Here is a 249,721-nt window from a genome sequence, read left to right on the forward strand (position 1 = left end):
CAGGTAGCTGGCATAAGCAGAGCAGCATGTCTATCAAGCTCTTCTTTCTTCCCATGTGGTGGTGATACCAGCCAGGCTCCTTCCCTGGAGCTCCCAGGCTGTGCTGAATTTGATCACCAGAACACCACTACTATGAGCTCCTAATTTTCACAGGTACAGACCATAAAACCTGCAAATAACTTAAAAAAAAAAAAAAAAATAGAGCCCTATATTATACATTTCTTAAAAATGCTGTCTTTTTTTTAAGAAAGATAATTTAAATTATGGGGCTCACTGAGATGGACATATATACCATAAGACCCAGCAGCTTATATTGGTTTTAAGTATAGAACAGGAAAAGCACTTTCCCTATTTGCTCATCCAAAAAGGCAAGTGTAACTGTATTCCCAGATCGATGTAATACATACCAGGAAACAATTTAATCTTCAGTCATCTAAATGGGAAGCAGGTGGTGTTTTTCTCATTCCAGTTTTATCCAAAGTTCTCTGAGCTATTTCCTATTTCCTCTTGAGAACAGCAGTGAGTTGGTATTATGGGATTTGCTGTAGTAATTTAGGGTTTAGTTAGAGTTTGTTATTATTTTTTAAGGGTTTTCATCTCAGAGTTTTACAAAGTGTTCAAAGGGCTTTAATTGTAAAATTACTTTTTATTTACTGCATTTTTATCTTTACTTTAAATAACCTATAATTTTGGTGGCAGTGGTGTCAGGTTTTTTATCATGTCTCTTGGTTAAGTAATGTCATGCAGACATACAGAAAGGGAAGAGTCATACCGTCTTGAGAAGTCCTTCAATATCCATGATTGGAAAGACCCCTTTACAAACTCAGACGGAGCTGTAGAGTAAGGTGTGTCTATCCAGCAAAGGAGTGCAGGGGGAAAAAATGAAAGCTGAGAAGGAAACATAAGTTAGCAGGGGCGCCCCATGTTTTAAGACTGCTCATGATAAAACAGCTCAAGAAAGTATTCCTGATGGAGCTACTTCCATTCTAAGTTGCTAACAATAATATTTTTACTTAGGGGACTTTATTGTTTACTGGCTATCCAGATGAAAGGTAAATAGTAGAGGTAATAAAATGCGTTCTCAAGACATAGGTGTAGAAACCTATTCCACACATACAACTTATTCTCTTTAAAAGAGAGCCTTAATTGCATCATCTTTTTGTCAGTCAGAGACTTTAAGCTTAAGAAATCCTGACAACAGCTCTTACAGATGGGCCTAGGAGAGCATCTGTTTCCCCTTGTAGATACTTGGTAGAAGCTCCTCTCTTCCTCCAGACACTTCTTTGCTGAGGCTGCTAGTGACAGTTGTCCCCCAAACCTTGCAGCAAGGTGTTTCCGTATCTCAGCAGAGTTGTTGCATGTCTTAAAATATGATATAATAGACTGCCCCTGAGGAAAATGCCTCTATTGTGTACAGTTGAAGAAACTCTGAATCTTGTAGAGCACATTATCAAATGATATTACAACAAAAATGTAAGAATTCAGTTTCAAGAAATACACAAGTGATTTTATTTCTCTAAACTGGAGAGTTACGTAATGCAGTATAAGATAGCCATTTGTTATACATTCTTAGATTTAAAAAGATGCATCTCTATTGCATACTGCAAGCATCATTACCAAAATAATACCCAACAGAATCATCTAATATTGTATTTTTATTATTAATTTGTACCTGCTGGAAAAACGCTTATATTTACAGAAAACTGCAAAAATGCAAGGCTATAGAAAATGACATAATTGTTCTCAAAGCTCAGACTAGAAGTAGGAATACAAGAGCCTTTTCAATTGTTTTCCATATATATATTTATTTTCTGGTAACAAAGGAATATTGAGTTCATCAAGGTAGGTTTTATAGTGGGTTTTACGTGAATGAAAAAATAGTATCATAAGTGGTGAAGCTGCAAGTCTGAAACGAGCAGTTTTTCATCATAACTGAAGCAATACAGCAGGAAAAATCATGTAAAGATATGATTAATGATTTCCTCTTTATACAAAAAGGAGAAATGAGTTAAAGAAAGCAATTTCACATATTAAACATCAGTCAGAGTTTTGTCCTGACACCTCTGGAGCCAGCTTTTTAGCCATGTTCGTTTATGTGAAAAATGTATTTGTACTCCCCCTTAAAGAAACAGCAGAAACTCTAACACTTTGGAGGGCATTTTGGAGGGAATGCATATATATGTGAATATGTTTAAATAAATCCATTAAATTTATATCTGTGATGGGAGAAGACTATTATTTGGGTAAGAAAATGCAAAGCTGGCCTAAGATTCCACTGAGAGTTGCACAGATTGCTTTTCGTTATTTGGGACATATGGGTATTTTGTCAGACTACATGTTGGTACGTGCATCTTTTCCTTGTATATCCACAGTTGCTTCTGATCTACTCATTCTGGTTAAAATATATGGTTGGTTTTGTCTTTTCTTCCTCAAGTAGAAATAAACTATAATTCCAGCTACAACTATAGAAAAGGCTAGTACAACAAGCAGCCATATAATGCCAGTGGAAAGTGCTTCCTCCATTTTCTCTCCTGTAAGTGGATGAAATGGAATCAACACCTCAACACCTTTGATTTTAAGAGATTTCAGAATCCATAAAACAAACAAACAAACAAACAAAAAAACACACTAAACTAAAAATCAGAAGAACGCAATAAGCATTAGAATTTCCCTTCAACAAGTTGTTATTACCATCAAAACTGAATAAAATATAATTAAACATGTCTAATCATAAAACAATTTAATTCAGAATCTCTTGTATTTCCTGTACCAAGATACAGATTAAGTTTATTAAGTTTATTTTTATTTTTAAATACTCTCCAAAACAATATTTAGAAACTATATAATTATTTTCTTGTTATATTTGAGTTTCTCCTTAGTTCTACTTAACAGGAAGTCTACTTACCTGTGTTTTCTGGTGACATCGCTGTCTTTTCAGGAGCTTTTGGAAGGAAAAGAAAATGTTTATTCTGAATGCTTTAGAAAAATGAGGCAATTTAAAATTCCAAAGTCTGGATGCTCCTGAGAATTACCTGTAAATCCACCTGCTCTCCCAGGGCAATGGAGCTAAGCGTGTGTAACCTCTAATACAATGCTTTGCACTTTCTTCTAAAAGCATCTGACCTCCTCAGTCAAGATACCCAACAAGAAATAAAATTATAGTCAGTTTTCTGTTACTTCCAAAAGTGTTTTCAAATATGTTTCTTTTGAAGAAACAAACATGGGATCTATATTATTTTTTAGGTGTTTTCTGGAACAGGAAACATTTCCTGAATTAAGGTGTTAGGAATGTATCATGAGGAACTTTACATGAGCTGAAAAGGAATTTAGCTTCTTCTGTTGGAAACAACCACTCCTTGTGGATTTGGTTCGTATTTCAATTGTACTTCCTAAATGTATCAAGTAAGGGAAAGAGGAACAGAAATATGTAGTTTACCAAACAAAATGTTCATGTTCTCAAATACTTTCATTTAGTCTCCTTAGGTAATAAAACCCTTGAATTTTCTTGCAGGTGATCATTTTGGTATCAAGATATTATTAGCATTTTATTAAACTTGATTCTGCCACACTGATGTCACATATAATTCTACCACATGATAAGTGCCACAATAAGGTATTTTATCAGTTCAAATGATAGTAATGAAAGTAAGTGCCAAATCAGGCATTTATTATCAGACAGAGTTTTTGTTGCACTCATCAGAACAAGATTTTTCTGAGAATATATTCAGTTGAAATGAAAGAAAACTCACTGCTTTTGAACTTAGACTGCATGATAATTAATGAAAAATTGTAAGGAAAACATTCTTTTTATTAAAAATGAGTGGTGTCCCTCCATTCTTTTGGCTAAACATAGATACCTGAAGTATGCATGAGAGTAGCACGGGGCTGATAGTGATTTTATAGGACTTGCAGGAGCTGCAGACTTGTGAGGAGGCAGTCAGAAGCCACATGGGATGATCCTGAGACAAGTATTTGTATCCTGTTCTTCAGTATTTGGCAACTGAATGTTGCTATTGTAGTTTATTGGTTTTGCACTTAAAGCTGTAATATTTTACATTTTTACATGTTCTACAATATACAGTTTAAATATATTACAAGACATTAATAGTCACAGTGTATTAGAAATGTTACTTACTTTTTGCTTTTTTACAGATATATCCTTTTCTGAAAGAACAGACATTGCTTTTCCAGTGCCCAGTCAATGCACAGATTTCTCCACAGTCTTTAAACCTTTCGTTTGCAGGCTCTCCAGTTTGCCAGCTGACAAAATCCACTGCAGACTTTGTCCATACCCATTGTCCTGACGTTTAAAATGAGCATATACATATAAAACAATGTTTTAGATAGAACAGGTTTTGATAGGGAAAATAAAAAAAAATATTGTATGAGTAGATTAATGTTTCAGTTACAGTTCTAAGTGTATGTAAACCTGCTTTCAAATAAACATATGTTTGATATATATTTATATTTTCAAATACACAAGTTTGCTTTCTTAATATAATGCATAGTCATTTTGTATGAAATATGAATATATGATTAAATATTGAAGATATTACCTATGTCATTTTTCTTTAGCCCTATCCAAAAGTTCGGAGATTTTCCATGAAGAATCTTAATGGTTTCTGCCAGAAAGTTTGCTTCAGTATAGTCTCCTACTGATACCAAATCAGCAACTGAAAAGTATTAACAAAAAACATCACAATGTCTCATTTTCTTGCAGCTTAAGTCAAAAACTCTTAAAAGATATTACTGATTCTTACACATAATGTTCAGTAATCTTTTTATGGTTATTGTATCCCTATAATTGTATTTTGAGCAGGACTCTGAACTGTGTGGATGCCAGTCAGTATGAAGAGAGGAATTTTTGTTTAGTCTTTAGGTAATTGAGAGAAGAAAAATTGCTCTCCTACAATACTTTTGGACAGGTCCAACCACACCACAAACTACAGGTAGGCTGAATGTGATACATATGATGTTGTCAGCACCATGCATCCAGCTGTCACCTGCCAGTGGCTAGGCAGCATTTTAGCAGCACTGTGCTACTAGAAATGTGAAGATGTCTAGAAATTGAGTTATACTTGTCATATATCCTAACAGCACAAAGCTGTGTTGTGTTCATCAGAAAATAATCACCTTCCTGGCCTGCCCAGGTAGTGTGTAGGCAAAAGCATAGGAATCTAGAATATGGACCATCCAACTATGATCTTTTATTCTGGTTATCAGGGTATTTGCAATTAAAAGAGTATCACTCAGAAATATGGTGTTGATATATTGGATGTTTCCTATTCTTACTCGCACTGAAATATATTCTGTTTCACAGTAATTCTCAGTTAACTGTGAAATCAGAGATGTGTAGTAGTGTCATCTCTCCTTTAATCTACATCTCTTCTCCGCAGATCACACATAGCAGTGGGGACTTTTCCAGAGAAGGAGCTGAACAGCTGAATGTGTTTTACTGGTTCATGGAAGCCAAGTGACTCTTCCATCTCATTTGTTGTCCAGCCAGTCAAATCCAATTGATAAACTGTGCCCTGGAAATAACAAGAAAAACTTTCCTAGTTTATATCCTAGTTCATGCTGAGTGTGGATTCCCTCTTGTTTAGGGAAAGGAAGGTAACTGCAGTCTGTGCCTCTGTGGGATATTAAGTTTCTCTCTATCCAATCACAAATTCTCATAAAAATAGTAGGGATTTTTTTTTTTTTTTTTTTTTTTTCCTTCTGGTAATTGAGAAATCAAAGATGCCTTTGATAAACCTGTATCTGACAAGGTTTAGTTCTGTTGCGAGACAGCATAAATATAGTTTTCTCAGAAAAGCAATCTAAAAGCATTGTTTGAAGTTTTAAAGTAATCTAAGACTTTCTTAGCAATGTCACCCATTATTTCATCTATTTCATTGCATCTTTAATCCTTCTAAAACACAATACTCACCTAGTCGCATGCATTCCTGGTGAGCTTGAGACCAGCTTTTTTTCCTGGTGGCCTCAAAGTAATAGCAGTGACCATGGAAAGGTACCCAAGATTTGTGTCCTTTTGATTCAGGGCATTTTCCAGGAAGCTGAGGGGGCTCAGTTGGAGCCATTACTGGTAAGAGATCAGGTAGTTGGAATCCAACAATTTTATAAGATTTGTGTTTCCCATTATACAAGTAAGGCAAAACTAAAAAGATTACATTAAGTTTGTCATCAGAGAAGAAATGAAGCATGTTGGGTTCATATGGCTTTGTTTGTGAATATATTTTACTTCATATTTGTTAATCAAGGTGATTAGGAAGATGCACTAGTCTATAAGAAGTATGGATTCTCTCTTATGACAATTTTTATAGTGACTAATCAATATAATATCCATCTGGTTTTCTGGCATAAATATTTGCCTAATTAGTTAAAACCACTATTTTTAAAATGGCTTTTGATACTATGGTCTCATTTTTTGACAGCATCAAAACCTTATAACAGAAACTATGATTATGAAAGTGTTGATATGACTTAACATGGCTTGCAGGATTTTTCATTAAACTGCATCTTGAATAAGTTCCATAGTGACTGATATAATAGGAAGATTTTGGATGAGAAGATAAATGCAGATGGAATGAAAATTAAATGTTCTGCCAAATTACATTTTCTTCCTGTGAGTCTTCCACAGTCTATTTCTTTCCCCATTAAGGAACATTCAGCTCTCAAATTAGATTTCCAGAATATTGAAGTAGACAGAGATATTATATATCAACTCTGATGATTTTTGTCAAATTACAGCTTCTTGGGATGTAATTTGGTATGTAATTTTAATGTTTCTAATGGTTCAAGATCTTCATAGTATTGAAGAAAACATAAGAATACTTAGATGAATTGTGAAATCATATTTATTCTAACTTCCACAGAAAGTTTGGGTGTTTGTACTTGAAAGTTCCTCAAAGGTTTATTTAATTCATCCTTGTGCTAACAGGTGACAAGAAGTTGATATATAATATCATCATTTCTAGCAGATGTTTGTCATGGCTGTTCTTAACAACCTCTAAAGATGGAGACTCCCTGATCTGTTTTTATTTTGTGTTATGTATATTTTTGTCGTGTGTTAAAGGTTTTTGTACAGTTAAAATCTGAAGGCTTTCCTTCCTGTTTCCTTTAAGTCCTCCTTTTCCTACTCATACCAGACATAGGGAATAATTTAATTCCATTTCTTTAGGGCTCATTTTCATAATTAAAATTGATTATCTGGTTGAATTAATTATTCCCAACAATTAATTACCTGGTTTCTCTTAGTCTTTTGCACAAGCCCAGTTATAATCTTTCCTTATAATTCTTGTTTCCAAGTCATCTGAAAACCCTACTTTCAAACTTTTCTGTATCTTAAACTGGATACAGAATTTCATGAAGGACTTTTCCTAGACTGAATAGATAAGAAATCATTGAGTCCTCACTTTCTTGAAATTTTGGTAATGATTAGTATGGGTTGATTTACTTCTGCGAAGAATTCCAGACAATTTTTAGATCTAGTAGTTAGCTGCTTATGCCTTCCTATAAACTAGTGCAAAACAAATATTTTTTTTTTCCACTGGTTATATTAACAATTATATTAACAATTATATTAACACAGTTGATAAATCTCCACAACCTGTAGTTAAAACGTATGCTTACCATCTGATTTTTTACAGACAGAAAAGAATTTTTCTCTGCACGAAGCTGTCTTCCAGGTTCCATCAGTATCTATGTATACACATGCCAATGCCTGTTTTGGTTCTCCACTGGACCACTTGCTGTAAACTAATCTCCATCTGTCAGTCCATTGATATGTGCCCTTGGTCTGGAAGTAAAATCCATGTTGTAATTTCAAGGCTGCTGATGGTGACATATTCACTACACAAGATACTCAGAGGACTGTCATGTAACTGGTATCATAGAATCACAGAATTTCTAGGTTGGAAGAGACCTCAAGATCATCGAGTCCAACCTCTGACCTAACACTAACAAGTCCTCCACTAAACCATATCCCTAAGCTCTACATCTAAACGTCTTTTAAAGACCTCCAGGGATGGTGACTCCACCACTTCCCTGGGCAGCCTGTTCCAGTGTCTAACAACCCTTTTGGTAAAGAAGGGTTGTCCTAACATCCAACCTAAAACTCCCCTGGCACAACTTTAGCCCATTCCCCCTCATCCTGTCACCAGGCACGTGGGAGAACAGACCAACCCCCACCTCGCTACAGCCTCCTTTAATTTACCTGTAGAGAGCGATTAAGTTACCCCTGAGCCTCCTTTTCTCCAGGCTGAACAAGCCTAGCTCCCTCAGCTGCTCCTCGTAGGACTTGTTCTCCAGGCCCCTCACCAGCTTTGTCGCCCTTCTCTGGACTCGCTCAAGCACCTCGATGTCCTTCTTGTAGCGAGGGGCCCAAAACTGAACACAGTACTCAAGGTGCGGCCTCTCCAGAGCCAAGTACAGGGGGACGATCACTTCCCTAGCCCTGCTGGCCACACTGCTTCTTATACAAGCCAGGATGCTGCTGGCCTTCTTGGCCACCTGAGCACACTGCTGGCTCATATTCAGCCGACTATCAACCAATACTCCCAGGTCCTTCTCTGCCTGGCAGCTTACTATTGCCACCTTTTTGTGCTTGTAAACACTAATTGCAAGAAGATTTGCAGTGTCTGTTATACACAAATATGAACACAAACAAATTTTCTTTCTGCCCTCCAAAAAGTATCTAACATTAATTCAGAACAATTTTTCAAGTTTGGGGAAATGGAAGTGAATAAAAAGGGGACATAAGTAAAGGCACAAATTAGTTTTTTGTTCCGTTTACCACCGTCATGTTGGTACCACCATGAAAAGGCCTGGATGGTGTGGGTGGAAGTGTTCTTAATAAGCAGTGCTGATCACCATTGCTTTGGTTGTAGTTATCATGACTGTGATTCATGGGGAAGAGTGTAGCATGTCAAAAATAACACCTACCATCCAAATGTTCACCTCCCCTGTCATACAGCTGGTCTATATGTCTCAAAGATGGAAAAGTTTGTTGTTTTCTTTTTTTCCCATTATATTCTAATTTTTTCACGGGAGCAATTACACCATGAAAACATATATCCATTGCTTTATATGTACAGTTATATCATATAGACTAAAGATTCCCTTAATTAATTTTTGCCTTGATTCTGTCCAGAATTGTATTTTTCTATTGCGACTAGAGTAATGCTACTCTGGAATTATTTGTGAACATAGATACACATATCAAAACCATTCCTTCACAGATCTCTCATATGCAACCAGAGATATTATGTCACTGATGACTCAGGTAAAAAAACACATGAGAAGAGGGCAGAATGTACTCATGCATGTTGTTCCTAGTATATCTTTTAGATTAAAATAAACTGATAATGTTGGAGTTTTCACTATTTATCATCAAGACCCTCTAAATGACTACAAACCATACAAAGCATTGTTAAATACCGGCTTGCAGGAGTATTTCCTTCTGCTAAAACACTTAAAGAGTTCTTAGTTTGTTAAAGTCTCCACTGCATCCTTTTTGGTGAATGCCAATGTAGATGGGTACTGCACTGATATGCTGTTTTCTGCAGTATAGTGGCAGAAATTCCTATAGGTTTCAAGATGAAAGCATACAGTAAGTTCAGCCTCTGTGTCAGCTTAACTATCTGTATTGCATGTGTTCTTACCATGTTGCTGTTAAGACCAATCCACAGAGGCTCTCCATATTCCTGTGCAATTAAGAACAACAGTGACTGGCTATATGCATCTAAAATGCTGGCAAGTTCCGAGGCATTGTTGTTGCAGAATTTTTGTGCTTCCTCCCAGTTCATTCTAGAACGAGTGACAGAATAGCTAATGCCATCAGAATGGTCAAAAGCAAAATCCAACACTGTTGCTGAAGACTTAAAGAATTTAGGATCTGGAGGAATAAAGGAAAAGAAAAACAAAGCACAAGAACAGTTATATATGGAGAACATATATTTGACTTGAGCAAATGAATAACAATATTATTTATGAACCTACTAGAAAATTGCTAATTTGAATACACCTTCTCATATAGAAGTTCTCAATAGATCTTCTCATTAATTCCTTTTAAGTAACAGATAACTTCAAAACAGCAATGAGCTTTCTGGATGAAAGAAATACATTTTCAGCTTCTGGGAACTTGGTACTGTTGTAAATTCTCAGAATTTTACATAGCAGAGGTAACTTCATACCATGAATCAAAAATAGTACACCTGCTCTGCTTTTTCAAAATACTCTTTGTGACTTATCATCTTCATGACTGTCAGGTTTATTTGAATGTAAAACTTACTTACCACTTACATATCTATAGATTATTATTAAATTATGTAATTATGTTTATGGTTTTTAGCTATTTAATTAAACTTATTAAAATAAGATCATTTTGCTTTTCTAACTTCTGATTTGCTTTCCTAAATTCGCTTTTCCACAAGATTGCTAAGTAGCACTGAGATAAAAGAGGGGCTCTTGTTTTATTGATATTTTACCTAAAAACAAACAAACAAACTGTAACATAAAGCATGTTAAATAAAAAGTTAATATTAATCTTTGTGATATAAATCCCAAGTTTAGTGATACAGAACTCACCACTATTCTTCTGGCATATATACCCACTGGATTTATAACATGGCTCATCACTCCATTTTCCTGTATTATCAGGAGGACCTCTCTTCAGAGCAACACAGTCATACTGTTGGAGAAAGGGAAGGAGTATGAGCATCCATTGGTATTAGAAGTTATAAAACAAAGTATTCTAACCCTGTGAAGTTTCAGCCTTTTTTTTTTTCTTTGAATTCTGACATTGTGGGTTTTTTATTACAGCTCTGGAAACACCCTCCATTTTTCCCTTTCTCTCCTTTCTGGCCTCCTCTGTTATAGACAGCTCCACCTTGGTATTGTCTTGCAAATCTTTTCAACCAGCTTATTCATATAATCATTTTCAAGAAGACATATTTGAAAGATGCTGTTATTTTCAAGAACTTTGTCACACTTTCTGTCTCAATGAACAGCTCTAATATTTTTAATAAAAATGAAAAAGTAAAATAAAAATGAAGGCCATGATTTGTATTTGGCTTGCAAAGACAAATAGTGCTTATTCTTTACAGATGTGTCTAACTGATGATCCTTGACAGTAAGTTATCATCAACTTTAGTTCTTAGAATATCTCTTATTTATAGAAGATCAAGTGCTGAGTGCTTTAGAAGCTGGAACTTCAAATTAGTTACAATCTGCAACAGCCTGCTATGCTGCCATATAAAAAGTTTAGGAATGCCTGGTTTAGTGGGTTTTGTGGTCTTACTCTGAAGAAGATTAGGTAGAAGAAAAGAAGCCGATCATGAAACAGTAGAGAAGATGGGCAATTGCTTTTTAAGCTTGAGCAACTTTTTCAATAATATATGAAATATTATTTTTCAATAATATTTCATTCCTTTGGAAATCATAGAATGAAAAAATAACCTAAGTTGGAAGGGACACAAAAAGAGTCCAACTCTTGGCTCTACACAGGACTACCCCAAAATCAGTCCAAACACTTCTTGAACTCCAGAAAGCTTGGTGCCATGACCAGTTCCCTGGCGGAACCTGTTCCAGGATCTTTCAGAAGAGGATTTTCTGAAGGAGAGAATATGTTCAAGGTGAAGAAGAGAATTAGAATGTAACTTAGTGTATTCTGTTTGGTGGTGGTGGTGGTGATTGGTTGGTTTGTTTATTTGTGTGTGTGTTTTGTTTTTTTCTGTATGTTTCCCAGGAGTATTTTTAAAGCTGTAGTGAAGTTTAGTCAATGTATTGTGCTGTATCCTATTGTCTTTCTGAACACCTTTGACTAGAATATAATGAGCAGAAGCAGAATGAATTGGCTGAGGTGCAGATTTAGCTGGTTCTCTAGTATTATTTCTGACTTCTCTGCAGGAGTAAATAGCAAAATGAAGGATGGTTGGACAGCAAGTAGAATAGTGACATAGAAAGTGAAAGGTAAGTTTTGAAAGGAAGGTATGGAAATAAATGTGGTTCAAATTTGTAGAAAGCTAATTTGTTTACAACATTATGGGGTTGACCTAGGTAATAACTGCTTTAGAAATTTGTTGATACCTAAAAATAATTTATACCTATTAACTCTTCACAATTCAGTTACAATTTTAAATGTGAAAGAAGTAGAAAAAAAAATGAACTCTTGCATGCTCTCCTTTTTCAAAAATGATTTAACTTATCAAACATGTGAAAATGTTTCTAACATGATAACTTCTAAAATTTGAATTCTACATTTACATTTTCTCCAAAATGAACAGAAAATTACTACAAAAAAAAAGAACATTCTATCTGTCATTCTGTCCCAGAATACTTACAAATTCTTTGGCAATCTTACAACGATATCTTATTCTCTTGTGCTCTGAGTTAGCTTGTAGACCCAAAAATTAAAACACTGTATTTCTAATCCCAGTTTAAAGATACACATACAATTTGGAGAAAAGGCTGAGGCAAAGTCTGAAGCAACATGAGATGTTTACTTGAAGTGATATTACTCTCCAGATTTAACTTCATTGTAAACTCTGAGTGATATTTACCTGTAACCGATTGTGACCATCTTCTGGACGTAGGCTGTCAAACAAAATGGGTTCTACAAGTTTTGGAGAACCTGGAGCCCAGTTTGTATAAGAGACAGTCCTTCCATCAGCCCAAACAAAGTTGAGTTCACTGAGTACATCATTCAAGCCAATCCAGGGATCATAAAAAACATCCTTCAAATGGTAAGTGAGAAAAGCTGGAAAAAAAAAAAAAATAGAAAAAAAGGTGAACATGTCATGTCATCAGTCAAGACATCAGCTCATAAACAAATTTTTAAGCATTTTGTTCATTTTGTTGAAGTAATTTAAATGCATTTAAATTAGCATTTGATCAGAACTGTACCCAATTTGATTATGTAAAATTTATTATGTCAATATTATACTAGTCCTTTGCCCATGTAAAGTCTCAAAGAGTGAAAGTATTTGGAACTATAAAGCAAGATCAGAAAGGCAGAAAGTTGCCTGACTGCCATTTTGTCTAATGAGTTCCTTTAGTTCAACCCTCAAGATGAGCCGACTGACTGACAGAACTGCAAATGGAAGCCCAGAAATGCACTTAAGGTGAAAAAGTGCCCTCATTTGACATTGTACTGCTGAATTAATTTGCAGAATTTAGGCAGTCATTTCAGAGAGGTATAATAAAGTATCTTTTTCTGTTTCTGGCAAAAGCAGACCATGGGTTCCTTTCTTTTTCTTGGTGTCAAACTCTATGAACACTACATCTGGATCTTTTATTTTGTGGTAATTAATACCCTACAAATAACATAAAGCAGTTTGCATGGAATGGGAGGAAGCAACCTTTAGCATCATTAGCATGAAATAGATAGTTCTAGTTCTTCAAAAAATGTTTTGTGTTGTGGCCATATAACTCATGTTAAGTATGTGTATTATAAAATACTTGTATTTACATGCTGTCTCTTTTTGCCATATTCTTATTTGCAGAAAATGACCAGTGTCTACAGAATAAATGCTATTACCTAAAGGGTCATTGTACTATACCTTGTACTTGTTCATTTGTTATGGTAGCTAGGTGTCCTCCAAGGCTGATACAAGCTCTACTTGCAGTATGCCAATATTGATAGGAAGAACCAAAGAATTTGTAACACTACGAAAAACAAGTTAGGCCATCAGTGAGTGACACCAAATGGAATTTATGTTTGCATTGCACCAGTTTAAGTAGAAATTAGCCCCATCATACAAGAAGAGAATTTTCTAGAGCTAGCAGGGGCTCAGCTCTGTAACCAAGTCAAAACCATTCATACTTTTTAAATTTACTCCATACCATATCTTTTTGAAAGGAACTCTGAATGTCACAACAAAATTCAAACAGACCTTTATAAATTATAAGCTTTATAAACTATAGTTCATGGTAGGAGCTTGATGAGAACTTAATGTGTTAACTGTTCTGGAGAAGCCCAGCCCAGGACTCCATGTGAAATCATCGGAACTTTCTGAAAAGTAGTTTTGGCCTATGGTATTCTCATGTGTGTATTCAGCCTTTCCCATTTACTAGCTCTTTTATAAATGGAGATGTATGATGGCTTCTTAAAAATAAATGTATATTATGATTTCTTTAAAAGTGCATAGTCATGTAGTCACCACACTACCAATACACACTCACCCTGGCAATAGTTTTGGCAATTATGAGTGTGCCCCATGTGCCCTCTCCTCTCTGCTGTACCGGTAGCACTCTCAGAGAATGCCATACTCAGTTTGCGGAAAATAACTCTAACAAATCTTAAAATAAATAAAAATAAAAATAAAAATAAAAATAAAAATAAAAATAAAAATAAAAATAAAAATAAAAATAAAAATAAAAATAAAAATAAATAAAAATAAAAGTAAAAGTAAAAGTAAAAGTAAAAGTAAAAAATGAAAGTTTAAAATTAAAATTAAAATTAAAATTTAAAAAAAAAAACAACACAACACTGTACTGGCATATGGGTGCTTTCAACACAATATTCTTTATGTTAGAAAATAGAGCCCTTGGTTAGTAAGCTCATCAGAGTTTTTCCCTTTTAGGGAGAGGAAAGTATATTACATTGAAGCTAGTTTGGAAAAATCAGGCACTATTTCTGATTTGTCCCAGCTCAAATGATTGACTGTACACTACAATTGGTGCTTTCAGTTGAATTCAGTTGTAGGTTTTTTTTGTTAGTTTGTTTTTAGTATATACTATGTAACAGTTTTCTAGTGTATCTCAGATTAATACTCTTCAAAAAAAATCTATAACTATAATTATGATTTAATTTTGTAAGAATTAGGTAGCTGGTTAAATTTTTAACGTGACTTTGGATAATCCCTGTCAAAAGATATTTGGAATACAAAAGACCCCTTGTGTAGCTTTAGGTATCTTCTCAAGGACAAATATCATTGCACTTAGATGCATGTTACGATACCTGATTTTTAAATAAAAGCCAATCTTCAGGACATCCTCCTGGAGGTGAAGTTACTGCTGGAGCAAGTGTTGCATTTATAAAACTTCTATGCCTCTCACAGATAAAGCCATTTGAAAAACCACAATTGACATCATTCCACAAACCTGAAATCAGTTTAAATATAGATAATAAGACATTGATTCAAAGACAGAAATTTGTGGAAAACTGAACTCACTTCCATGCTTATAGCATTGAAGGCATTCTGTCTGGGAATGTAAGACTGTGTGCTTCAGCTAGACTCTACCTCCATCACTGCTTGCAGGAGGACTTTGATCCTGCTGTGACTGTAGTAGCCATAAGATACGGCTGACATGGTGACTCTGAGTGAACCCACAAACAGCTTTGTTATATTTAAACCTTCTAGTGGAAAGTAACAGTTTCACAGTGAAAACACAACTAAATGTGAAACTCCATATGTCTGTTAGGTCCTTGCTTATATGTTCTATTCTTTTGCTAAATACTCCCTGATTATTTTTTTGAAAGAAAAATTTGCTATTGATTTGAATAGAACATACTGCTCGTACAGCTGAAAAATCAATGACTGTTTTATCCTTGCATCCCTATCGATGTCAAATCTCTTATGGCAAATGTTGCCCCTCAGTTAACCTCAGTTATAATGACTACACTTCATTATGTATATTTTCCCTCAGATTACTGGGAAAGAATGGATTAAAGTTGACAAAATATACTTAGCAAACATGGGAAGAATTATACCCATAAAAATATATATTTTTTAAAAGTTGTGTAACTCACCATTTTTTTTATTTAAGACTACACAATTTTCTTGATGATAAGCAAAGTTGGGTTCATTTGCTGCCCAAGCTGCATAGTACACTGGGCTCCCATCCATCCAACTGAAAAAAAAAAACAATAAAAATCCACACAGTAGCTGTTGATCAGACAATGTTCACAGGCAGTTCAGGAAAAAAAATATATATATATATTTTTATATACTAAAAATATGTATTTTGAAATATTTACAGCTGAGTCTGTCTATAATTTGATTTTAAACTAGGATTAAAAAACATTAGATTAAAAAAATCCTGCCTGCCAAGTCCAAGAACAAAATTACCTTCATCTTTAACAGATCTTATCTATGTATTTGTAGCATGGATATTCCTTATAAAAATGCCATTTAAACCAGTGATTTTACAAAATAGTTAAGCCAAGGGAGAGCACACGTTTCAATATGCAATATATCTCTCCAAAACTGCTTTTAACTCCCTTTCAGGTGTCCCTGCAGAAGGAACTCTGGCAGGACAAAACTTCATTTTATGAATTATCACAGAATCACAGAATCACAGAATTTCTAGGTTGGAAGAGACCTCAAGATCATTGAGTCCAACCTCTGACACTAACAGTCCCCACTAAACCATATCGCTAAGCTCTACATCTAAATGTCTTTTAAAGATTTCCAGGGATGGTGACTCCACCACTTCCCTGGGCAGCCCGTTCTAATGTCTAACACTTGAATACCTACCTAAACTGTTGATCGGCATTCCGAATTAATCCTATGAGATATGACTCCAATTTGCCATTTTTTAATATCTAAACACAAAAATATACTTTTTGTTAGTGCTTTCTCTTACTTAGTTATCTGATATTTAAAAGTGTATATTTTGTGCTATTGAAGCAAATAGATGAATACATGTTTTATGAACAATCATGACTAGTCACCAGAGAGGACTCCTGTTGAAATAAATATAATAAATCACATACTTCTGCTTTGTTGCTTTTACTGATGATTCCCTAGTTTTGGCTGCTGTACTGGTGGTATAATCAAAGCTTTCAAAATGTGTTTGTGCTTTCAATTTTGAAAGACACACAGAACACTTGAGAAAACTAAATAAATAAATAAACAGTATAAAATAATTTGGCACTTAGCAGTAAGTAAATGTAAATTTTTCTGTACTTAGGCAGTTGTGTAATTCCTGTGTCTCAAGCTGTCTGTCCGCTACTCCTTTCATATCCTATCCCACACATAATAAAAGAAAACATCTAATTACGTGACACAGAAAGGAGGTTGTGGGAATACTTTGGTATTAATAAACCAAACAGAGTTCTGGCAGAAGTCTGAACCAATGCCTATGCTACCTGATTGTTAGCATGACCCTGCCATGGCCCACCATGTGCCCGCCAGCATCATCTCAAGCAATGCTCTTGAAATACATGGGTGGTTTTGATATGTTTTGCAGCAAAATTAATTCATGAAGTTACAGATTCTTTTACAAGTCAGTCCCTGACCTGAGGAAGGACAAATCTTTCTTTGGTATGTAACCATCAGAACTACCCTGGCAGTAGCCTTAAATCTGCACGTAACACTGCACTTCTGAATATGGTATTTAGATGAGAACTATCCTGGCAAAAGGACAGTTCTGTCAATATCTGCCTGTTCATTGCTCCTTATACACATTTGGTCATGGGCAAAACTCATTGAACATTGAAATCTACTGCTGATAAAATGTAGTAATATTATGCAACAAGCATGTCCTCCTGTACTTCACAAACATATGCAGTAGGGTGCATATATGATGTATATGGTAAAATATATGGTAAAAAATTAATTTTCTCCTTACATATTTCCACAAAAATTTTCTTTGATTATTATCTCCAATGGTAGCAAGATCTCCATGATTGTTTCTGCAGAATGTTCTGGCTTTTTCCATAGAGCTACTTTCTGTGCTGAAGAAATACTGTTTGACCCCTTTTATAATCCATCCATCCTCTGTGACTTCATACACTGCAACACAGAAGAGGAGTCTCTGTATTCTGCACAGTCCTTACAAAAGTTGCTGTTGTTCCTTTGGATGCAAGGAAATAAAACAGAAACTTACTGGCAGAAGGACCCACAGGTTCTGGCTTTAAGGGTGTCCCTGTAACAAAATGGGAAAGAAATGAAGATGTAAATTGTTTCCTAAATATTGATCCAATGTTAAGTGTTCAATTAGTGGAAATGATCTCAATGAGATTCAAATTTCTATCAATAAAGTATATATTTATTGAGTATCTTTGGTTCAAAGTAAGAAGGAAGGTTTGGGATGTATTTCAGCCCTACATCTCTGTCTTGGTAAACTTTTGGTAAGTGCCTTTTGAAGGTTGACTAAACTTTCTTGTTTCTGAAAGAAAACAAACAAGTAAAACTACTTCAGTGTTGGTGTACTCTGCACAACAATAAAAGATTCTGTATGGATGCTGTCAAATTTGAGCAAGAAAATCAAATACTAAACAAATTTATCCTTCAAATATATATATATATATATTTTACTATTCATAAGTTGGTGAAACTTATTTTTTTTCCATGACAATACTTTGTGGAGAATCACATTTGACTGAAAACCCATGAACCATTGAGAAATAACTTAAATGGAAAAATATAACAGTGAATGGGACACTGGAGCAATGTATCTAAACATGCAAGGCCAGGAGCTACACAAATGTAAAACAAATATCATCTTTGTAACTTTTTTTCCCCCCACAGGACTTCATCGTGTTTTTTTGTGTTGCTGTATCTGTAATTGTTTTAAATGAAGTGTGTGACATATATGCTTGAGTAAAAAACCATCATGTCACATTATAAAAATATTCTCTTGCTGGTTGGTTAAAAGATTTAAATGATAATAACTACATAAGATCTGCAACTACAAGGAAATTCCCTCCATCTGAGAGATCCAAGAAAAATACAGTTTAATGTTAAAACAAAGTTGATAGTTATCAGTTGAAGCATTGTATTCTGAAAATATTGATATATATTGGTCTATTTTTCCTTCTGTAAAATTTCTGTGAAAACAACCAAATTTTCTACAAGCATGCAACTTGCAAAATTTCCTATTTTGATACAACATGATGCAACTTAAATTCTTTTTCTAAGGTGATCTTAGAGTAAAAAATAGGAGTTGGACTTAGTGATCCTTGTGGGTCCCTTCCAACTCGGGATTCTATGAAATAGCCTACCTTTCTTTATTTCACAAATCCAGTCATGACTGTATTCACAGTGCATGGTAATCCATAACCTGAAAGACTCTTCATGGATTGCTCCACAATGTTCAAATCCAGTGTCATCAAAAGAAAGTTTTTTTGTATAATTCACCTACAATATAAACACAGCTTTGATTTTTATTCTTATCTTACAGGTAAAAGAGCTGAACTCTGGAAGGAAAAAGAGGTAGCACCAAAATGTTTCAAACCACTCCTTACTTTCCTCATGTGGCTTCACATGACTCTATGCGGGCTATTAAATCAATATAGCATTTTGTAGGAGAAAAAAAAAAAAAAAAAAAAGTCTCTCATCTTACACAGCATTTAATAGACCATTTAATTGATGCCAGAAGTCACATGAAACCTCTTCGCTGTGGTGTGGAATTGAATGCTATAAATCAAAAGCAGGGGAAAGGAACATTGCAATATATCACCACAGACAAATAAAACCATTCTCATATATTTGTCACCTAGATAATTGTCTCTGTAACTAGTACCCCATGTTAGCACTGTTTTGATGGTTTTACCTCGGGGTTTATCGGTCTTTTTATTTTCCAAACCAGTATGAAGAATAATGACCATGAGTTGTATGTAATGGTAAGGCAGCCATTTCTGGGAATTCTTATACAGCCTTCATCTGTGCCAGTAATGTAAACAACTCCAACATTGAAAAAGCCAGAAGAGAAACTGGAAAGTCTGAGCACTCACCGGGGATCTGTCACTCCAGGAGTACCCACCATCAGGATCCAAATGATGTAAACCTATCCAGAAAGGCTGAGATGATGGAGATTTTTTTCTAGAATGTGAAAAAAATATATATTAAGGAAGAAAAGGACACATTAGCTGTGTTAAGTTTTGCAAGTTGCGTGGGACAGTAACTCACACTTACTGAAGGTTTTGAGTAGTCAAAACTTTGAAACCAAGAGTATAAATGTATGTAATAGTCACAACAATTGGCTGATAAGTACTCGGTCCGTAACGGTGAGGTAGGATAAGTGCTTCTGAGGATTTAAAGACTAAACTGTTGAATTACTAAAAGGAAATTATAGTTGAAATTTTAAAAAGAAAATGATGTCGGTCAGTTAACTCTCTTTAGCAAATAAGTGCTTACCACCTAAAATTTTCCACTTTGGAAATGGCTTTGTTGAATATACAGTATATTGATTTTATTCATTGATGCTGCAATTATTGTGTTCTTGGAAGAGTGAAATGTTTATATTTACTTGAAGTGACAATTTATTTTCAAAATGGTTCAATGAATAAAGTTACAAATGAGTCTGAAGGAGAAACATTCAACTGATTATTTTTTTATTTTTTTTTCTGTTGGTTTTGTTTGTTGTTTCTTTTTTTAATGTTAATAGTTTGTGGATTTTGATTAATTTTAGCAACTCCAAAGATGTCTTTGGAAATGGTACCTATATTTTTTTTCTTTTTTAGATATTATTTTACTCACATTATTAAGCTTTCTATCATTCTTTGCTCTTCTTCACTATTAATGGCAGCCAAGTCTCCTCCTATTTCTCTGCAGAAATCTCGGGCTTCAAACCATGTTTTCTTTTGGTTGTTTTCTCTAACAAAAAGCTGTAGATAAATTTTAGAGTAGAACATTATGTTTACAGTGTGTTAAAAATATATCTGCTGACTGCCACGTATGGCAAAAATAGGGAAAACATTCCATTAAAAAGATCATATATAACATTGGTCAAACAATATGCTACTTGGATAACCCTACTGATGCAGTGATAGTGATCATTGCAGAGATTTCCATGAGTAGTCTGTGTAAAAGTTTACTACAATATGGTACAATAATGTGCCATTCTCTGAAGTTCAGACTTCCTATGAATTTGGAACTCTTCTATCTCATGAGCAGGATTATTGGAAAAAGTAGTACTTACTCTGAAGCATGAATTAGTGCTATTGCTTGTATCCCAACCCAAGGGACATTTGGAATAAGAAATTCTTTCAGGAGCAAAAGGAAGAGTCATTTTTTCAGCTAGTTTTTTGCAGAGAAATTTTGCCTTTATTTCACAGTTCTGAACATCCCACAGTCCAGCTGCATTTCCAGTCCTTAGGGCAACACAACCTGCTTCATTCCCTTTGTGAGATACGAAAGAAAATTAAAATGTGTTTTAAAGTGCTTCCCCTGCTATTTTTACAGTTCATACAATTAATTTACAAAAGTCTTTGAAATATTATATATAGTGTCTGCTTTGTAAAGAAGAAACCAGCAAGTAGAGTACTTCACTATCTTCACTGTCCCCTGAAAAGCTTTGTAGCCCAAATGCATGAACACTCACTTGCCTAGCTTTTTCCTGTGCCACTCACTGCAAGGATTTGGCAGCCTGTTCCACCAAGGAGCATGCATCTTTCTGAAATGTTATCTCCGTCATCTGATGAGTTTCATTCTCTGCTCTCAGAATCAGTGGAACAATAGTCTGTGACTCTCCACAAAGCAATTGTGGAGCTGCTATTAGTGTATTACTATCAATCTTAATTTCTAAGATTACTGCATACACCTCAGTGTTAAATTCCTAGCCTAACCAAACTGCTAGATTCCTTGCCTCTGTATTCCCCAAATGTGCACATACAGAGAACTCATTCCGCTTCTACTTGGGTGGAAGTTTTGTAGTGAAGAAAAGAGCAGGTAGACCTGAAAGAATCAGCAGGTGTCCAAGGCTGACATCAACACGGGATCGGGTATTAGCCATGTGTCAGCTATTATGAAAACAAGGAGAGTTTTTCAGGGACCCAGTGGGCAGGGAATTAGTTGCAAGTGAGAAAGTCCTTATATTGCTGGGTTCAGAGCCAGAGAAAAGCAATCTGCCTGCCAGCATGTGGGGAGCATGGGTACATCTGGCTGACAAGCTGTCCTGTCACATTCTTAATTTTCTATATTAAAAATTGGCCCTTATAATGTAGATTAAATAAAGCTAATTGCAATGAAAAAGGAATATATATATATTCCTTTTTTTTTGTGTATATATATATATACACACAAAAGAAAGAAGGAAAACAACCAAACAAGAAATCTATGCAACTAACCCTCTAGTGCTTGGAGTGCTTACTTAGAGGTGCTGGCAGAGCACGTCCAAGCCCTGACTGCCTCCAGGTGCTGTCATAGCAGACTAAACTGATGTCACCAAGAAACAGCCCAGGAGAGTCCAGAAGCAAACCCAGAGCTGGAAATGACACTAACTGAGACATATTTGTGATTATCCTACTGTAATTTATGCCTCTTTATGTTGATTCAGTTACTGAAATGTTTTTATTTGCTGCAGTAACTCAGAGGGTTGTCTGGGATTACAGAAGGGAAGCCCTGAGATAGTCTCCTTTGACCAAAACCTTAAGGAATGACTACTGACTACTTGCAGTTGCAGTTTCAGCAACCTTGCAGGTTGACTTCAGGGATGCTACTAAGTGCAGCGTCACAGGAAAAGGATTGGTCTTTGGGGAACAGCTACTGGCAAGACCAGACAAAGATCTCAGTCCTCAGTACCTACTCTGTCTTTGCTGCTATTGAGAAGTGAAGAGGCAGTGAGAAGGGCAAAGGTGTACACATACTTTGTGTAAGTCTCTTTTCCTTTACATTTTTCACATGGTGAAATAAAGCAATGCCTGAAGAAGGCTGTCATGTTGACCATATGTCACCAAGGCTGGGTGCCAAGGGAAAGATTTACAGTTGGATGCTGTCATACAGGGCAGGGAACCCATCAAAACTGCAAGATTTCATGCCTTAATTTCCAAAAGCATATATATGTGACATACCCCAAGCATGATATCTTGGGGACAGAGAGGAGCAGTTGTGGACAGATCAATGAGGATGCAAAGGTACAAAGATCTGCCTAACCATTACACCATTTCCTAAATGACATTTGAAAGCTTGTAACTTCTGTGTCCTTCTTCTCCAGCACAGGACTTTAAGATCCCGCTTTTAAACACAAACTACAAAGACTGCACATAAAAAAGAGTACCAGGCATTGCTGAGTTCCAGTTTGTGTAGAAAACACCTTCACCAGTCACCCATTTGAAGATCCCTTGCTCTCCTGTGTCTGTGAGACCAATCCAGAAGTACTTCTCAGAGCTCAGACCAACAAAGCTGGTCAGGTAGGCTTGCTCATATCTGAAATGAGGTGAGAAGTTAGATGGGGATGAAACTTAGTTATCCTTTAGTTTGCTGTTTCTCAGCATCCTAAACTATACAACACTAGAATGAATGGAGTCATTCCCTTTAGGGAATGACCCTCAAACCCCTTTAGGTTTCCTTTTTTGTGGAAATGCCTCACTTAAGTGGATACCAGAGGAACTAGCTTCAACAGTAGTCAAGGCTGTGATATACTGAAAAACTGCTCCACACAGAGAAGAAGCAATTGTGATCTTTTCTTTGAGTACTGGAAAACATGAAGGTGTAATGAACATTCGGTTAGTGAAGATGTACTGTATTTAATATTTTTCTCCAGAAAAAGGTCATTCTTTTATGGTTCCATTTTTTTTTTTCCTGACATTCTCAACTATTTTATAAAATGTCATAATTTTTCCACCAGAAGTACAATGTTTAGATTCTTCTCATACCTGTCTGCTATACTTGTTAAATAACCACCACTCCTTTCACAGGTTTTCTTTGCTTCTGAAAATGTTAAAGGTGTATGTCCAACTAGATAGCAGTAAAAGCCATGCCTTTCCCAGCCCTGTCAAGAAGAGCACATGTAATACACTTGTAGATAAAGAGCATATGTTTTAGTACTTGAATTTCAATGTACAGTTTTAAATCCACACATTTTTAATATAAGCTAATGCGATAACATATTCACTTGAAATCCAGTAGACATAATAATAAAGTTTTGTGAGCCTACAGAGAGAGATTTAATTTATATGATTCCCTCTCTTTCAACAACTAATAAATCATACATTTTAACTAAGAAAAGTCAGAGGCATGTAGAATGGGGAGTGTATTCAGATGTAGATGAATAAAACATTTCTTTGCTCAGAACCACAGAGAATGGTCTGTGTTATAGTGAGACACTGAGTCAAATGTACTTACGTTTCTAGGCTAAAAGAACTGTAACTAGGCTAATTAATTGATTTAACCCATCAGTTCACTTTAAAAGTCCAACTGAAGATATAGCATAAAAACTACCAATGATGAAAGGTCTGGAGCACCTCTCCTATGAAGACAGGCTGAGGGAGTTGTGGTTGTTCAGTCTAGAGAAGAGAAGTCTCTGGGGAAACCTTATAGGGGCCTTCCAGTACAGAAAGGGGGCCTACAGGAAAGCTCGTGAGGAAATGTTTGTCAGGGACTGTAGTGATAGGACAAGGAGTATGGTTTTAAACAAAAACAGGTGAAGTTTAGATTAGATAGAAGTAACAAATTCTTGACTATGAGGGTGGTGAGGCACTGGCATAAGTTGTTCAGAGAAGCTATGTATGCCTTATCCCTGGAGGTGTTCAAGGCCAGGCTGGATGGCGCTTTGGGCAACCTGATCTGGTGGGAGGTGTCCCTGCCCATGGTAGGGGGGTAGAACTGGGTTATCTTTAAGGTCCCTTCCAATCTAAACCATTCTGTGATTCTATATTGAGAAAGAAAATATTCAAAATTACAGCTGAATTCCAGTTTCCCCTTCTTTACCAGCTCAAGGTATACTTGCTGCGCCCAAGAAAGGTTAATGGTTAATGTATATATATATGTATATCTGTGCTCAATATTTTGTATCTGCCTAGTTCCAGTTAGTGCAATGAGCCTCTGCTATGTTCCCTGCTATGTTCCCTGTGGGAAATGTTACTAATTATTGAGCACTAGTAAACAGGAAAGTAAATGGAAGAAATAAAGAGAAGAATAAAAGCAGTAGGATACAATAACTTGTTCTGAAAATAAATTCATTTATTAAAAAAAAAAAAAAAAAAAAAAAGATTGTTTTGATTTGACTTCATTAGCAATTAGATTTCTCATCTTACATCACGTCACTGTTCAAAAATGGTTCCCAGTTTCTACTACATCTTAGATAACCACAGATGGTTAGTAGAAGAATATAACATATGCACAAAACCACAGTAATGGCTTTAGCCTTTTTCGCAGACCATTCTGAAAATAATGCGGATGACTCATAATAGCAATAACAAAATTAAGAATAGCTTTACTGTAAGTAAGAGAATATATTGAAAATTATCACTCTTGATTTACAAACACACTTACTAGAGGAAAAAGATAATCTCAATGTCAAGTGGACCTTGTGAAGACAATGAGTTTTTGTTAACCAGATTATTGAAGATATTTTATTGTTACCTTCAGACAGGCAGGATCAGTCTTTAGGGTCCCAGAAACTCCCTGTAGTGGCTTTCTTTTGCAGATATAACCTAAATTCCTATCGCAAGGAATGTCTGCCCAGTATCCATCCTAGGTGCAATTTAGGAAGAGGTGAAAATTAGCCGGACAGGATGTGTTTCCTTTAGAAATTTTATTGGTTATTTTTTTACAATATTTCTTCAGTGGGAAAACAAAGTTCTGTGTTCTTTGAATGAATTCCAAGTATTCGTGCTTAAATGTGAGGTTATGTTAAATGTCATAGGCAGTCTGTTAAGGTTTGCTTGGCATATAATGTACACCCACAGTCAGATATGAGCATTTATCTAGTTATCTCTAATTTAATTTAGAACAACCATCCTTTGAGTGAATAAAGACATCATTCTCTAGTTCTGTGCACTCATACTAGAAACAAAAATGAAACAGTATAATGCTGCAGTAAGGTGGGATAATTTTACCTCTCCTGCCATAACAACACAATCTTCTTGTCCATTGATTGCATGGGTTGGTTCTCCAGGCAACCATTTGGTGTATGTTACAGGAATCCCATCACTCCATTCAAAATACATCTGCATGCTGAGGTCATTCAGGCCAATCCACAGCTCATCTGTAGCTTCTAAAAACAAAAATCCACCTGTGAGAGACACCTGTTCTGACAGGAGATGAGCTGAAATTGTCATGTTTCAATACAAATTTATTTGGATTAAATGACAGGGAATTTTAAGATCTCATTCACATTCTTCTTTCAAGAAGTTAAAAAGTGAGATACCAGAAGGAAATGAAATTCCTTAGCTTTATCAGTAAAAGCTGCTCCCTGTAGCTATAGCTACAAGGTATCTGAGGCAGAAAATCAGCCCAAACACTGTAGCCCAAATAGAGCTGTTTTTTGCTTAAAGTGATTTTATGCAGTCAAAAACAAATGAAAATCAAACTGAAAACAATGAAAAATAAAAGAGAGAGTGCTAAAGATTCCTCTCGTGTTTATGGGGATTTTTGTGATTTTTTTTCTTTTTATTTATTTTTAGCTATATATCTGTATGTTTCCCTGTAAATAATCATATGAAACAAATAAGAAACTTTTTTTAAATGCTGTAAAATTTAGAATAATATAATTTCCCAATTGTCATAAACACCTCCCTATATAAATACTCACTGTAACCAAGCTGAGATAGTATGAAGCCATGCTCTTCAGGATTGTGAATACTGACCAGATTGCCATTGCTCTCATTGCAGGAAGTTAAGGCTTCTTTCCATACCCTGGGCTCTCTATGAACCACATAACAATGACCTGCATAGGGCAACCATCCTTCTGGGCATTTAACTGGCAGCGCATCCCCTCAAAATAAATACATATTTCAAGTTTTTAAATGATGCAAACAATACAATGACATTTGAAATCAAATAATAAGCTAATTCAAGTGAAAACTGAGTGATTACAAATAAGCAGTACTTCTATTCATTCCTCAGATGTGTAAAACATTTTAGTCTGTTTGCTGTTGCACATTGTACTTTTACAGAAAACATGCTGTATTTAAAAAAAAAAAATCATAAAATAACGGAGCCCATGGTAACTGGTCTTCACTAGTGTGAAATGTTCGCTTTTGGATGGGGAAATATTTTGAAATTGCACATTCGATGTTTTCATACAATATATCCCATCCAATTTTATTTTGCAAGTTTCATACAGGCATTATTACTGCAGCACAAGTAATTCCATGGCTTTCCCTGATAGTTGTCACTAAATTAATCACCAAAGAAGAAAAAAATAAAACAGTGCAGTGGAAAAGTGGTCTGAAGGAAGTCGATCTATTTTGCCATCTTTGCAGGTCACATACAATCTCATAGAGAAAGGCTCTAGCCTGTTGGTGGCATCTCCCAGATTTCAGTGAGAATCCTAGATCTTTTTGTTAGAACATGCCTCAGGGATGGTGAAGCACACCTAACTTTATTTTCTTTCACACTAGGATGTACAGTCTTGGTACTTCTGTGATAACGCATGGGTTAGATCATTGCCTCTGGAATCATGTATACTAGCATGAATTAAAAATTGCTTATGTGGTTCCTAAGTTTCAGGAACATTTCCAATATTTAAATGTATTTGGTTTAAGAAATAAAACACTCTTTGTTCTGTTCTACTCATCAAAGCAGTAGACAAAGCAGTTTCACATCAAGTGAAAATGACCTTTCCTTTTTTTTTTTTTTTTTTTTTAAGTAGCTGTGGAATTTCATCTAAGTGACACAAATTTTGCTTTTATCAAAGGTTTTCTATTTGCTTGACATACCTGATGGAAGACTGAAAGGATCCAATGTAAAGTTATCCTTTTTACAGATATAGCCAACTTTCTTCTCACATGGCTGGTTTTCCCATTTAGCATCTCTTCTGGGATTTAGTACTGCACAGAGTTTCTCAGGCTCAGGAGAAGGACTTCCTTCATTAAGTGAAAAACAAATTATTTTTATGTAGCACAGGTTTTATGTCAGTAGCTGAAAGAACAATTTACTTCCAGCCTTTTCATGTGTCAATTATAGACTCATGACTTCATTGCTACAGTTATTTTTCTACTGCAGATAAGGAAGTGTAATTTAAAAGTACCCATCAGAACATTTTTTTTCAATGCTTGTTGCATAATTCACATTTTCTGCCATATTCGATTGCAGAATTACAGTCTCAAAAATAAGATGGTCCTATAAGTTTTGTGAAAGTTGTCAGTTTGCACAAAAGAGAGACTAAACTTAGAGCCCACACTGATGGAAATGGTGCAGCAAGTTCTCTCCTTGTCCCATTGACCATTTAATCAGCCCATACATAGGTGTCAGCCATAGATCCATTAAAAGTCATCAAATGTATAGCTCACAACCAGCTGCAGCACACCTAATGCTCTTGCCCAGTCAGTAGATACTGGACAGAAGACCCCTTCCAGACACTGAAGGGGTACCTGATACTGCCATGGTAGTGATGCTGCACTCAAACTGTAGGAAATTAGAGCTCACGGTTTCATAACTCATGAAATATCTTGTTTTGTGTACATTTTGCAGTCAGTACCCTGTTATACTAATAGAACTAATTAGTAATGAGCTTAAAGCCCTAAGAGACTTTCATGGAGTCAAAGGACACAGTTTCAGCTAATATTTTGGGGCAGGAAGACAGTAAGGCAGCATCTTTTCTTAATTGATATTCAGGTAAGGAATTTTTCAGATGCAAAGAGAGAAAAACGTTCTTCAGAGTAAGAGCCATGATCTGCTAGTGATAAAAAGAAGTTTCAGAAAATGAAAATTAGAATTCTAGGTCTGTATTATAGAACAAAACCAAGTTCATTGAGTGAATATTATTAAAAAAAAAAAAATGAGAAAATATAAAAAAAAAATAATAACTGATCTGTGGGATCTGTTGTCTAGCAGTTGAACAGCGAGTGATGTGAATTGATCAAAGTCCAGCAGGGTGTGATTCTTCTTTGTGGGAGCATGTTAAATGGCTTCAAGTTCCTACAACTGTGTTCAGTGGAGCACAAAAATCATAACATGGAATTCCTAAAATATAATAACAAATCAGTTGGATGAGACATGCCAAATCACAAAATGGGAAAGCAAATCTCCTTGTTTCCACATTGCCCTTGCAGGGTAGTCTTTCCTTTGTATGTTAGCTTCCAGTCCAGCATCTTTCAGCATTGTGCTGGAATGAAAAATGTCCACTCAGGCCCTTCAGAAAGGTCTTTTCTGCATGTCCCCTCAGTGAGAACTGCAGATTTGTTCCTTGCTGCAAGCAAGGTCTTCTCACATGCCCTTCTGCTGGGTGCATGTCTCTGCCCCGCCTGCATCCTGCCCTCCAGGAGGTTCTCTAGGACCACTGTGTTAGGGGAATGAGCAGTGTTCCTCTTCTCACAGAGGTTCATAGTTCAGTGAGTCTCTCCCCTCACAAAAGATACAATTTACAATAGTTATGCATTAAACTGGAAATATATAGTAGTCATCGTGTCTGGATACAGGAACTCCAGGGTGTGGGCTGCTTGACCTGAGCACCACCTTCTCCTCTTCTCTGCAAGCCTGAAGGGATTTGACTAGTGGTACAGAAGGTAGAAAACCCTCTGTCAGGCTCAGTGGCACTGGGCTTTCCCCCCATTCTTTGTGCCAGACAAAAACAGGTGGTTCAGGGGAGCCTTTGAGACATAAGGAGAGCCAAAAGATGGACTTACTCAGTAAACGAACATTCGGCATTTGCTGCACACTGCTACCATGACAACCAGCAGGAGATCTTCAAAGACAAACTGCCAGTGCTGTGAACTCCATTTACAGCCTTTCTCGAACTTTAAAGAGGAGACTAGAAAGGAAGAAAAGTGTAGGAGGCGAAGGGAAAGGCTGATGTTCGGACAGCTGAGTCCTTGCAAGCAGCAAGGTCTGATAACCCTTATGTGAGCTGGAGACATGGGTTTTAGCTCACTTGAAGGTAAGTATGGTATGCTACAACTCAGCACTTTTCACTTTAGCTACATCTGGTAGAGCATGAGTTTATTTAACCCTTCTGTTAGAAACTCCTTTTGATACACAGTGAAAAAAAAAAATCATAGTTCTCAGTTTTTTAATCTCATGTCTCATAAACCTTTCAAACTTAATTCATTGTATTCATGGGGAATACTACAGTTCTGTAGTTAATATGCATTCAACATTCGGTCAGGAATGATTCATTCAAAAAGCTGTTAACAAAATAAGATTACAACCTGTTGCCCAGTTTAAGTATCTGAAAGGAAAGCCACCGCTCCACTGCCAGCCGCTGTTGAGATTCAGACTGTTAAGCCCAATCCAGAGGGGGGATCTCTTGCTGTCAATTAGATCTAGGTAACCAAAAGAGTGGGAATTCTCATCACATTTGTTATGAAATGCTCCACGACCTCAAGTTTCAGAGGAGGATAATAAATGTCTGTTAGTGATTTTCAAGTTCAGCACAGAATCTGTGTTTACTAGTAATAAATTCAGAGACTTTATTCTTCAGGTGAAAGGTAGAGAATGGGAAAAGACTAGCTGACATATTACTTTATCTGAATTTAATATTATTCTATGGTTGTATGTAAGCAATAAGCCCTAAAAAAGGGCTTACTGAATTGCAACTGTTAACATTTACAAGTTTAGTAAAGTTTGGTGAAATTAATTCAGGGTCTTCATTCTACAGAGTTCATGCATAAAGCCACAAAGTCTTTATGCAGATTTTCACTGGTGTTTTGTACAAAATTTTTATGTGATTTTAAAAAATCTGTTTTATTAGGTCTACAAAAAGAATACTGATTTCTTAGTACAAAAGTCATATATTGACTATCTACTATAATGATTTTGTTATAAGGTTCTTTTCTTGGACTGGTATGTTCATATGTTCTGAATTTGATCCAAATCTTGCTTAATTAACTGGAAAATTTTAAATTATTTGCAAAGAATAATAATAATAAAACTAATCTTAAATGACAATTCCACAGCTTTTATAAGTTCCACTTCTTAAAAGTGTAATTTACAGTAATGTCAATACTTTCCTAGCAGCGGAAATGCTAATAATAATTTAATTATTCATTGTGATGTGATTAAAGCACCAAAAGATTTTTAATCAGACAAAAACTCCTTGACACTCTTTTATTGCTTGTTTGCTCACCTCTTAGATACATTTGCTCATGTATCTCTGTGACACTTAGCAGCTCTGCATTCTGTTGTTGGCAGCTCTTCCTTGCTTGGTGCCATGTGAGAGCTGACTGGAAGTTTATCTGGTAGTAGGTTCCTGTCAAAGGATCTACACTCCAAAATTTGTCATTGTCACTGCCTGTGTGAGAGAAAAGATATTTAATAGTGTAGTTTGTTAGAAATATAAAAAATGTTATGAGAAAATTTAACTACAAATTTACTCGTGAAATTAGATCATTCTAAACAAGCCTAAACCCCTAAAACCCATACTTTTCAGTTAGTGTGCTCTTTATTAAGTAAAAGAGGGTTTGCTATTGACATTAACAGAGATGATCTTTCATCCTTCATTTACAAATTTTCTGCCAAATCTGATACTCTTCAGGTTAAAAAAAATAAATAAATCAGTAAAACAAAACTGCACCTTAGCCATTATCTACTCTGAAAATCTTTTCAGATTTTCAGAAGCTCATAAGCTATATCTGAATTAATTCTTCTCTGAAATACAGCTGAAATGCAAAGATTTTCAATGATGGAAACTTTACTCTTTAAGTTATGTCATCTTTTTTTTATTATTTTTTTTTGTACATCCTATTTCTACTCTTTGTGGGTCACTAGAACTTAGAAATTGTCTTCTGGGAGCTTTTTCTTAGCAAAACTGATCTCTGAGTATTTGCTAATACACTGTGATTACAACTTCCCTTAGATTTTTCTTTTGTTAAGGAAAATAAGTTGGATTTCTTGAACCATTCCTCAGAGAAAAACAAAAACAAACAAACAAACAAACAAACAAAAAAAAACACTTCCTTATTTTTCTATTGTGTTTCTTTCTTGCTAATCCATTTCAATATTTAATATTCATTTTGAAATGTAGACCCAGGTATTGATGACAATGTCCAACAATTATATAATGCCAAATATTTCTTGTTTCCCAGTTTGTACAGGGAGGGTGTTTTGCCTCTTTTAAGCTGTTGTGTGTAATATTGCACCAGGTAGTCATCTTCAGTAATGTCAGTGAAAAAGATGGTGGTGGTTGTTGGCTGATTATGAGCTGAACCTTGTTTCTCCTATCTATCAAAATGACAAATTTGATTGAAAAATGAGTCTGTGGTATAACACTGAAATATTAGGCAGTATTTTCATTATTTTCAGTAACACTATATTTTGCTGTCCTTCAGAGTCTGTTCTCAGATGCACATACATTTATCTGTTGGCTTTCAGTGTAGCATGAAGCAAAGCAAGGGAGAAGCCATCATGTGGGAAACTTTACAGGCGAAAGGCTGATGATGCAGCTCTTCCATTAAGACCTGTGAACCAATCTTCTTCCTTTTTGTTTTCAGAAAACAAACTACCTTCCCATGGACTGTAGACCAATATTGTCGCGCAGAATAGAGATTTGCATGGATGGAGACAGTTGTACTACCGTTACCACAAATAGCAATGGGGTATGGAAAATTATAGACTGTGAGTAGCATCTCTTTTTTGAGATTTGGCTAAATGTGGTCATATTTAAAACATATTGGTATTTTCTCAGGTATTAACTACTGATGGACATACCCAGACAACTTCAGTTTGACTGTAGACTCACAGGAGATGTGTTTTGTTTCTTCTGTAAGGAAGGTTATGTCATGGCAACACATCTTTTAGTAAAATAAAGCCACCACAAGAATTTTCCTTTCCATGTTTGTAACAGCATTTCAGTATTGATGTATTTACCTAACAATGCTGTGTGATAACACCTATTTCAGCATTTGAGACTTACTGACTGTTGGACAGAATCCGTACAAGTGATCCACTTCGAAGTCAGGTGTTGTTGCACACCAGAGCAAGCCATCTGACCGGCCAGCAGCCGTGCACCCAGTGTACCATTTACCATGGAGTTTGAAAGGGAAGGCACATGGAGCTCCATTGGCATTTCCTAGCAGTGTAAACAGATCTGAGGGGACAAAAGAGAAATGATAATATACGTATAGGAATCTCTATTTTCTGAAAATATCTTGTGTAACAGAATGGTAGCATGTACAGAATTATTTCCTTATGTTTACTATTGGTAAAAACCTTAAGGATTTTTGTCTTTCATCCAAGAATGATAATACAATTTCACTAGTACTAGTAAACTGCTTTAGTTTATTTAATTAAGCTTGTTTAATTAAATAAAGTGCTTAGAATAAAGCTAATCACTAAAATAACTTAGATCCACCTTTGCTTTTAAAGTAAAGAAATAGAAGAAAAAAATGACTTTTTTTTTTTTTTTTTTTTTTCACTCTGTAGCCAAGCACCTCTGCATCTCTGGATGGAGGAATGGCAGCCTGAGTGTGTGAACTGATCATCCAACATTGCTTCAGGGGGAACAGCTGCTAAGACTAAGGGGAGCAGAAATAAAAGAAGTCTGTGATGGCAAACAAGTGAGTACATGACACTGTCAGGATTAATCTTCAAACATTACCTTCATGGCCTTGAGAACACAAGTCATCCCTGGTTCCATGGATCTTCCATTTATTTGTTGTACCTGACACCTTGTTCAGTACAATATTGTCTTTTCTCCTTTTGCCAGCACTGAGAAACAAATTTTCCCCTTGGATTGCCAAGCTTGCATTTCTGCACTCCCATTTTTGGAATTCACTTTTCTTGTTGCAGGGATACAAAGAAATTTTAGCCTGGTCTTGCTTGTAAGGCACTCCCAGACATTGTGCAAATGCCATGCTCATCACCTGCTGGTCAGACACCCATCTGAATTTTTGTAATTCGCTATTTTTGTTGCAAGCAGCTGTTGTGACTTCATGAGATCTCTGAGCAGTTAAGCATTGTTTGCTATCCTCATTGTATATTAAAAATATTTTATTATCTGTAAAAAAAATAATCAGAATTAATGTATTTATCGTGAACATATTATGAGGGACCTTGTAAGGAGAGAGATGTATTTTGTTGACAATTCTATGCTAATCTCCTGACTCATGTCAGAAGACAAAATTTGAGTCACTGTTGTCACATCAGACAGCATTTTCAAGCCTTTTCTTTCTTTCTGGTAAGGAAAAATAAATGCATCTCATGTAAATATAGTGCAGAGCAATAACAATACATAAATTATATTATGACGTAGCTTCAAAAATATCATCAGTACAATGGAATTTTCATGAGTATACTGGATTTTATTTTTCCACATCCATGATGAAATATACATTTCTTTCAAGATTTCTAAAAGAGGCCTCACTGAATATTCAGAGGTCTGCCATCACTTCCTGCACATACATTTCCACCAGACTATATTTGTGGTTAATAAAGCTAATAAGTTAAGTTTATTTGACCTTTGCCTTCTGTAATTGACATGTTCTGTTTTGTTTGTTTGTTTGTTTTTCACATGACCTTTGTTTATTTGATTTTTTTTGTTTGTTTGGGGTTTGTTTTTTAAGGATGAAAAATGATGACTTATTACCTTGCCCTCTTCCAGTATCCTCTTAGTAATTCATTTATCATCAGAAATCAATACAAATAAACACAACCAAATCACTCAGAAATTGTTACAAGAACCAATACTGGGCAGCATATAGAGATACCAGGCATGTGTCTGTACATTCCTGTAACATCTTTCTATTTGTCCAAGAGTAACAGCACAACAGAATATGCAATACCCTTCCAAACATTAAAGTAAATTCCTAAGCTAGGGACAGGATGTTAGGGGCACTGTCAGTGTCGAACTTTGAGCAGAATAGAAAGTGCTGGAGAAATTTTGATTAATGTATTTATGACAATTCTTGTTATATCTGTGTTTAATATTCTCTCTCCACAGAAGGTCCTGTGTATTTTTAACAGCTTTGTAATTTATGAAAGTTTCACTTCTTCAAATCTGGATTCAGAATTACAACACAGTTTCTTCTTTCCTTTAGTTTAGTTTTAGTTTTTTATAGTGATAAGTTTAGATTTTATAAGTTTTAACTTATATTAAATCTTTTAATTATTACAGATTACTACTTAAGTGCAAAGTGTAATATACAAAATTTCAGCCATTGCCCTCATAATTGAATCATATTGGGTCTAATAATAGGAATTCTCACTAATAATTGTGATGCTTGTGATTGGGCCATCACATGGGGTTGGCCCATGTGATCTGGCAGAGTGCAGGGTAGGCACCCTTTTTTCACTGGCTGGTGCTGGCACAGCTCACATGACACAGTATCTGCTTTCAGAAGCTGTAATTCATATCCTGATCCTCCACAAATTTAATGAATTGAAGGATGGGTAGGGAAAATATCCTTGAACCTTATCACTATTTTAACGTCAAAAGGGAAAGCCAGCTGAAGTCTGTTCACAGTCAGCTACAGAGCATTCACTGCATCTCTTTGCCTTACAGTAAAGGTTGCAGTGGTTATTCCTGGGCCATTCTTGACTCTGACTTTTACAATATTTTTTCAGTTGCCCCAATATTACAGCACAGACTCCATTGCTTCTTACACATTGTCATCCTAAGGACAGGATATACACATAAAGCACTCTTTCATTCTTTACACTTTCTTATTTTTCACAACTCTTTCCATTTACTTCACATAATAGACATAACCAGTAATTAAGATGCATCCAAAAGAAATCATTAGCTGAATGCATGACTGTCTTGACTTCTGACTCTTAGCTTTGTCTTATCCAGACTTTTCCTTTCTCTTTAAAAGTGAACCAATATCTCTATCTTTACTGATTGTAACTCCAGTTAGGATGAATACGAAATAAAGGATAATCAAGCTGCATGAAAATCTTAAAGAGCTTAAGAAATGAGCAAGAGAACAAAAGCTTCCACTTTCACATGTATTTTTGCAGAGGATAAAGAATGAAACTCACCGAGTGTCTGAAAAGCAGTATGAACGAAAGAGAGGAAAACTAAGACTGTAGAAAAAGTCAAGGGTTTCATTCCTTTCTTCTTATCCACAAAAAGATGAACAGAAATTCATTGTTGAAGTAATGATCCAAAAAGAGTTGTTGGTGCTGGGTCCTTCTAAAACACTTCCTTGGAGAGTTTTAATTGAAAGAGAAAACTCTGGGCTGTAAATAAGGAAATATCCTGTCACGTGTGGTATTTTGAATTCTACAAACGATTACAAAATTTAAACTTTGCATCTGAAAATTGTTTCCTTCCATTCAGATGCAAGTGACTAAGTTTGAACAGTTTGACATAGTTCTGCTATTTTTTATTGTTATTGTTGTTGTTGTTGTTATTATTTAATTATTGATTTTTCTTCTCTGGGGTATTTACTTTAAATCTCATGCCTGTGAAACTGAAAGAAAAAAAAAAAAAAAGTTCTTGACCAGATATACAGATATATGCAGGTATATATAGCAGGTCACTGCAATAAAGGATGTATTTAATTTGGCTTGCCAAGCAGTGTTAACTATCACAGTGTGAAAAGTTAACTGGAACAAGATGATTTAATTTTGGTTGGAAAGTTGACAAAGAGAATACTATGTACATACATTCATTTTGTCTTCTTCAGGTTATCAATGGGTGACACTATTGTGTCATAATTTCATGTGAATTTGACTCAGGCGAACCAATGCAAATTAGACAAATCTGTACAAATCTTTCTGTTAATTGATGATTTTGACAACAAAACAGATTGAAAACTACCTTTCAGAATTACTTAATACATAAAATATGAATGAATTTTAACGCTTAAAATTCATTCTTTGCACCATGCGTGAGACAAGCAAAAAGAAATATTCTCAAAAAAAAAAAAAAAAAAAAAGCTGTAGCCCTTTCTTAAGCAGAAATCAATTCTAGCTATGTGGCAAAAAAATATACATTATTTGTTTTGAAGGAAAAAGATATTCAGCAAAAATTACCTTTAGAATTTTGTCTCTGTTTTCATAGCTTTATTATGAAAACAAATCCCCTAGTATATTCTGCAAGAATGATGCATCACTTTATGTAAGACTTGATGAAATCCATTTACAGAATATAGGGTCTTGCAGAACTATGTTAACGATATCAGCTATCAAAATATCAAAATTATAAATCATGTTATTAGTTGTTATATTTATAGTTTTGTTTTTCTGTTTACTCTTCATTTGCCTTGGCTTTATCACTAGCCACCAAAGAGTGCTGGATTTAGTTCAATGTCAGTATTTACAAAAACATAAACATTGGTACGTTTTCTAACTTACATGAAGGAAAATAAATAAAAAATTGTAAGATCAAGAGGACCGACAGTAAAAATAGTTCGAGCACAGAATGCCCTTCATTTCCTGTCCTCTGAAATATTTTCTTCTTGACTTCAATATCCATCAACCACCAATCCAACATCATATGAATCTCTCCTTCCCAACAACCTCACCTGTACAGTTTCTATGCACTTTTTAAGGGTCTGTTTTTACCAGAGGACCTCCTTAAGGTCTTTCTTTCTTTTTTTTTTTTTCTTTTTTTTTTTCCTTTTCCTTTTTTTTTTCCTTTTTTTTTTTTTCTTTTTCCCAGTCTTGCGTAGACAACATAGAATAAACAAACAGCACAGTACACATGATACACTACCAAGATGCTGTTCTTTGCCCCACTGCCTTACTGGCCCGAACCATCTGAGGTTAAGCATGAATACAATGTCCTATCATGAGTTGAATTGTCAGAGAGTTGGAGGTTAAGAGAAGGCAAAGAAAAATGAGGTGTCAAGTGAAATAAAACAGGAAAGGATTCTTCCAGCTTTATTTGGCATTCACATTATTTTATAGTTTATTTACATTTATTTTTATTCATATGCCTTGTTCATGTTTCTGTGTTTCCTTATAATCTTATAATGTACATGACTCATTTGGTCACCAATCCATATAACACAGTTGAGCATTAGCATGCTAATTCAACAGCACTGAAGTATTATTATGTAAGATATAGATCCTTTATTGATATAATGTAATATTTAATTGATGCAAAATATCCATTGTCAAAGAATATCACTAATCTAAATTGAAGCTCTGAAACTCCATGAATGAAGGACAAATATTTCACTTATAGCTACAATATTATGACAAGAAAGGCAATATGGCAAGTTACAATATTATGGCAATTTTATTTGTTTAGTGTGTAATAAAGGTGTGATAATGGAGGAAAGCAATTCATGTAAATCTCTGGTTATTCCAAACACCATTTCATTTGAGTATCAGTATGCACTCTCAAAAGGCAGGCTTTGGGGCTGAGTGGTGTCGAACGCTCAATGTGTATCTGTACTTTGTTCTGTGTGTGATGGTGCCACAGATCTCTAAAAAAAAACCAAACACTAGGTTATTGATCCATATCTTTTAACTCCAGATACACACTGGATCTTCTATTTGTCATGCTTGTTTAATTAGTGATTTTACACAGTACTCTGAGTCTTAGTCCTGAGAGAATGTCTTGAAAAGCATAGAGCAATAGTCCTTAATCCATACAAAAGGAATAATTGCTACTTTAGTTCATAATGTAAGCTGGTGTATGTAACATTTATTATGACTTCTTTTGTTCTGGCTAAATTATTTTTTAAGCTCGACTTTACAGTTTAGCTATGTAATCACATTAGATGATGCTGTGTTCATCTTTTTCTCTGTTGCTGGCAGGATCATTATCATCGTCTCCTCCAGGTAGGTTACTGCTGTGCTCTAGCAGTGTGCTATATTGCCTCACTGCTTGTTGAGTCTCACTTTGGGTTTTGATCTTGAATAAGAAATAAGCCATGAAACCCATCGCTACTAAAATGATGACGACCAGAGTAAGTATCCAAACAGTGCTCTGACCATGTTCTTTGTCTTTTTTGGCATCTGTAAATAAATACAAAGTTATTAGAAGCGTGCCTATTAGAGCCAAAAATATGTAGACTACTGGACTAATTTTCCCCTTAGTTACTGTGGTGTTAATCAGGAACCCATGTTTATGAAGGAAGTGGAATATAACTTCCAACATGGCCTTCTTCAACTGCTCTCTTGAGGCAAGTATAGGAAGTTGACAAAGATGCTGTGGTTGTTAAGGTGTAAATACGCTCACATGCTTTTTTAGGATGAGAGCTGTATTAAAAATCTGTCGCGGTGTCTGTGTGTCAGCCCCCTCACAGACATTAGAGCATATGAAGGAGCAAAGAGAGGGTGATCAGTTTACCGAAGCATTTAGTTTTCTTGGGATGCTGTGCGTGTCTTCTAGGTACTGCTAAATCATTATGGCAATTAATTCAATGGCAACTAAGTAAACTAAAAACATATAAATAAATATATAAACCATATATATATATATTTCATAAATTTTATATTTCATGAAATCATAATCATATGAAATTATAAAAAATCATAATTTCATAAATTCAATACATTAAAAAATACAAGTGTTTGTTTACATGTCACTTTGAAGTTATTGGGAAGGAAAAATAAAGCCTACCTTTCATATTTGCAGTTACTTTAAGAATAGCTGTCAAAGAGAAAGACAGATGTTTCGTCAAAATTGCATTCCCATCCTGACAGACCATTTTCAGCTAAATATCTGGTAACCTGCACACCAAGGTTACTTTAACGCATCTTCTAGAAACACATTTGTTAAATTAATAATGAAAATGTGTGATTGATTTCAATCTGATATTCAACATATGAAACTACATTGTTTTGCATTTCAGAGCCTCCTTTTTGACTCTTTATTAGTAACCAAATAATCTCCAAGCACAGATAGCTCCTGACTGCATCAGGCTGGCTTTCCCTTCCCCTCTGGCTGATAAATCTTGTCATTGTTGGGTCTGCACATCAGCAGATGGGAACAACTTGATCAAATGCTAAGGCTATAGGACAATTTTCCTGTACAGCACATGGTTCCTTTGAGACCCAGCAGATTTTTAATTCACTGTAATCCATTCGCATCTGTAATAACATTTATCAACTCAAGCTTTCTTATGAAGTTTTTCCCAGCTGTGCAAAGAGGGCGCTGTCTGCAAGATATTTCTCTGCACACTGGACAGTGCAAGCTGGGTGCAAGCTGGCCTATGGCCTGAGCATTTCAGTGCAGCAAGCAAAAGGAGCTGTGCAGCCACAGCAGAAGCACAGCACGACATTAAGCTCTGGCCTGTTCATGGGCAAGGATGAAATACAACTGTTAAATTGTCCCTTGGGAGGATGCAGGGCTCGCTGTGTTGTTAAGGGTACTTATTCAGAAAGAATGTTCTGCTGGAGAGCCTGGTGTCAAGGGAATATTAAGGGAATATTATCAGCACTTTGGCATGGCACTTAAGGACCACTCCTAATCAAACCCTCAAAACAAATTATGTGTAGATCCTGAGTTTGTGCTTTCTGATATAACTGGTAACAAGGCATTATCTTCCTGTAGTGTCTTTTTCTCTACCTACCCAAAGAAAACTAGAAGTTGCCCTAAAAGAGGAATTTTCCATTTCAGAAAATGATCTGCCACTACCAAAGCATGTACAGTTGTTTGCCACACCAGCTGCAGCTTTGCTCTGCTAGGAGAAAGGACAGAACCTCAGAAATGTGCTGAAGCTTGGGGGTTGCGAAATAGGGCAGGAAATTGTACTTTAAATAAATAAATAAATAAATCTTTTTCAAAATTAACAGTTGAACTCAAAAATACCACATGGCTGCTTGGCTCACTATATTCTGATATTTCTACTTCCTGACCAAAGCAGATGGTCCTCAGTTACACAGAAACACAACATTAAAAAAATAAATGCTAACCAAAACACTTCAACTATTTTCAAAGGTCACTATACGTGCTCTGGATTCTGCTTCCGTTCTGTTATTATTTAAATGAAATTGTTTCATCCATCTCTTGCTGGAACAGCATGTAACAGTGCAGCAAGAGGAAGAAAAGCAAATAATTGATGTAACTCTTGTTCCATAGAACAGGAATTAATGTTACCAGGAAAATGCGTGTGCATGTTGGAAGGGAGAAAAACCACAGAGGAGCTTAAACATTTTCCGGAAAACATTGATAATCTTTGGTTACTAATTGAATATTCATTACAGAATGTGAGAAAATCTGAAGTTATAAAGTAATAAAACATGAACAGTACATACTATGTATTTGTAATATTTTTGGATGAATGTTGAAACAAGTGATAAGTCTGTAAATAGAGCATTTTATTTGACATAAATTGTGGGTCTTTTGTAGTAAAGATATTGTATTATTACTACTGAAATAAAGCCATAACCATCAAGAGCAATTATTAAACAAGTCACTTACTCTTTGGTTTCTTACAAATAAACCCTTTTTCAGAAGAGCAAGGAATGGCACTCCAGTACCCGGAGGAGGCAGACAGTTGCACGCAGTAATCAAGCTGTTCCATTGATGGCCCTTCTTCACCCCAGTTGACAAAGTCAAAGGCACTGTTGTCTTGCCAAAGCAGCGGCCCTGGTGGTGCAAATGTTAGTAGCAATACTAATAGTTTCACATCAAAGATCTTCACTAGTGTTATTTTTCCTCTTCAAAAATCCCCTCTGTGGTTATTTTCTAATGCATTTTATTTCTCTCAATTCGCATCTTAAAAAAAAATATAATTGCATTTCAGCTTTATGATTTATGGATTTGCTAATCATAACACTTAATTTACATATCTCCGTGTTTTCTTGTCTAGTGGACTATACTTTCAAACAGAACTAGAGTTCTATAGTTCTATAGTTCTCTAGAGTTCTAGCGTTCTAGAGTTCTACTTTTCAAAGTAGAATTAGACTTTTTCTTTTTTTTGACCTTCTAAATTCTTTTTTCAGCAGCACTTGCTGAAAATTAAGGAACTTTTATTGCAAAGCTTGAAATACACTTATTTAAAATTAAAACATTTATGTTTAGCATAAGCTCTAAAATAAAAATATTGAATTATCAATGAGTTAAACAGAATCATAAAAAAAAATCCTTTCTGAATCATTGTGGGCTGAAACTAATGTTGTGGTTTTTTTTTGTTGTTGTTGTTGGTGGTTTTTTTGTTTGTTTGTTTGTTTTTTGAAGTTACATGTTTTTTACTGGATGATTTCTCTGGTAGCCTAATTTTCTCCATTCAGAGAAGTGTGATCGAGCTCCAACCAGACACCCACAGTCCTTTCAATGGGTACTGCCTGGCCAGGAGAAGGTGGGGCCTGCTGAGATGCATTCCCAACTGGAGCACAAAGCAAACAGGGAGGGCATTGCCTTCTCACAGACCAGGAGTGGGAGACCCATCGCCAGGATAAAGATAGAGGGAATGATCAATGGTATGCGTCAGGGATAGGTATCTTCTGTGAAGTCTTGGTTACATGGCAGCCAATTAGCAGCTGTGCAAAATTGTCACAGATTACAACACTTCCCAATCAGTGGAATTTAGGAATGAGGCCCAATCATTGTCTCAATTACACATTGCATCCTACATTCCCATAGAATAGTGTCTTTTGTGCTTTGCCTCTTGAGGCAAAACATTCCCAACACCTATCCACACCTTTGCTACTAAACCAGATATACAATAAAAATATTGGAATGGAGGCAGTGCCCATGCTGGCAAGAAGGCGCATCCCCTCTGGTGGATCCAGAGAATAGCCAAGATCCATAACTGAAGCCAAGCTGACTTCTTTTCTACAGCCTTTCACACCTATTGGATAAACCCACACACTTTCAAGAGTTTTTAAATTAATATGCTATAAATCTATTTTTGTTTGGTTTTAACTACCTTTTACCTTGAATTAGTTCCTCAAAAGCAGCAATACATTGTATTTCTGTTCATTTCATGAATCCTATTTGTGATTATACGTAGAAATACAAATATTTACCATCTGCATTTCTGTATATTCCTATCCAAAAGCCACTGGTCTTGCTTGTGTATAAGTCTGCTTGTTCTGCTAGAAAGTTTGATTCAGCCAAGTCTTCTACAGAAGCCAAGGTGCCACCTATCACACATAAGAAAACAAACAGAAGATGGTTGGAGATATGCCTTGCTGTAGAAGTCAGCCAAAGTTTCAGCCTTTGACATAGGACAAGATTAACTATAAAAAGTCCTTCCTGACAGTAGGAGTAAGCAAGGGTTTAAGCAGAGACTGCTTAAAGCACAGACTGTGAGTCTGTAATAAAAAACATGAAAGCACAATAAGGATGGCAATTTTTAAACACCAGGAAAAAAAAATAATAAAAGAGCACATTATTTTTCAAGTGCTTGGATAATATTTTTGTTATGGATGGTTATTATGGATCGCTATTTATTTCTTCTTCATGGCCTTGACAGGTTATTATGTAGCAGGTAAAACTGCACAGCAAGCATGTTTTTAATTCAAACTAGTATTAATTTTTCTGAAAGCGTTTGCAAATTAGAAGTGCTGGAGGAAGAGGGCTAAGAGGATCTAATGACGTGAAACAGGACACATTTAATTTGGACAGCATAATGTTTCTTTTTCTTTTTCACAGCCTTCTGAAGACATGGATGATGTACCTGGCTACCAGACAATTCACCAGTGTGGGTGGAAGACAGACAAAGCTCATGGTCTTGGCCAGGTCCAGACCTTCAAGAGGAGGGAGGAAAGCATTTGCCCTCCCCTGGCTCTGCAGGCTGCCAGGGAGCCCATCGCTGGTAAAGCAAGGGCTGTCAGGCAGTACTTGCAATCCTTTTCAGATCACACAGCCTGAGTTAAAAATAAGTGATTGCTATTATAACATTTACTTTTGTCCTTGCATAGGAAGATATACAGAAAAGAAGAGATATGGCCAGAAAGAAGTTCACCCACTTTAAAATCTCACTAAAAGTAGAAATTTTGTGAATAAATATAACATATATATATGTAAGCAAATATTACAGTGTTAGAACTAAGCACAGCTGGTAAGGGAAAAAAAAAAAAAAAAAAAAAACGCAAAAGAGAAAAAGAAGGAAAAAAAAAGAAAGAAAACAAAACAAAAATCTGATCACCTTTATTTCAGTATAAGTGAAAACCAAACAGCATCAATGGTGGAAAAGAGACACTGACTTCTTTTTAAATCTGCATATATACATATGTGTGTACATACGTATATACACATATGTATAGAAATTGCAGTAGTTTTCAAGACTTTTTAAATGTGATTTTCTTTTCTATGTCAAGATTGAAATTCCATTTGAGTAAAACTAATTACCTGACTGAATGCATTGAGTCACAGACTGAGCCCAGCTCATTTCATTGGCATTGAAATAATAGCAGTGGCTTCGGAAAGGAATCCAAGCTATGTGATCAGATTCAGGACATTTTCCAATATCCTGTGGCGGATCAGAAGGAAGTATACCTAAAAGAAATGTGATATTATGGATGCTTTCATTCAATAGGCACTGCAGTTTTTCAGATATGAAATCGAGTTTATGATAAAAAATAAAAATTAAAAAAAAAAAAACTTTTCTTAAAACTACTTAAAGTATTCTAAGTATTCTGAATTGCTAGAATTATCAGTGACTATGGGGAGAGTGACAAGGAGCAGAACTGCTCAGTTGCAGCTAAGCAGTTCAATATGAGCCTGAACTCTTCAGTGTTACCAGTTAAATGAAACTTGGGCTGCCCAAAGAATATATGGGTGTTCAGGTTTTTTAATTTCAGTTATTTCTTATGACTGTCAACTTCATACAAATAAGAGATACAGTAAAAAGAATAAAAAAACTAGAAAACTAGAAAACCCTCAAGAGTTTCAAATAATTTGATTTTTAATGAGTTACAACACAAATCATAAATAACTAAGGAAATTTCCAATCTAATATTCTCCTTGAGATAATTCTTACATAAAGTTTCTAAACAGTTTGACAATACATGAAATAATTGGAAGCTCATTGAATATTTGTGTAGAAGGTTCACATTTTCCCACAATCAATGACATTATGGGGTGAAACAGTGAGTACAGTTTCAGTCAGTACATACATTTTAAAGTAAAATGAAAGTTGCAAATGAATGGAGATAAAGCTTAGAACATGTCCTGGAGAAGAAATTAAAGCTGAACTACACTAAAACAGCTCAAAAGAATCTCTGAATTTCCATTAACTCTGTTACTACAGCTAACAGCAGTTGACCTAGGACAAATGAAGGACAAAAAGTTCCCATCCTAGAGTTTGCCTGTAGTGTTTTAATTTGTAGTATTCCTCTGTGAAGTCCATAGAAACACTGAGAATTAAGAACTTTTGTTTCAGCCTACAACAGACTTTATTTTTCTAATACTGTCATACATGATCAGCAGTCACCAGACTTCCTATTTCATTAATAACCAAACATAACTACTCCTCCTTCCCCCAGTTTTTAGAATACAATTACAATGAAGCTGTTATTGAACACTACTTACATTGAAGGAACAAAAATTATTTTATATTTCATGGGCTTTATTGGCTCTAATCCTTCTCACAAAATCTCTGTCAGCAAAAAGTTTCATGTTTTATACTCTAAAGTAGTAAAAAGTTTAGTATTCTCACAATCTGTGTTTCCTGTCTGCCTGCAGCATTGAAATCCTACTGCATTTATCACCCGAGTCCAATAAAATGGCAGGATCTTTGCCCATGAATAACAACTTCTTAAAAATAAAACATTGTTCATGCAAAACAAAGGTATTGACACTGCACACACAGGGTTATTATTCTGTAATATTTACTTAAAGATATGTACTTTAGTTGAAACAGATCCATCAAGATTTCTTCCTTAAAACCAAATGTCATCATGCATCAATCATCTTACCCTCAGATATTTTGCAGACAGGAAAATGTTTTTCATTACAAGGTGCTGTTTTCCAGGTCCCGTGGACATCTAGGTAGACACAGGCTATTTTCTCTTTTGGTTCTCCGTAGTGCCAATTAGAAAAATCAATTTTCCTTTTATCAGTCCATCTGTAATATCCATAACCCTAAAATTGAAAGAGACTTTTTAATATATTTTTTCTACACTGTAAACTCAGATAAGCTGATTTATAAAATGCACCTTCTTGCAGTGATATTAGAAGCTCAGTTTGTATTTCTGTGCAAGCCCTGTTAGAACATTAATCAAATTCTAATTTGATTAATATGTAAAAGCAATGTAAAAGTACAACAGCAGAACACCACCCATGAAGGTTTTTTGAAAGCTAAATGGGGCTTCCCAGGTACTTCTGGCGCTCAGTCCCTTGCTGGGCAATATTGTGAGGTAGAATCACTGTTGCAGAAGAGTCAGGTCACCACAAAGTGTAACATGAGCACCAGGAACACAAAGCCTGTAGAGAGTTCAGGGGAACTGGAGCTCTGAAGCTGGCTGTCAAACAAGGACTCTAAGCTCAAGTACAGTTTGCAGGAGAAACATACAGGAGTAAACCACAGCTGTTACTATGAGAATCACAGAAAAGTGGAAGTTTCTTAGGAGCAAAAGAACAACACAGGAACAGAAGCCTTAAGTGTCAAAAGGACAAGTACACAAGCTCCTGCTGAGCTCAGCATAATCAGAGAAAGATCACTGCCCAAAGAACGGGAAGAAGCTCAGTGTCTCACTCTGCACCAGCAGGGCCAGCTCATTTATTTAGAAGTCTGGTGAGATGATGTCTGGTGATCTAAACTTGATCACAATGGAATTTTGACTGCTTTATAAACCACATTTCTACAACTGTTATATCAGCCAACTTTGATATTAAGTGTACTTAAACACTAGTATTTGTTTTGGATAGACAATCCCTGTGGAGTTCTGCAACTGGGAGAATCTACATCAAGCATTTATTGCAAGGCCTCCATAGGGATACTGTGTTTCAAACACATTTTGCTATGTTATATATCAATGCAGAAACAAAATTAGTAAAAAAAGAAAGAAAAAAAAAAAAAACACTAGTAAAGAAAATCATTACTGATGGAAGAACTAATTTTTAATATCAATGTAATTTATTTAGCTCAAAGATGCAATAAAGTACGGTAAAGATAGTACGTAATGTAAGTACATTGGACAATTTCATTCATCAGAGAAGCTGAGATTCATTTTCGCACTCAGTCACAGAGCTGACAAGCTAATGCTCACTCAAATGTTGTGGTGAGCCTGGATCATAGGCTGGTCACCTAAAAGTTAACCAGGTAGTTTCATATAAGTGTCTAAGATTCCCAGAGTTATCAAAGACACCAGTGCTGTCGGAGGTTCCCATCCTTCTCCACTGCCTGGGATGGTGTTTCATGATTTTAAGATGGATAAAGTTAAATGGACCCCCCAGTCCTAGGTCCCTTTTTGTGCTACAAATCTCCCTTCTGATAGTAATCCAGCCATAGCATTTAACCACACCACCCTTCAACTTATTAAACTTACCGCATTACTTTTGAGCCCAATCCATAAGGGCTCTCCATATGGCACTGCCTGCAGCAGCAGGAATATATTACTGTAATAATCTAAAATGCTGGCAAGATCTGAAGATTTCTCTTTGCAGGCTTTTCTTGCTTCTTCCCAATTCATTTTAGAAGGAATAATCAAATAGCTGCTGTTACTATAATGGACAAAATCAAAATCTGGAGCAGTTGTGGAATGAAAAAGTTCAGGCTCTGCAGGAAAGAGATATAGATTTGAGAGGAAGAGGAGAAAACTTTTAAGTAATAGATTAATATTGTGTGGCAACATAAACATCAAGTAAAATATTTTGTATTTAAAATGCAGGACACACTTTAATGGTAACTGAGAATTGTTTGTAACTATAGCATATATAGTGCATTCAGAGATTAGGGAGAAGCAGAGGAAGTGTTGTGCATGTTTGTAGACATACACTCTCACCAGATAAAATTATGTGAATACTCGTCACACAGGAATTCTCCTCCTATCTCTAGGTTCCCTTCCTGCAGTGCAGGTAAAAGCATGGTGCAGAATCTCCATTCCACTTGAGTTTAAAAATAGGATCAATTTTGGGATCAAATCAACAGGAACAAATTTCATTTAAGTCTAAGAAGACTCTACTTCTTCTTTTCAATGAAGAATAAAATGAAATATATATATATATATATATATATATATATATATATATATATATATAATTCTGCCTTAAATGTGGAAGGAGAAGACGAAGACCTAGAAATGATGATGGGTACAGAAAAAGGACATACATGCTCATGTGGTGTTGAGAATGCCCTGGAAAGTGTTTCTGCTAGTGATGCCTTTGTGTAGCTTTCTGCACTTGCATGGGACAGAGCCTGAAGCATGTGGCCCAGATGTGCCTTCTTCCTGTATTTTCAGTTGCAGAACATGACTTGCTACCTAGTAGTTCCCATTTCTCTTCCTGCAGACTCTGCAGTGTAGCTATGTTCCGGATGTGTCTCCCACCCTGAGGATATGTGAAGAAAACTGAAGCTTTTGCCCTTCTGATCCTTAGTCTTGTGTTACAAAAACATTGTTAGGGAGTGATGAAATAACCAGTGTAACTGACCTTAATTAACACACACACACACACACAATCTCCTCCCAAGGGAATATGTGTGAGGAAGGGTTTTTGGTAAGAGAGAAGGGCTGATATCTGGAGGTGGGGGCGGCTTTTGCTGTATTGTAAAGCTAGCTGAGATACCTATGTACCTATGGTGGGTGTTACTGTTGGACTTTTCTCCATGCTTTCTATTTACATTTACAAAATCACCTTATTCAGATACATGTATCTGGGCCTGTTGACTATCTCACAGATGGCTAAACTCCTTTTTAAGTCAACAGATAAAAACAGGATTTTGAAGGCCTGGGTCTTCTAACCTGTGTTAGATTAAGCTCATCCTTCAGGATGAGATGAATCCTGCCTTCAAAGTGTCTACTTGTCATGTGCAGGCACCAGATCTAAATGCAGATCTGACGTGTAGGTGTATTCAGACTCTGTGAATGCTGGTAGGTATGTCGGTGGGGAGAGGCCATAAAGCAAAAACTTTTCTGTGATCCTTATTCTAGAGAAGGTTTCATACCTGGAATTCTTGAGTTGGGAAAGGATCCCTGCTTCCTTCACGCCAATTGCTACAGACACAGACAGGCAATTGTAACTAAGGACTTGTACACTCACATTGTTCAGTAAGTCTTCCAAAAAAGAAGGTGAAAAATAAAACTTACTGCTGTCCATCTGGCAAACATAACTTTTGTTATGCTGACAGTCAGTGTTTTCCCAGCGCCTTGCTTCATTTACAGATCTTTTTGTCATGGCAATACAGTCAGTCTAGGGAAAAATTGAAAAATAAAGTTATAGTAGATAAAGAACAAAATGTCTGGCAAATTAACAGAGGAAGTTCTGAGGAGGCCAAATTAATAGCTTTCTTCTCTGATTTTTTTTTCTTTTGTTCTATTATATAATTTATTGGAAAAGAAATGTATCATGGTTTAGATCATAAGCCAATGCATTTTCCCTGGCAGATTACTGTAAGAAATTTTGTCACATTATTAAAATTTCTTGAAGTGCACCAAAGCTATTTTTGCTATATGGTTTATGATAATCGATACTTAACTTGTTGAACTTTCATTTGGATTCATGCTGTCAAGAAGAAGTAATTAAATGAAATAAGAAACCCAGCACATTTAGTAGAATTTGTATTTTCAGTTAATATATTATAGATATTAATATATTAATATAATGTATTTCATATTAATATATTTTATATTAATAGAATGTTTTCATTTAGATCTCCTAAATTTAATAATTCTAAATAAGTCTAACAGTAATTATAGTAGAGCATTATTTTTCTGCAGTTCTAAACTTCTGCAAAGGAATGACAATAAGTTTACATGTATATTCTTAACAGGCCTATTAATCACTGGGTACATCTTTAAAGACTTGATCTCTGAAATATTATTCATTTTTTTTTCTACTTAAAGACATTAAAGTATAGAGATTCTAGCTGAGAGAGAATTCAGAATTCAGGCCAGTTACACTATGTTAGAGGATATTATCTAAGTTATGCACTTGCTGATTTTTTTGTTTCTGTTTACCTGTATTGTAGTATACCTCCTATTAACTTCAATATATTTATCCCTAAAAGGGAATTGTCTTGCCCAATGTGAATAGTCAAAAGAGCTTCCATCCGTCCACAGATAACTGCCCTCATTATTAATATCATTTAATCCAATCCAAGTTTCACTGGAAATATCCTTTAGATTGAAGGTGAGGAAGGCTAAAACAAAAGATATTTAAAAATGGGTAATTTAACAGAAGCATCTTCATTCTATAAAAAATATCAAAGGGATAGTTTTTAAGATAAAAATGCTACTCACAGTGTTCTTAGAAATATTATAGAAATTAAGGTTAGAAGGGACTTCAAAGGATTAATCAACCTTCCTAAAGGTAGCATAAACTGTCCATATGTCATTTCTGATGGATGTTTGTTTACTGTCAAACCTCAATTTCTGGGGCCATTTCAAGCCATTGCTATTTATCCTACCTTCCAAAACCACAGGGAACAGATCCTTCTGCTCTTTCTGCCCTATGGTTTTGCCAAGAGATGAGAAGTGCCATAATAGCTCACTCCAGTCTGCTCTCTGGATTAAGCAGCTCTGGGTCTTCCTTCACAGGAGCTATTTAGATACGGAGTCTGTTTTGGAGCATTAGATGGGCCAAAAACTCATTTAGTGGCTTCAAAGAATGAGTTTTATAGGAAAGGAAAGGTGCTGGGGAAGGTCAGAGGGATTCAGGAGAGGGACAGGTGAGGAGGAAACAAGGAAGGCACTAAGATTATAAATGGATGTGGATAGTAGGTTTCTCCTACTGTTAGGTTAGTAACCTAACCTACTGGGAAGGGGGGGTGGGGGGGGGCGCAGAGGGGTTATATTGCAATGAAATCACAAGTATTCATCTTTATTGTCACTATGTGATTTATTTTACAATTATTTCCCCAGGACCAGTATTTCTATGAGGTTCTGTGCACCATCATCAGTATATACAGGACCTGAATATTGTGATCCAGTGCAAAATAAGTAGTTGAGATATGTCACTTCAGAGTGCTCAAATATCTAAGCTAACCTCTAGAAGGACTATATTTGGTTGCAGCAGCCACTTTTACAATTTTAGCTAATAATTATGATGTTTTTAGTGACATTTACTGGCATTGTACCTAACACCAAAAGGTTGGGATTTCATACCTTGCACTTGATCATTGTGAATAGAGGCCAAATTTCCCCCTAATTCTATACAAGCACTTCTTGAAGAGTGCCAAGTCAGCCTCTCTTCTTCTCTGGATCCAAATATTTTATAACACTGTAGGGAGAAAAAAGGATTAGGCAAAATTTCAGGTGTCAAAGCGAATTAAATTTGATTTGATTAATTCAGTTCCAGTCCTTGCATGCAAAGAGCAGCAATTTGTGGAGCTGCTGAAATGCCAATCCACTCAGCCAGCAAGAAGGAGACAGAGCTAATAACAGAATTTTACATGCAGAGCTCTCAACCTCCCAAAGCTACTGAAACATTTAGCAGATAATCAGGATAGAGGTTTGGGGTCACATTGCTGAAAAGTAAAGTTTTTGAAGGACAAACTATTGCTGGATTGAGACTATTACTCGGGACAGATAACTCTCAGATCAAATTCTTTCAATTGTGTGCCACAGACATTACTAAACCCTGTGCTTAGGTTAGCATTAAACATGAATGAAGCAGCATTGAGAACTGCTGTTTTGTACAGTATATTAGTATCACTTTTTTTTTTTTTATTAATACTGGTGTAAAATTTTTTTCCATAGTTGCATATGTTCTGAGGGACATATTTTTAACTGACATATGCTGCTTCTACCTTTTTCTTTTCCTCCTTTGAAAGAAAAAATAATCCTTTTCCTATTGATTGCATTGTGGGAGTGATTTTTAGTTTTGTTTTATTGTTTGTTTCGTTTTTCTAGTGTCTACGTGTCCAAGTATACTTATGCTCGACTTATTGGAAAACAATGTTTGCTTGTTTTTTACTTTTAATTTAACTTTAATTGCTGCTTGTGTTACTCAACTAAAGATGAAATGTGGTAACTGATTATGTATGGAAAGTGTGTTCATATTTTCAGTTCAGTGTCACTCAGATAAAGGGGGTTACAATTATACATTGGGATAATGGAACAGTAATTCTGTACAGTACATCTAAAATAAACAGGAAAAAAAATATAGAAACTGCAAAAGTTTATGGGTTGCCCAGGGAGGTGGTGGAGTCACCATTCCTGGGGGTGTTTAAGGAAAGGTTGGATGTGGCACTTAGGGACACAGTTTAGGAGATGACATTGGTAGTAGGGGGATGGTTGGACCAGATGATCTTGGAGATATTTCCAATCTTAATAATTCTATGAATTATTACAACGTGGACACCTAAATATTTCATAGAATAGAAATGAGCAACTCCCACAATCCATTCCAGGAACAGATGCTTTTCATAGACCTTCAAGATAATCTGGTCCAAATTATAACAAAATATTCAAGTTCACTTTTTTGAGATTTACATATGGATTTAAAAACATGAAAATTCACTTTTAGAATACCACATAAAAGACTGTTGTATAAAATAAGAGCATATATATATAGTGAGATAAAAGGGATAATTGGTTTCTCTACCTCTAGCAAATCTGCTAAGAGCTACTGAGATTTGTTACTTCACCTTATTATGAAACAAAAGCCAAGTTTCAGGACATCCTCCCAAAGGCAGAAGTACAGTAGGAGCAAGTCCTGAGTAAGCTGAATTGTGCCTTTCACAAATGAAGGCATTTTTCAAAGCACAGTTTATATCCTTCCAAAACCCTGTAAATAAATGAAATACATAGAAACACTCATGGAAACTCTTGTACCACCATTACAGAGGATAACACAGACAATATTCATAAAGCACAAATGAAACCTTCCAGAGGTAGGTGAAACAGTTGCCACGTACACTATTAGCCCAAATACAATCCTCCTTCCACTGCAGTGTGTTTGTCTTCTAATAGTGAAGGCATGATTTTAACCTCAATGTACTTGTTATGAAAAACTGTCTCTGCTGTTCAGCTATGTGGGGAGCCTCAGATTTAAATACGTGGCAAACATATTAGCTTTTGATACCATTATCTCCTCAAGATGCTCAACCAAGTGTTTCACTTTGCTATTTTACTCACCAAAATCTTTTGACATTATCACACAGTTTTCATCATTATTTGCAAAATTGGGTTCATTTGGAGCCCAGGCAACATAGTCCACTGGAGTCTTATCCAGCCAGCTGAAAGAAAAAACGGCAAAGTGGTTGCAGGACAGATATCTCCAGCAGCCATTTAGAGATATGAGGTCTCTTCAGCAAATGGGCTAAGCAAAGTATCAAGGTATCAATAGTGACTAGAGGGCAAAGGCTCTAAAACTGAAAGGACAGTTCCACAGCAAATATTACGGCCTCTCACCTATTTAGTATTATCACATTCAAGTCCCATCAGTGTCCCATTTTGTCACAAGCTAGATAAACAATGTCATACTCAACAGCTTCTTACAGTCTGGATGAGACTGCAACACCAGAGTTTGAATTTCTCTTTCATTCCAGAAAGGCATCCTCCAGAAATAAATCTATTTGTAGAAGGCTAAAACAGGTTCTCTGCCAGAAATTTCAGAAACCTTTTGGGTGAGATATTGCTCATTCTTCAGGCTCACATAATTTGGGATTTATTTATCAATAAGTGGGATTCATATGGTTAAATGCTTATGTCTAAACCTCTGGAGCTTCTACATAGCCATTAGAGGTCTAAATCAGAGTTAATCTCATCTTAAAATTGATGTCTAAAGTGAACTAGGTGAACATCATCCTAAACTTAGCTGCTTATCCTCACTACTTATGAGGGGTTGCTTGGGTCTTTAATTCAGATCTCTCAGTGTAAGACATCAAATGAAATGACCCTTACCCATGAAATACTATTGGTTTTGTTCACCCAGATGTAAATAAATAAATAAATAAATAAATAAATAAGATTATTTGCTTAAATGTAGGAAAGCTTAGTACTTCTAATCTCAAACTTCTGAAATCTATCTAGAGGATAAATGCGTAAGAATTATTAACTTGTAAGATGAAAGCACACACAAATACCTCCGCAGACTGACATGAAATTGCCATCATTGTTGTACATTACTATCTTTAATGTTCTTCCTTTACTCACCTGAACTTATGATCAAAGCTGACAACTAAGCCAATGAAAAATGATTCCACTGCGAGAAATATTCCCCTCTCTTTTGTCTTAATCTAAAACAAAAGCAATTTAATCACTAAACAGTTCCACAGTTATGCTTTCCTTGTTTCTTTGTTTGCTTGCTTGTTTTTTACATGATTTGAGTCTCAGGCAAGAATGTTGTAGGTTCAGACCTGAACTGCAAGAAGGCTACAGAGAAACAGATCCTGGAGGGAGGAACCCAATGGACAGGAAAATAATAGTAACTGCTCTGTAGGCTACATGTCTTAGAAGAGATAAGCAACCTAGCCCTGAGCTGCCCTTTGCTACTCCTTTAATATTCACATGCATTTTTTCTCTACTTACCTAATGTTAGTTCTTGACAGGTCCTGAAAAAATATACCAAATAAGTAATGTAGGGCAGTAGCTCAGGATTTTAGCCTAGCTAAACAGCTAGACCATTCTCTTTATTTTTCAAGCTGCTCTTCTGTTAAAAGTCAGCATTAGTGGCCACTGACCTTGTCCCTACAGGAAGGCTGCAGTATAAGTCATGCTGCCTATGAATTGCCTGAGCATGTGGGGTGCAAATTACTGTTTTGTATTGGATGCTGAGAAGAAAAAAACAAATCCAAGGGACAAATCCATGACCAATACAATCTTATCAAATTGTTTACTTGTAAAACAGAGTGAAATTGATCATGGCTTCAAAAGTGCCCACATTCATTACGCTGAACTAATAATTAGGACGTAAATATAAATAAATAATATATGATATATGAAATATTTAATAGACACAGTGCTTACATATTTCCATATAAATTGTCTTTTGCTTTCGTTCTCAATGACAATAAGATCGGCAAAGTTCTTCTGGCAAATTCTCCGTGCTTGTTCCATAGGGACATGTTCTTTGCTGAAATAATACTGTTTATCCTCATGTATAATCCATCCATCATCAGTGGCTTGATATTCTGGAAGATAAAGAAGCATATATGTTACATTCTCATCTGGTTTGTAAAGAGTCTAAAAACTATACCGTAAGTCTTCTTTTGAAAGAGGATAAAATCCTACCAAGCTTGTAGTTTGGTTCAGGTTTTAGCAGTGTACCTGTAAAATAAAACATCATAATGAGCAATAGTCTATTAATAATAACAATAACAATAACAAAAAAATATATATTATTTTATTAACAGAGAAAGAAAATACAAATATGAATTATTTAACAAACTTCTCAAAATTTTAGGGCATATACCACCATATTAAATTAAATGATAATTTAGAAACGTTTAGCTAGTGAAAAACACATATGTTTAATGTGTACATAGGTATCTCCAAAAACACTATATTAAATAAGTCAGGATATGCAGCAAACACTTTGTAGATGAAACTTACATCCATTTGAAAATGTATTTTATATTTTAAGCTTATCGTGCTAATGATATTTATTTACAATCACGGAACAAGTACCAGACATCATAATCCATCTATTCAACTCTCAAGCTTACCTATCAAATAGTCAACTACTCACAAGTACTGAAAGCATAATTTTCTTAACACCACACATATTTTCCACTGTCTAGATATATTCCTACTATCCTGATGGCTTCCCCTTTACTTGGCAGGTTTGTTTTTAAGAGAGTCCTGGAGAGAGCCAGCTGCTGTATGGAGAAGCAGTATATACCCCACTTCCTCATAACATTACAGACCAGGAGGAAGCAATGAAGCTGATGCTATACCCAGGGCTAGCTATAGTTCCTCAAAGGTAGCTCTGCTAGGATGCCTGTTGTTGTTTTTTTTTTTTTTTTTTTTTTTTTTTTTTTTTTTTTGTTTTGTTTTGTTTTGTTTTTTTTTTTGTTTTGTTTTGTTTTGTTTGTTTTTCTTCACAAACAACAGAAATTCTATTAGCTTTCTACTCATTCAGTTAATTAGCCTTCCTCATTTCTTTTGAGCTTTGATATAGAGGAACACATTATTAAAGAAAGAACAAAAACAGTTTACATGAGAGTGAAGCAAAATAATAATAATAATAATAATAATAAAAATCTGTTGGAAATTTCTAAATATTTTCTCCTTAAGCAGATAATGAAGAATAGTACTAGGTTTATTCAAATATATTCATAGTGAATTTACATTGTTCACCTAGTTTGGATTTTATTTTTTAATCCTAATTAACTGTAACTGTCCTTGCTTTTCAAAAAGGAAAAAAATAATAATTTGTTGTATATGCACCCTTGTTCTCATCTCAACAAAAAAATTGTCTTCATGAATGTCATACCATCTAAGAGACTTTAATAGAATGGTCATAAAATGATGGGTTTTTTTTGTGTGTGTGTGTGTTTTATTGTTCTTTGTTGTTGTTCTTTGTTTTTAACTCCTTGAGAAGCAGCTGGAAAATTCTGGAAACCACAAGGTTTCCAGGTGAGCAGAATTGCTAAAGGTGAGCTGTTGCTGATGGTGCAGACAGTGGTTGTATAGGCAGCACCCACCAACATGAGTGGCTGGTGACTGACTCTGTTGGACTTAGCTCCAGTTGTGCTGCCTGCTGCCATTTGCAATGCTGTGGGAGTGACCAACAGTGAATAATTTATGAAAAATATGCTCAGTGCAACTCCTTCTTTCAGGAGCAGTATGGTAAGACACTTAATGAACAACGTTATGCATGGATTTCAAGGCACACCAGGTCAAACAATGAGGTTAAGTGCTGAAAAATGAGAATTAACAGCTGAGTTTCTCCCCTCTCACAGGTATTATCATCTAATCTATACTCACAATAACAAGGTCTAATTTAAGTATTTATTTATTTTTAACTTCTGAAAGATCATCTAGGGTCAAGATAAACTGATCAGAGTCTCTCTGTCATATTTTCTGAACTCCCCCTGAGTAATCCCATCAAGAGCAGAAAGCCACATCTGTATGAAGCAGCTTGCCCAGCATGCCAGAAAGGGCTGCACAGAATGTGCTGCTCCAGGCTGGTGCACAGAAGTCAGGGGTTTGGTGGTGTATTTGCAAGACTAATCTACTCACAAGGGAACAGTGATTCTTCCTATTTGCATAAGTAATTTTTCAATTACTCAGTAAGTAATTTTTCACTGTTTAAGGATAGCTGTTTGTTGGCAGAAGTATATGAGGTATACCCAGTTCTGTTTGTGCAGCTCCTTCTCCCTTGCCCACACTATCACGCCTCCTACTCATTCCCTGTGTGAAGTCAACTTTCTTTTAATTTTAGGGAGCTTTTAAGGTGGTTCTAGGAATCCCTCAAGGTTACGCTAGCTTCTGGTTTTGATCAGCTTTTCAGAGTTGCTGGTTCCTATAGCAACATCTCCCTCTGTTTGGTTCCCATTGTTAGTTTCACAACGGGAACCAAAGCTTTTTTTATCTTTTGTACAGGGAACTCTTAGTCCCTTCCATCTTTAGGTCTCCTGGGTAAACCCAGAGCAGATAAAAATTGAGGGAGGAGATAAAAGCAGAGAAATCCTTGCTAAAGAGATAAGTATCTTTGTCTTGCAAATTTATTCAACTTGTGACAGGACGAGATAAAGCCAGAGATAAAGTAAGAGGGATATCTTTAACTTCCTGCATCTGAGTACAATTGAAATAGCTCAGTTCATTCCTCTCCTTTTGTGTTGCATTCACTACTCTACCATTCAAATGAAAAATACCAAATATATTTCTTCCTTTCAATTGGTTGAAATCCATACAATTTGCGTTTGAACTTATGCTTATCACTCCAATTAAATAGTGAACTAATCATACCTTTTTTTGTTTCACAAATCCAATTAAGTAAGTGTTCACAGTACAAGTCATTCCAGCGCATTTGGGGTGATCTATTAAACATAGCACAATGTTCAATTTCTTCATGGTTGTTGGGTTCATCTTTATCCCAGTTCTCATAAATTACCTGTGTGGAAAATACATCTCAATTACCATGTGTTTCAAACTGAGTGGAAGTGACTGTGTTTCTCATCATCACACAATTTCAGGGTTTCATCATCCCAAGCACTTCTTTTATGGGATTAAAAGGAGTTCAGAGAGCTCTGAGAGGGCTGTGGAAGTCATGCCGATCAGCTCACTTTACCCCTTGCTCCCCAGAGAAGGTGGAAAAATTTCACTTTATGGTAAAGCATGTTTCTTGTGGAGGAAAAATAGATAGATGGAGAAAGTCATGTTTATCTAGCTTTGTAAGAGATGGCAAGCTGATTTTTCTGTACTGTCTGTCACACAGCACTTCCTAGTCTGGGATGCAGCAAAGATCTAGGAGCTTGTACTGTGGAAGATGGGGTATAACATGGCACCAGGAATGACAATACAGAGCTTTGTGCTTCTGTTAGAGTGCTAAGATAGTGCTAAGATAGTGCCATCGCTAAGCACTGCAGCTCTTCAGCTGATGTGTTAAGTGCTGCCCTGCACCTGCCAAAATTTTAAAGAGATTGGAAGAAAAGCATAAAAACATGAAAATCTATATATTCTAAAAGTCAGAAGGGCAATTAACCTTCAGCAAATAAGTACTTACAGGAGAGCCATCAATCCAAGCAAATCCTTCATCAGGATTTAAGAGAAACAAACCCATCCAGAATCCCTGCACGTGCACTCCTTTATCCCTAAAGAAATCATACAATATCAATGCTTGAATGTAGAAAAAGGAGCTATGGTATAAGTGCTAAAAAGCATGAAATCATACACTTTTCTGTCATATCTGAATTGGGAGCTTCTTGTTCACTGTTGGCCCATAGCCAGGCTCACTGTTTGCACCCTTTCCAAGTGTACTTTCTTGAGACAAGGCATGTTGCACTTGAATTTAATTTGAATTTATTTGAATTTATTTTGAATTAAGCAAGTGGAGTGGCATAGCACTAGTCTGGGCTCCCATCCTTGAGTCAGAAGCATAGTTCTTGCTTGTAGCAGGAGTTCACAGGAAAGGTTTTAGTAAAAGTAAAGCATGAATAGAGAGATGTAATATGATATGAATGAAAAAAAATTAAAAATATATATATTTTTCAACTTCTCTGATTTCCTTCTTGACACTTCAATTGAAGTTTATTTAAAAGTTTCTGTTGTTTATCTCCTCATATTTATGAATCAGATACAATAGGTTCCTATCTCACTCACTATATAGCAGGAAACTTTCCCTTCCCAAAATTTTAATAGGCTAAATCAAAGAGCTTTAGCAGATGAAGGAAAATATGCTCACTTCTTCACAATATTAAAAAATAATAAAATGAAAATGGATGAGATCATGAAGACTTTTCTATATAATAGTTTTAAATCTATTTGAAAAATTTTAGAAATTACACCTGAATACACCACTATGTGAAACACAGTTTTTTGTTTAAATACCTATATATTATTTATCAATGAGATGTCTTAATATTGAATATGAAATGCGACCAAAAAGTAGTGGTCTGATTTGGGGGGAAAATGCTATAATTTCTAGATTGTGTGTAATGTGGCATTTACAGCATTTATATAAAAGAATGAAGATGAATTATTGCTTGTTTGATTTAAGTCTTCAGTTTATAGTCTGAAGATTTCCACATTAATTCCTTGCATTTCAGTTTATGTTACATATTAGCTCAAGGTTTGTTTTTTGTTTTGTTTAGTTTAGTTTTGGTTTGGTTTTTGAATGTGTGTCTTAAAATATGAACCATAGCCATTAAAAAAAAAAAGGCACAATTAGAGCCAAACCATTTAACACCTCCCTTTTGGAACAGGGCTAACATGTACACACTTGAGCAAATTTGGAGAAAGCCATTGATGAAAAAAATATGAAAATTTCAGAAATATCAAAAAATGAAATATTTGAAATATTCAGGTTGAAATATACATATTTTTTGAAAATGTAATTCATTATGATATTTCCAAATTATATCTTTCCATTTTCTTTTAAAAATTGCTTGTTTTTATTTGCTCGCTTGTCCAGTTCCCAATACATTTTGATAGAATTCTTATTTAGCACTAACATGAAAACGAAATGTTGTGCAAGTACTCACAATGCTAACCGCCTTATTAAAGTTTGCTCTTCTCTTGAATTGATTGTGACCAGATTTCCTCCTATTTCTCTACAGAATTCTTCAGCTTCAAACCAAGACTTCTTTAGGTTTCCCTCCCTCACAAAAAACTGTTGAGAAAAAATGTGATAATAAATTACTAAATATAATATAACATATAATTAACTATGTAATTAAGATCAGTACCACTTCAGCATCTCTTTATTCTTGAGAAAGGCAACATAACATCTGTCAAGACCTATAATATTAAATGTTAGTAATGTAGACTGTATTTTTTTCTTACTTTCCTCTATTTTAAAATAATAAGGGAAGAGTAGTGTAGGAGACTAGGGAGAACAAAAGTTGTCACAATAATTTATCACTTAATTGGAACTTTGACCACTGAAAGGCTCAAAGAAAAATAGAAGAGTCCAGTCTTAGCATTGTGCAGTAGAAAGGAGGAAATTATTGAGAAATTGAAGGTGGTGGGTAGTTCAATATGTTAGAACAGAAAACATAGCATGAACAGTAAGAGTTATAATACAAGGTGCTGTTACAGGGTGAGGAAGAGATTTTTCTGTTGTGCAAGCATACATATAGCTCTGCTTCCTGATGTGAAGTACACACATTCATGAAGTAAGGAATTGTATGCTTGGCATTTTTGAGAAAGCAGCAATTTGGTAAATGGCAAAATCAATAATGTGAGTAACAGTAATTAACTGGGTGTGACATAAAAGTCGAGAGACTTTTAAATACAGAGCTAAAATCATCTCTGTCCTTCGAACAGGCGGAGAGTCTCAAGAGAGAAAGTGAGAGGAAACTTATGTAAAGATCTGGAAGAGAAATGTTTCAGATTATTAACCTTTCCTTGTACTATTTTGCTTTTGCTTTTTTCTTAAAAAAAAAAAAAAAAAAAAAAAAAAGGGAGAGAGAGGGAGAGAGAGAGAGACATTTCTAGGCATTTTTTGCTAAAACAAAGGAATGAAAGGAATGCACAGAATTTTTACTTGCTGATGTGTCACCAATGGCAAACTAAGTCTGGATCTAAAAGTATCACATTCTCTGATAAAAGATTGTTGAAGAACCAGGCTCCCATAAGTTTTCTCTTAGAAAATAATGTCATAGGCAAGTGACACTGACAGCTCTTGAGATATGTTTGTTTGAACTCCAAAATTCTTGGACATAAACAAATGGAGTGAGGTTCTCACCTGTTATGTAAATAAAAGAAACATTTTTAGCTCTCTATTTTCATTGTAGCAAGCTTTTTGTTGTTGAGTTTTGTTATTTTTGATGGCTATGTCTCACGGGTTGGTTTTCCTCTTCCAAGGAGAATATGATTCTCCAAAAATGTCCCAGCACTGGGTCCCTGCACATCAGGATGAGCAGTGCAATGACCCCTGGGCTCCCCCGTGCTCAGGCTTGCAGGGAAGGAGACGCACACTGACCTTGTAGCACGAGTCTCCCTGGGAGGCTCCATCCCAGCCCTCAGCACAGGCAGCTGCAGGCACCTGTGCAGGAGGAGCAGGGGGAGGAACGCCTGCTGCCCACTGCTTGCAAAGAAAATTTGCTGCCTCCTGGCAGCTAATGACATCCCATAATCCAGCATTCATTCCAGTTCCCATGGCAACACAGCCTTGTTCTTTTCCTTTGTGATATATAAAAGAAATGAATGAAACCAAAGTTTAATTGCTTTATAAGAAATAGGATATTTGTTTTTATTCATATAAAACTGTGAAAAGGAAGATGCAGATTAAAAGCCATCCTGGATATAAAATTATTCTGAGTGTCTCCTGCCACAGCTGAGATAAGGGTCAGTATGTCTCAGAGACCCACCTTTCCCAAAAATGGATTTAGGATACAAATATTCCTCATCTTGCCAACCCCAGGCAAATCACAGGACAAATAGCACTTGATTTTATTTACATTTACAGCAAATGGACTGTCAATTACTTTGTGATTCTCAATATCAGAGTAATTCAATTTCAGGAAAGGTGATATCAACTACAGTAAGACTTTCTTGAAACATAACTAGCTACAGAGAAAGCAACGGTTTCCAGTCATATGTTCTGCTGAAATGCAGTAGAGCAGGACATTTGCTGTCCATTTCTCACACAGGCACCTTGTGGGTCAAATACTCAGCTCATAGTCATTTTTCTCAATTTGATGAGTTGCTGTAAACAGGTGTTTAAAACGTTGAAAAAAAAGAAGACCCTTGGACCTTGTTAAGTCCTCTACCTTGTTGGTTTTGGTCTAGCTCAGGATACATATGCTTCTCTACAACTTCACAAATAATGAGTAAAGCAGCACCTGGCACTCAGCTGCAAGTGTATGTTATACCAGGGGCAAACAAGATCTGACAGTGTTGGTCACCTACAGCTGTAAACACAAAAGTACCTGCTCTAATTTCCAATATGAGGAGCTGGAAAGCAGAAACCTGCTTGAATTTCAGAGAGACTCTGATCACAAGGGATGTGCCCATGCAGAGCTTACCTGGCATTGCTGAGTTCCAGTGTGTGAAGAGAGGAGCTTCACCACTGGTCCACCTGAAAGTCCCTTGTTCTTCTGTGTCAGAGAGACCAATCCAGAAATATTTTTCAGACCTCAGACCAGTCAGGCTAATCAGAAAGGCTTGCTCATTTCTGAAGTGGAAAACATTATTCAAACACAAAATACTATTTGCAATATAAATCTGATACAAATAGATGTATCTCTACCATGCCAGCACAGCCCCAAGGAAACTGGTCCTTAATGAAGTTCAAGCAACACCTCAGCAAGCTCTTAAGTGTAGTCAGAAATATTTAGTGAAAGACACCTTTTCCTCTCCAAAGGTATTTTTACCTCCAAAGGTATCTTCTTTCCTCTCCACCTGGTTCTGTGAAACATCACAAATCACAACTCACATCAGTTTATAATTGTATACTGCTATTGTCCAAGACTTTGTGATGCCTCAAATCTACCAGCAAGTCAGGACCAAACCACTGTTAGCTTTGCTACACATTGTCTCTCAAAGTACTCATCTTCCTCAGAGGCCATGAAGCCTTCAAAGACCATTTGAGATATAGATACATGAGATGACACATTCTGGCTATGGAAGGAATGTACAGAAAGCATTCTTATATTTGTTCAAAATTTGGCTTAGGTGGTATTTTAGGGAATATTTTTAAAGATTTCCAATAATTAGATAACATTCATCAGTAAATAAAGGAAAATAGTAGTAGCCACTTTTCAACAGAAAAGCAAAAACAAAATAGAGGTTTCTTTAATTAGGAATTGAAAATTAAGAGATAATGGAACTCAAGAACCCTCAAAATCTGAAAATTGTTTTAGTTAGTTAAATAAAATGCCCTAAAATGTCTTTTTTTTTTTTTTTTTTACTACATAGATAATTTTGTTTTGCTGATTATTTTTGAAAACTGTTATTGAAATGGTTTGAAAAGCTTTCTAAAATATACTTTTTTTTTTTCTTTTTTTTTTTTTTTTTTTTTTTCATCAGAAGTACTAACTTGGAAGTAGAAAGAAAGATATTTTTCCTACCTGGTTTCCACTGTGGCTAGATAGGCTTTACTTTGTTCACATTTCTTATTTGCATCTGAGAACGTTACAAGGTCAGAACCCACCAAATAGCAGTGAGAACCATATCTTTTCCAACCCTGTGAAAAACATGAGGTTCTTAATTTGAAATTGAATTAAACTTCAGTATAGAAATTATCTCCACTATTTTGTATGTAAATATTTGATGTTTAGTTTGTTGCCGATAGGCTTAAAAACAAGATAAGACTAGGCAAATCTGTTAATAAAAAAAAAACAAAAAAAAAAACCTTGTTTTGTTTTTGTTTTTGTTTGCTCCTTCAAAGACCTTTTTATTTAAAGGATGACATCATGACATTACTCTTTATCTCTTCAAATTTTCAAAGAAAATTTTGACTCTGCTATCATATTCCAGTATTTTGTAAGGTTGAGATTATGCAAACCTCACCATAATAAACCAGTGATTCATTCAGAGGGAGCTGCAGCCAAGTCTTCCAGAGCTACAGGATCTGACATAATGAAGTGCAAAAATATTCTGATTCTGAAATTAATTCAGCTGTAAGCACAGTTCCCCAAAGCTGCCCCTAGCACCCTTAGAGGAATGTGTAAGGAAACTTTCTGAGCCAAGAGGAATCCAGATGGTGCTTGTTTGTAGGGAGGGTGGAAAGAAGGAATATCACCCAAACACCCATGCTTCTTCCTGTTGTTAGAGAGATTTATGCTGGTTGGTATAGATTTAATAAAACGTGAATTTTGGAAAAAATACTAGTTGGGAAAAAATAACCTGCTGATATCACTGAAAGGCCAACTAAGTAGTCTATCAGTAGTAACATGGTATGGAAAAGCTAATCTTATATTTTATAATATTTTATTTCTTTTGTAGTTCTTACTGTAAAGATTTTGCTATGTATGGGGACTGTAAATAGTAGATCTGAGAGAAGGGACAAAGTGCCTTTTGGTAATTTTGCATGTTTGGCTACAAGCATAAGTAGAGAGAATAGTAATGAAATTATTTCAAAGATATATGTGATTTTTTTACAAGGTGGGTCACCTGGAAGTGAAAGAAAAGTATTAATATACACATAAATGAATCTTGACATTCTGTAGTATTTTCAGAGTACAAATGAAGTATGAACATATATTAGTAATTTGCTTATGGGAAAAGACTAAGTTTCCTCAAGAGTAGAAGATACAAACAAATGTAAAGACTCTAAAAGAAGAAACAACAAGTAAATTAATTCCTATTCATTTTTCCCAACATTTGTGAGAGAACATTTACTTTTTGGCAGCCTGGGTCTATGATCATCTCTTTTTCAAGAGATTGTGGTGAAGGCTTCTTTTTACAGATGTAACCAAGTTGCTTATCACAAACATCAGTTGCCCAGTATCCATCCTGGAACAGCAGGAAAAAGAAATACATGTAAAAATATTGGCATTCATAAACATAAGAAAACTGCTACTTCCCTCCTTCTTCACTACAAGGCTCACTGAAATGTATTACATAAGAAGACTGTAGAATTGTCAATGGAGACTTATTTAAATATATATATATATATTTGAGGAATAGTTTAACATTCGAGGATATTTTGAGATGAAAGAAGGAAATAAATTACATCTTGAAGTCTCAGCATTATTGCCTATTATAACTATCTGTTTCATGAAAGGATTTGTAAAGATATATCTCATCTGGTCCTGATGGATCTGCATTTACAGAGGCATTATTTCACTATACTTATGGACAAGAGATCAATGAAACTGAAATAATGCGTATCTAAGTGTGTGACAGTAAAACCTATTATTTCATTCATCAAGGAAGAGACTCTGAAAATGACTGCTTTCTTTTAAAAATAGAATTATGTAAAAAATAAAATTGAATGTAAAGCTTTTTTTTTTTTCCATAAAATCTGGTTTAGGGTCAATTCTTTTGGTGCCTAATAGTGACAAACATTAATAACGTTCTGCAGCATATCAGTTGTGCATTTTCAATTTATTTATTTTTTAAAGTTCATGACACTTTTTGTGTGTGCCTTTGTGTGTGTGTGCGTATGTGTGTACTTGTGTGTCCATGTATCTAATAAGCCAAACACATGTGGCATAAAAATAAAGTCTGACAGACAAGCCGTGAGAAACACTATAGGGTTTTAGGTTAGATTATTTGGCAGATAGATGTAACTCACATTACAGCTGAAGAACCATGCCCTAATGCCGGGTCTTCATGCCTTAATGAAATGACACTGCGGAACTTAATGGTCTATCAGACTGGAAGACAAGGTATGCCAATAGCATCTATGATAGCATAACATATTACTTGCTCATTCTCCTCCCTCTCCAGAGCTACAACCTTTTTTATTGCTGCAGCCAGCAGAATAAGGCTAACGTAAAACTTCTGAACCTGGCTTTGTACCAGGTAAGAAATTTCAAAAAAGTAGCCCGAGGAAAATAATGCCTTTCTGTTTCTGATCTCCACTGTACTCTGAAGTCTCATCTGGCTGATGCCAAATTTATGGGGAAAATTATTTTAAGCTAAGATATAAAAAGTTTCCTGAACAAGTATGTAGGGACAAGTGACTTCAGTTTGAGGCAGTTATTAGCTTGCATTTCTACACAATGACTGCATAGTTATACCTGCCCCTTCATAACAACACAGTCCTCTAGACCACTCATGTAGGTGGGATGTCTGCGCTGCCATCTGGTGAATGTCACACGAGTCCCGTCGCTCCACTCAAAATAGAAGTGAGCCTTCAGGTCATTCAGACCCAGCCATAGCTCTTCTGTTGGCTCTGAAACATGAAAAGAGACAGGTTTGCTTATGGTCTGCTATGCAATACTATGAATACTTCCAAACCCGTAACAAACAGTGACTGATAGAAGGTGGGATGTGGTACGCGACAGCTGATTTTGTGCTTCAACAAAAGCTCTGGTTTCTGTTCAGATCTGTAAGAGTGTATGTATCTTGGCCTCAGATGCCATCCAAGAATTCTGAAATAAATAAACACATGGCTTTTTATGACTGGCAGAAGGTTTTTGCAAATTTTCTGAGTGCCTATGACTTGGTAAAACAAAATACTTGGAGCAGGGAGTGGCTGTGTGTGTCCTGCCAGTCAGGAGATCATACTGAACACAAGCCATCAAGACATTTGTCAAAACATGTCTTTAACAGGGGAGCATGAGAGGGTCTGTAATGGCCAACCAGTGGTGGTCACCAAGTCCAGTATGTAAGGCACATGGTTGCTACAGACCCAAGGAAAATCAAAAATTTTATTTTCTTGGAAGAAGATATATCAAGAGGTTAACCTCAGCAAGAAGTTAAATTTCTTTTAGATTTGGAGCTCATTTCTAAACCAATTAACATAGCAAAAAGGCACAAATACTGTGATTATTGGAGGTTTTTACGTGTCTCTGTTAGGAATATTTTTTTTTTCTTTTCCTGCTTTAAAATGTTTTAAAATGTAGATTATATCTTGATAAATATATATCATTGTTTATGTAACTGCAGCAACCAGAACACAGGTTAGATATGGCCTTCAGCTTGTGACATTTCAGAGAAAACATTAATATTTAACAAAGCCCAGCTTTTTTATTACAGACGGGACAAAGAAACTACATGCGTACTCACTGTTATCAAGCTGTGACACTAGGAAGCTGTACTCAGCGATGTTGTGGACACTTGCCAAATCTCCATCTTGCCTCTTACATGAAGTCAGAGCATCCTTCCACGTTTTGGGTTCTCTTTGAATGCTGTAACAGTAGCCTGCATACGGCCACCAACCATTTGTGCATTTAATAGGTCTCAGTTCCTCTAAAATAAAAGCACACATTTTCAGCATAATTTCATGAAGAGAAAAATAAAGAACACTAGAATGAGGTCTCTCTAGCACTTTTTACAAGTAGTACTATATGAATAAACATAAAGCTGCAGTTAGAAATGCAAATACATTCAAATGAAAAACAAATGTCATTAAGGCACAGTATGCTCAATATGCAAATAGAGTGATAAGAATGATAAGTCTTCGTATCTTAAGTAGAGCATCACTGAAAACTACCCACATTATGTCAGAGATGCAATTTAAAATTATACTCTGGGAGGAAAGAGAGACCAAAGCTCTGTTTTCTTCCTGCTATAAGAGTAGTTTTTATAACATTCCCAGATGACAGCCTCTGGTAGATCCCTCCTGCATGGGGCATGTCCATAGACACAAGGTGGTGTCATTGAAGCCATGGCCCACGGATGAAATGTCGCCTGCACGAATACTGCTGCTCCTCCTGCTCTGTGCGTATGCACTCATCGAGTTACACACTGCTGTTGAGGAAATTTTTTACATAAATATTGGAATAATGGCAATTGCTAATTTGAATCAAATGAGAAGCATAAAATTCCTACTGTATTTATGCAAATGTGATTGTTGACACTGGTTACTGTGACAGAGCAACTTCTATCAGTTTCACTAAAATGAATGATAGATTGAAGGAACAAAATAATAATATTCTCCGATGGATGATTAATACATAATGAGAGGTTGAAAAAAAATGTTGCGTACCTTTATGTCTTGCGGGTGTTTATAGATTGCTCTTTCTGGAAGTTAGAGAAAAATCTTTCTGTTTGTTTGACTAACTTACCCTTGGGTATACTGTCAGGTTTTGAACTGAACTTTCTCTTTTTACATATGTAGCCAAGTCTCTGGTTACATGCTTGGTTTTCCCATTTAGCGTTCTGTCTAGGATTCATCACCCCACAGATTTTCCCAGAGGCTGAGAAAGGATTTCCTTTGAGTAGGAGAGAAAATAGTATCTCACAACAAATATAAACAAAAAGATCAACAAAAAGATCAGTAGAAACATGAGATTATTCTGATTTTTTCTGTGCTTGATATGAAGAAGCCCTCCCCCATAAGATAACTGCTGTTGTAGTTTGCAGGATGCTGTTTTTGGTCTATGTTTTGAGAGTGGAGTATGTACACTGAGTGAGATGAATGACTCTATCTTGATTTCATCCTAGGATAATATTGGGAACTTTCTATATCTTTTCATTATATCCTGGTGCTCATAGACAGAACAGTGGAAACTAGGTCTCCATTCTGTTTCAAAAACTTCATAACTAAAAATATTCACCTTTAAATTATATATCTCCAGTATAACTCAAGAATTTCCAGTTCTACTCTCCTATAAAAGTTTTTCTTTTTTCTGTTGTGGTGTGAATGAACATCTATAAACAGCAGAGGAAATTGCCTGATAGAGAATTTTTGAAAACTTAGAGTTTTCAAAACATGAACATAACTGGGTATTGGCCAAATTGAAGTCCTCACTGCCCTGGCAGTGGCAAACTCCACACCCACCACCCACACCTCTGCCACCAGCTCTGGGCTGCTTCTCCTCCTCTCTGGGTAATCTTTCTCCCCCTATGTGAGGAGCATCACAAGCCCACCCTTGTCTCTATTCTTACAGGTGGCCCAGTGCTGCTTTGCATGTAGTGTTGAGGAATTATGAGCTGGCTCTCAATAATATTTAGAATTTGACCAGACAGCATAGTGCCACTATTTCCTAAACACTTTGCTACTTTTGGAAGGCTTGATTTAAATTTATACTCTTGGATAAGATGTTATGGAAAAATTCTGATCTCTGATCTGCAGGGTTATACATCACTCCAAAAGAGACTCTCCATTCATAAACAAGTTCTTTGCTTATAAGAGAAAATAAAAGAACCAGCTATAACGGATGTCCACAGTGAACTTTGTAATTTGAAAGTGTACTATAAAAATAAAGTGTTAGGTCTTTGGCTTTTGAAAATCAGCATGGACTTCCCTGAAATAAAAGCAGCTGGGGTAGTTTGGTTTCTTATCAGAATCCATTCAAAGATTATAAAATAGTTCTTACCTGGAGCCCAGTTTAAATATCTGAAAGGACTGCCCCCAGCCCATTGCCATCCACTGTTGAAATTCAAAGTGTTCAGTCCAATCCAAAATGCAAAACTGAATTTTTTTGTTAGCTCTAAATTAGAAAAGAAAGTCATGGTACCTCCTTATTCTCATTATTAGTATATTAGTATATCTAAAAGAAATAAAGTCAAAAGTACATTTCTTAGCTTAAACCAGTTTAGACTAAAAATACTGCTTTCCACATTAATGAAGTTCACAGATTAAAAAAGTAAGATTTGCAAATGAGTTAGTAAAAAGATAGCAAAGATCCCATCTTGGTAGCAAAAATGAAAAATTAACATCTGCTTTTACTACTTATTAAGTAATTACATCTCTCACTCTGCCACAAGTCCCTGTTTCATTACAAAATAAGAGATATTAAATAAACAAAACAAAACAAAAAATATTTTCATAAGAGTATTACACTAAAATATTTCTGTAACAGATTTCACGGAGTAAACACATCAAAAAGCTTAATAAGACAGTGCGCTAGCAATGTTTTGTATGAAAATGTATCCGCAAATCTAGCCACCATCATATGTTATCATTTATATCCTCTATATTATTAAAAATAATCCTTGAACCACAGAGGAAAGAGGTACATTTGAGGAACAGTCAACAGTCCTGCTGTTGACTGAAGTGCACTAAAATGAGTGCACTAAAGGGGAAGGCAAGTGGAGGAAACCTTCCCTGATGGAGCAAGCTGCAGAAGATGTGGCAACTCCTGCTTGGAGTGCAAAGGTGGAATGGGGCCCCTTTCTTCCCAGAACTGATTCATGACCAGTCATTCCCCCTACCCCAAAAACAAACAAACAAACAAACAAACAAACAAACAAAACTGCTAATGTAAGGGCACAGAGCACCTCCCTTTTGTCTCCTGCCAAACCACACCTGACAGCCTGTCTTCTTCACTGAGCTGGAAGAAGACAAGGCAGCCAACTTTGTCCTGTAGAGCTCTGGGGCAGCACAACTCCCATGAATAACTTATGGTTTTACAGTCCTGTTCTTTATAATTTTACCTCCTATATATGCTTGCTCATGTGTCTCTGTGATGCTTAATAGTTCTGCATTTTGCTGCTGACAGCTTTTCCTTGCTTGGCGCCATGTTAGAGACGATTCTGAATTTATCTGATAGTGAATGCCAGTTGAAGCATCTTCTATCCAAAATCTTTCTGTGTCATCTGGAAGAAGAAGTGAAACTGAATGCTGTTCTTAGAGGATTGGCATTGCATCAACTAAAAGCAAATGAAGTATGTGAAGCTGCAAAAGCTATAAAAATGCACAGTATTAACTGTATGGTGTCATCAAGTCTAAAAAAATTGAAATTGGATTAGTCATCAAATAAAAAAGTGTATTTTTTAAATTAAAATCTTATTTAAATGTTGTAAGTTTTTAGAAGGTATGAGACAGTATGCAATATTTGTTTTTATTCACAAAATGGGTACTAATACTAGGTAAACCAGACACGTCTGTATATTAAAGAAAAAAAAATCCTGGATGAAGTCAAAGGAAGAACTATGACACTGGAGACCCTCCAGGAGAGGAATTCCCTCTTAGTTCATCATCAAAAGAAGTAGCTTCTTCAGACATTTGAGTACCTGGCCCTTGACAGTCCAAGGAGCTATAAAAATGGTCTGTGTAGCACCAATCTATAGATCATCTGCAATCTTTGTTTGCAGAACAACTCAAATCCTCGTGAAATTGTTGAGCTATTGGGAAAGCAGTTGGCAAGGAAAGCAAAGCAGTCTGTGTTCTGAGGTAGAGGAATCCCAAACATAGGTTTAGTACAAAGATGGCAGAGGAGGATAATTTTAGCAACAGCATTTTCTAGGCTATCCTTAGGAGACAAAAACAAAACAGGATATGTATGTTAAGGGAGAAAAAAAAAAATATATATATATATATATATATATGTATATACATCCACTACTGTAAGTGAGAATTGATACAGTATGCGCCTGAGGAATAAAAAGTAATAAGAAGAAAGGAAGATAACAGTCTAGATTCAAGCTGGTCATGCTATGCACTTAAGCCACAAAGTGAGACATCTAAGAGCCTCCTCAGTTCTTTAGTCCCTGAAGAGAAACAAGCACCTCCAACAGGAAAGTCAGAACCTGGCTGGGCTGAACCATGCTCTGGAGGGAACTCTTCCCCTCCACTCACTTTAGAGGGAGCACTTGTCTACTGGAGCTAATATTCAGACAGTTGTTTTTCGTTGGGGCTACCCTGAAAAGGTTTGATGTGAGGTTGTGAAGCTTGTATCTGATAATAAACCTCATTGCTAGCTCAATAGATTGCTTTCTCAACACCATTTCATGACAAGTTAATAAATAAAATTCAGGACTTACTTATTAGTGGGCAAAATCCATACAGTTTATCAGCATCAAAGTCTTCAGTTGTTGCACACCAGAGCCAGCCATCTGACCTACCAGCATCTGTGCACTCATTGTATTGTTTGCCTTCATACTGGAAAGGGAACACACAAGGCTGTCCATTGGCATTTCCTCTTAATGTAAAGGTTTCTATGGGGAAGAAAGAGTTAAGAGAACGTATGAAAATGATCATAAACTCATAAATCTGATTTCCTAGCAATAGACCTATCAGTCTCTCTGCCTATCTAAACTGAGGGATCATACCATCCTTTTTATTAATTTAATTTAGCTAGAGATTTTAAATAAAATGTTGCATTAGTCTGCTTTGGGTTTTAAATGTTGTTTTTAGAGTTTGATATACACCTTGTAGGAAAGTCTAATTCCGCCCTGTGATGATAAGTTGTGGCTCTTGAAGACAGAAAAGCCTCAAGTATATCTCAGATAATAAAGGAGTTCATTGCATGGTAGTATTCTGTGTAGCTCAGTTGGTCAGGTTGTGACAGACATAACTAAGCAGTAAAAAGTTTAATTTTCAACTGCACATTTCCGTATTTGTAGAGTTACTGCACATTCACCCTCAACTCAGATTCTTTAAGGGTAGCAATGCTTCATATTTTTAAATTATCACAGTATTGCAGAAGAGTTATTTTATCCTGAAATTTCCAACACTTGCTCCCAATCTCACATTCATGCAAACACAGCCATCCACTTTTTTTTTTTTTCTACATACATTATTGTCTTACTATTTCTTTCTCTGTGGCTATACCCAGTGACTGACATATGCCTTTAGACTAGAACTACTCTTCTAATTCGGTCAGACTGGAGGGGAGGAGCCAATTCTTTCTGCTCTTACCTCACTTCTTGAAGTAGAAGAGAAACTTCTACAGCTAACATGAACATATGGCTCTAAATACCTGTGACTGATTACTGCAACATGGAGATTATGGGAGGGTAAATGGAGAGAGCTTTCCCCATCTCCCAACACCCTCCTGTTCACTCCTATCTCTTTTAGTATTTTCACAGAAACACCAGTTTAAATACCTGCTTTCCCCTCAACATTTCCAAATATCCCTCCTTTAATTCTCTGAATCCAGAGCCACCAGTACAGTACCTAACATACTCTTTATATCCTGTATTAAATCTGATAACAAATAAAAATAATCAACACTGTAAAGCTGACCAAGGAAAAGAATTTTCATATCTAGTTTAACACAAAACCAGCAGGAGACTTACCCAGTGACTGTAATGTACCATGCATGAGGGAAAGAAAAAACAGGAACTGGGTGAGAGTCATTGCAAATTTTGTTTTCCTTTCAATCTTCTTCCAAAAGTAGTGTATAAAATCCTTTTGAGTGAGGCTAATGCAAGTCCTTCTCTCTGTCAAAGGGCTGATGTACTCTGAATAAGGAAATATCCTGTCACATGGCATTTTGAAATAACTGAAGTGCACATAGCAAACATTGCTCTCTTTGAGGAGCAAGTTGCTTCCAAAACTAGTTTCCATCCTTGTTACTAGAGATGATAAACAGAAGGGAGACGTTTGTCCCTTCTGTGACTTTGCAAATATTAAAAATGGGTCAGATGCTGAGGTGCTACAAGAGCCAAATCTGTAAAAAAGCAGCTTGTGATGAAAAGTGTTGATAAGAAACCTGCAGCAAAATATCAAGGACTAAAAACCTAACCTTTGCTTTTACTCTTACACCTTAGAAGAAGAGGGAGACAAGACCCCAGAGGTTCAGTACATCACCATAGTGTCACAGTAAAAGTCTAGAAGACAGCATAGTTTACAGAATCTGCAGTATTCAGTGCATTGTGCATTATTGCTCATTTTGAGGGCTAAAATTATGGAGGTTTTGTTTGTTTGCTTTCAGCACTATTACACTCCTTCCTTTGATCACAGTTTGATCATAGTTGAGGCTGGGCTGTTTAAAACTACTGGTTGAAGATCTGAAAGAAGTGAATATGTTCAATGCCACAGGCTAGTGATAAGTTTCCCTGCATCAGGAAGAAAACTAAGGCCTGCAGTACTTCTGTCAAGCAAAATTATATATTTGTTTATCTAAGAAATTCCCAACAAGGGAGAAATCTTGTTCTAGAACTAAACTAAAGTAAGCTAAAATCAAAAAGGTCCTTTTAATCTGTGCCCAAAGCGCTCACCCGAAGACTTATGTTGGCCTGGCAATTCTTGTACAACTATGCTGACAAAGTTCTGTTGGCAAATGTTCACATGCAGACAAATCCTGCTGTTCCTTCTGTTTATTTGTATCAGTGAAACTGCATGAATGCTTTAAGGGTTCAGCTCCCCAACGCTGCAGAACGACTGGGAAAGCTCAGTGCAGATACTGAGACAGGCTAAAAGTTAACAGAGGAACTGATGCTGGTTACCAGTGCCTCAGGGAGTGTTCTGCGTGCCACATTATGCTTGTGCCAGAGGCTGATGTAGCAGTGTGCTAAACTCTCAATTTTATTTATGCTAAGAAAACTGGGTTCCAGTGCCTAGAAAGGAAAACTTATTCCTTTTTATTATTATTGCTTTTAAATTTCTTGATTGTTCTCCATAGCCTAGAGAAGGCAAGTTGTGTGTAAAATGGTAAGTGCTATGGCTAAGTACTCCCCACAAAGTGGTTAGTGATTAATTGGTATTTGCAGCTCACCTAAATTTTATTTTGTACTGATTTCTGCTGTTTAATGACTTAAAGTTTATCTTCTTGTAGATTCCTCATATAATCTGCTGCATTCCTCAATTTTCAGTTCCTTTTTCTTGCATTTAAAAATTGCAAGTTGGTATTTACTCAAGCTGACTGGTGTTTACTCAAGCTGAATTCAAAGATATGGGGAGAGAAGCCCTCCTTTTATTAAAAAGTGATTGCTCAGATGGGAGCACCTCCCTTCCCTTTCCTTCAAATGGCCCCCAAGGTGCTTGGGAGCAACCGTATTGGTACTCAGCATCTTGGCTGTGGCTTCTTGCTGCATCCATATGACTAACAAATAGTCCTAGTGATGGTCCCAGTGCTTTGCCTGTTGGTAACATTCAGCAGCATGCAGCTGAAGTGATATTCTAAGTGTTGCCAAGTGTTTTTATACTCTAGTTTATTTTTGTTTCCTGTTTAATATTGTGACACTTCTGAGAGACAGCCTTTGGCAATCAGTACCTAACACGATCAGCATAGACGAATGTTGGCTCTATTGAGCTAAATTGAGCACAGCCATCACATATGCACGAGAGGCTGCAAGGCAAGGCCAGGCCCGGCCCATGGGAAAGGAAAGTACTGGGAAACTGGGCATTGTAAACGTGGGAGAGGAGACAACATCCAGAGAAGCAGTGCTGTATGTCACTAAGGATCTACCAGCACCGTGTAAAGCTGAGAGGACTCTTTGAAAATTATACTAATAAAAATTGTATTTTTTTTCTACAACAGTAACAGTCAGGAGGAATGCAATGTTAAACCCTTTGGAAAAGTCAAAATATTTTAATTCACATTATTGAATGTATTACTGTTAACAATCATATCAGCAGACAGCAAAAATAAATAAAATAATAATAATTAAAAAAAAAAAAAAAAAAAGAAGTCTACTTCTGAGCTTGAGAGAAAGAGAAAGATAGAGAGGTATGGGGTATGGAATGTTTTCCATTGGAGAAAATGAAATTGGCAAAGTTTTATATGCCAAAGTTATCTGAAACAAGTATACGAAGCCCCAAGCCCCATTTTTATGCTAAAGAGGATACAGCTGTAAGGAACAATAAAACAAGTGGACAGCTGGAGTAAAGTTTATCAGACAAAAGGATTTCTTGATTTCAACACAGTTGGGCTCTTCTTATTTTTTGAGTTCTTTGCACATTCAAAAAGTAATAGAAATACGGTTCTAAATAATAATCATATTTGATAGAACTTTTTATTCTCAGCAGTTCACTTTTATTTTTTTTTTCAGTATGTTAGTTTCTTCTTGACAATTTATTCACACTGGTGTTTTTGCTAAGATGCTTAGGAGTAACATCTTGACTTTTACAAAAGTACAACATAAATCTGTAATTCTTATTTTGTAATGATACATGATAAAAAAATCTGCTATCACAAAAAGAGACAGAGGGCTTGATTTAAAATCACAGGTGTCTTCACTGAAGAGTTTCAACAGATATATATAGTTTCAGCATGTAACTTGCTCCTATAAATTAGTAGGTGCCACAGAACCCATTCTCACCAATTCCTTAATGACTAAACCCGCAATTTTAGAAGTGTTTCATTGGCTGTATCTCTTGATAGTTGTTTTTGCCTTTTTTTTCTTGTAGAAGTAGATTGCCATGCCAGCTCCAAGAAGAGTGAGAATAGCCAAGACAAGGAGAAGCCAAATAGAGAGATGAACAGGTGGATGAGTCTCTTCATTCCTTTCCTTGTCTGAAATGAATGCATATTACTGTGAGACACCCTATTATTATTATTATTATTATTATTATTATTATTATTGTTATTGTTTACTATTATTATTATTAAATGTACAACATGAAAAGCAAGGAGCTCTTCTCTCCTGTCTGAACTTGGAGTCAGTTCAGAGTATGTCTGAGCCCTGAGTTGTTACTGATCAGTAGCCTGATCACTTTTGCTAACACTAATGTGGTCTCAGTGGATCTGGACTACGGTGATACACGGAAGTATCATTTTTACAGCATCTTCCAGTGCCTTAATGAGGGAATGGGGGAAAAACTCAAGACCTTTGTTCCATAAAGAGCAGATCTTGAGAGCCACAATTTTAACAGTCATGATTTAGGTCATGCTTTAGGTCACACTTTATATATGGCTAAGGGGTGCTAATTATTTGGAAGTCAATTTTACAATATTTTTCTGTCCGATTATTTACAATAATACCTATGGAATCAATTTGCATATACACCTATATAGGTTTTTACAGCCAAGTTAAAGCTCTCTGTTCTCAATGTTAGTCACTAGTTGGATCACTGCTGAGCTTGTCAGCTCAGGGTTAGCCCTGTGGCAATCCAGTCACCCAAGAACTCATGTGTATGTGGGATTATCCTGAGAGATTTATAACCATGAATCTCAGTAACTGTGAGCAAAGCTTGTTCTCTAAAAAGAGATGATTGAGAAAAACTCATTTTAAGGTTTTTGTTTGTTTGTTTTCCTATTTAAGTTTTCTCTAATTTTCTTATGAAAGCTCTTACCTTTCTCATATAGAGGACTTCCACTTGGCTCAACTTCAATGAATATCAGAGAGAAACAATATAACACTTCATTAGAATTCATAAGTTTGACTGTTTCACTAAAATTGTACAGGAACAACAACAACAAAAAAAAACTGAAGTATCACCATTGTGTTAATGTCATATATGTCTATTATAAAAGGCATCATAATTTAAGCAAAAAATAAGTTGCTAAGGTTTTACCTTCCTATGTAACATTAGTAAATTCATTAAAATCTTTGTTTTAATATTTAATAACACTTAAATATTGGCTTTTTTTCTATGTTCATTCAAAAATCATTTCATATTTTTCTTCTAATATTAGTTTTAATTTACTAAGAACATGATGTACAACACTGGGGATTAATTTCACATAGTATATTCTAGGAAGCTCCTCATGTTCGGTAGGATGCCACTGTTACAATGAAGTCTGAGATTCTTAAATATCTTCCCTAGAAAATGCCCTGTGAACCAAGTCTTTAATCATCCAATGTGGCTATACGAAAGAGAGGAACAGAGAGAAATAAAATAACTAAAAAATCTTTTGTTGTTATTGTTGTTGTTTAAGAAAGAGGTGTAAAAATATACTAAATTTAGAAAAGAGGAAAAATAAAACATACCAGATGTTCTTAGTCAGCAAGAAAAAATTACGCTGAAAGAAGACTTCCTAAATTATCAAGAAAGTGTTTCTCCTCAGGGTTCCTTTGCATTACAGTTTGGACAAGTTCACTACTGAGGGACAAGTTATTAAAGCAAAATGTAAAAGAAAACAACAACAACAAAAAAGCAGAGTTGAACTTAAAATAAATGGATACAAAGGAACAGTAACTCCCTACTTAGGCAGGGAATAGCTATACATGTATATTAGAATATCTTATGATTCCATGGATAAGATTTTAGTGCTTTCTAACTGTTTTAATTAGATAAAATATGTGGTTAGCTTTTATTTGCTGATAATATTTATTTTATATTTTTTCACAGAAACTAAGACGTTAACTGCTGATATTAATTCTTTTGGTTATTTGCATACAGTCCCAACATAACTATAACAAGAAATATATTTCAAACCTCAGAAAGGAATAGCTGAATTATAATTCGTAAATTCTTAGTAAAATCTTAATGGCAGTAAACTCATTTACTGCCAAGGACAGGGTTATTTAAAGATGAAAATTAAAAGTGCATTGAGGATAACTGCTTCATGGTTGTATTTTTAATCTCTCTCTCTCTCTCTTTTCTTTCATTTTTTTTTTTTTTTATTAAGCATTCTGCACGATTCACTATCGACTGGCACAAGACTCCCCACTGTATTACATGCCAGGCCTAGGACAGAACAAAAAGCAAAATTTGTAAAATTAAACCTGGTCTCACAGGTACTACAAAAGAAAGTACACAGTTTTAAAGACAGCAACAACCATCTTTAGGTAAGATTGATTTTAGCACCTAAATTAAAAGGGCTTGATAGTGCTTTCTTTAAGACAATTGTATTTTTGTATCTCCACTTGGGAATACAAGAGGAAAAAAAAAAAAAAAAAAAAAAAAAAGGCAATTTGCTTTTTTTTTTTATTTTATTTTTTTCACCTTCAAAACTTTGGTCTGGCATATCAACTATTGGCCCAAATTTTCCAGAAATACTGATTTGACAGGTTCTGTAGTGACTTTATTTAAATCTTCTTTTTAACAGGAAAGTTTGCTTGATATTGCAACACAACCAGCTGTTATTTTTGTATTCCTGAGGCATTTTGAGGTTGTTGAATCAGGTCCAATGTTACTCTGGTTTTTGATGTTGGGCAGTAATGTAATTACTGTACAACAAGCTTGAAAAAGAAGCTTGAATATTCAGACAAAATCTTCCTTGCAAGATTATAACAATTATGACAATACTTAGTTCCTGGAAAAGTTCTAAGTTTGGACAAGTGTTTGACAGATGCCATACTAATGTCTGTGTTAGGTATTCAAAAGTCTTCTAAAAGTCTCATTCTCAATCTAGAGTGTATACAGCAAGTTACCATATTCCCATGTGAGAGCAGACATTACTGCAAACACAGGCAAATACAAATATCTGAAAAAGTGGGATATGCCAAACCAAACCATCAGAAATTATTTACAGACTTGTTGTAGAGGAGTACAATTGCTACTAGTAAACAGATCTGCTCTATTCCCAAAGATTTACCTTTGTTTTTTTTGCAGATAAATCCCTTTTCAGAAGAGCAATCAGTGTTGGCCCAGTAACCAAATGGTGCAGTCATTTCCACACAATTGTGCTCCACACTGGTCTCTTTCTCCTCCCAGTTAACAAAGTCCACTGCAGAATTGTCTAGCCACAACCACTGGTCTAAAGAGCAACATATAGAGCAATAAATTTTTGAAAAACTTCCATGAGATATATAACTTCTCAGCAAATTACTTGAAAAAATTAGTGAATCCATTTTTTCATTAGAAGACCACATCATTTTTCTTGCTAGAAGATTCTTGAAGTAAGGTGGCTCAGGAAATGCTACACCAAAACAGTAGAAAATTATTATAGGTATAATAGTATTTCATTAATTGGCACCCAAAATAGCTATAGATAGAATGAGAAATTCCAGAGTACAACAGCCTTCATTAAAGTTGCAACTGAAAAACTTTTTTAAACATTTGAGTTCTGGAAATTGCTAAAGTTGTCCATATTACAAAAATAGTGCCACAGCATGGAATATTAGAAATGAGACTCTGCTAGAATTTGAGTGCCATTCATTGTGATTTTTTTCACATTTGTGAAAAAAGACCTTATAAAAAGGCAGTGGATTATTGTAGGAGAGATAATTCATTAATTATTTTCACAGCTAATTCATTTAATAAAATACTACTTAATGGCAAAATAAGTCTTTTGATTGTATGCTGCATGCTTCTGTATGCTTCTTCTAGAAATCTGCTTTAAATTTACTATGTAATTATCTTCCAGATAGAATTGGCTGCAGGATATTTTTTGTTATTGGTCAGGTTATCCATACCTGCAATATCACTTAACTAAATGGAGTAATCTCTTCATTCAGTTTCATCTGGCTATCAATAAATCTCCAGAAACACCATAAATCTTTACTTTATGCCCTGAACAGTTCATATATATTGAAGAAGAGCTGTGACATATGCATATGGAGCACCCTGCATTAGAGTGATACTGACTAGATGAGCAATTTTCCAGCACTGCCTTCTTGTAGGAAATTATGAACAGACAGGCTCTGTTTGGTGCTTTTCCACAGTCATGCTGTAAATTGTTGGATCCAGGATCTATTCTTCACTCAGAGGGTCATGAGGCACAGGAACAAGTTGCCCAGAGAGGCTGTGGATGCCCCACCCTTGGAGGTGTTCAAGGCCAGGTTAGATGAGGGCCTGAGCAACCTGATCTAGTGGGTGCCTATGGCAGGGGGTTGGAACTGGGTGATCCTTGAAGTCCTTTCCAACCCAAGCCATTCTATGACTCTGTGATCTATGTAGATTGACAGTTGACCAGCTTCTGGCCACCACTAGAAACAGATTGTAGATCAACACAATGCACATAACATATTTCTAGAGAGAAGGAGAGGTAAAGGGGTGGGGAGAAATTTGTAGAGCTATTTATACAGATGGTGACCAAATTTATAAGAGAACATTTGAATCATCCAAGTTTTGATAGCTATTGCACTTTTTTTTTTATTTTTCTCACTTAGGAAGAAGCCAGGTCCTTTCCAAAGACACGTCAAGTCACCATGTCAAGCAACACTGTTTTTAGAGGAAAGTATACTCAAACAGTTACAATGCCAGTAGGGTCTCACCTTTCTTTGTGGAGACAGTAACAAGTCACAATGATTATCGTGACCATTTTGCACTTTTTGACTATTGGGTTGATTTTAACTCACATCTTGGGCCTGAGCTTTTTCTAGCATTTCCAGGGTGGTAGTGAGCAACATGATCTGGAAGTCATCCAGATAATTTAGCCTAATTAATTACAATATGTAAGGAATGGTCCACCAATTCGTGTCAATAGAGGGTTTGAAGGGTAAAGCTTGAGTCTCTGACATCCGGAGATAAGAGAACAAAGGGGTTTCAGAATAACTGCTAACTATTGTAACTATTGCATGGGACGCTGTGCAAATCTCTGATATCCAAGTCTCTGATAGCCAAGAGATTAAGGAGAAAGGGGAAGCTGAAGGATGACTGACGTACGAAGCCTGGAAGGAAGACTACAAGCCTTCAGCACAAACAAACCCCAGTGGGACCACCGGAGACTGATACACATGCGCCAGTGGGAGGGTTCGGATTCTGGGAACTAATTATAATAAACCTGCCTTTTCTAGAAGTAGTAATGAATATGTATTAGCCTAGGAGCATAAAAAACAGCCGCCTGATGTAACGGGCGTGCGTGTTGGAGGAGCCCAGACTCCCCATGCACCCAGCGCTGTTTACTTGCCTTTTATTGACTTGCCCCATGAATAAACCTTATGAAGCTAAATTGACTTGGAATTTATAACACAATATATACATTTTTTTCACAATGGGAAGGCTGAGGTCAAAAACCCAGAAGAGACATCCTGAGTAAGGCACAACTCAACAAATCTGCTAACTAAAATTTGAAGATTGTGTCAGAGAGGCAGGAAGTTTCTTTTCTTCATGGACATTCAGGGAGGTTACTTCCTCCCAAAGCATTCAGTGATGTTCACCGGGAGGCAGAAGCATCATCATATTGTTCACTTCATTTCATTAGTGTAAATTATCTGCCAGCTCAAGTAGTAGGATAAACTTTTTGTACCAAATAAGGACCATCCTATTGTCATGAATTATATCTTTCTATTTATTGACGTTAAGCATTAAAAAAGTAAAATTAGATGCTACATTTTTTTGTAAAAGTTATCCTCATTTTTTTAATGTTAGAAAAGCATTTTTAAATTAAACATTGAAAATAAGACATTACCATCCACATTTCTGTAAAGTCCTATCCAGAAGCCTCCTACTTTGTTTACAAGTGGTTGTATCATATGGATCAGAAAGTCAGATTCATCCATGTTTTCTACTGAAACCAAGGTAGCACCTGAAAGGCATTAACAAGCAAACAACCATAACCTATATGAGCAACTACTAAACTGACCTCCTCTTTTAAGTCTGTAAAAATGGAAACTTTCAAAAGCTTTATGCGTGCTGGCTTCACTCATTTCATCTCCAAAAGTTGGACTCGACAATCCTTCTGGGTCCTTTCCAGCTCAGGAAAGTCTATGATTTTATGATTCTTGTGGAGGACAGAGCCCTGCAAGTGCTTGGTGGCCATGGTTCCCCACCACTTCACTCAGGATGAAGCCCCAGAGGCCAGAGACTGACAGGGAGCTGCTGTGCCCCATCTAAATCTGCAGATTTAGGTAAATAAAGTATTTAAATGATCTTTTTAAAACAATCTTTTTACATTTTTGTGTGTTTTGTATAAATTTCTACAAATCTTGTCACTTGATAGAGAAGCCTCTCACCGAACCGAGTGCACTCAAGGGAAGCCAGGGCCCAGCTTGTCACAATTGATGCTTCAATGTAGTAGCAGTGGCCATGGTAAGGGATCCAAGCTTGCAGACCAGCTGATTCGGGGCAGTCTCCAGGCAGCTGAGCAGGGTCAGTAGGAGCTACAACTAAAGATGACATATGGGCTGAAATTTGTATTGTATTATGAGCAACCCACCAAGCGGGACATGTGCATAAGTAGGGTGGGATTTCTCCCACTAAGCATTAACTTCCTAGACGTCTGCTCCTGACTATTCCTTCAGGCCCCCAGCCCAGACACTGGGGAAAGCTAGGCAGTCAGCAGTGCAAAACATCTTACTTCTCCAATCACATTTCTCAGGACAAGGAAGCAAAACACATCCTGCAATACCTAAGTGGCTTGTAGTACTGTGAGGAAAAGAAACCCTGAGAAATGATGACACCCATCCCAAATTTTTATTTTCACATCACAGCAGGCTCTCATAGTCTAATGACTACTGCAGTCCCACATCATACAGCTGCCTGCTGTCTGTGTGTGGTCACTATAGGAAGGTGCCATTAGTGGAACATACTTTCACCAAATCCGTGCAACTCCTGTTCACTTCTGTTGGTCTGCAGGTCTTGAACTGCATACAATGACCAAACTTACAGCTAGAAAATTTAACTTGGAAGCTCCCTTGAATCTCAAATATGGAACAGTCTATATCATGCAACCTTAAAACCCCAAGGAGAGAAAACAACACACTTCTACAAAATCATACAATTTGTGAGTACATTCATTTGCTTACCATCTGATATCTTACAAACTGAGAAGTAGCTTTCATTGCAGGATGCTGTTCTCCAGGTACCATCAAGGTCTAGATAGACACAAGCATTTTTCTCCTTTGGCTCCCCTGCTGCCCACTTAGTGACTTTGGTTTTCCAGTTATCAATCCATTTATAATAGCTCCCAGTCTGAAAACAGTTAAGTTTTGGTAATTTTCGTAAGTTTTGGTAACATTGTGTTTTGGTTTGGTTCATTTTTTCCACATAAAAATTTCTGACACATGACATTCCATGTTTATTGGAGTTTTCCAAGGAAAAAAAAGGTGTGGGGGGGAAGTCCTTTAAAGCCCTTTGTTGCCCGTTTTTTTTAAAACATTGTTCACTGTACTAAGCAATGTCACTGAATGCTGTAGTTATAAGTTACATGCAGTCTACATATGAATAGTATTCAACAGTGCATTACTTTTTGGAAGGTTTTTTGGAAGTAACACAAACTTCTAAAACACAACAAGAAAATCAGATAAGTTCATCTTAAGTCATGTATCAAATCTCATCCCAAGAGAAGCAATTAAGAATAACTCACCCCCTCTAATCTGTTTTGTTTAAATTTAGTCTGTGAGCAATTTGATGAGTAAAGATTATTTGACAGTAAACAGTCAAAATCAGACATAAAATCATTACACACACAGTGAAACCATTAGCATGATGATTGTTTCAGCACTTTTACAAACTGGGCATACAGCAGGACTATAAGAAGCAGGAGAGCTCACCAAGCACCTGAACTTCCCATCTGTCCAGCACTTACCATGTTGCTGTTAAGACCAATCCATACCGGCTTTCCATATTTCAACATCTGAATCCACAGGAAGGAATGGATGTAGGCGTCTGAAATGCTGGCAAGCTCTGCATGTTTATCTTGACAGTTTTTTCTAGCCTCTTCCCATTGCATTTCAGATGGGATGATTAAATAGCTACTGTCACCATAACGGACAAAGTCAGATGATGGATTTGTTGCTGGTACTTCAAACTGTGTGGTAACTACGGAGAGAAAACTGAACGCATGAATTTAAAACATACCATGGCTATCTAGCATACAAGAAATTAAAAGAAAAGAAAAAAGTTGCAAAATAGCAAAAGGCCAAAATATTCATTTAAGCTCATGAGCAATTTGTAAATGAAAAACAAACAAAAAAAATTTAAAACCAAATTTGTTAATGTAAAAAGCAGATTAAAATCCCATGAAGTAGGCAGTATATTTGCTAGGTGCCTGACTCATAAATTAGATATTTGGCGTCCTACACTTCTATATATTTTGACTAAATCTGGATATCTGAGTAACTGGTACAGAGGTTTTAGGGCTAGTATTTAAAGGCATTTACTGGTGTTCTCTATTATCACAACTTGAGACTTTGATATTTGATGTTAATTGACCACCACTCTGTTCACCCTAAGTCATTAGCCTGTCCATAAGGTGAATGCTGTCTGAACATTTGAGCCAAGCAGGGTCTATTTCTACCATGTGAATCAGTGATGTGTAAAGAACAGTTGTATGTGGGATTATATGAGATAAAAATGCCTCTCTAAAGCTCTTAAAAAACTTACTTGCTGTGTAGTGAGATGCGTTTCTCACAGACTACATTGAGAGTGAACAAGCTGCAGAAGCTAATTGAAATGAGGCAGCTAGTTTTTACTAATGATGTGGTAAAGGTGAGGTAAAACTGTTTTTTTACCCATACTTTGGCTCCTCTATTCCTATTGCATAGCTGGGCTGACACAATTTGCATGATTACAAATCTATAGCAGGAGAATAAACATTCATTATTTGCTTTGGTGTAAAATGTTTTTCAACAATTAAGACACGGCCAAGAGGCTGTACATTTTAATAGACTCCATATGACATTCATAGATGAAGATTACATGCTCTACTCAGAGATAGACAGGAGTATGCAACTCCATGGTTTACATTGTACTTAAAGAGGATGCCAAAATGACTTCTGTTTCAGTAAGAAATCTGTTTTCAAATATTATTCTCTAGTACTGTTTGTAATTTAGGTACATAATCCTAACTGAGATAGTGGATCCTCTCCAGTAATATCTACAGCATAAAAAGTACTTTAAAAACAGACTTCTCTTAAGACTGGTGGTGCTCAGAAAATCTGAGAGACTCAGAATGAGGCTCAAATCTAGAAAAAAATCATATCGGTTTTCCATGCATTTCATATTATGCTTGTCTAATTGAGCTACTTATGCTGTTTAGGAGACTGGGTTAAACAGAACTCACGTGAATTCATTTGGCATACATAACCTCTCTCATTTTCACAGCTATCATCTCGCCACTTCCCATCTGAATATATGATGAAAACACAATCAGTCTGAAAGAGAGGACAATGTATGCAATCATTAGAAATGGCAAACAGGATGTGGTGAGGTGCTCCTATATTCCTAATGCAAGACTGATGACAGAGAAGAGAGGTGAGAAGAGAGGAACTCGTTGAGCACCTTTGTAAATAGTTCATTTTGCCTAAGTTCAAATTGGCTTGACCCGGTATTTTTCAACAGCCCATTTGACCTAGGCTCTCACTGATATCAGTCAAAGTTTGAAAGAACTGTCTACAAAAACAGTCCCACTAGTTTTATTAAGAATCCTTTAATGACTACGGAATTTATTAGGGTACCTGCAATATGTCTTCTCAATGCTGATTTACAATTATGTACAGCTACTTCAAAAAAAAAAATCCATGTATGAAAAAAATAAAATATGAACTATTATTGAAAACAATAGTCTGGATTTATCTTAACAGAAAGCATGAACTCGCTATCAGTTGTTTGCAGTCATTATCAAGATATCATTATCAGGTATTTTGGGGAACAACCAAAATTTCCCTTTACTTCCTTATTCTTAATTTCTTCAAGAGTTTCTTCAGATGGCTCTCCTAGTTTCAGGATTGGCCTTGTCCATCTTTCAGCATTTCTGAGCATATCCAGGTTTCTCTGCTATACTGACTTAAACAAGTTTTAATCATAAAAACTCAAAACTCTGACTGATGGCAATTGTCAAAAGTTTTCCATGACCAGCTTTCCAGTTGCCTACAATTTCTGCAGAAACTATGCATGTCCTTCCTTTGGGAAGGAGATTTAATTTCAGCAGAATGATTTCTCTTTTGTTGAAAATGTCCTTTTTTACCATTAGAAACTAATGAAACTATGTGGGATCATATTATCCAGAAATGGGACACATAGGTAGACAAATAAATGTTTCAACAATAACCTTAATTTTGGTTTATTGTAACTTTTCTCTGCTTGGTGCTGCAACTTTAATGTCAGTGGTAATGTGGTTTGTGCAGGAACTGATTTAAAATATTCCTCCCTGGGCTTGTTTTACAGAATTGGTATTTTACAATATAAAAATGATGAAAAGCACAACGTCCTTCTTCAGAATCTCTGCCAAATATTCTTGGTATATTTGGAAGGGATATCAGGTACTTTGCTACCCCAATCTGATGCAAAAGGTCCTGTTTCAGCATCTTGTTATTGATGCTGTAGCTTCCCCTTAAGAAAAATTATCTGTCTGTCTAAGATATACAGGTTACTTAAATTTTCTGTACCTCTACAGTGTTGTCTGCCAACCACTCAAAGTCATAATAGTTGAAGTAGGTTTGTGCCTTTTCTGGTGCACCGCTAACCCAATTGGTATAGGAAACAGTGCTCCCATCTGTCCAAAGAAATGTGGACTCTCTGTTGATATCATTCATCCCAATCCAAACATTAGTTGTAGCATCCTTTAAATGATAGTGGAGGAAAGCTAGAGGGAAGCAAAGAACTCATTAAGGAAAGCTCATCATGACTCACCCAAAGCATGAAAAGATGTGGACAAATTTGAAACTGGAGCCATATTAAAAGCATATTTCCCAATATAGAACCCATCTACTTTTAACTAACTTTTAGAAAAGCATCTGCAGGAATTTACACAACATTATGGTTGGAAAAAATAGCCCCCCCCAAAAAAAAAAGACACTGGAGTAAATTAGAAAATGTGCTATTGCCTACTACATATGTACATGTAGCATTTCAGAAAATCATATTGCCAGTTTTCCAGTGAGAGCAAGAGAGACAGACAGAGAATACAGATGTCAGATTGAGAGATTTGTGCAACCACACTCAAAACAGACTGGAAGTTTCATGAAAACTGAGCAACTGAAAGAACTAGAAACACACATTATTTCTTACATGTAATAATTTATCTACTGTTTCACACTTCAGAATTAAAACCAAGTATAAACTGACCTGGCTAATAAGACATTTTCAGCAGTTAATTTGCTTATGTATTTTGGAAAGTATAGTATTTTCCTTAGTAGGAGATGAACATTTTTCTTTGAGAGGTAACATGTTTCAGTAAAGCTTGTATATGTACCTTGCACTTGCTCATTTGGTACTGTAGCCAGGTTTCCTCCCAGATTAATACAAATATCTCGTGCATCATGCCACACAAGTTTTCTTGTTATATTGGAAGCAAAAATTTTGAAACACTGGGGAAAAAAAAAAAAAGCAAGCAATTTACTCAAACAAACATGGAAACTGTTATTTATGAATAGTATCAACCAGTTATAGGACACTATTTCTCCAGAAGAAATCAGGGCTAAAATAAATAACAGATTTCAAGAGTGCTAAATTAATGGCGTGCAAGATCTTTGCACAAAATACATACATCTTTTGAAGTAGGTATTTGGCCCCTCTTTGCACATAAGGTGCAACCCAGGAATTGAGTATCATCTAAATTTATCATAATGACATCAGGTCTATAAATCTGCTTCACATTTTCTTCTGCCTGCTTCTTACAGTAACAGAAGGATCATTTAAATTCAAGAAAATGTGGCTTTGGGTAACACAGCTGCAGAAAACGATCTCCACTGCTCCTTGTCCTGCTTCTAATGACTGTGATTATAACTGCTCATCCTGCCAAACTGTGTGAAATATCATTGACATGTTGACCTAACATTCTGAGGATGCAAGTGCAGTGCAGAGTGTGTACAGCAGATAAAACAGCCCTTGGCAAATGGAGTTTCACCTCCGGTTGGTACAAATTCTTATGTTACAGGACTTCCAGACTAGGACTGTATGTGAAATCGCTTTCAAAACAATTGTAGTTTGACATCATGTTTCTGAACTCAGAGCTTTGGGAGCTCCTATACAAGCCAACAGGATTGTTCAAGTGCATTCTTTCTAAATCACTTCACTTGAAGAGTTTTTTGGTGGTGTGTGTTTGTTGTTTGTTTTTTTTTTTTTGAGATGAACCACTATAAGCTTCAGTTCCTAACTTAAATACATAACACAGGACAGAAGTATTATTAAACAGTAACAATGTATTTTGAGCTTGCACAGGCTATATTCTCTAAAAGTTATTCAGCATACACCTATTTTTACTGTATCCCTCTGCAAAGTTAAATGTTTAGTTACTTCCAGAAAAGTCCAGCTATCAACCCAACATGTACTGACTGGATAACTACACTGCAGATTTATTTCATAACCATAAAAACATATTTTTGCAGTTCTTTTTTTCAGGCCCACTGTCATACATAATTCGCTAAAGATGCTTGTTGACATACCTTGTTGTTAAAGAGAAGCCAACTTTCTGGACATCCTCCAGGAGGCAATGGAGAAGCAAACGTTGAATTAATAGAGCTATTATGTTTTTCACATACAAATTTATTGGAGGAACCACAGTTTACATCGTTCCACAAACCTAAAAATAGTTAGATTGAGTAAACAAGTCAAGATGTTATAACATTTGTAACAATAATATATAATTCCCTGTTTTGAGTAAGAAAGAGGGTAATCTCTGTTTCTCAGGCCATCGAAGTGATTAAAAGACATGCATGCTATATTTATGCAATCAGCTATTGTTTACAAACAGAAGGTCTTCATAGACCATAAGGATGAGCAAAGAGCTGGAGCACCTCTCCTATGAAGACAGGTTGTTCAGCCTGGAGAAGACAAGGCTCTGGGGAGACCTTATAGGAGCCTTCCAGTACCTAAAAGGAGTCTACAGGAAAGCTTGGGAGGGACTCTTTGTCATGGGGTGTGGTTATAAGACAAAGACTAATGGTTTTAAACTAAAAGATGGTGCATTTAGATTAGATATGAGGAAGAAAATGAGGGTGGTGAGGAATAGGTTGCCTAGAGGAGCTGTGGATACCCCATCACTGGAAATGCTCAAGGCCAGGCCGGATGGGGCTTTGGGCAACCTGGTCTGGTGGGAGGTGTCCTTGCCTATGTCAGGGGGTTGGAACTGGGTGATCTTTAAGGTCTCTCCCAACCCAAACCATTCTATGATTTTATGATTCTATGACTTTTGCTGCTCAACACTATTAGTTTGTGGGCTACTGCCTAGCAATTGCAAAAATGAATAAATAAATAACATAAAGGACTGCAAAGAAAGGGCAAGTGACTCAGAAGAGATGCTCTATCATCAGTTAACTCCATTCCACCCTCCCTACCCCCACCCACACCAAGACAACTGAGTAGGAGAATTACAGAAGACAGAGGATGAGGAAAAAAAAATCTGATGAATATTCTTTTATCAGAACACAATCTGCTGCATTTTATATCTCAGGTTTCAGCTTGATCTGAGAGCAAAGTAACCACTGCAGATCTGACTGAGCCAGTTGAAGTTCTCATAGTAGCACAGCTGTAGCACTTTGTGCTTAATTTGAATGCCTGACCCTGCTGCTCTTCCAGGGCTCTCCACAGTGTCTTTACCTGTTGACGACTGGTTCAAGCCATGACATCATTACATTGCAGGCAGCAGTGGTAATACACCAGAAAACAAATTTGAAAGAAAACAGATGTAAAATGGATGAGATAGGAAATTCTGGATCAATCTGAGAGCACATTATACTGTTTGAGTGTATTATAAAATATTTGATATTTTTTACTCATTGGTTTTACTTTCAATTCCCTTTCTTCTATAGCTGAATCATAAATATTTTCTCAAGTTCATAGGAGTAAAGATAGGCTCTGCTCATCTGTTAGATTTTTACTTAGAGAAGTAGTAAAAGACCCTATAATGTGTAATGTCAATCTTATAAAGGTTAACAGATGCCCACATTAAATTACACGTGGTTCTAAAGTCTCCCCCTTCTAAAGACATAGACTCTTCCATGACTGGAGTTTATGCCTGTTACCATATATTGTTAGCTTGTCCCTCTTCAGAAATTCCCAAAAACAGCTGTAAAAGACTGTATCGCAGCTAAAGGCAGAAGTTTGACACCATCAGTTATAATCCAAACAAAGAGAAGTAAAATCTAATAGTTTAGACTTGTTACTTACCTGGCTTTGATGACATTACCACACAATTTTCCTCATTATTTGCAAAGTTCGGTTCATTAGGAGCCCAGGCCACATAGGTTACTGGAGTCCCATCTACCCAGCTTAAAGAAAAGATACAAAAATAGTTATTAGTTAATACACTTCAGTCGAATACACTAGACGAAAATTCTAATGAACATCTCGACATGAAGACAATGTCAAAGAGCATTAATGGGAACTGGCTAAAACTGGAAAGGCTGTTACAGATTTTTTTTCTCCTTACTTGATTATCCAAATTTGAAGTGTAAAATATTGCTGGTTGCAAAACAGAAGAAAACACCAAGAATATTTTCCATTGACAGGCAGGAGTGATCAGTCATCATTTAATATCAGAAACCATTATTCAGTTAGCCATAATAAGTAATGGAGAGAATATTAAAAAATATATATATTTATCTTAATTGATCACATTTTATCATCTAGATAATATTATGCTCCTCAGTCTAAGTATTCCTGATGTTTCCGTAGATGCAATTAAGGACAAAAATATTCTTCTGTAAATTTTACTCTGAAGAGAAATATTTCAATAGGTTAATTAAGTCATGTGTCCAGAAATACATTGTCACCTTTAAGACTACTCTTTCTGAAGTATCAAAATTATTTTTTTTTCTTTAGTCCTGCATGCTTTTTACTTAATAAATTGCTATTGAAGGGTATTGCCCTTAAATCTATACAGATGAGATGTTCACTGGACCCAAGCAATAGCCCTTCTCCCCTGATTTGTGTACTAAATCAGGAAGACAGTCAGGCACAGGCTCAGCCACTCATAACCTCGTGCTTCTCTTTCACTCTTTCCATGGTTAATGGTTTACAGACACTCAGTAGTGGAGGAAAAATATAGAAAGGTTCTACTAAAAATTCCTCTAACCCTGCTTCAGGTCAGTTAAAAGCACAGTCTGTCACCTCCCAGAAGTGTCTTAACTAGCAGATGAGAAGGTAGGCACTGTCTGTATTGTGCTCTTTAGTAACTTTTACTATAATTTTAAGTTTATTTGTTTGTTGATGATTTTTGGAAATACTTGTTAATTTTACTGTAGTGTAGACTTCTGCTAATACCTGTATTCCTCCTGAGGTGGGAGTATGCAGAGACTACCCTGAAAACCTCAATCAGAAGCAGCTTTTGAATTCATTATGTAGTCCTTCCTAATTCTGGAGGGTTTCTCTGGAGCTACAGTATAGAGATCAAAAGTAGATGAAGAATGAAGCTCTGAGGAATCAAACATATTTTGTGTGTGCATGCATACATGTATGTGTGTGTGCTTGTAGGTACAAAATCCAGCACAGAAAGACATCTCTCTAGTTTATGGGGCCAATCTTTGAAACAGGCTTGACAAAGCATGAGAGTATGGATGTCAAGCTTTTCTTGACTAAGTATCAACTCAAGAAAAAATGTTGATTTCATTTTTCTTTTTGGGAAAAGCTACGCTACTAGGACTTAGACTATTCTAGGATCCTGCTTTGTACTTGTTATATACATCCTTCAGTCCTTGTAAAACAACACATTTAGTACCTCCAGCTACATAAAATACTGTTTGTTTCTACATGCTAAGAGCTGCTGTGATGATCTGAACTTACCTAAACTTTTTATCCAGACTCACTTTTAAACCAATGAAGTAATCTCTTGACTCACTCCAGTAACCATCCTAAAACAGAAAGCAACTATTTATTTTTTTTTAATTAAAAAAAGTCTTTGAAATAAAACAAGCAGAAATGCATATGTTATTAATTACAGAAGTCATCAGCAATAGGCATGTGTTTACAGCTAAACATAGTTGTGTTTACATGCTCAGGGGCAGACGTCAGCTTTTCAGCTGGAGCAGCAGAGACCTGCAGCTCTGAGGACCCTTAGGATGAGGAGAGGGAAGCAGAGTTTGAGGCAAAGACTGGTACATGTCTTTTCAAAGACTGGTACATGTCTTTTCCTCCCTCTGTGGCTGCAGCACTGTCTAGTGCCAACCTCAATCCTCTCTGAAACCAACTTCTTCCCAAACCAGCACAGTTTACACCTCATTCTTTCCACTGCTCTTCCTCACCACCTCAGCATGCCTGGTGCCAAACAAGAGACCAAATCGCACAGGAACAAAGGACATTTGGGGCAAAGGGAGAGGAGGGGGGAGGCGAATTCATCAATTTCAGGTAGAATTCATTAATAAAAATGCTGATGGCTCTATTTCTGAGACAATTCAAATTTTGCAAGCAGGCTGTCAAAAGCATTTCTACTTTATATTGATTCTTACATTTTGTTTCAGAGCTCTCTGTAGGAACCTCCTCTCACTATTACTACTAACAACAGCCAGGTTTGCAGAATTCATCCTGCAAAACTCTTGGGCTTTTTCCATGGAGACCTGTTCTTTGCTGATGTAGTATAGTTTATCTTCATATATGACCCATCCATCCACAGTGGTTTTATATTCTGGAAGATAAATAAGGTTCTTAAATTCTTCATCAATAGGACATAAAAGTTAATTTTAGAGTAATGATTTTGATAAAAAATAATTAACAAAACGAATAAATGTATGCAAAAACCTACCATATGTGTCAGTTGGTTCAGGTTTTAGCATCACTCCTGCAAAACAAGAGAACAGAAGGCATAATGTGTCCATATAGCACATTTTTATGACTGACTGCAAGGAACCAAGTGAGGACCAGGGCAGAATTCTGTACCCATTTGCCATTGACTAGAAAAGAAGCAGGCTTAATCACACATTTCAGCTACACATTATGAAATATGCATGGTCATCTACTTATAATTTTGTATCATAAACTGTGCTTTGTTCCAGCAGAGTCATAACTTTGCTTGGACCACATACCTGTGAAGAGAAATATAAAGGAAAATCAGTTTTCCAGTCTGTAAGATAAAGTAGATTTATCTGAAATTCTTTAAACTTCAGTTTTGTAGCCCTTTAGTGAAACCCCAGTAGATATATCATAAATTTCCAGAAAGATCTTCTCATCAAGAGGCAGAACATTTCCACTAGATTCCTTCGACTCTTTCAAATATTCTCTCAGTCCCAAATATTCATAAGCAAAAATAAATATGACTTTGTATACTGACTGCAAGTTGTTTCTGCTTCTGGTTGGAAAAAGAAATACCACTGTTTTGAACCATTCCTTTTCTAGAAAGAGATGTCTACTGAATAATTGTAAAAGAGAGCTTGGAGCACTGCTTACAGACCTGTTTCATCAATTTTCTCTAACGATATTGTTAAAGCTATGGCTAGCCTCAGTGACAACTGCCAAACATACCAACACAACTGTGATCCTGAACACTTTTCTTTCATTAAGTGGATTCAGACAACAAAAAACAGCAGAAAATTTTCTCCTGGAACTGGGGAAAAAAAATAAAAAAATAAATAAAAGTGATCTGGCAGAACTAAAACATCACAGACAAATGTAATATCCCAGACAAATATTTCAATACTCCAAAGTTTTGGTGGATGTCAGACAGGAAACCTGGAATCTCCAATACTGTGCAGCTCCTGATTGTCCTCCATGGCCAGCTGGGCTGCATGGCAAGTGACATGGCATGTCTGACTCTTCAGCTATTCGCCCTTTGAAAAATGGGGCAGGGTCTCAGCCAGCCCCAGGAGACTCAGCATCAGGGCTGAAACGCTGCAGGAAGGCAAGACAAAGCCTTCTGCTTCCGTCCATCTCTCATCACCTTGTCTCAACCCTTTTAATTGATTTGTGGTAAATTTAGTTATATCTTAAAGCAAAAATATGTTTGGTGTACAAATATTAATTTATTTTTCTTAGCTTTACCTGTGTTAGTATAAAAGTAAAAGTGTTGTAAGGACTGTACAACTCCTTACTTCCTACACCACAAGCACACAAACAAAAAGTTCTTAATAAACAAAATGTTTGCAATCTATGTAACCCTCACAAATGTATGGGTTATTAATACATCCTAATATACACCAACGAATAAATTCATTTACTCTGATCATCTATCACTGAATAATCCTTGCCTACATAATGCTACATAATTATCTTGGCATGCGTTTGGAAGTACAGTTTTCAAAATTTTGTACCTTTCTCCAGCAAATTACATTAGAAAACTTCTACTTTAAAAATTATTTAAGCTTCCTGATTAAAAAGAAGAATGAAAATACCTTTTTTTATTTGACAAAGCCAGTTATGTAGTGCTTCACATTCTGAAAGGAGCCACTTCATAGAATATGGCCCACCACCCAGCACACCACAGAACTTGTACCGTCCTGAATTTCTTGAATGATCCTTCAAGACTGTGTACCTAACCTATAGAAGAAAATATATTTTCATCTGTTTCAGCAGGTGTACTCTCCATTGGTAAAAAGAAACAAGGGTATTTGAAAGACTCCATCTCTCACTAGGATAAATACAGGAAAAACAATAGGTGCAAGAATTTTTACAGTGGGGAAATGTCACTGACTGGGAGATCAGGCTGTCTTGACATAGAGGGCTTTTTGCCTTGTTTGTACCTCAAGCTCTGAACACAGGCAGAATAAAAACATGCAAATGGACAGTTTCTAATGGCCTCCATCTAGTTTGGAACACAGTCACAGCCCCAACACAGTCACATTGATCCTATGCAAGCAAGGTAGTTTGCACTTCATCAGCTGTAACCTGGTTCAAAATGATATTGTCCAACAACCTTGTGGTAGCTGTGACCATACTGTGCCTCAATTCAGCATTCACGGCTTCCCTTTACTGAGGGTAATGAGTGTGGCTTTTAGCAGGGAAGTCTTGTCCTACAAACCTAGTGGAGCTACCTTAAGGAACTGAGATCCAAATGGGAAGGGTGATCCATTTGCTGTAACCTGCTTGGGATTTTCAAAAAGTTTTTTTCCAGATCTCTTTAGGAAAAATAAATAAGGAAACAAATGTGTAAATGTGTTACAAGATAAGAGGAAAAGTTCCTTGCCTGGGTCAAAAATAGGAAATAGGGAGTAGGAGTGCATGGAGGGCAATGAGTGGAATTCTGCAGGAATATTTCACACATTTGTGGATATTTACATGGGCTCAAGAGATGACTGGATAAATTAATGGAAATATAGAATTAAGAATAAAGTTCTGAGCTCTGGTTCTGAAAGACCCTGAGGCATCACTTTCTGGGCGATACAGGAGAATACTGTGAAATCTGTTTGCTGCATGCTTAGCTCTTAAGATGTTTCTGGCCACTCCCAAAGACAGGATACAAGGTCTGATATGACTAATGTTCTGACATTATGAGTTCATATTATATTCTTGAAAAAGAAAATATGTTGGAATGCTGTGCAGAAAGCTGCAGATCATAGTGAAATGCACATCATTTCCATGTATTCAGATGTGTTGCTGTGATTTTACCGATGGTTATCAAGTTTAACAACCATATAAATGTTTGCAGGATTAGAGTTCTCTTTCAACAGGAGGAGTAAAAACCCAGAAAGCACATGTACAAACCCCAAGACTTCTTAAGCAAACAAATCTGATGAAAAATTAAAATACTCACTGGAGAGCCATCACTCCAGGCAAATCCTTCATCTGGATTCAAGGAAAATATACCAATCCAAAATGTTTCAAATGAACAGCGACCAACCCTAACACAAATTACAAGACAGAACAGTGTGTAAACACCAAAACAATCAACATCCAGGAACACACCTTGAAAACTTCTACAGCAGATTCCAAAGTGCACTGAACTTGTAATAATTATCCTATTAGCTTTCATGAAGATCATACAGATGTTTATATTCTCCCTGGAAATATCTATTATTTATATGCTTATTTACTTGCTTTGCTTGCTTTTACTCTTTTGTACAGTTTTTCTGGAATGTACAAGAGCTTACATTCAACAAGTATCCCCAGTTTGACTGTACTAGTGCAACAAATGTAACCAGCGGAGCACCTTGCCAAGAGCTAGCTCTGACATCATGAGCTATGTGAAGACTGTTGTATCAACTCAGAAATGTAACTAAAGTCTTTAAAAACATTAGTAATTGTTGCATACTTTAGACCATGGATGTTTCTTGAACAAGGTAATAGAATCATAGAATCATTTAGGTTAGTAAAGATGTTAAAGATCAGAAAGTCCCTAACTAATCATCAATACCCTAACTATGGTGCTGTAAGAATAGCTCACATTTTAGCCCTGCTACTTGCCATATGAGAAGCCACTGTACACTTGTTTAGTGCCAATGGCTTATTTATCAAAATTATTGGTAGTAGTGTTTTTGTGTTCAGTTTTCTTAGGAATGGAAAAGCCTTCACTGATTCAAAGAGGCTGATCCTCTTGAAAATTGCCTCAGCTTTGACTATGTCACAGTGAGACAAAAGTAAATACATTGGTCATATTTTCTATCCTGCTAAAAATACCAGCCCCCATATTTTTATGTATTCTTGAATGATATCTATTAGCCATTATACATATTTTTCAATCTCTTGGATATAAACAATTCCTTTTTCATGAAACAGTTAATACTAATGTGTAGATAAAACTTCAAGCTTATTACAGTGTTTTTGGCTTTTGAGGAGTCTGTTTCAGAAACAATTTAAGAGTGTTTATAATAGCTCATATTAAATATTTTTTTAGGCCTGGTAGGATAAACACACAGCAGATACTCACATTTTTGCTCTTGATAACATTTCTTTCTCCTCCTCAGAGTTAATGGTCACTAGATCCCCTCCCATTTGTCTACAAAAATCTCGAGCTTCAAGCCAGGATTTCTTTTTAATATCTGATCTGCAAAAGCTCTGGAGAGAAATTACTTTAAAACATATTCTACACTTAAAATGGATAATAAAGATATACACATATACATACATAACATGTAATGTAATGCACATTATGTATAATACACATAAAATAAAAAAATGAAGAAATGTACTCTTTCTCAAATATACAAGCCAAGTCATAGCCCACATGAGAAATAGCATGGATTATGCTGTTCATAAAAGTTTTGCATTAGAGTGGTTTAATTAGTTGCACTAGAGTGACAAGCAAAGGGGAGGAGTTGCTAGAAGGGAAAACAATTCACTTTAACTTGTTTTGCTTGTAGGAGGGCCCAGGCCACCCTCCAAAGGAAGGTAAAGGAGATTAGTTGTGGCCAAGGCAGAACGGAGGATTCTGAAGACATGGGCAAAAGTTTGAACTCATTGTATATATGTCTCACTTTGCATTTGCAGTATGATATCTAACAGTTTGGTAGTTTAAAAGAGAATAAGCATGAGTTTGACCAAAGTTGAAAATGATGATATGGGGATAAAGGAGACCAAGTAAATATCATTCCCACTGAGTGAAAGAAAGAAATGGAAATAATAATAATAACAAAGCCAACAACAATTAAAAGACAAGACCTCATTAATTCAAATAAAGTTATAAGAAATACTAACATCTCACACTTAGAATGTTGCTGTTCTGCAGGATTCCAAATCAATATTTACACTCTATCTTCATTTGTTGATCAAAGTCCTTTCATATGCCTGATAGTTGCAATTGAGTGTGCTTCAAATAAAAGTTATCTGTAGCTTTGCTACAGCTATCTAATAAATGTTCATAAGCTTCACAAAAACTGGATGATTAATCTTTCAAGCGATGTATTATCCTTTATTTTGGGTGTAACATGGTTTTCTTAGCAAGGTTAAGCCTTAGGCATTTTGCTGTGTGTGGGCGGACATTATTGTTTCTTTATTTCATTCCCTGAGCTCTCACATACCTTGGCTAAACATGGGATTTTTGCACAACCTAGTGACCACAGCTGATATAAAGAGCCAAGCTTACAGCCAAATTTTGCTGCTACTACTATTTAATGCAAACTCTCAACATTGCTGTCTTAATAATGTTGCAAATATTATGTTGTTTCATCTTTGTTCTTATCTTTTCCATATACATGTATATTTTTTTTAGAGACTCAATATTTCTTCCCCTTCTTCCATTTTCTACTCCAGTTTATTCTACCCCTGGGGCACAAACTTCCTGATTTTCTTTCCTGCATCTTTCTTCCTCACCTTGTGCCCAGTTCCTTAAACATCATCTTCCTTCCTCAGTTTCTTCCCCCTTACAGATGATTATAGATGATTCCTGGAGTTTTTTGTTTGTTTGTTTTGTTTTGTTTTGTTTTTGTTTTTGTTTTTTTTTGGCCTTGTTCTTATCTCAGATATTCATAGAATCATAAAATGATTTACATTAGAAGCGATCATGCAGTTCCAATCCCCCTGCCATGGGCAGGGACACCTCCCACCACACCAAGTTGCTCAGAGTCCCATTCAGCCTGGTCTTGATCACCTCCTGGGTTGGGGTATCCTCTGGGCAACCTGTGCCAGTGCCTCGTCATCCTTATAGAGAAGAATTTCTTCTGAATATCTAATCTAAATCTACCCTCCTTTAGTTTAAAGCCATTCCCCCTTGTGAGGATGTAAAGCCATCCTCCCTTCACTATACTCCCTAACAAAGTGTCACTCCATCTTTCTTATAGGCGCCCTTCACTGCAAATATTGCCAGATGAAGATGTCCCTTTGTCCTTCCACCCTTTGTGTTTTTGTTTTGTTTGTTTTGTTTTTCTCCCCAAACCCAACATTCCAAAGTCTTTCTTCTTTTAACTATTTAAGCACTTACTTTAAAACAGGAACTACTATATTTGTTTGACACCCAGCCTTCAGGACATGTGTGTGCTGGAGCAGTAGTTGGAATAGGTGGGGCAATTGCACCATATGCCCACTGTTTACAGATGTATTTTTGCTTTGTCTCACAGTCAAGAACATCCCACAATCCAGCTGTAGTTCCAGTTCTCATGGCAACACATCCTGGCTTACTTCCTTTATGAGAAATAAAAAAACACTTTGGCTATCTTATACAGTCTAACTTGTTTAATTCTTACTTGAAGATTCTGCTTTTTTTTTTTTTTAACTTTTTTTAATGTCCTTCATAATTAATTATATGGCAGAAAATATTTTTTTTTTAATAGGTAAAACATTTGTTTGCAAGTGAGGACTTCATTCCTACTTACATTAAGCACACTTTATATCAGGTGGTATATCCTCAGTTACTAGTGCTTTTCATAAGTGCACACACCACACAAGATGTAGTCACATGCATACAATGAGCTTATACAATGGCATATTTGTGTTCTTTCTTCTTTTTCTGAGTTTACTTAGCATTTAATTTTTTATTTTTTTTTTCGTTCCTGTTGAGCACAGAGCTGAAATTCTAATGGACATGTCTACCATGACGCAATAATTCACCCCTGAAATGAAATGGTCAGCTATAAGACCATCATTTTATGCCAGTTCAAGACATTTTGTTCCTACATGTATGTATCACTATACATGCATCAAAGTTTACCTGCCATTTTTCTGATCATGCTCATTTGCCTGAGATTGTCCTGCATTTTATCACAGTCAAATTTTCACTATCAGATATTATTTAGTGTCATCAGAAAACTTTGTCATCTGATTATTCACCACCTTTTCCAGATCATCTGTAAATATATTGAACAACATGGGCTTTGGCACAGATCATTACAGAACTCTGCTGGTGAGCACTCTTTCCTTATAGAAATTAGACATTAGTTCTAGCCTTTTCCATTACCTGTCTTTTAACCAAATTTTCTTCTGAAAAGCTCTTTTCAAGAGCTTTCTTCTGTCAGGTCAGATTAGCTGAAAGACAGTTTCAGTATGGTGATGTGAATGCAGTTTTCTTAGCATCACAAGTAAAAAATATATGGTATGATCATTTTTGATACTGTGATTTTGTAATTCTAACTTTAAAATCTTAATACAATTGTTCCATTTCAGGTTCTTTCTTATGACTGCAGAATGGTCTCAGGAACTGTCTGTAGCCTGTTTATCAGAAAGCAGGCAATTTTCAAGATTCTGATAATGGTTGTCTTTGTGAAGATGAGCCAAAAGGTTAAACTTAAGTATATCAGATGTCCAAATATAAAACTGCTATTCAAATTATTCCTTTAAAATTAAAAGTTGGATTTGGGGAACTTCCAGTTCCTTTGAAATATACTGAAGGGCTAAATGATAAAATTCAGTGGATGTTGCCAATGCCAACCTGAATAGGGACCGTGGGGTCAGAGTGCATCCACCATTGACACCTACCAGGCATTCCTACATCCCAGTGTGCAAAGGAGACATCTTCACCATTGGTCCACTTGAAGGTGCCTTGGTCCTCTATGTCAGTGAGACCGAGCCAGAAATATTTTTCAGGCCTCAGCCCAACAAGGCTAGTCAAATAGGCTTGTTCATACCTGTAAGGGAGATCACAGTAACACAAGTGGAAGCAAAAGCCTTTATCCAAATTCTAATTGTCTGGTCTGATGATGAATCCTATTCTCCTTTTCTTTGCTTTGGATTAGAGGAAGGGCCTTACAAGGGCATTCTTGCACTACATAAATCAACAACAGAAAAAAAAGAAAAAAAAAAGAAAAAAAAAAAAAAGGATTTTTTTGTTCAGCTACAGATCTCACCTGTAACTTGGGTAATTTACTGTCTGTCCTTGTGTGAGAACTGTGAAGTAGTTCCACGAGTAATTTAAGAACATACAACCTTTACCTATTCAAAAGACAAAGAAAAGTGATTATCATACCTACTTTCAACTGTGGCTAAGTAACCTTTTTCTCCTTCACAAGTGCTGTTTGCTTCTGAAAATGTTGCTGGTGCATGTCCAATAAAATAACAGTAGGTCCCATATCGTCTCCAGCCCTGTAATATAATTATAGGATCTCCTTATGAGTTTTAAATAATTGTAGTGTCATGTATTAAGTGAGCTATACAATTTTTAAGTGAATGAAGCAAAATAATCATAAGTATTATGAATTAGCAAAATTTTGCAGTGAAATTAGATTCTTTCTAAATGGCTTATGTAAGTAGCTTAATAAAGTTTATAGTAACATTAAGAGAGAGAGACAAATTCCATAATAAATACAAAAATTGTTTTTATATATAAATGATGCAAATTCAAATATTTCTGGATGATTCTCAGACAAGGGCCTTATTTGATCTGAAAAATTAATGTTTCAGTCTTTTATACTTACTTTTTTGCAACCTACATCAGTACTTTCCTTTTCTCCAGCTATTTGTGATGCAGGTTTTCTTTTACAAATGTAACCAGCTTTCTTCTCACAGACATAGTCTGCCCAGTAGCCATCCTACGAGGCAGGAAAAAGAAAGAAATAGCAATGAGATTAAGATGAATAACTTAAAGAAATTGAATAGAATTTTCTTTCTCCTTTGACTCTGAAACAGAAACATATTGTTTTTCTTATGCAGTCCCCCAAGCTGATAACAAAGCTAAATCTTCTCACACTCAGTGAAATGGCAGAGTGGTCTATGGTAGTACTGCTATGGCCAGTAGTGATGAATGGGAATATGGGTGCTGGGTTTCCTGGCCTCTTTTCAGCTGGAGCTGGTCCTCAGCCTGGTCTGCAGGAGCAGGCACAAGCAGTTGTGCCACACAGGGACAGGCAAACAAGCAGACACAAAGGCAGCAGCAGGGATCCCCACATTACACCATTGCCACAAGAAGAAAAGGAAGAGGAGAATATATCCAAATGACATTCAAAGACCTTCTTTATGGCCCCAGTTTCAGTGGTGACTTTGAGATGAACTTGAAGAGAAAAAATTTTTAACAATGCAGCAATGTTTTCATTTTATTTATTTATTAATTTATTTATTTAAATGAATGGTCATATTTTAGTCTCATCTTTTCTCCTCACATCCTTTTTCCTGGCCCTAAATGGTTGATGAAATAGCAGGGCACATTATTCTTTTGCTAAGAATTTAGTTTCAATGTTAAAATCAGATCCATGCTGAATAATGTTACCTGGCCCTTGATCAGTACACAATCTTCTGGTCTGTTGTTGGTGCTGGATGGCTCTCCCAGGTGCCATTTTGTGTATGTCACTGGTGTACCATCACTCCATTCAAAATACATTTGAACCTTATGGTCATTCAGACCAATCCAGAGCTTGTCTGTCGGCTCTAAAACATGGAAACAGAACTAGAAAGGACCTCTTACGGTGCTGCATCCCTTTCTCAGCAACTTCAAGCTCTAGAACACATACTCCCTTAATTTATCAAACATAACAGTATTTAGTTTGTTGCATGATCATTTTAAATGTTAATTTTTTCACACATACTACAATAAATACAGTGTGTTCAGTGCGTTGCAAAAATAAGATATAATGAAATAACAGAATCATATAATATCCTGAGTTGAAAGGGATCCACAAAGATCATCAAGTCCAACTCCTGGGTCTACGCAGGATTACCTAAAAATCCCTTACTTAATCTAAATAAATAAATAAATCACTTCTTTTACTCATAGCACTGGAAGAAGAGTGCTGATGCTGATGTACAATGGTGGAACTGTGTGAATAGTTAGTTTTCAGGTTCTATTGCACTGGTCAGATTTTAAAATATTGTTTTGATCTAACTTGGAATATAAATGTTTTAATTGTCTTTCAAAAAAAAAAAAAAAAAAAAGAAAGAAAGAAAGAAAGAAAAGCAGAGAACCCTCCCTAAGTCCATCCCCCAAGACCTAGATAATTTCTTTAGGCAATAAATTAAATCTCTGATACTACCCAAAACTCAGCAGTGAAAGGACATCAGCAGCCAGATCTAACTTTGAAGCTAGCCATGCAAGCTGGGGCCAGACCATATGACATTCAGGGTCCCTTCTGGCCTAAATCAGTGTGAGATCCAATGGTTTTAGGCATTCTAAATTAAAGGAAAGTGAGAAAAATGAATGGTAAATTTAGGCAGCATTCAGAAAAGATAGAAAAAATTCTGGAAGGATATTCACAATTTTCTCAATAGTAATTAAACTGAGGGATGATACCAGAACCAAAAAGTAACCAAAAGCAAAAATATCTCACTGTAGGAGCTGGTTGTGAGAATGGTTGGACACTAAGCAGATAAGTTACTTTTGATGAAAAACAAAAATTTTCTGTCTTGATTTTGCACTTTTCAAATAGTTAATTAGGGCTTTCACTACCTCTATGCATAGGAAAAAGCAAAATAGTTGACAGGGTCAAAAAGTAGCAACATGTCTACAGACTCTACACATTTCTGTCAGTATTATTAAAATAGGCCATGGTGAGATCATGATGTTAGATCCAGTCATCTAAGTAGGTTTCTTCAAGAAGCCCAAGCAATTTCACAGCTGTCTGCCTGGAAACCCCCTTGGCTTGCTCTGCAGATCTTTTCCTTCTGGCAAATTCCAGCACTTTTCTTCAGTAGGTGGTTCCTTCCATTGCTTCTGCAGAAACTCTTGATCTTGCTGATCTTGGTGCTGGGTGACCAGCAAAGCACAGCAAATGCTTTAGAGCCACACTGTAAATTCCCCAAATGTGCTGAAAGCAGTACAAGTTGCTTTTCCATATAAAACAGATTCACAGTGATATTTCACAATACTTCACTGAGAAAGCTTCTTACTTGGGTGACTGGCCCCCTGCACTGGTGCAAGGCAAAACACATCAGGACTGTTGAGTAAGTCTGCAAGTTGCTGCATAGAGGAAGGCATCAGTGTTGAAGCAAAAAGGATAGTTCTGCACTAACACTAGCAGATTTGTGTGTCCTTGCATGTCTTTGGCTGCAATGTTTCATGTTAACACAATTTCTACACTTCATTTGAGGCAGCTAATACTTCTTTCATGCAAACAAAACAAACAAACAAAACAAAACAAGCAAAAAAACAAGCAAGCAAATATAAACCTGGAAACACTTACTGTACCCAAGCCCAGACACTATAAAGCTGTGCTCTTCAAGGCTTCGGATGCTGGCCAGGTGACTCCCTTCCTTTTGACAGGAGGTCAAAGCTTCTTGCCATCCTTTGGTCTCCCTGAAGATTTTGTAACAGTGGTCTACATATGGTACCCATCCATCTGGGCAAGTAATAAAACCAGTATCACCTAGAAATAAACATCACTGTGTTAGAGCAGTTCAAATGCTATCCAAAAGACATGAAGCTGAAAATTATTTCACTCATTCTCTGTAAAAGCTCTAAACTAAGAATTTTCTTTGGAGATTCCTATTATAGTGAAATTATGGATGGAAAACCTTAAACACAAATATGATTCCATGATGGCATGTTTAATTAGGAAAATTAAAGATTTTTAATACAGATATTAATTAACACAAATTCTAGAGTTATTATATAGTCAAATGTGAATAAAATAAACTAATGTATAAATTTTAACACCTTCTGTATTACTTAGTAGCTATTTAGCAGTTAAGGGAAATCAGAAGTCATCATCTGCACTTAACAGACTGCTTACAAGTTTCTAAAAGATAAGTATGTTGGTAGAGTGAAAATCATCGAGACAAATTTGCAGCTAGATATATACAAAGGGAAATACCAACAACAAAATACTTATTCACTTAAAATATCTTTTATCTTTGCAATGTGTCCATTCTCCTTCCTTTAAAGATATTTACTAACTCCCCTCTTCCAAAAATAATTTTTGGTTTGTTCTCTTTTTTCATGCTTAGTACTGTGTGTATTCAAAGAAGAGACCTGACTCTTTCATTCTGTGTATTGTGGACTGGAGAGCAGCCTAGAAAGGGTGCAAAGGTTTTAAAAAATGAATTAGAAAACAAAACAAAACAAAACAAAACAAACAAACAACAACAACAACAAAAACAGTACTGGTTAAAATTAGATCTTATTTCTAATTTTGTCTCTGCCATTAGGAATACCAAGCAATTCAGATAATGGCTTTTATTTTTAATTATCAACATAGATTAACATACCTGAGGGTACCAAAGTAGTGTCTCTTTTTTTACAAATGTAGCCAAGTTTCTGATCACATTCCCAATTTTGCCATTTAGCTTTTGTTTCAGGATTCAAAACCACACAGAGTTTTCCAGATTCTGGAGAGGGACTTCCTTTGGGAAATGTACAAAAAAAAAAAAAGGTGAACTTTTCTGAAAGCCAAGTAGAACTCTAAGCCCGAAAATGCACAGAAGTGATTACTACTGCTAGAAGTGACAGCCCCAAAGATCAAGCTTTTTCCACCTTCAACAAGAACTGAGGTACTGGGAATGCCTCCATGATGTCTAATATATCATCATTTAAGTGTACGTGAACAGGTAACTCATTCTTCTGACTTTTAATATTACTTGCTGGTAATATTGCTAGTAGTATAATAAATTATAACTATACTAGTATACTAACTGTAACTATACTAAAATATAGTAAATTAATATTGTTGCTAGAGACCAGAAATGGGAGAATACGTGTTTATGGGGATTGTATTATTATTCTCAGGCCTAAAAAACTTTTGCAATACATAGAAGTTTCTGATTTCTATTAGTATAGAAAAAGCTATAGAAAAATACAGACAAAACCTTTTCTAAATCTAACACAATAAAAGTTAAAATCCATGTTGTTTTGGTGGCTTAATGTTAACATTCTATTTTTTTCTCATGCTCAGGTAAACTGAGAATAAAATTTAAAGAAGTATTTGAGGTATGTATCTTTTGTCTTCAGAAATACAAAATCAAGGAAAGTCACACCTACCTGGAGCCCAGTTTAAATACCGGAAAGGGCTGCCTCCAGTCCACTCCCAGCCACTCTTCAAGTCCAGTCTATTGAGCCCAATCCATAGCATAGAATCTGTACTTTCTGTTAATTCTAAATAACCAAAGGAAGATTTATAAATCACTTTTTATTAGCAAATAATATTAATCATTATTATTCATTAATAATATTTATAGGAAGATTTGCAATTCTTAAATATCTATTTACAAATGTCTTTAGATATTAAGATATCTGATAAATTGAAATATTCCAAAGCTTTGATCAATGTAAAATGTAAACAACAACATTCTCTTATTCTTTCAATCACCTATTGCAAAATGAGTTTCCACAGAGTAAATTCAGAATTAAAGTGTTTTTGTAGAATAGCCCAAACACTTTACAAGATTGGAGATATTCAAGTGGAAATATTGGTGTAGTGTAAGTGTAAACTCCCAAGCAAAAGTCTTATAATTTAAATTCTTCATTAGAAAAACAACTGAGACTTTCTTCCATGCAATTCCTCCAGAAATACACAGGTGGTATATTTCTTCTATTCATACATGATACGGGATGTATGAACAACTGACATTTTTCAATTTGTCAAATTAAATAAATAAATAAATAAATAAACAGGTGCCAAGCTGCATTTGACAAAAAACATATCTTTCTTTTTGCATAAATATAAGTCATTTCTCTTACTTTCAAATTTTTTTAAGTTTACGTATTATGAAAAAAAAAAAAAAAAAAAAAAGGAAATTTTAATTTACATTTAGGAAGTTTTTTTCTCTTAAAATGAGATATTTCTAAATAGAAAGTCAAACTGCCACACTAGCAGGATGCTGGAATACTATGAATTTTGTTTAAAGCTGACAGTGATTTTGAGATGAATTTGCAATTTCTAAAAGATTTTGCTAATTTACTTTTGTATATTTAGGCCCATAGGCATTAGCCAAAACTGTACCAGGTAGTCCTTAGCTGTGATGATAGACTGAAAGGATCCGGAATGTCAGGGTTTGCTTTATTTCCTTACCTTTAATGTATATTTGCTCATGAACGTCTGTGATACACAATAACTCCGCATTTTGTTGCTGACAGCTCTTCCTTGCTTGGTGCCAAGTGAGAGCAGATTCCAAGTTTACTTGGTAGCGGACATTTGTTGACAGATCTGTAGTCCAGGTTGTTTCTTTATCTGTGGAGAAAATAGTTATTATGGGGTGATAGTAATTCACTCACAGAAAAACAAGTTGAAGGTTCTCTTTATGCATGACATTCTCATTAAAGAATGGGAAGTTGGCTGTGCTATTCTTTCAAATGCACTGGAAGTGTAACAAGCAGGATAGGGAAGGAAGAAGTTAAGGCCTGTCATCTGACAGGTAGTGCTGGCAAATGTTCCCTCCTGTTGCATGAAGATACATAATTCAGGAGTTACTACAAGGGAAGTGATTGCATGGAGAAATATATTGCATGGCATGCTGTGGCAGATACTGTAGTTGAAATCTATAAAAAGATACATAAGTTCTCCTTCTCGTTCTTGGCAGCAGTTCCCACTGAGATCTGTGAGACCTAGCTATAGAACTGAATTTAACATCAGACTGCTTTTAGATAAATCTTCCCCTGCTAAAAGCTTCTGGATGTGCTTGCCACACAGCTTCAGATCTGGCGCACTGCAGTAGTACTGAGCTGCGTGGTGCTCATCTCCTGATTATCTCTGCTTCTTTGATCTGTTGAGGATCTATACATGCTCAATAAAGTGCAGTATGAAATTGAGTTAGATGCTTGATTAGTCTCAAAAACCAGTATGAAGTTAAATTAAAAGAAGAACTAAGAATTGGCTTTCAAAGGATTTGAAAATTACTCATTGACCCTATGTCACATGCTATTTAGACTCATTGTAATAGGTATCATTGCAGGGACCTGGAAAATGTATTTGATTATAGATCTGAATCAAACCAAATGCACATTTTGAATGGACTAGGGTAAAGGAGTGTTTTAATAATAGAAGTAACGTTGATCAGAAGCAATGGGGACAAAGATAGAGGAGAGCTGAGAAGTGCCAGATGTCCAAAGCTTATTTGTCAAGCATCAAGCCATAAAGGGAGATGGAGAGAGAAGTGACCACAGAAATGGAGGACAATTTTCAGAAAGCAATTGAAGTAGTAGTAGAGAAATGCCAGGGATGGGAGGCAGCTGTCAGGGGAGTGGAAAGACAGCTTTCCAGACAATGTGAAGAGGTCTTAATAAGATCAGTAAATGGACATGTACCACTTAAGCAAATATATATATATATATATATATATCCATATGAAAATCACAAAGACTGAATTGTTAACTTCGTCACCAAGCTTCCTACAGCTCTTATTTTTATGCCCACATCCATCACAGTGGGGATCCTCAGAAAGGGATTATACAGGTTGTACAATGCTGACAGATTGCATCCTGCCTGGGAAACAGAGAGGAACTCAAAATTACCCTGCTGCTCAGCAACACCACCACAATTAGAGGGAACTGCATGTTATTTTATTATTCAGTCACAGTTTTCTCCACGTCTTTATGCAACACATGTTATTTCTTTGTGTAGAATGCTGTAGGATGTGGCAATATTACTAAAATCTATTCATGTAAACTACCCATCAGTATAAAGACATTGATGCTCTGCTAGTGCTGGTTTGACAATGCCACACTGGGAGGTGGGGGGGGGGCTTGTGTGGGAACAGATATCTTACCTTTTAATGGGCAAAATCCATATCGCTGGTCTGCATCATAGTCTGCAGTTGTTGCGCACCAGAGCCAGCCATCTGATCGGCCAGCATCAGTGCACTCAGCATACCATTGCTTCTTGTACATGAAAGGGAACACACAGGGTGCCCCAAAAGCATTTCCTAGCAGTGTAAAAGTCTCTGAGAAGACAAAATGATAATGACAATATGGAAAATTAAAAAAAAAAAAAAAAAAAAAAAAAGTTTGAAAAATATGAAGTCTATGCCAATGGTAGAATTGCACCTGAACCTTTCCAAACTTAAACGGCTGATATATGTTGTAGAGCAGTGTTATTTGAAGTAATAACAGCTAAGTCTAAAACTAGTTCTTTGTTCTGACCAAGATGCTTTCAGAAACTATTAATAAAGCTCCAGAGCACTACCCTAAGGTAGTACTACTTTAAACAATGTCAAGAGTTATATAAAATGCACAAGAGCAGGAATTAATATTTGGATATTCTACTTCCTGGAAAAAAGTAAACATCAGGTTCTTCTCTGTTTTTGTTTTAGTGAGCATTTAATCACCTCACACACAGTGGAGCAGCCCCATATACAAGGCAGGGGGACGAATACTGAGAATATTCTGCAAGATGGGTTAGTGGTTTCAGAACATTTGTTTTGGATGTGGGAAAGCCATTCAGAACAATCAGACTTCTTGCACTGGTAATTATAATCATGCCATGAGCATCCTTATCTTCTGAGTCACAAAAGCCACGCTTCCTCCACCCACAGTGAGCCTTTTCCCAGCTCAACCATATTGTGCTTTTCTCTCGAGGATATAATTTCATTTTCATGTTGCTGTATAAGAAAATTCTCAGTATTTATATTCTCCCAAAAATATACTGACAGGATATGGTGAGTGATAGTGATTTAGAGAATGCTTACAAATAAGAGTGAGTGAGTAAGTAAGTATATATGTACATATGTACATAAGTACATAAGTACATAAGTACATATAATATAATATAATATTATATAATATAATATAGTATAATGTAGTATAGTATAATATATATTTATATAATTATGTGGTGTTTAATAATGATATGATATAATATTAATATTTTAATACTGTTGATTTATGTAACATATTTATTATTGAATATCATTATGGTGTATTATTAATATGTTGATTATATAATTTTCAATAATAGTATATTGAAATACATTATTCACATAATTAACTATTCAATTATGTTACTATATTAAGGCAGCACTTATATAAATAACTAAAATACTAATAGTACTAATAGAGTATATTATATATACCGTAATATTATACTGTGTATACTACATACATAAAATATGTGAATTCATGTTTTATATATATATATTATACATAATGCAAAAAATATGGAATTAAATTCAAAGCTCTCACCAGTGCACTGATTTTCTAAAGCTCTGGTGGTTACTGAAGGAATCAGAATATTCAGAACCAAAGATCCAAAACACTAACACACAACGAAATTAGTGCAATGGATTGAAGAACAGATTTTCTTTACCTTCATATCTCTGGGAACATAAAATATCCATGGTCCCATACATCTTCCAGTTATTCTTTGGACTAAGGCCTTTCTTTAATATAACATTATCATATTCTCCATTGCCAGGACTGAAAAACAAATCTTCTCCTTGAATTGCAAGGAGGCTTTCATTTCTGCATTCCCACCACTGGAGCTCACTAGTTTGGTTACATGGGTATAGGGTGATAAGAGACTCATCTTCCTTCAGTGGCACACCCAAGCATAGGCTCAGTCTCACACTCATGAGCTGATGATCAGTAATCCACCTGAATTTTTGTGCTTCATTGTCTTGGTGGCAAGTCGCAGTTCTAACTGACTGTGCAACAGAAGCCTGAAGACAGAGTTTGCTGACTTTATTATACATTAAAAATGTTTCAGTGTCTGTAAAACAAAGTAATGCAAAGAATATATATAGTCAAGATAAGTGACATGATACGTCTATTTCCCATTCACATAAACTAGAAAGCATTTCTTTCTTATCAGATGCTTTTGAATGGAGTGTGTTGCAACATCAATTTTATTGGTTAAAAAGCAATAAGGTAGACAATAGAATATGTGTTTCTTTATTATATGCCACTATATTGTGGATTAGTGGCAGCCAGCAGCAACAGCAGAGCTAAGCACATCTTCTTGGATTTATTTATATTAGTTATGTGAATTCCCTCAACCACACTGCTATCACCATTGCCCTGTTTCCATGTGTTCTCAGATGCTTGGCCTTCTGACCTCTGCAAATTTTCCTAATGCTGCCAGACCTTACAGGTGTCCTAGAAGGGTCACAGCCATCTTTGCTGAGCCATTTATCCTTTCCCTCCTGAAGCCATATCTTTGTTCCTTTTCACTGAATAAATGTGGGTGAACAACTCTGGGCCTCAAAGAAGGTTTATGGGCCTCACTGACCTACAAGACCTGCAGTATCCACTATGAGCCAAGGCAATATAAAACTAGGAATGACACTGACAAGCCAAACAGTCTAAGAAAGTAGCAAGGACTGGATAGCAGGGGCATCTGACCACCACTTGGCAATATGGAAAAGGCTGGTGGAATTTAGAAGGTCCACCTGTAACAGGAATTGGGTCTTCAGCTCTCTGGGTAGTGTCACTGATCATGTCCACAGTGTTGACATTGATGTAAAGTAGAAGTAGTTGCGCTAATTTCAGTCCCACAATGAGTTTATTGGTAGCAATAGTGAATCAATACAGGCACATCTATGAGTGTGCTCTGTTGTTTTATGATGTACCTTGTGACACATACAACTATATTTCCCTCCAAAGTTTGTGAGATTCATAACTTAATTTGGTCAGTGATACATCTTTTTATCACTGGGGGTCATATATTCTTAAAAAATAAAAAAAGCTTGCAAAAATATTAAATCAATTTAATTGATAATTTACAACACAGATAAAATAACTACTCTGCCCCTGCAGTGATACTATGCACAATTAAGAAATATAGATACTCTGAGGCAATCAATAACAACTAGTTTTACTCAGGAGACATCTGGTTCTCCAAAGTTGTCTGCTTAACATCTACAATAGAAGTGTAACGAAAGGAATGGAAGTACTATTATCGCTACAGTTCTACAATAACTTCCCAAAGGTATTCCAACTTTATTTCACACAAATTTTACTTCATTCATTTTATCAGTATCAGTGAATTCAGAAAGTCTGTTCAAAAGAGTGAAGAGGAATAATCCAGTAAATACTGGATTGCCATCAGCTGTGAACACCTTAATGTCCTCCAAATAATCCCACACTTCACCACCCCTTAAGTTTTTCCTGACTGATTTTGCTAAACATTACTCAAACACCTCAAAACAGTTCAAAAAATAAGAACACAGATGTAAAAAATAAAAAATAGACATTTAAAATTATCTTATAATTTTCTCTAGGTTTGATCTTCTGAGGTCATTGAAATGACCTCAGAATGACCTACCACTATACATGAATAAAGGCATTAAGAATTCAGTCTCTGTTTCCATGTCTATTCTCTTTTTTAAACTCCTAGATCCCGCCCTTGCTTTTTGCCTGCCCTGAAGAACTCCCCATCTACATGTCCCAAACTAATAATGTACATAAAGGCACTGTTGCAGGACTGTAAAGAACTCTGAAATGTCAGGAAACACGGAAGCACTTTCATGCAGTTTTACAGGAGACAAGCGGGAGGCACTTACCCGCCAGCTGCAAAGCACTGTGAATGACAGAAAGAACAACCAAGAAGCCAGAGAACATTGCAAATGCTACTTTCTTTTCTTTCTTCCACCAGAAGATGTATAATGAGTGTTGCTGATAATAAAGTCCTTCTGGAGAGAGGACAGTGATCAGTCCTTCTCAGTTTCAAAGGCTGGCTGGTTGAAGAGAAAGCTCTGGGTGCTAAATAGGGAAATATTCTGTCACATGCCATATTTAAAAAAAAAAAAAAATGACCACACAGCACAATTTTGCCTTTGGACTTCTAACTGATGGCAAACTGTGCTGCCTTGAGAAAGCAGGTGATAGACAGAAAATTATATCTCAACACTTTGTAGCTCTCTCTCCTGAAGAAACACCCATGGAGCTAACAGCTATCTAACACCTTAACACCTTAATCACACAGTGAAAAAACACCATCAGGAAAATGTCAGTCTCATGTTTTCATGTGTGAGATGAGTCAGAACTCAATTTTAAAGGACCAGGATTTCAGCGAAATTCACTGTGCAGGATGTTATTAAAATTTGTTTCCTTCTACATGAGATTCCCATTACCTTACTGACCTTGAGTTCTGTAGAAATACAATTAGGAGACCAAGACCCAAATCTACCTGAAAAATGTCTCATTTTTAAAACAGTCCCCATTTTTCCCATGAAAATGCACAGGAAATTGCAAATCTTGTCGGACAGTGATCCCAAGAGCCATCCACAATTTCATGAAATGCCATGTATACAGATGCATTGCAGATCTACAGATGCGTAAGATCTGGGATCTTATATAGATCACAGAACCAAACTCATGAGCATATTGGTGGAAACCTGGAAAACACAGTGTTCCTGTCTGATCCACAATAGACTATCCCTATAACTGCATAAAGTTCTGACATTACCACAGTGGATTTCTACCAGGTAAATGTTTTGTTCTATTTAGAAAAACTTTTAAATAGAAAAATCAAACTACAGCATGAGAATATCATTCAAAGTGTAGCAACATACTTATTCTTTACCTGTAGCAAAAGTGTGATAGCAAGGAAATTTGGCATTGTCTCCTCTTCATTGCCATGACGATTGCATTTCCTAAGTACAGGATTTTTTTATACTTGGCTAGTCAGCAAAAAGACAATACAAGAAAGAGAGTTAGTCTCTGGGAAGGTCTGCAAGATTAAAATAAAAAGGAGAAATTGAATTGCGAAATAAGAAAGTACAAGGACACAGGAGGGACAGAAGTTAGGAAGTTAAGGACAAAGTTAATTGAATTTTCTTTTTCAGACAGTGACAAAATATATTAACAATGACAATTAAGTCAATACCTTTTCCTGGAAAAGACATTTGAGATTTCTAGAACTTTTTTTTTTTTTTTTTTTTTTTTTTTTTAAGTCCTTTAATCAGCTGCCAAACATTTTGCCTGGAAAGATTTCTTTAAAAGCTTTCTTTAGCCTGAACTGGTATCTCTCAAATAGACAGCACTTCCTTATGGCATGTGGCCTAGTTATATAAAAGATAGATTGTCACTTATTCTGTCAAGAGTTTTAACAGCCTTGTTTTATTCAGGAGTTGATACAGTATGAGACAGTCCTCTTTTTTCTCTTTGTAATTGCAAAATTAAAAAAAAAAAAAAAAAAAAAAAGTAAAAGGGGAATGGTCCCTTTACTTTGCCCTCTGCAGTTCCTCAATCCACTGACTGACACATCTGGCAGTATAACACTGGTTCGTTAACAGATTGAATGCTCTTACACCTTTCCCAGTATGCCCAGGATGGAGAATTATGAGGCACTGTGCTGGTTCCTGGAAGGGGATGGCTGATCAAGGCCATCAAAATCCCTAGGACCAGACTCTGAGGAAAAGTAAAGCCAGAAGTGTTCTTCATCATTATCGCATCGTCACACCTGTGCCTGACACCTCCTGACATTGCAAGTCACCAGACCTTGGGGAGTGCCAGGCAGAAGATGGCATTGTTTAATTGCTCCCTGGCACTTAGGTCATCACGCAACATCAGGTGCCTTCATCTCAATGCTGTCCACAGGGGTAGCCCCGCCATCCCACCAAGATGCATTTGTGCGGGTGCAGGTTGGCCATTCCTGATCTAAAAGATCAGAAGCTGGGTTAAAAGCAGAGTTATACTCCTTAGCATGAATTTGTCAATTCTCTTTTCCTTCAAATTCAGGGAGACTGCAGTGTTAGTTGCTAGACCTACATCCAAGACACTAATCCTATAAGGAGATTGATCACTAATAGAGTAGAAGTTGACTTGCTAGAGGTTCACCTGGAAATCACAATCAGTTCAATAAACTTTTACTTACTCAAATATTGAGAGAAAAAGAACAGTGCAATATCAACAGCACCCTGTACCTCAGTATATCTGATGTGCCTAAATGAAAAAAAGGAGGGACCTAATGATGCTTGCTTTTCAGGTAATAATCTGCCAGACACTGATGTCAGGTGTTCACTGACAGCTACAGTGACATAAAAAGACCTTTCTGTTGAGCCCAGAAAGTGCTCTGAGATCCTTTGGCATCAAAGAGGCTTTAGGATCTGCTCTGCTGGAAGACCAGTCCCAGTACACCAGTCTTCCCACACACTCAGATGTAGTGGTTGAGAGCAGCTGATGCGCTCCTGTGCTTGTAGTCCAATCCTGACCATTAGGGACTGATTGTGAGCGGATTGCTCTCATGTGTTACAGCATTAATTAGTCATGCTGTGCCATGTTTAGTTGAATATTTTGATATAGAGATGTGATGAGTCTTTGTTACCCATTATTTTTCTGGGCCAATTCCAGAAAGCGGAGACAGGTGCTGTCTGGCATCCATTGTAAATATCAGGCTGATAAAATTATCACTTTAAAGCTGCTGTTTATCAGTAGTTCAAACAATAAAATCCACACAGGTCAAAATAAAAACTGAATAAGGAAAACAAACACTTGGACTGAAAATACTATTGCTAATGCATTCTTTTTCTTGATTTTTGCACATGTCTGTTGAAAGCAAATGGAAAGCAAGAAGAAATCGAGCAGAAAGGCAGCATCATCATGAAGTTCATCATGAAAGGGAGACCAAAAATTTTCCCTGGGGAGAAACAAATTTTAACATTGTTTGAGGAGGGATATTGTCTGGTTATTTACTTTTTTTTCTAAAGAATTGGGATTTACATGTGTTTCATCTCAGAAGACCATAATTATGACATCCTCACATCTTAAGTCCATTATGCACTGCCAGAAACTACATGTGTGGGTACTACATGGAAAATAGACATTTTAAAAGCAAATTTAGCAACATACAAATGAAAAATGAAACTTTAAATGAAAAAACATTTCCCTAATACAGAATTATTAAATGAATCTTCACTAATTAGAATGGGAACTCATAAAAAGTCTGCACTTTATTATTATCCAGAGTAGGAAGTATTAAATTAGACACAAATTTTGAAATGACAGCAAGTTTTTTCTGAGGTAATGAAAAAACAATTGTCATATTGTCATACAATTGATTTACATTTTCTACAAAAAATGCTGTGAATATTTTTAATGGGATGAATAATTTGCTCCATATGATCCGGTCTGTATTATACTAGCAATAATACAATGCAGTTAATAATAAAAAATGACCATATTGTTTCCACATCTAGAATTAATCACAAATTAGGAAAATTTCATGTGCTCTATAAATATACTAGAACAAGGAAAACAGCATGCAAAGAAAGCATAGCTCCATTAAGTACTGCAATGACACAGAGAAGTAAAAAATACACCAAGTTTTTGTTATTTTAATTTTCACAAAATGAGTTAATTGTGACAGAATGGTCAACAGTGTTAACTACATTGAGAAAGAAAGAATGGAAATTAAAGCAAGGAAAGGATGCACACTAAAATGAAATAACACTTACCTTCTGGGCTTACATTATGACTGAAGGACTGAAATATTTCTGGTAGTAATATTAAACCATTAACAGTAATCTCCAAGAAATTATGTGTGTATAAAGTCTTAGAATACCGGAGCAGAGAGTTACACATGCTTAAATCAGATTTAACAACAAATTTTATTTGTTATAAGAAGGCGAAATTCTGGATTACACTGACTTCAACAGAAAGATAATGATAAATAGCATGGATTTTTCACTGATATATGGAGATATTCCTTAAATACCTACTTCTCTAATAGTCTTTTTCTTTAGGAGTAACCAGAAAGTTGTTGGACCTGTTGCCTAACATTGTACACCTGCTATACATTGTACACTTCCAAAGCAAAAACAAGCAAGATGTAAAAAAAACACTACAGGTCAACTCAAGAAAGCATTTCACTGGTGTAAAAATTCTGACAATCTCCTTATCATTCTTCTAACTTAGATTTGGCAAGCACAAGTAACAAATATGAGTGATCTTTTCTTGAGTAGGAATAAAGGAAATATGTTTCAGAGAAAAAGGCTCTCTTCATCTGATAGAACCATCTAATTTATATATTCCTTTTCGAACTCTGTAAGATGATATGTTTTGAGTGACATATTCTACTGACCAAGATGTACATTTACACATTCAACATAGGTAGCCACTTCATCAGACCTTCACTCCTTGTGAAGTGTTTCACTTCATGTGTTTGGTATCAGCCCAGCCTGATTTCATAGAGAATTTGTAGGGATTTCCAAGGCTAAAACATCTCTACACCTTGCTTAAGCATACTCCAAATTAACACCTCAATTCTCTATATGGCCACTTTGTTAATTCATAAAACCATAAGCAGTCTTCTGTTTTCAAGGCTCCTCTCTTATTTTTGTTATTCAAACTAAGAATACTATTTACTGTCTGTGACTTTTACACATCTGTTTTCTTTTTGTAACAAGAAACTCTTAAAAGAGAGAGAATACTTTTTAACTTTTTAAAACTTTTTTTTTTCTTTTCCTCGTAAAAGAATACCATAAACCCAGAAGGATGTGGAATAATTACATGAACTCCAAGGAGATGCTGGAGGAACCTAAACCAACGGAAGGAAGACTGGAGAAGGACACAATAGTGATCTGTGAAGTTGTAAAATGTCTCTATGTGGAAAATATATTACTCTACATATCTACTCAGGAAAGGACAAGAAGTACAGGAAAATAAACAATGGAATCAGTTTAGCAGAGGAGGGTGAGATACTAGGAAAAAAAAAATCTTTTCAATTAAGAATTAATTACTTGGACAGATTATTTAGTGAGAGACTTGGAAAAGGATTTGTCACCCATTTCAGATATGTATGAAAAATCACACCATTAATCTCTTCTGCTCCATCTCCTTCTGTTTGTGGCACTGGTAAGTCCCAGGGTTTCGACATGCAGTTCACTAAGTCTCAGGCAGTCACAGAACACAGGGAAAGACCATGACAACAGATGTGTGACTGCCACTGAGAAGCTGTCATGGGTGCCCCCTCCACTGTGGTGGCCTCTCAGCTGCTTTACCAGGCCCATTGGGCACTAATGTTACCCTAGTTTGGGGGAAGAAGTTGGTTCTGCAGCTCCTCAGACCAATCATATAACTAAAGGGACACAGGATCAATTAAAAAAGCAAGCAAATGTGGTGAAAAACAAACTCAACCATCCTTTGCAATGTGAGTAAAATAAAAAAGATTTGGGGCTGGGCTTCACTGACAGCCTGAGTCCTTCTGCCATGGCCTGCAATGGCTTCACCGCATCTCATGACCAGCTGGGCAGGGCCACCCTCACCCCAGGAATAGGACTGAATCTGCCAGCTTTTGTACCGAACCGTTTCAAAACACAAATCCAACTGAAATATAGCCCTTTCTTTTCCCCCTTACTGTGCCAAAGCAGCTCAGAACAAGGTTACTCTAGCTACAGAGTGCATGGGAGGTAGGGGTGAGGCCCAAAAATCTCTGGTGTGAAGACCAAATCTTTAAGTCCCTCATGCAGTATTGGCCTTGGGCTCACAGGGGTTGGTGAGACCTACCCAAGCCTTCAATGGAGAGAAGAAGGAGCTGACTGCATGGAAACTTATTTTCCACAATTTTAGGGTGATAAAATTAGAGTGGCATACTAAAATGAGAGAGTAAACTGCAGAGCCAAAGTCATTACATACTGACAGATATCTGAGGGAACCAGTCCCAGCGCTGGGGCTGCAGGCAACATGTTTCAGGGATGGAAGGGCCCACATGGGAGGCTTGCACCCAAGGGTCATATCACAGCTGCCTAGCCCAATGACCCAAGAGCATTTGAACCTCAATATTTTGGCTGAGGTACAAAAGGCTAACGTATGCTCCATGACTGCTGATTTATAGATACACTCATCAACCTTTTGTACTACCCTTTAGCAGCTTCTCACTAACTGAACCTCAGTAACCATTAGAAATAATCAGCATACATCTTTGGACTATTGTTTAAATACACAGCTCGTGTAAGAAAAATTAACTTGTCCAGTCGTATTTCCTGGATATCAGTATATAGTTCTAAAAATAACTGGAAAAATCCCTGTTCTTTATATTATCTTTGTGATTGGTATTGTTTTCTTCCCATGCTTTATCACTTTTTCCTTCCATATTAAAAAATAAAATAAAATAAAATGCTTTCCAGAAAGAAATGTTTCAAAATATTTTCCATGGGATAATACTTCTATTTTCTACACCTTTTAAATCTTTTCTTTTTATGTTAGCTCTCTACCATATCTAAGTGTGGGATTTGACTTGAATATATGAGAAACTAATTGAAGCAGAAAGGTTGGCAGAAAGATGTATTTAAAGCTGTTTTCTTCCCCCACTAACTGTAGATTGATGAGGTCCAAAGCTTCATATTAAATATTAAATAACAATGGTTTATGTCAGCTGAAAAAAGTCCGTATGTCAGCTAGCTGCCCAACACTGATCCATGCCCTGACCAATCTGTCCGTCCATATGGAGGTGGGAGAGTTGTAGTAATTCAAGTTTCTTCTTTCTTCATCAGCCTGAAAAGAAGACTCTGTCATTAGTCCTTTCTTCACACACCTGCCATCTGCAATTGTATCATACCTATTTTCTGGAAGAGGAAGGAAATTCCATAATTAACAGCAGAGAAGACAAAGACAGCAGACATTCACATGAGCTGTTACCAAAGGATTTTTTTAACTATGAAATGATAAAAAGATCTGTAGGGCTCTTTTTTTTGTTGTTGTTGTTTTGTTTTGTTTTGTTTTTGTTTTCCTTTTTTTTCCTACTTTTATTTCCTGGGCAGTTACACACAGGAGAGTTCCTATAAAGAGTGAAAGGAACTCTGTGAGCTGCTCTAAGGAATGACTTTAATCTGAAATGGTTTCCAGATTTCTGTGTTATGAGGGGCATCTAAATCTATCACAGTTCTTCCAGGCATATTCTGAGCATTGCGATATCACTGCAATGCAATTTATTCTTCTGTGATGCCTTTTTGGGGTTTGAATTCACAACCGTCTGGGAACAGAAGATGTTTTGCCTAAGGCGCAGCTATCAGTGCAGTTTACCTACTTCTCAGGACTGTCTAATGTATTAGTTTACTTAGCCTGACCTTACCCTGGGCACACAACTTTGGTCACTCTATGCAGAATTGTCTGTTTTGGGGAAAGGCACCTAACCCATACCTAAAGCAATCCATATTTAGGCAGCCAGGGATCTGAGCTTCACTAATGAGCCTGAAAAGAGCTGCAGCGGTTATGGTCGTATTTTCAATTTATGGTTCAGAATTGCAGGACAAGTGCTGATCATGAGCACACAGTTAGACCAGCCTCCCTCTTGCCTTTTCTCTTTCTCTCTCATCTACTCCTTGCTACACGGACAAGAGATGAGAGATGGAGAGTGTCCTCAGATAAGATAAACTGGGCACTTTGGGAACTTTGAAGAAGTGTAGCTTCAACTTCTTTTACTTACTGTTGGTCTTCCTCAAACATCTCAGTCGTTACAAACAAGATGGACAGTAACCTGCAGCCACTGGCTATACGTAGAAACATGCATTTGACAAACAACTGTGAAATGAGCTGGTGGTCTCCAAGCAGATTTCCATGAACAAACCAGAATCACTACAGTGATTAAGAAAATTTTGTACTGCACAAAGCTGCCCTGATTTTCAACTTATCCGGACACAGGAAAAGTGTAGTCTTTCTGTTCCTACACCTGCACTTATGCAACTTATCAGGCCCTCCTCCCTTCCAGGCAAACCACACATCCTGTAACTCCCACACCTGCATAAAAAGATGGTGTTGCAAAGTCTAACTGACATCCATAAAAATGTTTTCAGCTCCTCGAATATAAGGCCTCATGTCATGACACTTAGAATTACAGAATTGCTCAGCTGACCTGAAATATCTGTAGAAAGCTGGTAAGCCTTGGCCAAAACTTTAGATTCGAACCACAGCCAGTTCCCTACTAAAGGACTATCCAAGGCAACATACTCTGCAGCCAATGTCTTCAATTAACACTTATCTCTAAACACACATCTAAGTAGGCACTTCATCAAGAAATACATTTGCAGATGCTATTTGTATCTGTAAACATTCGCTGCATGTATGGGGTGCTTTGAACTTAGCTGAATTTCCATATTTCCAAAGCCAATGTGCATGCAAAATCAGTTTGGGCTCCTGCCCACATTTTTAGAAATCTTGCCCTTTTTGTTGGCAGCAGCACAGTCTATCAAACGTAAGTCTGTTTTGGAAAGCTTCAGTGAAGAATTCATTTTCTTGTTATTTTGCATGAGACAGTGTCACTGCATTCATGAACATAATTCTTCACATAAAACAAATGCTTGCACTATTTAAAGTACTTTTCACTTCAGTAATATTTTGTCAGCTGCTTCACTATATAAACATATAAACACCTGAAGATGGGCAAGGAGTTGCAAGATCATTTCTTATACCATGAACATTGATTAGCTCTGCAAAAGATGTGCACAACATTGCATAAAACAGTATGGATTAAAGATCAAAACGAAACATGATATGTGGGCTGCAGAACAACTCCATGCATTATTTTCAAAACTGTATATAGCTTTATATAGCTTTTTTAAAAATAAAAATAAATAAAAAATAAAAATAAATAAACTATTATTATTATTGTTATTGTTATTATTATTTGATTAGCCTTAGCACTTTAAGAATTGGCTGGAGTACTCAGAAACATGTACAATTCTCAGTAAACTCTACCTTATAAAGGATAGGGTTTCAGCATATCAAAAAACAGCATGAGGAAAAAGAGGAACCAAAGAATTCAGGCATAACCTAAATTTCTAGAAAGGAAAAGACAGGTATCACAGTCAAGCTCTAAGGAAAGAAAGGTAATTAAGATTATGTAGAATGGGAAGGTGTACTGACAGCACGTTTATGGACAAATTTTGTGCTATTTTAAATGTTAACTATTCAGATAATAGCAAAATGAGAACTTAATAAGTTATTAACTGAAATTAAAGAGTGCCCATGAAGAGGCATTACTGCAGAGCTGCCTATCCTGTGAGTGGATGATGCATATGTCCCTCACCCACACCAGCAAGCGTTCTCCCAGAGGGTGTTTTAGGCCCAGTTTTGCATGTACAGCATTCAAGTGACCGTTCCCACAAGGCAGTTTGGATGCAGCCACTGCCAGCCTTGTCTGCAGCAACCACAAGTTTATTACTGGCATACATCTGGACCACTCTAGCCCAGCTGTCCCAAGGAGCTGGTGACATTAAAAAGCACACAGACATTATTAATAAATAAGCTTTGGATATGTTGCCTGGGGACATGTGAAATCACTATAATTGTCAGAAACTTTATAAGATGATTTTATATCTGTCAGCAGCTGCTTAGTTTTAGCTGACACTGCCTTTGGGCAGGACTTTTTCAGTTCCCTGTTTCTATTATGAATATGATAAAGGGTTCATATTGGTAGAATATATACATCTCTAAGATCTTTAACCTTTAAATTATATCATGCTGCCTAACACTTACCATGGCATTATATGGAATAAAATCCTTTCACGTTTTTCTTTCAGTCATGTCCAGAACAAAAGAGAGTATGTTTATCCTAAATTCTAAAATAAGATTTTTTTGGAGCTTAAAAACCTGAAGTGATACACAGAACAGAGCTAGTGTGACATGAAAATGACAGATCACAGTACAAGAACAAAATGTGTTTTTGTATGAAAGATTTATATACCGATTTTTTATGACTATGAAGTGAAATGCAATGTTATCAGCTAAGAGCCTGACATTTCCAGCACTACAAAAGATTTTCACAGATGCTGTGTATTCAGAATTATAATTGCTATTCTTGAAGTTATCTAGATGAACTTCACAATTTGACTCTCTCTGAGTGATGTTACTACTGTGTACAGGCTAGAATAGGTGGGTAACTGCTTCACATAGCGTGTGGGTTTCACAATATTTATCCCAGGATTAAGCTTAGATAAGACTCAATATCCTGTAACATAATCATAGGGATAGTTTTTCGGTTAGCATGCAAACTGTAAAACTGCTCAGGCAAAATGAACAATTTCTTCCAGGAGAAAAGCACTTTGTTTTTGACTGTTCATAGTACAAGTACCTTCATCCATCAGAAGCTTTATTTACTTGTCATGGAATGATATTCCTTTTTTTTTTTTTTCTTTCTTTCTTTTTAATGACAAAAATATTCTCTAATCAATCTCTCAGAAGCAATTTCATTTAGATTACTGTGTATGACTGAAGTCTGTCAGGGCTTTGTTACTTCTTGAGAGTAAGAAGAACTACTTACTGCTACTGATCTCATGAAGATGTATCAATGACATTATGCTTCTTCTGAATGCTTTAGACAAGTGCAAAGATCATCTTTGACTATGGGAAAGAATGATATCTTTGAAGTTCTGAAAAATCTAATTTCTAGACTTCTGAAACTAATGCTACTTCTACATGCTCAGTTGAAAATCAGGCCTCCTTGACTGGAATCTGATTTTAAAATCAGTAATATTTCCTGGTATATTTTCTACAAAAAATAGTATGGTAAAATGTATGTTCAACCCATAATTAATTAATTTGAAGTCTATATGAGATCAAGTTTGAAGAGTCTTGATTTTAGACAGACAAGAGATATAACAATCTCAGTTATAACTTCAGCAATATTTTCTTGAATTTCTGTAGTTAATTTTATTAGATGTCAATAAATACAAGCATATTTTGGTGTCTTTTTAGATCATTAATAGGACATCCGTCTATCTTTAGGTGTAAGTTCTCAAGCCAGCTCACTCACCATAACTTTCAGATACTACTTAGAATATTTAAATCTTCACTTACAACAAATTATATAGTTTTAAAAAAAAAAAAAAAAGCTGCAAACTTAATTATTGCAATGACTCACTATATTTCAGATCACAAAAATGCTAGAGATGTCATCTTGAAGTAATAATTATATTTAAATCAATCAGAAAGGTCTCCTACATAGTTAGAAAACCATAAAATAAAACAGCTCTTCAATAGCCTTATATATGTAGTTATGTAGTTTTGAAGAGAGATTTTGTGTTGTTGCACATTAGGCTTCCACAGAATGCTGAGATGCTAAATATTCCCACTGAATTATTATTAAAAAAATAGGAATAAAACACTTATGACTTCTAGAGTGTGTAAGTGTTTTCTCTTCTCCCCACCCCAATCTATGATGATAATTTATCTAGATTGCAGGATCAACCAAAATCCTTTAATTACTCATAGGCATTGAAAATATGGGAGCATCAGCTCAGCTTTCCATATTGGTTGAAATAGTAATCATGGCCATAGAAGAGAATCCAGAAAATGCAGGTAAGAAAGTACCAGTGATCCCTAACAGGTAAAGATATATGTATTTTGAAATTAATATTCTTTTATAACCAGACCTCTCGTTTGCTACATAAAAGTTGCTTGCTTTAAACCATTGGTAGAAACTATAGATTTGACAGTGTTGCCCCAAAAGGGCTCTTGTATGAGCCCTGCCCTGAACAATCCAGGATATGGCTTCACTGCCAAGCTGCTCTGAGCAAAATGTTGTGCAGCAGACTGGGAATAGATCCTTGCACATCTGCAATCTTGATAAGCACTCCCCTCAGTGGCAAATAAAAGGTGCTGCAGCTTTTTAGGGCATCAGCATCTTGAGGAAGCCACTTATGGTCTGCACAGCAGATCCAGTTATCTGAGCTGGCCCAGAGCCACCTTGTTCCCATCTGTAAGCCAATGCCTTGTGACCAGGTTAATCTGTGTTAATCAGTGAGAAGGCTGCCACATGAACCATGCCTTCACACCTCTTGCACCTGAAGGGGCTGCATACATCCATACCTGCTCTCATTGGCAAACTCACGTAGCAGAATGACACTCACTTTCTGTCAAGAGCCTAATCAAGAGCAGACCGTGAGCTTGAATGGACAGACAGCTTTCCCAGAAACATGGTAAAAAATTTAAGAATATTTTAAAGCATGAGTTAAATAATTATTTTACCCCACTACTATCTCTGATCATTTTTTAGCATTCACTGAGCTGCATGGGGTTTTTCCCATACTAGATCTTTAGCTCATATTATGTACAAACAAATTCATGAAATAGACTGGTTATTGTAGGTATGATTACAAAGTTCTGGCATTCTTTATCAGTAACTGCATTTATTGCTCAAATTGGCATTAAAGCTGTTGTTTCATTTCAGGTATTTTTAAATACAAAATTCTATAAGGACTATTTTTACTAATATTTAGAAGAGACATATTTCTTCATTTTCTTGGCACTTACAGTTCCTGATGAAGCCCAAACACTGATGCAGAGAGTGATGCAGGAAACATCCATAAACTAAAATGCAGAATGAACTTCATAAAGAGTACATAGTATCTGGCTTTTGAAATTAAATACAAAACTGAGGACTATTGTGCAAGGAAGGACTGATCAGAGAAAGTTTCCTCTAATGAAACCAACAGTAAAGGATAATATATATGTATAAGTACCACTTTTCTTCATGAAAAGGTGTGACTCAGGGTTGTATTTCTTAAAACTCAAAATAAACTCTGATTTAACCAGCATAGTCTGCCATGGGGATACTTACAAAAAGAGAAGTATATTTTCATGAAAAATGCTTTCTTTTTAAAGTTGTCAACTGAGAAACTGTGAGTCAAGCTATGTTGGCATGAGCCAGGGAATTCAGCAAGATTATGGAATGTCTTTAAATGTGAGGGAGAAAACAATAGGCCTCTTCAGAGGATTTCTACCAGAAATTCTCCAGAATTCTACCCTCTTATGACCATTAGAAAGTCTTATAATATTTTGACACTCTGCAAGCTATGCTACACTGCCCAAAGCTGTTCATCCTGTCAGGCATTTAATAGGCAGGTGTTGTTAGAATAGAAATGGAAATTCTGGAATTGTAAGGAAAACATAAAGGACTGCTGTCAGAAATTGTTATGATACATGTGAAGTTTCAGAACATCCAAAAAGATTCCAAAGAAAGAAAAGATAATTAAGTATGCTGAAGAAATACTAAATGCTTTTCTATTTCAATACTGTTGTTTTTTTTTGTTTTGTTTTGTTTTGTTTCCTCTGCTGGCTTATTTATATAGCAAAATTTTGTATCATAATTCACTGAGGGTATTTCTAGCCTGTTGTTAAGTCTCTATGTGGATTTTTTTCCTGTTCCATGCAAATCATAGTATATCACCTCACATTTATTGCACATTAAAAATTGTCTATTTGAGGATTTACAATGGACTTTCCTACCTGCCTCCTCATGGCTGATTCATCCTTCTCATTCCCTCCACTGAACACAGGACTCATACACCAAATACACCTTTTCTCCTCCCCGTTCATCTTGCTCTCTCCCCACCCAGCAGGTAGAACCCAAACTGGCCAGATCTTGTAGGTGAAATTACCAGCAACTTTTCCTCAGATCAAGCATGTCCCAGGACACCAAATGTGTTGCAAAAAAGCCCACACAATTTCTCTATACCTCTCTAGGAGAAATCTGTTCCTTGACATCACTCCAGAGACTTCCCCACAAATTTACTTTCTGTTTCTCTCACAAAAGCCCTGGTTTCTACTAGTACTAAAGACTCCCTCCCAGTGTCAACTCTGTTACGATGCTACAGAGTGCTACCCCCAACCTGTGCACACTCACTGCTCTCAATGAAGAAGCCATCTCTTCATCATTCCGGATGGCTCTGCCCTCTGAAAACATCAGGAGCCAGTGCAAGGTATGGAGGGAGCCTCCCTTCCCCAGCTGTGGCCTTTCCAAAGAACATAGAGTACTCAGGCAAATTGGGAACAAACACAAATATATCTTGGGTAGCTCCTGCTTAAAGCATGCTCATTCCCCCTGTTGCTTCTCCATAACCAGGAGTCTTCCAATGCCATTGCAGTAACAAAACAACCCTTGAACTCTCTGCACTCCAGCATTTCCAACATCCCTGCCATGCCAAGACACTGGGACTGGCCAGCCTTGCTTGGCTCTCCCAGCTGGTCAGATCCATCCTCTTATCAACCCAAGTCTACGTTTCTCACTGCATGTACTCCTCTTCTTCCCATTACTGAACATTACTTCCTCCCACCTCTGGAAGCTCTGTCCCATCATTAGCCACTTCTGGTGGACCATGGAACAGATAACCCTACAAGTATGTTCCTGAGCATTGACTACAAAGGAGAGTTATGTCAACAAGTTCTGAAAGTAGGTTAAATTAATTTCATCTAACTGCTCGAGTGAGAAGGCTGGATAAAAAAATACAGTATAACACTCACGTTGTGTGAATTCTCCTGAAATGGGAGTAAATATTTTCTCAGAGGAACCAGAACTTTTAAGCATATTCTTAAAACATTTTAAATGACATTATTTATCAAATATCATATTAAAAGTTGTGCCCCATAGAACATCCGAGAAGGAGGAAGGCTGGATATGTCAGATAACCGCACAGCAGAGAAGAGAGAAAATGAACCCAAACTTTTCCTGTGTCCATTTATGGTGACATCAGGGAAAGTTTATGCTTATGGAGCAGTTCAAACCTGCAAAATCTGCCTCTTGCCCACTGGAATCTCACCTGAAGGCACAAATTAATTTCACAACTGTCTATCTATTCAGTACAGCACATGAACAATGTTAAACTACACTATCTTTTATTGAGGCAAACTTTCAAATGTCAGGAATAAAGAAACAGTGAGACGTTCTTTCATGGGATGGCAAAGACAAATCACTACTAGAATTTAAGAACATGGTAGACTAAGAAAAATAGGTGGTTATTTTGAGTACAGAACCTTAAGATTCCCATCTCTCCTTTCTGTTATGTTACATTTAGGATAAATTGTTCTATTTAAGAAGACACAAACTTTTACTTATAACCAACCTTTCAATGACTATTTAATGAATCAAAGTAGAACAAAAACTTATTTACATGTATTTCATATACAAGTAAAATATTTTAATTTAAACATGATTAAAAATTGTCAAAAGATTACAATATTTTAAAATGTCAAATTAAATATATTCTTGAGACTACGATCTTTGAGTCATTTGATTGTTTATGTTTGGCACCAAAAGAAAATGAAAATGTTTAAAATATTTTTACATATAGGAACCAACTGTTTATTTTCAAGCTTTCTGAACACAGAGGATACACTCGTATAAAATGCAGTGCTATCAGCTCAGTCCTGATGGAAGTCTGGAATTAAATTTACAGGACTGAATCAGACTTTGACAGGGAAAATTCAGTGAGAAATTATGAAAGCCTTTCTAATAACAAGCTTCATTAGACTTTGAAAAAAAAAAAAAAATGGCCTAAAAAGGTACAAAATCTTCACTGGTATTGGAGATATCAAGAACAAATTTTACACAGTTTTGTCAGCTGTGTATTAAGTACCCTGCCCGTTCTCCCCCTTTCCTTTGAAATTCCTATTCTGTTATTTAAATGAGAACGTATTTCTATTCACAATACACTCATACTTCTTATCATAGCTGATCATTCAATGCATTCAATTCAACTTTATAAGTTATATAAAGAGGAAAATGTGTTTATTCAGGTAAGACTGGAATTTTACAAAAGACCAACAGAATAAGATTTAATAATACTTTTGTGATGAGATACTCTGAAGTATTGTATCATTCCTATATTACAGGTATGTGCTGTAGAATTAAATATCCCAGTATGAGAATGCATGCTATCTGCATTTTGGAGCTTTCTGACCTGAATTTATACAACACCGACCCAAAGAAAAATCAAATCTGAATGAGGTTATTGAAAGGCCAAGGATCCAAAGATAGCTTTTCCATCTTCAAGGACAACCTCCTTAAACTTCAAGAATGGTTTCTCCCAATATGCAAGACACAAAGTAGGCAGGGCAGCAAGCAGGCCTAGCCCCATGGGGAGTTTCTGATTGAGCTGAAACTCAAAGAGCTCAAAGTGTATGGAAGGTGAAAAAGGCAACAAGCTTCCAAGAACACAAGTAGGGACATGTCCTGGACACACTGGAACAGAACGAGGAAAGCTAAAGCTCAACTGGGTTTCAAACTAGGGTAACACAAAGGATTTCTGTGGGTACCTCAGCAGCAAAAGGAACATGCAAGCCCATAGCTGAATGGGGCAGGAGACCTGCAAGACATACGGCTGAAGTATTCAATGCTATCAACCATTTCTCACACTTCCCAGGTCTCTAGTTAGCAGCAGATATTAGGGAAGAACAGTACAACCCACGGTGCAGAAGGATTGAGTTAGGGATGAGGTTAGCTGTACCTATAGACGTCCACAGGACCTGAGGGAATGTATCTGAGGATACCGAGAGAGTTGGCTGTGGTCACAGGGCATCTGCACTCTGTCACCTCTGATAAGTCACGGTGACTGCACCAGTGACTGGAAAAGTCAGATATCACACCTTCAAAACAGGAATGATGAAGGATTTGGGAGCTACAGTGTAGTCAGCCTCTCCTCAGTCCTTGGGAAAATTATGGAACAATTCTCTTGGAAGTGATTTCCAGGAACAAAACAGACAAAAAAGGGGGAATGGAAAGAGCCAGAACTCAGTTATAAAGGGCAAATTATGCCTGGCCAAACCAATTACTTCCTATAACAAAATTATTATCTGCAGTCCCCAGAAAAGGAAGTAAGTAGTGAATGTCATTTACCTTGATCTCAGCAGGACTTTCAAAATCCTCCGTCTTAATATAGTGGGTCGACTGCAAGTTGGGTGAAAAACTGCTTGGCCCAGCAGGTCTAAAGGGTAATATATTGTCAATGATTTGAAGTGTATCCTGCACCTGAAGGGGTATGACTCCATGAAGCAGTAAGTGCTGGAACTGGATGGTGGAAAAATTAAGGGTCTAGCTGAGGGCCACTGAGAGGAGTAGGGAACTTGATATATAGGTATGTGGTAACAGTAAGAATCTGAAAGAGCAGGGAGAATAAGTTAAGGGGAGACCTGAGTCTTGTATTAAACTATAAGGGGGTTAGAGAAAAGATGCAGCCAAAATTTTCACAGAGGTGTGCAGTCTTTTGCTGTGCAAAAGTGAAAAGGCAAGGGAAATTCAAATGTGGAAAGCCATCTTCAGCAAGAGTGTGGATAAGCATGGGAGCTGGCTCCCTAGCTGGGGTGGGGAGCTGGTCCTGCTTCAAGCAGGGATGTGCGCAAAGTGAGCTGGGAGATCCCATCCGACCCATGCAATTCTGCCAGCCTGTGATCAGTCAGTGGACATCAGTAGTGACATTTTCAGGATTTCTACAGATCTGGAATTACTTTTTGGAGACTGTTAAGACATTTATTCTCACAATTGCCTGTGACGAGTATGGGTCTCCTCATTCCCCAAAGTGATGCAGGACCCATACAGAGACTGGAACAGCCCGAGTGTTCCTTTACACAGCGTAGCTCCAGGGTCATAAGCATGTCCTACAGTCCTGCCAGGTAATACTGTCTGAGAGCAGATCCAGAGTGTTGCAAGATTGTTTATTCCTGCTAGTACATAAGGCAAGAAGCAACCTGTGCAAAATGAACTAGAGTTTCCATAGAAGAAAATCACTTTAACTTAAGAATTCTGACATTCCAGTGCTTTAATTCATTTCCAAATCAGTCCTTAGTATGAAACAGTAATTCATTTCCAAGTTTGTCCTGATTATTAAACCATTGCCTGTTCATTTTCTTCAATATTGGTCACAAGACACCTTGATTCATGAGTTCCAGGGTCAGCATCGCCACAGTATATAGTATTGTCAAAACTGGCTGTAATTGTTTTCTGTTCTTGTCTTTTCTTATAGAAAAAATAGACTGTAAGGCCAGTTCCTGCTAGCAGTAGGAAGATCAGTATAACAATCATCACACTTAAACTATGTGAGGATGAAGCAGCAGCTTCTCTTTTTGATGCTATGAAAAACAAAACAGAACAGTTACCACAAATGAACAGAGACTGCTATTGTGTACAACAAACATTTTCCTGTGTAAACCAGCTGGGTGAACTATAAAAGTACAGAACAATCATAACCACACTTAAAATCAACACCCAGTCTCAATGGGCAGAGCAAAATTGGGCTCAATCTGTCCTACATTTCTTTTAAAAGTAGCATTATATTGTACCCCACTTTATTCAGAAAATAACAAAAATATCAATAAGCCACCCAGTTTGAAAGAAAAAATTCTTTTTTTCAACAAGTTTAAAATAAAATCATCAGTGATAGTTAGATGGGTATTTCAATGAAACTCATCTAGAGGCAATTTTACTTGTAAATAATGAATGCATATAAATTTATTGAAATTTCTTTTTAATATGCTTATAAAAAACAACCTACCTTTATTGATGGATGAATCATGGGTTGGTTCAACTTCAATAACTTTAAAATTAAAATATGGATATATTATACAATGTTCACAAACAACCATTCAAAGACTAAGTACACAGTATATAGTTATTACTTTGTGTTCCTATTAGATTTTACATAATACAGATTAATAATATATGAAAGCATTTTCCCTGAGAATTCACAATAATTTAATCAAGTATTCTTATTTAAAATGTTTGTTATAACAACCCCAAACTTTTGTCTCACTGTTAATTGCTTTGAGCACTTTTACTGTTCAAAGTTTTCACACCTTCATGGCACCCATCCTTCACATAAAGGAATTCAATGTTTTATACTTGAAAAACATTTTTACATATGAAAACATTTAAGATATACTTTTGTTTTCCTCCCTCCCTTGCTTGTGATTCAGTCAATTCCATGCAGGTCTGGCTGGCTGGGTCTTACAAAGCTTGTGAATTACTCCATTGACAACATGTGGAGAACAAACAAACAAAAAAAATCCCCAACATTATTCTTCTGTTCTTAACAAAAGTTACTCTTGGCTTTAATACAGAGGCACATGCATCAACATCAACACATAAAAAGTACCCAGTGTATGATCAGTTTGACCAGCTATATGTTAACTGCTACTTCTAAAATAACACGGTAAACATAAATCAGAACTTACTTTTGGGGATTTTGCAAATAAAATTCTGGTCAACGGAGCAGTAATAGTTCCTCCAGGTTCCACTTGAGACATCCATATCAACACAGTGTTCATCAAAAATTACTGTAGGCTCTCCTTTCTCCCAGTTGACATATTCTACCACACTTCTGTCTGCCCATAACCATTCCCCTAAAATTAAGAGTATTAAATTGTAAGTGAATGAAGTAGGGAATCAGTTCTAGTCTACCAGGCCCAATGACATTGCATACCAAATTTATTATTGATTAATCTATCATCACAGAGGATTCACTTTTCACTCTTTTAACAGTCAGAGGTGTTCAGATGGGAATGCACAAAATGTAATGCTCATATGCTGTACACAGACAAAGTTAACTCCATTACCCTCCAGGGCCATGGCTGTTAACAAAGAAAGAAAGAAATGCCCAAGCTGCCTGAGGACTTTCAGCTGAAGTCTGTGCCCAGAACCCACCTATTGTGTTTTTTTCAGAAAAGCAGAGTGCCCACATGAGCCATGCTCTGCTGTTTAAGGATCCAGATTGCTCAGAAAATTTTCTTTACTTGTGGATCCAAGATCACTGAATAATCAATTGCCTTTGCAGTCTGAATCAGATCTCTTTAATAATAACTTTTTGATCATCTCCTGCTGAGGGCCATCAAGCAGAAATAATTGCCATCTCTGCTCCCTCAGGGTGTGCTTTCATGTCAGGATATCCTATCTGCTCACTGCCACCTGAGTACCACCATCTCCATCCCACTGTCTGCAGCTGCACTTTCCTTTGCCTCTGCTTTCACTGGCATGTAGCAATGTGGAAAGGTAGTGGGCCAGGTCAGGAAAAAAAAACACTTCTTCTGTATTGTTAGTTTTCAGTGAGAACAGATCAGCCTGGCCAACCATGCTACAAGGTGCCCACCATTGCTGATGGGGAGGGACAGAGACTTGGGCAGCCACAGCCAAGGCCAGAGCAGCCCACTTGTTCTGGAGACCTACCTTCAAAGCCTGCTGTGAAAAACAGGATTAGGATTATAATTATACAGAAAACATTATTAAATTTGTTTTTACCAACATTTTGAATGAGAAATTTTGAACTGCATTTCCAAATAAATAGCTGAAATATTTTTGGATGAAAGCAAAAAGTTCCACCAAAAATTTATGAAGAAAAAGATTTAAAAGAATAGATTAAGAAATATTGCTAGGCAGTTTGTGAGTTGCTATTCTGCTATTCTCTGTTTTGTTTAGAAATAAATTTCAGTTAAAAGCTGCCTCAGTTCTCAATTGTTAGACTTTTTTTTTTTTTTAAGACTAACTCTGGCTGTCAAGCAATTTTAGTAAGTAAGCAGTTAGTAAGCAGTTTAGTTAGTAAGCAGTGCTAAGCTAGAATCTTTTACAGACTGAACTATACTCCAACTACGATAAAGATACAAAAAAAATATAGGCCTGTATCTGGCATATATTGTAAGTATTTTAGCTGAAAAGCTATTAAACACTTAACAGTTGATTTCTTTGTTTAATCATTTAATATTTAACATATTAGTATTTAATGTTAGTGTTACTTAGAATTCTCCTGTTTAGTTAGTATTTATTTTCATCTCACTATGCATTTTGAAATAATTACCATCAATATTTTTGAATAATCCTATCCAAAACCTTCTGAAGTCACTTGCAAGTGGAGACAGGTACAGTAAAAGGAAGTTCAGTTCAGCTGGATCTTCTATGGAAACTAGAGAAGCACCTAAGATATAAATTAAATATTACATATAATTTCAGCAATATTTTCCACTATAAATTATTTACCTCAGTAAAAAAAACATGATATGATTCATGATCAGATTTTTCATATAGTAGAGAGGCTTGAGAGTAAATTTGCTTAAGCTTAGAATTGATATACACACATAAATCTACACATTATCTCTTGGTTCTGGATTTAAAAATAAAAAAAAATAATAAAAATAAAAGTCCCTCCCAAGGTCCAGGACATGTTTATATATTTCTACCTTTTATGAGCTGTCTTCAACCTGATAGGGACTGCAACAAATTGAGACCAAGAATACAAACACTCTACAAACAAGGGTAGGAACTTCAGATGAGGAAGAAAAGACAAAATGCAGAACAGACATCAAAAAGGTCAGATAAAGCAAACAAGAAAATCAACGTGGTGATGGATTGAAAAGGGAGGCATAAGTGAAAAAGACAAGTGGACACTTTCAAGCCACCTACCCTAATGGGCAATCAAAAAAGGATTAAAACCTACCCACATTGGTCTCTGAGATGCTTGAATTTTTACAAGAACTAGTGGAAAAATGGAACAATAAGCCAAAAATGAAATTTAGACTGCAACCTGTCACATTATTCTGGGCACAAACAACCTTTAAAATTGACTAATAAAAAAGGCACTTACCCATCTGAATACACATCATGGAAGCATCAGGCCAGCTTTCTTCGGAAGTGGTGTGGACATAGTAGCAATGGCCACGGAAGGGAATCCAAGATCTACCACGCTTTGGTTCAGGACACTTTCCAGGAAGCTGTGGTGGTTCACTAGGGATTAACTCTGTTAAGGAGAGACAGATTTCAGTAGGGCTGTAGAAGACAAGGGTAACATACTGCTGCACCACGTATCAGTCTGGTCATTTTGACAGTGATTCCAGTAAAAGAATATTCCATAGGCTCAACTAATAATAAAATAAATAAATAAATAAATAAATAAATAACAGGACTAATCATGGTAAAATAGTAATGTATTCTGGATGGGGCTGTTCTCTGACATGCTAAAGAAGGCTTACTGGAATCTAACTGCAATTGTCTTCATCTAGGCAATTTAAAACTTCAAAACTTACAAAAAAGAATTAGTCAGTATGCCTAAAGTATCTCAAAGCCACCACCACATGGGGATGGGTTCTCAAAGTGCCATTCGTTCATTGCTGAGGTGTGCTTTGCAGCATTCAGATTTCCTATGTTTTTTAAGTATTTTTTGTTCTCCTGCGAATACAGCCACCAAGCAGCACCCTTCTAAGAAATGCAAGAGTGAGGAATGATGAAAAGAGAAGGCACAATGAGCAATACTCCACAGCAGCAGAAGCATGCATGGTATTGGGCATAGCTGGACTGTATTGGTCTGGTTACACTGCCAGTGGCTTGCATCCAGCTGTTTTGTAGCAAGGTCACAGAATCTGTCTGTATCTGTCCCTGTACATACATCTTAAACTATGTAAAAGTAGAAAGAGCAACTTATTGAATGACATGATTAAAGGCAAAGTAGAGCTTAAATGAGCAAAACATTTACAGTGAAGTCTGGTAAAGTGATCATAAATTCCATACATAATTTAAAACATATTTGATAATTAGGTATAATATTTGAACCCCTATGGTACTTCAGTAAAAGTACTTCAAGCAAAATTTCCCAGGACTTTATACTTTTCATAAATATAAATTCATCAGTTTGGATGTTTCCATATTTGTCTACCTCCTGGTCCTCTTTCCATCTGCACTTATTGGTTCTGCAAAGTGAAGTTTCTTATCTCCCAATATTACAGAAGATTATTTGAAATGTAAAATATATTAATGTATTTACGGTTGGGTTAAGGTTGACCAATTCTGCAATCCCTGACAAATAAGGATGAAGAAAATATCCACTTGTGGCATGAAATGTTGCAGTTGACTTTATTATGTGCACGTATTGACTGGCCTGGGAAATGAAATGTGAAGGTCTTTGGAAATCGTTCAAGACAGACTGGATCTAGGTGTTCTTCCTTAACAAAAGCAATAGTTTATAACAAAGCATAAAACTTCTCTCACAATCATTGTGTATGTGCAAAACCTAAATTCAAATAAAGAGAAGAATTTAAATTCCAGCCTCCCTAATCACATTTCTCCTACTGATAACCTACCATCAGATTGTTTACAAACAGATAAAAATGTTTCATTGCAAGATGCTGTCTTCCAAAAACCGTCCAGATCTAGATAGGCACAGGCTCTGTTTTTATTTGGCTCTCCACTGGCCCAGTTATGATACCTGCTCCTCCTTCTATCTGACCACATGTAACGGCCACGAGTCTAAAAGCAAATGACAATAAAGATTATGTCACATACATGAATTAGGTTAAAAGAATATTAAGATTGCTTGCAGGTATGTAAAAGATAGGACAGGTCAGAATCATAGTTTCCTGCACATACTTTATTATTCCTCTGTCATGATTATATAAAAGTCTGGTCCAAGCTTCCACTCTCTACAGTGGATCTTACAGTAAGATACAGTGATCTTCCTGACATTTGTTCACTATTCAACCTGCATTGTTCAATTCACACCATCTGGCTTGTGCAGTAAAGGGACAAAGAGCCTTGTGGTAACAAATATAAATATGTCACAGAAAAAAGTATCAATGGACTCCACATACACACAGAGATCAAATAAAGATTGCAGATAAACTATTCCTAGCTTTCCTCTAACACAAGCTCTTCTATATTAAAAAAAAAAAAAAAGCAGAAGTTCCACTCAAACAAGAATACTGACTTTGTTTTTCATGTGACACATGCCACAGACCTCTGCCACTTGTCCACTTGTGCTAACAGGACTTGTAATAGGTTTTTAGCTCTTGCAAGGACCAGCTACTAACTGTAAGTACTTTTCTCTCTACAACATGTTATTTTTTCAATGGATTTCATGATTATTTCCAAAACATGACCAACAGCAGTCATATCCATGGCTCCTCTCACCCTGTCCTGTGCAGTCTGACCTCTTCTTCCTGCCACCTTTTAGATGCAGGCTCCTATTCCGTTCTTTGTAACACTTGCTTTCCTGTCCTTTTTCCTTTGAACTCCCTGGCCAAGTGTCATCCCAGCTTCCTATCTAATCCTGGGTTCCCAGTGCCTGCTCTCAATGAAGTTCAACCGTGGTTCCTCCCACATCAGGAACTGTGCCCTCCTTCTGCCCCATGTCTCACCAAGCTCCAGCTAGCTCTACCTCTCCACTCTTTATTTCCTCACAACTCTGTTTCCACAAATATCCAGCTGCATCATTTTTTTTTTTTCATGTCCTTTTTATATGCCTTAAGTAAGCGCTTCCCCTTTCAGGCCTTCACGCTCTTGGCTGTTGGCAGCTTTCCCTCAGGCACTGGCATCATCTCTGAAAACCAACCTAATGCATCCTCCCTGCCAGAGGCCTGCTCCTTCCTCTGTGCTGCAGCTTGCTGTCTCTCCTGTTGCTTGGACAACAGTTCATGTTCTTGTACTGCTAGTCTGTAAATTGAAATAATAAAGCTTAAAATAACCTCACAAAGAAACAACTAGTTTTAAGCCAAGCTGTTTCTATGGTGTGCTCCACAGAATGTCCTGAGAAATAACTGTGCTGCCACATGTGAGTGCATGGCCCAGCCATGGCATAGGAAGCAAAAATTCAAAGCTACTGAAGCCACTGAAGCCACTAGCTACTGCAGCTGTATCCTTGGTGGCCTTTGAAATGCGGGCTGTGGAAGTTCTGACTTACAATTTGGCCAGATGTTTAGATGTTTAAAACCTCTGAAGTGGAGCCAAGTCAAGTACCTTAGCAAAACTTTGATTCCTGCCAAGCAGTCATAGATCTGATCAAGAGCGTTCACACCAGAGCCTGCAAGAGTGGATCCTGCAAACCTCTGAGCAAGAAACTGGCTGATCTATGTTGATCTGGAGTACAGGTTTGATTGTCACAAGCGTTTGATGGACTTACTGTGTTGCTGTTAAGACCAATCCATACAGGCTCTCCCTGCTTTAATATTTGTAACCACAGGTAGGATTCAGCATAAGGATCCAGAATGCTGGCAAGTTCTGCATATTGGTCTCTGCAGTTTTTCTGTGCCTCTTCCCAGCTCATTTTGTAGTTGATGACTGCATAGCGGTCATCACCATAATTGTTAAAGCCGAACATTGGGACCGTAGGTTGGGAATTTTGTAGTTTAGGGTCTACAACAAACAAACAAAAAATTAAAATAAGAAATAAAAAGAAGAAAGTCCATAGCTATATCTAGGCTAGACGTATCACACTGAAAGAGGATCTATTTTACCATGGTAGTCAAGTAATTGAAGGAAGCTGCAATAACAAATTAAGATGTTTCCCAACTAACACTGCAGTGATGAAGCCATGTTCTCACATTCTGTAACAAACTTTTCTAATTCTTTTTAGAATTACTTTTTAACATAAATATCGGTATCGCTTCTAGGAACATGCCCAATAAACTCTAGACCTTCCCAAAGTGACTGTGTAAGGCATTAAAGGGAACAATCTTCCCACTTTTTCTGTGATATACTAGTATTTGGTGTATTTCTGATAAGAAAAAGAGTAAGGAAAGTAGCAGAAGGTAAAACTGGCATGCTGTGAGCAAAGGGATACGGCTGCTGATGAAATTGCCCAAGACTGTAAAAAGGCACTTGAAAACTGAAAATCAAGCAGGGCAGATTTTCAAAACAAAGTTGTTGCAGTGCTTTTAAATATAACAGGAAAATTCAGTTTTAAAGAATTTGTCCATATAAAGGCAAAGTACTTCACTGTTCTCTCTCTTTCTCCCCCTCCTGACTGCCAAAAATAGTAAAATACATGATATTCCATAGAGTTGTTTATTATTATTATTATTATTATTATTATTATTAATGTATTGGTCTGGTACTTAAAATAGGAAAGATCAAGAGGATCAAGAGTTTTTCTCCAGAAAATAAAATGTGTGTTCATTTTGTATAAATGGTTTCTAGTGCAAGTGACACTGTTAAATTAAATTCAATTAAAATAGCACTGAGCATGGGAAGTTAATTTTACCACCAGTTTAAATTAACCACAATAAATTACCTGTACTAGAAAGTATTGAAAAAAAACTCACCAGTGTTTTTCTGGCATATGTAGCTTTTGCTTGCTTTACATTCTTCATCTTTCCATTTCCCTGCCTGTTCAATAGGGTTCTTTATCATATAGACACAGTCATCCTACATGTGAGATGAGATTAATAAGAAAAAGATGTGGAAAAATAGGAAACATTCCTTTTCCTACAGGATATAGACTCACCTGTCACACACACCTGAGTAAAATTAAGATAATCTGTATGAACTCATATTAGAAATAGTCAGAAGCAGTAAAACGACAACAGTCATTTACAACTCATCCGTAGAACAGTTTGTGCTTGGATGATGGAGGGATTGCAAATCACAGCTCCGAGGTAGGGAGAAGCATCTGGGACTACCTGTCCACATGATCTCTGTGTGTGTGTGCATACAGGTAGATGCACATATGCTAGATATGGCACACAGGACATTTGAGCTCTGTTATTTTCCTGGAGGTTATACAGAAACTCTTATCGGGACTATAGCTTGCCTAGAGAGCTAAAACCCTCATTCTGCACCAGTCTAGCACTAGAAACCAAAGATGTTGCTCAGTAGCATATAGGTAGCAAGCAGGAACAATTTTTTGTGAGGGACAATTCCCCAACCCTTTGCACCCCAGGTTTGGTTCTTCTGCTTCCTCCTTTGCCTCCTCCAGTTTTCTGCAGCAGGAAGCAGCAGCTCTCCCTCCCTCATCTCAGCATAACCTCATGCTGTCTCTGACCCCCTCAGAGAAAATAGCCCAGCAGCAAGTGAAGGAAAGTGCATGGGGAACAATTTGTGAAGGGAAATGGGCATAGCCTTCTACAAAAAGCACGTGTGTGTGAGATGGGGAAGTCCTGAAGAGCCTAAAACTGAGCTCTAGCCTGGGTGGCAGTGGAGGTTGGACCTCACAGAGTTGTTTCCTGTTTCAGCAAGACTCAAAACAATTCTGTCATGAAAAAGAGAGAAACTTGGTAAAGCTAGCAAAGGAGCAAAGAAGTGGTGCTATCAATCAGTATTTTTCATTAGCCTTTTTAAAATTAATGAAAAACACTCGGTTTTCTCTTGCAATTAAACACAAAATGGTATAGCAGTGCTGAAAGTTTCAAAGCGTGCAGAAAAGTTTCTGTAAAACTGAGAAAATTTAATAGAAGGTATAGAGGGGAAGAAAATACGAAAGGAAGACCCAGATTCTCCTTTTGAGGGTTGAATTCAATGCATTTATCTTACTAAGCTCAGCACCATGAAATGTAAACTGTACAGTTCATATTTTCCTAGAGAAGTCTAAATGACATTCTCTGTATCACTTAATTATTATTATCACTTAATTGCTATACTATGGTTTATTTGAATCTCCTGATCAGTCATGGTAAAGTAAGGATAATTGCTTGTTTATCTGAGTTTTGCACAATAATTCCAAATATCTGTCTGGATTTATAAATCATGACAAAACAAAGAAGTTGAAGAAAATATCTGAAAGTAGATCTTTCACATGACTGCTTTCCCTTCAGAAGCAACAAGATCATTAAAAAACTTTATAAAGGAAACTTTACAAAAAATATTATTGTAGGTACATATATTTTATTAATCTACCAAAGCTATCGAGAATAAGTGATAACCATAAATTAATGTTTACCTTGCTATAATAACTTCGGGAACCTTTTGCCCAATTTGTGTAGTAAACTGGGCTTCCGTCTGTCCATAAATATACATGCTCCTGATTTATGTCATTCAGTCCAACCCAGGCATCAGTTGCAGCATTTTTTAAGAGGGACATGAGGAAAGCTGAAGGAAAAAGATTAATTGCACAAAGAGGGAAACTGAATTTACCTTTCCCTAAATAGAGCAGTGCCTGGAAAAGGGATGATGATTTTTTCTCTCTCTCTTTTTAAATAAAGAGGTAATTTTATGATGAAAATAAAAATAAGGACAAGGTTTGGTTCATAGAGTTGTTTTCAACATTTTTAGATGAATTTGTGTGCCCACTCTCCTGCATTATTTATCATCTGAAGAAGCAGGGAAAATTGTTTTAACAGTATTACAGAAATTACCATCAGGACAGTACACCTTGTCACACAGAAAATGAGTCTACAGACTGCAGTCTATTTTCTTCTTTAGTAATTTCTTTGTTAACCAGATCCAAAGACTTGGTTTCAAAAGAGATACAATGCAAATAAAACTATTTAAGAACTAAGTATGTATGTACTAAGACCTCAGCACGTAGGAAGGCCAAATGCTGTTTCCCTTAGCTCCTGCTTAGACTGACTTTCAAAGACTGTCCTTCCTCTGCTATAGAAAAAAAGGATAAAACACAAACACTGATGGAGTGAGCTAAGAAGTGGTCTACGCAGCCCTCAGCAGACCTGTGGCATGACATTTCCTTTCATTATATGCATTACTTTTCATTCCTTACATTCAGTATTGAAGTTTGAAGCCTCAGTAAAAAATAAAAATAAAAATAAAAAATGTAATATGCTGAGCTGCAAGACAAGCAGGTTGAGGTCTAGAAGAGCAGAAGGAACAGGGGAACATGGGAACTCCAGTACTGGGGCATTTTACTGTATGACAAGCCCCTAATACAAAATCTTAATATATGAACAGCATAAATTCCTTTGTGGGTCCTATAGGTCCCCAAAGTTATGATTTTTAAAGTTAATCCGGACACTAATATCTACATAAACTTTTTTTTCCAACATGCAATTTGTTCATTGAACATGACTTGATATTAATATGGCATATATTTCAGAAAATTTAATATTTGTTTTAACCTATTTTTCAATGATTGTATGAAGTCTCATTCAGTATCAAAAAACTTGTGCTTTATACCTTGTGTTTCCTTTTTTGAAATAGTAGCCAGGTTTCCTCCAAAATTAATACAATTGTTCCGTGCAGCATGCCACGTCAGTGTATCATTTTCATCAAGGCCGGACACTTTAAAACACTGAAAAACAGAAGTGTGCCAAAGCTATAGTTGGATGGTGTTTCAGAGTTTCCAGTGAAAACATTTCTGTTTGTAACAAGTGAGATAAGTTAGATATTTTATACCAAAAAAGGGGAGATTAGGTGGTTTAACAGTCCTCTGTAGCTTGCTTTAAAGCTCCATATTTTATCATCTCCTTAAAATAAGGAATATGTCAGTCTAACATTTTCAGTAGAAATTAAGCCAAAGTGATGGTTCCTCAGCATTTCAGGGGAATGCCTAAGACCTCAAAAAGCAATGTGTAATAGGGATGAGACATTATTGAAGCTAAATATCAAGTGTTAAGCAACCCTAATGTGTTAATTAAAGTTTGCAATAGAAAAGTTAATCAGGAATCTTGGGAGAAAATGGGGATAAAAGACAATGGAGTGCTATCTAAACAAGCAGAGAGGAATGCCTGGAAGCTCCTCTTCCAGGAGGTAAGAAGGAGAGAAACATTTAGGTTGAGTGAGCATAGCAAAAGGGAAAAATCTCTGTCTGTGACTCTTTTCCCCGGAACTGAGAGAGAGAAGGAAAGAGGAGACAGCTTATCAGAGGAGACAGATTATCTCACACAAAGGAGTTCCATCAAACTTAAATCCTGTTTTGGCTTAGAGAGAAGAAAGAGAGGGGGAAAAGGAGGGAAGGAGAGAAGGACAGAGAGACAGATGAGGCAATGTAATCTAGGATTATCTTTACTGCTAGGTGTATGCTTAACAGCATACACTGGTTGTTTATAGCTTTGTATTAGTGACAAAAATATCTGGGTTTTAAATGTATATACTCTTTTTTCCTGAAATTTTGTCTTTTGAGAAGACCAAGAATGATCTCATGTCATGAATTGTGGTGAAGCTTATAACTGGTCTACTTTAACAAATATTTAGTTGCACAAAGAACCTAAAAAATATGTTCAAAGGAAGGTGCTTTAGTGGTTTAAGAGCCAGTGCATGCTAGGCAAGGAACAAAACAGTGTCCAGGCAATAAATGGCAGCCAGATAAACACAGCAAAGTAAATACGAACATACAACAGCTTTGCAGTTGCTTCTCCCACACAAGGAAAACCACTCAACTCAACCATCTTTGGTAACATTAAATCATAGCAAAAAAAAAATAAAAAAATAGATGAAGATGAAGCTTTGTTCTTGTATGGCTCATGACCTCTTTCAGAACTGTTGTTAGCCCAATAAAGACTATCTTGATAAAGACTATCTCGATAATCTCGATATCAGAAAACATTTTTAGAGTCATTTATACATATTTTTACATCAAAACGTATTTTATGACAACTAAAAACCCTGCTACAACTTAAAAACTGAACCAAATATGTTTGTTTTGTATTTTTGTCTGTTTTAAGTACAGTATACTGACTTTTCATACTGCACCTTGTTATCAAAGAGAAGCCAGTCTTCTGGACACCCACCCTTTGGTGGTGGTGTGGTGGGAGCAATAGTTGGGCGAACAGTTCTGTTAAGCCTTTCACAGATGAATAATTCAACACTGCCACAGTTGAGATCATTCCATGTACCTGAAAACAAATTAGAATTAAAGAAAAACAAAACAAAACAGAGACTGGGATAAAAAGTATCCTTTCCTAAAACAAATCCATCATAGGAAGTAGAACTGACTACCATATTTATATTTCTCTCTGCCAGAAACAAAGAATAATTTTTATGTACATTTTCTTCAGAAATATTCACGTTTCCAGCAAAACCGAGAATATTAATATTTTGGCTAAGAACAGAAATATTTCAGTGATTGCAAACCATAACACTGCCAAAGAGGAATTTTAGTTCAAACGTTTAATTCACCTCTCTGAGATCTGATGCAAATCTCTAAGACCCTGACTTAAACATTCAGCTCTCCCAAGCCTATATCACACCATGCAGACTGAATGTTGTTACAGCACACACCTGTTTGGGTATACATGACCACACAGTTTTCATCATTATTTGCAAAGTTGGGTTCATTTGGAGCCCAGGCAACATAGTTGACAGGAGTTCCATCCATCCATCTGAAAGAAGCAATTTAGGGGAATAATAGTTCTTAGTTGAACAGAGTAGTATTTCTTTGTAAAGGACATACTAGAGCTTGATATTTTGTTTCTTGTATCCTAGTGTACCAACATGTGTTGTTCTCTGGTAAAAGGAATGCAAGACCTTTCACCTGGAATCACTAAAAAAATCTTTATGTCAGCTACCTATTCTATTGACCTGGAACTGGTCTCAACTAATCAGCTGGTGGTTGCAGCCTTCTTGGCCTCTGAGCATTGATAGCTTAAAGAAAACACACCAGTGTAACACTGGACCTCACCTTCCCTGGAATACAGAAGCAGAAACATGAGCCTAGTTTAGTAATTTCCTGGGGCCAAAAAGAGTAATATAAGATATAATATAATATAATATAATATTATACCATAATATTAATAATAATAATAAAAATAATAATGTAATATAAGATCTTGCAGTGTAAGAGAGATCCTTGAACCTTACACTGGGAACCATTTTATTAAACAAAGGAGATCTTTAATATTATATACCTATTGCTTTCAGTTGTGTAATACACAATTCCTATTTGGTGATTCACAGATTTATTCTCAAAAAAAAAAAAAAAAAAAAAAAACTTGAAAACAAAATGAAAAAGCTTCAGAGTGCTGGTGGCAGCACAGTCAAGTGGGGAATCTGCCAAGTCTGAAAGACTTCAGACAACACCTGATCCAGTGTTTTTCTAGTTTGAATTCCTGAGTATTCCTCAGTCAAGCAGGATAAACGGTACATAATAAACAGGGAGAAATAATACAAAGACAAATTATGTGAGCCAACATGAGCCAGCAATGTGCACTTGCAGCCCAGAAAGCAAACTGTATTCTGGGTTGCATCAAAAGCAGTATAGCCAACAGGGCAAGGGAGGGGATTCTGCCCCTCTGCTTTGCTCTTGTGAGACCCCACCTGGCGTGCTTCGTTCAGCTCTGGGGCCCCCAGCACAAGAGGGACATGGACCAGAATACGTCCAGAGGAAGGCCATGAATATGATCAGAGGGTTGGAGCACCTCTCCTATGAAGACAGGCTGAGGGAGTTGGGGTTGTTCAGCCTGGAGAAAAGAAAGCTCTGTGGAGACCTTATAGTGGCCTTCCAGTACTTAAAGGAGGCCTACAGGAAAAGTGGAGAGAAGAATGGGATATGACTGTCTCAGCTCCACAGAGATGAGTCTTTGTGGCTTGTGGACAAGAAAGACATCCCAAGAGGTTAGAAGAAAGGCTGAAATTAAGAGAAATGAAGATGCTAAGACTCATCTTACCAAGCTTGAAATCCCAGGAAAAGACACTAGAAAAAGGCAGAAGGTGAAGGGGGAGGAAGGTTTTGATTATTTGAATATTCAGTAATGTCTTCAAGTACCATCTGGCACATCCCTAGAGACCTCCAACCTATTTTATGTCTTGTCTAACAAGGAAAAGGGAGTGGGACTGCACTGACTGAGTGAACATGCCCTCACCAAAAAAAAAAAAAAAAGTCTCACAGACATCCATGCCAAATATTCACACTTGATATATAAATCTGACAAACTTAATATTTTCACTTACCGGAATGTCTTATCAAGGCTCACACTTAAGCCAATATAGAAGTTATTTCCCCAATCTTTATAAAAAATCTAAAATACACAAACACAAAATAAGAATAAGAATAAGAATAAGAATAAGAATAAGAATAAGAATAAGAATAAGAATAAGAATAAGAATAAGAATAAGAATAAGAATAAGAATAAGAATAAGAATAAGAATAAGAATAAGGATAAGGATAAGGATAAGGATAAGGATAAGGATAAGGATAAGGATAAGAATAAGGATAAGGATAAGGATAAGGATAAGGATAAGGATAAGGATAAGGATAAGGATAAGGATAAGAATAAGAATAAGAATAAGAATAAGAATAAGAATAAGAATAAGAATAAGAATAAGAATAAGAATAAGAATAAGAATAAGAATAAGAATAAGAATAAGAATAAGAATAAGAATAAGAATAAGAATAAAAAGAATAAAAAGCTTCAATGAGATGTAAAAATAACAGATTTCAAATAAACAAGTACTTAAAAATAGTTTTAGTTGTACGGTTACATAGTATGCAGTGTGCATGGATTCACTGGGATTATGTGCTTGAACTGCAAAATGTAAAACTTTCGTCCAATTTCTAGTATTTAAATAAAAATAAAAGCAGAATGGAATGAAAAAGAAATGGAGTAAAATACTGTGTTAAGATTAAAAAGAAAAAAAAGCCTCAGGTGGGTTATAAAATAAAGCAGTATTTTTAAGAGTTTTAGGAAAATATAGTGAGAATTTGCCAAAATGTTACACGTAAATGGTGGAGTTTAGTACTTAGTCATGTGGAGGACAGGAAGGAATCATTGGTTTTCAGTAGTATGAAAACTATTTACAAAAGACTATCCTAACCAGGTTATTCACTTCCTATTAGAAATTAGTCTGGCTTAAATTTTTTTATTGAAATTCTGAAATCCATTTTGACAACAAGAGGGAAAAAGCTTTTTTTGGGGGGAGGGGGGAAATTCTGTGAAGAGAATGAGGTGGAAAACAAACAAGCTAACTCTAGCTTTCAGATAAACAGAATAGGATTTTTGAAAGTTACACTCTGGGAGTGCTCCTACAAAGAAACTGAGGATTTGTCTACATGTAGCAATTTTTTATCAAAATAATGATCATGGTAAAGCTTCTAAGTAGATAAACCCATGAAAAGTGGTACTGATTTTTTATGATGGGGACCAGTTTCTAATATTTCAGAAGCCAGGTGAAAAAGATGCTTCAGTGCAGGACAGAACTGTGCATTTTTGAAGTAAAGCAAGTTTCTTACATATTTCCAAAGAAATGTTCTTTCACTTTCACCCTCAATTATGGCAAGATCACCACCATTCTTCTTGCAGTAGTCCCTCGCTTTTTCCATAGCCATTGCTTCCTTGCTAAAGTAGTATTCCTTATGATTATATATTATCCAGTCATCTTCACTAACAATATATTCATAATCTGCAAGATAAATCATTAAGCAGAGTGTCTACAATAGACATTAACGTCATCATATGAAAACTTCTTTCTGTTAGTAGAAGTACAAGACTTACCGAATGTGTATGTAGGCTCTGGTTTCAATGATGCTCCTGCAATATAAATCGATATCTGAGTATATTACATATCTCAATTAAATATATGTATTACATTGTTAGGATTTAAAATCCTATCAATAAAAAAAAATCCTAGAGGTTACTCTGTTTGTTTATTTTTTTTCAGAGAATTTCTAAAAATATCTGGAAAAAAAGTGTTACACTCAGCAGTGTTAGAGCCAACACAAGTTAAGCTTACAGAAACTATGCATGATTTCACTTCCTCAACATGCTGCATGTACATTGTAAACTTACACATGTATCTTATGAACGAATTTGTTGTTTTCAGCTGCTTTTATTTAAATTGAAATGTACTGTGTTTCATTGTTCTTGATGGCATACTAGCTTTACTGCATGCAGACATTGTGGTTTGACATGGACAGGATGTTCTTAACCTTTTCTAAACACTTCTGAAGGGAAAAAAAAAAAAAAAAAAAAAAAAGTCATCTTACCTTTTTTTATTTGGCAAACATAGTCCTGCATATGTTCACAAAATAAATCGTTCCAGTTCATATCATTGTAGCCATTAAACACTCCACATTTTTCATTTCCATCATAATTGTTTGGTTCTCCATTTGCCCATTTTTCAAAATTTACCTATAGTGGAAATACAGCTTCATTAGTACTTTCTTCTGAAACAAAACAATTGTCTTATATTATCTTGTTAAAGAAGAATGTACATCATTTGATTTCATGATCCATCTTATGCTTTGGTGCCAGACCCTGTAAGAAGGACCTGACCATTGTACAGAATGGTGATCATGCTGTGTATATCTACAAGCTATGCTAGTAAGACAAGTTGTTGTCCTTGTTTTTATCAGGAGACATGAACTTGTCCTGTTAAGGTCTAGGAAGAAGCATCTAAGAATCTACCTCTAATCCCCAGGTTGATTATTCAGCTCTGATGTTTCAGCCTGAGAAATCCATAAGTTCTGTGGTACAGACTTGGGCCTTGCATTGCTCTGTCAGAGAGCAAGGGCCACAAAGCTTAGCTTGACTAGATATATACAGTTATTTCTAACAGTGAATGTCAAATGGGAATATAAAGATCAGTACAACCAGAGCTGCTAAAACCAAGATAGACAATAATCACAGAATACTCTAGGTTGGAAGAGACCTCCAAGATCACCAAGTCCAACCTCTGACCTAACACTAACAAGTCCTCCACTAAACAATATCACTAAGCTCTACATCTAAACGTCTTTTAAAGACCTCCAGGGATGGTGACTCAACCACTTCCCTGGGCAGCCCATTCCAGTGCCTAACAACCCTTTCAGTAAAGAAGTTCTTCCTAATATCCAACCTAAACCTCCCCTGGCGCAACATTTTTGCCCATTCCCCCTCGTCCTCTCACCAGGCACATGGGAGAATAGACCAACCCCCACCTCGCTACAGCCTCCTTTAATTTACCTGTAGAGAGCAATAAGGTCACCCCTGAGCCTCCTTTTCTCCAGGCTGAACAAACCCAGCTCCCTCAGCTGCTCCGTGTAAGACTTGTTCTCCAGGCCCCTCACCAGCTTCGTTGCCCTCCTCTGGACTCTCTTGAGCATCTCCATGTCATTCTTGTAGTGAGGGGCCCAAAACTGAACACAGTACTCGAGGTGTGGCCTCACCAGAGCTGAGTACAGGGGGACAATCACTTCCCTAGCCCTGCTGGCCACACTGCTTCTTATGCAAGCCAGGGTGCTGCTGGCCTTCTTGGCCACCTGAGCACACTGCTGGCTCATATTCAGCCAACTGTCAACCAATACTCCCAGGTCCTTCTCTGCCTGGCAGCTTTCCAACCACTCATCTCCCAGCCTGTAGTGCTGCTTGGGGTTGTTGTGCCCCAGGTGCAGGACCCAGCACTTGGCCTTGTTGAACTTCACACAATTGGCCTCAGCCCATCAGTCCAGCCTATCCAGATCCTCCTGCAGAGCCTTCCTACCCTTGAGCAAATCGACACATGCACCTAACGTGGTGTCATCTGCAAACTTACTGAGGGTGCACTCAATCCCTTCATCCAGATCATCGATAAAGATATTAAAGAGGACAGGCCCTAGTACTGAGCCCTGGGGGATGCCACTAGTGACCAGCCTCCAGCTGGATTTGTATTGTATGTGTATATAAGTATTATTCTAAGTATGTATATGTATATAAGTATTATTATAAGTAAAAAAGAGTATTCTTATAAGAAAGTATCACCATCTTTGGTGATGTTATTTCATTGCTATAAAAAACATACTGCTGTGTGGGATTGTGAACTAACAAAAGATAAAAACTAATTCCTGGAGTGGGACTGGGAAGTTAGGATTTATACTCACTTGTGGTTTGTACCTGTCTGCCAAGATATATATGGAGTACGAGCAAAAAAGCTGGAAGAGATTATTTACTCACTGGTGAGCCGTCACTCCATGTAAATCCTCCATCAGAGTCCAAAGCACTTAAACCCATCCAGTAAGACAAGTGAAGATAATCCCTCTTCCTGAATGATTATGCACAAATACCACAATCACAGTGTAAAACAGAGATGGAAAATACATACCATTACATTATCAGTGTTTTGGTACTTGAAGTACCGTTTAAGACATTCATATAAAGTAATCATTCCATTTATGTACATCCTGGTATTGCACATGACAGGAAACAGGGACATGAAGAGTTGCATGAGGAGGAGCATAGATAACACAATACCATAAATTCTGAGTTAAGTGAAAATATTTTTGAAGGTCTCAGTCCCCCAAAGAAACTTAGGCATCCAAACCTGCCTGTAGTCATATGCTTGAGTTAAACATTTATATAAATACATCAATAGGTCTGGCTTCCCTTAGTCTCCATTGTTTTTCCCATAACTAAAGAAAGAATTGAACCTTTCACAGAACAAAGTGTTCTTTTAATCAAGACTATTTAATCTACTTGTCGATTACAAATGAGCTAAAAAGATCGGGTTTCTCTTTTTGAACTAAACTCAGTTTAAACCAATTTTGCTGATGCTTCTTTCATTTTTATATTTCATATAAAATATAAAATATTTCATATTTTATATATTCAGGCTACTTCCACACAGAGATGCATCTACACAGAGGCCTGCCAAGAAACCCTTTTCTCACCTCTCTCTACCTCTTTAGTTCTGCCAATTTGAAAAGATACATATATTGTCTTTCCAAAGTAGAAAATGATCACCAGAAATTCTTTATGTCTTATAGAAAGATCACTTTGTTAAAATGCTTTCTTTCCTAAGCAGTTGATTTTGCAGATACTTACATGCCAGCTATTAGATTTTGTTCTTCTTCACTGTGAATGCATGCCAAATCTCCTCCAATGGCTCTGCAAAAATCTCTTGCTCCAAACCATGTTTCCATCTTCTCCCTTCCTCTCTGAAAAATCTGTGAAAAGTGGGCAGTTAAACACTGTCTCGGATATTAACAGAAATTTGGAAACAGCATTCTGTCTTTCTTCTGGTCTCCCAGCCTCAAGTTTTATCACTTGCCCTTTAGTTCAGTTGTGCCACCATAACTGTGAGGTCATCTAACAAATTTGGTTGTCACAACTTTTCTTTTCCCATCATCTCAGAGTCCCTGTGGTCCAAACTTCAATTCCACCTGAATATACACCAGTTCCAGCACAACACAGCCTCACCACACAGGCATGGCTGGAAATGTGTTACAGCAGACTACTGATCAGGTAAGCAGGGTAAAATCCCCCTTCCATGCACAGACAAAACACATTCTTCATTGACATGACAAGTGCTTTCCTTCAGACGTTAAACACCTACTTTGAAGCAAAAGCTGCTCTGAGGAACAGAATGCCATCCTTCCAGGCAGGACGGGAGTGGGGGATTCGTTGCAGGGGGTGGAGGGGTCACTCCCTCCACCAGCTGCTTGCACAGAAACATATTTTTTTCTTCACAGTTGAGAATATCCCATAATCCAGCTGAAGTTCCTGTTCTCATGGCCACGCAGCCTGGCTCCTTTCCTTCATGAAAGACAATTTTTTTTAAATCTTATTGATAAATAGCTGCATCTTTTCAAAGCATATGCTATCTACTTAAAAGGTACCTGTTCCCACTGCATTTGGATGTCAGTAGTCTACATGCACTTGAATTAATTTATAATCCGATTTCTTCTATATTATACTATGACTTACTATGACTCACCAAAATATCTAAACCACCAGACAACAAAGAGTAAATGATATCAGCAGACACCTACAATCTCAGGTGACCTCTTGAATGGGCTACCATGATACCCAATTCAACAACTTGAGCACAAACAGAAGTTGCCTGGTTGTTTCTGCACATTTATGGCAGCAGAGCTTCAAAACCACCCTATAGCTCCTAAACCCCAACTTTCTGGCCAGACATAGCAGAAATTCTGCATCCCTGGTCATGGAGGTGCTGCTGCCCTGCAGTGCCTACCTGGCATCCCTACGTTCCAGTGGGTGAAGATGACCATGTCCCCACTAGCCCACTTGAATGTCCCCTCTTCTTCCATGTCTGAGAGGCCAATCCAGAAATGTTTTGCTGGATTAAATCCAATTACAGAAGTCAAAAAAGCCTGTTCATATCTGTGAAGAATAAGCACTAAAGTAATGTATGAATGCAATTTCCCATTTCTTCAAACAGTTCATTGTAGCAAATGTGGTAAAGTTAAGAAGAATTGTTAATATGTTGGAAAAATAAGCATAGGTTGAAGCCAGCATAATGGTCTTAATTTTATAGGTCTTATTATTACATAAATTATTTTACAATTTGGTAGTGTAAATCTGTTTAGAATTTAAAGTGATTCTACTCTCCCTTTGTAGTGTACATTTAACAGCATAAACCAAATGATACTTGGGTTAATGCGTTTGTGTTATTCATTCTTTACAAATAAGTAATACAATGTTTTACTGAGCTTCAACATAAGGCTTAGATCTTTAATTTTTTTAATCTAGGAAAAAACTTTTATTCTAAAAAGGGTAATTTTTCAGATCTTTCTGTTACAAAGAAAAGTCTGAAAAGTTCATATCCTCAAGAAGTAAATAATTCCACGTTTATCTGTTTAGTTTTAATTCAATGAGTTTTAAAACAGTCTGGCAACTTTGGGTTGCTAGGAGTTGACTCAAATTTTTTATTCTTGGGTTCCACAAGAGTGTAGGGGAGTAGCAGCTGTGGCTTGAACACTGATATTTATGACATACCATCCCCTGTTTTATTTTGTAATATTTACTCAGTTCTACTTTATATTTTCCACTGAAGGGGTGGTAAAACACTGGACACTGTTAATAACTGCAAAATGGGAAGAGATGACTTTTTGGCTTGGTTGCACATTTGAAAGGACAAGAATTACATTTCCATACCTGTCAGTCACAGTAGCCAGGTAAGCTTTATTTTCTTCACAGATTTGTTTTGCTTCTGAAAATGTTGCTGGTAACTGCCCAATGGAGTAGCAGTAAAAGCCATGCTTCATCCAGCCCTGTCAGTGCAAACAGCAGAGATGCAAGGGGGGATGTCAGATTGCCCACCACAGTGCACTTCTAAAAGCCACATTAAAACCAGAGCCCAAGCCAAAATAAGCCTCAGAAGCCATGAGACAAAAAGAAGAGGCTAATCAAATACAGCTTTGTTCATTGCCCCTTGAAAGGGGTCTTTGTGAGTAATGGGCCATGGTTGTTACAGCTTGGAGCTGGAAAGCATGCTCACAGTCACCGTGCAGCTTCTCCTGTAAAGCCTGCTCTGCTGTCATGTTGTGTAAGTGCAGCTATTGTAAAAAGCCATGCTGCAAACAACCTGCAATATAGTTGGCTCTGATATTCCTCCCTTCTGACAGGATGGGTTGATTGAACTGAGATGGCTGTGTACAACCCATGAGATAGAGCCTGAAAATATAATGACATGCTGGCATGGGTGAAGGGACCTGCTCTGCACAGCAAGAGAGCTGACTGAAGTGCATGTATAATCAAGGAAAAAAAAAAAAAAAAAAAGAAAGGAAAAAAAAAAAAAAAAGAGCAATGTTTCTAAATTTTATTTAAATAAAGAAATAAAAGCATCCCCATTAATCTGAGAAGTACCAATAATATGAATTAAGAGTTTTCTAGGGTTCCACAAAGAACAGTCAAAATAATTGATGTCTATGATATTTACCATCATGGAAGAGAAAGTGAGACACAATTACCCTTCACTGCTTTTATTTTACACTTACTTTCTGGCAGCCCGGGTAAATAACCTCAGCTTCCCCTGATTCTTCTGCCAAAGGTTTTCTTTTACAGATGTAACCGAGTTTTGTTTCACAAGCACTGTCAGCCCAAGCTCCATCCTGAGCATAGTAAGAAGAAACAACAAAGAGAAGTGAAATCTAGTGAAAATCTGGATCCAACAGGAATATTTACCATTATCATTACCACTTCTCTCTTCATATGGCTAAGGTTGGTTCAGCATTTCCACACCTTTAAAATTTGTCCAAACCTCTCAAACAGGGAACACAACAAACAGAGGGCCACATTTCCTCAGAGGTATGAGAATTAGGACTGCATGCAGCTAATAAATAATAAAGGTTCAGCGGCTAATGAGAAAAGTAAGGAAATACTCTATTCCACCCTATTCTCACCACTGTAGGATTATAAAAACAGGATGTTCATCTACCCAGACTACACTAGCAAGAAGTGCAAGAGAAATTAAAAATAAAATATTAAAAATATATTATTTGTCTTTCTCCATAATGTTATGATATGTCATTTTAAAGTGAGGATAAAACAGGCTGCAATTTTTTGAACCAATTTTTTTGTGCTTCCAGTAATATGAGCTTCCAGATTAGCTGAAAACTATATGTCTTGATGCTTTAGGGGAAAGCATAAGAAAGTCCCTGTTCCAACAGCAACACTATACAGTTATGATCATCCATGCTGAATGCAGAAGTTGAGTTACTTCAACCAATTTCGGATGAGAGATTTGTTGCTACTATTAGAAAGCAGCCCAAGTCAGCACAGTGTGTCACTTCCTGTGCTTCACCATGCTGTCTTTCTAAATCTGGTCTCCAGTCTTCTGTCTTCCTCCTCACTAAGACATTCTGAATCAAACTAAATTCCTAAAAACATTTAAAACCTTTGTCCTTTTGTTTTTGTTTTTTTTTTTTGTCACAGACTTTTCCCTTTTGGGGGACACAAAAGACTAAAGAAAGCATGAAGGAGAGAAGGAAAAGAAGGAAAGAAGAAGTAGTACCTCTCTATTCATAACAATGCAGACTGCCTTATTCCTTGTATGGGTTGGCTGGTTGTGATGCCACCTGGTGTACATCACAGGTGTCCCATCACTCCATTCAAAATACATTTGAAACCTGAAGTCATTTAGACCAATCCACAGCTCATCATCTGGCTCTGGAAACATAAAGTTAATTGTTGGCATTGGTTTGTCTTAAAATGGAGCAATCCTGTCTCATATCTACAGTTGACTGAACAAGGAGTTTATAAAAATAAATAAAATCATGAATAAAATGATTTTTCATGAATAAAATGAGTAGTGGAAACAGTATAACTCCAGATTTAAAAAAAAAAAAAAAAAAAAAAAAAAGTAGAAATACTCACTGTACCCAAGCTGAGACACTATAAAACTGTACTCCTCAATATTATGAATACTCGTCAGGTCTCCGTCTTCTTTTCTACAAGATGACTGGGCTTGTTTCCATATTTTGGGTGTTCTGTAAATTCTGTAGCAATGGCCTCTATAGGCCACCCATTCTCTGGGGCACTTAACAGGTTTAACATCACCTAAAAAGAATATTTCAAACAATTAATGTGCAGCCCTGCTCAGTGTTTTCTGTCCATCAAAAAGAAAATTACCTGAACTGACATCTGAGATATTGGAGTACATACTGGTAAAGAAGACAAACAAAGCTGGGAGGATCACAAAGAATGCAAAACAGATTTTTCCATCAGTACAATATTGTGTTGGGAGCTACCCAAAAGCTCTTTTTACAAAATGACATTAATACTAATTAATTTGGCACGGAAACTTGCAGGGTACAACTCTATGTTAAATCCATGATGTGCTGGGTACAGCCATGTTTTACAACATGGGGCCTCTTTTTCTACCCAGACAGAGGTCTTGGTGAATTGTGGAGATTTTCTGATTTTCTCTGCAAACACCAAGTCCTTGGCAACCACTTTGAGCTCCTGAATAGCCCAAACCATATACAAGAAGACCCAGACATGCTCTTGTTATACCAGACGTGTTAGAAATGCCAGCCAAACACAAATACAGTGCACTTTCTTCAGAAGCTATGTCTTGGTATGAATTTAGTGTCATTAAGTACCTTTCACTTCCTTGAAGGTTCACATAGTCTACACCTATATCATATATTGAAGAGGGCAGGGTGTGTGCTCAGAATTGGCAAGTAATCAGCCATGTTGTTCAATTTTAATCACAGTCCCCAAAAACATTTTTGCCCTTTGCAAGCTTGCGTTCCCCTAGACAACATCCTGGCATGTTCTGGAGGTGAGCACATGTCAGTAAGCTGTCTGGATGCAGTCATAGTATACAGGATGATGTGCCCCAAGCCAGTGAATAGCTTGTATACTATTATATGTATTGTCAGGGGAATTATGATAGAGCTAGTAGCTTGCTGGGAATTCCTAGGTGAAGTAACCGTTAACCGTTCTTTTCCCATAGATAAGACTACCTTACCTCAGGTAAAAAGGAAACTCAATTGGGAAAAAGTTCCAGTCCCAAGATCTGATTTTTTCTTTTTGGAACAGAGCAGGAATGCTCAGAGAGAGAAGAGGGAGCCTGAACTTTGGCTCACACCTTTTTGCAAGACTTGTCATCAGTGTGTTTTGCAAAGCACAGAATATTCAGCAGTATTTTGACATCTGGATCACATGACTGAATGTGTGACCCTACCTTTTTTGGTAACCTGGGATCTTTTCAAAAGTATCTTTGGTTAAACAACATTTAAACATCATCTTTAAAATGAATTGGAAAATGAAAGTCCTCCCACGTCAGGGAGGACCATGTCATTTCATACATGGCACCTTCCTGGTATATCTCACTCAATTAAAAATAGAATTCTTTGTCCTCCATCATACCTGGGACAATAGTGGAGGAATCCACAGTGGAGGAGTTTCTCTTCTGGCAAATATATCCCAGTTTCCGATCACAGTCCTGGTTTTCCCATTTGCCATTCCTGCCTTGGAATGTCCCACACATTTTTATATGTTCCACAGATGGATTTCCTTTAGGAAAGAGTCAAAATATACAGATAATCCCTCTGTTAATGTTGAAAATGTTTGTCTCACCACAGGAGGGAATGGGCAAGTATGTCACAGCAACAAAGCCGCTGGTGTATTATTCTTCAGAGTGATAATTCCCAAGAGAGGTGAGGGGACAACAATGAGACAGCACTAAAGAGACTTACCCCTCTTATCACATGCACTGTTTAAGCAGAAATTCAACATGTTTGAAATACTGCAGAGTACAGAAAAATACTTTATAAAAACTCAGCTAAGCACAATTCCCCATGGGGTAGTAGTATTGCTAAAACTCATCATCCTGTGCTGTTAAACACTGGACATGAAATGCATATTTAATTCCGTGTGAGTGCTTGCCCTTTAGATTTCCCAGTAGCCACAACTGCTACTCTGAAAGTACACAATGTGGCAACATGAACATGAATTAGATCCTAAGAAATATAGTGGAAATGTTAAGATACCAAAGTTTATCACATAAATGTCATAATTGATACATGAGAAAGACAATTAAAGTGCATTTTATATGATGTTTATCTTATCTTTTTTCTTTATATCAATATTCATGAGTTTTTTGTTTTGTTTGAATAATACTTGCAAAGAGAAAGCTGTAGGTGGAAAATCAAATATTCAATGAGGTGCAAACACTTGTTGATAATACCTTTTTTTTTTTTTTTCGGATGAGCTGTCTGCTTTTTCTGGGTAATTCAGAATTATGATGATACATTAATCCATCTCAGATGTGACCCCTATTACTGTAATACCCTACTTTTATCATAATCTTTTGTAACCTGTGAAAATTCTGTGAAACCAAAGGAATTAGATAACAGGAATTCAGGGAAGAGAAGAGAATTTTGGCCCAATGCCTTTCATCATTTCAAATAAGTACACTCACCTGGAGCCCAGTTTAGATATCTGAAAGGACTACCCCCAATCCATTCCCAGCCACCATTAAGTGTGTTGACAAGACCAGTCCAGAGCTTGGCATTGAAACCCAGATCATTAGTGAGCCCTACATGTACAAAATAAATGAAGTTATTAAAGGCCTCTGATAAGTTATCAAATAAAACTTGTCACTTGGACCTATTTTCACAGGGTGAATATATGTATCCATGTTAAAGCTCATTTTAAACACATGCATCAACGTGCAACACTTTTTTTTTTCCTTTACCTAATAAAAACATTTCTTCATGAAGGTCCGTAACACTTAATAATTCTGCATTCTGCTGCCGGCAGCTTTGCTTTGCTTGGTGCCATGTCAGAAGTGAGTTTGAGTTTATCTGATAGTAGGTTCCTGTCAAAGGATTTGTTTTCCAAAAGTCTTTGTGGATGGTGTCTATAAATATGAAAAAGCAATTTGACAAGACAATCGCACTTGTTAATACAGAAATATATATATATAATATATATATTACCGACTAAAACAGTGTAACTTTTGGTAGGTAGGTTTTCCAGCTTGTACGTGTTTTATCCATTCAATATTAATAATACATTAATAACATAATGAATTATTTCTCCTTACAATTCTAATTTTTCTACATTCATCCTGTCCCTCTCCATTTATATCTCACCTACGTCTTTCACAGTTCAGTCCACATCAACCCACTCACTGATCTATTCCCTATTCCGCATACAGAAAATCTTGGTCTCCACATCCATTTCTTACCTTGGGAGCCCTCTTACCCCATATCCCACATGCCTCATCCCTTGCACTTCTTTCTGCCTTTCATTTGCCCTTTCTTCTCATCCAGTCCTCTGGTTTCTCTTCCTTTTTCCACCAGTCCCAGTCCCCACCCTTACAGTACTCTCCACATCTACCAGTGTTGGGAGGCAGGGTAAGCCTACTCCTCAGCTGGAGAAGCAATGAGAGGGCAGAGCAGGCACTCCAGGTCATATCGCACCGCTCAACTAGGCTAGCCAGAACTGAGCTTGCTGTCCAATACCACTGCCACATCCTGAGCAGATTTTGACCATGAGAGAGGATGAAAATTTTACTGAATGCCTTTCTTGAAATCTTTCTGAATAAATTACCTTTTAATGGGCAATATCCAAAGCGTTGGTCTTTATCAAAATCCGAAGAAGTTGCACACCAGAGAGAGTCTGCATCATCACTCCGAGCGATGCACTCTGCATACCATTTACCATTGAGCTTGAAAGGGAACACACAAGGAGCACCAAAAGTATTTCCTCCCAGTGTATACATATCTGTGGAGAGAAACAGATCAAAAGCACTCGGTTTGTATCTGGTGTTGACCAGTGTGTGCAGCACTCCATGGACACAGCCAAGTTGTACAGGAGCTGATGTGGAAAAAGAAGGTCAATACTTCATTACTACAACGTTTTACAAGGCTGTTATGCCAATTAGGTATGGTTGAGGTGAGATGTTCAAAATTAACTCTCAAACAGCCTTGATTTGGCCCTCAGACAAATTTCTGTCAAACATTTCATTTCTATCTGGACTGCTGTTTCAGTAGTGCTCATGACTCAGCTCATCGCACATATATTTCTGTCCTCAGATGATGTTTAAGATCTTTTCTTTTTTTTCCCCTGTATGTTTGAAGAGGCTTGGAAAGTTATTAGTATGTTTTTTATTGTTCTAAATCAGAGGAAGGTATATTTTAAGTTCAGAAGTGACTGCTGGAAAGTGACAGTCCTATCTCTACTCAGGCTAGCTTGCTGATATAAATGACAACACATGGTCAAACCAAATCAGAACAATAAACATTTAAATATAACAGAATTCACCATTTCTTCCACAAAAGGATCAGATTGATTTTGAAAGTCACAGATTCCCTCCAGTGATGCTGTACAAAAAGAATTCTCATTCTTCCTGTTGATATCATCATAGGCCTTTGCCATTTCTTTCTTTCATTTGACAAAAACACACTTTCTGAGGTGAGCAGAAAAGTATACAATCCTATTTGCATTGCATTGTTACTCTCTGTAGTCATTTCTGTTACTGGTGTCACTGTACCATAAGGATGGCTGCATGACAAACAGGGGGTGGAATGTTTTTTGTAAATAGGAGCAGCTAAGTTACCTAGAAATAGAGATTAATTTTCACTACTCACCCTCATAGTGCTGGGAGCACACGCTGTGTGTGGTTCCATGGATTTTCCACCTGCTCCCTTTGCCTGTTCCTTTGGACAGCCTGATTTTCTTTCCCCTCCCTTTTCCATAGTTGAGAAATAAATCATTGCCTTTAATTGCAAGGGTTTCATTTCGACATCCCCACTGCTGAAGCTCGTTTGTCCTGTTGCAGGTTTCCAATGTGACGGCAACCTCGTCTTCCTTGGCAAGTGCTCCCAGGCACAGCTTCATCCCCATGCTGAGCAGATGTATGGCAGATATCCACCTGAACTGCTGGAACTCGTTGTGCTCATCACAAGGAGCTGTTATGACCGAGCTAGTGTTCTGAGCTTGGGCACAGAGCTTGCTGTCTTCATTATAGATTAGAAATTTTCCACTATCTATAAAGCAAAATCAGAATGCAAATATTTGAGGAGAGATGCAGTAGGAGAAAGGTCAGTTACTTGCTATTTGACAGCTTGCTACAACAAAAAATTGAATATTCAGAGTCAATAGAGAAAGAAATCCAGGGAGTTTGATCAGCAGTATCAAGGACATTCATCAGAATGTTCTGAAGATACATACAATGCAGAAGCTGGAAATATAGCACTCAGAATAATTTTTTTTCATCTTCACATCCTTCCTTAAAGCACATTGTTCTCCAAATGCTAATCAAAAATGTCATCATTTATTTTCCATTAAAAAACTTTTTAAGTTTCAAACTTTCATCACCACACAGCACGTTAGATAGGTTTTAATTTTGCAAGTAAAAGGGCTTCTTGCTTTAGAACTATTAAAGAGGTTTTACTCAAGATTCAACCATTTTTATATTTGGCCAAGAATGACATCATGGTTTGCAGCTCATCAAACAAAAGCAGTGATTTTCACTTTTAGCTATTTATCTTGGAAATTTTCGACAACAGAGCAAAAAGTCATTTCTTCACAGAGTTCAGCTTGTGCATTTCTCAGGAGGGAAACCACAACTTGCAGCATCATCACTTCAGTCCTGAGCACAGCTAAGCCACGCGTACTAGATGCCATTAATAGCTGCAATGTAAATAGAAATGTGAAGTGCAGCACAGCACAGCTTTGTTTCCAAAGACCAACTGCAACAACAGGGCAAGATTTCAGCCTGCACCAAACCTTGAATATTTTTGCTGCTGGTCTTGTAACTCTCAGCTCCCCTGTAAGTGACAGCAACATCATCCAACTTGCTCTGCTGTGCCACTGAGCTTTACTGGCACCCAAGCTTTCCTGCCAGGAGTGAGATAGTTAAATGGGGCTTCAGAACCCCAGCATCCCAGGGCTGCCAGAGAGCCATCAAACAGCCTTGGTGATATTCCTCTGAAGGGCTGAAGGCCAGAACAACCAGACAGCTGTCCTGCTGCAGTGGAGCTTCAGCAGGTTAGCAGGGGATGGGTTAGGGCCAGCTTGGTTTTGTCCAAAAACTTGCACAGAGGAAATTCTCCCATAGTGGGTTAGATTGGTGCTGCTGGTTATGCAAGAGCACCGGGCTCCCAGCAGCCCTTCAGCTGGGAGCTTCACAGGAGAAAGCATGGCACATACGGGATTGTGTTTTGCCTCTCAGCAGTAGGAGCTCCTGAAATCTACTAGCAGCTTTCTAGGTCCTTCCTAAAGATATCAGCTTGGAAATGGGATTCCAATAAACAACTCATGCCGTAGTTACGTGAGCTAAGAAAGTCAATGCACACATCAGCCAGTGGTCCTGTGCCTGCTGAGAGGACAATGTCTTGTATCTCTGAGCTGATTTGCCCTCCAATGGAGTAATTTCAGGTCAGCTATGTCCCCATTCAGCTGGCTGATTTCAAAGACTCAGCACTCCTTAGGCTATGCCCGCACCTGTAGGCATATTTCTTTCACTCAAACACCTCCTTGAAAACTAGATTAGGGAAACAAAGTGCCTATACAGGTAACTGTGGATTTAGGAGCTGAATGAAACTGTTCCAAATCACATGCTGCAAACAGATCTAAGCTGCACTATCTCTCCATGAAGAAAGATGTCAGGAAAGCACGAGAAAGCACAATTGTGAACCCTCACACTCCACAGAAGACAAAGACTTACCGGGCACTTGAAGAGCTGTACTAAAGGAAAAGAGAAAAGCCAGGAGCAGGCAGACAGCCATTGCCAGGTGTTTCATTCCTTTCTCCCCTTCACCTCAAAGTGATGCTGAAGCCCACGCTTGTGCCTTGTAAGAAAACCCTTCTGCACTGACCCAGATTAACAAATCCTTTTCAGCTTTTCCGACTTGACGGATACAGGGAAGTTCGGATCTGCAAATAAGGAACTGGATCGTGTCATGTACGTAACTTTGAAGTAATGATTCCTTTGACTGTAGTAATGAAACTTTGTTTTCTAAGCTAATTTCTCTACTGTAATAAAGAGTTTTGTTTTCCATGGATGTATTAGTTCTAAGAAGTCACATTTCAGTGAAGAGTTTTGCAAGGTACCTTGCAATTCAGGAACATTGTTTTGTAGAAGTAGGTGACATGAATGTCTCTCTACTGGAAATATTTTTTAAAAAGAAAAAGAAAACAAAAAAAGTAAAAGAGAAAAAGACTTGTATGGATCAATACATGATTTAAAAAAATAGTGCAATGCAATACTGTGAAAAATTGGCTGAAAAAACTATGCAAATCAAGTAACTATGAGCTTGGAATTAAAAAGAACCAGAATTTCCTGTTTCTGGAGTTCCATAAAGAAAATCTGCAGAAGACTCTGTGTACCACAGGAAGCACCTGTCCCTTCCTTTGCTCCATTCTTGACATAAGCAGAAGCAACGTCCCCAAACTGACAGCAACAATTGATGAAATTCTGAAAAGAAACCACTCAACTACAGGGGGGGAAAAAATCTGCCACCGGAAAATTGTGGGTTTTCAATTATTGCTAGAGAGGAAAACTAAACTGATTAGGAATGCTGCCATATTTTTCACCCATCTAGTCTATGACAGCTTGCACCCACTGCAGTACACACTGTTCAGACACTGACAAATTTTGATGTTTACTTTGAAAAAAAACCTTTCTCCTTTGTGGCAAGTAAAAGAATTAGAAATACGTACAGGAGATGGAAGAGAAAAGGCATTGATTTCTGGAGTAGGTTTGCAATGCTTTATGTATCCTCAAATATGGCCTTTGGAAAATCTCAGTCTCCTTATTTTCAGGAGGGGCTGCTTTGGGATAATTTCTCTAATATTCTATTAACAGCACCCTGAGGTCTTCCATGAAATATGGAAGCCAAAATAAGACTTTCCCTGAAAATTGCTGCTATTGTAGGCAATAGAAACTCTGCGTACCTACATGGCGAACTGGGATCCTACTTCTATTGTTCCGATTCAGATCCAGATGGATGACATACTTGGTCTAAAAAGGTACACAAAGAATTAGAGTAGATTCAGAATCACAATGCTAAGAGAAAAGAGTGGGACCAGCAGATCAGTGATTGAAAACAAGGAAAATATGGGAGCCTGGGAAGGACAACGAGAGCTGAGGAAAGAGGAAAGAGAGAGGACTGCCTCAACAAAGAAACAGATGGACAATTGTTCTGTAAATTATGACGCATATGCCAAGATGACTACATTGACATAGTGTTCTAGTACTCCCCAGCATGGGAATGCTTGACCCTGCTACATCAGCTTTCCAACTTTCTTTGCTTCCTTTTTGGGAGCTTCAGATGTGCAATGGAAAAATGTCATTTATTACTTAGGCAGGAGAAATGTAACATCCTGTGGTTCTGCTATGAACAATGTCCCAGCATCTCCAAAGCTAACAGGAGGCACCAAATGCAATTGTAACAGGGGAAAATAATCCACTTCTGTTCCAAAGAAGGACTGGTGTTTGGTAAAGGACTGTTATCAAGGATCTGCTGAGAGAAGCTGAAAGAGAGTAAAATATACAAAGGTCAGCTTCTCCACCATGTTTCTCTGAGAAGACCTTGTCACAGCCCAGAAATTTAAAAAAAAAAAAAAAAAAAAAAAAAAAAAAAAAACAGAAGATGGCAGATACGCAGTCCAGCACCTTCCACTTGGCAAAGCAGTCTGAATTCTTAGAAGTGTCGAAGAGGGGTTTGGCTTTGGGGTTTGTGTTAAGTCAGCATTGTTCCTTTGGCAATCTCTGCTCCCAGGCAGGAAGTTACACTCACAGCATGCAGATTCCCCAACTTTTCTCTGTTGTCTGAACCCTTCTGCAGAAAAGGGGAAACAGAAATAAAGTGCAAGTGTATCAAGAAATGTAGCAATGGGCAAAAAGGCAAACGTTTACATGCTGTCGACTATTACCACCAAGTCTTTCTTCATCTGCCTGCAGAAATGAATGGGCGATCCCATCCAAGTCCCACCAGATGCTTCCCTACAGAAGTTAAAAAATTGCTATAAAAATTAGAAAGAAATTTTGTGATTATCAACACAGAAACCCCATATATAGCATAATCACAAAGTTTCATGGTACAGTGTCAACTTTATTTTTATTTTCATTTATTTAAACCTCCAAGATGAAATATAGGAAAACTTGGCAGAATTAGGGATTATAGATCTGAATTCTTAAGGATCTATTAAAAAGTTTCTTTTGCTTTTCTATTCAGCCCTTATCTTTCATCTTATCAATAAATTTGTTACTGTTATTATTTTTATAGCAAGAGTACTTCAGGAAAGCAAAATTCAAGTAGTGGCATCTACTCGGGAGAAAAAATAAGAACTCAGAAGAGCAACAGGGTGCTTCTAAGACAACTGACCGAGCCCAGAAGTAGTAGCAGCTGGCCGTAGAGAATGGCTGCAAGAATTGGTGGAGGTTTAGAATAAGTTAATACAAATTGTATTGCATCTGTATGAATATGAATCACTACCAGGAAGACATAGTGATTTTATTCAGACCAACAGAGCAACATGGATAATTACTGCAGCCCAATCTTAGAAACTTCTCTATGTAGCCATCACTTGGTAGAAGCATTATAGCATAGCTGCAGGAAAAGTGGACGTAGTGCCAGATCACCTAATGCTGTTTGGTAAATCCATTGCATTCCAGCTCAGTCCAGGGATGCTGGAAATAACATGAGGGTGTGGAAAGAGAGCAGCAGTTGGAGAACTCTCAATCTTTCTTGAAGATGTGTGATCAGTTTTGTCACAAGTATGACCAAAAGAATAATGATAGTACAAAAAAAAACGGACTCTTTATTCAGACAGCCTAAGAAACGAGTTGCTATCAGGAAAAGTTGTATGTGGGGAAGAAAAAGAAAAAGAGAAAAAAGAAAAAAAGAGAGAAAAAAAGGTGCTTTTTTTGTGTGTGTGTGATTACAAGTTCCTAGCATTCCGTTTAATTTTATGTTAATTATATACTTAGATATTAAGTGTCCAAGCATGTTAGTTTCTCTGCTTTCCATCCAAAAATTGCCATTAAAGTTTGTGTTTAGAGCATCAGTGCTCATCTTAAGCTTACTAAATGGAACCATAATTATCTTTTTCTTTTTTTTTTTTCTCTTTTTAATGGGAGATGTGCTTCAATTCCATTTTATTGCAATTGGATGGACAGTAAACCATGTGGCTTAAATTTCATCTTCTGAAAATCTTTCAAGTCTTAGAGCAGACCAGACACAGCACTTTACAGAAGCAGCTATCATTGTCACATGTACATGTGACAAATTATTATCTGGAAGAACCATTCAGTGCACAGATACCACCTTAAGATTGTGCAGGGCCTCAGAACAGGGCCGAACTTCATTAGGGAAGCGACTGCACCTGCCTGGTTTTTGCACAACTGCCAGTGCAATGAGGCAGGGGTTGCAAGCGGGGCCTCTTGGCATTTCACTGCCCATTTGACATAGCTTTCTGTTTCAACCATGTAGTTGAAATGGCATCACCTTCAACATCATTAATCAGTTATGAAAATTCTGGTTCATGAACCCCAACAGGTGGGATGAAGGACCATTAGAAGTACTAATCCTTGAAAAGACATGCTCCAACAGCTGTGCATTGAAAAAGGAGACAGCAGAAGGAACAGAGATAAGGAAATACCTGGAGAAAGGGAGCAGAGCAGGAGAAAAGGCACTCCAGAACAAATTTCCCCATCTTACCTGCATACATATATAATTCCAGATTTTTTTCTAGATCACTCAGCTGGCATTGTTTGAGCACATAATCCACAGACAAATTCAGGAAGATAACAGCTTAGGATGGAATGTCTCCAGGGTCAGATCATCTCCATTTTATCTTGTTACAGTCTTACATTGTCAAGACTATACAATGCAAAACTGTTTTATTTTTTTTTTTTAAATCAAATTTTACTGTTTATTTCATGGAACAAAATATGAAACCACAGAATTAAATCTTGCACATCTTTTTATGCGAGTGAGGAATCATGTATGATTTGCGTTTTAAAAGATTTGCAAAAATTAGGAATATAAACTCCACACTTAGGAATCTAAGATTTCCATAAATGGTAACTGATCCAGAAAGGAAACAAATCAGCATTAATTGATACATTGGTAAAGCTAAATTGTTCCTGACTTCCAGCACACACCTCACAAACCTATGCCGTTTATTCAGAGGGTATAGGAGAGCAGCACCAACATGTGATCACCACGGCCCAGCACTCCAATAAGCCTTCAGAACATGCATAGGTAATGTTCCTCCCCTCCTCAATAACTTCCCTTATAAGAAGCAACTTTTGCCATGACCTTTACCACCTCTCCCAGACACATCCACTTGTGGCCAGCCAGAACTCTGGCAATTAACACCAACCACACTTTTCCATTTCAAAGGCCTGCCCACAGATTTTACCTGATCAAATCTTAGAATAAATTAGCCTAAAGAACTAAAATCTTGGTTCTCTATGTTGTGTGAAATTTTGGGAACTGAAATTATGTCATGAGAGGATTTTTTCATCTGTTGGTTCAAAGAAGATGTGCCTAAACACAGACTTGTCACCTAGCAACTACCGCTGCAGTTAAGCCTCCAGGAGTACTTGAAAGCTGGCTGAGTTAGTGAGGTGTTTGCTGAACAGCTTGTAAATCTGTCCCTTATGACATGAAATGTAGGTTTGAAATGAATCTCGTGCAGAAACTTCAAACATTGGAAGCTTTCTCAAGTGGATCTACCTAAATTTCACTTTCTTTATTGCAACCATTTCATCGTTCCATTTAATAATTAGTTTGCATTATCTCTAATGCAGCATGGGTCTTCAGATCATGAGGTCTGAAATCTTACACAACGTAAAATGGTTACAGTATAAAGACACTGCTCTATGTTATGCACACAGTGAAAGTGGCTGATATAGTATTTGCACATGAAAAAATAGCTTTGGCTTAATTGTAATTGCATAATTTTATTAAAACAAGGCACATTTTATTTTATTACATTACATTTTACATTACATATTACATTACATTTCATTTTATTACATTACAGTGTTGCATGTTCATTCCGTTCTATGTTGGTCACAAGATCTTTCGTGTCACTAGTTCCAGGAACTGCATCACTATTAAAATACAAATTGTTCTCAAAGCTGTCATTTGTTGACAAACGATTCTTTCTTCTTTTGTAGAAGAGATAGCCCACAAGGCTGCTTCCAACTAGGACGAGGATGACAACAATAACCACAACTCCTGTTTTTCCATGGCTTAGAGTAGGAGCCCTCTCATCCTTTGTCATTGCTGAAAACAAATAAAAAGAAATCAAGAGGTTATTCTACGCTTCCTATTTGAGCGCTGGAAGCAATTTTTTTCCACTATGTTTGAAGACAAAGTGTTTAATTTGCTTCAAAATAACAAGAGAATGAGATAATAGAATAAAATTATTTGATTTTTTAAAGGCTAACAATGCATGAGTACATTGTATTCCATTAAGTATTAACATGCTCATAGGAAACAGATCTGGTACTCAGATACATGAATAAGATTCACAGAATAAGATTTATTTTGTTTATGATATTACACTGGAAAAGATTTTGTCTACCTGAAAGAAAATATTCTTACCCTTTGTAGGCATTTCAGCTGGTGGCATTTCAGCTGATGGCGGTATTTCAATTGCTGGTGTTTCAAAACATTGAAAAAGAATGATGTTATTATTGTATTTTCTGTTACTTATGTTAATTACATTATTTGAAACGTAGTGAAAAATCATATTCTGAGAAATGTATGGTAATACAGATCTCTAAATGCTCCATACACCTTGGTTTGGAGCACACATATACCTATCAAAAGTCACAGCATGATGATTATTGTGCTATTGTCTCTTATGTATGTGTTTATATCAACTACTAGAAGCAACAAATCCAAGAGAAGAGCCACCATGGAGACAAATCCCTACATCGCTGAAAAACCACAAGGAAGTTCTTCAGGGCAGAGATGTTCAAACATGATCGGGGCAGAGATGCTCAGACATGATCCTGAATACAATTATAAATTCTTGCTGTACTTGTCATTCTATATAAATGTAGCAAACGTGATATATTTGGTTTGCTAAGAGACCTTGATGACCAGCCTAAACAGATAACTGAATCCATTTCTGAACTCCAAAATGTCTTAGCACTCATCACATCCAAACCAAAATGTCTGTAGCCCATTTAAAATTAAATATTTGGACCATGAAATCTGGCTTGCTGGGAAAAGTAGGTGATTATAAAAGATTAAATCCACATTTTGTTATGTGCACGTAAAATGTTGAATCAATGCATAAAGTTTCATTCTGATGAAGGTGAACCCAGGAAGTTAAATTGTTTTGCCAACCTCCTCGCTTATGTTGTCTGATTTAATTAATAATCTAACAACCTTTGCTTCCAAAGATTTTCCAAAACACTGCTGGACTGTCAGCACAGCTAGTTTTACATTTAGAGACAAACCTACATTGCTCTACATCTTTAAAGTAAAACTCGACACAATTATTTGGATGCTTCCAGATCTTTGCCTCCAGAGATGCCTTCCAATCTCAACCATTCTGTGATTCTGGGACAATAATGCTACCTTCTGTCTGAAATCACAGTGTAAAAGACAATCTTGGCAAGAAAGAGAAGGAAATAATTTACATTTGGAAAATAATCCTCTAGCTGCATTGCTTCATTTGACTGAGAAAAAGTGGAATATAATAACCTAGATATTTTTTTTCAGCCAAAAATTATTAGCTGACCAAGTGTTGTGTTCCACTGATCATGTGTATTATGCACATCATGGTTGGGTTTTGCTATGAAATGACTGCATTTTAAACTCACCTACATGTTAAACAAGCATTGTATTTACTGGTACAAATCTGTTATTTCTAAGAAGTGAGAATGAGGTGCAATGAACATGATATTCCTAGTCACTATTTCGTAGCATGGTCAACTAGCACCTGTTGAACTGTTGAACAGTTCTTTGAAGTACCTACATACTTACAAAACAAAGTTAAATTATTTATATAATAGACCAGCTACAGAATTTCAAATTGCTATGATAAAAATTACCTCAGTAAGCGGAACAGCAAATAGCATCTATTTTACAAGAAAACTTCAATCACAGGTTTGCATTTGCAGCCTCTTCAGAAAACAGCAAGCATAGCAAGGCACAGAAAGTGCAACTAAATAAAATGATGCTTCTAACACTCCATTTAGCTATTCAATATATCCTTTCAACACTGCAAATGGAGCACTATCATAGCAAAATTCTGCCAACCTGAGCTGCATTTCTACAGCACTGTAAGACTCAATTGAGTCCCACCCCTGAGCGAGCAGCTGACAGTCCCTGCACTGACACTGGCACTTTGCTGACTCCATAGCATTCCAGCTCTAGACTGGCCAAAGCGAGTCCTAAAAAAAGTAACTGTCTTCCATCTGTTTAAGGTCCTTGAACTGACTCAGCATTGAAACAGGTGAATAACAATGCCAGAACAAAGAGGAGAGCTGAATGGTCAAAAAGGAATGGTGGCCATTGATTGTAATACTTTTTATCTACTGCTAAGACTATTTCAATTAAAGAATGAAAATAAATTGCTTTTTCTTTTTTTCAATCACAATGTAAAAAGATAGATAAGTAAAATCTGAATGGCTGGCTATATCTGACAGTTCTGCGGTATTTTCTGTGCAAGATACAGTCATCATTACGAGTATCTGAGTAAGTCAGTAAAAATGGGCACGACAGCAAATTTATAGAAAGGATAGCAGAACCTTCTCTCATATCCAGTCTTGTAGAGGAAGTGGGTATATAGGTGCTAACTGTAGATTTTTGATATTGCAACATACTGTAAGAAATTATTAGCATGACTTCTATGAAAATATATGCACTAGATGCCCTTACTGCCAAATGTGCACATTTTACTATTTCAGGACACTTCCAGTTTAGTACATTCAAGCTATGCTATTTGTTTTGCTTTTCACGTACTCATCATCTCAAAACAGGACAATATAGAGACAAAAGGTCCAAAATTGTTCATTTACAATTCATGAATAGTCAATTTACAGAAGCACTGCTTCATACTCACAAATAGTACACACATGAGCCTGCCAAAGGGAAATAAGCTAAGGGTATTCCTTGTGTTGAGAAGGGATTCCCCGAGGAATATATTTTCAAAGAGATGGCACTAATTTGTGCAAAGCACAGTATTAACAATGTGATTACTGAACAATTATCAATACAGGACAGGCAATCTTGTAAAATGTCTACACTAGAAAGAGTTAATAATGGAAAACAGTCTTTTCAAAACAATTCTGAGGAATCTGAACACTAGTCTGCAATTCTTTCTGGCAAGAGTTAGTCTTTCTTTCTGTTGGTATGCAAATGTACTTCCTTTGGCATTTGTAAAAACACAAAACACCCAGCTGAAGTTCACTGTTTGTAAAAGCCATCTACTAGCACACAAGAATACTCAAAACATCAAACAAAATTATAAATGTAGCACTTACTTTTTGGCTTTTTACAAATATAGCCTTTGTAGGAAGAGCAATAGTTATTATTCCAGTACCCAGAGTTAGCATACATTTCGACACAGTGCTCATTTTGTTGAGGGGAAGGTTCTCCTACATTCCAGTTGACAAAATTCACTGCAGTGTTGTCTAGCCACAGCCATTCTCCTAAATGGGAAACATTGAATATGGAAAGAAACAAGATAGTATTTATTTCCATATTTGCCACCTGTTCTGCATTTGTTGCCTTCCTAAGAAATCTTGTGGCCACTCTTGGAGACAGGCCACTAGACTATTTAGGTTTTTGGCCTGACACATCATAGTTGCCCTTGATTTATTATGCCAGTGATAAAGCATCAATTTTGGTGAAATTGCAGACCAATCTGGCTAATAAAGTTACAAAGTTATAAAGTTCCCATAATTTATTGCACTGGTGTAGCAACATTTTTTTATTCAGTTTATAGAAATGCCTGAAATAAACACATAATTTATCTTCACTAAAATGTGCTTTATTTCAGTAATATGTAGGGAGATTTTATATAACTCTTTTCAAAGCTCCCACTAAAGTCCTTTTAAGTCTAATTTTTCCCATTTGGTTTTCAGTTTTTGCTCCTTCCCACTGACTTTGCACACACAATTTTCATTTCTGAAGATCTGCTTTAAAAATCCTGTGATCATTGTTGTTCAAGTATGCTGGGACTTTCTGTTTCATCCTTCCTGTTCCTTTTTTTTTCCTTTACTATCTTTTAATAACATTATTTATTTAAAACAAATGTGCTCCACGTGACTTTTAAGTTGTACTCAGATAAGCAAATGGTTAGCTTCAGCATGAAAGTTGTTTTATTCTTATAAGTCTTCATTTTTTACTCGTTTTAGTTTTAAATACCTGCCTTTTTTCCACTGTATGATATTTTGATACAATCATTAAATTTAGATACAGTCACTATATACCATGTAGCTATACAATGGCATATACCTGCTCTCATGTTTATGTAGCTGCTCTCATGTTTATGTAGCTGCTCTCATGTTTATGATTGCTGTAGGAACTGCATTGTTTTACACCTACTCTAGAACTACTTTCCAAAACTATTTTATGTATCAATCAACCACATGAGTAAATCTCAGCTTTTCTTGATGTGTTATAACTTATAAATTATTATTCAAATTCTTTTATCCTCTGGTGACAACTTTCCGGTTTCCTGGCTAAGATTCAGGTAATATAATTGAATATTTTTCTTCCCCTTAAGTGGTGTATTGAAGTATTTGAGCAGGCAATGGTAGGAAAAAAAATTCCAAAACTCAGACAAGCAAACAGGCAGTACTATGAACTGGGGGTTGGACCCGATGATCTCTTGAGGTCCCTTCCAAACCCCTACAATTCTGTGATTCTGTGAACCATTCTGCAGTCCTGTCTCAGCCATTGTTAAACTGGAGTCTTAGCCTGAGTAGCACAAAACTGAAGTAGCCTTTAGGTCTATCAATTAGACAGAAGTAACTGTATAACTGAGTATTATTTTTATCAATAAATAAACAGTAAGAAGCAAATTTATTTTTATAAGGAGTAATTTCATTAAAGTAGCCTACTGTCTGCTGTCTCTTTCCTCCATTTTCTGACAGTTAGGCAGAAAATAGAAAAAGTTACGCTACAAAATTCTGAAGACAAAAACAATTCCAGCTTCAAAGCAAAGTTCTGAGGGCCAGCCATAACTAAAGACGGGAGATTAGTCATTCAGGATGGTGATTCCAAAGATAGGAGGTAATGTTAGAAACATTATTCTCTCTCTAAAACTGGAGTGACAAATGCATCAGCCTAGAGTCTCTCCATTTGAGAACCATTTGACTTTAGTTTAACTTCCAACATGGTCCTCTTTATGCTCTGCTATACGTGCCTGTGAACTTTACTTTGTTGTGAAGTACTTTTCTTGCTTCAAGACGAGCTTTCTGAGCATGGTCTTTCTGTTATACGTTATTGGTTACTACTTGGTTACAATTGACTGGTTTCGTTTCATGACCCGACAACATTTTCTAATTTCCCATGATATTTATTAAAGAAGTGTAACATGAAATTTTAAACATCCACATCAAACAGCTTGCAACAATTATTCACCAAACAAAAAGACGTCAAAAGAAAAGAAATTACCATCCACATTTCTGTACATTCCTGTCCAAAAAGTTGATGTTTTCCCTTCAAGTGGTTCAATGGTGTATGTCAGAAAGCTGGCTTCAGCTGAGTCTTCAACTGATACCAAAGAAGAACCTGCAACACCCAAAGAGAAAAATCTCTTAGAGATGTAAGTTTCGTATTGGAATGCATTATTGTTATCCTGTGAGATGTCAGTCTTATTTTTACTACTGATTATCTGTGCCAAATTCCAAGCTTGTACTGTCACTTAGGTATTTCTTATCATTTTCATAACATTGCACTAGCACTGTTCACTGTTTTCTCATTCACTGGGAAACAGCAATGCAGCTAACAACTTAAGGAACAACACAACAGGCGAATATGTTATCCAGTATAAACTTCTACTGATGTTTTACTATAAATATAAGTCTCTAAACAAAATTACAACTTTTTAGTAAACAGTAGCTATACCTTTAGTCTGCGTGCAATATAACTTTACATATTGATGATTACATATTTTCTGTGCCTATGTATAGATCACATATAGCAAGCACACTTGCTGGCTTTCTGAAGCATAAATCATTAGTGTAACTCTTCAAACAGGTCATGTTTATTTTCCTACATTCTTATTATACCCATCAAAAAAAAAGAAAGATCATTTTGATCATCTGTTGTCCAGATAGTGTAATACCTTGTTAGTCATCCACATGCAACACTATGCATTCTGCTATAATGATTCATTCTGTCTGATGCTCTAGCAGACAAGAGGTCACAGCATGGAGCCTGCAGTGTGCCAGCAGAGAGAATGAGCTACACAACTTTGTATGGAGTGGCATACTGGGTAAAGAGCATCTTCACTTATCTTGTGTGAGACTGAAATCCAGTCAATAGGTATATAGCAACAGCTGTGTTTGACAATCCACTGTTTTGATTGGGCTGTTGAATTTTCAAAGGTGTTTTTCTTCAGGTAAAGAAGGCACAGTTACAGAGAGTGAAAATGTAGAAGTAATTTGGATCACAGCTGATCTAGTGATAAATTCTACTATGGTTCAGAATTCTACTATGCACGAGATATAACTGGAAAATGCCCAACTGCAAACAAAACCCAGAGTGCAAGTAGGGACAGCAGAATACAGGAGAACATGGAATGTTCCTCTTTTTTTCACTACAGTCTTCATGTTTTTTTAGTGGTTCCTCTTTTGCTGAATGATTCAGATGTTTGTTTACTGTTATGTTTGTTGGAAAAAGATCCTCTGCACATCCACAAAGGAGTACAGAGAGACAAGGAGGAGGGACCCCAATTAGTACGCTTCTTTGGCTACTCCAGGCTCATCAAAGGAGCCATCAGCCCATCAAAGGTCATTCCCCACAAGCCCAGAGGGGCAAAGAGGCACAATGGAAAGGGAAGAACCCAAATTATGGACTCGGGAAAAGGACATCCTGTTCTGGTCCTTCCTAGCACTGTCGCAGGACAGCATCAGTCCAAGTGTCCAGGCACGAAACTCACCAAGACATGCTGATGGCAAGTTGAACATGAGCCAGCAGTGTTTTCTGGCAGCCAAAAGGGCCAGGGTACCCTGAGGTGCATTGAGCACAGAGTAGCTAGCTGGGGCAGGGAGGGGATTGTCGTGCTCTGCTCTGCCCTGGCGTGGCCTCACCTCAGGCACTACATGCAGTTTTGGGCACCACAATATAAGAGTGACATAAAACTGTTAGAGAGTGTCCAAAGGAGGGCTACATCTTCATCCAAATGTTATGCAAATCTTGATGTGGAGAATATAATAAGATTTAAAGAACCCATACCAAAACTTAGCCTTCCCTCAGAAATACTAAAGTTTCTCAAACTATAACTGGCAATGTACTAATTCCTGAGAACCCAAGAAAGAACTTGACTACCAGCAGAAAGAGTGAGATTCTTCTTATCCAACTCCAGTGTCTGTACTTTGACAGGCATTTCACTGGTAGGTTTATTGCCAGCAGAGACATACACAACCCATTCAGTGGAGTTTTGTATACAATTCATCTGACCAAATGTCAAAATATACTTCAGGTGAAGAATAATATGTAGTTAGTTCCACTGACTGAAGTAACGAGGTCTCTGCATACTTTACTAGGAGGCTAAACACCTAAGTCACTTAGCCACCAGTGCTACAGACATCAATACTATTGACATATGAAGTCTGGCATAATGAACCTTACATCACTTTTCCAGGGAAGGAAGTTGCAAGAATGAAACAACAGCCCTAGCTGACTAATATATTATCCAGCCTAGACAGCTGTAACTTTTTCATTCCAGTGGCATAAAACTGCAATAATCAAGGGACAAATCAGATTGGAAATGCAAATGTAAAAAATGTCGTTAAAACAAGTTTTAGTGATTGCTACACATGAGCTTGACTACCTCCTAGCAGGGTAAAAGGACCTAGTTTCCATTTTAGTGATCTTCACTGCAGGCCACGCATTTCTTATAATGCCCGGTGCCATATCACAGAATCACAGAATCACAGAATTTTCTAGGTTGGAAGAGACCTCAAGGTCATCGAGTCCAACCTCCGACCTAACGCTAACAGCCCTCCACTAAACCATATCCCTAAGCTCTACGTCTAAGCGTCTTTTGAAGACTTCCAGGGATGGTGACTCCACCACTTCCCTGGGCAGCCTGTTCCAGTGCCTCACAACCCTTTCAGTGAAGAAGTTCTTCCTAACATCTAACCTAAAACTCCCCTGGCTCAACTTAAACCCATTCCCCCTCGTCCTGTCACCAGGCACGTGGGAGAACAGGCCAACCCCCACCTCGCTACAGCCTCCCTTGAGGTACCTAAAAAGAGCGATAAGGTCACCCCTGAGCCTCCTCTTCTCCAGGCTGAACAAGCCCAGCTCCCTCAGCCGCTCCTCGTAGCACTTGTTCTCCAGGCCCCTCACCAGCTTCGTCGCCCTTCTCTGCACCCGCTCAAGCACCTCGATGTCCTTCTTGTAGCGAGGGGCCCAAAACTGAACACAGTACTCGAGGTGCGGCCTCACCAGAGCTGAGTACAGGGGGACGATCACCTCCCTAGCCCTGCTGGTCACGCTGTTCCTGATACAAGCCAGGATGCTGTTGGCCTTCTTGGCCACCTGAGCACACTGCTGGCTCATATTCAGCCGACTATCCACCATCACTCCCAGGTCCTTCTCTGCCTGGCAGCTTTCCAACCATTCCTCTCCCAGCCTGTAGCTCTGCTTGGGGTTATTGCGCCCCAGGTGCAGGACCCGGCACTTGGCCTTGTTAAACTTCACGCAGTTGACCTCAGCCCGTCGGTGCAGCCTATCCAGATCCTCCTGCAGAGCTTTCCTACCCTCAAGCAGATCGACACACGCACCTAACTTGGTGTCATCTGCGAACTTACTGAGGGTGCACTCGATGCCCTCGTCCAGATCATCGATGAAGATATTAAAGAGGACCGGCCCCAGCACCGAGCCCTGGGGGACGCCACTAGTGACTGGCCTCCAACTGGACTTGGCTCCATTCACCACGACTCTTTGGGCCCGGCTATCCAGCCAGTTTCTAACCCAACGAAGCGTGCGCCAGTCCAAGCCAAGAGCAGACAGTTTCCCGAGGAGAATGCTGTGGGAGACGGTGTCAAAAGCCTTGCTGAAGTCAAGGTAGACCACATCCACAGCCTTTCCCTCATCCACCCAGCGCGTCACTCTGTCATAGAAGGAGATCAGGTTCATCAGGCATGACCTGCCTTTCATAAAGCCATGCTGACTGGGCCTGATCGCCTGCTTCCCCTTCAAGTGCTGCATGATGACTCTCAGGAGGATCTGCTCCATGAGCTTTCCTGGCACTGAGGTCAAACTGACAGGCCTGTAGTTTCCTGGGTCTGCCCTCCGGCCCTTCTTGTAGATGGGCGTCACGTTTGCTAGCCGCCAGTCGATTGGGACCTCCCCCGACAGCCAGGACTGTTGATAAATGATGGACAGTGGCTTGGCCAGTTCCTCTGCCAGTTCCCTCAGTACCCTTGGGTGGATCCCATCCGGCCCCATCGACTTGTGCACATCTAAGTGCCGTAGCAGGTCACCAACCAGTTCTTCATGGATAATGAGGGCCACATCCTGCTCCCCATCCCCTTCCACCAGCTCAGGGTACTGAGTATCCAGAGAACATCCGGTATTGCCGCTAAAGACTGAGGCAAAGAAGGCATTGAGCACCTCCGCTTTTTCCTCATCTCTTGTAACTAAGTTTCCCCCCGCATCCAGTAAAGGATGGAGATTCTCCTTAGTCCTCCTTTTTGTGTTGATGTATTTATAGAAACGTTTTTTGTTATCTTTAACGGCAGTAGCCAGATTGAGCTCCAGATGAGCTTTGGCCTTCCTAATTTTATCCCTGCACAGCCTCGCTACTTCTTTAAAGTCCTCCTTAGTGGCCTGCCCACTTTTCCAAAGCTTATAAACCCTCTTTTTCCTCCTAAGATCAAGCCACAATTCTCTGTTGAGCCAGGCCGGTCTTCTTCCCCGCCAGCTCGTCTTTGGGCACGTGGGTACAGACCGTACATGTACATGAAAGACGGTGTGTGCCAGAGGTAGACAGTAGCTCCATTTCCTCAAAATTAAGGCAATAATTGCATTGAACTATGCTGTGGGCTAACACTTGGACCACCCTCAAAGTCACAAAATGCACACCCCATGTTCAGCTTGCCACAGGAGGAAAAGCATGTCGGAAAGATGTGATTTTGATTGAAGATACTTACCCAAACGAAGACATTCTAAAGATGCCTGGGCCCAGTTTCTTGTAGATGAAGATTCAATGTAGTAGCAATGGCCTCGAAAAGGGATCCATGACTGGTGTCCTTCTGATTCAGGGCACTTTCCTGGAAGTTGAGGGGGCTCAGTGGGAGCTTGAACTGTCAAAACGACAGATGGAAGTAAGGAAGAAAGAAAGGCAGGAAAAAAGGAGTAGGGGGGAGAAGAGAGAGAGGGGGGGTAATATTTCTATTATCTTTTGACACATTCTTAAGTTGAGCTCTACTCTTTACCCACAATCACAGCTGACTTTTTGCTGAATTAGGAGCCATATGATCAAATGACTAATTATACAGGTTGGGACCTACCATCATGGAATGCAGAATGCATTATCATATGAGAGCAATGTGAGTTTCAGATCAAAAACAGAAGAGGAGGCCTGAAGGAGTGTCCTTGAAAATTTCAGTACTACCTATAATTTGTTATTCAGTTATAAAGGGAAAACCTGGAAAGCTGCTATGAGTAAACACTGTTGTAAGTTTATGTCTTGGTCATTCAGCCGTTCATCCCTCAACACCATACCATTGTGACCACATTCATTACATTTGGATTTTTGAAGACTGCTGTTTTTACATGTTTACACAATATTGGAATAAAATCGAACTATATAACTAATAATGTAAAATGATGGCTATTAACAGGAAATCTAGCTTTGTTAGTAAGTGTTGGCCTTCATTTTAAAGCAGCCCCATTCAAACCAATTAAATTTTAATCACTTCATCTATTTAGTTCTTGAAATGGAACACGGCATCTAAATATATATTAGCACCACCCAGCACAATGAACTCTAAACAGTTCATCATTGTAATTACGATGGTTCAATTCAAGTTCTTACCATCATTCTTTTTGCAAACAGAGAAGTAACTTTCATTGCAGAATCCTGTCTTCCAGGCTCCAGAAATGTCTAGATAGACACAGCCTATTTTCTGCTTTGGCTCCCCTTCAGCCCATTTAGTATACTTCATTCTCCAGTTATCAATCCATTCATAACGTCCATTAGTCTAAAAAAAAAAAAACAAAAAACAACAGGAATGATTAAACCCTAAGCATTAACCATTTCTTTGTTAGTCAAATGTCTATGTAGATGCTTGTGCCAGAAGTTTTCATTTAGAAATCGATAACAAATACAAATTGCTTAGACTTTTAAATTTATGTTGTGACAAGCAGCTGCTCATTGAGAAATACTGCAGAGCAACAAATGCTTTTCAGTAAAATGAAATGCAGAGGAAGTGACATTGAATTAATTTTGAACTTAACAAAACTGTTAATTTGGTTGCAATCATTTCATATAAATATTTTTAGGAGTGAAATTCTGATTAGTAATTTTTGTTTTCCCCCACTTTGCAAGAAATGTAAAATTTTTAATTTAAAGGACATTTAAAAACTGAATTATCTCCCACCTAAGCTTGTGAACTTAATGGAATCATTCAGTTGATTAGGTTTGGGGAATGTTTTATTTATTTAAAAAGGAGTGTATTATGTTCACTAATTTGTATTTCTTACATGTGTGCAGCCAAATGGAGGGAATGCATGACTAGAACCTGTGCCAAGCAGAAAAGGTGCTGCATTTTAATATCCAGAAAGTATTAATGTATGAAAGAACTAGGACAGGGCAGACAAGTAAAATAAAATGAATTAAAACAATTAACTATTTCTGAAAAATAAATGTTGTTATTTAGAATAAGTGATTCTCACTGTACATCTTAAAATTTGTGGATTTTATCTCAAAAAGCAAACGTTGCACTATAAAGAAATATTTCCAAATTCCAGCCTAAAATGTATTGTTTGGAAGTTCACAGGGTTTAGTGTCATAAAACAAGCGTGAAAAATATGTCTACTCTATACAATTTAATCGGAGTAATGGAAGAGGAGACCTCAACCTGTAAATCTGACAATACATAAAAATATTTAGGACCAAGACTAACTAACAAGCTAAAGTAAAACAAGATAATAAGATTTTGCATTTTCTAAGTTGCCCATAAGAGGAGCAGCATCACGTTCAGCCAGTTTGATGTTCTTACCACATTACTGTTAAGTCCAATCCACATGGGCACCCCATACTTTAATATCTTTAGCCACAGGAACGAATGACTGTAGGGGTCTAAGATACTTGAAAGATCAAACTGATCACGTCTGCAGTTATTTCGTGCATCCTCCCATTTCATTTTGGTATGGATGAACAAATAACTACTGTTACCATAACGGAAAATGCTTGATGGATCTGTATTTGTAGAAAGGAGAAGTTCAGCATCTGCAAAATAAAGGAGACATATTTGTTCTAAAGGTGATTATGATTTGGCTGCAGTTGCAAATAGGATAAAGCAACCTGCCTCTTTTCTTGATTTCATATTCCCTGACCAGCATGGGTTGGATGTGCTATTCTTTAAGCCAGCATCAGTAATAAAAATCAAATACAGAACTGTTGAAAGGAAAGGAGCTAATTAAAGCAACCTGTGACATGGACTAAAGGAGCATTCTGTATAACACAGTATTACTGAAATGGATTAGCATAGGCCATGATTTCTTTAATACTTTTTTCTTCAATAAAAGTGTTTTGCAGAGACTGGCTGTTTTGGACAGATTTTTCATTTTTTGCCAGAGAAAAGGAAAACTCCATAACAGACCAGCCCTTACAAATCAATCTGATATTTAAATCCAGGTTTTCACTGGTTTTAATTTAATTTCTAGAGGTAAATTAGAGTAAATCAAATTCAACATGGATGAGCAACATTCACACTCCAGATTGTTCATGCTATTGTGTACAATTCGTTCTTTTCCAGAAAAAGAATGGCTTCTGAAAGCCAACATGTTCAGAAAATGGCAGACAAAATCATGCAACATATGTCATTTTAAGGGTCATACTAAACACAAAGAGGAAGCTACAGATTCCAGCTCAGGAAGTTAATAATATGGCAGTTACTGGGAAGAGTCTGCTGAGACTGGACCTTTGGTCTGACAAATGTGACCCTTATGTTCCTGCCTGAAAAACAATTTGTGGATGTATTTTTATTGAGTGAAATGATGTTGAAACACAGCACTTAACAACCAAGCAAAAGCCTGAAAACTCATGAGCTTTGATTATATTTTAAAAGAAAAAACAAGTAAGTACCTGCATTAATTTGGCATATATATCCTCTGTTGTTATCACAGCTCTCATCAGCCCACTTCCCTGCTTCCTTAACAGGATTGTTTCTCATGACAACACAATCAGCCTTGGGACAAAAAGATACAAAATCAGTTACAAATAACTAGAAAATGCAAATAAGAAACTTTTGTCCCCCTTTTACATCTTCAGACAAAAATAATACTGTAGTTTTACTCTCCAATCCTTGTAATATTGAATAGTATATGTTTTTAATGGCATGGAGTTTCTGTTCCTCTTGTACTTCTCAAATTTGTTACTGTTGCTCTATTGCTCTATCTTGCACAACACTGGGGTGAATAGGCAAACCAAAGAAATTCTGGCATCCTCCCATCTCCGGGCATACAACATGGAGAGAAGAAAAGCCACAAACAAGGAGAAATGAATTGAATTTTTGAAGAAAAGAGTGCTTACCTTTGCCCCAGGGAAAAAAAAAAAAAAAAAAAAGCAATGATTTCTGATATATCAGTCCTTTATTTAAACCTATTGTTATAAGTTGTAATAGCACACAAACAGCAAAATTACAACTGCTCGTACTCAAAGTCAGCCACTTATCTGTGCATACCACCCTTAGAGTGTGCTGTACATTTCAGCTTCTCTTACATGGAACTAGACAGCTAGAATTTACGCTAGCACATTTTGAATGAAGAGTGACTAATGCAGAAGGGTTTTTGTTTACAAATGGTTTTGTGCAATGGAACATTCATGCTTATTTTATTCTATTTTCTTAGTGATTTTTGCTGCCCAGGAGGAGATGCACAGAGAAAAACTTGACTTGCAAGTAAAATACATTAAGGCTTAAATCTTTCCAACTGAACAGTTCCATAGAACTTTGTATTAACTGTGACAACTTCTTATTTTGTTGAGGTCAGGTAAAAATAAATTTAAAATTTATAAAATAGGGGCTTTACAAGTTTTCACAGATTACTTCATAGAAACCCTGCTAGTTTTCACCAAAAAATAAAAAATAAAAATACATTGCTCCTTCCAAAAGTATCATTTTAAAGTTGCTTTTCTATTTTTATTGTCCCAAATTTTCCTCCTCCATTAGGGATAATAAGCTCAGAGGTGATGCTTCCAAAAAAATGAAAAGGACTTTGTACATAAAACTAAGACTTCTATGGTAAGAGTTCCATTCAAGAGAAATGTATAGCTAGTGTTGTAACATGCTGTAGTTCCATAGCACAGCTGTAAGTTATAAATATGTAAGATTAAAGAGAAGGACTCTATGACCTATCAGGTCAGTTTGCATGACAAATAGCAGAAGTGTTTTGCTCTTTTTTTTTTTCCCCCCCTCCTTAAAGCCTGAATGGCTAGCTTTTTACAGAAACATATCCTTCCTGCAAATGTGAATGACAAATTTTGCTTGAATGTACAGTAGGGAAGGTTTTCCTGTAAATGATTCTTGCAATCTGCATGTCAACTGAGAAACCTTCAAAGTTCAGGCACAACTATGGTCAAGGGACTAGGAGAATGCGCTCATTCAGTGCATTTTGGGGGCAATGCCACAAGGCAGGAATCCCACCATCTTGTTTCAAAAGTGTATTAATTAGAAAAGGCAGGACAAACAGAGGTGTTATGCAGCCTTCATGGACACAGAGAATTGAAATCTGAAAGTAATCTTTGTATGAGCACTCTACAGATCCCATCAAGAGCTAATACAGTTCAGAGCCCTTCACTCTATTTGGATTTGTGCGTGACATGTATAAGAAGGATTGTAATTAACTATTTTATCAATGAGATATGTGGCACCATGTAAAACACTTTAAATAACAATTTAAAAATACCAGGTTTCTGGGAGGAAAAAAATTAACAAAGAAAAACAACAGTGAGGACAGTGCTGTTATTAAAGTCTTTAGATATGTAAGTAAACATAGCAATCAAGAAACCAATAAGTCACAGAATCACAGAATCACAGAATTTTCTAGGTTGGAAGAGACCTCAAGATCATCGAGTCCAACCTCTGACCTAATGCTAACAGTCCCCACTAAACCATTTCCCTAAGCTCTACATCTAAACGTCGTTTGAAGACTTCCAGGGATGGTGACTCCACCACCTCCTGGGCAGCCTGTTCCAGTGCCTCACGACCCTTTCAGTGAAGAAGTTCTTCCTAACATCTAACCTAAAACTCCCCTGGCTCAACTTAAGCCCATTCCCCCTCGTCCTGTCACCAGGCACGTGGGAGAACAGACCAACCCCCACCTCGCTACAGCCTCCCTTGAGGTACCCATAGAGAGCGATAAGGTCACCCCTGAGCCTCCTCTTCTCCAGGCTGAACAAGCCCAGCTCCCTCAGCCGCTCCTCATAGGACTTGTTCTCCAGGCCCCTCACCAGCTTCGTCGCCCTACGACGAAGTCGAGCAGTAAAATCTCAAATCCCAGCAAATAAATCTAAAAACAAATTTCAGCAGTTGTTTTGTGATTGCTATTTACCTGGCCATCATATGAGTAGAAACCCATATGTCCTGATGGAAAGCCTTTAGCCCAGTTTGTAAAGTAAACTCCTGTTCCATCTGTCCAGAGGAACCTCAGTTCATGATTTATATCATTTAATCCAATCCATGTGTCAGTAGCAAAATCTTTCATATGAAAGGTGAGGAAAGCTAGAGTTTTAAAAAAGAGAGAGAGAGAAAGAAAAAAAAAAATACTTTTAATGAATGGTAAACGAACTCAGGTGTAAGGCTGAGAGATTAAGTATTTTTCTGAAATACAGAACAATTTATTGTTGACTACACAAACACGTAAAATGAAAAGGAATTGACTTTTTAGTTTAATAAACAGGGAATCACATATAAAGCTGTTGCTTTGTGATAGACACTTCAGCTATTTATCTAACCTCGTACAGGGATGAATCCCCAAAGCATGACGGGAATGCTTTTTTAAAATGTCTCAATGCTTTTTTAAATCGCGGTCCTACAACTGATACAGAAATATAAAGCCATGTAGATTCCACACATTTCTGATAATTTCACCAGTGTGGTTATGCCACTGTGGCATCATACAGACAACACAACTGAGCACCAAAAACTTGTGCATCTGCAGCTGTAACAGCAAATGTGTTTCCCCTTACAATGGAATACCTGGGCAACAGCTGACACTGCCGTAACAGGGAGCAGAATGCACAAGAGAGATGCTTTAAAATGAGTTTCAACAGAACTGTTTATCACAAGTGAATCGATTACCACAGCTTTGCACAGTCCATGAAGGTGCTTGTGCATCTTAGTGTGGCTAGCTCAAAAACAGAGCAGGCCAGGTCAGCTGGCATTTATCAACCCACTAAACCACAGCATATCAAACACTGTGCTAAATAAATATATCACGGCTTTTGCCAATTGCTAGTCAACATTAAGAGCTCACTCGTCTTTACATTACTGTCTGCTCTATCAACCATTCACCTGGCCTTAGTCTTTTAAAATGAATGCAACTTACTTACCTTTCCAGGAATAAGACCTATAGATTTCTTTGCCAAATGTTAATATTGTCAGTCTGCCAGAAATTGTAACAGGAATTGAAGCCTTTATATCTTGCCAGTAATAACAATAGTATTGTGCTAACAGCTTTATTGGTCATTTCTCTTTTATCTAGAATTCAATCCCTGTGCATGAACCACCTGAGAAAGCTTTTATGCAGGTTATGTCAAATAAGGATTTAAATATGTTTGAAAAGTGAAAATCTGATTCTTCATGTCTTCACATGTGGAAAATGTCAGTAGTGCTAAAGTCATGTTAGTAATCTAAATTTAATCTTGTTAATTGCTGAGACTACAACAATGATTTATTTTACAGTAGTTGATTTTTCAGTATGCTCTTTTAAGTTCACAAACAGTTTGTGGTGTGCAGCATCTGTTTCTCGTCACTGCAGTATAAAAGTAAAAAACAGTATTGCTAAAAAGAAGGTGTTATTACCATCTATCAAAATCTTTCCCAATTTTTAATTTGAATGTTTGCCATGTTTACTGAAACGTGGGGTAGTTTCCCTCTGCTCATCTCCCCCAGTCACCGATGTGGCTCTTCCGATCACTCAAATCAGCTTCTATAGTGAAAAGAAGAACATCTGTGCTGTGAGTTGTGGGTAGGTGTATGAGCAGTCAAACCTCTGCCCCAAACTGCCCAGACACAGTAAATTCTAATCCCAAAGGTTTTCTTCTTGAGGTAATATGGAAAGACATGCAGCGAGTTAATGCCACCTAGTGAAACTACATCACTTGGAAAGGATCATGCTGGGTCCAGCTGGCAGACAAAGCATTACTTTGGCTGCCAAGATAATATACATGCATATCTAAGCCAACATCAGAATTCTGTAGATTCATGTGTAGATTTCACTGTAAATTTCTAAATATTTTATATTTTGGAACCCAAATCAGATGTGCAGACATCATTCAAATGCTGCCCATATTTATACAAATACAACAGGCATCCTGTAAAGATTAAATGCCATTTCATCTAGTTGCTACAGAACTAATTAAAGTACCTTGCACTTGTTCATTAGAGATAGTGGCCAGGTTTCCTCCTAAATTCATACAAGCTGTTCGTGCAGCATGCCAAGTGACACGTTCATCTTCTGTAGATCCAAATATTTTGTAACACTAAAACATGAACAAATTCTCCATATATTATCTTTACTCCAACACCTCTTACAGATTGAAAATCACTGCTTCAAGCAAAGATGGATGGAGAAAAGGCAGTAAAATAACAGATTTATCTAGAAAAAAAACACATTCAACTTAAAGCAAGCTTTTTGTGCTGGTCCATTTTCTACATAAAAAATTAATATTTCAAGAAAATGTTTTGCTAAACAAGACATATAATAGATTTGATCTGAAATTGCTAAATAAAAACAAGCAAAACTGACTTTTTATAGACTGTCAACTAATATTGGTAAATTCTGCATGACTGATATTAGTCTGCCTGTTTCTTGTTGTTCCTTTTTAATTTAACTCTACAAAACATATCACAGTGTTAAAGTCAAGAAAGACAAAATACATTCAGTACTGAAAGAACATTATGACTTGGTTAAAATAGAAGATCAAAGTGTCGATATTTCAAGAACTCTCCAATTTCTTTAGGAAAACCATATCAAAATGTTTGAAGAGATGGCTAGAGAATGATTTTCATAAATTACAGTTAAATATGCTTATATACCACTTCTAATGAAGTGTTAAAAAGCAAAGTAGTGGATGGGCAAATAAAGCAAAATGCGTAGGCAACAACCAGCTCTCTGGAACAAACAATATTTTATTCTAATAAGAAACAGTAGTATTAAATCATTCCTTTGCTTTCTAGCTATTGTTCTGCCAAACATCCAACATGCTCTTTATTTGTTATGGTACCTTGTTTTGAAAGGAAAGCCAAGTTGGACGACATCCTCTTGGAGTTGAAAATGTTGTTGGAGGAACTGTTGAGTTTATGGAGCTGTTGTGCCTTTCACATATGTAGGGATTTGGATAACCACAGTTTATATCATTCCAAAATCCTGAATGTAAGATAAATGGAGAAGTGTATGACACCACAGTCAGCATTGTTTAAATCAAAAACAATTTCATTCATTCTAAAAAAAGTTGAGAGACAAGATGAAATCCTCAAAGTCTCACAGTTTATTTTCATTCTGTAACAGCATCTAGGATAAATACACCACTTCATACACACTATAATTATGGTGTTGAAAGCAGTGTAGAAATAGGTACTAGAGATATCAATTTTGTAGTGGCATATTAGGCCAATTTTAATAAAAAATATAAAACTGCTGTATAATAACCACAGACCTCTATTAGAGCTTCCTCATGTTAGATTTCAGGTAAACACAGGAACACAAGTCTTATGATAGTATAATAGTATGGTCTTCCACTACAGCATTTCATGAAAGAACAAGAAAAAAAAAAAAAAAAAAAAAAAAAAGAATGGGTACCTTTCACCTCTCAGAAGAAAAAAGTTATGACACAAACACACAAACAATGAAATTGAGGAACAATGACACAGAACTCACCTAAATTCTTATACATGACTACACAGTTTTCATCATTATTTGCAAAGTTAGGTTCATGTGGTGCCCATGCCAAATAATTCACTGGGGTGCCATCCATCCAGCTTAAGAAAAACAATTCAACAAAACACTTTAACATATAAGTAGGTTTGCTTCTATGTTAGAAAAAGTTATTCTGCAATGTTTAATAAAGCTGCTCACACTTTAAGGTGCACTGTTTGACCAATTTGCCTCCCTGCTAATTGCACTAAACTTACTCTCTGTATAAAGACATAGCATATGTGTTGAAGCTGTGCTTACTCTGGATTTATACAACACACTGACAATTTGCAGCCGATGGAATAACCAGAATCACCATTTAGGCCAATATGAAAGCCAGACACTATTTCAGCATGAGGGAGCCCAGGTGCTCACCATTTCTCTCCAAGTCATACATTCATTTTGCCTATTACAGAGATCAGAGATATTAGTCATAACACTAGCCAAATGTTTGATCATTCCCCCATGCAGAGGAAAAATTGTGAGGTCATGACAAACCACCTACAAGGCAATTCCTGTGACAATTTTCCCTCCCCACAAGGTAAAATAGAAATACTGAAAAAGTTGTACATCAATGTAGATTAAACTGTCAAGAAAAAAATTATAGCCAGGCAATCAAATATTAATGTAAAGATACATTCCTGTTGGACTGCAACTGAGAGAGATGCCCAGAGAACCCTTTATAACTTTAGGCACACACACCAGCTACATCACTTAAGGACTCATCTTATGGTGACTATAAAAGGATTTGATCGTTCCTTAAAGAAAAAAATTCACTAGTATCAACACAGAATTTTTTTTTTTTTTTTAAATTCCTTATATTAGCTATATTTTACTGGAGTATGGGCAAGGCAGTCAACAGATCAGGGCAAAATTCAAAACAAGCTTTTTTCATTCTATAAAAAATATAAAATAATATTATTAGTAGGGTGAGTATACCTAACATCAGAAGTGGGATTCAAAATAAAACCAATTAAATATAATGATGCACTGTGATATTTCATACATTTTTACAACCTTCATAAGCAAACCCATCAAGCATGAAATACCAATCCTAGGGAATTCAGAGTAAAACACAAGAACATTCTCATTCACTTTGATAGGCCACAATTTCATACAAGCATTTCATCTTTTTTTCTCTGCTCAGTAGATTTCTTCTTTCTTGATTTCAAAGCACAATGCAAGCTTGATGGTTCTCATTGACCTACCTTGTCTTTTGATCAACACTCAGTTGTAAACCAATGAAATATGCATCCTCTTTGCCGTTTTTCAAGATCTAGAATATAACGATTAAAATTGTATACACTTCCTCTTTTTATCACAGAAATCCGTTATGTTAATAATGAGTAATAAACTATTTATTAACAGGGGTTATGAGTTGCTATATTCTCTAGCTACAGTGCTAAAGTTAAAGCAGCTCACAGCTGACAGTCCTCAGACAACGTCAACATTGGCCAAAAAGTTTTGTTACTATATCATCATTTCTTACTTGAAAGTCAGTGAAATCATCAAATCTTGCACAACCTCTGTGGCAGATGTCATCTGACAAATACCTTGCAAGACATGAACCCTCCTACAATCAATTAATATAGGCTCTTGTGTCATCTCACTGGCACTTTTCAGCCAGTTCAAGAAAAGATTTAAATAGTTCAAATCTGACTTTTAAGGATATTGATGATTTAAACAAGTTGGTCTCAAGACAGCAAACCAACAACTAACACCCAGTCACCTAGGAAACATCATTTAAAAACTCTTTGCCCATAATCTGTGACTCAGATTCTTCCCTCATAATTATATTCCATAGGAAGAGGCAAAGGGGGAAACCTGAGGACCAAAAAGAGGCTGCTAGGTAACTACATCTCAGATACACTGACAAGCTCAAAAGCCAGTCTTCTGAGAATTGCATGTAAATTAATAGCTGGTTTTGATTTGCTACTTAATACTTTGAGTTTTTCTGCTGACCTTTACTTTCAGTTAACTCACCTGCGTTACAGAACTGTAGCTCAAGATTATAATACTTCTTGCTAAAATGAAGCCACAGATTAATTAAAATTAAACATTAAGATTTACTTTAACTCATAAGCAGTCACAGCCAGATATAACAGATTTGATCTTTTTGGTTCCCTTCAAACACAGGAAAACCTATGATTCTATAATACTCTGATAACATGTTGTAACTGCCACGTTGTATAATTTAAATGTGGATAAGGATTTCTTTAATGCTTACTGTGGTTATTTCTATAAAAAATCCTAGACCAACCTAGACCCTGTCTCAGATAGAAAACAATCTAAAAAAAGACTTGGATTTGTCCTTCATTTTCATCTGGCTTAATGTTATTGGAATTTAACTGACTTCACTTTCATAAAACTTGTAGGAAGTACAACAGGTTGAAAAGGTTTTCTGACCACAATCTGTTGTTCTGGATAATTTATTTCATAATATTAGTGATTTTTCTTACATATCGCCAGAGGAACTTTCTTTCACTTTCACTCTCAATGACGGCAAGGTCTCCAAAGTTCTTTTTGCAAAATTCACGACCTTTTTCCATAGGAACACTCTCTGTGCTGAAATAATAATGTTTGTCTTCATGTATAATCCATCCATCCTCAGTAGTTGTGTACTCTGTAAAATAAATACTAAGCTAACTATATTGCTCCTGAGGTACAAGATATTCTCATTAATAGAATTTTAAAAATGCATTTAAACAACACACACACAAAGAGTAAAAGCAATAACACTTACTGGGTGCAGGAGATTCTGTTGGTTCAGGCTTTACACTTGCTCCTGTAAGAAAAAAAATATTTATTAGTACTGCTGTAAGAGAAAGCGTTTACCATGACTGATGGGCAAGATTTTCTCTTGACATCGAATTTTAGTGTTAGCTATGGTTTTAACAAAATCTAGAGGGAACTAAGTTGCCCACATCTTTTTTTGGCCATTTATTTGGGCATGTATTTTTAAATACATATTCTTATTCCTTGAGGCTCTAAATATAAGATACTCCTAAAGCACAAGCTATTATGAACTACCTTGAAATTTGCCTGATTTGAGTAATTATATTTGGTATTTGATGGATGCTGAAAACCTTCTGTCCCAAAGCATTAACGCTATCAAGACTGCCCTGTATCTTCCCCTCCCTCCTTTCCCCAGGTCTTGTATACAAGGATTCTGGATTAAACCAGAGATAGCAGGAATGAAGCTGGGTTATCTTCTTCCATGGTGCCATTTCTCTGAGAAGAAAGAGCTTCTTAAAAAATTCCATAGAAAAAATCCTACTGGAAAAAGATATGCTCCCAAGAAATTAACTGGTTCTTTCTAGCAAGAAGATGTCATGCTAAAGAATTCCCCTAATTGTTTTGGTTATGGCATGGTAGAGATAGCATCATGGAGGTCATCAGCATCTAAGGAAAACAATTTCTAAAACAGGACATCTCTCACTTTATAGGTTTACCAATTTACTTTGTAGTAAAAAGAGTCTTATAGATATTGGCACTTAATAAAATATTCCCTGTCCAATAAATCCTTTTACCAACATAAAGCAGATCTGGTAGTTTGTTGTCCATAGCCCAATGAGGCATATTTATTTTGCACCCTGCCCTCACAGTACATGAATGTGGCAAAAAGCTTAACTAAGCATTTTCCAAAATACTCAAAGGTAGTTAGATGTGCTGTTTGTGGAACTCAGAATTTCCCTAAATTACAAATTTTGTCTTGTTTTCAGAAAATTAAAAGAATCCAAAATTTGATTTCAAGAAGACTTTGCAAGAAACCAACAAAGGAATATAAAACCCAGCCAAAGTAAAATAAAATATCCCCAAATCAGGCTGCATCTTGCAATTATAGATTCAATTATCTGACCAAAGCCAAGTACGTAAGCCAAGTAAAGGAGGGAGTTTTCACACATGAAAATTCAAGTATGTGAACTGATTTGGGAACCATTTTTTTCTAACTTGAAGCTCAACTCATGAAAAAAATAATCCAAAATACCATTTGTTGGAGTAAGTATGAATTGAGACGTAAGCATTAATATTCAAAGTAACATTTCCTATTTTTGAGGAATCACATTGTTCTTTCTGAAATCGCAGAGAAAGATCTGTGAGAATTCCCAGCAGGGTGCCACAGGGACTCTATCTTCAGATGCATTGAAGACAGGTAAATCCTTGTGCCACTTTCATATTTCACCTTCCACAAGGAACCATTCTGAGAAACACGTTTTGAAAGTTTTTGTTTCTCAAAGTTATGGAAAAAAAAATATCAACCAAGAATCTTTTCTTATTATAATAATATGCATAAGGAAGCAATAATACCTTTTCTTATCTGGCAAATCCATCCATATAGATAATCACAGTGCCTGTCATTCCAAAGCATGCTGGAATCGCCACTGATCTCTGCACAAAGTTCAATTCCTTGATAATTATTGGGTTCTCCAAAGCCCCAGTTTTCATACCTCACCTATAAAAGAAAAGGTTTTGTGAGGATTCTGTTGTACAGCAAGATAACAAGAGAGAGGGGAAAGATACGGCATCAAACAGACACCTAAAATCTGTTCCTACTGTCAGTCTATGAGATAGAAGGAAACCAGAACTTCCCCTGCAAATGCTGACATTTCAAATTTGTTTTCAGATTTCAACTGGACCACAGCTTAGATAACTTGTTTCTTTTCACACTTGGAAGAATATTGAAATCTTTTTTCAGGATATAAATTCTGTAAAATTCATCTAACAACAATGATGATGCTACTTTTTGCTATTAAATTAATTACATATCCTATACAAGTAAAATAGTAGGACATTGCTGAGACACAACAAAAATGTTGGAATTTTACTCACAAAAATACTGATATTCTAATTTTCCTGCATGAATACCAATTTCATTTTTCTCTATGGTAAAATTCCATCAATACATTTTGACCAACCTTGAATGAGATGCAATCACATCTCTAGAATCACTTTTGTTTCTACAGTTTTCTACACTGGCATAAGAAATTGCCTTCAGCTCCATGGAATGAAGGTCATTTCAGATCAAGAGCTAATTAGCAAAGAAGAGAAATACTAATGATGAACTATTTTACTGAAGTATACATATATTGATAATAAACTATATTTACTCGATATTATAATTATATATATATATATATACACTTTTTTCCATCTACATGAATTTAACTTTCTCAATAATTTAATGCACATTTTCTTATAAAAAAAAATCAGTACTTTTAGACAAAAAAATCAAGCCATGAAATTGTTATTCATAAGCTTTCCTAAAGAGATCATGACACAAGAGAGGATTATGATTAAACATAAAATTACACACAGACGTCTACAACACACACAGTTGAGAAACATGGGGAATGCAAAATAACACCTGTGAATAATTAAACCACTCACTGGAGATCCATCGCTCCAAACAAAGCCATCATCAGGATTCAAATAATATAAACCCATCCAGAAATGCTGGTGGTAATAACCATTGTTCCTAAACAAAAAGAAAAATAATAAATATCCAAATTATAAGAAGTTTAAACATAAAAACAAAGCTAATAAGAGCATTACAATATTTTTAAAATCTATCATCCACAACAGCTGATAAACTTCTGTAAAAATCCTTAAAACTCTTGGAAACAATAACGAGGGAAGACAACAATTAAAATACAACTATTTCTAGCTCTTAGCACTGTACATTAACTCAAATAAATTGAAACACTGGCCAAGACTTTATTCAGAAAGTGTCAAACCAATCCAACTGCTGAAAATCTGATAAGGCTGTTTATTACTTTTCTCTAATAGTCCAATGTCTACTGTTTCTCATTTTCTCTTTAAAGGCATTTACAGTATCCAAGCTGAAAAATACTTGCTGCAGTTGAACTGCATTAAAAAAAATAAAATAAAATAAAAATCATCTTAAACGAATTCTTGTAAGCAGACACACTTTACTGATTTATCAGAATTTATTGAGTCAATATATGGTAATGCAGCATCTGAGACTTCTTCCTTTCCAGAAGTACATAGCTGTGATTCTAGTATGGTTGCAATATTTTACAAGGCTGCCATGTTTCAGTCATGCTTTCTAGACACACTTGTCAGCACATGTATGTGCTCATTGAGCCCAGCCTCTTCAGGTCATATCACAAGTGTTATCTTTTTAACAGTTCTTGAACACATTCAGAAATCTTTCACCTATTTTTTATTTTATTATTATTATTATTATTATTATTTACAATTCAGGGACCTATAAACTTTATTTACATTCTGTCTATGGAAAAAAAAAATGAATCTGAAGTTACCTGTGCTTCCTGATTTGTTCAGAAAATAATGAAACAAAACATTGACCAGATTTATATCATGACCGTTTCCCTATTTGTACATTTGCTTATGCTAAACCAACAGGCATCTGAGGTAATTTTATAATATTCACAAATCCACAGGAAATATTTTCATATCTGATCATAAATGTTGTCTCAGCGAGGTATCTCACAATAGCATTAGCTTCTGGGGTGACTGCCACTAGTCATACTACAACGGCTATTTCATCAGCTCTGCTTTTTTGCTGTGTGTTTGATGCAGGTGCTGATAATAAATCAAGACTACCTTATACATGTACTAAAGTAAAAATGCAGACCTAAAATGAAATATTTCAGAAAGATCAAAAGGGTAATTGAAGCGGATGGATGACCATGGAACAGATACTCACGCAATAGAACGCCATATCACGTACTGTTCTTCTTTACCATTAATGGAGGCCAGATCTCCTCCTATACTTCGACAAAACTGTTGAGATTCAAGCCATGTTTTCTTTTGCTCTCCTTTTGAAAAAGGCTAAAGAGAGCATGTTTTGCAATCAGATATAGTAGACCATACAGATCACAAGAAAAAGAAACACCAGCAATACAAAAGTAATTCATTTACAATTAACTTGTTCTGTGGGGATTACAGAAACTTGGAATATAAGGTTAATGAGCATTCATCTGTGTGAAAAACAGGTTTCACATGAGTGTCTTTGAGGCAAGTTAGCAGACTGCATTGCTGACAGCAGTATCTGCTCCAAGACAACACACAGAGAAAGGTACTCTCAATCTTAACAGACAAGGGATGGGAAATTAAGCTCAGAAGATCAGACCTCAAGATCAGACTTCAGAGGAGTAAACAAAGCCATAAGCATTTTAATAAAAGGGAACAAGACCTCCACATACAATCCATAAATATGCTTATGAAACAGCAAGTCTTCTGTAAAACATTTTTTATTGCATATAAGCACAGCAAATAGAAACTACCTTAACTCAGAACTAAGCAACATACTTACTTTGAAACAGAAGTTGATACGATTGTTTGAGTCCCAGCCTTCTGGACACCTGGGAACAGGAGTAGTTGTAGGAACAGGTGGTGGTGTCACTCCCTCTGCCCACACTTTACATAAGAATTTTGCCTTTTCTTCACATTTTATCACATCCCATAATCCACCTGCAATTCCAGTTCTCATGGCAACACAGCCTGGCTTTCTTCCTGTTTATAAACAGGAATGCATAAAAGCAGCATTTCAGGGGTCATTGCAAACTTAGAAAACTTCATATTCTGTGATGATGGAAATTAAGTCTTTGTCTGTACAGAGATAAAAATGCTTTAAATTCATGAAAACAACAATTAAAAAAAAAAAAGTAAATAAAATAAAAATCTGTTTTTCACCCATATGTGAGATATGGAATCATATCTCACATCAAATCACATCAGCCTCCAAGCAACATTATAACCTGCAATTCTACTAATTCTCCCCAATACTACTAATTCTCCTCTAAAACTGAAGATATATTTAGAGTTATTTTCTCAGATTTGTCTCATTTGACAATGATTTTCAAAAATAAGCTGGCTATGTGCAGACCTACTGTTGGCTTCACAGTCCATGTATCCTTAGCACTCCACCTGACACATTTAAATCAGCATTTAAGGCACTGCAATTACTGACGATCAGAGGATCTCCTGAAAGCCAAACACAACACACCAGAATCTTGAATGCTAGACACCGTCCTCTTTCTGATGTAACCATGTCAGAGACAAAAAGGCTTCCCATTCACAGAATCACAGAATCACAGAACTGTAGGGGTTGGAATGGACCTCAAAAGATCATTGGGTCCAACCCCCTTGCCAAAGCAGGTTCCTCAGAGCAGGCTACCCAGGTAGGTGTCCAGACAAGCCTTGAATATCTCCAGAGAAGGAGACCCCACAACCTCCCTAGGCAACCTGTTCCAATGCTCCGTCACCCTCACCGTAAAGAAGTTCTTTCGCATGTCAGTGCACAACTTCCTGTGCTCTAACTTGCAGCCATTGCCCCTTGTCCTATCCCCACAAACCACTGAGAAGAGGTTGGCTACATCCCTCTGTCCCCCACCCCTTAGATATTTATATACATTGAGGAGATCCCCAATTGATTCCCATTTTTTCATTAGAACAGGAAAAAATAGCAAGGTTTTCATCAACACAGCATAGTAAATAAGGAAATAATACTCATCTAGAAAAGATATTAACTAAAAAGAATAAACACAAACCTTCCTCTTTTCCTTTCCCACAATGCCATTTTCTCTAAGACCAGACACTTTATGTATGCAGTGAGCAAGTATACTAAGAGATATGCTGCACAGGCAGGGCTTGCAAGCAAGGCACAGTGTGTCTGCAGAGATTAATCTTCTAGAGTAGGACATGCAGAATGAAAGTAAACCTGAACTTGTCCTCACTTTAAAGTTTTTTCTGAGCTCACATTAAAAACTCACTTGAGCACCATGCAGAAAGTTAGCAACAGCATTGCATGCTTGACAGAGCAGCCAGGTATATTTGAAAGCAATCGCTCATTATACCATCAAGCAGGGGCTATGGATTGAAATTTTAAAAAAAAAAAAACAAGTGGCAAGCTATGTTTTCTGAGCACTGCACTCATTAAATAGCATAGAGTCATAGCTACCAGGCATTTCAGAATTCCAGTGTGTAAATAAGACAGCTTCGCCATTAGTCCACTTGAAAGTTCCCTTTTCTTCAACATCCGAAAGTCCAATCCAAAAGTATCTTTCTGTCCTCAGCCCAACCAGGCTAGTCAGATAGGCTTGTTCATATCTTTTCAAAAGAACACAACTGTTAAATTAATACCATTAAAATATTTTTTAAAACATGTTAATAGTTTCTTATTTTCTCAGAATTACCTTCGTACCTTCTTGAATGAATGTTTTAGATGGATTTACCTGAACAAACTAAATAAAACAGTCATAATATTTATTTTGTAAGTTTGAATAACAGAATATTCTGTCTTCTCTTCTGATACTCAATAAAGAAAGTGATTTAAGGGTGGACTGACTTCAAATTGGAGAGGATATGGGAAGGAAGAAACTTTACAGGACTTTACTTGAATATTACTATATTACTGTGAGTTTCTGGTACCATTGAAGTTAATGAATTCTTGCTACAGACAAAACCAAAACCAGACAAGAAGTCTCAGCACTACTAGGGAAATACAACAAAATAAAGGCCAGAGTAGTAAGATACTAAACTATTAAACTAAGAAAAAACCTAAATTAGATGCAGTGATCATACCTGAAAAGTTATGTTGGAAACAAACCTATGAAGAGGCAAAATCTACCATAGTTTATTACAGTGTTTAAACAATCAGTTTTTGCAAATTCAGAGCAAATTTTAAAAAGGCTTTCCCATAACAACGTATAGCCACATTATCATTAAACAATTACAACATTATCGTTAAACAATTTAAACACAGCTGCAGTGCTACCTACATTTAGAGAGTTACAATCCACAACAGATTTTTCAGGCTAGAACACGCCTATTTAAATTACAATGAAGCAAGTAAGACAAAGTGCAAAGCACTGAGTCAACTGCAGGTGCAGTGAGCTTCGTTTCTTAACCCCATCTCATTTTCACAATATGCCATATCTGATAATGTGTATCAGCTGCTCAGAAATTTAGCACACTCTGAACCCTGATGGAATTGTGATGGATTTTCAGGCACCAAGCCCTTCTATCCTCATTTGGATTCTCATTTTAACTTTGAAAAAGTAGCTCAGTTCTGAGAAGAGCAGATAGGTGAAACTGATGTTCTCTTGCTCATTTAAACTAACTTTTGAGAATTCAGAATCATTCTGTGTACTACACTTAAGTAAATCCATGCTCAAACCACTGCAATTAAAGAAAGAAAATATAATTCTATTATATTATAATAATTCTAACCATCTGTAGCAATGATTTTACAGCCATTGCCTATTTTTACTATAAACTGAATTCCTAGATTTGAATGCATATGCAAAAACCTTTAGAAATTCTCTATCTTCAGATAGCTGTCCTCTCAAGCAAGATTTTCATCCAATCAAAACCTTTATTTTGATATTCTGATAATGTTAGATCCTCAGGGGGACCCTCGTGCAAGCCGTTTTCACATACCTGTCTTCAACACTTGCTAAAAAAGCCTTATGCCTTTCACAGGTTTGATTTGCTTGAGAAAATGACACAAATGTATTTCCAATGAAGTAACAATAAAAGCCATGTCTTTTCCAGCCCTGTGAAAATAAACACGAAGTGATCACATATGTTATAACTTTTCTAAACTGCTTATCAAAAATAAATGAAAAATGTAAAAAATATGGGGAAAAAGTGATGTATGACAATGTCAGCTAACCATTGGACAAAGGAACAATTGAACTGGATAAGGCAGGCTGGAAATAGCCAAAAACAGTTTTTAAAGTTCTGATTAATAAAATAATTTTTGGTATATAATGAATTAATAAATCAGTGCTTTTCACTTCTATAAAAGCATGAGAGGCTTTGTTGTAGGCCTTCAGTGTTCACTATTGGACTGTCTGGCACATGAGCATGCAATCATGAAAACGCTCATGAGAAGTAAATTTCAGCTTGGCTTTTCAGAAAGAGAATGGCACCTCAAACACATTTGGTTATTATTAACTACCTTTAACACTCTTTTCTAAAGTTTTGTCATTCAAATGTCATTAGCTCAGGAATATGCTTATGGAGGAATAGTTTGCCGTGACCCAGCTACAATTCACACAAATTTTCCCAGATGGTCTTAAATTTTTCAACAAGGAGACTTCTTTTTCTACCAGTATGCACTTAGTTCTCTAGACAAGGACAGCACACATAAGCATTAGGATCACTTTATCTTCTCCCAGGGCCTCTTGCACAAATACAGGGAATTCATATCAAAGAATTCTCTGTGGCTGTGTAAAACAGACTTTGGGGAAAAGGACATAACATGTTACGGTCAGTTTTTTGGAACCACTTGTGTCAACAGAACGTTTCCAAATCAGCGGTAGATCCACGAGCAGTTCAGAAAGAGCATAGTGGATCTATTTTGCTTAGGCACTGGTAACAAATTCTTCAAAGTAAGGAGCACTGCCAGAACAGCATGAAGACAAGCACACCCTTACTGTTGTGAATAATATTGAAGAAAATTTTAGGTAGAGCTAAAGAGCAACTGCTGGTGCAAGCAAATTTCTTATGAAGGCCTGAATGCCAATCACTGAAAAATAGTCTACTGCATGAACAACACGTTTGAATTTTGCTTGAAGCACTGGAAATCTAGAGGGAACATCAAGAGTTAAATGACAGTCAGAGCCTAGACTTATTAATCACCTCACCCATCTGTCATAGAAATGAGAAAGCCAACTATTCTAAGGTGACAAAACAGAACTCATTTTTTTGTCTGTCTGTCCTTGCAGAGCCATCCACGTGCTATTTTCTCCTCTTAGTCATCCCTAGCAGCCTGCTCGGCTCTGACAACTTTTCCTTTACTTACTCTCTGGCAGCCCGTGTCAATAGTTTCCTCTTCTGTTGGAGCTTCTGACATGGGTTTCCTTTTACATATGTAGCCAATTTTCTTTTCACAAGAATGGTCTGCCCAAAATCCATCCTGAACATTAGAACACAACAATACAGTCAAGTTGGATTTAGTTTTCAAATTATGTGCTCTATGCTTTTAAGTATTTAACAACTTTTTGCTACCTTTAAAGGAAGTAAAACCTACATGTAAATTCAGTAGTAGCCATTCATTCCAACCTCCATTCTTCTACTGAGGCTGATTCGCCACTGACTTACACTTTCCTTCATTATTAACCCTGCTGAAAGGTGAATGCTTTGAGGTGACAATACACTATCTTTACAAAGACTACTAATTTAATAACCATGTAGGAGGAAAGGGAGATCACAGAATCATAGAATGGTTTGGGTTGGAAAAGATCACCCATTTCCAACCCCCTGCCATGGGCAGGGACACCTCCCACCAGACCAGGTTGCCCAAAGCCCCATCCAGCCTGGCCTTGAACACCTCCAGGGATGGGGCATCCACAGCTTCTCTGAGCAACCTGTGCCAGGGCCTCACCACCCTCTGAGTGAAGAAATGTTTCCTTATATCTAATCTAAAATTACCCTCTTTTAGTTGAAAACCATTACCCTTTGTCCTGTCACTACACTCCCTGACAAAGAGTCCCTCTCCTGCTTTCCGGTAGGCACCCTCTAGGTACTGGAAGAAAGATGTTATTGTGTCATTGCAGAAATGCAGTTACATAACAGATGTTATTGTGTCATTGCAGAAATGCAGTTACAACAGAAAACAGAAGACTTCATTGCAAAAACTCCTTAGAAGATGCAAAAAATTCCTTGTAAAGTTAGTATTAAGATTGTTACTCCCCATATTACAGATTCTCAGAAGAAACAATGGCATTCAATGGAAACTATACTGAAAGAATGGAACTTCATATGACCCTATAATTCTGTAAGTTGGACAAAGCATCTACATACTTGTCTAACACTGTCATAACCACTGCCCAGGAAACACAGGAAGTGAAGTACAAAAATCCTTGTGCCCTTAAGAATCTGTTTAGTCAGCTACTATGTAAACCATGGCCTGGTTGTCGTGGAAGAAATATGCATTTACACCCTTGGCACCAGAGCGTGACGACTACTGCAACAGAGAAGAATTTTAGAAAGATTATAACTTCACCCCAGCTTCTAACCACTGCAAAACTTTTCACGAAAATACCTAACAAATCCTAACCTTCCAGACACATCTAACTGCATGTTAAGTTCCTTCTCCCTGCTGAATTCTTAATGCAGCAATGCAACTGTAAATCTCAACTTTGGCCCAGAGAGAACAACCCCAATAAACAGATATAGCTCTTCTCAATTTGGGGAGATTTGTATGTTGTAGCCTATGCAGGCCTTCCTCTTTCACGGATATTAATTACTGTGGTTTTGCTCTCCCAAGGTTCTTATTCCAGTTCTCTTCTTCATTCCTTCCTGGAACTGGTGATGTAGTCTCTTCTTCACCTTCTGCAAGTGCTCCACCTGCTAACTCCTCCATGCCCCTCACAGCCAGAAGTGTCACAGGGCTGGCTCCCTCTGCACTCTTCTCACCTTCTGAACCGGTGTGTCTGTGCACCAGAACGATGCAGACACCTGAATCAGCTACATGCATGCACACCGCTGTTGCTCTTGATGGCACTAAACCTCTTGTGAAAAAAAAAAAAAAATCCTAATTTCCCTAAATTAATTAAGTCTCGTTTTTTGAGTCCACTAGTCCATGTTGCTATGCTCACACCTTTGGATTCACTTTCCTTCCAATTTTCTTCCATCTAGAGTATCTCTCCTGGTTTCAAATGGGAGAAGGTTAGTTTTCTTCATAATGCTGGTAGGGTGCCATGTTTTGGAGTTAGTAGGAAAATAATCTTGATAACACGCTAATATTTTAGTAGTTGTTGAACAGTGCTTATACTAAATCAAGGACTTTTCAGCTTCTCATACCGCCCTTCTTTGCAAGGAGGGTGGGGTTGCATCAGTCAGCTGGTGGTACGCAATTGCATTGTGCATCACTTGCTTTGTGTATTCTTTTATTTTTGTTCTCTCCCACCTTTCTCTTTCTTATTAAACTTCCTTTCTCTAAACCCATGAGTTTTACCTCTTTCCTCCAATTCTCTTCCCCATCCCATTATGTGAGAGGGGAGTGAGCAAATGGCTGTGGGGTAATTTGCTGCTTGCCAGGATAAACCACAACACTCTCTCAAACAGCTTCTCATTTTGAGGTAATAAACACTGAAGTCTTTCCAGATTTTTTGGATATTTGCCATTAAATATATTTATGTCATTAGTGTACTTCCCAGGAAGTATACTGAAGAGTTGAAAAATAAAAAGACTTTTTCCCCCAGTGTCAATGAAAAATACAAAAATATACAAATACAAAACAAGCTATATTTGTGTATTTGTTCCTTAGGTATGATAGAATATTCCAAGACTTGATATTTTGAGAAATATGGGAATTACAAGCAAGAACTATAGTTTGTTTTCTTTAATTTTGCTACTGAGCATGGGCTTGCCGACACAGAGGTAAGCTCTGTATAGTTTTCAGGCCAGTTGGGAAAAAAAGTGTAGCTATTCTCTTTTTGAAGTGCACTCACCAAAAGTACAGCCCTCAAGTGTTAATTTTGCTAAATAAGAAGATGCCTTTGATATGGGTAAATTCTCTTTTTTTCTGCTGGTAAAATAAGTAAACCCTCAAGGAGGTGCTAAGTTCAATATTTTTAATTATTGCTAAGAGGAAAAATATTGTTTTGCAACATCGCACTGATTGACTTTTATACCAGATGATTATCTCAGTTCCTACAGTACACCTAGATACTGATCATTGCTATATTCCTAAAGGAAGCCTTTTTAAATACAGCCTTGTAACTGTAGGCACATAGTCACTGAGGAAAGGCCTCCTCTAATGTCATTGCTAAACACTTTCCTCACAGCTTTTCACATGCAGTGCAGACACAAGCACAATATGTAATCCATCTAGATCCAAGACCCAGGTTTTATTACTTTGCATAGAAAAAGAAAACAAAGGCTTCTCTTCTAAAGATAGCATTTTTCTTTAGCATCAAATAGTGATTACTAATGCATTTTCTTAAAGTAGCTATATACAACATATGCAGTTAAAGCATAAAAAAAAAAGAAAAAAAATCAAATGCATCTAAAACATCTTTGTAGATTCCTGAAGAGAAGAATTTATATGTTCACGTGCTTCACGATGTAACTACAAGTTTCTTCCAAAACTCACATGCAAATACTGAAATCTCAGGAACTTGCAGGTCATTTACCTTGAAATAAAGCCACCACTTGCTTCTGAAAGAAGCAACAATGGAAAACTTTTAGCAACCTTGAACAGGGAACTTTCATCTAAAAAGTAACACCTAAAAGAGTCTAAAATGGGCTGCTTCAAACAGCAACACCCCCCACTCTTGTATTCTTGCATAGAAAAAGTCCCAAAAGATAGATTAAATAAGATAATTAGGTCAATAGCTAAACACGACTTTACCTTTCCCTTCATAACAACACAGTCCTCTTGCCTGTTGTTTGCATGCGTGGGCTCTCCACGAAGCCACCTGGTGTATGTCACAGGTGTCCCATCACTCCATTCAAAATACATCTGAACCTTGAAGTCATTCAACCCAATCCACAGCTCATCATCTGGCTCTAAAACAAGATTAACAAGATTGATAACAATCCTTTTATATGATGGGAAATTTTGTCTTCATGGAACAGCAAAGAATTTATTCTTAGAAGGGTAAAAGGTAGTCACAGGATATTAAGTCTCCCTGTTTCATAAAGACAGCACACCATTCCTCACATACCTGCTCTAGTCATCAGGAAGGACCACTCACTCTAGTGGAAATGCAATAAAATTTGTTTAGCCTTGTACAAAACAGCACACTTACTCTCTGTGTTGAATTATGTTGTAGCACAATTTGGTTTGTTCTCATTTCCGGCTCAAAACCCTTGTATAACATAAACAAGAAGATTTGACAATATGTAAAGAAAATTCTACCTTCTGTTTTCCTCTTACCTTTAGTACAGCAAAGAAAGTAGAAGTGCCATCTTTTCTAATGCTTACACACCCAGTGCTGTCTTTTAGAGTTGACAGTCAGAGCACTTGCAAGTCTTTCCATTATGCATTCCTGATTTTGTTTCATTTCAGACCAAAATGAAATTCATCTAGTTGTTGGACTTTTTTTAGTTCACAATGGGGTAAACTGATGGTTTTTAGTTGGAAGTGCAGGAATAATCAGTTATCTTATTTTACAGCAGATGTATCTTAGAGGTTTATTTGTTGGTGCTTAAAATTCTGTACTCTACCATATTGCTACTATAAAGTTCATTATCTAATTTTCTTTTGAAAAAAAAAAATAAAAATCTATTTGAATATGGAAAAAAATTGGCATTTAGAATGTGAACTCAATCATCATCAAAGGGAATTCCTTTGTAGTACTGATTTTATGACTTTGTTAAGTGCATTTATTATGAGAAGCATAAAAGAGATTTAATTCCATTATTAGCAGCATGATAGAACTGTACTTTGAAGGAAATGTACCTTTGTGGAGAGAAAAAATTATAGACTGATGGATATCTGAATATGACTGTAGTAAAAGGCCTGCTTTCCTTCTGGTATGTCCCTGTTGTTGAGGCCTGCTGTAGAATTCATATAATCTGTCATCAAGCCTAGACTAAAGGCAGTATAGATGTCTCCTTTGCTCCACAGCACTATGAATCAGATCACACTGACCAGCTACACAGAGTCCTTCCCTTGGCTAGCATCCATTCTGTGCAAAATTTGTACAACACTCTCCTGTTCACAGTTTGTTCCCACATTTCTTTCTGAAGAAGAAGTCTTCCTCTATCATCTTCTGTCCAGACTGACCACAGTCAAGTTGACAATGGAATCACCCATGAAAATTAAAAATGGGATTGTGAGTCCCACCATAAAGATATCTGCTGCTCGAGTGGTCTCTGAATGGAAGCTGGAGCTGTTTCTATTCTGTTACTGCTGTCACTAGCAACAGAAGTCTGTAAAGCACTGTTAAAAGTCATCTCCCTTAAGGCAATCCTTTTCTGATAATACTTTTTGGGTGGAGGTTTAATAGACACCCCCACAACTTAAAACTCTCCTGTGACATTTCTCCCATCTGCTAGATACAGGAACACAGAGGCTTCCGATTTTGACAAATCAAGTTCCTGCAAAAATCACCCTCCCAGTTTGTCAATTTTATGGAGTCACCTCTTTTCTGTTTCCCTCCATTTTCCTTCCTGTCTTTATTATACCTGAATATGATCAGCCCTCGTAGTTCATCCATACTGTCCTTTCCATTTCTCCCCCAGTACCAGGGGCTCAGACTCACAGGACACCAGCTCCATCTTCAACAGTCACCTTTACCCCTTCTTCCAGACTGCACTTCATGTTCAGAAGTCCACCACCAACACACTTCAGTACCATCCTTTAAACTCTCCTCTGATACCAAAACTGAAGGTTCTTCTTATTTCACTGCCCATCATGTTCATTAATGTCTTGTTCCCTCTTTAGTTGCTGTCTTCCATGCTCTCTAATTTTTTTTTTGTTTATTTGTTTAAAAAAAAAATCTAACTGTGTTTATTTGGCACCCAGCACAACAGAGCTGGGTGGCAAGAGCTCCTACTGTGGTGGACTCATACCATGGTAATAGCAACAAAAAACAGCAATCCATAACAAAATGTTTACATCTAAGTCAGCTAAATAAGCCATGTAAATCAGAAATCACCACGAATTATTGAAGCCTCTTCCTACCTAACTTTTTCTCCTCTGAAGAAGAAATGCTGTCAGAGTCTTGCGATCTTCTTTAAAACCAGGTGACTAAATACCAAGATTTTTTTTCCACAACAACAGTATAACTGAGTTATTTCCCCCTCTCTCAGATATGCATTGGGCCACGTTTGTGCAATATCAGATGTTGCACTTCTGTGTAAACATATACAATGCACTTCTCTTTTATTCTTCATGTTCCTCTCTAAAGTTCTCCTTTGGAGGTGATGCCAAGAAAAACTGAAGAAGTTTGGCATCAATACTTATCTCATTGTACCCCTTACTGCTTGGTTTCATCATGGGACTGTGAATTGCTTGGTGCAAAGATGGACTTTTTTCTATTTGCACAGCACTTTCGTAGCAGAGTTTGATGCAGACAGGATTTTCTATGCACTGAAATACAGAGTGTTCTCATCTCAGTGGTGAGCAATGGCAATCTGATGTTGTTACAACTGCCTTAAAAGGCTTCTTCAGTAGTTCCAGTTTTCCCCCTCTGAAAAAAATACTTTCAAAATAGTCTGTTGCAGTGAGTGTGCCATATGTGAGAGGCCTGGTTTCCTTCAGGGCTATATGCCTTTCAGAAACATTCATTTTTACAAAACCAGTGCAGTGCAGTCAGTCTTGGAAAAGCCTTTGGAAAAGGCATTAATCTATCTGTGAAATGATCAACTTCCAAGGCATATGGTGAAAATATATCTAATTTCCTTTAGAGCCTAACTTCTTTCAAATGTCTAATGCCTCATCAAGAAGTCCCACCTTTCCTAATTGCCTCATTTGAAAGAATAAAATTTCCATGCAAAAAAGTGGTTGGGACCCAATGTAATTCATCCCAGGGGCCTCAGAGAGCTGGCTGATGTCATCACAAAACCTTTCTCAATTATTTTTCAGCAGTTTTGGGAATCTGGAGAGGTCCCTGTTGACTAGCTGGCAAATGTTGTTCCAATTTTCATGAAGGGCAAGAAAGAAGACCCTGGTAATTACAAGCCTATTGGTCTGACTTCATTACCTGGTAAAATTACGGAGAAAATTATTCAGGGATTTATTGAAAAATATCTGAAGGACAATGCAGTCATAGGTCACAGACAACACAGACTCATGAGAAGAAGGTCCTGCTCAACAAACTTCCTTTTATGACAAGGTCACCCATGCAGTTGACCAAGGGAAGCCAGCTGATGCAATGTTTTTGGATTTCAGTAAAGCTTTCAATACTGTTTCTCATGGTATCCTTCTGGACAAAAGGTCTAGCATACAGCTAGACAAATACATAATATGATGAGTGAACAACTGGCTGACAGATTAGGCTCAAAGAGTTATAGGTAATGGGACTACATCAGGCTGGCAGCTAATCACTAGTGGGATTCCCCAGGGCTCCATTTCAGGGCCAATTCTCTTCAATGTTTTCTTAAATGGTTTGTATGCAGGACTTGAAGATAGACTAAGTAAATCTGCAGATGACACTGAATTGGAAGGAGCTGTTGATTGTTACAAGAGTGGAGAGGCCTTGCAGAGAGCTCTTGACAAATTAAAGGCCTGGGCAATCACCAGCTACATGAAGTTTAACAAGATTCTGCTGGATTCTGCACCTCAGAAGATGCAACCCTGACTGTATATACAGACTGGGAGACAAGAGGCTGGAAAGCAGCCCTGCAGAAACGGATCTGGGAGTTTTGGCCAATAACACGCTTAACATATGTCAGTGGTGTGCCGCCTGGCAGCCAGGAGGGCCAAGGGTACCCCAGGGTGTATCAGGCACAGCAAGGTTAGTCAGTTGAAGGAAGGGATTGTGCCACTCTGGTCTGTACCGGTGTGGTCTCACCTCAAATAATGTGTGCAGTTTTGGGCACCACAACATAAGGAGAACATAATACTATCACAGGGTGTCTAAAGGAGGGCTACAAAGATGGTGAAAGGTGTAGAGGGCAAAACGTATGAGGAGCTGCTGAAATTGAATGGATTGTTCAGCCCAGAGGAATGGAGACCAAGGGGAGGCCTTATGGCAGCCTGCAGCTTCCTCACGGGGGGAGTGGAAAAGCAGGCACTAGGCTCTGTTCTCAAGTGACAGAGATGGCATGGAGCTGTGACAGGGGAGGGTCAGGCTGGGTGTTATGAAAATATTCTTCACTGAGAAAGAACAGGACCTTCTTCTGACCACTTCACTGGAACAGGCTCCCCAGGGAAGTGGTCACAGCACTGAGCTTAACAGAGTTCAAGAAGCATTTGTACAACACTTTCAGACACATGGTTTGATTTTTATTGGGTGGTCCTATTTGGAGCAGGAGTTAGACTCGATGATCTTTGTAAGTCTCTTCCAACTCAGGATATTCTATGATACTATGAATGTGAGGACAAGCACAAGTTGCTATGGAGTTGGACAGGATACAAAACTAAAGCATGCCAGCTGTTCTATGATTGCTGCTCCAAGACTGCTGTTATGCTGCCCAAAGCAGCTTACTGCACTTTTAGTGAGGATAAACTAACTTACCTGGCATTAAAAGCACACACAGGATCAGTTACTGCAATGAAACAGACACAGCTGTGGACGTTTCCCCCATCAAAAAGTCATGTCTGATACTAAATGCAAAATCAGGTCCTAGTAAAGCAATAGCAACTACAAAATTGCCTCAGCATCAGAATGGTTGTTTTTCACTCAAGGAACACACAGCATCTGTAGCTTAACTAGCTTTGCAACAACTTGAGTATGTGAGCACCTAAGTACCACATTTCAGATGAGGCACATCTGAATCCACATAGTGGGACAGACAGCTTCCTTTTTCAAAAGAAATATAAGTGACATGACATGAAATATAGGAACATGGCAGTGCTGGTAATAGGATCCACGTCTTCCCAAATTCTGACCAAAAAACCATTGTTTCGCCTCACCTATCTTTGCAGACTAATAGTAAAAATTCTTCCAACTTCTGAGAAGGTTATAAATTGCTTAACCTGTATAAAAGAAGGCAGAAGCAGACCCAGAGAAATAGGAGCTTGTGTTTGATGCAAGTCTTAACACTGAGCACAGCTTTTCCATGACAGCATAGTCTGTGTAGTTTTAATTCTCATATTGGTATTTTCCTTCCAAATATTTTTGAAGTTTAAAATTCTCCTTTTGTACCTGTGATCAAGACTGGTTTTTTAAACAGATTTTCTCAGTAGGTAAGACTTATTTAAAACTCTTTATTTCCTTAGTATAAAATTCATTATGTCATTGCAAAAAAATACTCACGGTACCCAAGCTGAGAAATAATAAAGCTGTACTCTTCAACATTATGGATGCTTGCCAGATCCCCATCCTCCTTTCTGCATGATGTTAAGGCATCTTTCCATATTTTGGGGTCCCTGTGAATTCTGTAACAGTGACCAGCATATGATATCCATTGATCAGGACATCTAATAGGCACATTAGTCTCTGAAAAGAAAAATAACCGTGAAGAATTTCAGGATGCTATTCTTAACTAAAGACTGAAAATTACATAAGGAAAATTTTAACAAACAAATAAATTATATATTTTCTTCACAAAGAACAGCAGAGTTGAAATATATATAAAGGAATCATAATATACAAGTATGATCAAAAGTTAAAACTTCCAGATTTTTTTTTAAGAACACTACAGTTGAAAACAAGTGCTTGAAACTTGTGAAAAGACAGATTTAGACTGACCACAAAAACACACTTTTCACTTTTATAAGCATACATGTATACCAAAATGTAAAATTTACAGAGCTGTGCTCTATCACTTTCCTGCACTCACATCAGCACAACTCTTCATTCTCCATGTCTCCATGTTGCATAGGTACCTGATAAGAACCTGGGCTTACAAAACGTGTATATGAAGCTTTTGTTGTTGGTGTTGTGTTGGTTGGTTGTTTTTGTGTCTGTGTGTATGTGGTTTTTCTTTTTTTTTTCCTTTTGCCAGCAGACTTTAAGCATTTTATGCTTAATCTAGCCACATTTTCTAGATTAGCGAAGAAAAAACAAAAAAACAAATTGATTCTACAGGATTGTGCACAAACCCAGATAAGAACACCACTTTAGGAGTCTTTTTTAAAAGCTCCATTGAGAAAATTACAGTGTCAAAGTAAATGATCTATGCTTAAAAAATTGCTTTTAGGAGTTCAGCAGAACAAAGCAGAATACTGCCAACAACCACACTGCTGTTCAGCAAACAATTCAGCCTGAGGAGAAGTGCCATCCAAATTAATAATAAACAGAATACCACTGTTACAGAAACAAATTATGACTCTTGAAGCATTTTTATAATCTGCAGACGGGTTTAGCAAACACCAATATATAGAGTAGAACAAGGACAGCAGGTTTGCAGAAATTCTGTTGGCAAAATAAACTTATATGTGTTGGGGAAGGAGAAGCATTGAGTTTCTGTAGGACAGGGGAGTATATTCCATGGAAATATTTAAGTAGGCATCCAAGTCACGATCAGTCATGCCCAGTTTGCAAGTATGTACCCTGTTGCAGATGGAATATGTTGACAATTAGTAGGTACTCATTGTCAGAACCCAATTTCTAGCATAGCTATAAACTAGTTGGCTGCCAGCATCTTATCAGAAGTTCAAGTAAAATTGAACTTTGTCACCCCAGGGCTCAGTGCATGATCAGTGCCCTGTCACTCCTGCCACAGAAATGAAGAACTGGAATAGAGACTAGGGAAACTGTGGAAAGACAAACTGATTGCACATGGTGTTTTTCAGAGAAATGAGACAGAGGTGACAAATACTGTTGGAGAGGTTTGTCCAATGCTTTAAACAGCTGCCTGATTTGTCTTATGTCTGCTGCCAACTCTGAGCATATGCATTTTACAGTGCTTTGCTATAACAGTCAGAGAGCAGCTCTGAAAAAAAAAAGTCTAGGTTTATATGCTCCTTCAACACACTCTGTGCACCCTTCTGCAGTAAACAGAATAGAACAGATATAAGCAGTTCAGACAGGGCTACAAAAGAGAATCACAAAGGTCTTTATTCCCCAGTAAATCTGTAAGGGTTTCTCTGCCAGACTGAAGGAGGCTGCAGGACTATTACTGTAAACACTAAAGCAGCCATGACAGGCTAGGAGACTCTTTTGGTTGTAAATCCAAAAACACCAGGGAATTTGTTGCAGACAGAAAAACAGGAATAGTAGATGACGGTCCAGTTACTATGGTGGTCTTATTGGGTTTCTTTTGGTTTTATTGCATGACATAGCTGGGCATTTCTCAGTAAGAGAAAGCCTTCAGTTCTTCATTTCCATTAGTCAGCAATGAACTCTGTGCTTCCCTCTTCTTTTAAAGACAACGCACAATAATACAAGGCCATATGGTATATTTTTCGTCTTAAAGGAAACAGGTACTAAACCTTGAACTTCAACTGACTTAAGCAAAAGACACAAGGCAAATTAAAACAAATAAGATGTAACAAAGGGAATCGTGCTAATATATAAAAAATGTTGTCCCAGATGACAAGCTGATGAATACTGTGGTATACTGTAGAATAGCATACAGAAATGAAACAGAGGTTGATTTTTTCCCTCAAAAAGAGAGCAAATAATTTTGTAACCTATAATCTTGGCTTCCTGAAGGCTGAAGATCTCCCAGTGATTGACTTGTGTGTTTAAAGGGTGAAAGCACTAGCTGAAGTTTTAATTAAGGCATTAAAATTTCTCTCTCATATATCCATTCTCTGCAGAAGAGAGAGCTCAAAGAGCAGTCACAACAGTAACACTAAGAGCATTTAATTCTCTCATGGATATTTGATTTTATGAAATATTTGGGAACTTAATACTTTAAGATCATTGCACATTGCCCGATTGGGATAAAATCTATTTTGTCAGTCGCTTGGTGGATGTACACACTTGACCAGCCTTTCTTTAGAAAATGAAGTTAAAAAATAGGAAAGTTATGCAAATGAAATTAATAGGTTTTTAGTGATCCACTTTGCTGTACTACAGGGCAAATGTTTTGAAGCCCTACAATTCTACATGACTTTATATATATAATGATGTGGCCCCCTGCTGGAAAAAAACTTTTTCTGTGGGGGGGGGGAAAAAAAAACAAAAACAAAAACAAAAAAACAAAAACAACAACAACAAAAAAACAACAACAACAAAAAAAAACAGCCATTGACTTAGTGCAAAAAGTGTTACAAAAATAAAGATTCTAGAAATATTTTTCTCTACTTTCTTATGAATACAAGCATAATTATATTGAGTTTTTAAAGTGTTTTTTTATTCCACAGTATTTACACTGATTTGTTGGGCTTAATTGTAGCGTTAAAATATCAATGGATTGCCTTTACATTTTATGCTTACACTGCTAAGTGCATGCATGAATTTGTGATTAATTTATATTTTGACTCAGGAACCCTAGTCAGGAAAACATCGTGTGCCATGAGTTTTCCTTTACATCATTAGGAGTTGAGGGCACTTAACACCTTGCATGATTGCACACATTCTTTTTATGACTTCCTCCCACGGGACATTTGGGAATATAGTTTCTGATGTGAACCACCACCAATCTCTGTTTAATCTGTCACCTCACCATGTTTACTCAGTAATTTTCTGAATAACTGAATAACTTTTGTCTCAATGGTGTTCTTCCTCCAAAGTATTGATGCACTTGGGGTGGGGGAGGGAAGGGATGTGTTAAAGCCTAATGCATAAAATGGAAATGGCCATTAGCCCTGAATTAACACTTAATTTAGACTGAATTTAAAACAAAATAAAATAGCAGCCAGAACTGAATCAGTAGTTTATTTATATGCATCAGTGTTTAAAGACGGATGTATGAATCTGAAAAGCTGAGCAGTAGCTAATTAAACAAACTAAGACAGCCCAAATTAATTAAGCTATCTGGTCATCAGATGTATACAAATACTAACAAAAGTTTGCGATTTAATTCAGGAAAGCATTAAAATATGCACTAAAGTCTTTCCCAACTCAGGCAATAAATATGCTTGATTTCAATACTGAAGTATTATTTAATTAATATTAAGTAATTTCAATATTTATTTAACAATACACTAGCTCATTCTTGTGTTCTTTTCTCTTTGCAATAAAGCAAAACAAGTTTGCCAGGAGGCTGTTCTAAATGGTTTTGACTGGGCTGGTTATATATTGGCTATGGCAGGAGAAAACATTTTAAAATGTTTTCAAGCTGAATATTTTGGAAATTCAGCAATTGACATCTGGTTTGCCAATAACGTATATTAATAAATGGAGTGGAAATATGGTAGTAGTTTGTCTGCTTCTAAAACCTATGCAAAATAATGTCAATGGATTTAGGAGACACCTGTATGTTCTAGAAAAATAAATAAACCTGGAAGTAAGGGATAAAAGAAGGAAAGAGTGAAGAAACAAAGGAAGAAGCTACAAGATAAATTATAGAAATAGGGAATCAGGTCTAAATAAAGCTATGAGAACGTCTCGCTGGTTTGTTTCTCCCGTGTACTTTAAGCAAATTCCAGAATTACATTTCTTCTGAAAAAGTTTCTTTATATATATAATTTGAATAATTTTATAATCAGGTGAAATAGTTTTTATATATATATATATATATATATAATTTTATATGTATGTATATTTTAAATATTTTAAATGTGTTTATAAATATCAAAAGAGTTTTTAAAAATTCCACTACCAACTTGCACTGTGAAAATTATTCTGTTTCATAAGTAGAACAAATGTCAAGAAGAAATAGATTTGTTTCAATGAGAATATGAGGCTTTAGATAATCACGCTTTAAAAAAAAATAAATAATAATTTACCTTTTTATTCTATCTACTGTCCTGGTTTCAGTTAGAACAGAGTTAATTTTCTTCCTAGTAGCTGGTAAAATGCTATGTTTTGGCTTAGGATGAGAAGAGTGCTGATAACACCCCGATGTTTTAATTGTTACAGAGCAGTGCTTATACCAAGCCAAGGACATCTCAGCTTCTTGCTCTGTCCTGCCAACAGGCAGGCTGGGGGTGCAGTAAGAGCTGGGAGGGGACAGACCCAGGACAGGTGACCCAAACTAGCCAAAGGGGTATTCCATACCATCTGACATCATGCTAAACAATATATAGGGGTGGTTAGCCGGGGGATTGGGGCCGGACTGCTCGGGATTAGGCTGGGCATCGGTCAGCGGGTGGTGAGCAATTGCATTGTGCATCACTTGTTTGTACACATTATTAGTAGTAGTACTATTATCATCATTGTATTATTATTATTATTATTATTATTATTATTTTCCTGTCTTATTAAACTGTCTTTATCTCAACTCACAGGCTTCACTTTCCATTTCTCTCCCCCGTCCCAGAGAGGGAGGGGGGAGGGTGAGCAAATGGCTGTGTGGTGTTTAGCTGCTGTCCGGGTTAAACCACGACACTACAAATTCTAATGGTTCTTTTTGTTTTTGGAAAGAGAACTCAACCACTTCTGCATCTTACTGAAAAAAAAGATGCCTACACAGGAATAAGGGAGGCCAAAATAAAGGGGAAGTACACACTGTTCACTTTTGCAGGGAATCTCAGCCAAGCCACTTTCTGCATAGACATGACCTTTGGTCAGTTTTACCATCTGTAATAACAAATACCTATTAGTATTATAGATTAAAAAAAAAAAACACTGGTCATTAATTATTTGTTAGGGGATTATTACCAAACCCACCTGTAGGAACAATGAAAGATTCTAAAGTAGCATTTCCTCGCTTACAAATGTAGCCAAGTTTCTGATTGCATTCCCGATTCTCCCACTTAGCACCTTTGCCAGGATTTAATGCTGCACAGATTTTTCCAGGTTCTGGAGAAGGATGCCCTTCAATAAAAAACAAACAAACAAACAAAAACAACAACAAAAAAGATAGAAATTAAAAAATATATATTTCACAACAATAACCAAGTATAAGCACCTCGTGGTTACACTTCCAATTGCTCACATATTCTAATTTGTTCCATGTTTTAATTAATTACAAGATATGTTAATATATTGGCAATTGCAATTCTCAACAGTCCCTTTGCCTAAATGGTGTAGCTCATTTCTCTTAGCAGATATTCTTCTCATAGCAACCACAAGCTGAGATATTTATCCAGTTCACAATTTTAACAACCTCTTCAAACGCTCAAAGCCTCAATGTAAGGTATTACAGTGCGCATATTTCATTTGTTTTTTTCCCTTTCTCAGCTCTGGAGTATATTATTTAGGTGAAAACCTGTTCAGTAAGCTAGTGAAATTCTGCATTTAGTATAAAAGACATAAAAATAGTAAGTTGTTATGCTGCTAGTGTGAACTTCTTGTCCACTTGTCTAAACAACACAACAACAGCAAGTTATTTGGCTCTCTTCAGTTGAAGATTAGAATTAGCACTAACATCTAACATCTAGAAGGCAATCAGAAATTGTAGCATACAGCACATTTCTGCAACAAACTAGATGAACTTTGCAAGATCTGGTCTATGATTAAACTAAACATGGATTTTCTTTCATATCTCAACAAGTCATTACACTGCATAACAAGGAAGTGTCAGAATGGCTCAACAATAAACACAGCAAAACAATAATTTTTAGTGTGCAAGATTCACTGAAATTTGTCTTGGGTCATTATGATTTCATTACCTTAAATTACAGTCCTTTCCATGGGAGGAAAAATATTTTTATCTCAAGAACAAAAAATTTAATTGGTTTAATGCATGAAAAAAGCTCAGCTGTTGGCAGTTATCTTTCCCAAATGCCTAACCAGCATAACTTTAGTTTAAATGTTTGTAACTTAGTTCCTTTATTGCATTGTTTGCTTTTTGTTGTTGTTTTTTCCTGTTATCTCTTAAGGGCTAGTGAGACAGAAGAATGTGAAGCTTCCACAAATTCTTTTAAAATGTACTAGTGAGAGAACAGTCAACTCTTGAACATCCAGAAAAATGGAGATGAGACAAACATAAGCTAACCAAAGCAAAATGTAAAGGATACATTACAAACGTAAAATTTGTTAAATGGACATAAGAGTATTACCTTTGAATGAAATTAAGAAACTTAAAGGGTTAAAGACAAATGGAGCCCATTTTGGTTACGCCAAAACTCATATAATTCTTTACAGGATAGGTGAGAGTTGACAGCAGTTTTAACAACCATGAACAGCTTCCCTTGCTGATTTGGCTCTATCTCACAGTCAGGTTTCCTCTGCTCTTCGTTACATGCAGATTCTCACCTGTGCTCTTAGAAGACAGACCTATAAATACCCTCACAGCAACTTGCAGGTCAGCCCATCTGTTTTCCTCATGTGTTCTCTCTGTTGGAGAGCTATTTATACAGTGGTTCAATTCATGTCAAAGCTTACAAAGAGGTTTTCTCTACCTAAAATGTAGTTTGGGCTTACCTACACAAGGAAGCTACTGGGTGATAAGATGGAGTGTACATTTACACCATTACTGCAGATTAAATACATGGGGCATGCTCAGTGAAGATGAAGAACATTCCCACTGTGTAACTTCAAACCTCAACTTTATATTAGCTTCCAAAGACTTCCTGAATACACAGGGCGAGGAAACAGGGGTCTTACTGAAAGTCACCTTAACACAGACACTCCAAATAGTAAACCGGAAAATCACCTCTTCTCTGCTGAGGCATAGGAGGCTAGCTTCTTAACACCAGCACCAGAGCTCAATACAGTGCTGTCTCCAGGTGTGGAGCAGCCGTTTTTGCTTCAAAGCAGGCTAGCCTAATATGTTCACTTCTATACATGCTACCATGGGTCGGTTAATCCAAGATGAAATTAAAAATTGAATCATTAAGCAAATAACCAAAACAAACTGGAAAAGAAAGGAAACAAAAAAATGACCAGTTTAAGCACACAAATGAAAAGACCTAGAGCATCAGATTTACTCTGTGTTTACATAGAGATGAAGCAAAGTAAGATATACAGATGACTTAAAACTTTCCTCTGAATTTGGAGGCTACATTTTTCATCCTAAATAATAAATTAAACCCATCATCTATCCATAGCATGAGGGCTGTCATTAACAACATTTATAGCCACAGTCAGAATCTTTCAATATCAAAACAAGATGAATAGCAGCAGGACAACAGATCACAAGAGAAGAAATCTGTTACACAAAAACCTTTTTTTTTTAAATATTATTATTATTTTAAACCTATTAGCAACACATTTAATCTTACCTGGAACCCAATTTAAATATCGAAAAGGAGCACCACCAACCCACTGCCATCCACCGTTGAAATTCAAACTGTTAAGACCAAACCAGAGAGCCGAACTCAGCCTGCTGGTCAAACCTAGGTAACAGAGACAAAGACAGACACTAGCAGTGCATGGCAAGAGAAACACTTGTTTAGAACTTGAAAGCTAAACTTCTTTGGTTCTCCTTTTTCATGGTACAAGTTTTTTAAACTTTTAACAATATACTTTTGAGGTGGCTATGCTAAACTTGCACAACATGTAGTCTTACATGGCCATACAAAAAGATTAATTTCAGCTTTACAGTTTTCACAATTCTAGGTGTGGGGAATTGTGTTGGAATGGAAAACAAAATGACATATGTGCTCTTTGTAAGCTGATTATCATAAATATGAAGAAAGGTGCATAATTATAAAAGATAAGATTGGAAGTTACATAAAAGATCCAAAAAAAAAAAAAAACAACAAAAAAAAAAAAAAAAAAACAAACAAAAACCTCCTAAAATCAGTTTTCCAAAAAACAAATATGAATTGTTTCCTGCTGTGTATTTTCCAACAGTTTCAAATATACAAAATATTGTAAACTAATATTGTAATTGTACTGTTCATATTTTATCACACTATATTTAAACATGATCATTCCAAAAATCATCTTTTTAACAGCACACCTTGTGCATTTGCAGACTCATCTGATTTCACTTCTTTAGCCAACTGTAAGTCAGGTTTCCAAATGCTGTTCCAACCTTCTGCTCCACATCTGAAAACCACTTATTATGCTCATGTATGGTCCTACTGAATTCTCTGGTATTATTTATAGTAATTATTAATCAATTGTCTCTCTCTGCTTTATGTATAAGTCTTGGATGCCTAGCTGGATGACTGCTGATTATTTTTGAATTAATTTATTTCTGCATAGCTTACAGAAAATCATTGCACAACATATATTATTAATTTCTGCTGTTACTGGTGGCATCATGCCAGTAAGCAATTTTGCTCCATGTATTTTAGTTGTCTTTGACACTGTGGTTATGAGCTGGACTTGAAGCATGGCCAGGTTAAAAGCAGGGGTAGTTAAACACTGGAAAGGACTGCCATGTCATACCAGAGCCTGATCTGGCAACAACACGGTAATGTATTCCAGTACTACTTCTGTACAAACAAGTGGAGGTTAAGAGAAGTAAAAAATGAGCACGACAGGAAATCCTGGTCCTGCCAGAATAGTTGCAGAATGAAAAATGGATTTCCACATACATTTGGCAGCAATATATAATAGTCTGCAGTTCAAACATGCCTCCTAGTAATTTACTCCTAAATTCCAATGCTCACTTGAGCATTAATTTTAACAATAAATTTACAATAAATTTATCGTAGTAAATAAGACTCAGGTTTTGACGAAATACTTAAACTGAAAACAGAAGCTTACACAGAAAAGGCTATGCATCACGTTAAAAATGCTTTTACTGAGTAGCCAGTCATCCTCTGAATTTACAAAGCACAACATGTATGTTACATCATAGCAAAGTTTATCTCCCAATTGATTTGACATATTCAAAGTATTTTCTAATCTGTTTAATAAATGTAATATAGTGGACTGCTTCACGTGTGTGCACAGGCTCAGAAGGTAGTGAAGACAAGACTGCCTCTTTATAGAATGTAAATGCATTCAAGCTGGAATTCAGGAGTGAATTTTCTCAGGAGAGAAGTTTGAGAATGACTTGGGGAAATAATGAAAGAGACTGAAATTAAAACAAGCTATTTATAAGTCCTTTGTATATAGCTTTTTTTACATTCTTTTCATATTTCAGCACATAGTGATGATATGAGAGCTTTAATGAAATAGGCCAAAATGCTTACTAGTACACACAGCAAGTGTAGCTTAAAAAAGATGCACTCTTGGTATCTGCCTTTTTGCTTTGAAAACTACTTTGAATTTTCATGCATTCCAAAATTCTTTCTTTATTGCTTGCATTACATATTTGTTGTTATTTTTCATGTTTCTGTAAGTTTCTGGCAATGTTGATTCAGGATAAAATAATCATTAACTTTCCAATTTTCCAGGTGAATTATTCAAGACAACAATTTAAATCTACTAATTAAAAGAACTGAACAAAATACTGACTTTCGAGATGGAACATGCTATATAAGTGCCACTGTTACAATAATTCACTTTTTTAAAAAACTGCTGGATGATATTACTTTACCTGTCAGGTATGTTTGTTCATGCAACTCTGTGATGCTTAATAACTCTGCCTTCTGTTGTTGACAGCTTTTTCTTGCCTGGTGCCATGTCAGCGCTGCATCAAAATTTGTCTGATACTGGACATTCGTTAGAGGATCGGTATTCCACAATGAATCGATATTATTAACTGCAAGGAGAAAAAGAAATGCTGAAACTGATCACGAAGACTAAGCCAGATAAAATATGGAATGAATTGCCCAGCAAAAATACACAAACCTGCACTGCAGTACAGAACTGGTTTAAAAGGAGTCCCAATGTTCTCTAATATATCAGGCCTGAGCTAAACCATGACAATAGTGTCAGACAATTAAACACATTATGAAACAATCCCACTATTTTCTCTGGTATAACAAAGCTGCTGTTTAAAACAGAAGATGAATGGTTAAAGTCATTCCAAAAGAACAGATTTTTAACTATGGAGAAAAATGCTAAAACCTGACGGACTCTAAGGTGTACATGAAGCTGCCCACTGTTCTGAGCTAAGAAATCCCTGTTTATTTTACAAATGTTGGGTGCTATATAAAGTGGCTGTGGATTTTCTAACTGAGATAGAGATAATCAGACCCAAACATCAGACACAAAATTTAAATTATCAGCATCAATCTCACACTTTTCTGCAATTCCTCACTTGTCTTATGCATGTATGTGATATACTTCCATGTATTCTTCTCTGTCCCATGACTTGACTAAATCTTGTTGAAAATCTGCAGTTGGCACATCTTGGCAATGTCAAACCAGTGAAAATGTCACCTATCAGGGCCCGACATTAGAAGTAACCACACTCCTCAAACTGCTACAGCCTTTCCTAGATCATGTCAGGTGAATCTCCACAACACAAGATACAACAGCATGATCTTGCTCTGCTAGAAACAGGATCTACTGTAGGTCCCAACACTGAACTAAAATATCACTCCATAAGTTGCAAGACAAAAGCCGAATATAGTAGAGGTCACTGAAGGTCTGCTGACAATGGGAAAGGGACTGAAATTCCTGCAGCCTCTATCAGCTCCTTAAGTTGCAAGCTGTGAAAATTTAAGAGAAAGGGGTCTTTTCCTTTTCCGAATTCAGAGATCTCAGAAAACGTAAGAGTGTAAATAAGAGGAAAACAGTACAATAAACAAAACTCAAGACAAAGGATGGTACATGTTAAATGTCAGCAGGTCAGTAACCAGTTCCACTTTTTCCTGTATTAAATCTGATAGACAATATGAAGTGCTTCTTTTCAAATTACCCTTACACAACAAAATAAATACACAGAATACTGTAATACAGACACTAAATATGGGAACTTTCATCCAACTGTCATTACCCACAAACTAACTTCTATCCAAAGTACTTCGTGACTACCAGAAGCCAAAATTACTTCGCTACACTGAGTTCTACAAAAGCTTTAATTCCTGAGCACAAGCACATGCCTGGGATAAAATAGAGACTGTAATATTAAAAGTCTATAATTAAGTAAAGAAATTTGTCTCTGACAAAAGGGTTTTTCTAGACCATTACTACAGAAGAAAAGAAAAACAAGTCTCAGGCATTCATCCTCCCTCCCTTGTTCTCTTAATTTATAGATGACTTGCACTTGGTGCTGCTCTATAGAACTTTGGTCTTTCATCAAAATAAAGTTCATTTCTGAACATTAAAAAAAAAAAAAAAAAAAAAGAGAGAGAGAGATATTTCTACTTTCTAGTTTTATGAGGACAAATACCTTCACAGAGCAGTTTTTAGGAAACCTACATGCTATTGTTTAAAGTTTAGTATCCCCTTGGAAACCAGAAGAGGAATCACATTTCTAGAATGATATATTTTAGCATCTAAGCTTAATTCTTATTAGAATACAATTGCATAACTTGAAAAAAGAATTTATAAGAGCTCAACTTTATCCCTACACTGATGAACTCAACACACATTTTTGTATACATTGAAATTAGCGAGAGCTGGGTGTTTCCACTAGGACTACTATCTTTAGTCTTTAAAACAAAGTGAAGCAGACCAAAACTGCACTGAATTTCACTCATAGCCCTTGACAAACAAGCTAAAACCTATAGGAAAGAAAAATTGCCCTATTGGTGCGAATATTTATTACAATTAAAATATATATATTTTATATATTATACATATATACATATAATATATATATAAAATGCTAATAGATTTATCACATACAGTATTTCTACTGAATCTGCAAACAATAGAAATGGGAAATCAGTAATGGTCTTGAGAAGTTTAAGTTCCAAAATTGCAAGCTGAAATCTTGCCTTTGACTAGGAGTAACAACACAAGTGTTCTTGTCTGCCTAGTTAGCCATCCCAAACATGCTGGAGTCTCAGTCCAATACTCTTGGAAACCACATGATCAGAATCATGGCAAAAGAAAACTGAATATAAATCTTGCTAGACAGTCCATAATATAACTGCCATCTCTTCCTCTCTGACCAGATTGTCAGGAACAAATCCCATAATAAAGACTTTATATGAGTTTATAATGTAATTTATGATATAACTAAATGCTGAAAATAGTAATAAAGAAAATCTAAAGTACACTAAAATTCCTTCACATAGTTATCTTCTCTTAGATGTTTTTTCCTGAAGTGTTTCTCTTTCTTTTTCCTAGATAAATTTGTGAGATCCAAACTCAGATTATGACTTTCAGGTAAATCAGAAGAAACATGGTAAATCACCCTATGTAACTTATTTGGTCATTTCACAAGGTATTTTGAACTAGAAATAAAACCACTCTGAAAAATCCTTCAAAACACCTTGAAATGCCAGCATGGGGGAAAAGCCTGACGTTAAAAAAAAAAAAAAAAAAAAAAAAAAAATCAATATTTTTGAATGAATGCAAGGATGTAGATTTTCCCAATGATTAATATGCAAGACTAAGACTATTTAAATATTTCCTTACTCCCTGCATTCTTCGTTTACTTCTAGGCTTTCTAAATTCTTTACAGAAGCTCTAGCTCTTCCAGCTCTCAAGAGACGAGCCTCAATGGACTTTTGCCCACTTCAATACAGCCATGGGCATACGTCATGACTTGATCTCCTGGTGATCTTACCTTGTACAACCTGTTCTCTTCCTCAGTGCCTAGTTTTACATTGCAATGTAACAAACAGCTCAAAAATACACAGTGTAACCTGTAAAGAATCAGTATTTCCTAGGGTATTAAAAATTGTCTGAAGTGGTGGAAACACTTCTCAGTTTCTTCCTGTGGGATTTAAGTTTCATCTGTCAGTTTATCAGCATCTTTATAAAGCTCCCACTAAAGGGCTCATACTCACTATTATGTTACCTCTCCTGGTAAAATTTCCACATTTCTTTTGGGTATAATAATTACTAATAAGCATAATCTTAGCCCTCCTCATACTGGAAAACATTTGGGTTTTACTCACAATAAAAAGTGACTGGTTCAATTGTAATTTCACTGTGTGTCCAGGCCCTATTATGAAGAGCTGTAAAGGTCTTCATATCAGCACCTTTGCTCCCCCCAGATAGCTTAGAAAAAGAACAATGCTTAAATCTTATTAAATAAACTTTAACATACAGAAGACTTCAATGTTTTCTGTCTAAAAAGCACTCTTGAAGTTTAACAACTTACCACTCTCATGCAGTGCAGTTCTCAGTCACATAGCTGGCTAAAACTTTTCTACCCCAGCCTGTCTCTCATTAAAATATATGATCTAAACATGAATATTTTATAGCCAGTACTGAAGAATTAGGAAGGAAACATGCAGGCAATCAGCATAAAGCAGCTTTTTCCAAAAACAATCACAGTCATCTGAATGGATTTCCTTGAATTATGCCAGAGAACTAAACAAAAATTTAATACCTCCTATTTGCCTTGCTCAAAGAATGCTAGACAGGTAGCATACTTAAGCTGATTTGCATGTACTCTGTTTATGGGGTTGATATTTCCAACATGTTTTTATATCTTGAAAAGTATATTGGCCTAGGGAAAAAATAGCATGCAATTTTCCTTTTTCTGAAATAATGAATGCAACATTCATGAAAATCATATGAGGACACTGATACTTCATCATCAGACCAGTTAAGATCAACCCACTCTGTTTTCTTCACATCAAAGGAAAGATATGTTTTTCTCTTTTGTTCTCACTGTGGTCAGTTGGAGCTTTACAGCCAAACACAATCATAAAGAAGAAGGGAAAGAAAAGTGCCACCTTTCCCAGCATGACCAAAAAAGAAAAAAGCTTGCAGACAAATTTCTCAGTATCTATTTTACGGAAGTTCAGAGAAACTTTACTCAAATTGAAAATAATTCAAATATATACAAGCATATCACTCCAATTTACTTAATGGAATGGTAACATTTCTACATAAAGTTCTGTATTTTCATAATACGACAGTTAAAATCTAGCTATACTCAAACCAGGGAATTTAGAATATAGACCTTTCCTACTGCTTTTAATTACAGAAAAGTAATGCAGAAGAGTAAGTAATGTAGCACGTACTAGGATTTAGTAAAAGTTCACGTAAGTTGTCTTATGTTCACAAGGCAATTAATTTCTATGAAGAAGTCTCATTTTTCAGTTGTTAAATTCTAGCTTCCAGTTCTGCAGCACAAACTTCTATGCCACCTTTTGCATGTACTAATGTCATACCTTTATATCTAATTAACTTGCTATTTGAGCAAATGCTGCAATTACAGATTCCAGTGTATGATTAACATGCTTTTGCCAGGATAAAGGCAGACAATTTTTGTATGCTGAGCCCCATTTTCTCATATTTAAGTTGTTCCTAAAAAATAGCAAGCTGCATGAAGACAGAAGAAAAACACAAAGTTTCAGATTGTGTTTTGTACAGTAAAGCACACAAGGACAGCAGTATTCTCAGGCAGCTGAGTAACAGAGCACAGCAGAATCTTCAATATACAAAACTCACATTTCAGTGGGCAAAATCCATACATCTTGTCAACATCAAAGTCAGAAGTGGTTCCACACCAGAACCAGCCGTCTGATCGGCCAGCATCTGTGCAGTCAGCGTACCATTTGCCACCAAACTTAAAAGGGAATACACAAGGTGCTCCATTGGCATTTCCTTTCACTGTGTAGGTATCTAAGGAGACAGAAGAATTTTAAAATAAAGACGTAATAAGCATGGTATATGTATCAGTTCAACTTTATGACCATATTATAGCAAGCAGAGCTTGCTAGCTTAGTATCCAATCCGTACTTGAAATGGGATGTTGCTAGATTTTACTCTCTAGGTCCAAGCTGATACCCATTTGCACAATCAGACAAATTTTTGTCACTTAAGGAGACCACTGGCCAGAAAAGACTACTGACCAAAACTGACTGAGCCAACACAGGTGCTTTCTCATGCTACATTTTACATGCATAACAATCAAAAATATAAAATCCACAAAGTTAACCAACTTTCTTTTTATGCCCAGCCAACTGTTTGTTCTTGTGTTGATAACTCACTCAATTACTGTCTGTTTTAGATATAACGTCACACAGATATAAACTTGCAGGATATATACCAGAGAGTGACTCCTTCATACTATGCCCAAATAAAATTTCCATCAAAAGGCCGATTTTGTTTCATCAGACAGACAAGTTGATGAAACTTATCAAAGTAACTAAAGCAGCTTTCTGTGTGCTCACACAACGTATGTACCTCGGTGAGAGGATGTACGGAGGAACACCACTTGATAGGGACGGCTATGGAGCTGACATACCAAGGTCACTGTCCCACAGAGCTGCTAGAAAACAAAGGCAAAGGAGAGATGGGCCATAACTCCATCTCCTCCCTGCCTCCTTTCAGATAATTTGCTTCGCTAGGGTTCATTTTTTTCTGGATCTGTGTCAAGGACTAATACTGTAATCAGCATTTGTGCTAACCCTAGAAAATGCATCCTTCCCTTCCTCTGCCCCTTTCTGTTTACCAAAGGGAAGCCAGATGTATTCCCAGGTACTATCATAAACATACATGTATGTACATTTTCATATTTAACTATTTAAAGTGTCCTATTTCTTTGTCTAACACTTCAGCACCAACCCTGAGAGGCAATTCAAACACCTAGAAATGCACCTTCAAATATACCAGACCTGAAGATATCATGAGTTAATTAAATCCTCACAATCTAATTTATATTTGTTCTCCAGGAGGGAGGGGGGAACATAACCAACAGACTATACACTGATACTATGTTTTTCTGTAGACATAAATAGTCAAAGCTATCACTAACTGTTGTGTAATGGCTATACATGTTCTGAACAACCATGGGCTTTCCTCTTCCTCAAAATGAAACACTGCCTTCTATGGTTAATTATCTATCATAACTTTGACAAAAGAAAAGCAAAACGAACCCCTCAGAAAACATAAAGCACACTCAAGTGTTGCTGATTTCACCAGAAGACACATTCACTGATCACCAACAAGACTAAGATAATTCTCCTACACTTCTAAATAGTTTAATTAGATACACATAGAAATGAGCTTAGAATACAGAAATGAATGTATAGAACTTTACCTTCATAGCCTCGAGAACACAGATCGTCTGTGGTTCCGTAGACTTTCCACCTACTCCAAAAACCAGATCCCTTGTACAGCATAACATTCCTTTCCTGTCTGTTTCCATAGTTGAAAAACAAATCTTCCCCTTGGATTGCAAAGAGAGTCTCATTTCTGCATTCCCATCGCTGGAGTTCGCTAGCCTTGTCACAAGGATACAGAGTGATCGGAACCCAGTCTTTCTTCGAAGGCACTCCCAAGCACAATTTGAACGCTATGCTCATAAGCTGGTGATCTGAGACCCACCTGAATTTTTGTGACTCATTTTCTTGAACGCAAGGAGCGGTAGTCACTGAATTAGAACTTTGAGCCAGTACACAGCGCTTGTGGTCTTCGTTATATATTAAAAAGATGCTAGTATCTGTAAGGCAAAAAGCAACGGAATTATTTGAAGCAATCTTACCTACTATCTAAATGAAATATGAGTCTGGATGCTGCTCTTGAATCTCATCATCTGTTTAGATGATGTTCAACAGTTCAGATTTTGGGACATTTCAACTATCTTTCATCAGTGAAAGCACCTATACCCAAAAGAGCAAGGCAGTAGAGACAGATCTAGTGTCTCCTGCAGCTTTAAAACATGTTTGTTTGTTTGTTTGTTTTTTAAAAAAAAAAAAAAAAAAAAAAAAGTTTTTATTTTCCTTCTAAGGAAAAAAGCCCACTCATGATTTCATTCCAAGCTGCAGCCATGGGAGTTAATGGGAGGAGGGAGCACGCACACCGTGCACTGCAGATCCTGGGATCCTGGCACTGAGCACTCAGCTCCTTGATCCTGGCTCCCAAGCGCGAGAAGATGCCTACAGCAGAAGTTCTTCAGGCTCCATTTCCCCTTGATGTAGATTCTTGCTCTCATAAGCTCTGCTGAAATCCTTGAAGTCTTAACTGAGTGGAAGGATTTTTATTTTTTACCCTTTGTAAACAAGCTACTTGTAGGGCTAGAACAGCATATTCATTTTTCACTCAACTGCAGTAATCGGTGATTACTTTGTCCTTTCTTACTTTTTTCCAGTGACTGAGAATTTCTCCTCCTTCCTCTGATCCCCTTGAGATACATTTTAGGATGGTAAGTTAACAGTTCACTGATATTCTAACTCAAAATGTAACAGACTGCACAAGGTCTTAAAACTGTATTTTAGCTGGGCTACAAGCTAGGAAAAAGACTAATTTATGTTACTCCGAGGATTAAGGCTAATTGAAATATTATTTATTTTAATGCTAGATTACCAAATTAAACAAATTGTACAATGAAAAAAAAATATTTAACGGGAAACAGGTTAACCACAAAACATTTTCCTGTCTCTGCTGAGGCTCCAATGTGGAAATGATCATAATTTACTACAGGAGAACAATCTGGGAACAAATAACCCCTATCTCAGAGAAAGAGCTGACCTAGACTTATTTCACCCATGGTTCAGTTTCCTTCTCCTGTCCTTTGGCTTCCAACTCACTGGGAAGCAGTATAAAACTGATGAGCACCGGAGACAAAAATTGTTGCCTTTTGCCAATCAGCTTTACTCATAGACAATACAAGGAAATATATAATTATCACTTCTAGTGATAACTTTATTTTAATTCTGCATTTGTACTAGGATTTAGCCCAATGATACATGCAATGCTTGCAACTCTCCTTTTCCTGAAATCTTATTTAAAGCTTCCGGTTAAAAGAAAATGTCACACTTTTTCACAAGTGTGGAAAACACTGCTTTATCTTTTAAGCTGCTAAAATTTTATTTGTGGCTTAATGTAACATTATAAGTTTTATGCAACTTGTGGTGTTAGAGGACACTAGGCATGTGAAAAATGTACCCCAAAGTCAAAAGCCTGGACTGCTGTACCCAGGCCCAAAAGAGTGGGGAGTTTTGGCTTCAGAGACAAAGTCAGAAAGCTGAATAAAGAGGTCTGGTCTGTAGGGGGGAAATAAAATCTTTGGTCCTCTGCTTTTCTGACTGTATCTTTACAAAGTGTAAGAGGTATTTAAATGCAACACAGCAGCTTTTACAAGGGCCCCAGTGCACACAGGGATCTGACAGCAAATAATACTTATGAGTTATAAACAGATAAAGGGCCAACATGGCCAAGTAGGCATTAAAAAGAAGTTGGCACCAAAGCAGGATGGAAGAACAAGAGGTAGAAGGCGGCAGCGGTTAAGGCAGAAGAACTGTGGTTGAGACTGTAGTTGGAAAATTTCCTTTTCCTTGTAGTTGCTCCTGATACATCTATGACCATACAGCTGACTTGTATCATGGTCCTGTGCTGCTCCAGGTTATGGCTCTACTGCAGTGTCTGTTCTGCCTGTTTGCACACCAAAGCAGATTCCCACACAATACTTTCTTGCATGATATATTAGAGTCTACAAGAATATCAAACAAGTCAGGTATCTGTGAAACCCTGCCAGCTCTTCTCTGTAACCACTTGCTATCACTTCTTGTCAACATATTGAGTTGTATCTGTAAAATGGGCTGTGCAGAACTATTAATGTAACTGTTAACTGTGTTTCTTCACTGTTCTGTAGCAACATTTGTCATAGCTCCCATAACAGGGAACCATTCTTCACTAGAGATGAGCTGGAGGTGGTACACAAGAAGTTTCACCTGAGCATCATCCCAAGTACTGGTGCATTGAATTATGGCAGTTTCTAATAGGGTAACATATAATGTAACATATAACAAAAATTACTCCTGGAAAAAGGTTCATAGAAACCTTCCAGGCATAAGTACCAACTCATCCCACCCTTAGAATTGTACTGAGTCTGGCTGGGATGGAGTTAACGTTCCCCACAGCAGCTCGTACAGTGCTGTGCTTTGCAGTTAGAACGGTATTGATACCGTACCAATGTTCTGGCTGTTGCTGAGCAGTGGTTGCATGGCATCAAGGCTGCATCTCTGGCCTTAGCCCCCCAAAGGCCACTTGGCTAGGGGTGGCCAAGAGGCTGGAGGGGGCATAGCTGGGGATAATCTATGTCATAAGATGTCGTGCTTGACACTAAAAGCTTCAGGGAAGGAAGAACAAGGGAGGACACTCTAGCAGTTACCTGGACATCATTTGCTAAAGGGTAGCTGAGAATATTTTTTTCTCCTTTTTATTCCATGATTTCATTTTCCTTTCTTTCATTAAACTATCTCAAACCCACAAGTTTTCCTCCATTTTATTTTCTCCCCACAACCATCATCCTCCTGCTGAGGAGGGGGAGCAAGAGAGTGGCTATGCGGTATTTAGCTGCCTGTCAATGTTAAACCACAACAATAAGCTATCCAGAGACATCTAGCATATTACCTTAACTGTCCCAAGCATATCCTAATAGATCCTTTTTCCCACAAAGTTTCGTTTTCTTTACCCATCTCACTGCTGATTTGCCTATTTCTGGCCCCAGAAGGCAGGTACTGTAAAATGTTACTGACCAAGTACCTCTTCCACAGTAGAGATTACATTTTAAAAGTTCCACTATGCCAACACAGCTTCAGATTTTGCAGCTTTCTCAAACTATCACAGATTACATGAGTGTAAATTAAGAAGTGACTCATGAAGTCAGTGAAGGGCTACCAGTGTCAAACACCTACTGAGAGCACCCCAACAGCACACCAAAGGCCAGAGGCAAGAGAGGGGCAAGAAATGAGGCAGCCAGCAGGTAGGATGACTGTCCTCTTCTCCACAGAGGCTCTTGCTTACTGGATAGCCTACACTGATTGCTGCTAACTACACGGAGCAAAAAAAAAAAAAAAAAAAAAAAAAGGTTACAAGCTGGTGTTAGAAATCTGTGCTTCAGGAGACCTCAAACTGGACTGCAAAGGATGCCAAGGAGGCTTTCAGGAGGGGCTGAGGCAAAACTTTTGCTGGAATATAGCAGTGCACTGGAAATCAGAGAAATTCTGAGGTGCAAGCTCCACGTTTCACCCAAACAACCCTATGACAGTATCTGGGGTACTCTAACACCCAGAAGCTGCCCTGCTTGGTGCCCACTGCAACCCAAAAAAAACCTGAAACCCAAAAGGCCGCCTCATGGGGCAGCTTCACCCACAGATCACCTCAGGGTGAGGACGGGGAGGGGGCGGCTGAGGGAGGGACGGACGGGTGGCGCCCACCTTCCCTCCGGCCCTCCCCGACACCCCGAGGCTCCCCGGGGGCAGCACGGAGGGGGGCAAAATGCCGGCGGGCTTCTCCCTGTCCCGCGGAGCTGCCCCCCACCTGCGCGGGGGTTATCCCCGCACACAGCCTGCCGAGACCCCTCTTAATTCCCGACGGATCGTGCACAGCCCCTGCGGGCACTTACCCAGCAGCGGAAAAGCCCCGGGCAGAAGTCCGAGGAGGAGAAGGAGCAGGAGCGGGGAGGGAGCCATCGCCGCGGCTTCTCCCGTCGCGCCCCTGCGCTGTGAGGAGAAGACTCCCCGCCGGGCAGGTCCTCCGCACTTGTGCAGGGCTGGTGGATCAGGGGAAAGCTCTGGGCTCGAGATGATAAGGAAATATCCTGTCACATGGGGTGCTTTGAAATAACAGGAATTCGCTGTTCAAACTTTGCTTTCCTAAGCTGATTTTCCTCGGCGGAGGGAAGAGCCTCCTTCCAGGCACATGCAGGTGATAAAGTGGTGATAGCTGAGGGGCGGGCTGGGTTGTTTTTTTTTTGTTGTTGTTGTCGTTCTTTTTTTTCCCTTTTTTTTTTCCTTCTTTTTTATCCCCTGCGTGAGCCTGTCATTGCTGCATGTTGGTTTTTGCTCACTTTTCTAAGAAAATCAGCCCCCCGGGGAGGACGGGGAAGAGGAGCGTCCACCGTGAGCGAGCAGGACACCGCTCCTCCTGCCTCCTGAGGGGAGTCCGCACCTCCAGCAACCCCACCTCGCCCCGGCTTCTCCCAAACTGCAGGAGGAGGAGAGCCCTGCTTTTTGGAAATCAGGATTTTACTGTCCCCCCCTCACTCAGGTGGCAGGTGCCCAGTGGGGATGCATGGAGCTGCAAGCTCACACCAGCCATCAGTGCCCAAGCTACAGACGAGCATGCCGGCTTTCCATGAAAATGTGCCACGCATGTGTTTACTTGGTTTTTGCCCACCAGCTGCTATGAGCAATTAGGTTTACATCTGTAAATGCTGGCTTTCACAGCATCATTTGGAAACAAGCCCTGAGAACTGTTATTATTTTTCTTGTCTGCACTAATACCCACGTTTCAATGTTAAATGCCAAGGATCAGAACCAGATTTGTTGCCTGCATGAGTAAAATCACTGGGAGTCGTGGATACTGGAGGAAGAAAAGAGGACTGAAGCACTTCATTAAATATTTCTCCAGCTTTTTCTGAGCTCTGATAAATTTCAATAGGTTTTTGTTCTTCTTCTGACTTTGATGGCTGTATCTGCTTTTAACATGATGTAAATCTTGCTCACACAATCAGAGTGTGAGGGGGGGAAAGATAGAAACTTGCTAGCTGGGTTTTCACAAGCTGAAGCATCTTTGTGGAATTTAAGTAATCTTTCTGAAAAGGTGCCTTTAGAACACAATCTGTCTTGAGGTTTTTACAGCTTCTTCCTGAGTGGACCTCACCAAATGCTTTTTTTTTTTTTTTTTTTTTTTTTTTTTGTGGGGAGCAGCACATTGTTGCTTAGAGGCTGTTACCAATACTTGGTCTGAAGTGTCCCAAATTGATGGAAAACATAAGCCTTAGTGCTGTCTTACATATAGAGGCTTTTGTAACATATTAGATTTACCGAGCATACACATACACATGCCTGATGAATTGTGCCATGTGTGTTGTGCATGTTGTGCAGTTGTTCTTGTACCATCATGCATTCAGAAATCTCCGGTCAGTATAGAAAGTTTTTTAAAGCCTCTTTGCTGGAAGTTCTGGGTGGAAAAATAGAGCAAACAGCCATGTGAAATTAGTATGGAAGGAAACGGGGCAGAGAGAACTGATACTTTTACAGTGCTTTTACAGGAGAAGAAACAATGGAGATGAAATCCAAGCTCATTTGAATTCCATGACAAAACTCCCGGTAACACAAGCAGGGTTGCCAGCCAGGCACCTGAGCTCTGTTGTGCCCTACAATGGAAAACATATGGGAAGTGAAGAGGAAACTTTTCATAATTTGTATTGACATCTGTGGTCCCATGTAAACAGGAGCTAGGAAGTATTTCAACCATAATTAGCAGAGTTATGTATCGTTATATTGATGAATTCTCATCTGGGAAACTCCTTCCCCAACTGATACGAATTCTCTTGCTGCAGTATCTGGCACTTGTTATTCACTAACTACTTGCAATAACCTTTATGCTGAACAAATACAAGATCCAAGTGCTCCCACTGAGGCGATACAGCCAACTCAAATAATCATAGCACAATTCAGAAATGAAGAGTTTCTTCATATTCTACCACTTCCACCTCCAAAACCTTTAGGAATTGAAAAGTGCTTTTAGATGTGGAGGGAAAAACAGTTTCCTAAATCACCTTAATATTTATTCATGTTTATTTTAATAGCACTTAGCAAATATGGGAAGCCTAGGAAAACATCTAGTGCTAGAAGGAACGAGTCAGACCATGGAGAATAATGCAGATGTCCCAACAGCAGACCATCATCCACATTTAGTTTGGGAATCCTTGGTATTCTTTTGGCTAAGAATAATAAAAGAAAGGACGCATTATGTGAAGTTCAGTTTCCATGTAAGTACAACTTCCACAAAAGTCTTTAAATTCAAATAACAAAGCGGGCTGCATATAACCTAAGTGCCTACATGTATCATATAAATACGGAAGCAGTCAGTGGCCACACCAGGAATGACCTATATTTGGAGGTAACAGAATAAACAGTATTGGACAATTCTTGGAGATTCCCAAGACTGAACTGTACAAGCTTAGCAACTTGATCTAAATGTCAAGGTAGGCCTGCTTCAGTGAGGGGGTCATACCAGATGGCTTCCAGAGGTCCCTTCCAACCAAAGTGAGAAGAGCTACTAAGAGCTACTACTAAGACTAGAATTCCAGCCTTTCTTGGGATCTTTGCATCACTGAATTGGTTCCTTTCCTAATTCTTAAAAAATGCCTTTTCCTCATTGTCCCTTGCGCACACTGGAGGTACTGTCACTTCAAACTTGTTTTGATTATGGTGCATGTATGTATATATAGACACATGCCCTGCCTAGAACTCATCCAGGTCTGGATGAGTTTATTCAGCCTCCGTGTCTCATCTGCAGCACACTGCTCAACAATTAAGTCTAGGTCTAGCTTACTCTTTGTGAATCAGTGTACAAGTACATAAATAGTGTATTCTGATTGTAGTGCAAGGGGAAGAATTTCTCTATTTTGGACAAAAAGATTCAGCAAAGTCTTAGGCTATAGTGATTTTAAGCAAATAGTTACCAGAACTCCAATCTGCTAAATAACTAATGACAGGATACTATTTAAAACGCGCCCTAGATAGACATATGTTTTCATCTTTCTCTGTGGGTAGCAAGCCAGCTGCCATTTACATTTGGAACACAAAGGCCTAAATTCCTCTAAAACAGGTCAGACCCTCTCCTGTTCTGGCACATATAGTACTTGCAACTGGTGACTGTTCCTGGCAAAATACCCTGAAAACCTGAAGTTGCGGTGGCTCTTGACTTTTGATAGTCAACAGGAAAATGGAAAGTTCTGTATAAATGAAATCATATTCAGAGCTGAAACATAATACCCCCATTTTGTTTGTTTTGAAGCAAAACAACTGGATTATTGGCCATTCTTTCACATTTATATCCAAGATGTTTTTTTGACATTTCATGCGTGAGTCTGTATCTAAAAGATGGCTTTCAGTAGTTTTCTATACATTTCTAACATTTGCATTGTTGTGTACAGTAAACATGTAATTAAGAACAAAAAGCTCATCATCATTAGTATGACAATACTTACACTATATTAAGGAGCTATATGAATAACTTATTGGGCACTGAAAAAAAATAGGAATTGGCAAAATTAATGTTTCATTTTTCAAATCAGATTGCTTTGAAATGTTATTCAGAAATTGATTTTTTCATTTGTAATTTCTAAAAACAAAACAGAAAAAATGTTTTTTGAAGAAGAAAAATCAAGGCTCTAATACCTGTCACCAGAGAGCCTTTACATAGCAATGATCCCTTGAAGATACCATTAATGTAATGTGCAATATTCACTTGAAGTTCAACTAATGCAAACTTTTATCTGTGCTTTAAATATAAAACAAATAAAATAATCCAGCATACCGTCTCTACTGTAAAGTAAGAATGTCATTATTCCTTGCATACATTTTAATTGCTTTATAAACACACGTGGATATTGGGAATTTATTTATACTCTCATGATTTCTAACATGTCAGGTTTGGTTTATGCCTGACCTACCTTAGGAAAATAAAGAGGAACTTCCATGCCCTTGCATTTCTGTTTCCTTATACAAATAAGTGTTGCCTGCATAGTTAAAAGACACAGAAAACGCAACCAAAAGTTTTCAAATTTTTAAGTCAAGTAAAGAAATTTGAGAAGGTTTTTTGATTTCCGTCATCATAGAGGAGTCTCAAGAGGCAAAGGAAAGAAGACCCATGGCTGTAAAGTACACAGTGTGTCTATATAGATCATGTCGTGTTCTTATCAGTTCTTATTCAGTTTTCCAGGGTATTTTATTATGTCCTGTTTCAGAAATACAGCTAGACATTGGATTGTGTGGAGGGACTGTATTGTGTAATTCAGATTGTGTAATATACTGTAATATTGTATCCAGTTTGTGTAATATATTGTAAATCAGATTCATATCATGTAATTCAGATAAGAGGTCCTTAGTTATAAGGTGTTCACATCTTAAAATTAATGTACTAGGAGATAGGTAAACACAGCCAAGACAGACTTACTTTGAAAGTAAGTCTTTCTTCTTAGGCAAGCCACCGCTTCAGCGTGTATATGATTTTTATCAAAACCAGAAACTTCATAAGGTACATACATTTCAAAAAAAAAAAAAAAAAAAAAAAAAAGACCAGAAAGTAAAGACAGCCTGCTTATAAACAAGGAGGAACACTGCTATAAACTGTGCCACTTTCTATCCACCCACCAAGAAAAAACCATCTACTTGAAACAGAATCCAAACATACCAAAGATTTTTGTGTTGAAAGATTTCTCTCACATGCATTGAGATGCCTTTCAGCATTAAGACCCTGATGTTTGTAAGTTCTGCAGGGGAAGAAGAGGCAGATGACTTCTCTCTAGCTTATTTCTCTCCAGTGTCTTTTCTCGAATGCTTGACATCACAATTTACTTGTGAGAAAGTTGTAAATGCTTTCTCTCTTAACATAGACCTCATGCTCTTACTCTGTCAACACACGGGAATACTATAATCTTTGCAGCAGTTCACTGGTCATTTTAGAGTATTTAAACAACATTCTCACAATATTTAAAGAAATCAGAAAGTTAGCTTTCTGGAAGATTGTATTGTTGTAAAATATTGTTATAAAGACATTCTAAAACATTATTTACAAAGATCATTTTAAGAACTTTACTATTCTATACTTTAACTAAACCAAATATAAATAGTATAAAGAGGTCATAGAACTTAGCTGTATTTAAACCAGAATTTTTCAGATGTCAAGAATTAAAAACTAAGAAGAAAATCACAGAAAATGGGCAGAAATTTTAACGTTTCTCAGAGCTTTGCTTGACAGACAAACTGAATATAACTATCACTTCAAGGAAAAATTATAGAACTACCATGTATGAACTGAAAGAACCAAAACACAAACCTATGGATGCACACCAACAGTCACCTGATTTTATATGTAGCTAAGGCTGAGTCAGGCGATACAGGCGATAGTAGAAAGAAGGTTCTTAAAAGCTTCCTGATATAATCATAGAGCACTTTGTTTGTCTCATATTTTACTTTGCAAGACTTAAGCTCATCCTGTTCACTTCTGCAAGTACATAGAAATGAGACAGCTGATAGGAACAATGACCAAACCAATGCATAAGCAGGGTCCTGTTCAGCATTGGTTTTGCAATATCATCATCACAACAAACAATTTTGACCACTGGTAAGGAAAATAAATAAATAAAGCACTGCCAAGAAAGTAGTTTTGTTATTCTGTTATTACTTCACATGACAGAAAGAAATTTCTTCTAAATACCCAAATGTGTTCATCATACCAACAAGTCCCAAGACAGCAGCAGACCTGAATTTCCTTTGCTGTCAGTGGAGAGAAAGAGAGGCTGTAATAGCACAGCTTGGATTTCGTAGCCCTCTGTGAACATCTCAGATATCCAGCCTTACCTGGGCCTGCATTCCTGAATGGGATACGTACAGTGCTGTGCTAAGTAGAAAAACTTAATAAATACTAATTCTGGATAACCATTTTGTTTTTTCTCAGGAAAGGCAGCACCTTAAGCTTTTATTTTTAGCAACCTGGTCTGGTGGGAGGTGTCCCTGCTCATAGCAGGGGGTTGGAACTGGGTGATCTTTAAGGTCACTTCTAACCCAAACCATTCCATGATTCTATGATTATTTGTGAAGCCTTACATGTTTCTTTATCTTCATAAGAATTACATTGATTTTTTTAACTGTTACTTATTACCTTTTTTAAAATAAATATATATATATATTCAGTTTTCCAGTATAAAGCAAATGGTATTAACTTCATTTCTCTGTCTGCCTACACCTATTTCAGCTATCTGTTTTATAGGAAAAAAATATCTCACTGCTGATCTGGGAGATAAAGCACCTTAGTTCACTCTCAGAAAAGAATTCATCTCAAACATGAAATACAAGCTGCAAATCCTCTCCAGACAGGATGGAAAAAGGGAACACCAATAAGCATTCTTTGCTGATCACATTATACTCAGTTTTCTCTCCCATTCTTTAATAACAGAGCAATCCTAAGTGATATCTGTGGATTTTTTATTTTATTTTTTAATTACAGAGCCCTGCATGACAATGGGCTGTATACAACCAGAGCAGTGGGAGACACGTCAATGTCATCTGCACAGGAAATAATTATAAAGTCATAAACTGACATTTCTCATTAATCTAAGTGCCAAAAGCCTTTTGGATACACATCTTTAATCCCCTTGTAACTTTAAAAGTACACCGGTGGTCTCTGTAAGATTTCTTCCTGCATAATAATATCCATATGCAATTGAAGAGTAGCTCAACAAAATTTGGGAGTCGAGCAGAACACAGCTTGAAATTAATGCAATGCCATAATGTATTGATAGTAGTTACTACCTTTCCATACTACACTCACTTCTAGTTATTTGCCATGGATGAAAAGAAATGCAGCAGAAAAATGGCAGTTCACAGATGGAACAAAGACCTTAATAAAGGATGAGGAGGTTTTTCTCACCAGGAAATAAGCTTTTTAGAAATGAAAGACAAATGTTGAGGCATGACAGAGAAAGCTGAAAGAACAAACAGTACAAAGCTGGTTTATCCGTCACTTCTGTTTGCCACATCATGGTACAAACATGAGAAAATCCAGTTTAATTCAAAGACAACAGTCTTCATATCCACTGTCAGTACTAACTCAAAATATAACCATAGACAAGAGCTCTCAGAGGTCTGACAAGAACTACCCTCCTCTAGGAAAGAAAGAAATTAGCAGTCAATTGTATTTAAGAAGAAACTTCTCTGAGCAGATTATAGGATCATTAGGTAACTGTCCAGTAGAGCACCTGGGCTGGCTTTATTTGCAGGAAAGAAGGTTATTTGGGGGGTTCTTTGTTTCTTTGTTTGCTTTAGCTTTACTTCAGATAATCTATCCTGGGACGAAACCATAGACCACACTCATTAATCACTGGTTTGATCCTGTGAGTATTAAGATGATATCTGAGAAGTCTTTGAATTCTGCCAATGCTTTTAGCAACTATTCTGTTGGGTAGTAGTTGAAAAACTTTGCAACTTATTTTTTAATAAATAAAAATCTATGCCAGTAACGAGTATTTCAGTAAAGGCACTGAGAATTGCAGTTAATTCAGGTCTCCTTTCTCATTCAAAGAAGCCTTGTGCCCTTTTTTTTTTCTTTTTTTTTTTTTTCTTTTTTGGTTTGGTTTGTTTTTTTTTGTGTGTGGTTTTTTTGTGTTTTTTTTTTTTTTTTAACATTTTTTGCAGAATATAAGAATCTTTTTTCATCAGAAAATGAACTCAAGAAAAATGAAATATTTTAAAGTATTGTGTAAACCAGTCTCCGACTACATATTATTGTGTTTTCTATATAGTAGGGAAAAAGTGAAAATTTATGTTGCAGAAAATAGTCAAATTTCATTCTAATTTCAGCAATACCTTTTTTTCTCTGCTGAAAATAACCAAGTTTGAGAATGATATTTTTATCTGACATTCAAAATTAATAATTAATGTAGTTTTGATTAATCCAAAACTGTTTAGAATCCAGGCTCAGCTCACTATTATTTAAAAAATGCATGGCACGGTGGATTCACAAGATGGTCTGACTCACTAGACCACAGCAGGGTGCATTGGGTTTGGGCATGTGTACAATGGTGGATGCCTCCCACAGGAGACTTCCCATCACATGCACAGCATGTGTCCCATTGCTGCAGAATCGCCCAGGAACATCACCAGCCTTGATGAACACACAGTTCTCCACAAAGCCAGCCTGAAGTACCTAACTTGGTGACTACTTTTCTCTTTATTCCTTCCTTTGCCTGCTTACCTTAAAATGATATTGTGACTACCCACCAAGACTTTCTGGAGGAGCAAATACAGAGATGAGTAAAGAGATTTGAGAAGTAAATATACTGAAATTTATGAGCCAAAAAGTGGCTGAGACATTCTCACAGCTATCCTACCCTCCATATTTCAAATCAAATGAAAGCTATGCAACAATTTCATAGATTGTGGTCTGAAGAGGAATCACTTCTGAGACAAGAATAGAGGGAGGGAGACTGGTGCTACCTGACCTGTAGGAGTAGCTCTGGTGGAGGGATTGGGATGATGCTGAGTGCTATTGTGAGAAGACATAGTGAAACAGTACTATAAAAGACACTTTGGGGATAAATTCTTACCTGACCTCGGGGGCTGGGCTGCTGGAGTTGCGGTAATGAGCCTTCTCACTTTTTCTCCATCTGCTCACCCACAGCTGAACTTCAGGGCAGTGTTGCTCCAAGAGATAAAGACCTTACCACCCTCTCTTGATGCAGCATGTGCTCCGCTAGATCTTAGTGGGAAAAAGATAAAGAGAAAACAAAGTCAAAACTGTTCTCCTCTTACAACATTTGATAAAAAGGGAAGGGCAAGTCTACGTTCTTGGAAATTCAGCAGCCTTGCCTTGAGTTTTTAGAAGTTTGGCAAGATCCCCGAAGTTAGTAAGAAATGTAGCAACACATTAAACACAAGAACAGCACTACACCACCCCAAAGGACCTGCTGTCTGAACGCTGTTTTGCACCAGGGATGAAACTGTTGACTCGGGCCAGAAGCATCCTAATATGTGTCATCACTTCAGCTCTTCACTGGAGAGCAATTTCAGCAGAAGTGCCCTGGTGAGCAAGCAGAGAGGCTGAATCACCTTTTTCTCTTCTACCAGGGAGTGATATGAGGAGTCAGAAAATCTCACACTGCCCCAAAGCCAAGCTGTACCTGCTACGGACTTAGAGAAAACAGCCAGTTTCATTGTCACTTGTCCAACTGGCTTCCCATTAAAATAACTGTTAAAATAAGCATTAAGTGCTGAGATTTAAGTGAAATGTCTTGTACCAGCGTGTAACAGACTCACCAGGCATTTCCTTGAGAATATTTATGAATATTGACTTTGTAAAATCTAGAGGGAAGTAGTCCAGATTCCTGGGAGCCGTGCCAATAGGTTTCAAATCCAGGAAAACAGCACTCCTGTGATGTGAAAACAGGACCAGAATCCACAGCTCCTGGAATTTAGACTAAACTAATGGTTTTCTGCAGGTTCTTTGTGTACATTTCACTAGTTTAAGGCATGCCAATGTAACGTACAGAGTAGGTGGACCAATGTTTGTATGATGACCATGCATAGATGAGCCTGTAATGTTCCCAAAGATAACGCTTGTTTGCAGAGTGAATGATGAAGTACTCTCTCAAAAGTTTCCCTCAGAACATCGGGCAGCCAAACTCAAACATTGGTCTGAAAACCACATAAAAGACCAAAGCAGCATTGGTCTGAGCACCAGCTGATAAAATCCTGCTCCACAAGACAATCTGCAGAGCACAGGAGGAGTGTCGTCTGTGACTTCATCCTTGTTTTTTTACACCAGCAGTGGGGCTCGGCCCTCACACGTGGATGCTGACAGCACCGTAGGGCTGAGGAACCTTTTATACTCTCCCTTTCTCTCCTAGGAAATAATCCTGTACCTCCTATGTGGTCAAAGAGCAATGGTCCTGTTACCAGGAAAGCCTTCATCTCCTGTGTTCATACAGACATGGATTGGTTGTGGGTGCCTTGGATTCCAAATTTGTTGGTCAAGATGGACAAGGCATTTCTTTTGTAAGTCAAACTTTAAACACAAAAACACACACGAGAAAGAACATCCAGAAAAATGTAAAAGGTGCCCAGTGGAAAGGGATAGTAGTCCAAAACAGGAAGGGTTTGGGGTTATTTGTTTGCGTTTCCTGGTACCTTGGCTGGAAGCAAGAGATCATGCACAGTTGTGGCTGGATTATTTTGATGACTCATTTCAACAGGAGGCATGCATCAAAATGGCTTTGACAATGTGAAACCAGTGGCAGTTTTTTGAAAAAAAAATCAAAAGGAATCAATTGTTATGATGGATTAAGAAGTGTTATGATAGGGTAAGGTTTTTCCCTTTTGGGGCACATTTCTTTTGGAAAGACCAATGTGTCTTCCATAATTTTCAATCTCTACCATTTCACATTCAAATCTCTAGGTTTCAAAAACTTAAAATTTCAAAGCAATTCTCTGTCATTTCAAGCAATGTCTGTAGTTAAAACACCCTAATTTTTCATTGACTTGTTGGCTGTGCTATCTGCACTTAAACACAAATCCTATTACCTCCCCTATCCCTCCCAGAAACTAGATATCTGCAGAGCTTTGCTCCATGCAATGACTGCTCACAGTCTGTTTTTGAACGTACAACAGCAAGCATACCATTTGTTGTTTTATCCAGCACAGTGTGTAACTGCTCGGGCAGACCGAGCGCGGCAGCATGCCAAGCAGCCAGGAAGGCTGCACCACGACAACTCTACTCTCTCCCCTTCTGACATTGTCATCTCATTGAGTTGTTCTCTAAAGCGATGGGTTTGAAGTCACGAGTGACTTGAGGTATCTGTATTTTCTGAGAACAGCTTCCTCCCGTGGTATCAAAACATGCCGTTTGCTTTTTCTTCCTAAAATAAAAACACTTCAGCTCAGTCCTGCATGGAGGATTTATATGGACTATTCTTTTTCGGAGCCCTGGCAGCTCTTCCTGCCTGTTATCTGTGACCAGAAGTGAGCTGATGTATCCAAGTTTTTACAGGAAACCAAATCAGCAAATGTCACAAGGCAGTAAAGCAGGATATAGCAAACCACGCTCTGCATATACATTCCTTGCTTCCTTTAAGCCTTCATAGCAAAGTGCCAAACAGCAAGCACAGGTATAGGGGGAAGAAAGCTAAAGTGCTTCATAAATCATATAAACCGCTTTTTTTTCCTACAAGCTGGAAAAACGTAAGCAATTGAAGATGAACACTGAAACACTCAAAAAATCGCATGCCATGGGAGTCAGAACACCAGCCAAAAAGATTTGCCTATTTATCCTCCATTTTTGTTTGTTTTAAACAAACCTCTCCTAGGTGAGGCACTTCACTACAGCACCCAGGGCAGGTAGCTCCCATAAGTCCCTTGATGCTACAGAACACATCCTGGTTCTGTTTTCACTGAAAGCCCTGTCTTACCGTATAGCTTTCATAACAGGTCTGGGGAAAAAAAAAAAAAAAAAAAAAAAAAAAGGGGGGGGGTCTGGGTGGGGAAGGGCTTTTTATGCAGCCCTAAAATACTGCCTGGTTTGCAGACAATTACAAGTTTGTATGGATTAATCCCCTATATACAGAGCATGTGTGTCCTTCCAGAAACAAAGTTTTAATAATAAAGATTCATTTATTTCCACAATCTTCCTTTTTTGTCTATCCTGATTGAATCATCCACCTCAAGTCATGATTTGCATTTTCCCTCCATTCCCTCCACCATTCTTAAGACCTTGAGACGCTACCCCACATCAGACCTGACTTCAGCGAAGCCAGTGCTTGACAAACCTGGCAGGGAACTGCTGAGAAAAGAGATTAAATCCCTTTCTTTGAGGCTTGTTGCTTGTCATTCCTATTCCAAAGTACGATACCCAAGAATATTGACTATTATATTGCCCGTTTTTAACACCGAGATCTTCAAAAGCTGCCCCTTCTGCTGTGCATGTAGCTCTCTGGTTCTGTGAGACATTGTCAACAAATACCAGTTCCTACCCTCCAGCCCCCCAAAGAAGACCAAGTAGCCATAGTGAGCTATGGATAACAAGTTTGATTTAGCTGAGAAGTTCAGACGAAATAAATGTTTCTTGGTAATTATGAAATTATGACAAGCTAGATCTGCAGTTAAGATTCATTTCATGGCACAACACCCTTTACAGTTTGGCATTACAGAGTCACAACCAATGAAAGATCAAAGGATCAGCAGAGCAGAGGCTGCTGTCCATGAGAAAGATGTGCTAGAAGAGACAGTTTTGTCACTACCTGAAAGGAGCACCCGCCTGTCACAGGCTAATAATGTCCCTCAGCAGCTTTCTCAAATGAAGCACAGACTACTGAGACTTCACACTTGCAGTGCTGATCCTGAGTTTACATAGGACTGATTCTTATTCTATAATAAATGAACCCAGAACTATTGTACCACAGTGATTAAGTCCATTTTTCTCTCTCTCTCTCTCTTTTTTTTCCTCCAAGGGACAATTTAAAAGTTTCTGCCTCTGATGGAAATACATAAACCAAAGAAATCTCGATATTTTGGCAAACTCAGTGCACAAGGTGGGCTTAAAATTGCACAAATATGTAGACATTGCTGTCCTGTAGGATCCTGAAGCTTAGGAGGGAACCAAGAAAGAGATTTTATTTTTATTTTTTTCCCAGAATATGTTGATAAGAAAGTTGCTTAAGCCCACAGAATTGACTGCTGTGGAATGTACAGCCTGATAAAAACCAGGCTGGAGGTGATGAACCAGGAGATCATATTCTGTAATACAACAGCACAACCGTCAAACAAAATTACACGTGTGAGAGGTCAACACCATTTTTCATAGGGCTGCTGCCTGTATGCGGAGCTGTGCTGTGGCAATAACAGCTTTGTTGGGATGCAGAAAATGGACTGGGCAGGGGGCCAGCCCCTGGGACACCCCTGCACATCGGTGAGGAAAAGCGTGCAGTGCTGAGGTCTGCAGCTCTCCTTCAAAGCACTTGGTTAAAGTGTTACCCTGGCCCAGACCAGTAGCCCAGGGCACGGTGAGTATTTGAATCTGGAGATTTTGGAGCCCAGCCAGGGAAAAGACGCCTGTGCTTACAGCTGTGCCAAAACGACTTACCCTAAGAGCAGGGTGTGGAGGGCTGGTCCCACTTGTTATCAGAAAATGATGAACGGCCAAAAATAGCTGTGATGAGAGAGGTCCTGGGTGCTTCGGGTTGTGTTGGTCGTGGTTGGTTTTGGTTAAATCTGACCCAAATGTCTTACAGAAAATAATGATAATAGTAAATAAATAAATAAATAGATAAATAAATAAAAATAATAAAAGGAGGAGTTCCAAGGTCATAACCTCAACGTAGTCAACACCGGCATCATATAAGTGAAACAGCAGTAGGCTAATGACATCATTATGTAAAATCCTAGTAGCTAATAGGGACATTTTCACTGTCGAGATACATTCAGATTGAGCACATGATAAAGCTGTTTAAGCAAGACAATTCTCTTTGAATTGGAGGAGGGGGGGATTACGAAGTACCCACCACTGTTCTGAAGCATTTTCAAAATTGAGGTAGTAAAGAAAATGACCAGAAATAAATCAAGTGACCAGAAACTGCAATGAATGCAACATGATTCCTGACAGACCACTAGAGGATTTTGTAGCAAATCTTCAGCGGCGAACCACTGCTTCCACATCAGAAGAGCTGTGTGCCAAAGCCCTGGCTGCGGCCTGGCTGGGTTACTGGGAATTTAGACTGGTGACACTGAGATTTTTGGGGTGAAAATGAGAAGAAAATGCAACCACAGAAAATACTAGGATGCAAGATTAATAACTAGGAGAAAAAGATCAAGATCACCATGTTATTTGTGTGCAATAGTTATTGATTTATTTGAAAATCAGCCCAAATAAATGGTAGAAAGAAAAGACTAATTTTTCCACTAAATACTCAGAAAAAAAGGGTTGGTGAAAGAAGCTTATTTTGAAGGCCAGGATGGGTATTCCCAACGTGTTTCCAAATGTGCTGCATTCGGACCCATGACTGACTATATTTTATGAATACAATTCTTTTTTAGTTAGGAGTTGCCTTGATGTAAATTCTATTAAAAAAAATAATAATAATAATAGGAAAAGATGAGGAGGGACACAGAATAAGACATGCAGCATGATAAAAATAAAGAAAATTACATAATATAAAAATAGAGAAACATACTGATTTACACTGAAGTGGAAACTCTTACAAGGTCTACTACAGATCCCACTCCTCACTAGGGTAGGCTACTTAGGCAGACTGAGGTTATCACTGTACACTTGACACAATGACTTCCAAAGAACAGCATTTGCTTTTAAACACTTAAGTCTATTTGCTGTACCTAATGGTATAATTAAAATAACTAGAGTAGCCTCCTCCTGAGTGATACGAGAAAGAAATGGAGAGCTGATTATGAGAGTTTGCTTATTATCTTTAGAACTGTTTCATAACAGGAAGTTTTTCTTGCAGTTTAGTTTCAAAGATGAGGGTAGCATGGTGTTTTGGAATAACTCCACTATGGACAGAGAATTTTTATGTTGAAACCCTTTTTTTATTTTTTTTTTCTGTAAGTTACAGAAACAACCTATGGTCTCGAAGGACATACTTTCACTTTGGAAGATATAAATTAACACTTCAAAAATCTAGAGACACAGTTTGATAAGTGCAGGGTAGGGATAGCCTGCTCTTACACTATTAGCTATCAATTTTCTCCTACACTCCCTGACTCCCATCTGCCACGTGCAGAAGTCCTCTGTGACAAGCTAAAGTTCAAAGCACATCCAATGCCTCTAGCACAGATGAACAAGGCTGCAAGAACTTCAAAGCGTGTGGCCTAGGGGAAATGGAAGTTGGAATTATCCATGGGATTGTATAAGCATAATCAATTGCCAATCAGAAAAACAATCATTGCCAATCCAAAAATGATGATCTGAAGCCAATGGCAAGGTGCTATGTGAAAAATACTCTGTAGGCTAAAGCAACATTAGAGGAACTCAAAACATATGAAACCCAATTACTGGAGCTGTGTGACTGAACCAGTGGGGAGGGAAAGAGACAGTACTTCCTAGGCTGAAGAGCGGGACTGCATTCAAAACACAATTTAAAAGCTACACAGGACACTTAAAGTATTATGGAAGGAGAATCTGCAGAATGGAACTGTCCAAATATATCAATATATATGTGTGTGTACATATAAAATGAATTAAATTTATGTATTACCAGGCTTTAATATTCATGGACATGCTCACCATAAGGAAAAAGTATGAGAAAATACGTGAAACAAGGGGATAACTTAACACGCATACATACGGAGCTGCTGGAATATATACATGTATATACAGACACACAAACATGCTTTTAAACTATATGTGCATGCACATCTACAGCTCTCCCATTTATATATATACATACAGAAGATAGGATTTGAATTCTGTGCATTTCTGCTGTTGAACTACAGGATCCTACTGCACGCGGTTCAGCTCTGTGCTGTTTACAGAGAGGCAATTGCCTGCTACCTACTAACTGTACTGAAAAAATAAACCAAGCAACAAATCTGGTGTGAATTTTAGCTTCACAGACAAATTCAAGGGAGTCTGGTTCTTGGAACAGGCAAAATTAGGAGTGGTTTGAGCAACCAGGGCAAACAGCTGCCCTCTGAAGTGATCAGCAGGACTCCCAGACCTCAGGAGCAACAGCCAGCATTTACAGGAAGCCTTGATTATCAGGGAGATAAAAAGTACTCAGGAGTAGAAAGCACGGCTGTTTTGGTCGAGAAGAAGCTTACTAAGATAAGTGACTAAAAGGAAATAATCTACTTTACAATTAAGTGAGCAGGAGGAATTTTAAGAATTACTAATGCTGAACCCTACTCGAGTGCCATTATCCTCGCAAGCGGATAACCAATTATGATTCAGAAGAAGGTGCAAGAAATTGATTACAAAGTGAGCTTGTGGACACTTAAAAAATTCTTCACTTCTTATTTTTTTCCGCCTCATAGTGCCATGAAGAAAAAGAACAAACCTCCGAACAAACACAGAGCTAAGGAGAGAGCCTGTTAGACAATACCCACAGTTTATCTGAAACCCCATGTCCTGTGATGAGCTGATGCTTCCTTTTGTGTTTGTGTAAGGCACCACAACATCATATTACCTGTATTCCTGAGGCCACCATGCTTATTGCAGGGTTGGCCTAAATGGCCTCTGGCACAATGCTTCACCATCAGCTACAAGAGTATGTTACCAGGGAACTAATGCAAAACTGATTTGGGGAAATTTTCACAGCCCTAAAAGACATCAGAACCAGTGATGTAACGTGCACAATGCTTTGTGAAGCAGAGAAAATTGGGACAGTCTGACACTCAGGTTGCAAAAGCAACTTGCCTGCAAGATCCACAAATACCCGAGGATGGATGAGTCAACAGGGGTGAGCCATCACCACCGGCTAGAAATAGATTTCGGTGTTATTTCAGTAGCAGCTAGGGCAAATAATTTGCTTATTAGTAAATCACGCTTAGGAAACAGCTACAGAATATACAGCGTAAAATTAAGTGGACAAGCCACTCCTTTTTCCAAATCAGAGACATTACATGTTTCATTTCTATACAAACTGCAAGACTTATTCCTGTCAGCCAAACTGATATTTTCTCTTGAAACACAAGAGTTGTCGCGTTAAGCCACACTGCACATAATCAGTTATCCCAAGATGTTTAGCTCATCTTTTTTTTTTTTTTTTTTTTTTTTTTTTTTAGGAACAGACCCTAAGCACAGGCAAAACTGCTAACCCGTTGCTCACTGTTTCCTAAGCCTTGTGGCGGTCTTCAGTACTTATATTGGATCAAGCAAGAAACCTATGAATTTTAACATTGTGTTAGGAACACAGCATACGGCTGTCAAGACCATCAAGTTTCAGCTGTGGCCTTAAGCAGTAATATATTCATGAACCAGGCTCTAGACTGATCTTCAACACTTCACGTAGACCTAGCAACACAATCTTAGGCTACTTTGAGTTACCATCATCAGAAATGGCATTAACTGTCAAGTAACTGGGTAGACACTAACTGCCCCTAGTATCTGCTTATTGATCCGTAAGCATCGGACTATACAGATACTGTTGTTTCCTTCTGTTCACTACTAACACTTGAAAAAAAAAATATATATATTTATATATATATATATATATATATAAACCAGCATGAATAAAGATATATAAAGATATATATATATATATATATATATAAAAAGAGGGTATGCAGCATACTTGAAATACATTTAATGTGTTACTTAGATTTTAACTGAAGGAAGTTAATCACAGATGAAAAAATTCAAAGAGTAAAAATTCGATCAATCAACAACAGCAGTGGCAAAAACACAACAGCAAAAACCCATCCCTCCAAGAAATCAGAAAATTTGATTTAGTGTTTTTCTAACAGACCTTGCCCATTGCATCCCCAAGTCCTTCCAGCAAAGTCCTTTTCTAATTATTCTTCTATGAAATGTATAAATTGACTTTGCAACATAATGAACTAAATACTCCAACTTTAATATTTTGCATTCATACCAAAAACAATTAACAGTTTTTACAAATAGTGTTATTTACTAAAACAATTCTTGTACAACAGTGCAGTATATCTAAATATATACATATGCCAACATCAAAGGGTGCATCAAACCAAACAAATCCAAAAATGCACTTTGCTACTGTGTACACTTCATTACAACCAGAAGAGACTGCAGCAGGCTTCTTTTCTTTTTCGTGACTAAGAAAGAAATCATTTGGGTTTCCAGAAGCACATGCAAGGGAGAAGAACAAAAACTCTTACCACCTTTTTGCTAAGGTGGTGGCATGAAAACTGAATGGTATCTGCAATTATACATAGTAGCAAATGGAATGTTTTTAATTACAGATGTCTTAATTTAGGAAACAAGGCTGAAAAAAATATATAGTGTTTTTATTGAAGCAAAAATTTCAAATTTCAAGGCCTTCCAAGGTTTCACTATGCTGTTGGATAGTGTTAACGTAAATATTCTTCATCACAGCTGAAACGGAAAAAGGAGGATCTGTAGTGTGAAGATGGTCAGCTTTACTAAAATTGAGTAACAGAGTAAAAAATGATTCTGCCTGCTGTTAGCAGTGGAGATTTTACGTTGATTTTTTTTAAACTCCTCCTGATTTTTAAATGGAAAAATCACGCTCCCTTGTTCTTCAAAAGAGATGCACTTTCTCCAAAGGAAACTGCAGTTACGTAACTCAAAGTGCCATTGTAGCCACTGTAATTAGAGACATTCTCTTCCGTTCTGTCTGTGAAACCCAGCAGATGAGGAATACAGTATGACCTTTAAAAATGAAGACAGCACAGAAATCTTTGAAATTAGATTGAAAAAATATAGGTAAGTGATATTAGAAAATACTGAAAAGAAAAAAAAAAAAAAAAAAAAAAAAAGGAAAATGAGGTATTAAGCAGTTCTCCAGTGTAAATCTGATGTTCCTGCCATCTAGATGAAATCAGAGAGAACTACAATAGCAGCCTAGATTTGATTGGCAAAATATGTACATGCTATTAAAAGCAGATTTATCTCCTTTGTTGCATCTAACCATTTGCAATCTGACAGAATTACAGGAAGTTCTGGTTATTCAAATCCATTTTAGTTCCCCCCTCAAAACATACGAACAGTCAGGGTACCATGAGGGCCATCAATATGCTGCTCCACGCCTGCTGAGAAGCATGCAGTAATTCTTCTGTTCTGTTCCTTTTACTGTTTTACTGCTGTATACAGACTATCTGGTGACATTAAATACACAACTACATGGGTAGCAGTTATTAAGCACAGGTGGATAAATACGTGGTAACTGCAACTGCACACTCTTGAACATACTGCCATGACATCAGTGCAGCATACCAAATTTTAAACACACAGCCTCAGTATTTTTCCTGGGACGCTTTACAGTATATCTTTACATCTTTGTTATGTCCACAAAAACTGAGATGATACACATCGGTAAACAAACTTCGTTTATAGATGTGAAATGTGCAGAAGGCACTTTCCAGAGTTTGCTCCTGTTCATGAAATCCAAGCTACGAAGGTATCCCTCCTGAAGTTGATGTTTTTGTATTCCTTAATGAAAGGGTTAAACAACAAAGGGTTATACAAAATATCATGAAAATATTTCAGCCTTTCATTGACAGTTTACATGTGAAGAAACAAGACATTAAAAAATTAGTTCTGTTGGAACACGAATGACCTGTCTTTTCCTGGGATTCTTAAATTTTAGATTAACTTCTTGACACTTAACTTCTTTGCTAAGAAGCTTTTCCATGCAGTAGCTGTACATGTGCTTTCCCTCCCTCACAATACTCAGTGTTCAATACCATAGTGAGACAGAACAGACAAGAACTTGGTCAAAACAATGCATAAATAAGGAAATTCAGAACAAATCACAGCAGAAAAGCACCAGCAAGGTGCTACACCTCCATGTAGATGATACTGTATCATCAGAAAGGTGAACTGAAATTGATGAATTATCAGTTAGAGAGGATAAGAGAGGATGAGTGAAGTGTAACAACAGCAGCTAGCAAAGCAGGAGGAGACATCACTAGATGTGATACCGGAGTGAAGGACACAACTGAGTAGGCAAAACTATCTTCCTGCTAAATGGAAAAAAATCTACGTGAAGTAATACAGCTCCAAATTCAATTTAATCTGAAGATTGCATCTGAAATGAGAAAAATACAGGATGCAATAGAAATGCTAAGACTGACTCCAAAAATCTAGTGATCTACTACACCAATTGTGGACAATGAAAACTTATTTTAAGTCACCTAAAATTCACAGATTTGTTCCAGAAGATATTTTAGAGCAGTGACTCTAATAAAGGCATTAAGAAAAAAATATATGTATATATATATTATTATGATGAATTTAGATGGCATTGCATTTTCAAGTGTTTTTTGGTCATGATGAACACAAATAAAAGTGGGTTTTAATTTCTTTAAGAAATGGATAAATGCCCCAAAACAGTAAGTTGGAAGGCAGAAAAAATGAAGATACATGTAAGTTTTCAGTGTTAAAAGAAAAGAACGGGAACAAACATTTCTGTATTAAGGTAAAAAGACTTGAAAATTTTTTAAAACAATGACAAATTAGCAATATAAAGAATTTTTGCTGTATATTATACAACATGTGAAAAACTAATACAAGTCGTCAAACTCAGCTGGACTATTTTGATGCTTCAAGCTCCTTCTTGCATCAGGATGTAAGAAGTATGGAGCACTTATTTTCATTTTTGTGTAGAAATTATACACTTCTATAGACTGTTTCTCTGCTTTTGGAATACCTAAAGCATATAGAAGACACTAGCTAAATGATACTGTATGTGCTTTCTACAGAAAACCACCTCTGATCACTTTGATCTATTAAAAATCATCTATGACAGAATGGATTGGAATTATTTTTCTTTTGGTAGCATTTTCTTTCAAATTCCACAGACTCTTGTGGTAACACCAAGTACTGATGTACTGACAGTTTGTGAGGGTGCTTAACAATTCCGGAAAAAGGAGAAAAAAAAAAAAAAAGAAAATACCAATAATAAAAACAACCAGTTGTCCTGGCTAGAACATCACCAACTGGGAAACATCAGGTATGGGCCTGTTTTGTAACCACCCTGGCTACAAAGTTATGCAAATGAAAACATCATCAGGCAGAACACACCACTGTTGATTAAAATAGTGAAACAAAGGCTTGTTAGGTAACTCCTTGTAGGCAGACAAAGCAGGTAACTGAGGTTAACTTACAGTATAATTACAAGGGCAACATTTAATTCCAGAAGCATCACACTAAAATACAGTACACAAAAGCGAACAATTTCTGGCATACACACTAACAAGACTGAGCAAACAGCTTTGATGTTGAAGCCACAAGTTCTTTTGCTCTAACCGGAACTAGAGTCACCAGAAAAGGTAGAGGAAATCAGGATGCATTAGTAGATTGAATACAAATGCAAAGTAACACCAGTCTTTGTACAAGAAACTCTGATCAGGCATATCAGAATTCTGCCTCCCATAACCGTATTCCTTTTGCAGAACCTTGGCTGTAGAAAGAATATATTATGCCTTGAAGAGCCACCTGGCTCAGTTTCTGAGAAATGCAAGGGTTAAAATAGGCTAATGCATGTTGCTGCAAAAGAAAATTCAAAGTAATCTGAAAGTCAATGAAATCACAAGGCCTCGTAAAACTACTTATACTACTAAATAAACTCAAGTGGTAGAACAACTGGAAATTGAAAAATTAACAGATGTTTAAGGCAGAAGTGTTTGTGTTAGAACAGTAAACAGAACAAATTGCTAAGCAAGGCCACAAGAGATAAAGCCCTGATAGTTTGTTCAGCAAAGAGATTTAGAAGTCCATCATTCTCCATTAATTCTCTAATTAAGAAGACTTGAATAAAGTAGTGTTATTCATGTTGTGTGTTCCAGTTTACAGCTCCGTCATTTCTCCTCCAACTCAATTTCTCTGTCTTTGGTGTACTCTCTACCAACACATACAGAATACAGTTCTTGTTCTCATCGTTAAAAAAAAAAAAAAAAAAAAAAAAAAAAAAAAAAAACTTGGAAAAAATAAATTATGTGCTTCTCATGATAAAATGCAAAATCCTGATCTGTTGTGTGGTCCCAAGATATGTTTAGCAGCCTCTGAATAGTAGTTTTAGTTATATGTGAAGCAGAATCATAATTTGCTGTTATCCTCCCAGATCACTTACTAGTTAACTTTGGTAGATAAAGCCATCTAATAGTCATGACACATTTGTGTTCAGTTCAAGAAGTAATGAA

At 36.9% G+C, this 249,721-nt stretch overlaps 5 protein-coding genes and 2 long non-coding RNA genes across 10 annotated transcripts; 1 reads left to right on the plus strand and 6 right to left on the minus strand.

Moving 5' to 3' along the window:
• Positions 1-1,485: 1,485 nt before the first annotated feature.
• On the minus strand, positions 1,486-35,962 carry LOC311431472 (macrophage mannose receptor 1-like). Of its 3 annotated transcripts, XM_084508973.1 has the most exons (30): positions 35,748-35,961; positions 33,367-33,765; positions 32,683-32,856; positions 30,898-31,062; positions 29,981-30,094; positions 27,551-27,697; positions 26,422-26,604; positions 25,727-25,884; positions 25,251-25,361; positions 23,543-23,658; positions 22,945-23,093; positions 20,869-21,068; positions 20,427-20,554; positions 19,682-19,769; positions 18,950-19,085; positions 17,833-17,871; positions 17,575-17,738; positions 16,479-16,546; positions 15,752-15,852; positions 14,960-15,102; positions 13,560-13,665; positions 12,561-12,757; positions 10,588-10,690; positions 9,663-9,895; positions 7,633-7,798; positions 5,930-6,082; positions 4,557-4,673; positions 4,136-4,300; positions 2,906-2,941; positions 1,486-2,531 (listed from the first exon to the last, which is right to left on the minus strand). In XM_084508973.1, exons 1-30 carry the CDS (start codon positions 35,815-35,817, stop codon positions 2,332-2,334), a joined length of 4,329 nt encoding a protein of 1,442 aa, XP_084365099.1. In that variant the 5' UTR covers positions 35,818-35,961; the 3' UTR covers positions 1,486-2,331. The 3 variants fall into 3 exon arrangements, with proteins under 3 accessions (XP_084365099.1, XP_084365100.1, XP_084365101.1); XM_084508974.1 differs by lacking the exon at positions 26,422-26,604 and having other exon boundaries at positions 35,748-35,962; XM_084508975.1 differs by lacking the exons at positions 1,486-2,531; positions 2,906-2,941; positions 4,136-4,300; positions 4,557-4,673 and adding an exon at positions 5,392-5,531 and having other exon boundaries at positions 35,748-35,962.
• Positions 35,963-38,182: 2,220 nt separating this feature from the next.
• Positions 38,183-73,064, minus strand: LOC311431474 (macrophage mannose receptor 1-like). Its single transcript, XM_084508977.1, has 29 exons — positions 72,912-73,064; positions 71,655-71,828; positions 70,326-70,487; positions 69,266-69,379; positions 68,012-68,158; positions 67,011-67,193; positions 66,020-66,174; positions 64,674-64,787; positions 63,401-63,516; positions 62,357-62,505; positions 61,312-61,511; positions 59,870-59,997; positions 58,393-58,480; positions 57,636-57,780; positions 54,954-54,989; positions 54,690-54,853; positions 53,877-53,959; positions 52,857-52,957; positions 52,367-52,506; positions 50,883-50,997; positions 49,737-49,918; positions 48,867-48,969; positions 47,109-47,338; positions 45,537-45,702; positions 43,969-44,115; positions 42,642-42,758; positions 41,092-41,259; positions 39,289-39,318; positions 38,183-38,681 (listed from the first exon to the last, which is right to left on the minus strand). The coding sequence occupies exons 1-29, from the start codon at positions 72,970-72,972 to the stop codon at positions 38,440-38,442; spliced, it is 3,960 nt and encodes a 1,319-aa protein (XP_084365103.1). The 5' UTR covers positions 72,973-73,064; the 3' UTR covers positions 38,183-38,439.
• Positions 73,065-75,569: 2,505 nt separating this feature from the next.
• Positions 75,570-112,602, minus strand: LOC311431473 (macrophage mannose receptor 1-like). The gene is given in 31 exon segments (XM_084508976.1): positions 75,570-75,958; positions 75,960-76,072; positions 76,852-76,884; positions 79,040-79,201; positions 81,797-81,913; positions 82,341-82,493; positions 83,133-83,298; positions 83,915-84,147; positions 85,391-85,481; positions 86,715-86,911; positions 87,521-87,635; positions 88,713-88,849; positions 90,436-90,536; positions 92,050-92,117; positions 92,712-92,887; positions 93,005-93,040; positions 94,587-94,731; positions 95,945-96,032; positions 97,058-97,185; positions 99,047-99,246; positions 100,537-100,685; positions 101,024-101,139; positions 101,472-101,585; positions 102,260-102,417; positions 104,166-104,348; positions 105,190-105,324; positions 105,959-106,072; positions 106,989-107,147; positions 108,682-108,855; positions 110,217-110,618; positions 112,411-112,602. Coding segments are annotated over 31 exon segments (4,287 nt in total). The 5' UTR covers positions 112,469-112,602; the 3' UTR covers positions 75,570-75,892.
• Positions 112,603-127,666: 15,064 nt separating this feature from the next.
• LOC311431471 (macrophage mannose receptor 1-like) lies at positions 127,667-161,393 on the minus strand. Of its 2 annotated transcripts, XM_084508971.1 has the most exons (30): positions 161,070-161,393; positions 158,989-159,387; positions 157,949-158,122; positions 157,089-157,253; positions 156,813-156,929; positions 155,759-155,905; positions 154,259-154,441; positions 153,897-154,051; positions 152,881-152,994; positions 152,039-152,154; positions 151,116-151,264; positions 150,474-150,673; positions 149,963-150,084; positions 149,096-149,183; positions 147,172-147,316; positions 146,681-146,716; positions 146,419-146,588; positions 145,140-145,207; positions 143,472-143,572; positions 142,944-143,086; positions 141,429-141,543; positions 140,239-140,387; positions 138,626-138,728; positions 137,485-137,717; positions 135,671-135,836; positions 134,182-134,334; positions 133,399-133,515; positions 131,786-131,953; positions 131,107-131,148; positions 127,667-130,684 (listed from the first exon to the last, which is right to left on the minus strand). In XM_084508971.1, exons 1-30 carry the CDS (start codon positions 161,143-161,145, stop codon positions 130,440-130,442), a joined length of 4,359 nt encoding a protein of 1,452 aa, XP_084365097.1. In that variant the 5' UTR covers positions 161,146-161,393; the 3' UTR covers positions 127,667-130,439. The 2 variants fall into 2 exon arrangements, with proteins under 2 accessions (XP_084365097.1, XP_084365098.1); XM_084508972.1 differs by lacking the exons at positions 157,949-158,122; positions 158,989-159,387; positions 161,070-161,393 and adding an exon at positions 157,584-157,612.
• Positions 136,335-152,058, plus strand: LOC311431475. The gene is made up of 3 exons (XR_014689479.1): positions 136,335-136,397; positions 150,272-150,382; positions 151,938-152,058. It is a non-coding gene; the product is annotated as an uncharacterized lncRNA (long non-coding RNA).
• Positions 161,394-166,296: 4,903 nt separating the features above from the next.
• Positions 166,297-228,294, minus strand: LOC311431470 (macrophage mannose receptor 1-like). Its single transcript, XM_084508970.1, has 30 exons — positions 227,752-228,294; positions 223,444-223,845; positions 221,850-222,023; positions 216,919-217,083; positions 214,703-214,816; positions 212,205-212,351; positions 206,796-206,978; positions 201,278-201,435; positions 197,723-197,836; positions 196,354-196,469; positions 194,873-195,021; positions 193,226-193,425; positions 192,617-192,741; positions 191,314-191,401; positions 190,234-190,378; positions 188,669-188,710; positions 188,385-188,548; positions 187,134-187,201; positions 185,890-185,990; positions 185,237-185,379; positions 184,378-184,492; positions 182,341-182,510; positions 179,876-179,978; positions 178,788-179,017; positions 177,602-177,767; positions 176,715-176,867; positions 172,003-172,119; positions 169,863-170,030; positions 166,966-167,019; positions 166,297-166,644 (listed from the first exon to the last, which is right to left on the minus strand). The coding sequence occupies exons 1-30, from the start codon at positions 227,816-227,818 to the stop codon at positions 166,394-166,396; spliced, it is 4,392 nt and encodes a 1,463-aa protein (XP_084365096.1). The 5' UTR covers positions 227,819-228,294; the 3' UTR covers positions 166,297-166,393.
• Positions 228,295-229,026: 732 nt separating this feature from the next.
• LOC311431409 lies at positions 229,027-237,216 on the minus strand. The gene is made up of 3 exons (XR_014689404.1): positions 237,176-237,216; positions 236,467-236,618; positions 229,027-230,076 (listed from the first exon to the last, which is right to left on the minus strand). It is a non-coding gene; the product is annotated as an uncharacterized lncRNA (long non-coding RNA).
• Between the last annotated feature and the right edge of the window lie 12,505 nt (positions 237,217-249,721).

This window comes from Aythya ferina, assembly GCF_964211825.1.
Source record: "Aythya ferina genome assembly, chromosome: 2".
Lineage (NCBI taxonomy): Eukaryota > Metazoa > Chordata > Aves > Anseriformes > Anatidae > Aythya > Aythya ferina.

What these genes read in the sequence shown, in the direction of transcription:
- LOC311431472 (XM_084508973.1), bottom strand. Translation starts at nt 35,817, where the DNA reads ATGAAACCCTTGACTTTTTCTACAGTCTTAGTTTTCCTCTCTTTCGTT. An exon ending in CGGATTCTGTCCAACAGTCA is followed by an intron (nt 31,063 to 32,682) that starts GTAAGTCTCAAA and finishes TCTCTCACACAG; the next exon opens with GCAGTGACAATGACAAATTT. An exon ending in AACAAATGAACAAGTACAAG is followed by an intron (nt 12,758 to 13,559) that starts GTATAGTACAAT and finishes TTTTTTTTCCAG; the next exon opens with CTTTTCTCACTTACCATTTG.
- LOC311431474 (XM_084508977.1), bottom strand. Translation starts at nt 72,972, where the DNA reads ATGACTCTCACCCAGTTCCTGTTTTTTCTTTCCCTCATGCATGGTACA. An exon ending in GATTTGTGAAACAAAAAAAG is followed by an intron (nt 54,990 to 57,635) that starts GTATGATTAGTT and finishes TTTATTTTACAG; the next exon opens with GTACACTGCTAAAACCTGAA. An exon ending in TGTTTGCCAGATGGACAGCA is followed by an intron (nt 47,339 to 48,866) that starts GTAAGTTTTATT and finishes TCTTTCCTGCAG; the next exon opens with AGCCTGAACTTTTTCATTCC.
- LOC311431471 (XM_084508971.1), bottom strand. Translation starts at nt 161,145, where the DNA reads ATGAAACACCTGGCAATGGCTGTCTGCCTGCTCCTGGCTTTTCTCTTT. An exon ending in TTCCTCCACTATTGTCCCAG is followed by an intron (nt 154,442 to 155,758) that starts GTATGATGGAGG and finishes TATTCTTTTTAG; the next exon opens with GTGATGTTAAACCTGTTAAG. An exon ending in TGATTCATCCATCAATAAAG is followed by an intron (nt 130,685 to 131,106) that starts GTAGGTTGTTTT and finishes TGTTTTTCATAG; the next exon opens with CATCAAAAAGAGAAGCTGCT.
- LOC311431470 (XM_084508970.1), bottom strand. Translation starts at nt 227,818, where the DNA reads ATGGCTCCCTCCCCGCTCCTGCTCCTTCTCCTCCTCGGACTTCTGCCC. An exon ending in AGTCATGTATAAGAATTTAG is followed by an intron (nt 185,380 to 185,889) that starts GTGAGTTCTGTG and finishes TCTTACATTCAG; the next exon opens with GATTTTGGAATGATATAAAC. An exon ending in TATTTGTAAAAAGCCAAAAA is followed by an intron (nt 167,020 to 169,862) that starts GTAAGTGCTACA and finishes TTGAAACACCAG; the next exon opens with CAATTGAAATACCGCCATCA.